Here is a 218,772-nt window from a genome sequence, read left to right as displayed (position 1 = left end):
ATTAGTATTATTAGAATTAGTTTATGTGTCAGGGACAGTACTCATTAATGAAACACTAACAAACAGAGAATATACTGCCCGCACGGCTCATTTTCATCCGTTGTCCCCAGACAGATGTTAAAAAGGAGAGCCTAAAAATAGAATATTTAATAATAATATAATAATATTATATTTTAATATATTAATAATATGCATATTGTGTAAAATTAATATACCCAATATAGTAAATATGGATAAAAAGATAACATATACAATTATCATCAGTAAGTGATGCTACAGTTGCATACACTTAAGGAATAGAATTTGGTGTTTCACATTTGAGAAATGAAAATTATATATTTTTTTAAATATCATTTAGTAGAGGAATCCTGAATATGATCAATATAAACTCCTCAGCACAGATTCATCTTCAGAGCCCACAGGTCAGGTCCAAACTGCTCTATCAGATTGTCTGATGTCAGAATCATCAGTGCAGACATGTAAATTCAGAGCACATCTATTGTCCAGTCCAGCCAGAGGCCAGTCTAAGTGTCACGTCCTCCAGAGCCTAAAATACATAGGCCCATGCCACCCTCTCTCCCCTCGCATTACAACCCCTAATTCGGGAAATTAAGATGCCTTTTGTGTGATATTTCTCAGTCTTTCTTCCTTCCCATGCCAATCAAAGCCAAGTTGCCCAGTTCAAAGCTGCATCTGATGCTCCTAGGTGCCATTTCTTTTCAATCAAAGGCCAACAAGCTCCCACAATCAACAACACAGGTGTTAATTAACATCCAGCCATTTGCATTCAAAAGCAGTCCAATTTATAGCTCATTCCCTTCCATTTGTGAAACATGAAATCCCCTTTGCCTGGAGGGAAAAAAAAAACAAAAAAAAAACCCTGCTGTTTGTAGGAGACCAGCTTCACATGCTCATAGGAGACAGATATTACAGAGAATCCTTCAGGAGGAAGAAGCACTTTGCACTTTGGTTGTTTTCCATGAGGTTTGCACATCATATTACAGCATCTCATTATAGACGTCTCCCTGGGATCGAGGCGGAGCTGCTGCCTGCTCCACAAAGTCAATATTGAACTTGTGTTGGTGGGCAGAGCAAATTCCTCATTATTCACGTGGCTGTGTTGTCAGCGACTTCCTGATCTACCAATGCCTGCTTTATCTTAACATCAAATATTTGGGGAAATGAACCGCTCTACTTTGCACCTTAATGGCCCATACGAGCTTTTTTTTTTCTTATTTGTACTGGGATGTAAAAGTCAAAGATTTGAGAGTCTGGATCAAATCCATCGAGCTGACTGCCAATAATCATCGATCAGTCTGTCAGAAGGGGAAAGCGCTAGACCTTGTGCAAGGACAATACAATTATTGCCCAATAGCCTCCACATCTAGACAAAGTACAGGACAGTCTAATTGCATTTCACACAGCTAATGACAGGTCAATCAGCGCAGAGGCGGAGGGGTTTAATCCCAGCACTGTAGACTGAGCCAAATAGGATCAGACATGATTAGATAGGACTAACAACAAATATTTTCATTAACTTTTAATTAATCGACACGGGGAGACTTTTAGTGTGCAGGGTGTGTAATATTAGTAACAGGATTATATGAGTGGAATCCAAAAATCGTACAAACAGCCGGAAAAGGACTGCAAACTAACAAAAAAGCGGAAAAAACACAATTAATGCAACACAGCGGCTCTAACCTAAAACAAACAAACAAACAAACAAACAAAAAAAAAACACCCGACTTTCCACAGGTGTGGGGAAGCCTTTTGTACACCAGAGGGCGCTGCCGTAGCGTTATTCAAGCAGGTCAAGGCTTTAAAGGGAACGTCCACTCTAAATACAGTATTTACGCTGAGATTTCACATGCTTAATAGTTTTATTATTGTCAGTGACAAATGTTGTTATATGTCAGTGAAATCACCACATCATCAGTTGTGTTCTCTGCTATTAAACTTATTCATGTTTGACTAAAAGAGCAACACCTGCACGGACTCCAACCAATACATGGGGCTAGGCAATAAAACAATAACTGCTGCAATATCATTTTAGATTGCGATATAAAATGATGATAGAATTTTCCTCAGTAAAAACATTAACCATCTGGTTTCTTCAAATTTCACTGAGGAGCAAAAATCAGCCTTTAAACTTGAAAGAAACAATGATTTGACATTTATCATGATAATTATCAGTATGGACTGATAAGAACAGTTTCACTGTGAAAATGTTTTCAGGCATGTCGCCCAGCCTTACCTATACATTTATTTAAACAGAAAAAGTTGTATACCAGTCAGCTTTTGTCAGGTCAAAATATTGTAAATTGCTACACCACATATACCATTAAAATACTGTATATATCAATTCACATACACAGAGTGATAAACATCTCAAGACCCAAGGGGACACAAGCCATTGTCCTCCTTGTGCCGGTCCCAAGCCTGAATAAATCCAGAGGGTTGTGTCAGGAAGGGCATCCGATAAATGTGAACACAATTAACAGTTCAAGAAACTACACTATTAGAACTCAGTCAGACATACATCAGTCTCAGACAGGGGGAGCACAGAGACAATAACATATGAAATGCATCAGGAATACTTTACATACATCAAAAATATCCAAATAGTTTTAAGTTGCATGAAAGGAAATATTAAATATACCAATAATGAAAGCAACACATTCACAAATTAAAGCTGTGCTGCTTATTGTTTTTAGAGTGGATTTCCTTTAAGGTGACCTGGTTCTGTGGTGCAGGAGACAGGAGAGAATCAGAAATGTTGTGAAATAAAGAGAAGGAGCAAAGACATGTTCTCATCTTTACTAGTGTCATTATGTTGTTATGCACTTTTACACAGAGGATATTTCCAAACCAGCATAATCAATCATCTCGTCGTGGTTACACATTGCAGAGTATATAAACTATTGTTTGGCTGGTTCTGATAAACAGTCATGCCAAGACAGTGTGCTTCAAATTACAACTTGGTCACCATCAAAATCTATTTTATTGGACACATCTTGCATGCTAAGTTGTTCTGTGTGTGCTCCTTTCATCACAGTGTGTTTTTCTGCTTTTCTTCTCCCTGGCACGAAAAAGGACTGCAGCAAAGAATTCATTTGAATATTTTCTGAAATATAAAAGTACATTATTTTATGTTGGTCTCTGTCGGTGGGTGGTATACACACACACACACACACACACACACACACACACACACACATACACAGAGAGACACACAAACCACTCACAAGGCTTCTGTCTCTGGCTTCCTACCCCCTAAGATTCAGCTGTTATGTAGGCTGTTAATCATTAATAGATGTACTTTGAGCAGCGATAGGGGCTGCACTTCAAAAGGATGGGACATTTCCAAACAAGAGATAATAATAAGTTCAGAGTAACACACTGTGAAACTGCATAAAACACCACACACTGGTCTTTTATGTGTTGTCAAGTGGCTGACATAATGCTTTTATAATGAGTTATGTGATGACTTTCAGGGCATGACTGCTGTGTTTTCACACAATAAAATGTTTGATGGGCACATAAAAGGTAGATGCAACCTGGGATCTGTGTGTGTTGTGAGGTATACCTCTCAAAATTGCAATTTTTGATGTCATCTGTGAAGGTGTGATGCAGTTAAGTTGATGAAATCAGCTGTCAGTGTAGATATGTGGGCATACAGTCGGTACTCTTATACAAACAAACAAGTTTCATGAGTCAGTTGTAGCCAAGTTTATGCATTTGCATGCAACGCACAGACAAACTAGGCAAGGTTGAGTGAATGTGGCCACTGCAACAGCTATCAGGTCTCAGCACAGGTCATATTGACGCACATCACTGCGTTATGATGTCCAGTGTTTGGCGGCCAGTTAAAGGGACAGCCGTCATTGTTATCCCAGCCTGAAGAAAATGTGTCTTCTCCGCACCACGCCACCAGCAGACTGACAGACAGCCCGCAGTTTCCATTCACAATATTGACAGCCCCCCCACCCCACCCCCTCCGCACAGCAGATGCTGTGACGGGCGCCATGATGATGATCTGGGATTTTGCCTGCAGCAGCGACCAGAGATGCTATAACAACAGAAGATCGGCCGCTAGCTGCGGAGGGAGCGACGGATTCACGCTGGAGCGCAGCAAAGATGGCGGATTTAAGAATTCAGACCTGTACGCATGCGTGCAAGTTGGAAAATATACACATTTTCCACAAAAAATGCAACACAAAATAGATTAGCAACGTAAGTTTAGTCGAGTGAAAAGTGGTAAAGGTCTTTATGAGGTGCATAAGTTGAGTTTTCTGTGTGTTCAATCAGCGCCGCGAGCTAAGCGTCCATTTGTTACCCATTCATATTTTACGACCGAGCCCTGCTTCCCACAATCCAACGCGACGTTACGGACAGAGCTGTCTACTTGTTTGTCTTTCCTGTCGAAAGTCTCTGGCAGCGAGCTGCTGGTAGCTTGACTGTGCAAAGACGGCAAGAAGCGACCGACCGGCAGCGGAGGCAGGCAAAGGAAAGGAAAGGACAGGGGGAATTTAGGCTGTGTCCCGTATTTGGAATAAGCAAGACTAGACTACAGCTTTCCTCTTGACGTGAAACGAGCTCCTCTGTAACCTCCAGAGAGGACCCTCATTTCTGACGTTAACTTAACGGGCTGTTGGAACTCCAGAACTAACCGTCGTTTTGAACTGGGAAGAAACTAAAGAGACATTTGTTTTCTGGACGAAGAATGGGATTTAAAGAACATATCTGCCAGCATTGAGTTGTGAAAACAAGGGGATATTTTCCAGTTGGATAAAAAAATCATACCGTCGATACGGGTCGAATTCAGTTAAGCCCTGTTAACACTGTGCACATTATATGTGAACTCTTGGGGGAAAAGGGGGCAATGATGGCATTTAGGAACGGAGAAAAGTAGCGTTAACGTTAGCTCGCTGGCTAGCTAAATAGCTAACCTAGCAGGCTGCTAACTAAGCCTGTGTCGCCCTTCCATTCCTGGAGCAGAGGAGGGGCGCTGGGGCTTTGTAGCATTGCAGATCTGCCTTGCATTTTTGGGTTGCTGCAAGAATGGAGAATCCCAGATATCTGCCACAACAACTCAGGGGGATCTGTTGAACCGCATCGACTCGATTGTTTTTCCATTTTCCACACAGAGAAGACCCGAAAGTTCCAGCAAACGGTGGGATTTCATCAAAATCAGCCGGTCCGGGGCAGCCAGGCTCTGTAATTGTGACTACTTCTTTTCTTATGTACCCTGTGGGGATAGGTATTATAAAATGGGGAAGTGCTACACGTCTTATCCACCTCCTAGATACTGGATCTCGGGAGGTAGATCATGAATAGGTCGGCTTTAAGGCGAAATTAGCCCCGGCTAGCCCGCAATTCAAAGTTTTATTATTTTCGAGACATATTCAAGGTGAGAAAACTTCTTTACAGGCCCCTCTGCGCTAACTAACAGGCCGAGGAGGTGTTTGCTCACCCCCCTCCAACCCTCACCACCTCCATCATCATCATTACTTCAAAAACCAACAAGCCGGAATAATGTCGGGAGAGGTGCGTTTGAAGAAGCTGGAGAAGCTGATCCTGGACGGGCCAGCTCAGTCCAACGGCCAGTGCCTGAGTGTGGAAACGCTGCTGGATATCCTGGTCTGCCTCTACGATGAATGCAACATCTCCCCGCTCAGAAGGGAGAAAAATATCCTGGAGTTTTTGGACTGGGGTAAGCAAGCTTATCATTATTTTATTTCCTCTTGTCTGGCCTGTGCGTTCAGCCTCCCTGTCTTTTTGGTAAGATGATAGGCTAATAATGTTGGTGGTGCAGTGGCCCTCCCTTCCCCATCACATTCCTTTTATAGTAGTAGTGGGCTCTGTTGGCCTCCTCTCTTCTCACTCAAACCCTCCCTAAAACTAAAAGCAAGGCCAGTTTATTCTTGTGTAATTAAATGTTTTATATGTTTTGGAAAAGCAGAGGACATGACAGCATGCTGGAGTTACAAGAACACAACAGAAGACATGTCAAAAACAGATAAGTTGTTAAAAAAAAAAAAAAAAAAAGGTACCAAGTTGACAATGAGAAGGAGAAACCAAATATGCAGAAGGACATGGTGAGGAAGATCTTAAGCAGACCTACTTAAAGTTTTGATATGAATCCAGGAAAGATCTCATAAAGATGTCCTATTTCTCCAGGCCACCATTTATTCTCATGAAAATACACTCTTACGTAAAGTAAATGCCTTTCTGTCATTGCACCAATCCTCCTTTAGCTCAGTTTGGTTTTCACAACTACTTTGCATGTCAGTTTCCTTTTTTTAATGGGTGTGGAGGTGAAAGCTTGTTGATAACCTACTTAGTTGTCTTAATCGGATAGATGTTATAAAGTAAAGATGTAATAAAGTTAAATGCTGTTGTTTGGTTATCATCTTGCTGCACAAAGATCAGTTTTACCCAGGGTTTGATTAGTTTATAATGAGGAGCTGGGTTGGGAGTTTTGTAACTTTTCCACTCCCCTGGTTAAAGCAAGGTTAGAGAAAACAACACACAAGAGGCAGGAGGACCACACACACACAAACAACTCAATCATTTGTGCAAAAGGACTGTGTGTGTGTGTGTGTGTGTGTGTGTGTGAGTGACATCGGGGGTTTGGTTTGTGCATGAAGCAGGAATGTGAACAACTCACCTTTTTTATCTGGCGCAGAGGCCCAGCTAGCTGCCGGAGCATGCCTGGCTGGCCTGCTTGTCCTTTAAAGCCTTGAAAGAAGCAGCACTCTGAGCAGGAGGAAATCATTGCCCTGCATCAAGACAAATTAATAATACAGAAGGAAATAAGGAGTAAAAAGTATAATGGAAAGTGCAGTTTGGCATGTTTGCTGGCATAGTTTCTTATTTTATTACTGAAACAGTTTAAACTGCAGTGTTAAACAGGCCATAGCTTGGCCCACTACTGAGTGCTAGTGTCAAATACAGACAGGATGGCAGTTAAATCAGTCAAATGGTGGTCAATTTTGGCTGTGGCTGCTAAGGTGGTCAACCCCACCAGCTGCCATCTGGACAACCAATTCTGTGCTAAAAATGGAGACACACTGGCTGGTAAAACACTGGAAGTGGCTGGATTTGATGATTTTTGTGCAGGGATAAAGAGGTACTTTCCTCTCTGTACAAAATCTTACCAGACTGCGTTTATTCATTACACATGTATTGTTTCCTTTAGAGCACTCTATTTTTGCCCCAGTTGTTAATCTAAGGCTGATCTGCTGCAGAAAACCTGCCTGTGCAGCTGGCCCCACAACAATGCCGGTGTGCTCTGGCCTTTAAGGAGAGGTGCCTGTGCTTGGGTGCCAAGCGGTGACTTCATGCTGACATTTCCCCGTGTTGACACAACTCTCTGACTGAGCTCGACCAGACACAACACACAACATGCAGATGTGTCCAAGCTGTCATAGCTGTGTAGAGGTCCCATGATGCTGCTTTATTGTTTTCTACTCCAGAGGGATTTGTATGAGAATCCTCTAGCTTCCACAATTAATATGAATCTAATTGAGTTGCTTGGTTTGTACCCTAGAAGTGAATGGAAAAAAAAGTTTTTATAAACAAAATTAATTGATTATCTTCATCAGGTAGCTGACACAAGATGCAGCAAGTTTATTAGCACTAGAAAAAATGTAAGGAGTGAACATGTCGAAAAAACGAAATTAAAGCATTATGGACATGCAGAGACTCCCTAAGGGTCTTGCATTAGGGCTAAATGGGGTGAATTGGAGATTGACTGATTAAGTGATTCACAGTGTGATGGTGTGCCACACAGACCAGTGTTTTGGAACAGGGAATTTTATGTGCTTCACCAGTAGTCAAAAAAACAAACTGAGCCACAGACTGGTGAATGTAGTGGCAGACAATACTGAAGAGTAGATTTCTATCTTTTGAGAAGAGATGAAGTGACTTGTTTTGGCATGGTTTTAGTATTGTGATAACGCACGTCCACAAGATAGTAGACCACACCTTTGTGGTGCAGCCATCAACAAAAATATGGTATAATAGAGGTCAAGTCTTGTCTTGTCCTCTAAAGTTTTTGGAGTGTCACCACTCCCATGTTTTCTTTTTCTTGGCAGGGCACCCAGCCAGAGGGTCAAAGGAAAAAGCACACCTGTTACACATGCAACACCTTTTGTAGTAGTCGAACAATTACAAGCTAAATATTAGCAGAAGAAGTGATACAATACCATTATGGCGCCATATTTGTACTTACCAACAGAGCCAGGGAGTGCACATGACTGACTGTATCCTATAAGAAACAGATTGGATCAGACAGATAGTGTTAATACATACTCATAACACAGTTTAATCCTACATACAGGAAAATGGTTCAAGATGGGCCCCATGAAACCTAAGACCTCTCTGCCTCGTCAGTGATCTGCCTTTGTCAGAGGCTGCCTCTGCAGCTACAGTACGTTCTGAGAGAAAAGATACATCATCGTACCTTAGTCACCCGGTCTGTGTACCTTTTTGATACAGCAGCACAGCCGTGACAAAGGTGCGGCGATGTTCCTTTCTCTTCCTGAGAACGTACGTGAGCCAGAGAAGAAGACAAACATTTGTATTGGGTTTGCTTTTCTTCTCGTTTGGTGACCTCATTTTAGCTGAAATGGAGACCCCTAAATGACCTGCAGCCACAGGGGAAATGAACACGGGAAAGTACACTGTATCCTGACTCCCCACATATACCACAGCAGTAACTGTGTCTACCAATATCACCAGCTCAGGCCTGCACTTGTATTTATTCTCATACAGCCTGGCTTGTGACATTCACTATAAGCCTGCCAACCTATGTCAACATCTTACTTATTTGTCATTTAATCAGGTGTTGTCATAGGTGTTGTCAGTGAAAGGAGGATTTGTTCAGTCTCTGTGGACATAACACTTGCACTCATTTCTTATAGGTCCTGTTTTCCTACTTTTTAAAATCATTTCCTGCCTTTTTTGTCCTAATCTCTTTCCCTGTTTTGGGAAATGGATCACCGGGCAGCTGAATGAAAATGGGCAGCCTTGCCAGCCCACAGTTGGCAAACATGGGGGAGGCAGCCTGACCTTTCAATCCAGACTCAATGTTAGCCCACAGTGGCCAGCTGTTCAGCTGCAGCTGATGTGTGCTCCACCCTGCAAGGCTTTCATTGGCAGTATGCCTCACACACTACTTACAGTGGAGATGCACTCATAATCGCACACATACACTCTTGCACACACACTTATTATTGTGGTTATGCCTAACTAGGCTATCTCCCTCCCTGTTATTCCCGTTATTGAACAGACCAGAAAAGCTGCCCATACGCCTATAAGAATTTGAGTCGTGTTGGTTCCAAAGAAGAATTTTTGTGTCACATGGTTTTAAAAATCTGCTCTGAGACCAGTCACAGCCCTGTGTGCAAAGCTATCTCCTCACTGCAGCAATAAACATGTGTTTAGACCAGTATAAGCTAAGGGATTGCTAGCTGCTTTGCTACTGTAGCAGTAAGCAGAACTGCTGCAACATCATGATGTTGTACTGTGTGCCCTGTTCAGGTAGTCATAGATCAGACAGGAAATGGACTCTAGTGCTTTTATTTTTGTGGTAGATAACAAAGACAGATTGGTCGATTATGAAGCAGTGTATTGTCATGTGTTGTCATAATCAGGACCTTTACATCACAATAGATCCACGAAGAGTGATGTTATATATAAAATATATGTTATGATCACTGGCATTCTGTACCAGTGGTCTGTATGACTAATATTCTTAATGTTTGTATTTGTATTGGACCTTAAAATCCTGTATGGCCTGGAATCTGTCCGGACATCCTTCTTACCCCTCTGGTTGTTCTGCCGTTTCCTGGATGGCTGTCCGGTGGTTGTGACGGGCAAAGGGAACAGGAAGGAACCACAAGGACTCAGTGAGCTAGTCCGGACCCAACGGGTACATGATGTCATATGAGGAAGTGGGACAGCTGTATCGCATTGTGTCATTGTGTACTCTGTGGCTCACTTGCTTCCAACATTTTGGTGTTGTTGGGAAGGCACAAGGTCACCGCTGTGTTTATCTCCTTGCTGGTGGAATCCCCTTTTAACACCAGTTCACATGCAGCAGATCTCTGGCTGCTCGTTTCAGCACTTATAAGCTCTTTGAGTCTTCCTGTCCCGTACACACACACACACACACACACACACACACACACACACACACACACACACACACACACACACACACACACAGCTTTTTCTATTGTCCTGAGTGGAGTCACAAACAAGCAGACATAGCACAGGGGCCCATGCAGATCCTCTCCTCGCCTGATGTCCGCTGCTTCACACCAGAGTTTAGTATCCCAAAGGGAGTAGTTCAGCAACCACTCACACTTTATTATGTTCTTCTTGCCCTCCACATTTCATTTTCCTAACCTAAATTAACCCTGCAGCATTCTAAACAAACATGCTAGAAGAAAAAGGTAAAAATAAATCATTCATTCACATAGAGTAATTTAAAGTACCTGATTTAATTGCTCCATCTTGAGCAAAATGAATGGGACTGGTGCCTTTAGTTATGAGGAATATGCATTTCAAACATAAATCAGTTTTTAATGATTTCAGAAAACTCTCAGTTTGAATAGTAGACTTGATTTTTAAAGTATCACAAATTTGGAGCACTTACGAATTAAGCACAAAATGGTTGGAAACTGTTCTCTGTGTCCTGCACAGAGAAGTATATCTTTATGGGCCATACTACAGCAAGCCAGTAGTGTCTTTCATGAGACCCTCCCTAACCACATCACAAATTCCACAGCTCAGTTTATAATAATGCCAGTTTCTTAAGATTTTAGCCTCCAAAGCCTAGTCCAGATAACCCTAATGACACCATCAGGGTTATTTTCTCAAGCTTTGGAAAGAACCCTACATAGCCACAGAAGACATTATACATTGTCTGCTCATGATGACTACACTGACCATGGTGAAGCTGTTAGATACCATCAGTAAACCATTAGTCACCTCCATTGGTTATAGCCTAATTAACAAGAAACCAACATTTTTTCCCCATAACATTTAACTTCTGAGGGGAGGGCCAGTGAGGAATGTTTTATTTAATGGATAGACCAGTCCCTCAAGTACCGTCTGTATTTTTGGTAGCTGTTATGGCGTAGTTGGGAGTCCATGCTCAGATTACCTGGACCTTTGCCAGGGTAACACACGTGAAATTGTGCATGGCATTTTCAGCATCAGAATATTCACAGGTGGCCTTTAAAAACACTTAGTCAATCTGTCTGGGAGCTTTTGTAGGCAGAGAAATGCCTGCTGCTAATTGTGATGTGTCATCAGAAAGTGGCAGAGGAAGGGTTGGCTTCCTTTCTCCGTCTCCCAGAGGACACACTGCAGCGCAGGTCATTAGCCAGCCTCTCAGGACCCTCGGGATCTGACTGCAAATGCCCCCTCCCCCTTTCTCTTTTTTCTTTACCTTCACTTCTTGTCGTCCTCCCATCTCTTTCCTTTCTTCTTTTCTTTTTCTGCCTCACCCCCCCCCCACCCTGCCAGTGTCTGTTAGCTGGGTTTGGCTGACCTCTCTGCTCAGTTGTCTGTCCATCATTTCAGACAGTGTTTTACGGATCAAATAGAAATGAAGCTGCTCAGTTGGCTGCTTTCAGCTCATTATAATATGTCTTTTCCTACTGCAGCTTTTCAAAATAAATCCACCTCTGCTGGATGGACCTATTTTAGCATGAAGCATGCATCATGTACTTGCATAAGCACAAGTTATGTCATTATTTCTGGCTTGTTAGGAATCAGCATACATGGACTTACATAGATACAGATATACAGCTAAAAATATAACTACAACCTCAGCCAGTGCTTTTACTTAAGTAAGTTCTACAGATATCAGGCTCCTGGCATCAGCATGCAAGATGAGTTTGATTTCTGGGAAATTACGAGAGGCTTTACTGCTGCTTTCAATCATTTGTAAGTGTGTTGTTTTGTGTATACAGACGAAAAAATGTTGGTCTCCTCTCCTTGTAATGACTCTTCAGCACAGAGACATGAATGCCACAGACAGAGCAACATTGTTTTCTCACAAGATTTTTTTTTATGTTGTCAAAGGGTTTCCTACCCCCCCCACACCCGTTCAGCTGAAACGGTTCCACAGCCAACTGGCGAAGGCGCTTGCTCGCATAGTTTTGTCTCTTCCCATACTCACTGAACTGGGAGTGTGTGTCGGTGAAGTGGAGTGAATCCGCACTGGTCTTAGTGAGCAAGATGTTAAGCAAATGCCTATTTAAAACATCAGCAGAAAAATGCACTGCACATTCCCCCTTTCTTCATTTATAAACAGCATGAAATCCATAGTAATTACGATTATGTCTGTAGTACAAAGCCTCTCAATGATAATGCATTCTGCTGCTTAATGTCAATGTCTTGTTTAAGCTGCTCATTCTATTATCATACTCAGAGTACAGCACATATCCACCAGTAGTATATTTCCTGTTGTATGTATTGTGATACACTTGATGTTTAATAAAATGCAGGTCCTTCAAAGTTTAACCACAGTTAAATCTGGAGATTAGTGAATTAGTGAAGACTTTTTGGGCAGTAGCCATGGACAGAATTTGGCTTCCATACAGTTTCTACCAGATGCCACTCAAACTGTGTGTACACACTATTGTATTATTTGTGTAGTATTTCTAAATGAACTGGTTTTCTTTGTTATACCAATCCCTCAAAGAGGAGAGTTAAAGATGGATTTCCATAAGAGGCGAACAACTTTAAATTTAAAACACAGTGTAAGTTCAGCCTGTCGTTTCCTATATAAATCTATCAGCAAGGGAGCGTGCCTGCTGCCCGGCCCTCCACTGTCTCCGACCCCAGGATAAAACCTATTAGCTGCTCTTAAAAGCAGAGCCCTCAGGAGCCTCGTCAGGGCACAAGTTCATAAATAACATGGAGGAAAACTGCAGCATGTGAGCCTCTCTGGCCCTTCGGTTCCTCCTCCTCCTCCTCCTTCTTCTTCTCCTCCTCCTCCTCCTTCTCCTCCTCCAGTTCCTTCTCTCCTCCCTTTTGCTCCTTTCTAACACAGGATGTTTCTCTGACACGCAGAGAAACAGCCAGGCAGTTTGGCATGAAACCCCAGCTGTGGTAGTATGGGGAGATGCCAAGGAATGCAGTTCACCTCTGCTTGTGTCTACTTGAGGCTTGTTACTCGTTGGACATGTTAACAGGGGAAATTATGTTTATTTTATTTATTTGGTAATTTAAAAGTTTTTGGACTTAAGGTTATTGTGGTTGCCATTGGGAATCTGCTCCTACTTTTCTTCTAGTTTGTGTTGTGCCTGTTGTTTTGTGGTGTCTAAATGTAACTTCCCATTAGCTTTAGCTCAAGAACAGTTAACATTAATTTTAGATGCTCATTCCAACCAGTTAGTCTTCCATGTTATGTTTTATTGATAGGGATGTTGTTCTTTGCTCACTGCAACAGCTCTGACTTTGCTGTTATGTCTTGACTGTCTTTCCCTTTGATATATCATTTGCTGCCTTGTTTGATTTTGCATCATGATAATGCTGCATCACCGTGTTTTGTGCCAAGAAACCATTCATAACTTCATTAAAGTTACAACAGTCTTTAATGTTGTAACTTTACCATCTTTAACCACGGCTGATGGTTTAGGTGCAGAAGTCTGAAAAAGCAAGGAAGAGCTCCAAACCTCTGGATTGCGACTACTTTATGTCCCTTTGCATGTGCCGTAGTCAGCGCATCCCCTGGCTGCTTTGAGCAGAGGGCTCAGCTGTGTGTGCTAAAAGCGCTGACTCAGGCCCCAGCCCCTCATTGCCGGGCTGCCTGTGGAATTTGGAGCTGAGGTGCAATGTTCGGGAGAGAACAGCAGCTGTTTAGATGAGAGGCCAGGTCTGCCTCTTTGTCCACCAGTGCCACCCGCCCCATTCACTCTCCCTCCCTCTCAGTCTGTCAGCCTCTGCTATCTCTCTTGCTCTCATTGTTTGGGTCCGTGTCACTCAGTCAATATGCTATCTCCACCATTCACTCAGTCTTCATTGCTCTTATACACTTTGTAATGCCGCACACCTCTTGCTGGTTATTTGGCTCTATTCGTCTCAATATGTTCTCTCTCTTTTCCTCTCCCCAATTCTCTCTCTTTCCCTCTTTTATTTTCTCTGTTTGCTCTTTCCTCATGTCACCTCCCTCCCCTTCCTGTCTCTTCTCTACCCCCTCCCTCTTTTGCTCCCAGACTGCTGTATCCCAGCTTTGCCTAGTGACAGAGAAGGCTGGGTTCGGTGTGTGTCTATGGAGGGGGCACGTACCAGTAGCATTGTGTATTGTGCATGTGTGCGTGCGTAGCTGTACATGCGTGTCCTTTTGGTGTGTTTGCATGCGTTACAGTGTGTAAAAGGACACACGTGCAGAGGCTGAGTCGATTAGACAGCACATCAACAACATCCGGACAGCACAGAGCTGAGCAGCATCCCTAATAAAGCTCTTCTGTTGCATCTCCACATACACATACAGGATTTGATCTTCTATCTCATGCTGTCATACTTGTAAAGGGAACTTCATGCCAAATGAAATGGAGAGGTATTCGCTCTTCGAATTTGTTCAGGCTAAATAAGGACTGCACACTCCAGTGGCTATATTAGCTGCCTAGCATGACTGTTAAAACTGTGCTGCGGCAGCCTGCAAGTTACACAAGCAGGCTCTTTTGAATCCCAGAGCAGGAGGAAAATGTGGGCAGGCACATTTGTCCCCAACTTCTCATCAGTGGTGTTGCACTGATGCAGCTGCATGTACACATCCAGTCTGTCAAAATATTAGTTGATAGTAATATACATTTTTTGAGTCAGAACAAGTTAAGCTCCAGACATTCTTGTTTTTAACTATTTAACTGTTTTTTTGGTTAATAGTTCACAATAAACATCAGCACTAATAATTGGGTGGATCACCTTTAAGAGATAAGAACCAGACTGCTTGCTCCCTTATACAGATTAATTGTGTCATCCACATAGATCTTTTGATGATTGCATTGATCAAGGATCAGGTAAACCCCACAACAACACGAGGTGCCTTCTGTTTGATCACGTGACAAAATCACTGGAGCCACTTTTTCCCACTCTTTACGGAGACAGTGAGAATGACAGCTAATTTCAGTGTATTTTCAACATAACTTTAGCTGTTGTCATCCCAGGGGTTGCAAGCCCAGTCAGTGGCTAGATCCTCAGACTTCTTACTGATATATTTGTACTTGCACCTTGGAAAACAGATGTGTTTACACCTTTTTAACATCTGGCTAGAAGGCTTTCCAAACTATCTCCTGTCTGTCTTGAATGGTTCTGTTATGTAGTCATTTTTACAATATTACAATATTACAACAAGCTGTTTTGGTAGCTGTCTAATCCACCAAGATGCATGAAATTAAAATGGGCATTATTGCTTCTTAAATATTGTCTAATTGTTTGCCAATGTATTTATTCATTTGTACTAATCAGCCATTGTTAGGGTTCCCCTAAGCAAGGCAGTTCACTCTGAAATGCTGCTTGGTACGAGGAAGTCCTTGTGCAGAATTGGTCCAAGGCCCAGTTGTGCAACTTTTAGAGCAATACATTTCCATTCAAACTTGTATTTTGTGGAATTTCTGCTCAATCTTCTTAATTAGATAATGAGAGAGGAGATGTGAGAAATTAGTGTGTGTGAGCGAGAAAGATGAGGACAAATTGAAATAGTTGAAATAGATTAGAGGAGCCCACAGAGTGGGCTTGGGCTCACTGAAGAAGATATGAGTTGTAGTCATTTTGTGTAGCTGTCATACTCTCTGTTCCTCTGCCTCAGTGCTGCCTACAGTTGCTGATAGTGATGGAGCATTGACCTTGACTCGTGGTGTGGTGGCAAATTTGACGGTGACCTGATCTATTTTTAGGCCTATCTATATATCTACACAACAGTATGTGTGCCTGTCTTTTGTACTCACTGTTCCGACCTCCCTGTTTTTATAGCATAGATGCATGACTTGAATAATGTTAGACGGGCCAGCAGTTTGTCAGCACCATTCATCCATCTTCCACCTAAATGGTGGTCATTCACTCTGGTTGGTCTCACATGCAACTGCTCTGATTGTCACTCATTCCTTCCGCTTAGGTCTGAGTCACTGTGCTGTCTGGGTAGATTCTAGGTGATAAAAGGAAGTCCCTGTGCAGCACCTGGCAATCTGTCTACACACTCATTTGTAGGCATGTTTCCTCCTCAGCACTGTTACATTCAGACTGAGATTTAGCGGTTTTGTGGTATTGGTTTTGAAAGGGGTTTTGTGGGTTGTGGGGAAGTGTAAGAGTGAGTTTGTGACTGGTTATGTGCACAACTGAGAGACAGAGTGCTGAGACCTGTTTGTGTGCAACTATAAATGGGTGTTGTGAAAGTTCCTCTATATATTCCAGTGAATTTTATATGTGGTTTGACTAGCCCACACCCCTCTGCTGTTTCTATACTCTTTCTTCCTCCCGAGACGTCTCTGGTGGGGAAATCCTGTGGTCGCTCCAATTGTCATCTCAATTGTCTTCCACTGTTCACCTCCTATATATAGAGAGTTCCCTCACACTGTTTCCTCTCCGTGCTGAAGGTCATGATACAGACACAACAATTTGTCATGGTGCTGATGAGTAAATTTCATCACCCTCAAATCCAATTTTTTCCCCCTCCGGCATTTGAAACAAGACTGTACCATAGATGCTTAATTTATTTTTTCCCCTTCCTGTTTATTGATTGTCCATATTTATTAGTGGTCAATTTGGAGGGTTTTGTTGTTGTCGGGTTAGTATGACCTAATTCCTTTTAGAAAAGAAAATCTTACATATAACATATATTTAGGGAACTATCTGTTCGTATCTACTGTCACTGTCTTTATTACACACAGCACCACCCTCCATTAATTACTGACACACACACATGCACAAATATGCACACACTCTTTCTTCTCATTTTCATTAAAATAGGCTCTCATACTTCAGTATTAGTAATGCTGAACCTAAGGTTAAATATAATGAGGTTTTGATGCAATTTTCTGTCCAAAACACTTCATTCATTCATATTAAGTAATAATTACTTTCTATGTGCTCTAGATGCCTTAGCCCCTCCAGCCAGATGCTTAAGCTTAATTGCTTTGTTGGGTTCCCATCTGTTTTCAGAATGCCTTATTTGTGCAAAGCCTCCAGTCTCAGTCCTCCTCAGATAAGGAAATACCGTAAATGAGGCATTTCCATTTATTATTATAATGATATTCCCAAGGTCGGGAAATGGGTTTAGCTGGGGCACTTATTAGCCTGGGTGTGTATTGTCCACCACAGAAGAAGAAATGCAGTTATCAGTGCGGGGAGTGATTTCTTGATATTTGATGTAAGTGTAGTTTGCAGTTACTGGTGTTATTGTTGGAGTAGGAAAGTTACGGTGGCTCTTTCCTTACTGGTGCTAAAGGAGCATTCAATATTATAATCAATAATCTACCAACAAGAAAACAATACTGACAGTGGAATTGACCCTTGGTCAAGCCCCCTCCCCCCTTACTGTTACTATTGCCATGCCTGTCAAGGTTTCCATTATAAGTATAGAACATCTGCAGTTTTGTCTGGAATGACAACTATAAGATAGGATATTTTAGTGTAGTTAGCTAGCTTGCTAATTATTGTGAACTCCACAAGGTTGGTTAAAGCCTACATGTCAAGCTGACTTGTTTTGAACCAAGAACTCTGTAAAAGGGTTTTAAATATGCACTTGGTCACTCCATATATGTATCCTTGTGTCTTTATCATATTGACAGTAAACTTTGGACTGCCCACCTGGAATGAAGCTCTGTTATACTCCTCAACACTCCCTTTTAATGCTCACAGATCCCACCAACTATAAAAGTGTTGAAGGTGGCATGACCCTGCAATGCTGAAGTCACAGATGTTGAGACTAAGTGAGTGCGTGGTGACACTACAGAAACCATGGGTACTTGCTGCTACTCTTTAACAAGTCTGGCACACCACAGTTGCAGCAGACAAAGTGCAGCCTGTGGTTTATCAGCCTGTTGAGAGAGTTGGTGTCTGCAATCACCTAGATGTCTCATGTCCTCGTCAAAACAAGGGCCTGTCCTGCTGTAGCCTCCCACGCTGACTCAATCTGCTTATCAGTGAGGTCATTAGTCTCGTAACCGTTATCTAGGTGTCTGCCCGCTACTGCACGGCCGATGTTTGGACCTGAGCTCAGGGATAAGTCCTAAATGGATAAGGCTTGAGTATTTGAATTAACTCTTGGATCCTTTAATTGGTCGACCCATTAATTGAATTAGTTGACGATATATGGATCTAGTGCTCTGTCAATTTGTGAATGAATGCCGATAGTCTTGTTTGCTCTGCAAGTTGTTTTTCTGCTTTTTGAAGATTATTAGTACATTTTGCTACCAGTGCTTGTGTAGGGAAGATCAAAATTTGTCAAAGATAGAGTATCCTCTGTGCTTATCCTTTGTTTGTGACATAAACATGGACAGTCTGATAACAACATGAAGAAGACCCAGGCCCGGCCCTGTTCTGATCTCTGTCTACCACTTACCACTGTGTTCTTAGCTTGATATATAATTCTTTTTTTTGTAGTGGTCACATGTCTACCTTCCTCCTGCTCTGAACAGGCAGCGCGTCCTAACACGCCCAGCTGTTGCTAGATGCATATTTTCAGGATGCTTTTGGTTACAAGTCCCAGCACTGACACCTTTCCTCTGGAGCTTATAATTAGTAGCCAAGCTAGTCTTTTCTTCAGCAACAGGGCCTCGTTGTGGCCTAGAAAGTGTCGTGCATGGCTGCAGCAGAGGGGGAAGTGTATATATAGCGTAGCACTTCAGTCCCCTCCATTTATTCTGGGAGCTGAAAGTGGTAATTTAGTGGTTTTCTCCAGATTTCAGTGTCAGTTAACTTCACAGCCTGTCCATTATTCTTTTGTAACGGGAGAGGCCACCACCTGCACTGGGAAAGTGAATTTTGATGCAGTGGTATCAGCAAGGAGTTGTTGTTATTCTTTTTAGTTACATAACTCACCAATGATAGATTTTCAGTTTTACTACATCATACATTTTTATTTGTTTGTTTTATTTTGTTTTGCTCTGATCTCATCTCTGTTTGTATACAGACAAACAGGAAGAGCTTGGGCTATGACCCATTAAAACCAGATAGTCTTCAATACATATGTAGATGCAGTTCATGATCCAATACAAAAACAAGATACACATTTATAACAAAACCATAGGCTGTGATTCAAAGCAGATTTGATACAGTGTCATTCAGTCTTGATTTCGATTTTGTATTTTTTACCTTTTCCCCTTTTCTCTTTTTTTCATACATAATACTGAATCATAAATACCTCTGAAAATGATGTCTTTTGCCACACAAACAATAGCAACCGTGGGCATATATTGGGTAAGTTTTAACTGGTCCCTTAAGATGTTTTGTTGTCGTTAAAATGCTGCTAACTGGGTATTCTTAACCTCAAATCATGTTTCATTAGCATCTCTCTCAATTTACCACTTCCACTAACACTGTCTGTGTGTATGTAAAAAAGCATGTTGCTTCGGTATCTAGGAGGAGATGGGGCAGTTTGATGTAGCATAAGATGCTATCACCAGCTTTAACCGTGATGATTGCCCCTCTATGCAAGTTCACTCTCAACACAGAGATTGCTTTTTTTGTGAGTAGCGAGAGTGCCACCAGCATATTTTTTTTTGACACAATGGCATGATTTGAAGACTGTCATGCATGATGGTTCTACATTACCTTGATTGTCTGAATGTTGTGGGTGGCTTGAAGCAGGTATGCAATTTGGGAATATAGCAAGTTACAACTTCAGCTACACCCAGGGTTGTGATTGGTCGCACACAATTGGTGTGGGACCTGAGGGCAGTTTAAATCACAAAACACTTCCATTTTAATTGTGTAATCACATTGAGAATCATTGCTTTTTAGTTATTCAGTGCTCATTCAGGTATCCACCATGAAAGTGTGTGTAGTCTTGGCCTGGTTTTTCTGTCTGTCATTGTCACGGTGGTGTTTGCCATAGCTTCAGGTCCTTCCTGTTGGCCCCAGCTTGAGCACACCCAGCTGGGCAGGTTTCCAGAGAATGAAAGGGATCTTGGGTTACCTCCATCATGACACATATTGCCACAGGGTGCCCACAGCTGAACACATCTTAATGTTGAATAGAAAAGACCTGGATCATCTGTGGAGTAAATGGCACTCTGGTTGTTCTCTCCAGTGACAGCAGCTGGGGGAGGTGTATGTGTGTGTCGGTCTGTGAATAGTTTACCTTTCCAGTGTTTTCTAAAATATCCGTCTTTCCATTCCTCCCGGATCCTTTATTTTCTCTCCTCTCGCAGCTCTTCTCTGTACTGCTCCTCCCTCCCTCTCTTGCTGCCTCCCAGCCCATCTTCCCATCCTTCTCCTTCCTCCCTATCTGTCCCTATTCTTATTCTTTTTCCGCAGTGTAGTTTTTCTTTTCAGCATTCCAGTTCTTCCTACATTTTGTTTGTCTCCATCTCCTTTACCTAAGACCTGAAATTCCCTCTCCATTTATGCAAGTTCCATCTAAATTTCCTCATTGTTATCCCCTTCACTTATCAAATGCCTAGTGGATGCTTTCATCCATTTGGGTGGATCCATTTATAGTATGGGTGGTCCCAATGGGAATCAAACCCTTAAATGGTGCAATGTCAGTACTGGGCTGTACCAGTCGAGCCGCAGAGGGCCGTAGCGTGGTAACAACCCCCCTCATTTTCCACAAGCTGCCGACATCCAGAGAGAAAAAAAAAATCAGTGAGAGGATGAGCCCAGAAAAGGCAGTAGGAAACTTGTGCTGTAATATCTGTCAGGATGTTGTGACATGTTGGTGCTGGAACATCACAGGCAGTAAAATCTTACTTTTGTTTAAGTGATTGGTGACTTTAATTTGACCGATCTTGAAATTTATAAGGTGCTGTTGGAACTTGACAGGGTGCCACAGCACAGCTACGTTCTTGTATATGCACTGTGCCAGGTTAGAGTTTTACGCACTCGGTATTGGAAAATATTGTCTGGGTTGCTGAACATTCCCACAGCACATGCCCGGTATTCCCAGCTCTGGCTCTTGTAACCACCCTGCAGTGTTTTTCCTTTCAGGTTGATGTGAGAACTTTGGCCTGTGAAGGCACTCACAATCTGCCATAAAGTCATTTGTTCCTGGTACTAAGCAGCAAGTGCTTCTGCTGGCAGTAAAAGCAGAAGATTCATATAGCTGTCAGGGTGTCTTTCTCTGGTGGCCATTTCCAGGGCCTGCATCACCTCTGTGTGTGTGTGTGTGTGGTGTGTGTGTGTGTGTATAATATAGTTTTGTTTTAGTTTTTTTAAGGTGTCATCTTTGCTGTTGCAGTACTTTTTGCTACCGGAGTGGTATGCTACGTGGTATGTGGTTGTATATCTGCACTGATGAAAGCCCCCTACATTCATGTGATCTACAAAGTAGAGCTGTGCAAATAATGGTGTATGGTTACAGGCAGTGCTTGTAAACACAATATAGCACACAATAGCATTATCTTGATAATTAGATAAGGTTATGGATAATCTTCCTGCAAGATCTGAAAATAGATAGCCTTTTTACAAGACACAGAAAACCTTCTTTAACATAATGTGATCACTGCTCAACAGCTTCATTTGATTAATCTCTGTGACAACCAGTTAAAACACTGAAAGCTTTAGCTCATTTTGATTAAAGCACATTGTCAAGGCCCATCTCACTTCCTTCCAGCTCTAGCTCAACAGGAGATGTAGCTCACTACACCTACACATGTCCACTGAAATATGAATAATATGAATGAATAATGTTCCAGATGATGATATAAGATCAAAATATGGCAAATAATGTTGGGGATTTTTTTCCCAGACTATTGTCATTTGTGACTCATTTATTATGATATCTTGAAATATTATTGGGGTTATCTATGTGAGTTCAATTATGCAGCACTGTCTTTTTCTTGACATCTTACTGTCTTCTCACAGTTATTATTCTGTTACTATCAATACCCAGCAGAGGAACAATGCAGCACCTGGTCCCTCCACCACCAACAGAGTGGCAGACAGTAAGGAATCCCAGCCAAGCTGGTAACATGGCCTGGCAGGTCCTTTCATATTCGCCCTTTATCTCCAGATGGTATCGGGAGGCTGTGTTGACACAGAATTGTGTAAATCAACTTGTTTGCGATATGGGTTGAACAGGTCGATGTGTGGGCTTAAAGAATTCTTTGATGTACTGAGAACACTTCCTGTACAGACAGCAGAAACTGATGTAACCCAGCCCCTCCAAGGCAGTTTTTCTCACGTCGCTGGCCTGGGTGTATGCTCACTGCAGCAGTCTTTGAGCTGTTACACACACTAGATCTGATCTATTGTTTTGTCAAGCCCTGCCTCCCTCCTTTTCTTTGGTGTTTGTGGTTTCTTAATATTTTGGGAACATCCTGTTTGTGTGTTTAATGCCGCAGGGCACAGATTGTTTAGTTTAAGGCCTCTGACCATTCCTGCCCTCTAGTTTGTGTGACAGGACAAGAAAGATGGACTGAGGCAGAGAACGAAAAGAACAAGAAACTCAGGGAGGGAGAAGGGGCTGATGCAAGTGACAAACTGGAGAACTCTGAGGGAATGAGTGGAAATCTAGGAGAAGAGATGATTGAATAGAAACAGAGAGAAAAACGCAGGGATGGGAGAGAAAGAAAAACAGCTTGAACTTGAGGTTGTCTGTGGTGGGATGGAAGGGGCGGGGAGGGTTACTCCAGACAGACAGCATTGGGAATTCTGGTGTCGCTGGTGTGCAGCCTAGCATTAAATGCAACTGAATGCTCTAAGGCATGTTTACATGCTATGTAAGTGATTCCCTGTTTGCCCTTCCTGAATTTCTGGAGCTTATCAATTATTTAATGGTGTATCCCCCACCTCTCTGATAGCTGACATACATCATGCAAAATACGTGTTAGGACATTGTCAGTGCCCTCTGGCACTGCCTGCGGGGATCAAACAGCTGTGCACGTGTCACATGAGGAGGAGGGAAACACGGAAAAAACTTTTATTGGGGTTGGTTGTGCCTCCCTCCACACATCTGTTGGGAGAACCTTTGGCTGTGACATAAATGGGGCCTGGTTCTATTTCCATCTGTAATTTAGATAATTGACTGGATGTTTTTAAGCTACTTGCAATTGAATTGCTTGAAGGACCATGTTTTTGAAGTGCCTCTGGCAATGAGTCACTTTCCCTTTTAAGGACTTTTTTATTAGAATCACACAGCTTTAAGTTTTCTTCGATGACCTTGGTGTGCCATTTATTTAGCCAAAGTTTTGTTGCATTTATTTGACCCATTTTTAGCCAGGATGTACTTTTTTAATAAGCCATTTGTTATTTCTTGGAGACCAAAGCCTTGTATTTATAATAATGAAAATTAATGCTTCATCCCTCATGTGGCAGCAAAGTAGTTTCGTCACACAATTTTTTGGAGTTGTATAAACCCAGTAATGCACTGTGTTAGGAGTGATGGGATGATGGGCACATTTCTGGGGAAGAACTTGCTGTAGCAGAAAAATGATACAGGAGTTGATGGATGCTTGCGTTGGTTACGGGGGTTTCTGCTGACACAGTGGCACTGAAATGTCACATACGTAGCCATTTTGAATCAGAAGGTAATGTAACAGACAGCCTGGCCCACAGCATAATTCAGGAAAAGCCTGTGCCGTGTGACCTCACAGGAAACTGCATGATGGTACAGTTATATTTATATGACTAGCAAAAAAATTTTCCTACTGTATTTATTCACTGGCTATCATACTAAATCAGAAAAAAAATCAGGACCTCAGTCATGACTGGCCATTTATGACCCTGGCACAATCATAGGCTAGAGTTATTCAGGCCTATCATTTGGCCTCCTTTTTTTTATGATGCAGAGTATTTCCTCAGCAAGGGTTTACACAGTCTAAGAAAACTCCCAGCCTGCTTATGAGGTGTGATAAGTTCTCCCCCTCCAGTGGTCTCGCCACGGTCAGATGGAGGGAAAGCCATTCCTGGGTCTCTTCCTCTCCTCTCTGCCATTCTCCCTCTTCACGTCAGATCCTGGAAAGCCGCTCTCCCTCTCTCTCCATCTCTCCATGTCTCCCCTGTCTTCCTTGCAAGCGGCATTTTTGTGTCGTTACCTCACTGTGGTTGTAAATAATCCCCGTTATGGCTTCCAGATGTCCCTCCGTCCCACTCTGGATTTGGGGATGGGGTTGGAGTGCAGTGGGGGTGTAAGGGTTGGACACTTACTGTAACTGGCTCAGCTGCTGACTGGGCCTGAGTGTGTGATGCTTTCTCTGTCTCTCAATCTTCTCTCTTGCTTTCTCAAAGTCCTGCCCAGTCTCACTTTCTCCCACGAGTTGAACTGGAATGCTTTTTCCTTTCTTGTCTGTTCTCTCTCAGGTTCTCATGTTTTTTTCCCTCATTGTTTTTATCCCACAGTTGTCTTCTGTCCTTCTCAATTTTGTCATTCTTTAATTAAGACCAGAAGTGTGATGGAATTGTCCTGTTGATTCAGCCCACACTGACTCATCAGTGGTCTCAGAATGAGCTATACTTATTCTGTATCACACCTTCTTGTCTACCAGTGAGGCTGCAAGAGCTCTATACAATAAGAATACAGGAATTTTCTGTGAGAATTATGTGTAGCTGCTGCTTAAAGAAATGTGGTTTCAGAATCAGTTCAGATTGATACATTTAGAGAAATAGAAGTGTGTCTGTCCTATGTAGTGGATGATCTACAGACATCTAAACCATTCCAAATATTTAAAAAACAATGTGGGTGTGGATTTTTCATTAGCTACTTTGTATGGTTTTTGTCCACATGGATCATCACTCTTTCTCTGATGCCCCGCATAGCTTACCTCTTTATTTTTCTTCTTTTCTCATTCTTCCTCTTTCATTTCCTCATGAAGCTGAAAGGCAGAAACACACTGGCAATATGTAGATACTTGGAGATGCATGACTCACATGTAACATGCACAAATTAGCTCTAAACCACACACAAACAATTCCTCCACAACCTACATACAGCATATGACCTTTCCCGGCACACCACTGTCGGGAAAGGATACTTTTGAACGTGCCCTGTGGTTCTTTTGCTTAAACGATTCTGAGGGTAGAGCTACAATTTTCTTGTCTTGTAACATACATGGAGTCCATACTGTATGTGGACTTTGACTTTGTAGTCACAACTTTGTTCTGGGGCTCAGGGAAAGTATTAGACAGACTGTATGTGTCAGGTGACTATATGTTTGTTTTCCAGAAATATTGACTGAAGTGGTGGGTGTGCCATTTCACACTGAAGAACACAGAACATTTAACACACCCACAACAGTTCTTTAACAGTCAGCAGACTGGCAATGTAGTACAATACTCAAAATAGTTTCCCGCTGTTCAAAAAATAACATGGGACAAGAGGCGGGGGGGTTCAAAATGTAGGTTTGTGAAAATAATTGAGTTTACAAACAACCAGTTATGAGTTGCTGATAAATCTAGTTACTTTAGTTTTTTTTTTTTTTAAATGCATGCAGTTACACCCAGCATTGAGTCACACACAGACACTGTACATGTGTAACAGACATTGTACACATGCACACACTTCCTCTGACAAATTTCACATGAACACGCCCTGGAGACATAGCATGGAAGAGACCGAGGCTGAGGCCTGTTGTGAGTACTGAGCATATCATTTGTGGGCCGGCTGCTAAGTGAACACACTTGCCTGCAGTTACCAAGTTTCACACAAAAATGGCTCTGACTTTTCTTGTCGGTATGGAGCACGATGGGCCTGATAAGTGCTCTGCATTTTGGGCTAAACCAGTCTGGCTATGTGGATTAGCTGGCGTCACTCATGTTTTTCCAGTTTCACTACATCCTAAGGCCTACTACCGAACATGTGTGTATATTTTGCACAGTACAATATGCAATTGTATGTGTATCTTCTAGTGTTTTTGTGTATGTGCTCATAGTGTGTCTGAGGATGGATGTCTTTCCCCACAAAGCACGCAGTACATTAACGTGACTGACATGTCATCTTTTTCCAATCTTGGCTCACTTGCCCTACACATTGCAAAACCCTCTGAAAACAAAGAGCTCCAGTCATGCTAAAGCTTGGAAAGCAACCATCCCAAGTGTTGCCAGGGGTTCCTACCACACCTTGACATAGCAACCGTTGCTATGTTTAGGGCCTACCTGTATACTTTGCTAGTGAGTAAAGATGCATGACCAAACTGTATGGTATTTTATTTTTTAAAAATGGGATGTAGCATGTATGAATCCATCTCAGCTACATGAAAAGTACAGACACATTGATCCCTGGGTACATCTAGGTGAGCCTAGTGACTACAGACAGTTCTTGTTTGAGTCACAGTGTTTTATATGTTGACCCTGCATACTGACATATGGGCTTAGTATTTCACTCCCAACACACACAGACACATTCTCACAGTCACACACACACACAGTTGAATTCCATTTACAAATTACATGTCAGAATAACAGGTTAAAAGCTGCTGTGCGCTTCAATAAACCACCTGCTGTTGGAGAGCTATCCAATGATTTTTACTCCTCAGAAAACCAATTTATATAATCTGTTTGGCTGTGGTTTTTCTACTAGGACCAGGGCAAGAGATAGTCACCAATTATGTGTCAGATGTAGATGTAGAGAACTAGATCTAATTGTGTGTGTGTGTGCACATACTTGTATGTGTCTATGTTTGTTTGTGTGCTTTGTTGTGGACAGGGCCTGTGGGCTCCTGGCTCAGAGATGAAAGACATTTCTCATGTGGCTGGTTTAATGGAGCTCCTGAGTCAGCGTGCAGCTACTAATCAGTGTTTTCTCCCTCTCAGCTAGCCTCACTCTGTTCCCCCTACTCTCTAGTCTGACTTGTATAATTAAGAATGAAATCACAAGTGAATTGGATATACTGTGTGTATTTTAGCCTTTAGCCAGGGACCAACTCCACCTTGTCAGATCAGTTTAGATGAAGAAGATGGGGCGAGGAAGCAAGGCGTCTAAGATTACTGAGAGATGGCCTAGTTGTCTTCCCAACAGCACTGGCCTTTGCTGTTGAAGACGTTGAGTATAAACACTGTTGAACTGGGATGACAACTGAATGAGAAGCACCAGCAGCGTTCAAGGTTCTGTCTCTAAAAAGTAGATTAGTCTAAATCAGTTACTGTAACTGCTCAGGACAGATAGTGCCCTTTGTGTTGATAGGGAGGGTGGTAATAAGACTAGTTTGTGTGTACAGTGCTGAATTAATGGAAGCCTCCCCCAGAGATAATAGTGTTTATAGATGTGGCTGTTGTTAATGCAGGATGTCAATATAGGCTGGGTATATCCTGTAATGCAGTTAGCTTAGCAAGGCTTAGTCATGATATAGTAGACATTTTGGCTATTAATGATATTGTAGTTTATAAAATAAGAAATGCTCAACACACAAGACAAAAATGAGAGGATTTTAACACCAGTGTAAAAGACTAAAAAAAAACAATGTAGTTTAACCTGTGTTTCTCTCATTTCCATTTACATGAAGCCATTTAATGCAAGTATTATGGTAGCTTTTGGGAGAAAATACAGATATACTCCTCTCTACTTTGTGATAAACAAACAGCATAAATTGGGTGAAACTCTTACTACGCTCTCTAAGCTGAGATAAAATGTAAGAATCCAGTTGCAAACAATTTGTGCATGACCAGATCTTTGAGTAGAAAGTTTTGTTCTTCACTTTGAAGCTATTTACAAGCAAAACTGAAAAGAATTCTACTTCTGTGTGTACACATTGAAAAACAGCCATGTTAAATAGATTTAATCTCTTGCCTAATAGTTTGCTACTCCAACATAATTGTGTGGCTTTGATACATGAATTAACATGAATCCAAAGGGATTTAGTTGCCAGATATTATCTTTACCCCTGGAAAATACGCCATGTCTGGTTAGAGATGCTGGCTAAAATAGAAGACCCTGGCAAAGATTGAAAAGAATTGGATGTGCAGTGGAAAGCAGAATGGGAAACTACCACCAGCCTTGAGTTGAATGCCGATAAAATTTGACTAGTTACTTATGAGTTTGTCAGCTAACCTGTGGTCAACCTGTCCTGAAAGAAAGATATGAGGTGATTATCACATCTAACAATGCCAGGTTGACACATGGCCTTAAGGAGGACACTTTTCTTGGACAGAACCTAATTTCACATTTTTTAAAATCAGAGGTGGGTTTGTGGTTGACACTGCAGTAAATTAAATTTAGAGAGTGTATTTTGCCAGCCAACCATCTGTACCGTAGATGTGACTGCTGTTTGAATGTGATACGTTGTTTCTGTAGTTTCTGTTGAAGTGAATCTTGGGTCTTTCTAGGTCAGAATGCCATGTATCATTCTCTGTCCTTGACTTTGTATTTTTGTTGGAAGTTGTTCTGTTTGGTGGTTAGATACTGCATGAAGAGGGGGAGGCAAGGATGCACAAGAACATTTAGTGAGAAAGACCAGTGCAGTTGTGTGTCACAGCCTTGTTGGTTATCAGTTTTGCAGACTTGTGGTGATTGTGTTAACTGACTGAAGCTGGCTCACCACCCCAAATACACCAGGGTTGATCATAATTTCAGTATCACTTCAGGTCTGCAAGTAATTGAGTAATGGTGAATGAATGAGTAATTGTTTTTCCTATGTCAGGTGTCTCCCAGCCTCTCTCAGTGTGATGGTAGAGTTGCCTGTGTGTTTTTGGTCTGTAGTAATGTGTGCCAGGACATGGCACACTGCACTGGCCCCTACTTTCCCTCTGCCCTGCGGTCATAGCAGGCCAGGCCAACTGTCAGTGGACTTAGGAGGGGTGTGAGAGAGAGACTGAGAGCGAGAGGTTGTTGAGCTATGAGTGGCCTGTTTGTTTTATTTCAACAGGCATTTCCCTGTTTCACAATGTCCTTTTCCTCGACACTGGAGGTTCTGTAAAGTCATGGCAACCAGATGAGTTTAGCATGATGTTTGGCCAATGAGGGATTGCAGACAGGCCAAGAGTGTCAGCTTGGCTGGTGGTCAGCTCCCACACACACACGCACACTCACACATGCTGCAGCAGTTTGTATAGTACATGGAGATTGTGTCTTTTGTTAACCAAAAGAGCTATTGTATGTAAAAGTGAAACACTGAAGTTTATTTGTATGTGAATGGCCTGCTTGTCTTTATGCTAAAAAAGCTCTAAAATGCTGCTTGAATATAAACAGGCAGCTAATACATTTAGTTATATTTCTCTATCTTATCAGAAAATCAGTGTATCAGTATAACCAATATGCTGACCTTGGTGAACTTGCAGCCAATCCAGGTTATCCTTGGCATGCTGGAATCATGTAAACCAGGAAGTGGTTGAATAGCTCTCCACAAATGAGGGAAATTCTGACTTTGTCAGCCATAGATGGAATCTGTCTAGCTTTGTAAGAGAATGCTGGCGACCCTCGCTGATCCCTCCCAAGTCCTTTTTCCACCAGGAACCATAACTGCAGGGGTAACAATAGCTAGCTTTATCATTCAACCTCTCTGTGTCCGGTGTCATGTGCTATAAAGAGGTCCAGGTGGTCACTAACACTTTGATAAAGTCCATTTAGAATAGCATGGCAGCCTTTCATGAGTTGTGGGAAAAATGGTGGGTCCCCGGTGGGTTACCACATGACTAGCAAAAGTATATAAGTTATAAACCTCGGTCACAGGATAAAAGTACATTTTCTCATTTTGGATTCGTCACACAGAAAATGCCTAAACCCTTCTGCCTGGCCATGACTCAGTTTTATTCAAGTCTGCCAGTGGGTGCTGGTGATTTTGCTGATAAGAGGAAAATGTTAATGCTAGAGTTTACTCCAGGAAGAGTGGTTAGCAGAGTTGGTAAGCACCAACTCCCCTGCCCCGTCTGATCACAGCCATTGATGTCCAGCTCATCAATACACATTTTAAACTAACTTCAAATAGTTACTGTATGATTCATAATGCACTTTTCATTAAATACATGGCCCTTGCTGTGTGATGTAGCTTTTATTTTCCTGAAGCTAAATAATAATATCATACTTCAAAGAAATGCATAATTTCCTCTGACATTAGTAGAGACACCGTCACTGGTAGGCATGACCCCTTCACTTTAATGTTCTGCAAGTAGCTCTGATAGTCATGATAGTTGAAGTGACCAAATATAATCTTGCTTGGGTATACTTGCTATTTTCCTGTGCAGTCCATAAGTATTCTTCCAAATGTTTCATGACAAATATAATTATATATCCTTAGTATTGTGCTCTGAAGATGTAGTAAAAAATTTTTCACTCTTTGCTTGAAGTCCTATATATGTCACTTCTGGATTTTTAATTATCCTTACTTCTGTCTCTTTCTCCCCACAGCCAAACCCTTCACATCCAAAGTGAAGCAGATGCGCCTTCACAAAGAAGACTTTGAGATCCTTAAGGTGATTGGACGAGGAGCCTTTGGAGAGGTAATCTACCCCCTGATTTTACACTCAGCTTAGTCATGTAGCAATCCATTACCATTTGCATGAAGAACCTGCAATTTGATTTTCTCTCTCTTTCTCTTTTTGTACGAGAAATGGGAGTTATAGTTAGTTTGGGGCATTTTCTTATAGGTACACCATCTGCAGTGTGTGTGTTTTCTGTCTATTTGTCTGTTTTGACAGGAGACATCACAAAATTCTAAACTTCTTCCTGGAGGCTAAGATTTTGCAGTATGATCCAGGGAAGATAACTGCCAGTTAAAGGCTATTCTCTTGTACCATTATACCTTCATACCTGTGTTATAAAAGGCAAGAGTGTTGCTGCGTTTAATAGTGGATTACTTTCTGCTGCATTCCAGCAGCAGTGCGTAGTATTGGTCTGCCACATGAGCATGACCATACTTGCAGATTGAACAAAACATTTAAAATCTTCTTTCACGCGTAACCTGTGAACAGAAAACAAATTGTCAGTGAAACTATCTAGTACGGGTTTACATGTTTATGTTTGTTCAGCTTTTCCTTTTATATGTGCCTGTAGGCAGGATGAAATACATTTGTCACTGGGTTTCAGGTAATGATGTCAAAGCTGGGGAATGTTGGAGGGACAGGTATTGTGGTCCTCAGCCAAGACTCTTACATAATGTCAGTGTCCTGCAAAAACCTTTCATCTACTAGCTGACAGTTTCTATAATTACATAGAATTGTTTTGACACTGTCTCTTTTGATAGATTTTCAGGGTTTTGATCACCTTGGGCTGTGATTCACATTTCCAAATATTTAATCTCTGAAATGTTATCCTGCATCTGTACAAACAAGTTAGTGAATTCCTGTTCAAACACTCTGGTAGGTGGAGAGAGACAGAGAGAGAGAAGTCAGGAAAGTGATAGATTGATGGATAGAGATAGATTAGACACACCTGCCAGCATGTAGCAACAGCGACAACATACTAACGTGCTCACTTGAGCCACTGCAAGGACTGCTAGTGTGAACATGTATGAGTCATGCACTTATGTGTTTTTCAGGCTTGTTCTCAGCAATGTGGTGTGACCCATGATTGGTGCACCTACATTCCAGTGCCCTTTCTCTCAGCCAGCTGTGCTTGTGCAAGTTTTACATGGCAGAAAAATTCAATTATCTTGAGAGACATCATGATTGTCCCGTGGCTCCACTTTTTAATCACCTGATGGAGACAGACTTGGCACATTGCGTTGTAATGTGGATGTTACCGTAATAGTGGAATGAATGAAAAATACTTGGCTAGATGTCATGTTGGAAATTGAAATTGTACTTAAGATTGAATCATTTCTTGCACATGGCCACCACTAGCAGATCAGCTCTTTTTTCACACTAGGGGATGTTGACTGCGTAATTATGGTTTATTTCCTTTGTTTACACCATCTTTTTCACGGCAAGCCTTTGCTTATTTAAAGACTAATCAGATTGAAGCACGACTTGCTGAAACTGGGAGATGATTTTTCATTTGTGTATATGAAACTTCAGGCAACCAATAAAGATATTTTTTTATGTTGTAATTAATCCAAAACTGTCTGAGCTCCTCAGTCTGGCTTCATTAAATAAACGGAACTTACATGGAACAAAATATACAGACAAATTCTCCAAGCACTGCTCTCAACAGAAGTATGAGAACACAGTTTTCTGCATGTTTGTAAGTGCTGCTACCTTTAGGCAAACTAACAAGCATGTTTCACAGTTTTTTTAATGGCATCACAAAGTTAGGAAGGCTGACTATATTCCAGTTGGATGACAGAAATAACAGTCATCTGAGGTCAGACCTAGCAAACACAGAAAATGTGTATTTTAGGATGATGTTTTTATAGCAGCTTTTGGAGATTTTTAAGAAAAGTGAGGCTGAGAAATGGGAACAGAGAGTCACAGAGTTAAAAAGAGATCGAAGCAGCAGACGGAGACAGAGGCAGAGACAGACCCAGATGGGCAGACACAGACACAGGAAAACAAAGTAAAGCAAAAATACTTGAGAGTCAGAGAGGGAGGCGAGAGAGCTTGAGTGCAGGATGTTTTGATTTCATCCTCCCATTGTCAGTGGCAAGCAGAGAAATGGCGCGGGTGCGTGACGTTGTGGGGTTCATCTGATGAATGGACCAGTGTGTACTGGCCTTGTGCCTGTGAGAATGCTTCCATTAGGACTCGTTGCCTCTTCACGAACACAAATGGGCCGAATGGTGCTCAGTCTGGTGAAGCTTGCCTGATAATGCTCGATACAAACACTGCCTGGGTTAGAGGTTTCATTTCTGATGGCTGACTTTGGTAAAGATGGATGTCATAATGGTAACTGTTACATTTCTCTGGAGTCACTGGCCATCAGTCAGTGTTATACATTATTTTACTCGTTGGATTGGGTCACTTGTCAGTTGTCACATGGTTATAAATATGGCCTCTGGCTGTTCAGTTTGTCTGGTCTGAAGCCATTTTTAGGACATAGCTAGTGTGTTTTCAGTCTGCCAAGTACCCGTGGAATAATTAGATTAACTGTTGTGGTTTGTTTCATGCATGTTCTTACTTCAAGGCACAGTGGATACTCCCTGCTAACAAATCATCTTCAGTGGCAGCCCAAAGTAAAAAACACCTACAATGCCTACTTTATCCAAGAGGAATTTTGAATTAAACGCTGCTTAGCCTTGCGTGGGCCCTATAGTTGACACCAGGTCCAAGAGGGAGGACAAGATTAAGGAAGGAACAGTAGAGAGAGAAGAAGGGAAGGATGCAGAAGAGGACAAAAACAGCCAGGCGTTGCCAAGAACAGTGCGCTCCCCCCTTGTCCTCCTCTCTTCCTCCTCTATTCCCTCTCTCCTCTGGTGAGGGATCACTAGGGGAAATCCAAACACTGCAGGAATGTTATCATTGTATTGCATTAGCAGCATTCCCCAGCTCATTTAATAGACTACAGACCCCTCTGTTGCATAGGGTGGCTGTGTTTGTTCCACTACTCATCTGTGTGTGTGTGTGTTCGAGTGTGTGCAATGCACTTATAAATTCCTGTTGGTCTGTTTACTTGGGTGCATTTTCTTTTTAAGAATTTCTCTATCTTCTTTGTGCATATTTTTGTGTGCAATTAGCCATTTAAAAAGGTCAAATTAAAATTGGATTTTTGCTTTGTGGATTAGTTGAATATTACAAACTATTACAGAGGCTAAAGGGGATCAGCCTGGTCATACATTTGCATGAACATGGGCTTTGGCTGGCAGCTCGCAATGGTTTGTCACAGCAGCTTGCGCAGCTCCTTTTTTGGCAAAATGTGAAGCCCGAGCTGAGGAAGTTTATCATCGTAATGCTCAGCAATTATCAGTGAAGGGAAAGTTGGCAGTTGTTATGTTGTTAATACGGTGCAAGAGGGTATGAGAAGCACAATGAGAGAGAGTGAACTAAAAAATACACTGTCAAAGGTGAAAACTTGCACTTGACAGCGTAACACAAGTGGCTTTTAAGCTCTTCAGTATTTACTTTTTCCCCCATGTCCACTGCATTGCTTGGTCATTGGTTGGTTTGGTTTAAATGTCAGTTTAGTGTGAGATTGTAGCGGACAGGTTGGACGGTGCAGTGCCTCATTATCCAGTGTATAGTTAGTCAAGTCAAATGTACATTTCAGTTACTTAAGGTCAGTTACTTGCTGATTGTGACTCAGCAAAAATACTGCTGATTTTTAAACTTTTGTGCCTTGTTGGTTTTTTTAAATACTGAATATAACATCAGTCATCTGTGATCAGCAGCTTCTTTCCAAACCACCACATCTGCACAAGTCCATTCATCTCCTGTTGCTTTGTACTCGTTTACAAATCATTGGACACAGTGATTAGAGTAATGGTCTATTTTTTTTCCAAGATGCAGACTGTGCTAGTAGGAAGCATGAATCATATAAGTGTCCAGCTGTGTGAGGCTGTGTGTACATGTGTGCACTGCAGTGTGTGTGAGTGTGGATCCAGGTGGTGTGCGTCTGCTGGCCTTTTAGGTCAGCATTTTAGTATCTACGGTTACTTCCTGTCTGTGCTGTCCCCTTCCCCTTCTCCTTTCCTCTTTCTCCTTTCCTCACCACTCCTTTTCTTCCCGTCCTTATTCCCACCAAACCCCTCCTGTTTCATCTTGTAACTTATCTTTCTTTCTTTCTTGTTCATCTGCTCCTCCTTTTCCTTTTCCACACCCATTTTCTCTTCTCTTAAACGCAAATTGCTTTCTTAAAGTTGTAAGTTTAAGTTTTATTCCTTCATTTCCTCCTCTTTTATATTTTGAATTGACTCCATGTGGTATGTTTCCCCATCTTCTGACATGGGACATATTCACATCATTATTTAGCTTTAAAGCAAACGTAGATAATTGATGAATGGATAGTGTATTGATTGTTTGAGCTTAGACAATCTCCTTTTTGCTCTTTTATTGTTTGTACTACAATAAGATGTCTTAGAAGAGGGAAAATTATGGTTAAAATTGTATATTAAGTTGAAACATTTTTACAAATGATTGTTTTTGAGCTATTTTCCTTCACATGTCTGTCTGAACTGTATGATTATTGTTTATGGAACTATTGAAATATGATCACACATGAATTATCACAGTGCAGTTCTTGTCCTTTTCCTTTTTCCTATTGCCTCAAGGATAAGATATTAAATCTGTTTGGTATTTTCCTATTGGTCTGTGTTTTTAACGTGCCTCACATTCTTTGACTGGCTTTGCTGTCACACAAATGATTGAAACCGCTTTTTAACACTGCAACTTTTCTTTCCTCTGTGCAGGTTGCAGTCGTAAAAGTGAAAAACACTGACAAGGTATTCGCTATGAAGATCCTCAACAAGTGGGAGATGCTGAAGCGAGCTGAGGTGAGTATCACTCACTGATTTTCCAAGCTTCTGTTGGGGGACTGGTACTGGTTAAGGATACTGGGCTCAGTGCAGCAGTGTTGGAGATGATATTTAGAGTAAATAATCATTTGATGATTTTGATGATTTCTTTAAAAAGTGTCTGCCATCTAGAGAAAGCGCAGCCCTTTGATTATCCACAATCAAATCAGACTTTCATTGATAGATGTTTGCAGGACATGTCACTGCCTGAGCTGCACGAGCCACTGATGCATGTTTTTCTCATCGACCCCTTCCTGACAGTCTGACATTCCTGTTGGTCCCCTGGGTCTTCAATCTTCATGCCTCATACGTCACAGTCCAAAACTAGTCCCTGCTGTGTGTGTGCAAACGCCCAGACATGGGAAACAATGTAGAGCAGCAGATGTACTGTAGACTGTGCACACTCTAAGCATGTAACTGTCTGTGGACAAAGAACATCAAAGCTCTGGAGATGTTTTACATATTGACATTCAGACATTAATTTCTTGCTTTGAAGGTTTAATATTAGATATCATTATGCATGTGATATAGATTTATGTTCTCAAATTAGTATCTGTTTTGTACAAAAATATAGTAACATTTCATTTACACAGAAAACCTGTAGCTGATCTGTAATCAGTTATATTCTCTATCTCTCTCCGTATTTTTGAACCAAGGGGTTAAGACATTATAGCCTGAGAAGTTTCTTTTTTTTTTTTGGTCAGCACTCAGAGCAGTGAGAGGTCAGGGAGTGTTTTCTGTCTGTGCATGTGATTGACTTTTACAAAATAACCTACTGTTCAGCTGTAGAAATTGTCTGACTTGTCTGACTTGTAGACTTATTTTTGTTTCAGTTTTACTTGGCCAGATTTCAAATTGATTTATTTTAGACATACAGCTTCAAATAGTGATCTGTCCTTATTCTAACTACATTATTGTTGCATTTCCAGCCCAGTTCTCATGTCCTGGGTCTCAATTATGTAGATACATACTTGTTAAAACCCTCTTAGAGTCCAGTTAAGGTTATACAGGACAAAGAAATCATGTTTTGTAGGAAAAGTCTAGCTGTGCTAAGGGATTTATGCTTTAAAAAGAACAGTAGGCACCCCCATGTTGAACTGTCCTTGAGCCAAGACACTGAATCCTTGTGAATTCCAAACAATGCATTTCTGTAGAAGGTCCTGACCTTTGAGTTCCTAGTGGATGGGGCCAGAGGTGTCACACAGTGTATTACCCTGATACATGTACCACAGAATGTCTGATCCAGGATTGTATCTGTCCCTCAAATAACAACATTTCAACTTCTTTGATAGAAGATCAAGTGGTGTAGGTGTAACACTTATGCTTAGAAAATTCTAATACTGAAAATTTAATTGCCATTATCTCATATTGTTGCCAGCATGTGTGATATGTAACTTGTGATGATTACAATGTTAATTTTATCTTTCTTTAGACGGCATGTTTTCGGGAGGAGCGCGATGTATTGGTAAATGGGGACTGCCAGTGGATTACCACCCTGCACTATGCCTTCCAGGATGACAATAATTTGGTAACAAAAGCTTTTCTCTTCCTCTGTCTGTATATTTATGTATTCATGAACAGGAAATAGTTTTTTCACCCATCCATCATACAGTGTCAAATGTTCTTTCCATAAATTTCCTGCCAAGTTTTTAACCTTAACTCTCAGGAAAGTATAAACTGTATGAGATATATCAGACTCCATTTGAGTGTCACGCCACAGTACTTTATACATGTCAGCACATTCAAATTTTGTTACTCTCCAAAGTATCACCCACAGTTTTCTTATGAGTAGCTCCACCTGCCACTTCCACCATTTCTCTCTTCAGTTCATTTTTAGAATACAGTACTTCTTCTGCATGATGCATGGTCACCTGCCAGACACTGACTGGCACATTCAATTCTTACCACAAAGCACAACATGACTTAGAATTGTAGGAAATTGGGCAACAAAAGTTAACATGGCCAAAAAACATTTACATAAAAGACCAAAAGTATGAGTTTGGAGCTAGCTCACTGGTTGTGAGCCAAGCTCTTCCTTGCTTCCATTGGCTGCTGGAGGCAATCGCTCTCTCTCTAACCTGACAGTCTGCCCTCTCTCTGTGACCCTGAGCTCAAATGCCAGGACTGCTTGTCATTCCATTTCCCACATTCTCACAACAAATGCTTTACCCTGGACACTCCCCAAGGCTTTAAAAATATACACCACTGCCCATCCAGTCGTCTATTTTTAGGCAAACCCTCAAAAGTTAAGGACTGTTTAGGCGCTCGCTGCCTCAGTGCCCCTCTGCAGTAATGATACTGTGAGAAAAAAGGGAGAGGAGAGATGGTGGAGGGTGGGTAAAAGAGGGGTGGCATATTTTTGACTTTCAAGTGTGACTTTCTTGTTTTGTTTTCCATGTAAATAATCTCACTGTTTTCACGCATTCATGGAATCCTTAGTTACTAATGATTTCTGTCATTAAAGGTGCTATATATACGTTTTTGCTGTTGCTGCGGAGCCAACATTAGCAAACAGCTGTTTACCCACTACTGTAAAAGAAACGTCAGAGTTGAGCCTTCAAGCTTCCTTTACTCACCAAGAACTTTCTTCAAGCAGCTGCAATGTTAACTCTTGTTTTATTTCATTTTCTATGACCTTTTCTTCTACTGACGTCCAGCTAGTCCCGGCCTGGATGACCAATCTCGTCACTTTTGAATTCTCACTGTTGTGTCCAGACTGCCCTACCTAATCTCTTGTATTGTAAATGCAACAATAACTGAAGCTCTTGGCAAGTGACCATCACCACCACCTTCTACCGGCAAGACACCATGTTCAGTGGCAGCGAAACCTTACATATAGCCCCTGTATCTGTGCTTTAGCTTGTGCAGCATTTCTTTCTCACACCTCCTTTGTGTCTGTCTGCCTCTTTTGTCGCTCTAGTATCTGGTCATGGACTACTATGTGGGTGGTGACCTGCTGACTCTGCTCAGTAAGTTTGAGGACCGACTGCCAGAAGAGATGGCCAAGTTCTACCTGGCTGAGATGGTGCTGGCCATCGACTCTGTTCATCAGCTACACTACGTCCACAGGTGAGGAGCGGGGCGTGTGTGCATTTTTGTGGGTACAAATGTGTCTGTAATTATTTTCTGAGCTGAAACAGACTGAGCGCTTGGTCCTGATGATGGATGCTTAGTGTATTTACATTATTCCTGCTGCGTGGGCAATTTTCCAGCTGTGGGAGCCACTGCAGCTCAATGAAAATAAATGAAAAAAGTGGAGTGTCTCTGTGTGTGTGTGTGTGTGCGCGTGTGTGCACGCACAGGTTTGTCTTCAGTCATCACTGAAGGCAGTCAGTACCACTGGCTAATTATAGACTATATTAGTTTGTGTTCCTTTGTGTATTATTATTTCACTCTTGAAAATTGACATTTGAGGTTAGGTTTGTATGTGAATGTGTGTCAGAGGCAGGATCTCTGTGCTTTAGAAAATAACTGTTGCAGTCTTGAGTAATGTTTTTGCGTAGCTGTCATGTCAGCTGTTATTGTTCATTTTGCATTTAAGTCCCTGTCCTGTTTCCAGTTACTTTCTCTCATTTCTCCAGATTAAAAACAAACTAACCACCTAAAAGAGCAGTCACAGCTCTTGAAACCTTTTTCTTCTCTGACAAATTTTCTATTGGCTGAAAAAAGAATTTTTCAGCCAATAGAAAATGCCCCTGGGGGCAGGAAATAAAGTCGTGCCAGACAGGATGTGGTCACATCGGCCTGTTAACATAATTACAGTGACGCTTTCGCCAGGGGCTCGTCACAGCAATTTTGGACAAGGAGCAAGGGAAGGAATGATAGACAGAGGGAAAGATGAGAGATGCATAGAAAAAAAGGGAGGGTCAGAAAAAGAGTGAGATAAAGCGAGAGACTGAAAGGATAGGAGGAGTAGGCTGGTGGGATAACATTTTGGGTGTGTCTGTAGTTGGTCTGATCTCTGGTAAGTCAGACGGGAAGAAACATACTAAGAGACGGCGACAGAGTTATAGAGAGATGTAGGTATAAGCATATAAGTAAAGAAAGGGAGTGAATGAGAAGAGAGTGGGGAGCCACTAATTGCATGGTGTTATCTGGGGGCCGTGGGTGGGGGTTGGCAGTGGCAGCTGAGACGAGAAGGAAAAAGGACAGGGAGGAGGGGACAGCACTGTTTCTCTTCAAGTCCCCTCGTGGATGCTTTGGGACAGTAATGATGGGGTATGAGAGGCGCGTGGGTGGGGGTGTGGTGCTGCTACCTCCCCCCATGCTCCAACCCCCAACTCCTCCTTTGCTCTCCCTCGTGGGAGATTTGCACACTCGCTTTGTAGAGGGTGGAGACAGCCAGGCAGGTCCCCTGAGGAGGGTGTGTCCTGCTGGCTGGTCCTGTCTGATGAGTGTATGTATGTGTGTGTTTGGGTGCACATGTATGAGGGTGTGTGTTTATCTTGGTGAACGGTGTGTATGTGTGAGTTTGGTATTTTTCCTATTCATATGACTAAGTTAAAGGACAATTTATTAACCCTATAATTTAAAGACATTAATGTCCATTAAAGAAAAAAATAAACACCCGCCCCATATTCATGGCTCACTTTCAGTTGCACTAAACACACATAATTAGACCACTATTTGTGAATGTAAATGGGCAGGTTATGTCTGTACAGCAGGGCAATAGTTTCCTTGCTTTTCTCTTGGGACTCACATTTTCAATGGCCTGTCATGCCAGTTTTTCCTGGGAAAAATTTGAGGTCCTACTCTCGTGTGATTCAATGTCAGGCCCTCATCCAGACAGTAAAATGCCATCTATCAGCACAGTGCATAAAATGCCATTTTGGCCTGAATATAAAACATATTGAAAACAAAACATAGGCAGTTACCATGTTTATTATTTTTACTACTGTACTATCAGATTTCATCAAAAATAGAGAAACCACTTAACAGAAAAATCACCAACAGATGAGTGGAATTATAGTCAAGCAGCCTTTCTGATTTCAGTTTTATCTTCATTTATTCTGTTTTATGAATTCAAAGAGAAAAAGCAGTGCAACTGTTCTGTTGTGAGCTTTTATCTTAATAACAGCTATGACATCAGTCCTGTTGGGAAAGTTTCACCAATCCAAGAATAAGGTAGTCAGCATAAATCCCATATTTGTGCTACTAACAGACCTTCAGTCGTTTGTCATCTTACTCACACAACCACTTGTGGAAGCGGTCAGAGTGAATATTTCTGGCAGTTTTTCAGACTTTTTGTCTCTCTGGGCTCCTCATCATTGCTTTCTATGATGGCTGTAATTCTTGGCTGTGACACATCATTTGTCCCTGGTGTGTTTCTGCTTTAGAGACATCAGGGGACTTGTTTTTACTCATCCAAAATGTATTTTTCTGTGGCAGTAAAGCATATCACACAAGCCATGGGAAACTCCTGTGTATTAAACTGGGCACACTATTGGCGGTGACTGACAGACATGAAGAAACTCATTAGCCTAGAAAAGCTAAGGCTACAAACAGCTTATAGTGCAACATTCAGTTGATGTAACAGGCTCACGCTGTAAGGGCAGTATGAGCCGGGTACTTGCACCACTCCCATGGAAATTTTTGCTCCTCAAAAATATTCAGGCCAGTACAGTACATTATATTTCTTAAATGTAGTGGTGACCAAGTTGTGGGTCAGAGAGTAAAACAGATCTTAGTATTTGTCTAACCTTCACTGGGTGAGAATAATGATAATGTTTTTGTTCACTGGATGGAACTATTTTTTTTGGGTTTGTAGGCTTAAAAAAGAAGTAGTTTACATACACCTGTTGTAATAAATAGAGATAAAGGAGTTTATCATAGGCAAGCCCATTATGTTCCCTTTGTTGTTTTGTAGGGATTTTGTTTACTACATGTAGCTGTGCCAGGAATTTGAAATATCCTACAGATGTTTGATTTGGGAAAATAGTCCATGATGGCCCAATTCATCCAGAGATATTTAATGGACAGCCACATCAGCATAAACAGCACTGCAAAATTTTTCATTTTGGACAACTGTGTATTATCTAATGAATCATGATATCGCCCATCCCAACATTATATTATGTTGCTGCTGACCCTAACTACATTGTTGTCTTAATTATGTCATTTATGTGCACCCAATGTGTGCTTTTTTCCTTGTTTTGTGAAGAAGCTGACCTTGCCACACTGTTGGTCCATATTGAAATTAGCATTTGCAGTCCTGTTGACACTGATGAAGTTGAAAAGAGCCCAGATGAAAGAAATGAAGAGCAAAGAGCTTTGAGGTCAACCTTCTGTCCTCCTCAGCTGAGTCCCATGAGAGGCAGCGTGTGTTAGAGTCAGATGCATAGGGAGACTGTGTGTGTATGGGTGAGTGTGTCCATTTATTCAGTGGTCAGTGATCTGCGTGGCCTCCCAGAGGGGCTGGACAAACGTTTCAATAGGCCAGCTCAGCATGGCTTTGTGCTGCCTAGCACAACATCTGTCCACTGTGGGAGTGTGTGTTTGTGTGTGTATTTGTGTTTGTGTTTGTGTGTGTGTGAGAGAGAGAGAGAGAGAGAGGAGAGAGAGAGAGAGAGAGAGAGCAACACTGTGTGAGATAGGGGGATTCTGATAGTGAGTGGAGAGGTGGGGGGTTGGTACAAAGGGACAGAAGTGTGTGTGGTTTTGTGCGTAGATAGCAAGAAGGGGAGACAGATAAGAACACAAACACTCATGTGAAATAATGTTATGTGAAAGTGTGGCAAAGGTGTAACATCTCTTCTGAGTAGTATCTTTCCACTGTTTAATTGTGTTATGTGTTTAATTGCATGTTATGTGTGCGATCATGTGTGTTTCATATTGATCAGTGCCATGTGTCTCTTCACGGCCAAGTGATCTAAGTGTGAACAGGTCTTTCTCTCTCTCTCTCTCTCTCTCTCTCCTCTCTCTCTCCTCTCTCTCTCTCCTCTCTCTCACACACACACACACACACACACACTTATTCATTATTCATCAAAGAGCTTCATTTACATTGTTAACTATATATCTGACTTCTTGGATGTTAGAGATATTCTCCATTTTGACTGAGATGGACACTTGGAGAGAGATTGTGTGAGTGTGTGTGTCAGTATCAAGTGATGCCAGAAGTCGTGCAGGCAGTAGTTCTTTAAACCATTAGTTAACAAACACTAGGCTAGAGCCATGTGGACATGGCTTGTCTGTGTAGTTTCCAGTGTGTGTGTGTGTGTGTGTGTGTGTGTGTGTGTGTGTGTGTGTGTGTGTGTTTTGTGAGGTGGCGTCCAGATGGCCCTCACAGATGGATGCTGCGGTCTTAGGAGAGATTACCTCCCTCTATTCTCGTCTCTGCGCTGCTCCTTAAGACCACAGGAGCCCTGTGACACAGTAGCCCAATTAGCTATGCTTGCTAGCCTAGCCTAGCATTAGCATAGCATTATCACTTTTCCAGGTTTGTCCATGTGTACCTGGCTAAATGTGAGTCAGCTCTTGTGCTGTAGCCTCCTGTGGTGTTTGCTGTGGGCTTAAGTGGGGGTGCCCCCTGACATCAGGCTCATCATGATAGTTGACTTTTGGTGTCTGAGACAGAAACAGGGATCAGGAAGACTTTGGTAAAGAAATGAGGAAGGTTGTAGAGATACTGCTACTGCTAAGAGTGGAAGAGAGGGGAGTGGGCAGACAGGGGCTTTGCCGAGTACTAAATGGTTTATCGGTGGCAGCATCCCTTGTCCACCCCCGCCACACTGTTTGTCTGCCACACACACACACACATTTACACACACATACAGGCAAGGCAAGGGTCACCTCATACTGTCTGCTCTTTGGCAGACCAGAAGTCTCCAAAGCAGATTAAGGCCTTCCAGCAATTGAGGCACCTGTGTACGTACAGAACGTACACAGACACATACACCCAGAGATCCACATGCTCCTAGTCTAGTCCAAGTGCTACGGGTGTCATTCATGATCTGTGCAATCTACACTTCTTGTTAAGGTGATCCAGATTCTGTGTGCAGAGGTCGTGTATTTGTTAGGGTAATAGACGGCCACACTAGTGACCACACTTTGCTTAAAATTTTTGCAGTTAGTGAAATATGAGATGGTCTAGTCGTTTGTGTTTATTTATAGATTTTGTACATTCCTTATTTCTTGTTTAAAGCATGATGTCCATCAAGTGATTCAAACTTTGATTGCAGCAGCCCGAGCTTGGGGTGCTGGCCATTACACTGCAGATCTGCCAGTGAAGCTGGATGCTGTTTCCATTTAGTGAGAGAGATTTGACATCTCCTCTAAAGGTTAAAAAGATTCCAGAACTTCTGTTTACAAGCCCAAAGCCACAATTTTCCAATGATTATACCCAAGTTTGTGTCCTCTGGCTCAAGCCTTACATTATGTCTAGGTTTTGAATCGTTAAGAGTTAAGGTGAAGGTTCATAACAGAGCAGTGTTAAGTCCAAGATAAATGTCCTTTTAGAGACATTAAAATTTTATCTGAGTAATCTTAATCCCCCTGTCTCAGAGTTTTATGCTCTCTTTGATAGTCTGACCTTGAATATACATCATGTCAGTTGTGTATATGTGTTTGTGCCTGCCAAGTTCATGTTACTTCGCATTGGTCGCGTGAATGTATGCATGGCAGTATGTTTCCATCCAAAATGCTATATGCAGTATCCACTTTGGAAAGTGATGTCCAATCTGGAACTCATCAGTGAGCAGTCAAGCTCTTTAAAAAGACTTCTAAGTAACCCACGATGCAAACAGTGATTTGGTAAAAGTAAGTGTCAATTTGTATATATGTTTTGGAGCCCGACTTTTATGTGTCTATACAAGTCACATATGTGCACATATTACTTTAATCCATGGTTTTATAGGTTGGTGATTTAGTGGTGTCTCTGAAGCACAGAGATAGCTAGCCCACCCCCAGCTTCAGCCCCATGAGATAGGGCTATTAACACTACTGGAAAATGACAGGGGCTTCACATCTGGCTTTGAAGAGATCTCTAGCTAAAGACTGAAACATCAAAGGCATCTTCAAAGCCAATTTATATCTGCTTGCTCTTTAAAAAATCTTTCAGGCTTGGCAATATTCTCATGTCTTTATTAAGTAGTTTAAAAAGAATTTGAGAAAAATGTTAAGTGGAATTTTGGAATTTCATCAGCTTTAACTTATTATAGTCTATTTCCTGAAGTTTTGTAACCTGCTAAAAATGGATTGTTTTGCCAGGCAACAATATTACATTGATTATTGTCTACTGAGAGGCACTGGAATTAATTTGTGGCCTCATTGTAACTTAACCAGATAAACAGCTCTTGCTTTAGTGCCATTGTTATTGGTAAAGATAGAAAAAGAGACAATTCTCATAAAGAATGTAGGCTCTGGGGTTTGACTTTTGATCTATTGAGAGAGAGACCATGTTTCTGTTTTATCTCCCTGTTGCATTTAATTCTATACACTTTTCATACAGTCATCCTCTTATCAGTATTAGTGTTCTGTTGGTGTGTTTGTGCATGACTTCGGGGCTAGGGAGTGCGGGGGTGTGTGCTTGTGTTGGACATCAGGTTTATTATTCTAAGCATGGCCATGCTCACATCACTGGACAGAAATAGCACCAGCTCACTTCTGTAACCTGTTACATCAAGCGTGTGTGTGTGTGTGTGTGTGTCTGTGTGTGTGTGTGTGCATGGTGCATGCGTGCATGCGTCTGTTTCGCTGACCTATGAGTTACACACCATTCTCTTAGCCAGAGTCTTTGAGTGTTGTTACATGTACTGTGTGTGTGTGTGTGTGTGTGTGCATGCATGTTTTAAACACCACTACAAAGAGTTTTTTATGTGCCCTCCATAGCATGTGTATTGAGGCATGTCGGGGTCCAGTGTGTTGATAAGAGGGCCTCAGACACAGGGTTCGGCAGGGTCTGCCCTCGGGGGAAATCAGTGGAATGGTCAGACAAGGACAGAGGCTATATTTAGCCATGATGGTGGGATCTGGTGACGTCTCTGTTTCATACCAATTCAGGCCAGTGTTCATTGGGGTTATTGGGGTCATTAAGTATGTTTTTACAATTATTATAATTTGGATTCCAACTAAATACACACACATATCCAAATATTAACATTTATACCAAAAGGTTCAAAGATAAAATAAAGAAAAAGGATTCCCTGTTCCTAGAATTACTGAAGCAGCACAAGCTGAGAGTCACCCACCAGAGACTGGATTAAACCAGGCCTGGCAGTAGAAGCAGGACAGGGATCTACATTAGCACACCTGGGCTACCATGCAAGACAATAGTACCAGCAGCCCAACATAAACCACCTGTCAGGGAGCACCTGTTTAACATGGTGGAAGATCTCTTGCACATGATTCCCTGTAGGATAAAGGATGTAGGAAATTGTGGTCAAAATTTTCAACTATTTTCTAAACCAGTCCAATAATTAATAATGATAATAATTCTTCGTTTCGGCCCTTGTGGCCACCACCCACGTGTTGCTACATTTGTCTGTGGGTAGTGCTGTAAATCTTCGAGCCATTCTGTCCCACTCCTACCTAGTGTTAAAGTGAAAGTAGCAGATGAATACTGAGATGTTCCAGCTGTTGTAGCTGACAGACAGAAAACCCTTGGTCTGTCTAGCAATTAGCTGGAATCAAGGCTCAGTCTGAATTATAAACATATCATCAGCAGTAGTAATGCAGAACAGATGGTGGCTGACAAAAAAGTGGCCACCGTGACCACATCTGTAAAAGAATGTGTTGTCAGTAACCCCCTCCACCCAGCCTGTCTCCGTTCACAAACACAAATATTGTAGGAAAAGGGAACAGGGGAGTGTGTGTGTTTAGGACACAGGTTTTTTTTTTGCGAGTGGGAGTGTGTTTGTGCACTGCATATTTCCTCAAACAGAGTGCATGTTTGTATGTGTTTTGAATCGGTGTCCTTCACACACACGCGCACACGTTTTGTCCAGTTAATTCCCACAACACAGCTCTAGCTATTTCTAGTGTTCATTCTTTTTTGTGGTCAGTTTAGTGTTGTCATGCTGCTGATAAATGGGGTTGGGGAAATTACACTTAATTGAATCGCAGATATATCTCAATTATTATTCACTAGCTTTACAAGCATGTTAAGACAGTTAAATTTCCCCAGGTTATGTAATTTAATTTGATGATAATTGGTGGGGAGTTTCACCGTAATATGAGATCAGGCTTGTATGTGTGTTTTGGATGTCCTATAGGTATTGTTTTGTTTGGAAGTGTGTCTTGTTTTCTTCATCTTCTTCATTCTTCTCTGAGGAATCACTTGCTCAAGTTGTATTTTCTTTCTTTTCACCTCGTCTTTTCTCTCTCCATCTTCTTCCAGGGACATTAAGCCCGACAACATTCTGTTGGATATGAACGGCCACATCCGCCTGGCCGACTTCGGCTCCTGCCTCAAACTCATGGAGGATGGGACCGTAAGTTTTCACCACAATGCTGCTGATGCCTCCTCCTCTAGTCCAAAGCAAACATACCACAGCTTTACTGACCTCCTTGTCAACCCCCAGGGGTCTCCCAGGAGGAGTGTGTGGTTCAGCTGCTTGGCTGTGCCTGCAGTTTATGATTCAAACAATTCCCCCAGCAAAAAAAAAACAAACTTTCCCCTCAGGTTTTATATAAAAGAAAACTGACAGGATGAAATAGATGATCAAAGAAGTGCCTGGGTTTGTTCCTCCAGTGTTGATATAGTGATGAGGTTATATGACCATTTGAAAAAATAAATTCAGTGGTTTTGGGAATTTTGTAGGTTGAAATGTCCAAATTAAAGCTTTAAGTGATTGTAAGAGTATAATTCTTTAGCGTTTCATCTGTAAAGCATCTTCCTGAATAATTAAGAAAGATGATACCAACATGTGATGGATCCAAACTCCAGCATCTGCTTTTTCTTTTCCACTGTGGAACCTTTGGCATGTAATCATGATAGTCATTTCTGAACATTTTTACATGTTGAAATGTTCAAATTTACTGCTTTTGAATTTAATTCAGAATTTAGCATCAAATTAGCATAAAAATAATGTGAAACTGAGTTCCAAAACACACAGTTGACAAGGGAATTCATCCTGTAGTGGGGGTCTGAAAGTTCAGTATGCTCTTTGTTTGGTTGTTTGCTGTTGTTGGAGGTGTTGGAGTGGTGGTATTTATCGTGCATGTTTCTAAGAGTTCAGCCTGTAACTCATCATCATCATCATCATCATCACTCTTACTCCTGCAACATGAAGGCTGAACTTTAAAATTTAAAGTCTGTGCCTGTTTGTATGTGAGATCTTGTCTCATGTTGCATTTTTGGGATCAGTTGCTGACTTTTTGTTAAATCTCTTTATTAGGTCCAGTCCTCTGTGGCAGTGGGGACACCAGACTACATCTCCCCAGAAATCCTCCAGGCCATGGAGGATGGGAAGGGCAAGTATGGGCCTGAGTGCGACTGGTGGTCCCTGGGAGTCTGCATGTATGAAATGCTGTATGGCGAGACCCCCTTCTATGCAGAGTCACTGGTGGAAACCTATGGGAAGATCATGAACCACAAGGTGAGTTTATGGAGCATGCAGCTGATTGAAAACAGTCTGTCTATACATGTAAATAATATGTCAACACAAAGCAGATTTCTTACAGCAGAATTTCATTCAGGAATCAGAAGCATCATAAAATTACAGTTGATTGAAACAGTGTTTTCTATTTTTGAAAAATGAAATGTTAAAATCCATCATTTCAAATCCCTTTATTTGCACAGGAGCGATTCCAGTTCCCACAACAGATATCAGACGTGTCCGAGGAAGCGAAGGATCTGATTCGTCGGCTCATTTGCAGTCGAGAGCACAGACTGGGCCAGAATGGCATTGAGGACTTCAAGCAGCACCCCTTTCTTTACAGGTATATTGGAAAAAAAAGCCTAAGGAAATGAAATCTTAGAGATGAATAGTTTGACTCTAAACCACTTTAATGTAACCTGTAACCTCTCTTGTGCTCAGGCATTGATTGGGACAACATCCGCACATGTGAGGCCCCTTACATCCCAGAGGTCAGCAGTCCTACAGATACCTCCAACTTTGATGTTGATGACGACTGTCTGAAGAACTCGGTAAGGGCGTTGTTAAGGGATCACAGACAAACACCAAGAACTCACATTGTTTATCCTTATAATGGCATTCATCAGATGTGATTTGCAGTCTCTTTAACTGATAAAAACTTCTTTGTCATGTTTTTGAATCATTTTTCAGGAAACCATGCCCCCTCCCTCTCACACTGCCTTCTCTGGCCACCACCTGCCCTTTGTGGGCTTCACCTACACAAGTAAATGGTAAGAGCTACCAAGGGAAACAGATGTATAAATAGATTTTATATACATGTAATCTTATTTTTAACTAGTGTTAAAAAGAACAGTGGTTAAAAATAATAGTATTCTATAGCAAAAGTAAGATTATAAAGAGAGTTGAAAAAAGTGTTGCACCTCATCATTATCTTGGTTCATATGAAACTATAAGTTAAGAGTCAGATTTCCCAGTCAAGTGTTCTCACTGCGGAGCATTCTTATCGCTCCATCTAAAGAAGCGCAGGAGTATTAAATTAGCTTCCCTCCCTAATAAGGTGATGTTCATGACTTGCTGTAGATCTTCACACTGAAGTGCTGCCCGTGAGAACACAACCAGTTACTTTCTTATCTCTTCATGGCTCAGTGATAATGGCCTTCTCCACTCTTTCTTTTTTCCCTTTCCTCCACTCTGTCTTTCTCTGTCTCTTTCGGTCTCACGTCTTCCCTTATGTCACTGTCACTCCTTCTCCACCCTCCCTCTACGCCCTTCTTCCATGACTCAACGTCCTCCCATCTTTCAACTCCTCTCTCTGTCATCCACTTCTCTTTCCTGTTTTTCCTCCCCTGCTGTTTCTCTGTCATTTCCTTCTCACCTCTTTCACTCCCTTAACCAAACACTTAAATATTGAATTTCCAACATTGTGTTAAACATCATTATGGTGATTTCTAAACTCAATAAATGTTTTTCTTCCTTAGTCATGAATCCTCTTTGCCATTTTTATCCACCACTACTGTACTGGTATTGTTCTCATGTCTCTGACATTTTTTTCTTCATGATCTCACTCCTTTATTCCTCTCCTTCCCTGTAGTACCCTGTCTGACCGGGGTTGCCTGCGACAGCTGGCAGCAGAGCCGGGTAAGGCAGGTCAGGACCAGTTGGACATGGATGTCCAGCGCAGCCTGGAGGACAGCCTGGCCACTGAGGCCTATGAGAGGCGGATCCGTCGCTTGGAGCAAGAGAAAATAGAGCTGAGTCGCAAACTGCAAGGTGAGGCTGACGAAAGAGTCCATCTAGTTGTGAGCATGTGCGAAATTACAAACATGCACAGAACCACACTGTAATTTGACACTAACTGTGATGGCACAAATTAGTTGTACATTTCTGAAAGGTATACATAAGCTGCTCGGCATACCAAAGCATGCACACACACACATAGGTAATTTCTCTTCACGCCTATGTTTGGTTTAAAAAGAAAAAAAGCAACTTGTGAACTGACCTGTTGCAGAGTCCACTCAAACAGTGCAGGCACTGCAGCATCCAACAGGGGAGGGTCCCCTCAGCGCTAACAAGGAGGTGGAGATCAGGAGTCTGAAGAATGAGATCGACATCCTCAAGAAGCAAATCGCTGGTCAGAAATTCTTTGCTCATATTTAGTTAAGCTCAGCAATATTCAGGACAGGAAGCCATCTTTACAACCTTATCAGTCAAATTTGAGCTTTAGGGTGAAACAACTGAAGGGTATTTGGGAAATCTGACAGTGGTGTAAATAAACTGGTCAAATTCTCATTTCAGACTCAGGGCAACTGGAGAAGCAGCTGGAGGATGTGACATTGGCCCGCAGAGACCTGGAGGACTCATCAAAACACGTTAAAACTCTGGAGAAACAGATGAAGGGCCTCACACAGGAGAGAGACGATCTGCACAAGGTAGAACAAGTATTTCATTTGTGTGAACTGTGTGAATGGACTGGGTGTTTTGTTCACGTTCATTTAGATACTGTGCCCATGTGGCTCCCAGTGTTTGAGAAATTAGCCACAATGTATGGCAAAAATTACCTACAGCACCAGAATTTTCCTTGTAGTCATAGGGAACAAAAGTGACATTTTTTAAAAGAAGAATATTCATATTATTACTTGGGTAATCAAGAAATGACAAGTCTGTGTTTAATTGTCACTGTGGGAATCTCATCTACTCTGTGCCTGTTTTGGTCAGGACCTTTTGGATGCCAGTGAGAAGCTGAAGTCTCAGTCAAAAGAGCTGAAGGAAGCCCACAGTCAGAGAAAACTGGCCATGCAGGAATTTTCAGAGCTCAATGAGAGACTCACAGACCTCAGGTAAAGCCACTGCCTTTCACCTTTTCCTCAAAACTAACACACCTACACTTCGTCGTTCTACACAATCACAGCTTCCTCTGAGTATTATAACACTTGATATTGACAACTGAAATCATACCATGCTTAATGTAATGATATTTCTCCTACTTGATGTTTTTTTTACTCACCTCTAACAAACTCCATTGTAACTGAACTTTACGTGCAGGTCAGCAAAGCAGCGCCTGGCTCGCCAGTTGCGCGATAAAGAGGAGGAGATGGAGAGCCAGAGTCAGAAAATTGAGGCTCTCCGCCTTGAGGTGCGAAAGGCCGAGAGGGCCAAGAAGGAGGTAGAGTAGTCTCCCTGTGGTTGCTAGCACACCCTGTTGTGTCTCCACTCACTGGTTGGTGCACAATTCAAATCTCTTTTGCTGTCTGTGTATCGTACCTGTATTATCTGTAAAACCTTTTATAGACTTTCCATGAATGTTTATACAGTAGATTAAAAACAACGTTGCAGTATAATGTTGCATTTCTATACACTTCTAAGGCATTACAGACATTGTTTCTTTTCTTGTGTATTGTTGCTGTTGCTATGTGTGATTTGAATGTTTAGCTTTTTCATGTTTTTGAGGTTGTTCCTATAGATTGTGCTAAGTGTGAAAAATATGGCTCCTCCTGCTCCTGCTGTGTTAATATGGGTACATGAAGGCAAAACAGTATGTTGTTTGAATTCATCCAGTCACTTGAGTATGTGTGTGTCCATCTTCAGATGGAAGCACAGGCAGAGGAACAGGCAGGAGAGGCTCAGAAAGAGAGGAAGCTGAGAGAGCGGAATGAGCAGTACAGCCGACAGCTGGAGGAGGAGTTGGAAAGCCTTAAGGTAAGTTTGCAAACACACACAGCTTAGCATTAACCTTTCCTTCTGCAGAGTTTAGGTGCAGCCTATACAGATACAAAGTATCTGTTAGAAGGCTTTCAAATCTTCCTCACTTGTTACTCAGCCTTTTCTCCTATATTCCCACCACCCAGCTGAAGCAGGACCGGTCCCTCCGCCACTCTGGCCTCAGCTGACCAGACCCAGGAGGTTGGACGTCTGCGGGGAGACTTGGAGAAGAAAACACTCCTGTACGAGGAGGAATTGGCTCGTAGGGAGGCACAGCATAGCGCTGAGGTGAAGGCCCTGCGCAAGGAGCTGAGGGATGCTGAGAGCCAGCACCTCGCCCTGCAGAAAGAAATCCTGATGCTTAAAGACAAGTTAGACAAGACTCGCCGTGAGAGGTATTTTATCTGTTTCAACTATTATCTGATGTTGCCAGTCTTGTCTGATAAAGATTGTTGTTTGTTTTTGTTTTTCTTTCAACAATTTCCCACAAGGGATTAATAAAGGATTCAGATTCAGATTCAGATTTTTGTCTAGATCAGTGGCTTTGCTGCCAGTATACTATATCATAAAAGACTAAATTGTTATGATATTATTTGTCTCTGTTGTCTTTTTCAGTGATGATTCCATGAGGTAATTACAGTTACATTGAAAATAGCTTAATCCCCTGTCTGGTATAAATGTGTAGTAACTGTGAAGTACTGTTTCTTTTACATAGTTAATCTAGCTATCTCCCAGATGTTAAAAGTTATGTTAGCCCTAACCCAACTAGAGTTGACTTCAGGCCCTTTTTATAGTGGTTCTCAATTACTTTCATCCTCCTGAATTCACTCCCAGTTTTCATAAAAAGTCTGGTTATCCTGATGATAGAAGTGGTGTTGAAGAGGATAAGGCTGGAGTTTCCAAAATATCAATAAATTAATTTCTGGTGGCAAAAAATAAAAATGACCTGTAGCTTGTCAGAATGAAACCCTTATATGTTTTGCTACAAAGTACACAACACTGTCCCTACTATTTTGAAGCTGTTGAGACCTTTTTATGTCCACTATTGTACACAGGACAGTTTAATCCTTTCAAGAACTTCTAACAGTTAAAAAGTTGAAGGAAAGATAAAGGAAACCAAGCAAACAGACTTACTTACTGTAGCTAGTATGATTGAGTATGTAGCTTAATAACTCAGCAAAGTCCTCTTAGTCTCATGTTTACCTCAGCTGGTCGCATTCCTGAGCTGTGAAAGTAAAGTTAAAAGCCAAGTAGTGGCTGTAGCAGTGCTCAGTTTTGTGCACTAAGTTGAGGGTATATCTCTGAATTGAAACAACTTAGAAACTTATGGAACTGACCCGTTGTGCCTTTAAGTTTTAAGACTTGATTTGAGTGCCCTGTACTGAATATATGAATATATGAGTGGATAAAATGAGGGCAAAAATGGTTGAACTAGTAAAAACATTCAAACATGTAAAAACATGCCAACTCGGATATTAAATACCAAGTAATGAAAAGAAGTGAACTTATTTTTCTGGTGCAGACCCCCTGGTAGAAACTCTGGGGCACCTGATCCCACCGCTGGTTTGATCAAATTTTAATAAAATCTTGTTTTTGAGGAGAAAGCTTCAGAGCTTTGTTTTTGTAGCTGCTATCCTAACCTTCCTGTCTGGTGTTACTGACATATTATTCTCACTACTTTCTAATTCATTTTTAAACACACTGCTGTATCAGATTCTAACTGCATTAATGTGTTTGGGCTGAATAATGTGTACCCGGTCTTAGTACCAAGCCTTAGATTCAGGTTTTGAAAGAAAGGTGTAGAGCCTGAGGCCCACACAAGAACAAAGGTAGGAGGATAGATGAAGCTTTCTGAGGGAGGTTGACTGTGAAACTTTGTGAACATTTGATTGTATGTATATGTTTGTACTCATGTTGTTATAAAACCACAGCACTAAGAACATTTGATGCATTATTTTAATGTAGAGTGACTTTTCAAAGACCAGTTTAGGAGGCAGAGAACCATTCCACAAAACCAAAATCTCTGAATAAAATCCTGCTTTTGAAAGATTGAGTTAGTATTCATATTAAAATGACAAAGTCAAGAGTCAAAATTGGAATTCCTGTTGTAAATTATGGTTAGGGAATAAATGTAAGTTTATACAATGTCACAAGTTTAACAGTCTGAGTTTGTGTGTGTGTTTCCTCTAGCCAAAGTGAACGTGAAGAGTTTGAGACCGAGTACAAGCAGAAGTATGAGAGGGAAAGGGTCCTGCTTACTGAAGAAAACAAGAAGCTGTCCAGTGAACTGGATAAGGTAAGATATGTTCATATATACACATAATGACACAAAAATCACTCTGAAAACACACAAATCTAACACAAGACAGATTTCTCTTTCTCTTTTGCTCTTTCTCAATCGCTCTTTTTATCAGTGTTTTTCTGTCTTGCTTTCTCAGCTTGTTAGTGTAATGTTTATCACTCTAACACACACACAGACACACACACACACACACACACACACACACACACACACAGAAAAACACATTTCCCTAACCCCAGGTAACCCTCTTGGTCAGCCCAAACTCTTTCATCACATTCCTCCCTCCACCCCCTCTTTCTCTCGGCAATGCCAAAGAAATCACTGTTCAATATCCCCCATAAAAACACCCTGTAGCCTCCTACACAGTCAGATGGAATGACTCTCTGGATTACGCTCTGTTGACTTTGGAAATGGCTTTTGGAAGTTCAAAAAGGCTCCCAATTTAAACAATGTCTTAGAAGTGGAAGGCATTTTGACATATGGAATAAAATGTCAGTGTGTTGTTTTTAAAGTCTGCAACTGATAAAAAAGAAAACGTCTTGATGAAATGGAGAGAATATGGATGTGGGTGCCACTGGAAAGACGGCACATATCACTTAAGTTATTAAACGTATTATTCTGTTGTTTCAGGTTCTGAAAAATTATATTTTTAAAAGATAAAGCATTTAGGATGGATCCTATCTGTCTGTATGCTAGTCTTTGCAGAAAACAGCTCTTCAATACATTTGGAGTGTCTGAAAATATTATTGTTTGAATAGTCTTCTTTTTCAAAGGGGGCATTAACTTTCAGCGGTGTTTGCTTAGTAGCAAAAATCAAGCCACTCCATCTTCAGTTATAATGACTTTTCCTGCATTTTGTCAGTAACAGAGGATGAGTGGGCAAATGACGTTTCATTTTCACAAGTTGACAGGATCAAATTGATGATGAAAAAAACTTCTCCACTGGCGACTTAGACCATTTTACGAACTGCATGTATTGAAATGAGCAGGGCCTCCAGATATTGGGCCTTGCAAGAACATTTTATCCTAAATCTCTCCAAATCCCCTTTTTCTTTGAGGCTTGCTTATACAAGTCTTTGGAGTTGGATTGATCAGACTCTCTTTACTGCACAAACATGTCATAAACTGTTTGTTTCAGCCTGATGAATGTCTTCTTTTCAAAAGTAAGTGCACATGTGACCATTAGCATAACTGACATCCTCAAATTGCCATATAAGGCTGCATGGTCAGCTCCAATGATGAGCAGTTTCACAAAAATGAAAAATGATTCACAAAAATGTCACACAACAAAAAGAGGAAGTTCACACTGGAGCTTCAAGTCATGTGGTTAAAAATAAGCAGACTAAAACAAATTTAGCACTGTAGTGACCCATGAAAAGTATACTCCTAAGACTGTCTGTGTTGTCATTGCAAAACAGTGAAAGACATAGAGTGCATGATTTCACATGATACTAGATCCAAAAAACATTGTGCTAAAGTAAAGCAGCCCATTACTAAAGTGGGAGGTAGTCAGGATGTTAAAATGGAGGGTGTGCATCTGGACACTGAAGTGCATAAATACCCCCAGGCTGCTGTTTGAGTGTGACAATATTTCCAGCCAAAACCGGATGTTGTTGTGGCAAAATACAGATAAAATCTGTGAAAAAAGCCTGTTGACAAACCTCTTAATTAATTCAAGACGTGTACACTGATAAAAAGAATATACATTTTCCATTTTATTTATTTTTAGTTGTGTTCAACTCCAAATTTATAATTACTTTTAATTCTTAAGTCAAACTAGTTTTTCCCCCTGTGGACAGGCAGACTCTGTATGTTTCATATGACCACTCATGAATTTTGTTCATACTTAAGAAACTTAAGAAAATTAATGACTTTTAATGTTTAAATCATTCATATGTGCCACTCCAAAACAAATTTGTCTGTATTAGTAGTTTTTGCATCAGTATGGTCTATATTTTTGGGTTGTTTTTTTTAACTGATTTCAAGTAGATGGCTGAGCCTGTTGGCTTAAAGCTACAGGTAGCTTAACAGCTATATCCATATTTGACTAGGATTCCCTGGTGTCTGATGATCTTTTCCACACATGGACAGACATCTGTGGGGTTCCAGTGTGTAAATGTTATAACTTCTACGTCACACTTGGGCATAGAAACATCATTTTGAAACATGATCCACCGACTATTGCATCCCACATTTCCCTGTTTAAATTATCTTAAAGTAATGGTTGTAAAAGCTTCCAAAGGCCAGATGTGCTTGGTTTATTGTATGCAAGATGTTTCCATTGTTAATAAAATGTCAGCAGAGATAAATCAAATGCACCTTGAGTGATTTTACCATATTTCAAACCAAACAATATGTACAGTGTGTTTCAGATGAGCCGTGGTGTCTATGTGTTCTCTTAAGCAACCCCAGACTGCTGTAACACTTAAGTTTAGTCATATATGGAGTGATTTCATCACTGGAAAATCATTACAGAATAAAACATATGTCATCTGGGGGGCCCTCATTCAGACAGTTAAAGCACATGCAGAAAAGGCCAACATTTATTTCTCCCTGTGTTTCTGTTTATTTCAGTGGCCCAGAGCCTTTTACACAACAATGACATTGTTTTATGACATTGATTGTCCTCAGATACTCCACACATTTGTTGGAAACCAGCTCTGGGATTGGAAAGCAATTGCAAAATTTTGAATCACTGTCTTAGCTTGCTCATTACATCACAGTATAGACAGTTTCAAAACACCAAAATTGTGCCCACAGAGTGAGGTATTTAAGCAAACAACATGGCAGTTTTAGACATGTAGTGATGTCATCATGGTTATATCTTCACACACTTCTCATAGTAAAGGATTCCTTGTCTCTGTGTGAGTGTGTGTAAGAGTCCATCCACCTCCACTGTGGTCCAGTGTGGTTAAGAATCTGGGAGTTCAATCAGAGAATTTGTCATAACCTTCAACAATAGACTGATTAATTTTACACGTGTGTATACTGAGCCAGTCGTCATGTTCAAGCCTGATCACCTTCGCTTGTAGTCACGCAGCAGCTTAACCTGCTGGACTCATTACATTTTAATGTATTTTCTATGTTGTTTTAATTTTATCTGTTTTCTTTCTGTGTGTGTGTGTGTGTGTGTGTGTGTGTGTACTCATTTCCTCAGCTCACAAACATGTTTGAGAAGCTGAGCAGCTCCAACCGGCAGCTGGAGGATGAGATGAGGGAGCTGGCTGACAAAAAGGAGAGTGTAGCTCACTGGGAGGCCCAAATCACAGAAATCATCCAATGGTGAGACACTGATACACACAGTACACACACACACAGCAATTTTCTAAAATCTGGTGAATTCTTCTTGAGGTGTATACTGCCTTTTCTTATTGGTGCTATAAAATGCAAACTGAAAGCTTGCTCATAAGGCGCACACAAACACACACATGCTCCTATGCTGTCTAGTAGTGTATTGGGTTCCTTCCACACAGTATAACTGCAGCATTTCTCACATAGCCTCTTAAGATCTTTGAGCTTCTTGACCCTCCCTTCCTCTCAGATCACTTCCCCTTGCAGCTGACACCTCGCCAGCTGCTCGGCCTCCCTCTGTTGGACAAGTCTGCAGTCCTTACATAGCACACATACCACACACACACACGCACAAACACACACATCCAGACACAGACACACATATACACACACTGTAAACATGTACATACAAATCTAGTCTGGAATGTACTTTTAAAGAGAATTCAGTGATCCATGTTGCCCCCTGGTGGAGTTGCTGTGCTACTATAGCAGACAAATTCAGAATATAGAATGTATTACTTGGTAAAATATTGTATGTATTTTTTTTTAATCTGAGGTTTGAATACCAAAACTGTGTACATCTCAAGTGTAAAAAAGTGTGCACATGTGAAAGTCAGTATATGTTTGAGTTAGAGCTTGTGTTTATACTTTTAGCACTGGCAGTGTTTATCCAGCCTGAGTGCTGGGGATTAACAAGCTGCTCAGAGCTACCTGAGGACTGAACTTGTGTCCATGTCTGTGTGTGTGTGCGTGTACTTGATGATGTGGACGTGATGATAAGTGTGTTTTGGGGTCACAACACCCAAGGAGCATACAGTAATGTCAGGTTTTCTCAAAAGCAGTGTTTATATAATGCGTGTGTTTGTTTTTCATTTGTCCTCCTGAAGGATGTTTGTAGAAAGGCTCTCAAGTAAAAGAAAACTATAACTGTGTATGTGTGGAGTTTTGCTGAAAGTAACTTAACATACTGTCAGGTTATTAGAATCTGTTTGTAGACCTGTAATATTTATGGGTATGGGTGTGAAATCTGGTATTTGGAGTGTCCTTGCATGCATACCAATGCAAATATGTGTGTTTGTTTGTGTTTGCTGCAGGGTGAGTGATGAGAAGGATGCTCGGGGCTACCTGCAGGCTCTGGCCACAAAGATGACAGAGGAGCTGGAGGGACTGAGAAACACCAGCCTGGGAGCCAGAGCCACGGTAAAACTTTTCAACTGTAGATGCTGCTGAGTCAAATAAAATGCCTTGTAATTTTTGATGAATTAGTATTCTGTGGTTATGATTGTATGAATCATATATTTATAGGATAATTCATGTTCAGTTGAAGTTTTATTTATCCATTTTTTACATTTTGGATTTATATTATGCTGACAAACAAGTCTAAACTGTAGTGATAGTAGTGATCGATCAGCAGTTCCTCCCATCTTGTTCCTCCTTTAGATTCCATATTTCACTATTTTTCACTTACTAACTTTTCTTCTTCAGGACATGCCGTGGAAGATGCGCCGTTTTGCCAAGCTGGACATGTCAGCCCGTCTTGGAGCTGCAGTCAGCCTTGGATGCTGAGATCAGAGCCAAGCAAGGCATCCAGGATGAACTGAACAAAGTCAAGGCCAATAACATCTCCACAGAATGGTATGAATACTTATAAACACTTATTTTGTCTCCTGTTTTTTCCATTTAGATTTTATATGTACGATTTCAGTAATTTTAGGCAGAAGTCTGTCCAAACATCTGGTTAATATTTGATGCATTATTGTCTCTGATCTGCCAGTAAACTGCAGGAGGTGGAGAGTAAAAACCAGGAACTCCTGGCTGAGATTGAGCGGCTGAAAAAGGAAACGGAGGAGCTTCGGCTACGAAGGGGTAAATATTTGAAGTGATCTTTCTCTTTTCTTTCGTCACCTAAAATGCAGAATGACATTTCAATAGTTGCTGTGAGGAAGTGTTAACATACATATTTTTATTCTCTACTGTGGCCCATAAACTAATTATGGTAAATTGATGCATTGAAAATGACAAGTACAAGTTTGAAATCTTAAAAATAAAATATATGGTTTGATACAGTCAATGTGTTGTTCAAATGCACTGCTTGTTACTATGTGTTGGGTGCTGATGGTTGACTTCACACTGTGAAACGTTTTGTGGGAGATTACTGATGTAAAAGAGGTTTATACTACAGTCAGGGATCCAAATTAGAAGGTTTTGCATCAGCACCCGTATTTGAGAAATAAAATCATGTGCTATGTACATAAAAATGTATTGTTACTTAGGTCATATGAAACACCCCCTTCCTTCTTAGAAACAGTCCTGTGACTCATTTTGTTTAAATCACCCTTTGATGTTTTAATATCACGTACTTAACCGCGGTTGTGTTACTTGTTCTGTGTCTTTAGGTGTCAAGCACCAGGATTCCCAGAATTCCTTCTTGGCTTTTCTCAACGCCCCCACCTCAGCACTCGACCAGTTTGATGTAAGTATTCAAGAAAAGATTCCTTACAGGGGAAAAAATGATGTTTTTGAATTGAAATCAACCACCTTGGAAATCATAAATCTCATAAAGCTGCACTTCACTAAGTTATATCTGTCTTTTTCTTCATGCTTTTATTGTTTGTGTTTGCATGAATTTTCCCAGATCTTTATTTTTCTTTTATCTTTTTGGTTGTTTCCTTGCTTCACTTTCTGGTTCATCAGGACTCTTATTCCTCATCCTCATCCTCTTTAATTGAGTTTTGGGAAGATCGTAAGTTTATCTTGGTTAGGTGGAGGCCATTGTGTGTGTATATACATGTAATAGTAGCTGTATGCTGTAGAACTGTGGGCATATATACTCTAGGTGAAAAAGACAGTATAGATGTGTGTATGTGCATACATGTAGATGTGTGAATAATGCGTCTGTGAGTGTGTGCCTGTGCATCAGTGTAACTTTGAGGAAGAGTGGCTCCACTGAAACAAAAAGTCAGACCTGTAATTTTAACACTGTTTCAAATCTTATTTTTCTTAAAACAAAATGAAAAATCAATACAATACAATGTTAAACATTGTATTATAGCAGATACACTGAAGAGAGTGAAGTCTTACTCTATGAAAGTTTTTTGCTTTAAGAAAAATAAGGTGCTCTAATAATTTGAGATGATATTAAATACAATCACTTGTCAAGGTGGATATTTTTCACAGTGTCTTGCCCTTGTATTCAGGTGCTTGCTCATCCTCACTGGCTAGTGGAATGGCTCTACTCTAGCCTCCTAGTGCTGGGACTTACTTATGTTAGGTTCAGCCAGAAAGAGAACTTAAGTAGTTACTGTGCTCCATACATTCTTTCCTAAGCCGCTCCTTCCCCATGACTATGTGTATTTTTTCCATCAGCATCCATCCACCCTCTACAGCCTCTGTCCTCAGTTAAACCCTGGTGTACATACAGTGGTGTAATGCAGTGATTCCCAACCAGTGGTACCTTACCCCAGCTGGTACTTGCAGAGTTGCAAAGGGGTGCCTGGAAAGTTGTACTAATTACCTCAACTGAACTTAACTAACTCAACTAAATTATAGAAAGTGTGATTTCAGATAGGATTAGGATTTCAGATGTTATGATCATTAAATTGACCAGTAAGCTGCCCATCAGTCTGAGTGAGTTGTAGTATTAACATGATATGTTGTAATTAAGAGCAGCATGAAAACTAGTTAGTAAGCTAGCAGAGAAGTTGAAATAGTCAGAAAATAGTAATAAATATGCAGTTTTTCAATATTTAACTTGATATGATAAATATACAGTTGTAGTATAGTTAGTTAAAATGAATGAACAGTTGATATTTATAGTTATGTAACAGTTACAGATAAACAGTTAATGCAGAGTGTGTATACTTAGCTAAAAGTAACAAGTAAGCAGTTGATAAACAAATGAAATGGTTTGCTGAATGAGGATAAATGGCTATATGTTGGTCATATTAAAAAATCATTGGAACAATACTTTTTGATGTTGAGGTATTTGAGCCCATCTGGTGGGCTGTGGAGGTAAAGCTGCATCAGACAACAAAGGTTGGGAACCACTGGTCCTATGTAAAACAGCCTTGTTATTATCATTGTCATGTTTCTCTTTCAGCCTGTTTAAATGTGTTTTCAGCTCTGTTAGACAGCCTTTCTGATATTCACTCATCTGTGTGTCTCTGTCACTCTTTGCCTCCTCTCCTGCCACTGAAGCGCTCGCCATCCGTTGGCCCAGCTAGCAAAGGCAGACGTGTAAGCACCATTACTGCGCTCTGTGATCGCTGTCACTGTGTCTTTTTAAATGTTGCTGTCTTGTCCTTTTCACAATGTTTAATTTGTGTATGCATTTCCTGTTTATGTTTACTGTTGCTGTCTGGTTGCATGGCAGAGGGTTTCAAAAACAGCTTATATATATATATATATATATATATATATATATACTATATTTGTGTCATCAAAGGCATTGATGTGTTGGGTTTTTTCATTTTTTAAATATATGGGGTATTGCTTGTCGTCTGCACTGGTGTCTGTGTTTTTTTCTTGTTAGCTTTGTGAATGGCCATGCATGGTGTATAGTGTCTGGCGGTGTCTTAATTTAGCATGGTCATTGGGCTGTGATGTGTGACCATGTGTTGTGAGGTACAATAGAGATGTGGTCAGTTTTCCTCCTTAGCTTTCACAGTCCAGTAGTTATGACACATGTTTTGACCACAGTATTTCTTTACTCTGTTTCTGTTTGTGAATGTTATGGAGCTTGCTCTTCTCTCCAAGCGTAGATGCTGCATATTGTTCTCTGGGTTGGTTGGTTTGTTTAACAAACACTTGTTTCTTCTTCCTCTCTGTTTCTCATCTGCTTTCCTACCTGCCTATCCTCATCCTCTTCTTTTATACCTCTATCTCTCTTTTTGCCCTTCTCCTGTCACTTCTCCTTTCTTACTTATCTCTGTGTCCTCTCATTCTCCACTCTGCCTCTCTATCCTCAGGTGGACTCTATGGATAACTTCACCCCCTCCAATACTCCATCACGGGAAGATGACCCCAAGGCCCACCTCAAGTCCCGCTCACGTTCACCCTCCATGGCGAGCGATATGGAGCCTATAGAGGTCAGAAAACCCCTTAGTCTGGGCAAGAAACTCAAGTGTTTTTGTATAGAAGCTGCTTTTCTACTAGCCTGGCTTTCTGAGTTCAACAGGACTTATGAATGACTCTTACCTGGTAAAGTGGGTAACCACTAGTGAGAAATTAGTAATGTCTGGATAGTGGTTAGGTATAATTTCCCATCATTATCCCAAATCAGAAAGCATGATCAAGATTATTTTAATTTAGAACATCAACGTGGGAGAGAAGATTTCCAGACTAACTCAGCATCAGGAGCCTCTCTCTTAACATGGCATCTGTATGTCTGGAAATGTCTAGCAGTTCAATTACCAATTTTCAGTGAAGGTTCAGCTGAAACCGTTACTCAGACCTCACAATACTGAGACTGTTGAATAGGTCAGCCTTTATGAATTGCAAGTAACTCAGTTATGGAGAAATGCAAGAAACAGTGAGACAACGGCCGAGGGAGAACGCTGGACCAACAGTGGACCCCAGTCTTAACTGAACCTGGCAGACTGTTGTTTATTATGGTCCTGTAAGTAAATACCAATGTCCTGGCTACAACCTCAGTATATTTCTTCAATGATTTGGGTTCAACTTGCAAGTTTCTCAAATGAAAAATGATACAGTAATAATGGAGTCATTCTAACACAGGTAAACGTCTGTGGAGTTAAATGGAGTTGACCAGTTTTGAGTTTTTGAGTCTGAGTTTTACATGTTGTTTTCTGCTTTGGCCTGGGTGGCTATTAACCAAGATTTCTGTCTATTTATCAGTGAAAACACAGTCAAGTGATGTAACTCCCTGCTTAATGTTTTACTCTGTTCTGTTATGCAGTTGATAGACCATCCTCCTCGTACAGTCCAGACCCCAACCATGAGATCAGGAGGGTACGGCAGCATTGGACGCTCCTCACCTAAGGTCAGACATTTTTCTGTAGAGTTGCACTTCATTGTTGTTCACCTTTGCCACAGTAGACCTCATGTCATTTTAGAAGCACTGATTGAGTCTCTTCACTCCATAGCCCAAAGCACATCAGTTTGTGGTGAAGTCATTCAACACGCCCACTAAGTGTAACCAGTGCACTTCGCTTATGGTGGGGCTCATACGTCAAGGTTGTACCTGTGAAGGTAAGGACAGAAACAAAGGACAGAAACTAGTGTAAATCTCTAACACACCCAAAACTTGCATAATTTTTTACTCAAATTATTCTAGTTCATATATTCTGAGATAAACAAATATCCATGGAACTTGGAAGATTAAAACAACAATGCTAGTTTGTCTTTTCATTGATTTGAAAATCAAATATCTTGTTTTTCTCAATTTTTCGTCCTTTCTTTGTCCCCTCTCTGTCCCATCACCCAGTGTGTAACTTCTCCTGCCATGTAACATGTGCGGACAAGGCTCCAGCTGTGTGTCCTGTGCCCCAGGACCAGACCAAGGGCCCGCTGGGTATCGACCCTCAGAGGGGCATCGGTACTGCATATGAAGGGCATGTTAGGGTGAGTGAGACTTACAAAGGCCTTGGTTGTTTTTGGCCCCAGATAGAGACTTGTTTATCACTGTCAAACAGGAAACATTTAGGAATCGGTGAAAGAATGCAGATGTTTGAAACCTTGGGACATGCCTCAAGTTGTTTATGTCATCTGAAACTAAATAAACATTGACTTTCTTTCTCTCTGTTATCATTACACAAAGGTAAACATGAAATATAACATTTTTAGTGGACACTTTGATTTGAAGTCTCTTATAGTACTACAGCTTCTTACACTCAAGAACAGTTTGCATAGTTCTGAATTGGCAGGTTTTAAACACTGTAGAAAGTATGTTGACCATAGTTTTTGGTATCTGTCCAAGTGTGATTCTAAACTGTGTCTTTGTCTGTAGGTGCCAAAACCGACAGGGGTGAAGAAAGGCTGGCAGAGGGCGATGGCTGTGGTGTGTGACTTCAAACTGTTCCTCTACGAACTGGGAGAAGGAAAAGCAACACAGCCGAGTGTAGTAGTCAGCCAAGTCGATAGATATGAGGTAAAAGAAGCACTACCAGCTCCTCTTAGGCACTATAAATACTAGACCTGAAGCAAACAGTCAGTTTAAAGAAAATGTATTAGTCATTTCTTTTTTCTTTTTTTTTTTTTTTAAGCAATATGCTGGTTCCAACTTTTGACATGGGAATATGTGCTGCTTTTCTTAGTCTTCTTTGATCTAGTAAACTGAATATCTGTTGGTTTTGGACTGTTCATCAGACAAAACAAGACATTCAGAGACCTCATCATGAGCTCTGAGAAGTTGTGATGGAATTTTTCACCATTTTGTGACAATTAATAAAACCTCATGTCTCATCCAGGGATGAAGAGTTTTCAGTCAGTTCAGTTCTGGCCTCTGATGTCATCCATGCCAGCCGCAAGGACATCCCCTGTATATTCAGAGTAAGTTCTAGTTTTTCAATGGTTGCATGCTGTGTATAATTCCCTTAAAGTGTGACCAACTGCTAAGAGAATTGACTAACTAAATCTGTTTTCCCCTTGTACAAGGATATGTCCCTGGAAAAAAACATAACAATCATTATAGATTCTAATTAAATTTGTTGGTGCCATAATGCACGCAATGGATGCATCAATAACTAAAAGCAACAGAGCTATTTTTTAACACCTAATATGACTTCTCACCTTTCACTCATTCCTTTCCTCTCCTCAGGTGACAGCATCCCAGCTCTCCCCCTCCAGCAGTCACAAGCCTTCCATCTTAATCCTGGCCGACAGCGACCAGGAGAGGAACAAATGGGTGGGCCTCCTCAACGAGCTCCACCGCATCCTCAAGAAGAACAAGCTCAAGGAGCGCTTCGTCTACATCCCCAAGGAGGCTTATGACAGCACGCTGCCGCTCATCAAGACAACACAGTCTGCTGCTATCATAGGTGGGCGTTCACCACTCACACTCTGGTTAATAAAAAATACAGTACAGACAGGTTCACAGAACACAGTGGAGGTAATGTAGGAAGTAACTCAAACATGACACTGATAATCAAGATCCCAGTTGAACATACTCTTGTCTTTGTCATCCAATCTGTATGTAGTTATTATCTCAAAAATAGATACCTCCTTGTTTGTGTATTTTCAGCCAAGCGTAGCAGTTCCAGATAGAGCTATTTTCACAGATATGAGTAAATCTCTCTGCCAGATAATCCAGAGTCCAACATGTTATGAAAATAGAAACTAGCACATTGGAACCTTCTCTGCACAGAATGCCCTTTTCTGTCCCCTTACTGGCACTGAAATACAAACCTCCCTTCATCTCCTTTGCCCCCAGATCACGAGCGTGTCGCCCTGGGCAATGAGGAAGGCCTTTTTGTCATCCATGTCACCAAAGATGGTAAGATCCACTTAAAGGCTGCACTCTTGGCTCTTGTTCATTTGTTTGTTTTCCTCTAATGCTGTTTTAGATGTATTTTACATGGACACAGTTTGTGGACTAATGACCTGTTTCTGTTATTTTCATCCACCTTTCTTTACTCCCTCCCGCACACTCCCTCAATCATCAGAAATAATCCGGGTGGGAGACAACAAGAAAGTGCATCACATCGACTTGATCCCCCAGGAGCAGCTGCTGGCCGTCATCTCTGGCAGGAACCGCCACGTCCGTCTCTTCCCCACACAGGCCCTGGACGGTCGTGAGACCGACTCCTACAAGCTGGCCTGAAACGAAAGGCTGCCAGACCATTGTGTCCGGCCCCGTCCGCAACGGCTCGCTCACCTGCCTCTGTGTGGCCATGAAGAGACAAATCATATGCTATGAGGTCAGAAAACACTGATTAATTTATCTTTGATGAATAATATAATGAACAACCCAAGAAGCACAAAGGCACCTCAGCCTCAGCTGCTAGAGTCCTTCACCCTCTAAACTTATTTCCCTCTTATATTATGACCTAATGTTTGGTCTTTTCACTTAATACATACATGATCATAAAAAAACTGTTTTCATTTTGTCCCCCAGGTGAATAAGAGTAAAGCACGACACCGTCGGTTGCGAGAGCTGCAGGCCCCGGGTCCTGTCCAGTGGATGGGTCTGCTCAGTGAGCGTCTCTATGTGGGCTACCAGTCTGGCTTCACCCGCTACAGGTACAGGTCCTTGAATGGCTTAATGTTATGTGTGTTATGTTTTTTAAAATTCCAGCTGATGTAACTACAGATAATGTGTAAATGTATTTTAATTGCCTATTAAATGAAAATCTGAATTTAGTCAGACTAACTTTGTGTCTCTACTGTCCTCCACAGTGTCCATGGTGACATGTCTCCAGTCAGCTTGCTCCATCAGGAGGACCACACCCTGGCCTTCATCCCCCAGCAGAACCTGGATGCCCTCTGTGCTGTGGAGATTTCCAGCAAAGAGCTCCTGCTGTGCTTCAGCGCCATCGGGGTGTATGTGGACTCCCAGGGCCGAAGGTCGCGTCAGCAGGAGCTGATGTGGCCGGCTGTGCCCAACGCTGCCTGTGAGTGAAGGAATGAATGTTGATTTATATGGTGATGAATTACTACAGTGGCGGATAGTGTGTTACAAATAAGTCAAAGTTAACATCATAATGAAAAGAATCCTAGAGATTGATTATAGTTCAAGTACTCAAAGTAGAAACTGATTAAAAATCCTGTTTCTATTTCTCCAGGCTACAACGCCCCCTACCTGTCAGTGTACAGCGAGAACGCTGTCGATGTATTTGATGTCAACACCATGGAGTGGATACAAACCATCCCTCTCAAGAAGGTCAGTGCTGCTGCATGTTGAGAGTGTGACATGATAAAGCTTTATCAGAAAAGAAATGCTGAGGCATCTCTGGCTCCACCTAGTGGATTAAATGAGTTAATTCTTTTTGCCCTGTCACCACATTGACCTAACTTTTTCTTTGATTCGTTGCACTACCAGATCAAAAGATGAATGAAACCCAGATTTTTAGGTTAATCTAAAAATATTAGAGATATTCGATTGCATCCCCAGAATAAAACAGATGACAATGATTAGAAATCAGTTGTTGAAAAAGTATTGATGATAGATTTCTCTGATTCTCCTTCAGGTGCGACCTCTGAATATTGACGGCTCTCTGAACCTGCTGGGACTCGAGACGGTCCGGCTTATCTACTTCAGAAACAAGATGGCCGGTAAGAATTTCCAAATATGATGTGTAAAACATCAAATGGCAAAAAACTACAAAAGTGTTTGTCAGTCTAGTTGAAAGTCTAGTTTTATTTATATTCTGGTCTGAAAAGTTAAGGGTTTATATTTGGCTCTTAATCTATCAGATTACAATTGATGGGGTTTTGAACTATTATGTCACTCTGTAACCCTTCTTCTGTTCTATATATAACATGTTCTGTTGCACAGCAGTGACTTAAGTAATTCCGAAAGTTTGACATGCCACTCTGAGCCACCACAGTCAATCTGAAGTGCTTTGTAGTTGTTGATGTAAACGTGCCTGTGGGTTTGTTGCGATCCTCCAGAGGGTGATGAGCTGGTCGTCCCGGAGACGTCAGACAACAGCAGGAAGCAGATGGTGCGCAGCATGAACAACAAGAGACGCTTCTCCTTCAGGGTGCCTGAGGAAGAGCGACTTCAGCAGAGGAGGTAGTTTACTTTCAGCACTGGGAGCTTTTTACTCACTGTATGACTTTAATTTTCCTTTTGTAATTCTGTTTTTAAATGTGGTTTTGTCATCTGAGTTTTATTCTTTCTATTCTGTAGCTATTTTCATGTGCGACTTTTTTATATTAGCACAACCATTTTTCTTCTTCATTACTGCATTTAACAATTTAAAACCGGGGATAAAATGTTCAGGCTTTTACAGTTCATGTTTAATGGAGAAGCGTTCTAAATGAGTGGGCAGCTAAAGACACATTTTAGTGGCTGACTCTCTGCTCTGCTGCACTCAGTTTGTTCAGGAGCATAATGAAGTAGACCACATACCTCTACAGCTGCACTTAGTCTGTGTGTGTTTGTCTAAATGAATCCCTTTGTTATGCCAAACCTTTTTGTGGCTCAGCTCATATTTTGTGTGTGTGTTTGTGATTCCAGAGAGATGCTGCGAGATCCAGAGATGAGGAACAAGCTGATCTCCAACCCAACCAACTTCAACCACGTGGCCCACATGGGACCAGGAGACGGGATCCAGATCCTGAAAGACCTGCCCATGGTACACACACACACACACACACACACACACACACACACACACACACACAACTTACATATACAGTATATACATGTGCAGACATATTTACATTGTACTTGGCTGGTTCACTCAAACACACATAAAGTACATAAACACAAGTGAAGACCAGTCAAGGACATTAGCACAACAATAAATACAGACACAGACACATATAGAAGCAGTTGTTGTTTGTTTGTGTGTTGACCTGCTGCACGATCAGTAACAGTGTCCCTCCTTGTCCAGTGATGTTTGGCATGCAAACACTAGGATCTTAATAGAAAATAGCTTCTGTGTTATTCCCTCTCTTCTATACTGACCTGAGAGGCTGGATCACATAATGAACCTGGTCTCAGTCATGTTATCCTCTGAAGCTCACTGATCCACCTCCACCTGACCCATTGAGCATTTGCATGTGTTTCTGCCTAAACCTTATTGGTCAGTGACATATGGGCCATGTTTGTGTTCAGTGGTTTGAGCATGTAGTGTATATCACTGTGCACCCTCCTCACTCCTGTCCCTGCACTGCACTCTGTCTTGTGTATGTGTGTGTGTGTGTGTGTGTGTTTTCTCTGTGCGTGTTTAAACCAGAACGTCCGTGTTCAGGAGAGTCGTGCGGCGGGCTTCAGCGGTTCGGTCAGCATCCCCTCCATCACCAAGAACCGGGCCGAGCCGGGCCGCTCCATGAGCGCCAGCAGCGGACTGGGCATACGTGAGTAACGCAGGAGATCATAAATCCTCCAGAGACACTTTGGCAACTTTATCCCTGCAGGGTGAACCTTTCTTTTTAGGTAGATTCATGTTTAACTGACTTCCTCCTTCCATGTTCTTGTCTTTCCAGGCTCGTCCTCTCAGAACGGCAGCGCCCTGCGCAGAGAGCTGTCAGGAGGGAGCTATGGATCTAAACGTCAGACCATGACCTCTCCCTCCGAGAGCTCCCTGTCCTCTGGTGGAGGAATGGACTGTGGCGACGCTCCGCTCTCACAGTTTGACAGAGAGGTCAGTGAATACATTAAACCTGAGCATACAGCTTTATGTGCGGTTGACTCGAATTATTAAAGGATTTGATGTAAAACACTCGTATGTTTAGGAGTGGTTAGCCTAAACAGCTAATCTTGTCTTAATGGCAACTGTTGGTTTAGATCAGGGTAAGCCTGACTGGACTGATTGTTCTGTAGTCACTTTATAAATCAAGTCAACCCAACATCAGCATTGTATGAGCAAGTCCAAATCAAGATCATGATTGTGTTCATGTCATGTGATTGTAGAAGTTTAGACAAGACTTTATGAAAACAGATCACACTGTTCCCCATTGAAAAAAACGACCTCCTCCCTCTGTCCCATCTGTCACAAACATCCCAGCCTCTGCGTGCAGGCTTCTCACCTCATCCCACTTCTGTGATTGGTTAGTTCTCTGTGATGTCAGCGCCTCATAGTAAACACAGGCAGGTCCTCTGTAGCCTTCTCCTCTGTCCCAGTGTAGAGACCGTGCCCCTTTAACAGCTGATAGAATGTAAGTGGAGTCAGGCAGTGGTGAAATACTGTTCCTGTCTGTAAAAGTGTCCCCAGCATCACACAGATAAAATAACTGGCATCAAACATTAGCTTTTGCGTTTAAGTGCGACTTCTACACCCCCACCCCCACCCCACCCATCCACCACCCACTCTCAAACTGCCCGCCATCTTTCCTGTGGCTCCCCATCCCCATGGCCCGCCACAAACCCGGACGCGTCAGACTCCATCGCGCCTCATGTTTTTTTGCCCCATTCCTCGTCTCCCTGCCACCACTCACCCCAGCTGTGCCCACCCCCCTCCGCCCTCGCCCCCCCCCCCCGCCTGCCTGCCCTCTCCCACCCCAGCATGTTGTCTGTGGGCTGGGCGCTGAGTCTGAACTCTCCTCTGCAGTGGCAGGCGGTCTCACCGTCGGAGAAGACCCCCGATCTGAAAAGGGCTTTAAGGACCCTCCTTAGTAAGATGAAGGTAATGTCAACAGCTGCAACGACTTTGCACCAAACACACAACTGAGAGCACCGTGTCACTGAGTACGCACAACACACTGTATCATTTTACTGTTTCTCAAGCAAACACTTTCACTACACACACACACAAAAAAAATAAAAAATCCACTGCCCCATGACCCCCCCCCCTTGCACCATTTCAGCCCTGTCATATTTGACCTTCAGCATCAGCTGCACCATCAGTCACCCGGCCTGCATCATTATTTTTGGTTGCTGATTTAATGGTGCGACGCTGCTGCTGCTGCTGCTGCTGCTCGGCCATTTTGCAAACCACCACTGCCCAACCAGCCAATCACAGAGCATGTCTGCTTCCATACAGGTCCCTGATGGGCCCGCCCATGTTTCTAACCATGAGCTGTCCAGTTCAGAGCACAACTAGGCCACAAAGACTCGTCTTAAGTTCACTGTCGTCTGTGCTCAGGGTTCCACCAGGCTCTTGCATCGTTCTCTCCCTGATGATAGATTAAGACTCATGTTTCCAAAATGATTGATTATTAATTGGAATAGATCACAACAGCTGCATGGTTTGGAGTGAATCCTGATGCACATCTGTGGCTCAAATCAATGACTGATTAGTCAGTATGGGTGGAAAGGCTGAGTGCTTTTAAAACACAACCTCACATGGGCTGATCTCTACACAGTGTAGCTGGGCAGTGCTCCATCAGTACACAAACTCTAAGTGTTAAAGAACAGAAGATTTAAAAAAAAAAAAAAAAGCACAGCTGCCCATCTACATTGACGTGTGACAGGCTCTTGTGTGTGTGTGTGTGTCCTGAGAGAAAGTGATTCCTGCTGTGAGTGTGAGTGTGATGGTTTATAGTTGAATCTGTTTGTAGCCAAAGATGGTAGAAGTGTGTGTGTGTGTGTGTGTGTGTGTGTGTGTGTGTGTGAGAGAGAGTTTAGATTTGATCCAAACAGGAGGTGAAGTCAAATACACAGTGTCACTGAGCTGCACACTGAGGTCATTTTAAATCCCCCAACCTGAGGATGTCATCACTGAACTGGAAGGAAAATCATAGATGCATACATTCATATTTATAACATATATAAAATATATGTTGGCTCATATAGGGGCTAAGTTGTACTCTGTGTCGTACAGTATGAAGATTGAACCCCCCTCCCCCATCTGCCCTCGCCTGCATGTTTGTTTTACTTTGGCTGATCATTTCTGGTCAATTGAGCTGTTCATCTGCTGATGATGTGGAATGTAGTGGAAGATTTGGGCGGGGGGTGGGGGGGGGGGGGGGGGAGATGTGATTCAGTCTGACTTTACATCTGCCCTCCACACCAAACAGCAGATTAATGATGACGTGGGGATGGTTAAAGTAAATGTGTGTTTAGCAAACACACAGCTGTCAGCTCTTCACTGAGAGCTGTTAGTCTACAGGAGCAGGAGACACGTTCACATCTGTAGAGTTTGGAGGATTTATTTTCTACCTTTGTTGCCTCTGAGACTCAGGCTCAGTCTGAGGTCTGATGAATCTAGTTTTTATAAAAACATCAACGTCAGCTAACTCATGTTTTTTTGCTCTCTTCCCTTTGTTTCTTTCCCAAACTTCACCTGCTTTCTTTATCTCCATCTCCCTCCCTCTTCATCCTCTGTCCTCCCCTCTCTCTCTCTCTCTCTCTCTGTCTCTCTCTCCTCCAGGACTCGGACTCCCCCCGTCACTCCACAGCCTCCAACAGCTCCACCTTCAGCAGCCCTCCCAGCCCGGCCTCCCCACACAAGACCAAGTCCCTGTCCCTGGAGAGCACAGACCGGATGGGCTGGGACACATGAGCCCTCCCAACACCCACCCACCCCACACCTCCACCCTCTCTCACTCCAACCCCAACCACCGACCGACCGACCAACCGTCAGCACAGGACTCCAAATCTTCCTCCTCTACTTCTTCTTCTTCTTCTTCTTCCTCCACTGCGGCCTCTCTCCTCCTTTCTGAATATCACCACCCGGCCCTCCACCCTCACTGCCCAGAGAACTGCACCTCCTCCTGCCCCCTCCTTAGCCGTGGCGAACACTGTGGTGCTGATAGTCATCTTGCAGCGCGTTTTCCAACGTGTGTGTGTGTGTGTGTGTGTGTGTGTTTGAGAGAAGCTGTATGCTCTTGCCAGCGTGTGTGTGTGTGCATGTGTTTATCCAGAGAGGGGCGTATGATATAGGAATGAAAAACTCTGATCTGTGACACCCACTCTGTCCACAGCCCCCACCCTGACCTCCACCCCCTCCACCGCCCCGGCATTCAGACTCACAAACCTCATGATGCAACAAAAAAAAGAGGAGGATTATTATTGAGAGAAAATGATTTGTACTTGTACATAGGACCCTCTGGGTTTTAGGGGACAATACTTTAATTTATTTATCAATCTTAGACAAGGAAAGGGAGGTTTGCTTCTTTATGGCCTGAAGCAGACGGGTGGAGTTTAAACCCCTCCTCACTTCCCTCAGTTGCTTTTTTTCTTTGGGTGCTGCAAAAATCTTTTAAAAAAAAAAAAACAAAAAAAAAGGGAGAGAGAATAAGGAAATCAAGTTTTTCTCTTTTTATTTTGCTCATGATACTAAGTGCAGTGACTTTATAATATTTTTCATTTTGACCATCAGTAAAAAGCTACTCGCAGCGTCAGTAATAATAACAGTAACTATGATAATAACGGCTCATATGACATCATCACGGCTCCAGCTGTGCTACTCTCTCTTCCACATCGGTCCAGCGCGAGCGACGCCGTCCGGGAGCGGCCGGACGGCGTCCTCCTCCGTCGTAGCGTAGACGTTCCACTCTTGCTGTACAACCAAACTGACCAACTCACAGACTCCCATCACAATAATGTACATAGGTTCAAAGTAGAGAGTAATATATGATAAGGAAAATACTGTAGAGAACTACACGGGAAAGAAAACAGATCCTCTTTGACTTTTATTTTCCTTCATTTTGTTTTGAGTGATTTGAGGTTGTATTCACAGACAAAAAGCCATTTTAAACAACTTTCCAGTTTTTTTTTTACCAATTGATTTTAGATTTGTTTGTTTTTTATTGTATGTATGACACGCGTTGTGTGTTTCCCTCTTTTCTTTTTTTTTTCTTCCCCCACTCGGTTTGCATTTGAGTGAGGAAAACTGACGTATGGATCCACACTACTACTGCCCGTACTGTAGAGTGAACACGTGCATTTATCACACATGTATCTACACACACACACACACAGACACAGACACACACACGCACCGAGGTGGTGTTTTTTTTTTTTATGCAGCAAAATGCCTTGTCCTGCTCCTCCTCTGGCTGTCGGAGGCGAAGCAGCTCTGATCATTTAATCGACAGTTAACGTGTGTGTGTTTGTAAAATTCGCTGTGGTACCTGGATGGAAAAAAAAGGTTCTTCCACTGAGAGATCAGCTCGATTTAACCAAAAAAATGGACAAAAAGAGGGAGACTCTGTGACGTTATTTTGTCTTTCTCACAGCCTTTTGCTTATTCTGAAGAATGTGTTCATGATCTGTTCATTGAAAAGCTACATTTGTAAGAGCTCTTGATAAAAATAAAACACTAAAATGAGAATGTAAACACTTAAAAGCTGCGAGAAAGAAAGCCAGCACTTGGGTTTGTGTTTGTCCTGATGAACAGCAGATGAAATGACCTCAGTGCTACCTGTTGTTGTGCGTAAAAATGAGCAGGGCTGGATCTCTTAAACCTCCCTCCAGGCGGGTTGGTTTTCTCTCTCTCTCTCTCTCTCTCTCTCTCTGTCTGTCTGTCTCTGTCTCTCTGTCTCTGTCTCTCTCTCTGGCAGAATGAAAAGGCCTTTGAAAAGAGCATTTTACGGTGTGGCGGCTCCTGGCTGCAGAGCAGGGCATTCACAGCCAAAAAAAACCTGTTACCTCTGTTCATCTCCTTCAGTTTACAGTGAGAAGCGTTTTTACTGGAGGAAACGCTCGTAGGGCGGAGTGTGAGGAAAAACTGTTAATGGAGTGCGTGCATGGAGCTGAGAATGTCCTGACGTGAAACACTGACTGTGGTATTATCTGTAACACTGGCCTGTTTGTTGGTGACAGTGCAGAGGCTCTTTGAGGATCTGGGTCTGAGCTCTTATAGTGAACCTCGAGTTTTTCCGCTTGTCTTGATTGTTAGAAAGGGGAAAAAAAAAAAAAAAAAAAACGTCAGTACTCTGGTGCACATTCCTGCCGATCCTGCCCGGTTGAAACACAACAACACAGCCCATTCCAAGTGTTTTATTTCGTTTTCTATTTTATACGAGGAGAGAGATTTGGAGCGCCAGGGTGCGACTAAGCTGGTTTTATTCCAAACAACCGCCTCCTAGAAACTTTTTAAGCTAGCGACTCTCCTCAGTTCCTGCTGGAGTTTATCTGTAGAATGTATTTGCTGGGTGGGGGTGGGGGTGGGGGAGGGCTGTCTTAGCCAGGTGTTTTTATTATTGGCCAATATTGTACAGAAAAACTGATCCCAGATATCCCAGATTTAAGGATAGGAGAAGAGAAACTCAGGAAATGTCAGAACCAATGAATTCTTTTCATTTAGATGAGAATGAGCGTGTTAGAGGTTTGATGAATGGATGGATGAATGGATGGATGGAGGAGTGAGTGAGTGAGTGAGGGGAATCTGGCTGTAGTGTTCAATAGATGTGACCCGGGTGGAGACAGCAGGAAGAGAGGGTGGTGAGGGACTAGAGGAGAGGAGATGATGAAATGTTTGAGGGGTGAAGGGTGACAGGTGGTTTAATGGCTGAGGTGCCACAGTGGTAACATTTAAAGAGGAAGAAACTCAAAAAAAAAAAAAAAAAAAAAATCAAACGCCTTTGCATTTCAGTGAGGTCTTATCCACAGTACCTTCTATATTATTTTGCTCTTTCATATCATATTACACTTTGTTTTTTTTGTTTTTTTTTCTAGGATTGCTTTGTAATAATTTGTACAGTTTTGCATGTTATAGATGTAATCATTTTTGTTTTCGGTTTGTTGTTTTACTTGGACTTGCTCCTTTTTGAACGGTTTGGGCGTTTTACTGAGGATAACCCACTACAGGTGATGTAGATTCTTTTTTGCACAAAAAAAATATTTAAGGTGTAAGGTCAAAACAAAAAATAATGTATGGAACTGGCTGCCACACTTATGTGGAGAACTCATTATATTAACCTGACTCCGATGTATTTCAATAAAGCGGAGGGCTGTTACAAATACACACCCAGTGTGTTTGTGTGTGGTCATTTCTTCTCTGCCAAAAACATCCTGTCTGTTCTTTAAAAAACTTTATTACAAATGAACAACAAAAGTTCCGTTTTTACATCTATGCACAAGTGTCGCCACTAGAGGAAATGTTGGTCTAACATTTACAATAGCTATACAAGTAAGGACACATTTTAGCAGGATAAACTATTCAGAATTTGACTACTTTAAGGGCAAACTATCTATTCAAACTGGAGAGGTGTGTTCAGACAGAAAGTGGAGCGAAATGTGGACAGAAAGTAACAACAACAACGTGTGTCTGTCTTCAGCTCAGCCTGAACTCAGAACTCTTATTTCCACACAGTCTCTTTCCTCTTTACATTTACAACACAGTCTGATTAAGGACCAGGACACACACAAAGTTTTGGGTGAATTCACTTCTTTCGCTTCTCGTTCTGTCTGAACACAGTCGTAAGGCAGGAGTTTGGATTCAGCTTTTGTCCTGTATTTCAGCCCTTGCATTCAGAACAGCAAATCACAGATTGTTATTGTTGCATTGAAGTATTTCCATATTAAAAACTTTTTTTTAAAATGAGACAAGGCTTTTGTAAAGGTCAGGAGACATGTACACTGTTTGTCCAGACGTCAGAAAATCCATCATTAACTTCTGATCTCCAGTTTTTGGGATCAGCTCGCAGGTCAGGTAAAGCTGAGAGGAAGTTTTAAGGCAAAAATCCACAGTCGTTGGTTCCCTAAACGTCTCACTAACATGTTATCTTTAAGGTGGAGTTTCAAATCAGGTGTGAACAGATTTGCCTTTAAACTGGGGTTTCAGCAGGTTACCAGGATTTTAGATTTAAAACTGGAAATAATTGTGACATCAGAAGCTGAAAACGTGCAAAACAAGTAAAAAGTCAAATCTAAAAAAAGGTGAATGTTTAAAAAAAAATACCCTGCGTCCACCTTCCTCAGTGCTGAAGAGCACAGACCAGAAGAGAAGGCTCGACATGTCTGTCCATCGTCCTTTATATAAACAAGTACAGACAGTCCAGTGCAGTCTGTCACTGATGGTCACAGTTTGTTCTTGTGGCTCAGTAGTTTAGGTCCAACAGACCATCCAGATGTCAACATCAGGACATTTTGTAAACTGGACAAAAATCATTTAGAGCTTCAGTTTTTTTGGATCAGCCGGTGGGTCAGGTAAAGCTGAGAGAAAATTTTAAGGCATCAGTCCACACTCAGTCCTCTCCACCTGGCCTGACGTAGCCCTCGTCCCGCTCACTACAACAGGAGACTGCAGCGTCATAGTTGTGCTGCAGCAGGGGTGGAGACCACAGTGGTTGCTGCTCTTCATTTCTGGATCCTCACATATTGTTCATCTTACTAGAAAAAGACAGAGAGTCATCTCTCCTGCTCTCACCTCCGCCCGTCCAGTCACACCTCCTTCACTGGTGTCCAGGAGAAGCAGGTTTCAGATCAGGCAGTGGCTCCGTCCTCCTCCAGGACTCTGTGAATCCCGTTTCCGGGGACACCGAGGACAGCTTGGGTGGCACTGCTCAGGTCCCTGATGCTGCTGTGCCGCGACTGGCTCTCCAGTCTCTGGGTGGAGCCGTGCCGCGATAGGCTGTCCAGGCGGTTGGTGCTGCAGTGCCTGGACTGCGGTTGGTCGTTGAGGCGGGGCATGCTGCCATAGGGCAGCCGGTCGTCTGCAGCCCGGAAGCTCGAGGCTGTGTATCTGATGGAGAGGAAAGAACATCAGTGTCAGGGGTGGAGTATTCTGTGGAATGAGTTAAAAAGTGTGAGGTGAAGCTGAACCCCCACCTGCCGTCTCTAGAGCGGTGCAGGCTGCCGTGGTAACTGCTCATCTTGGAGCGCGCGCTCCGGACCGAGCCAGCCCGGCTGGTGCTGGCGCTGGGCGGCTCGTCCAGCATGGCCAGGTGGGTGGAGGAGGCGTGGGTGGAGGTCCCCTGGGTGGACGTGCCCCGCGACTTCCTCACGAATGGGCGTGTTGGGGTCCCGCAGCAGCAGCTGGGCGAAGTCGGGCTCCTGGAGCACCTGCCGGCTTTCATTGACCATCCCACTGCAGCAGGGGAAGGAGGGGGGGGTGGAGGCGGAGGCGGAGGAGGAGGAGGAGGAGGAGAAGGGGAGCGGAGGCAGGGAGGGCAGGGAGAGACGCAGGAGGGTGGGGAGGGAGAGGGGGAAGGTAGTGGGGTGGTGGGTGTGGTAGAAGAGGATGGAGGAGTGTGTGGAGCAGGCGGTGGGAGAGGGGGTTAATGCTCTGAGTTTGGAGGTGGAGGGGAGTGAGCGCAGAGAAGGGCCTGTGTTCACACACATCTACACACATCTACACACATCTACACACATCTACACACATCTACACACACACTGGAGCTGCACTGCACTCAGCCTGAGAGAAACCCTTCACACACTGAGCTGCAGAGAACAAACACTGCTCCAGCTCCAACTCCTCATTCTCCCAACTCCTCATTCTACATTAGTAAACTGCCAAGTTTAGTCATTTGTGATTAACTCAGTGTTAATTTGGCCATGTTGTATCAGTGTAGAAAGAGCTCCCTGATAAAGAAGTTTGTCATTGCCATGCAAGTGAGTCTCCTCAGTCTCACAGCCATTTTATAGTTTTCATCCAGTGTTTCTCCTGCTGTTGTGCTGGAAGGGACGACTGCCACCGCAACCTCCCGCCCTCTCAGGAAAAGCAAAGAAAAAAATGTAAAAAAAAAATCATTTACATTTGCGTCTCTCCCCGCCTCCTCTTTGACGTGAGTCCCCGTGGACACAAACAGTGGAGGAGCTGCAGCTGAGACAGGTTGACAGTTAAGAGCAACAAGTGTTCTCTGTAAAATCATAGATGGACAGACGTCGATGCCAAACATCTGAAAGTCTGACCAAATGATCAGGGTTTTTTAACGTGTGCTACCTGCCGACAGGGAGGCGGGTCCTAATCCTCTCCTCTGTATACAGCTGCTGTATACTGAGCCTCATTATCTTCTTCACTGACACAGTCTCCTCTTTACTCCTCATACTGACAGACAGCTCCACCTCAGTCTGAATGGTGACTGACAGTCAGCTGCCCAAAACCAAGCCAGGTGTCCAGTCACTCATTAAAAGGGTTATCTGTGCCACACAGTCCTCTCTATACTGATGTCAATCTACTGAAATTAAAGCTGAGACTGGACACTTTAATTTAAGATATCATTATTTTACTTCAAGTTGAATGAGCTGCAGCTCAGAGCCTGAAGAACAGAAAATGTGGAATTGTCCACATACTTATGGCCTGCACTGTGTGTGTTTGATACAGGTCACAGACACAGACAGAATTCTGTCTTTGCTTCTTTCCAACCCTGTGTCCTAAAAATGATCTATATTCAACTCAAACATTCTGAAGGAGGTGTTTGCTCACAGTGTCTAAATCATGATTCAGCCTTTCTCATGGTTATATTTAGGCACCCTCAGCACTTGCTTAAGGTTAGAGAAAGGCTGATATTTAAAAATTGAAAAAGTCGATTGTGAACTTTATTAACAATTAAACTGTGTCTAACTTTAACCACACAGAGACTCAGGATGTGTCTGTGATGTCCACATCCACCCCAACCACCAGCTGCAGGACGTACAGCACCACAGCATTTCATTCACTTCATCTGAAAGTTAACATCAAGCTGTTAATGACACAAACTAAATATCTGTTGATTTATTGTGTTACTGTAGCGATGAGCTGGTTAGGATATTATCTGAGCTGCAGAGGTGATGTGTTAGACTAAATTATGAGAATAAAAATCCACTTTTTGTCTAATTATCACTACAAAGAGATGAAATGCTTTGAGTTAAAAATACTGGGACAAAGCTTATGTATCACACCTTTAAAAATATTTTACGATAGTTTCTTACTAAAATATTTAGTATCATGTATTTGAACCAGTTCCTATAAGGCTGTGTCAGGCTGTGACTCTGTGGCAACTCGATGGCCAAATGTTTAGGACACATATCATGATTCAACTTCAGGCTGACATGTTATTCCTCCTGACTGCCTCCACTGCTGCTTTCAAATAAATAATCATCATTAAAATAAAACAAAACAGAAACAACGTACTCTTTGCGTCTCTTGCCGTGGAAGAAGCTGGCCCACTCGAAGCAGGTCTTCTTACTGCCCACCCAGAACACAGAGGGGATTCCTACGATCAGCATCATCAGGTACTTGATGAGGAACAAGGCCAGGTCAGGACGGCTGGTGCTCTCCACCTACAGGACACACACACAGGAGAGGTGGTTACTGGTTGTGTTGACTGAGACGGCAGCAAAACAAAAGAGAAAAACATCAGTTTGGGTGAGTCTGGTTGAGGAGGGAGGAAGAGCTGGAGGGAGAGACAGAACGAGACAAAGTTTGCAGCTAATACACCCACATGCAGCCCCAAGGAAGGGGTGTGTGTGTGTGTGTGTGTGTGTGTGTGTGTGTGTGTGTGTGTGTGTGTGTGTGTGTGTGTGTCTTTCACTGGTTGCAGACTATTTCAGATCTCAGATTTTATATTTGCTGATGTCAGAGTAAGAATCTGCAGCTTTATCATCCAACACACAGACAACACACACACACACACATTCCACAGGTGTGTTACCAGCCACAACTACATGCAGAAACACAAACACAAGTGTGGAGGCTGACCTGTGCAGCCACATCCTGTAGTCACGGAGTCCTGTGTGTAAACATCAGCATGTATGAACCAATTAAAAAATGTTCACATCTGCTGACAGTGTGTGTTCATTCACTCAGATCAGCCTCGCTGGAGGCAGAAACACCACAGCAGTCAAAACAGTCATCCAGCTCTGACTGGACTTGTAGCCTTTTTCTTTTCTATTTGCTTGAAAAAAAAATCTCTTTTATCTCTTTCCTCTTCTGTCTTTTCCTATCTCCTCTGTCTCACATGCTCATTCTGTGAAAACAGATGGTGTTATGTCATGACTGATACTGATAAAAAATAATATATATATATATATGTTATATTTGGTACTTTTTGGGAATCTGACATTTAAATATACAAATATTATTTAAGAACAATCATAAATTCTAAAAGATTTTGGATCACTGTAGAAATGAGTTATCTTATTCCCAGCTGAAGTTCAGACTGAGCAGGACGATGCTGCAGAGTCACCACACTGCTGCTCTCTGCCATAGCAACAACATTACAGCTGGCAGGCAGCAAACCACAGACATACTACCTCTACTCTCTCCCCCCTTCTCCTCCTTTCTCTCTCTCTCTCTCTCTCTCTCTCTCACACACACACACACACACACACACAGGTTCACTCATGCAGTCACACACAGATGTAGTCATGATGGCCTCATTATGAGTGGGCCAGGCAGAGAGCCCTGAGGCTCAGTGATCCACAGATACACTCATTATAGCAGAGAGATAAGAGACTGAATGACTACAACCAACATCCTCATTACACAGACTGTATGTCAGCCACCACATCTACACTGTTAAAGCTCCAGTATCAAACTCAGTGACCCAGCATGTAGTTTATGTACAGCAGCTCAATCTAAAATTAGTTGTAAGACTGAAAACAAAGCTTTGGTCTTGTGTTCTTTTGGTCAGTCTCATGAGGTTTGTGTCAATTATCAATCTGTGTGAGTGTGTGTGTGTGTGAGTGTGTGTGTGTGCTGAGGAGAGGAAGAGTCGAGCATCACTCAGGAGCTGTTGAGCAGAGGAGAGCTCTGAGCCTCGGGGAAGGCTTTTAAGATAAATATAGTAAGGCACTTTGAGTCTGAGCTAAATATTGATGCACGTTATGGACTTTGTGTATGTGAATACAAACGTGTGCTTTCAGGAACACAGTAGAGTTGGGGGTGAATCTTTGTGTGATTTTACACCTAGAAGCCTCTCTGCTGTTGTATCATGTCTAACAGCACAGTGCTCAGCTGTACAGAACGTGCAGCTTGTGTTCAGATGTGCTGTGAATATGATGCGGAGCAGCTTGACCCCGATGCCCCTGTCCTCTCCCAGCAGAAACACACACAAGATTACTGCACTGCACTGCTCTCTTATACAATACAGTGTTTACAGGACAGATTAAGAGCTGGGCTCTGCAGCACAATCTCATCTCGGTCCTTTCCACAGCTGGAGCTCTGTATCATTATAACACTCAGGTCATTTCTACAGGTAAAATTAGTTCATCTGTGTCTAGTGATGCAAAGGGATCCAGACTGAGCGATTACAGTCAAAAGAGACGGCAAATCAAGATATTACTGCCACAGAATACTGAGTCCCTGATAAGGCAGGACTTGACAAAACAACACACGCACACACTGCACACCTACAACTCTCTGCTCCACCACAACCAAAATCCACTCTGAACATGGAGCAGTAAGAGCGGATGTGCTAGGGCAGCTGCTCTCCTGGGAGGTGATACCTGGCTGAAAGGAACAGAGAACAACAGAGAGAGAGCTGTTTGAATTATTAACAGCTCTATCAGATGAGCTGCAGTATGTGTACTGATGCTGGAGGCTAACACAGCTTTGTGTAGCGACTCAGCTGCTGAAGACAAGAGAGTGTGTGAGCATGTTGGTCTATGTTTGCCAGTGACTGTGTTTACATGCACACAGTATCTGGTCATATCTGAGACACACAATCTCACAGAGTATGTGCTCTTTGAAACCTCTGTATGGAAACATATCTGGCAGTTCTCAGCTTTCCACAGCTATTAACTCCTGCCCTTCTTCTTGCTTAGTGCAAAAGTCCCAGTTGTGCATTTGATGTGGAAAAACATCTGTGCAACCTGTGTTGACCGTCAATGAATGAATTCATCAGTATCTCAGCTACTATCAGTAGCTGTACGCATATTTGTCTTTCTGAAATTGTAGTTAGCAGAAACCACATTTCCTATAAATCTAATTTACTTTAAAAGAGATTCTTACGTGTCATCAGTTCCTGTGTTTGTTTTAATGAAAGGGGTCAGATATGATTGAAAATTGAACCGTTTTTACTGTTGCCCATTATGTCTTACATCTGTTTTACAAGGCTGTCCTTCAGAGCATCCTGTCCTTTGGCCTGACTTGTATTTGGCTACATGCACAATCAAGATAATTTGCAGCACATGATCAAGATGGCAAGTACAGTCACTGGCTGTGACCAGATGTGGAAGATTGGTCTGAGTGAGGCTGAGCATATCCTCAGTGACCCAACACTCCCTCTACACAACAGGTTCCAGCTAAGCTATCAGGCAAAATAAAGACTCTGCAAAGGAAAATAAGAACAGCCAGGTTCAGCAAGTCTTTTGTTTCTTCTGTAATCAGACTGTAAGCGAGTACAAAACAAAGGATTTGATCATTCTTTGGCCAGGGCCTTGAGCAACAGTAATCCTTGTGCATCACTTAAATGATGAAATATATTTTACTATATTAGTTGTTCTAAAGCTGGTGCAGAGTTGTGTCGCTGGATCATACAGTCACTGTATATGTATTTATCTGGCAGGAGGACTGTATGTTGTATAGTTGTATTTATTCAAATTTTCTTATCTGGGATAATAAACCATTAATGACACCACCAGACAACAGTAAAAAATGCATGCAGACAAGCTTAGCTATTATTAACCTGTAACAATGAAACTAATCAAGATATATTTTTAACTTGGAAGTAAAACATTTTCTGTGTTGTGCTAAAGCAGATTTCATGAAAACTTCAAAGTGGAGGGACTAAATTATATTGAGAATAATGAATTATGTTAAAATACAATGTACTACTCCTTAAATAAACCAGAGTTCAGTATATCACCTGGTAGGGGCAGGGGATGTGGTAGTCTCGACACTTCTCCTGCACCCAGGTCGTCTCCCAGACAGCTCTGTAGCTGTTCTCATACAGGTAGCAGGCCAGAACGGTCAGCAGAGGGACCAGGTAGAGCACGGAGAACACGCCGATACGAATCATGAACTTGACCAGTTTCTCCTGGTTCTCCTTTCTCCAGTGGGATCTCCATGCGGACGCGGTTTAGCGCTGCTATGCCTGCCAGAAGCAACGCCACACCAACCTATGATGACATGAAGGAGGGACAAGGCTAAACATCAGTAATGACCGTTTGTATCGGTTAACTAACACGTTAATCTTCCATTTATTCAGCAAGAGAAATTGTAGGACAAAAAAAAGTTGTGAGTCAACTGTTAAGCTAAGCTAATACTCTTCTCACCACTACGTCCAGCCCTAGCGGGACCAGTAGGAACCAACGCAGTGCCGTCAAGTTGTAGAGTCCCACAAAGCAAACCCCACTGACACTGTCTCCCTCAATCTTGTTCATGGCGAGCAGACTGACAGTGAGGACACCGGGGATGCCCCAAGCACAAGCATGGAAGAGGAGGGCCTTCTTCTCTATAGCCTCACTGCCCCACTTGGGAACAGCAGCCAGGAACCAGGTGATGGTCAGAATGACCCACCAGACGCTGCCAGCCATGGTGAAGAAATATAGCACCATGAACAGAAGAGTGCAGGCCTGGGACGGAGAGAAAATGCAAGATGTAAGATTATGTAGAAAGGCAGTAGAAAACCAGAGAATACAAAGTGAAGAGAAGAGTTTCTGACCTTGTTATGGGAGCCTTGAGTAACTGTTGAAGCCCTGAACCTCCCAGGACTGGCTGCGTTACAGGAAACTTTGTCCTCTAACAGAAACCCCAGGAAGAACACCAGGGACACCATCATATAGCACACAGCATAAAAAATAATCGGGCGCTCCGGATAACGGAACCGTGACACGTCGATGAGAAAGGTCAGGAAGGTGAAAAGGGTGGCAGACAGGCAGACGATGGACACCACCCCAATGAAGTAGCGGGCGAACATCAGCTCCTCCCGCGTGAAGTACATGTTGGGACATGGGGGCGAGCAGTCCCGAACTCCCATGAAAGAGTAGCCGAGTTCCGGGTCGATCTTGAGTTCGCGTGGACACCAGAAGCCGTAGTCTCTCTGGACAGAGATGGGGGATTCGGTCGTGTCTGAGCTGGACAGGAGGTCCACAGGACGGGGGTAGGGCTCGTCACAGTCTGGGAACCTGGGAGGAAAAGAGATGTGATGACCTCTGGGTAATTTCAGCCTTTAACAACAGATTGATTATCCTGCCAGCATCACATCACTGCCAAACACTTTAAAAGCATTCTGTAGCTTGATGAATGTATTTTTCTACCTTCCAGGCAACTGGTGATTACAGCTCAAATTCAACGTGCAGAGACTTGAAACTTGAGACAGATTATCTTTCCTAGTGAGCATTTACTGTTTTTACTGTTCAGAGTTAAATGATCACTGCATTGTCAAGCAGCTGAATTCATCTTTTTAAAGTATGGGGTATTTTTGCCTTTATTGAATTGAGGGCAGGGAGGGGGGAGGTGACATACAACTGTTGCCAGCCAGACTTGAACAAGCAAATGTTGCACTCCTACCATGACGCCTTGAATACAACTATTTAGTGCAAGACTCACCAAACCTTTTTTAACCTCACTTGTCATATTTTGGTAATGTCATTTCTTAGCTGAATTTTTTTAATTGATTTTTTTTTTTTTTTGATATTCATAATTCTTTAACTGAAGAAAAAAAAAACAGTGTTGCTGCTGATGTTTCTGATTTTATGTGTGACTGACTAAATCAATTAACTGCCCTGCAAAAATAGTTTGCTCTCTGGGACAACAAAGTTTCAAATCAAGGTCATTGTTCAGCAGTCAGTTCTTCTACAATCAGCTTCTCACTGGGACAGAGACACAACAATATCGTAAAAGTTAAATGTTGCATTTGATTGATTATGTGGTTCTAACAAGTATGACTCCTTCAGAACGGATTAATGATTTTGATCTTTTGCTCTCCACCACACTTCAACAATAGACTAATCTCTCAAAAATGGTATTCTTCTACGCCTCCTCTGTTCATGAAACTCAATTCTTTTTTTACATGCTTGCTGTTCTAGTGCAGTATTATTACTCATCAAACAAAAGGAAAATCTGCTTAAATCACTAATACAGCAGGGGTTGTTATGGCCAAAATAAATCCAGGGGTAAAGAATTATTATTGTTTTAACAACCTGTTACAGTCCATCTCCTCTGGCCAGCTGACGCCAAACATGTCCATTAGTTTGTAGCAGTCACTCTTGGCCTGCAGACAGAGGCGGCGACAGGGCAGAGTCATTCGCCCATACTCTGTACACACTGGAGCGTAGAGTGCGCAAAGGAACATCCTGAGCTCTGGAGAGCACTGCAGGTTTACCATGGGATGGAACGGCTGAAACAGACAGACACACAGAGACAGACTTTTAGTATAAATACATGAAACACCAGCGCTAAATAATGCATCTCTTTTATTTGAAACAGTTTTGGAAGTTAACGCCACACTCCCAAGGCAGAGTGACACTCCAGCACGACATAATGCGAGCCAAAGAGGAGCACAAAGAGATCAGTGGAGCATGTCGTCTGACAGTTTCTGGAGATGAGTCCATAAAAACAACTCTGGCCCCTTTCCTAATAATCCCCTCCACCCCAATCATTTCTGATCCCCCTTCCATCTCCTCTTCCTTCCCTCCAACCTCCACACAGGAAGGAGCACTACAAGCTGGCCAACCCCCACACAATACATACACACATAGACACACACACACACAGGGCTGCTTCTGCTGCTGACAGGGTCTTTGTGTTACTGGGAGGACCACGCTGTGACTGACTGACACACTGTAGTAACGTGCATACACTCACTCACACACACATATAAGCCTAAGTACCAACAGAAGTATATTATTTACATGCTAACACACCCACGCACCAACACAATAATGGTCTCACACATATAAACTGAGCCGAGAGGCGGTGTGAGAGCAGGAAGCATCTATGGGGAACGTTGTTAATATGCAAATAGCGAGGGAGAGTGGGAATGTGTGTGTGTGTGTGTGTGGTGTGTGTGTGTGTGTGTATGTGTGTGTGTGTGTGTGTGTGTATGTGTGTGTGTGTGTGTGTGTGTGTGTATGTGTGTGTGAATGAGTGGGAAAGCATATATACAAATCCATGTATCCAGGAGTGTATGCTTACATGTCTCTGTGTGCATGAATTTGCATACACCTCTGTGTTGGTGTTGTGTGTATTACAGAAAGGCCTCCTGCCACACCCGAGTCAGTCAGACAAACGCTACCCACCCTCCCCCCAAATTTAAAGACAGAGGTCTGTATGACAGACAGGGACAGGGAGGGGGAGGGGAGGTGAAGGGAGGGGAGGGGTGAGGAGAGGACAGGCAGGGGGCAATTTGTTTCTGTATCTGTTAGAGGGGTGGGTATTAAGGAGGACAAGTCAGCGTGGTTTAAACATGTTAAACATTTACCTCTGCTTCTTCAGTGTAAATTAAATGGAGAGATGTTCACTGTTCTCTGATGTCAGTTAAACAAATTATGTTGGGAATGTCTTTAAAGTTTGGCCAAACGGGAAAGAATGTAGCTCTCTGCATATTTGTCATAACACTTTAAGAGAGATCTTGTTGAACTAATGAGGCCATTCTACCACAATGAAAAGCTGCTACACTGAGTCAAAGGAGGAGCAGCTGGGCTACACACTGTAGTTTATACAAAGCTCAGCTCAGTTTACACAGATCAATGAGTCTTTGTTCTTTTCCAGATGTAAGCATAAAAAATACAGCATCTGAGTCACACACCAAGAAATACTGGATTTTTTTAAATGAAAATAAGTGGCTGCTTTTGTAAAACTGGCCATTTAGATAAAAACCAGTGAGACGCAATTCATTCCTTTAATCCTACATTTAATAACCAGAAGTGCATAGCCTGAAAAAATGAATAAATGTCTGCATGCTGTTTTAGGAACATTTTCTTGCTCAGAATGCAGAAATAAATCATTTTAGGGAACCAGTGACAGAGGATTTTGCTCTGATCTCAATTTTTTGCTACACAGACTTCAATCAGAACAGACTGCTGCAGTGAGTCCCCACCATATGTCTACAACATCGGTACATATCCTTTTCCTGACAGCATGTTTGCCTGCCACCCACATGTGATGTCTTTATGTAAAAAGGATTATGATGGGTGTTAGGCTTGGCCCTCAAAGCACAAAGCAACCACATCCACGCAGCTTTTGTCATCGCCTTGTTCATATCACTTTTCTGGCAAGAAGACGTTCAGCTGCTGTGGAAGACATAGAAAGTGATTGTGAGGCAGACAGGAGGTGCTCAGACTGGTTAATCACTTCCACTCTGAGGGATCAGGGACTGGTGGGTGTTGACAAGGATTCATGATCACACATAGAATCCATAACACAAGTCTTAACTCAGCAGAGTAATCATATCCACTCTAAAATGCAGAGGATCAATTTTGGTGTCTTATATGCCTGTCAAATGGAGTCATCACATTTCATTGGGCACCACTGTACGATGGCACAACGACACAGGCGCCTGTCCTCAGAATTATCTCTGAAGCATAAAAACAACTGTTATGAAAATGATCTACCTTGAAATGGGTCTATTACTGCAGATGGACACCATTAATCACATTCTACATTTCATGTCTTCCAGTAGTAAAAGCAGCCTGCCCTGTAACAAACAGAATCTAACCTTTGAGTCCTACACTAAAGTGTACTGGCTATTACTGGCTGTCAGATTTATCCCAAAAAAGAAAAATAAGCTACATTAGCATTTTTTTAAAAAATATATAGAGACTGCAGACCAGTGTCACACAACTGTTTACCTCTGTAGCTGGCATCACTGCGTACTTTCAGGACTGCAATTAACAAGTCAGTTTTGAATTGATTAATTTTAAATTAATTTTTAGGTCTAAAAAAATTATGAGATGGCTATTTTACAAAGCCCAAGATGACATATTCAAATGTCTTGTTATGTCTGACTGACAGTTCAAAACGCAAAGACGTTCAGTTTGATATCATATAAAATTAAGAAAACTAGCAAATATTCACATTTGAGAGGATGGAGACAGAATTTTGGTATTTTTGCTTAATGATTAATCAATTCTTATTTTTCAAAATCCTATTAATCTCCTGTCAATCAACTATTTAGAAAATAATCCATATAATACTCCATCAATGTTATAAAAGAATAGTTGACAAAACCTATATGAACCTCATGAAAGCTTTAACTGTAGAGTTACTGTAGCAGTAGCAGTTTTGACATGTGGCCACAGCAGTTTATATAAATAAAAGCAGGCATGCATAGTGAAATACTAGGAAACCTCCTGGTAGCACAGGCAGAGAGCCACCGAAGACCAAGAACACAGCACCTGAGTGCCTACAGTAACCCACACTTCATCAAAACAAACAGACATCATAGACTGACAGAGCTGTGGTTGGTGGGATCCTGTGAGTTCACAGACACAATGTCACACCTTTGTACATAAAATAATATTACATTACAGCTGCAGTCAGGCACAACAAGGTCAAAGAAACAGAGAGGAAACTGGAGTATGTTGTTTGACAGTCTCTGGAGAAGTCACATACAAAAGCACAAAATCCTGAAGTTCACTCCACCCTGCCAGAGCTGAGAGAAAGGTGCAGCTGTACTGATCCTCCTCCCTGTGACTCCCTTTGCGTTTTGCTGCCAGTGTGCATTCATGTGACATCTATTACTTCATCAGTAGTACCCTGTCAGCTTGGGTTAACCACCCAAACATGATCTAATGCAGCTAAAGCGAGCTTGCATGCTCTTCTACTCTGTTTTGATTCCCGCAGGCTACAGATATGCTCCATAGAACACAATGTACTACACTGCACTGGACTACAAACTGAGATACCATGGGAAACGGTTGAATAAATATATAGGCTACAAGAAGTGATTCTCTACTAGCTCAGATTCTCTTCATATTCATCCCTCCCTCCCTATCCCTATTCATCTTGCTTCCCATTTTTCTATTTTTATACTCCATCATCCTTCCTTCTACCCCTCTTACCCCTCCTCCATCTCTTCAGTATCTCCATTCAGCCATTTTATGACAGTCAACCCATCATGTGAGCCAGTGAGGGCAGGACTGAACTGGTAGTGGATGGGACATATGGCTAGTCACTGCTTTACTCACACAGTCAGCAGCCCAAACAATTTCAAACACCAACATCTTGAGGCCCTGCAGAGGCTCTACACTCTCCACAGGGACTCCATGTTAATGGCCACACTGGAAACAGCTGGTGAACCACTGGTCCGATGAATGGCCAGGGGTTTGTCATGGCGCTTTCCACCCCTGAGCCAGCCATGTAAGGAGAATCAAGCGTGTAATACACAACTCTGTCGAATGGTGCGGGCCTGGGGGGTGGTATGCTAATGTAATTTCAGCTTCGATCCCACTGCTACAGTCATTACGTATTCATGGGAGTTTGTTAGGGGATTTTTGATCTCTGAAAATGTGGAATAATATGCCACTCTGGAAATAGCAGGTTCGCGCACAGTCAGGCATGGCAGTTAGAGAGGCAGTGGATTCTGGGACTGCAAAATAAGGCCAACAAACATTCCACATAGGGGGGTAAATGTAGCTGTAAATGCTGGTTTGTTTTGCAGTTTTAAAAAATATATTGACAAATTTGAACAAAAGTGTTCTCCAAAATAGATAAGTTCTGAAAGATTAAATATCTAAAATACTCAAAACCCAATATCTGAATAACTGACACAGTACACAAGTACAAAATATGAGAAATGTGGAAGATAAAACCAACAACAAAGCCAAAGTCAGACCCCAGACTCTCCTGAACAAGAGCAAACCCTTCAACCAGAGGCACCGCATTCCACTATCATGTCACTGCAACAAAAATAAATCCTGAATAAAACAGACATACAAGCATGATTGACACTCAGATCCAGAGGATTTAGTGAGACCTCAAAACAAGAAACTTTAAGTCAGTCAAATTTAAGTCAGTAAAAGATCCACAATGTTGAAAACTTGATATTCCTATTCTAAAATTTCTAAGTAGACATTTTGCCTTATCACATTAGGAAAAGCATGTGTTACATGTGACATTAACAATGGCTCTGTGCAAGCGTCCCAGTAAGTCATAACAGTGAGCCAGCATATACAATACCAGGACCCTGACACTAAAGCAGCTAAATGGCATTCAGCCATTATTAGCTATTCACTGTCAGTGAAAGAGGCCTTTTGATGATGCTTAGCTTATTGGGTGTCAAAGATACAATGTTGTAGGGTATGGTACTATGTTGCTATCCCCAGGTTTGTTAACTGTAGTTGTGCTTCCACCTTGTTGCATTTCCTGCCAATGCAAATCATCTGTGACTAAATGGCAAACACCAGAGGTGCTCGAAAAATGGTCTGAATTTGATGTGTAGAGTAAATACTGAATTTTTTTACAAACTGAAATGAGAAAAAAAGAAGGGAAAATTATTTTAAGTGATAATTAACATGCAGTTATCATGTGGCAAACATACATTTGTTTACACAGCATGTGATTTTACATATTTCTGTTTTCTGTTCATCTTTGGAAGAACTAGATAACAGCCATGACCTTAGTTTCACCTCCATGCAGTTCTGAGATTAACCAACATGTTTTGAATCAAATCAAGAGTCGTGATATTAATTATTAATACGGCCTAGTCCAATGAAGTGCATCCAAGTGTGGCTGTATGTACCTTCCTAATGCTGAAGTAATTAGTTTTTAATACAGGCTCTGGGTCAGCTGCTAAGATGCTGTGACTGATGAATCGCTGACAAAGAAGCCCACCATGGCCAACTGGTCTGTTCTAAATACCTCACAGTCACTTCTCTTCCCATCATCCCCCTTCCTCCCTCAGCCCTTTTCCCTCCTACATTTTATCTCCCTCTCTCTCCCCTTTATCCTCTGCTGCCATTCCAATTCCCAAAATTTCCAAGCTCAGCGTCATGGCGACGAGTGATGCATCACCAGGGAAGAGGAGGAGGAGGAGGAGGAAGAGGGAGGAGAGCAGGGTTCGAGGAGGTCAGGGTGCGGGGCGGAGGAGACCACCTCCCGGGAGGCAAGAAAGCCTCTGCTCCCTTTGTTAACAGCACAATTGGGACTGTTTCCTGGGCAACGGGTGAGTCCTGCGTAGGGGGAGGGGGAGGACAAAAGAGATGGGTGAGGGGGGGCTGAGAGGGTAGAGGGTAGAGGAGAGACGGAGAGAGAGAGAGAAGGGAGGGATGGGTCGACCGAGTCAGCCGTGTCATTCACCGCTAAGAAAGTGTTTGAAAACCTTACGTTCTGACAGTGTGTTAATGTCTTTGCGCGCGCACACACACACACACACACACACAGAGGTTGTTGTGGACCAGCGACTTGCTCTCTGGATGTGCTGCTCATTCACTCCACAGCCAATAAACACGGTGTTGGACATTAAATAAAACAAGAGGCTCTTTTAAAGCCTGGGTCACGCTGGGTAGGATTTATCAGACCATGTTGTGTCTGCCTGTGTGTGAGTGAGTGTGTGCTTAGCGGGGATACATCTTTACTAGCCAACACAATAAGCATGTTAAATTGTGTACTTTTTAGTTCATTGTAGCATGTTTTAACAGACTTGCAGCCATCACACAGCTTTGTCAGCATTTTACAGAAACTCATACACACACATATACACACACACACACACACACACACACACACACACACACACACACACCTCACCTCTCCTTTACAAATCTATTCACACAGCATGGGTGGAGTATCTAGGTTATTCTAAACAGCAGCTGTAACATGACACAGTTTATCTGGACGTGTTGTAAACCTGAGACAAGAGGCTGATTTAACGACCTGAAAAGAGGAGGAAATGAGTGGAAGTGGGACTGAGCAGGTTAAAAACAGACCAGTGATTAGTCTTTGTGATCGCTGCACACCCTTCATACAAAACAATGCGTGACAAATATCACGAGAAGCTGAAATCAAGATCACTGAGAAATGACAAAGTAAGACCTCTCACTGAATTCCCCTCAGGAAAACAATCATGTGACTTTTTTTTTTATCTTGCAGCCATTAAAAGTCATTTGCTGGCTTGGCTTTGACTTCATGTACAGAAACCCTTTTATCAATCTAATTCAATCAACATCTTCAGTCGGCCCTGACCCTAGCTTGCCCCTTGTGGCCTTCGAAGAAATGCTCAAGCAATCCTTCTTCTCGTTACAGTTACCATGACAGTCACACAACTCAAACCTTTCTGAAAACCACCTCCATCACCCAGTCTTTCCTCCTCCTGACAGTATAATCATAAATACGCTATCGTGTATCAAATGAGAAAAATTAGGCAGTTTTCATTTTGACATGTGCAATGTTTTGGCTACTGCATGATATTTATAATGGTATATCTTGGTCCCAGGCTAAGGAAACTTCTTCTGCTGCCTCTGCTAACTGTCCAATAAAGTACACAGCTGCAATACACATTTTCCACACTATAATAAAATATTGTTTTTGCTGTACTGATTCTTTCAAAATCTTTGGATATCATTTAGTTCTTTGCAGCAGAATATGTACATCCAATAAATCTATATTGATTGGTGTGGTTTGCATTTCTCATACACCAAAAGGTAATCTGTAACTACACAAAGAGCCAACCTCAGATGAAAAATGCTCACATCACTAGACAGTAGTTTTAGAAATATTATCATAGCCAACATGAGAGGACTCATCAACTATCTTCATTACAGACAGACCTGACCTAATATACTGTATATCATCACTGTATTGTGATCCTAATGCCATCTGTTTTGGATGCCAAGGACAGTTCACACCAGTTGAATTGATTCACTGTGAGGAACCCACGCTGCTTTACATCCATTCGGTAGCTACATTGTGCATCTATCTCTAAAGAGGGGGATTTCAGCCCTTTTCTTTTTTTTCTTTTTGTAATGCCAGTCAAATCCGCCACGCTCCCACTTATCTTATGAGAGTGGCACAGTATCATTGTGGCACAGAAATAGCCTATTCCCAGCCCCGAGGCCGCTGTCCCACTTGAGCTGCGAGGTCATTCGGCGGTCAGCGATGACTGACTGAGCGAGGATGATCGCCGAAACAGAAAATCCTGTTTTAGAAAATCACCTTGTTTGTGGTGTCTCCATGTTCAGACAGCCATAGAAAATGTATTAGTGAAATAGAATAAGAAAATCTGAGACAAACCGCTTTTACCCCTGTGTAAATTCAGTCAATTAGTGTGGTTTGCAGCACATTTCTCATTCACCAGTTATCTGTTACTGAATTAAAGGCCAACCTTAGAAAAAAAAGTGTGTAATTAGTGATCACTAGACAGTAGTTTTAGAAATTTTAATCACAAAAGACAAAGAAAATATTTACGTTTCTAATGATATAATGACAGAATGAATTTGTAGGGGTCGGGCGATAATTTTCCGACCAGCCAGCGTCTGCCAGTGTAACAACTGCTGATTGACGATATTTTTGCACATGTGCGTGAAACGCTTCTCTTCGATTAAATTTGCCTTAACCTTATCTTCTGTCATCTGCAGTCTTAATGTGAATATCTACAAACATTACAGCCTACCGGCCACTCCTCTTCAATCAGACATAATGGATCATAGTGTCACTGTAAAGACACTATCTGAGTCTGATGCCGTCAGGGCATCAGGGCGCTGCTGCTTGCAGCTTCTAAATGAATAAACGGGTGGGGATAACTTATGCCAGTAAATTACCAGGGTTTGGTCTAGAGCTCAAATTTGATTTATGAATTGATGTTGTTTTTCAGCACCAATAAATCAGAAAGCAACTGATAAAGAGAGCAGGAGAGAGAGCAGGGGTTGAGCAAGCTATAGAGTGACTGTAGAGAGGGAGCAGGGTTAGCAAGAACAAAGCCGTGAATCAGAAATAAAACCTAAAAGTTGCAGCTCACCAACATCCTGAACACAGCAAAGTAGAGAAAAATAAGAAAATATAGACAGGGTAGGGCCTCTATAGATACACACACTGCTACATACATGTGCACATTCTAGTGGGTCATACATGATGATTGAGAGGGATTACATTAGCATGATTAGCATACATTATTTAAGACAATCCTGCACAGTATACCTTGAAATTAGGAAAATAAAGTGACAAAAATCACCCCCGAAAAAGCAACCACAAATGGACTTACTGATAGTCCATATATTCGTCTAATCACCCAATCCTGATATAATGTGCCCACTCTCCCTAAAGACAAAAACCTTGAAAAGACCTTGAAAAGCAAGACACGAAAAAAGAAATCCAGAAAGACACCACTTCAGGGGGGTTTAGACAAAAACAGCAAGATCGGCAGGCGTTGGTTCTCGTCCAACTCCCAGTTTCTCCATGGTGCAAGGCATTCATCATCATTATCATGGCTGTTCAGCGGAGCTAATTCCCTTTAAAATCAACTGTCAATTCTCATTTGGCTGCCCTCAACATCTTATAGGCTTTGAATTCTCCCATGAACTGGATCTAGGGCAAGTTATCTGGAAAACAAGAGCCAAACAGAGGCGTAGTCTCTCTCGCGTTATTTGGAACCTATTTGGTTGGTCCGTGTGTTTTTCCAATGAGCATTTCTGAGCACTAAAAGAGACTTAATTGTGGATCCATGACCAATCAAAGTGAACACCGTCTAAACCAGAAGTGCTTTTCTCTGTTCACTGAAACGCACACACTGATGAGGCGTAAAAAGCTAACCTGGCCTAAAACAACACAGCACTGGGTTAATAACATCTTGACAATGACAAAATTCTTCTATCAAACCCACATACACCTACCTAATCACATCAAAATTCAACTAGTGTTTTCCCGAAAGCCTTTACCAAATATCATACTATGAAGATGTTGAACAGACATGGCAGAGTGAGTAAACCCATGGAGATGAGAGAGAATATTTCGACAATGACAAGAAAGGACACAGTGTGAGTATGAGCAGGCAGTCAAAGGCGGAGAGAGGTGGGGGTGTCCGCATCTTTTTCAAATGCGAGTGCAGCTATGGTGTGGTGCGATTTGATGTGATGCTGCATGCTCCCACAGCCGGGCAGGGCATGTTCAGAGGTTACATAACCCTGGATTTTCGTGCCACACAGCTCCTCCCACCCTCCATCTCTCTCTCGGTTTCTCACTCAATGTGTGCTCAATGCTGAGTACTGCAAAGTAGAGAAGGCACAGATGGTCGGCAGGGCTCCGCACATCGACATCATCGCTGTGCCAGGCAGGGCGGGGCGCGGTCAAAGGGTAAAAGTGATAAGAGGGAATGGGAGCCAATGGGAGCATGATGCTGAGAATGGATAAAGTGCAACAAATATAGATGGATGAACTGATGTATACACAGACGGGCAGCCAGTTTATCCAACAGAGCATCAAATCTAATGTTTTGGTAGAGTTTGGCCGGTAATTGCTCGATAGATTGAGCTTCCACAGAGATCAGCCTACACAGAGGATGGGATTAACTTAACGAGGCGATGCATCTGCTTCGTGATTGTGTTTAAATGCCTAACTCGACATTTCAAAGAGGATAACCCAGCCACAACAGTCAGATGCTGTGGCTGGTAATCTATAGATTATTTAAAAGGTAGAAACAATAAAACATGAACTCAACAGTGGACTCTGAGCTGTAATCCATCATCTGAACCAAACTGAGACAAAGTTTGATGTCTTCACCTTCCAGATTTCCCTTTCAAAAGCCTGTTATGTAAAACGGGTTTCCTGCACAACAACTGATGTGAAGAGTCACTACATGTCGTGGTAAATCGCTCTGCCTGTCAACACGGCAGACGCGCGGCCAGGAACCGTTTTAGGACAACACGCCCTGTTAAATCAGTGGAGTTTAATAATGCACTGTTCTCGTGGCCCGCAGGGACAAATATTAAAGCTTAATTTTCTGCTTAATGTTTTGGTAATACACTCCCAGTCCCTGGAGCTAGAGGAGCCAAATTAAAGTAGGCTAGCACTTTGATATTACCGACTCTCAGCACATACTCAGTTAGCCATGGTGATAGCTATCTAGGCTACTGATGTCCATGGGGCAGGCAGTGCCCCATGGACTTATTCAACATGTGAGGAAGACTAATTATTTCACAGACCCCCTGTCCTGACCTGTGGAATATATACAGTACAGTATGTAGATGGAAATGTTGTATGTTGGGCCTCACTGTAAATGTGTGCGTCTGTTGATGTCAGTGTTAATTCTGTACAGCCAGAACAACTTCAGCCGCAACAAAGAGAAGAAGCGAAGGGACCAGGGAAAAGTGCACAGTAAAGGTCAGACACAGGAGACAGTAGGAGTGAGAGTGAGAGGGAACAAAAAGAGAAGACAAATTGGTCAAAAAAAAAAAAGAGTAATACGCTATTTTAAAGGAAGATTCCAGTTAATCTGAACCTGGTGTATAAACCATTAATGGTGCTATGGGTGATGCAAATTTTGTATTAGCTACCTCTGTTGTAGAGACTGGGGGAAACAAAGACTTGCATAGAACAAGGTGCGTGAGCCTCCCCCAGTCCTGCAGCTTTCAAATAAACATGGTTTTTACATGAGTAATTTCAAACACTTGTCTCATGTCTGACTGAGAGAAATCACACAGACTAACAGTCTGGAATGGCCATTTTTAACTACAGGGATCTACAACTGCAAACTCTGGAGACAGGCTGACAGCTGTGAATACATTTTGAATGACTTTGTAAGACAACAGTGATATGAAAATTTTACTGAAATCTTCTAGGCTTTTTACGATTTATGACCAAACATAAAATTATGTCTCTCAACATATGATTTACTGTAGTTAAAATAAATTTGTTCTTTTAATCCATAGGTTTAATTAAGTCCATCATTTTAAGCAGTAGTAGGCTAAAAATCAATATACAGCAGATATCTGTACTTTAATTTGTTCAGTTCAAGGTTCATAATTTGGTATTTTTGCTTGAGAAATGACTGAAACCATTTATGCAATCAGAACAGTCCCTAATTAATTTTCTGTCTAATAACAAACACATTAACTGACCAATTGTTTCAGCTCTAAAAAGGCTCAGGAGTGGTCAGCAACAGGGAGAAAGTGGAGAGCAAACTGAGAGAACAAAGCCATGAGAAAAAAAATCACAGTGTAAAAAATATACATTATTTTACATATAATTTGTTATTCGATTTTTGGACAAATTGAATAACTGCAACAAAACTGCCTTTTAAACAACATATTATAATTTTGGAAGACTTGGGGAGCATGAGGGCTAAAAAAATTCATACTGCATAATTTTGTCAGGGTTAGGCAATTTTTGATATGGAATTTTTTTAATTTCATTTTTGCTGAAAAAAATATAAAAATTATGATGATTTTTGTTGGGGTAAATTAATTGTTCAGCACTAGTGGGCAATAATATGAAAAGTGCTCAGAGCAGAAAGGAACAGGCTATATGATGAATTACATCGCTCATTCAACAATTACTTGATATGGATCATCACCCATTTGTGTCCCCAATCCATAGCCTAAAGAAAATCAATTAACAAAATGAATAGTAGAAGTGGTGATAAATAATAAATAAAAATAGGTTGAAATCAATATTTTTTAGACCTTTTTTCTTTTATCAGATACAGTTAGTGATCTCCTCGTCCTCTGATAAAAGGTTTATCTGTAACCATGACTAGGTCAAAAGCTTTGCTATGATATTTTATATTTCATATTGCATTTTCTGAATTTGAAATCAAACTGCTTTTCTTTTATGGTACATTGGTATCTTAAGAGTCACAATGTGTCTGCTGAATAGGTGTGGTGGATCACAAAGCTGCTAGTGCACTTAAACAATTTCATAAACCCACTGTGGTCTAATCATGTTTCAAAAGGTTTTCCCTCCCTAACAGGAAGGAAAACATAGATTAGATATCTTCAAATATCTGTACAACCCCTCAAAATCTGACAAACAGGATGCTTTCACATGTCAGTAGCGTACTATACCTCCATGGCGAGAGCGGCGGTTTGCTGGTCATAATGGTTCAGTATGTTTGGCATGAAGGTGGAGTTGTAGGGCAGCCCCTGACACATGCGCAGGGTGATCGGCTCACAGGTAAACAGACTGTGGCTCCCCGCAGCCGCATCCATGGGAATGGCAACACACACCGTCAGCATGGACACTGACAACACCCACAGGAGATCCATGACTGGTCCGTACAGGAGGAGAGAGAAAAGACCCAGGTGACAGGCTGGTTAGGATGTAGCGCTGAGCGCTGTTAGCATCTGGCTCATTCACCAGGAAGGGGAAATCGTAAGGCTTAAGAACCGTCTAGTAGTCTCTTCCTCCTCGTCAGATCACAGAGAAACAGTCTGGGTTTGGCAGCACAATCCAACATGGCCATGGCTGAAGCTGGCTGCATCCATCACTGTGGCAATTCCTGGCAGGAGTGTGTCACAAGACCTCCATCACCTGAGAGATGCTGTGGTCCATTAAGATGCTGCACTATGACCAAACGGCTTACACTCCTCCCTCTCCTGCCTCGAGGGACAGCGATGAGAAATACTGAGGACAACCACAGACGGAGATGATGTCCAGTCTGCAATCTGAAAAAATAAAACCACAAAATGTCAATTTGTTTTTTTCAAATCCCATAAGATCAACATTAGCAGGTTACACTATATCTATAGTGTATATTTTTTAAAGGCAAACTAGAAATGACCTTAATCTTAAACGGAAAATTTGACTAATTACAGACAGCATGGGGAAAACACACAAAAGACTTTCAAGAGGGTTGGTAATTGCTTTTTAGGTCACTAACTGTGGTGGTGGGTTATGTGGATGAATTATAACATTAGCAGCATTTATTAACAACAATACATCATGGTCAGAACTAAAAAAAACAAAAAAACAGCAAAACCAACCACGTACTGTGGACAGATCCAAGTCATTACTATATCTAAACATATTTACGGCTTTTTGAGGTAGTTTGTTGATGCGACTTGTTTATGTTATTATCTCTGCTATTAGTGTAATTTGCAGATTAACTGCAGTTCAGAAAGAGTTTAGCCTGTTTTTAATTTAGCCATTTTTCATAACAGACACTGCTGCATTTACATGCCAGTACACACCCATACCAACCCAATACCTTTCCATTCACTGACATGCAAAATATAAATACATATGACTTCCTTGTACACCTGTGTCTACTTAACATAAATGTCAGTCAAGCCCAGCTGTATTTTTTAGGTTATTTATTGTTAATGCGATATTTGTGCGTCTGTTAGCCTACCTGTGCGTCACTGTTAACGGGCTCCTCCTATAGCTCCTAGCCGGGTATTCACAAATTAATTGCTGCCCGTAAAGGAGAGTGTATCTAACTAACGTTACCGGGGGGCTCGTTTGTTTGTCTCTGTCCACTGTTAACTGACTGAGCAGAAATACTGTGGCATTAAACCGATAGAAATGGCAAGTAACGCACCGTAGACAAAAGATGACGGTTACTTCATCCTAACTGAGAGTAACCGTTGTATATGTAACGTAGCCTGCTCTTTACCGGTGTTGCATCTCACCGCACCGAGCCGGGCGGCCAACGGGGGGTGGTTGTTCTCGAGAAACGCGTCATTCACCAATGTATACTAAACTGGTTAAATTAACGGCAACTTTACCTGACTGTTGTGCCGAAAATTCACGTGTTGCAACGGGGTCTCCGCAGGTCCTCTTCTTGGTAACAATGAGTGAATGTCCCTCTGCCAGCACCCTCTTCTCCTCTCCTCCTACCCTCCTCCTTCTCTGCCCCCGCCCCCCCCTCTCGAGCGTCAACTCGCGACATTTTAAAAATGTCTTCCAATCAAAGCTGTAAAATTAAAAGCCTCTTCAACAAACCCTATGATTAAATCTCTGGTTAAAATATACAGAAAGACAAAAAACATCAAACTTTATCAAGTAAAACATTAGAATAGCATTATTCACACTATTAAACACACTGTAGGTAAATTAAACATATAGTGAGGTAATGAAGCAGTGATATTTTATTTTTCTACCCTTCTCACAGAAATTGAGTTGTTAAGGTGTCAAGTTTTATTTATATTAATTTATTAACAGTTAATTAACCATTTTAATTGTATGACTAGATTTCCTACTGCAATTAAATACAATTTGGAAGTAGGCTACTTATGTTATTTTATAAATCTACTCTACTGAACTTCACATCACTTTCACTCCTCTACTTATTATTTACATACTGTATATTTACTAGTTTATGTATAGATAGATATTATATAGCTTAAACTAGCTAGCAGTATAAAATGTTAACATTTACTTCACACCACCCAGCAGCCGTTTCTTCTACAAAACCAATATATTTACTTCAGTACATTTTGCAGATACTTGTAGTGGAATATTTTTGTGTTGTTTAACTGGTACGCTTATTCTGAAAACTATTTATAAGTATGAAATAAAGTAGCTGAGCTTAAATTCGAATGAGAAATGTTGTATGGCATATGATGATAAATAGTAAAACGCAGATTATATGCTATTTGAAAATCAAACCATTTTTCCCATGGCAGGTTTTACAAAATTACTTTGAAGGCCGAATCGCCTCGTTTCCGGTTGCGATCTGTCTCTGCGTGTTTAGCTTGTCGCAGCTCTCCCTCTTTCTTCACAGCAGGTTTTCTGTCTTTATTGCGCGCGATCGATCATCCGAGCACGAGCAGGCATTCTGCTTTTGAATGAAAAACTTCTCTGACTGGTGGGGTGGAATGTTTTAGCTGGGCGTCTGCAAAATAGGCCAAAATGTGTTGTTAGTGGGCCCTCAGCAGTGGGTTTTAACTTAACTCTAACAGTAGGCGTATTATTGCATAGAAAAACACGGAGCCAACGCCTACAATAGGCTATTTAAACAGGTCAATATATATTGAACCTACAATACTACTGCTATTACCAACACCAACACTACTACTTCTATTAATTAACTACTACTGCTATTACTACTGCTTCTACTACTACAAAATCCTAATATTAAGGATGAAGTTTAAATAATAATAAATAGATAAATATACCATATGTATATGTAATGTTTTAAAATACATATTTTAACATTTACAATGTTGATTCACTGTATCTGTGCATTCAGATGCCAACTGGTCTGTCAATTCAAGATGACTTTTGATATAAATCATCCAGCAGTGCACAGGAAAATGTATGTATTTACAGTGTCCAAAATATATCTGAATATATTTAGGTGTCATCTTCATAGAAGTATACAAGCTTCTAAAAATATTTTTGCAGTATCAGTGTATCAGAGGCAGATAGTCTCTATAGCAATTGCAGTGTCAGGCCTTACTGCACCACATTTGTCATCATTAGAGCCACTGAGGCCTGCACACTCCACACTGCACACACTCTACTACAGTTTGCTTTGCAGCACCCCCCTGTGTGTGACAGGCTGTGACAGCCAGCCCGTATTAAGAGAGAGTCCACTCGCTGTTACTATGGAGACAAGTAAACTGTGCACAGGGAAGTGGGAAGAAGAAGAAGAGAAGAGTTGGGTGTACGGACACAAAGGCCATCGGGAGTATGCACTTTAACAGAGAGTGTGTTTAGGAGTTGGATATATTTCTCTCTGTCAGCTGAGGAGAACTGATGGTGAGTTAAATACCAGAGGAGTGTGTTGTACAGCGCTGAGCAGCAGTGTCCTGTTCACACATAACACAGATGTTTGTGTGTGTGTGTGTGTGTGTGTGTGTGTCTGGTTGGATTTTTGCCATCTTCACTTTTTGTTTTTTGTTATACGTTCTTGCAGACTCTTATTTTTAGGTAACAGTGGAGACAAAAACATCTGACAGAGTGCTGAGATTATCATCTGGAATTATTTATAAGACTTCATCCATTTTAAGTGTGATAAAAGCCAGTACGTTATGTAACTTCATATTTTAGGAGGCTAAACCTAAGCCTTAAAGTGCTCAGGCAGATGCTGTGGAAAATGTTAGACTGATGCTGCACACACACACACACACAGACACACACACGTTTTATTTTTGTGTATTTTAGCACATCATCTATATCTTGCTATTACCCAGAGATGCCACATGCACCAAGGTCACCGGCAAACTGTGCCAAGACGCAGACAAAACTGAGCGCCTGGACTCCTCTGAACCACCCTGTGGCAAACAGCAAGGTCACATCCATTCATTTCTCCTGGAACATTTTGCTAAATATATTATATTTTGTTTGCAAGCCATATGACTGCTACAACTACAATTATACTTCTAGCCATGCACTTTGACTTTAACTGACAGATTTTTAAGAGGAACCTAAAAGCTCTGGAATTTAGTCCAAGGCTCTGGAAATCATACTGCAGTTATTTTTATTATTCACTTTACTATAACTACCCTACTGTATGCATTGCAGGTGTTTGAAGAGAGACGAAGCCTCCTAGCAAAGTGGGTAAGTTTAGATCACATGAACAGAGATAAACTAAATGCACTGATGGATCTTAACTACATGCTAAGCACAGAGTCAGCTGTGTCTCACACAACATAACTAGCTGTTAGAAACCACACTTTGTCTTCTGTTGAATCCATTTTGAATCAAACTCAATTACACTGAAGCAGTGTATGTGAAAAAAGAATTCAGTGATATGCCTTCACCCCCTCCTCAGTTTGATCGGTGGTCTGACAGTCAGAGGAAGGCAGTGCTGCAGGACTTTGTACTGAGCTGTTCTCAGGAGCAGCTGAGGTTCCTGAGTGTGAGCGTGAGCAGACAGCTCCCCCTGCAGGCTGCAGACTTCACCTGCCTGCTGCCCAGAGCTCTCTGCCTCTACCTCTTCTCCTTCCTGGACCCTCGCAGCCTCTGTCGATGTGCACAGGTACAAAAAACTGGACATAATGTTCAGCTGTAGGGTTGTTAACACGGGTGACCTAACAATCACTCAGCCAGCTGAGAGCTCTGGGTAGTAAAACTAACGTTCTGGTCCCGTTTTCCCAATCTGTGGACAGGTGAGCTGGCACTGGAAGAGTATCGTGGAGCTGGACCAGCTGTGGATGCCCAAGTGTCTGAGGCTCGGCTGGTGCTTAAACTTCTCCCCCACACCGTTAGAGCAGGGCGTCTGGAAGAGACACTACATCCAGACTGTGCAGGAGCTGCGACTCACCCTGCTGCAGGTCAGGAGATCAGACAAACTGATGCTACAGGGTAACTACATTAAAATACAGTGATAAAATGTGTATACAAATTCTTTTGCCCACCTCCAGACTGCCTCGTCCCAGCAGCAATTTACCATTCCAGATGTAACAATGCTCAGCAGTGGACATGAAGATCTGTTAGAGCCGGCCCTCCTCACAGAGGAGCGTCCACTGTCTGCTACGCAGCGAGCCGGAAGCAGCCTCAGGACCAGATTAATAAAAGAGAAGCAGCCGACTGCACCGCCTCCATGGAGAGATTCTGACAGATATCCAAAGACACATTACGCTTTAACTACTTGGACAACCTGGACCCCGTCCAACAAGCCCTGAGGGCGTAAGATTGCGGGCAGCAGACGTGATATTACCACCCACTAATCTCTACCCATTTATTGACTTTAGAAAGCATATTATATGCTATAGCTTATTATGCCTGACCATTTTTCAACACACAACCAATTTGATGTAAAAAAGTCTCTCATTTTAAACAACATTTAGATACTTGCAGGGACGGTGTACTAAAAACAGCAGGTTTGCTGGTTCTTAATGGGTAGCAACATCAATATTAACTCTCATATTATTTTTATTGCATGCTAACCACCTAACTCCTGCCCATCCTGTCTCATCACTTTGTGTTTCTCAGAGGGTGTATTCTAACCTCTTGTCCTGTAAACACACCAGTGGCTGAAGCTCTTGGAAAGTAAACAGCTGGTGGTTAAAGCTGTGTGTACCTGTGATCAGCAGTCATCTTTGAAAAGAGCTGTTTTGATTCAGTCTTAATCAAATACTAGGTGGTGATAAGCATAACGCACTGATATGACATGGTGCACCTACATATGCATGATTAATTTGCCACAGTTAGGAAGTGGCAAGAACTAGCCAGCTAATTCTTCTTTTATTTGTTGTCTGATAAACAGTAAATTACCTCCATAGAATTGAGTTGAACTAGAGTTCTCACTTCACCACCAGAATCAGTGTCAAACTGGTGGCCACTAACATACATGAGTTAAGCTGTCAACGTACGCATTTCTAAAATGTAAAATGTGTGTTGAAACAGAGAGACATTGAAGCTGTGTTGTCTGCAAAACATGAAGATATAATTGACATGTTATATTCTTTTGCAAAGGAATGCAGATCCACTGAAGTGTTCACCTTGATGTTACACCTGCTCTCTCTGCAGGCAAATGAAAAGCACAGCCTCCACCTGCCGCAGTAACACATTGAAACCAGACGGCGGGAGCAAGAAAACACTGTCTGAGGCGAAATACAAACTTCGCAAAGCCAAATCTCTGGTAAAGCACGCTCCATTCATCATCACTGCCATAACCCCACTGTGACTGTGACCTCCTTGTCTGAATCAAAGGCAGGCGATAAACGTGGGGGGATTCTCAGGAGACTGTGCAACCAGCAGGCATCATGCATTATGGAGCAGCGTTTACACAGAAATGCATGTTAATGATGAGCTACTCAGAGAGGCAGTTGACAGAGGGGGGAAACCAAATTATGCTGATGATGGGGTTTGAGGAGGGGGGAGGAAAGGGTGAGACAGAGGACACCATGGCATTTAATATTCAGGCTTTGGTGAAATCATCGTACATTTATTTTAATGCCCGCGTACAGGAGCTACTGTGAAATATGATGTTGAATTTAGTATGTTTTTATTCTTCTGAAGACATGGTTATTAAGGTAACCCTAGTTCTATAACAACATTTGTCCTCTCCTCATTCAGATGTTCCTCAGTTCCAACTGCAGACCCCAACATCCTCCTCCTCCTCCTCCTCCTCCTCCTCCTCATCATCATCATCATCATCAGACCCAAAGTCGACCTCAGTGGGCATCTTGCAGTAATGGTGACACCATCACCAAGGAGACCGCCAGGAGCCTGCTGCGCCTGGCCCAGTGGAATGCCGGGATCTGTCCAGGGCCGGTGAGGGCGGCGGTGCCCCAGCTGAGCGCAGAGGCGCTCAGGGCATCCCGGCGCTCACACCGGAGCTCTCCCAGTACGTAATCACTGCTCCTCCACGCTCCTCTGGGCTGAATATGATGTAACCACACAGCAAGACATGCATTCAGGGGAAATTATGGGTTAAAAAATGACTGATTCTGCAATAAAGTCTCAGACTGTATGCAGTTTTTGACCCTATTAGAAATGTTGTTTTACTGTATGTCTTCAAACTGAAGATTTTAGTCTTTTTAAAGCAAAGTAATTGTATGCTGCATGCTGCAACAGATTTAGTGGTTTTCTTTCAATAATGAATGTCCATTAGGCTGAACTATTAGCAGTAAGAAAAGGCTGAAAATGTCAACGTGCTCTTGTATATTAAATGGATGCAGGCTGAAATTAAAGAGGAACATTTCCAGTTGGTAGACAGTGACCACAATCCTCTGAGTTAGTGTGTTTAAAGTTGATTATATTTCAGAGGTTGAGTAGTTTTGATCTATTGTGTACACTTAACTGGAGATCTGATTTATTAAGTGTAAATCACCATCAATTCCAGGTACACCGCTGTTTGAGGCTCAGCCATGGAGTGTGCCTGCCTCACAATGAGGAGTGGAGTATATCGCCCCCATCAGGAAGACATGAGAACTACAGTTTCAGGACACAAATGATGGCTGCAGGCTGTCAGAATGTGGATTTGCATGTACATTTTGCTCATGTAAGGTATTCCACAACTTCAGTTTCCTGGCAAGCTATTGTGAATGGAGAAGACACAGACAATATGAAAAAAAAAAAAAAATTTGAAGACTATTTTTTATTTGCATATAATTATGATGATATTGTGAGACTGACAGCGATGGAATGTGCCTGACTCTCACACACAATGAAGAGTGAACCAGGGCCTCAATCATATCTAACTTCAAAAAATTTAACACTTGGAATAAAAAGCCACCAACAGGAGAAAATCATCCACAAACAAGAATTTTTTTATTTTATTTTTTGAGGTGGCATATGCATGTTTCTGCTATCACCCCCAAGCCAAGGTTAGCATTAACAGCTGTTTACTTACCAGGACACACTCTCAGGGCAGCATTACTTCTTCACCCTCTCATGTTGGACTCAAGGCAGACTGGACACTACAGTGTCTGCCTCGGTGGACCAAGGCAAGCTGACAGAAGAAAAGAAGTAATAAAAATAGAAGCAAAACAAGAGTTAACAGTGGTGTTGCTTGGCACTGCTGTAATTTGATACTGAACTCACAACATTTCTTCTAGACTGGGAAGTAAACTAACATTGGCTATGTAGTGAAAACTTACACCACTTTTACGAGCTACATGGCTCCAAATAGTTTAGGAAGCCTAGTTATAGTGCAACTGCATCTTCGATATGTTAACAGCTCTGTTCAGTAACTTTTTACAGACATGATTTCTTAAAGGTGCCCTGTGGAGTTTTCGCCCACTGGCAGCTCAATGGAGCAATGTTTTAGTGTATCTTGTGCGCACTCACTAGGTCACCCAGTCCACAGTCCTCCTGAGGGAAATACTTCAAGTCACACTGTGCCAACAAGAGGCAGGGTCACTGATTATAAATATAACTTTGTTCAGGAGAAAACACACAGGGTACCTTTAGGTTGTAGGACAAACTATGAACATCAGGTGTTTAACATGCAATGGTTCTTTGATGTCAAGTTGTTCCACACGTTCTAAATAACAAAGCCAATAGAAACAAAGTCCGTATAAGAAATGTACCACCTTTATTATCCAATCCACACATCCCATTCAGAATGCAATACAAAGCCAAAGCAACAGTGAGTTTGAATTCCAAAAATATTAAACAGTAACTGTCAGTTTAAGACAAAAAATTATTTTGTCTCCATATTCAAAACATCTTGCATTCAACACACAGTAGCATATCTTGGGCAAAGAGGGAAGCTTCGTGTACATCAATGATGACAGAAGATGTGATTTTTTTTTTTTAAACCACTTCAGTCAGATATGAAATATCAGTATCATACGTACACCTCACTTTAAGTCTCATCCATGTAAAGTTTTCACTTATTGCATATAAAACACTGCATCCAAAGTATGGCTCACACACACATATATTACTAAATACAAGATCAAAAATAAACAAGACTTAAATGAATGGTAGATACCTGACGTGTTAATTTAATGTTAATAACTGAATGTTGACATGTTAATCAAAGGGCAGGAGTGTGTATAGTTCAGTGTATAGTATATGTGGCTTATGAAATAAAATAAAAGTGATTCTATGTTGAGGATGAAAAATAAAAACACAGTTCTCACAGGTTAAATCCTAATATTTGTCAGCTTATGCTCTGTCTTCAAGGCAATGTTGTGCTCCATGATAAGCCACAGACATTTCCATATTGTCAGAGCACAGGAGTGATGATGGTGTGGTGCAAGTTATTAAGTTATTATTGTAATATCAAAATTAGAGAGGTCTTTTGGAAAAGTAGACGACTTTACAACAATTTTACCAAAAAGTGAACCACAATTTAATTGAGTACAACATAAAGGCATCACTGATGATGAGATTGTCCGACCATATGAACAGGTTAGTTTGAGCAGTTTGGGAGCTGCTGCAAGTCTCTGTGGGAACGTCTGTGGTGTGATGTTAGTAAAATGGGCTAGGATATCAGATATACACAATAAAATGGGCCCTTTATGAGAAGTCACAATGATCATATGCACAGCAGGTTGAAGGCTCGACTCTTGAGAGTAATTCCTCAAACTTCAACAGTCCAATTTAAGGCAAATTTTGAGGTGTACAGTATTATTTGTTTTTAGTTGACAAAATGATCCTAGGTGTGGTTTGAACACAATTAACAGAGTTTACAAAAGCTTAGTAAACTCAAAATGTTGCTTTAAACATCTCGAACAATATCAAAATTCATATTTAAAAAGAAAAAAAAATTCAAATTTGTCCCTCCAGTGGACAAAGGTGGACAAGGTGAATTATTCCATTAATCCGTCTGGGAATACATCCAGAGGATTAAACTGATTTTTGATAAAAAGAGAATGGTTACCTTTAAGGAAAGAGACTTAAAAAAATTATGTAAAAACTTCACTTAGGAAGCACGTATCATTTATTTAGGATTAAAGATTTTTTTAAGTATTTTATCTAGGAAAATGGATTTTCTGTTTAATACAAAAGCCACAAAAAAGTCACTTAAAACATGGCAAAACACAATGATCATTCAGAGCATAAATAAACATTTGGTTGGTTGATTTGATCTTGTGATTCATCATCACATCCTTTTCAATCAGCAAAACCTCTCAGTTAAAGCAAACTTTGACAAACTGGATCTTAATGAACCTGCAAAGTATTTTTTTATGTTCACAGTGGATTTATTTTAATCAGATGCACAAGGCTGGAGTTTGAAAAACAACTGACTGTCAAAAGGAGAAAAACACCCAAATGCTTTTTTTTACTTATTCATCAAACCAAACAATCCCTCATCTGCTTCCAACATTTAGCCCTTCACTGGAACAGAAATGTCCACGTAACATTGATTGAGTTCATATCTTTGTAGATCAAGTGAAAACACAGGATGATATAACTTCACTCGTTTTAATGCATGTTGAAATTTTTTTTTTTTTTTAGAAATGTGTCATTGTGATATAAGTGCGAACCTGTGTCAGAATTTTGATTTCAGTTTCAAAAAAAAATATTTATTTTGCTTGAAAAACATCAATTTGATTAAAATCTGTACACTAAACTAATTCCATTGTCAAATTAAAGATTGACAAGATTTGTTTAAGGACATTTTTATGCTGCTCGCAAAGCTCAGTTATAGTATAAGGCTGATAGGTATCCATCATTTGTGCTTTGACAGCTGTTAACAGTAGAGGCAATTCATGTGATGCTTTTTTTTGTACAAGGTACATGTTCTGCAGGTTTCAATAACTTGGAGGGAATGACTATGCAAATACACACAAGTATTAACATCGAGTCTTTTTAAATAATGTAAACATATACATCTTATTTGAGGTCAGAGCATTGATCCTCTTCATATCTATTTATATTTTAAAAAAGAGCAAATATTACTGAAGCATCGTCCGGATGTTCTTCGGGGTGGACTCGTCATTCAGGTGTTTTGTGGTGAATCTGAGGAGACGTGATAAATGATAAACAGTGCATTAGCAGGCTGTTAGCACAACTTGTTCTTTACAGCAGCATTTAAACAGAGTGAATGTAACGTACTTGAGGGCATTCAGGAGGCCTTCTACGTTGTCTGCCGGCTGGTCCTTCAGGACCTTTATGCAGCCTTTCATCTGCGAAGAAATGAACAGTAAGGATGAGAGCAGGGAAACTAAAGAGCTGCTTCACAAAACAGAGTGTGTGGTCTGACGTGCTTGTGTTGCATAATTTGTGCAGACTAAATCAGAAGCATGTGTGTTTGTGTCTTACGTCTATCTTAGAGGACTTGTTGAAGGCGCCATTGGGGTGGACGTGGTCGTAAAGAATGATGACCCCGACCATGACCCTCATGCAAAACAAAAGCGTGTCCTCGCTGCTGAAACGACTTGAATATTCCCTAGAAACACAAACAGAGAAACAGGATTAAACCAGGGAAAGATCTGGGAATGAGAAAGATTGAAGTCTACATAGTTGTTTTCTTAATTATGCAACACAGGCAATTACGATATTTATTATATTTTTGGTGTACAGTTAGATGAATACATGTGCACGTACTGTATGTGTGGCTGTGTCCTTTTTCTGTCGACTTCATATTCAGGGTTATCCACATCAAATGCAAGGACATTTTACTGACTTTTAAGGTCTTGAAAGTCTACAAACTGCTTGGGTTTTTCAATGTGTGTGTGCATGTGTGTGTTGTAAACTCACGGCGTCTCCAGCATGACCTTACAGACACTGGCCATGGTGCTGAGACAGTCTGTCGTGTTCTCCAGTGGAAGTGTCTTGTTCTATATATACACACAAACCAGACATATTATTTGAATGTTTTTTGTGCAGTGATCATTGCAAATCATCGAGCTTTGACAGTGCAATGTTTATATGAAGTATGAGAAAATATATCATGTTTTTATGATATTTAAAAAGTGCATATAACAGAATTTCAAACTATCAAACTATCAACTATGTGTTACTGTGTCACCGTCACAGATGATAATGGGTGGTATCCTCACCTCTGTCACAAAGTTTGTGGTTGCGTTGCTGAGTGTTTTCAGCATGGGTGTGGCCTCAGCGTAGAACAGAGACATCCTGTTGGCCATTTCATTGTTGACTTCATTCTCAATGTCCAGCTTCAGGTGCAGAAACAAACAGCACAGATGAATTAGAGGTGTCTGCACAGGAGGGTTCATTTTTTACCACTTTCAAATGCATGGGAATATATTCTATATTTACTAAATAAAGGCAACATCCCTGCACTGCTGGAAAAGTAGCTATGACTTTTTCACATTAACTCAAATTTGAATACTGTTGTACCATCAATGAGGTCGGTTTCCTGTACTGTGATGTGACATAAAACACACATCAAAACACAGTGAACGCAGTCTTCTCTTATGTAATCCAAAGACTGCTTCCTGTTTTAGACAGAGAAAGCACCGCAGATACTAAATAGATACTGCTGTAAGATATTTATATGCAGACTTGAGAACCCCAAGAAAAAATGGCTGTCACCCTAGTGCCAGCTAAAGTAGATCTCAGCTATTAGAACTCAGCTATATATAATTTCTGGACAACTCACATTCATGTTGTTTATTCGGTTTCGACTGATTGTTCTTCTGTAGTAGCTGAAGTCGTTCTGGATGGCAGGAATTCTCATCTGAAGAAAAACAAGGACAACAATTCACTTAGCAATCACTGCTGAATAAACAGAACCAACACATTATTTCATGCAAGTACGCTGTATGTATCACTAACTGAGGAGTGACTAAGACAGTGTGTAACTGAGATCAACTGCTCAGTGTTTCCCGCAGACCTTGAGCTCATCGAAGCGCAGAGTGAAGTGGAGGATCTCCGCAAACTGTTTGGCCAGCGCCTGCTCCCTCTCCAGGTGCTGAGTGGGCGTGAAGGGCGGACATGTCAGGGACTCCAATAAACTCTTCAGTGCCTCCTCTGCAGACAAACACACACACACACATACAGGCAAGACGTCAGCTGCTGTGTAGGTGTTAGGCCTCTCCAGCAAACCCTGAAACCCTGAAAAACTCTTGCAGATGAGAATTTATTTGCACATTCACATTTTAGACAGAGGATGGGAAATGTGTAACAGGTAAAAATATGTTCATTTTAATTCATGGTGAAATAAACATGAGACAGAAAACACAGCAAAAAGAAATCAGAACTGATAATAAAGGCACAGTTTTTTAAATATCGAAATCAGTGTCATTTTCACTGAGCCTTATTAGCTGCCATGATTTTTTAAATTGTATATAAACCCTCAATTCATCATCACAGAGTCACTTTGGATATTGTGGACAGATGATTTCTGCAAAAACACTTATTTATGTGTCACTGTGCTTTAACATCTATAACAAAAACAAATGGAAGCTGACTGAGCGAGTGCTCTGCTCATCTGAATGAGGCCGTACATTACACAAAGCAGCAGATAACCTCAGACCAGCCGCCATGCAAGCCCTGTGTAAATACGATCCGGATGAGTTTTAAAGTGAGTGACTGTGTCGCCTGTGTGTTAAGTCTCAGGACTTAAATTTATGGGTTGGGACAGGTCCAGATTTGATTTAGAGATAATTGTAGGTAATGGATCCGTTCCAGTGTGACATATTCTAAAAAGAAATGTTCATCCTGCCACTAAGACTACAGAAAGGTAAGAGGAGACATTTTCTTCTGTACTGTGACCATACTGTACCTAGTCTGAGAGAGAAACTGTAGAACTTCTTGAGTTTGATGACCAGCGGGCAGACGGAGTTCCAGGCTCGCTCCTGCTGCATGAGGTCATTAGGGTTTTGAATTGCCTGGACGGAACAAAAAAAAAGAAAAAAAGAAAACAGATTTGAAGACAGGTCGACACGCCTGGTCAGAGTTTGTCTATCTTATCTTATGACGACATGTACAGTGTTGTCTGTGGGCGTTCCATACATCTCTGATCTCCTGGCCGGCTCCTTTGTACGCCTGCAGGCCAGACAGGATGCTCTCAGAGTCCTGCAGGACTGAGTTCACCTGGTTCCACACCTCTCGCTCTCCTTCTGTCGGCTGTGCATCTAACAAACACACATGTGCATACACATACACATGCAAGTACAACAAAGCATAAACACATACATCACAACAGTTAGCTAAGCTCTCCATCTGACTATACAACACATTACAAAGCTATTAATTCTTGCCTTTTCACATCAAGGATCAGTTCTGGAGTGATCTGTAATCATAAAAATATGTAACTTTATGTGTTTTTGATTTTCTAATCTAACTTTATATTACAGAACCACACATTCTGATTTTATTGATGTGAAATGGCTTTAATCAAATAAACTATAATGACAGTATTTTTAATCATGATGAAACACAGGCATGTGAGCTGAATGTTTTTGCCACAAAAAAAATTAACTCATTAATTTTTGTTTATTTCTATCTGTTTAGAAGATGAGCACAAAGGAGGGGGGAAGCAAAAACATTCAGCATTATGAGCTGTGCTAAAAACATCATTTCGCTTGAGTCAGCATTTGCAGCTTGTGGCACATATAGTACATCCACATACAAGTTGGTCAACAGTCAGCTGCCATAATTTGCCGCCTTGAGCAGCCACAGTGATGCCTTTATTTTGAAAAACCCAAATGTAATGCATCTGCTAAAACTGAAAGAACTCTGAACTCTGCTGTAGACTTAAAGGCTCCACATCACGTATCAAAAATGTTTCTTCATCTCTCTGACTGTAACTGGAGCTGGATGCTTTTACTGCACCTCTTAATACACACACAAAATAAACCTGAATTCTGAGGGCATTTCAAGGCAGCAATATTTGACAACCAACTGTACAAGCGCTTGTATGTAGGTATGAAGTAGATGCTGAAAAACTGCAAATGTCCAATTACTGTGAAATATTTTGACATGTGCTTGCAAGCAGCTTAATCCAAAGCGTGCTGCAACAAGCTCTTGGATAGACATGGAGCTACAGTGGAACCTTCTTAATGAGCCGTGCAAAAAATAAACAGATGTTTTAAAATCCTGGATCACGAGATTCATACATTCACTGAATTAGAATGATTGAGTTAATCTGTATGTATTGTTTTTGGAATTCTACTGTGCTCTTCCATGCCCTGTTTCATATTTCCTGCATGGTTATAGCAAGATTAGCGTTGTTGGGAATCTTTTTAATATTATGTGAGCTACTGTGAACTCTATAACATAATACATCATTTTAATTTTAAGGTGTCTACAGGGAACTAAGATTCTCAGAATCCAAGCTCTGGCTATTACAACCACAGAGTCGAACTCTACAACAACAGCTCTAAATATAGAGCATCACTGACATTAAAACTCTGTGTCTGGGGTCTGTTTTGCATTTCAAAACCCTTCCACTCCCATCATTTCCTTTTTGCTGAATAAACAAAGCCTGAGGTTGGCTACATTGTGAGTGTGGCTGAAATGCCATAGTGGAGGCGTATTGTGTTATTTTTCTGTGGGAGGTTTTAGAAAAAGACCAAAGCAGATTTATTTGCTGTGTTAAAAATGAGTTAAATTGTTCATTTCATGTGTAGCAGAGAGGTAATGTTGCTGATTTAATGTTTCACCGCAGTGATGGAAGTATTCACATATTGAACCAATACTGAATATATCATTAAATGGTAACTACAGGTAACGTGGCTATGCAGGAAGAGAAAAAGGGCTAAATGTACATAAAATGCCGCTTAATACATTACATATGGAACCTGATCAGTAATGTGTTAGTAATTACATAATGCCACATACATATGCATCAAATGTATCATTAGAAGTGAACCTACAGGGTCATGCATGCAGACGAGTTAGTAAAAACAGACAGCAAAGGTCAAGGGTCAGCTCCATTCTTCTTTAACTTGGCATGCAGAGAATAGATTTTAAAACCATACTGAAATCAATCATGAATTATAATAACAGCCTTCACAGGCAGCATTAGAAATTCAAAGGAGGAAGGTTGACAATTCAATAGTTGAATAGACTGACCCCTGACCAGTCAGCGCAGCCAAAGAGAGTTTAAAGGAAAAATGAATTTAAGGGATATGGGGGGGGGTTGGCCTAGCAGAAGGACAGGCATAAGCTGTTCTCACTTTCAAAGTCAAGGAAAAAGTTTGGCCCCTGTTCAAGCTCTGTGCAAGTGAGCACTTTTAACAGATTCCCCATTTGGTTTCTGCAAGAGAGAAAAAAAGAAAGAAAAGAGAAAGGAAGAAAAAGTATGTGTGATGTTAAAAAGTCATCAAAAAAGTTATTTGAACAGAGATGGGAGATCAGAGCTGAAACAGCTGGAGGTCACAGCTGAGTGGAAGAGAAAGAAAAGAGGAAAAAGCAAAGGAGAAAAGACAGGAGCATAAGCAGACTTCTTCATGGCTTCGTCATCGGGAGCAGAGACCTGCTGACAGAAAGGAAACAGCTGAGCCGGTCACCCCTATCCCACCCCACCACCTACCCCCTCCCCACATCTCTCTCTCTCCATCCATCTTTTCTCCCTTTCTTCCGCTCCTCGGCCAGACTTACTTTCAAAGTCCAGGAAAAAGTGTGGATAGTTCTCTATTTCCCTTGTTAGGACTTTTAGCAGGTTACCCATTCCAGCAAACCTGATGGTCAAAATACAACGGTAAAAACACAAGACACAAAAAGACATGAATACATGTATATTTTACACAAAATACATAAAGTGTGTAACCAACTTTGTACTTGGCATAACACAGACAATAATAACTTAAAGGATAATGCTGGTATTTTTGAACCCAAGCCTTACTTTCCCAGTGTTTTTGGGTAGAATAATTGATAGAGACAAACATCTTTGGAATCAGTGCAGTATTAAGCAAGAATGGTGTATCCGGTTTGTAATATTGTGTCTTAGAGTGATGGAAAAAGTATTCAGAGTATTCAGAGTGAAAAGTACTACAAAGACAAACTAACCAGTCAAGAAATCTATACTTTGACATGAAGAATTGTCCATTGGATTTAATTGCAGCAGCTATTCGCAGTGGCCGAGTACACTGCTCTTGCCCAGGTTCAAAAATACCTTTGTTGAAAATATTTTCATCAACCAGATATTGATTTGTGCCCAACAGAGGTTGTTTCTATTTGAATTCTACAATATTAATGAGATGTGTGTTTTTCTGACAACATTAATAAGTATGTATTTCTGTCACTATGTGCAGAGTCAGACATATGTAACAAAGACACAAGCCAAAGGGTTCAACTGCTGCTTTCAAGTGCACTTTGTGTTCATTTTTGGTGCAACAGAATTTTAGTTTAGACTGAATTTAACCCTGTCTGAAAACTACAACATGGTTAGGTGACTCATTAAGTGCATTAACCTTGCAGAAAAGGCAAAAAAAAAAATCTAGAAGCAAGTCAGAGTAGTTTTACAAGTCTGACCAACAGTTCAAAGCCCAAAGATATTCAGTTTGCTATAACAGAGGGCTAAGAAAACCAGCATGTGTTCACAAGCCAAAACCAAAATATTTCAGTTGAAAGTTTAGTATTTTTGTTGAAAAATTACATTAAGATGACGTTTTGATTACTGACTAATTGATTACTCGCCTAATTGTGTGATGTTCCTCAATCACTAACACCATCTTTAAAAAAAAAAAAAAACTGAAGGGGAAAGTATTTCTAATTCTTAATGCTTAGTGTGTAGCAGAATGTGAAACAAAATGAAATTTGTTACACTGTGTACAAGTGGAATCCACATTGTGCAGCTGCGTGTGTGTATGTGTGTGTGCTTCCTGGTCAGTGAAGAGGCTGAAAAAGCAAAATGTCCTCCCACCCTCTCTGAACAAAAATCCTGAGGTTCTGAACCAGCTCCTCTGCTCTTTTGGATTCAGGCCTTTCTAAACGTGACCAAACACAGGGATCTAGTCCTAAATGGCAGTTACACTCTGTAAAGGTTTTATTGGAAGCAAGACGCAGAAGGTAGGTAGCAATTTCCTGGGAAAAGTCTACCTCCCCAGCCTCAGAGGGTGGTCACAAACTCTGTAATCACAGCAGGCCTTAAACTTACAATAGATATAAAGCCATGATTACGGTAAAAGGGAGAACGTCACAATATATCACAGGGGTGCAAGTGGGAATAGTTTAACCTTGCTGAGTTCAAAAGATTTAACCAAATGTTACATTCATGTTGGGTGGGAAACAAAAGTTGTTATTTGAATCCAGCTGCACTCTAAAAATGGTCAGTCTTTAAAAAACATCTGTATTTTAGGGTCAACGTATTGAGGACACGCAGATGAATCTGTAGTTTCAGATTCACATTGTAGAGAGAAACTATAAGAGCACACTGTCTTTTCTTCTCGCACAGAGACTTAAGTCGTAGTGTGAAGTGACAACAAAAGAGACACTGTGCTGCAGTGTGCACATGATAATCACACTGCATATCTCTGCACAGCCTCCAGCAAGCATTTTCTATCATGGTATTCATTCCTCATCTTGTATTTCTCATAAATTCATACATACGGGCCAGTCCAGATAAGAACAGTCTGCATACTGATCCTACAGTAACAGCTTTGACTCTGTGGAGAAATTATAAACCTTATAATGTGTCTGTTTATCAATTTCATGCAGCTTTAATTCAATCTTGATTAAATGAAAAAGTGAGGTGTACCAGAAGGGGGCAGTGTTGGTTTGTTTTTACATTTCACTGACAGTGTCATGTTGGTGCATGTGCTACAGCAGATGTATTGTTTCTGGGCAAATCCTAACCTGCGGCTACAAGAAGTTCCTCAACACTCTCACTTGCCTTTATCTGCAGCCAAACTGTGGATATGCTGCCCTCAGGTACCAGTTAACCATTAAAACTGGCAGCCAGTTCTATCACAGACGACTAAACCAAGGACTTCAGTGAAGGTCCAGCAAAAAGGAATACATTTCTTGGTTTAATATGCCTCTTCAGGGATTTATCATAAATTCTAGAAAGTTTGTCACAGAGAAAATCTCAACTTTCAACCTTTTAATGGATACCTGACTTAAATCTCATTAACACTGTTGGATATCACTAAACTGTCATTTCCTACACTACAACCAGAATCACTCTACATCCTGCAGAGAACAGATTTATAGCTTTGAGTCATAGGTGTGTGTGTGTATGTAATGTATGTGTTCCTGTGCAAATGTATGCATATTAAAATAGCTGGTGCAACCAGCTGGTTTGTCAACATTGAGGATTTGTCCTATTATTATGTTGATGCCATTCAAAATGAAGCTACGTTACATTCTGGTATGTTACAGCTACTGCTCACAAAGGAGGCACTGATTCAGAAAAACATTTTGAGCAGACCAAAACATCTGCAGCATCTGTCGCCAGATAGAAAGAGGAGGCAATACAAAACTGAAGTCCCCAGCTTTTGTATTGTAAGATGTAAGAAAACAAGGAAAAAAAAACAGAGAGAGAGAGAGAGAGAGAGAGAAACAAGGACTCAACAGTCCTAAAACCTAATTTTCACATAATCTGACCAGAATATTAAGCGAGTAAAACAAGCCAATGTGTGCACAAATTCTCCAATAAATATCCTGTGACAGTTAACTCGCAGTTAAGTTTGTGCTCTGTTTCTCCCCTGAAGTAAACAAACCACACACAGCAGCTTTCTCTACTATTTCTTGTCTCTCAAGCAGCAAAGGTGTAAATCAGACAAACAACCAGCAGGGACCCACTGTAAACAAGCTGAAAATCTAACATATACTCACAGGAATGTATAGTAAGAGAACTACAGAGATATAATGAGAGCAGTTTTTGTCTGAGAGAACTTAATCCCCCTCAGCCTTTTATGATAATTGGGTAAAAGATATAAAACACGATATAAACACAGTGTAAAAACTGTGGATGTATAATAACTCACATCCTGTTCCCCTCATTCAATGTACCATATACGGTTTCTTACCATTATGAGAGTTCTGACTAGCTGGAGCAAAAGAAGATGGATTTTACATGCTAATCTGTAAAGTCAATGCTTTTCTCATAATAGACACTATCACTTGTCAAAGCAGGACAAGCAGAGATGTAACTAATAATGTCATCAAAGGCTAGATTCCATTAATTGTCTCAGAGCTGATGCATGTGATTGGAATGCAGCTGTAATTAGTGTTATTACTACACCAGCCTGTTTCCTACAATGACACATCAAAAAGTCTACTGTTAAAAAGGTCTATAGTTAATAATGAAGGACAAGACTTGGTAATGGCTCTTTGAAATGAGACCACTATGACTTTAACAGTGTCAGATAAGGTTAAACCTTGTCTCATTAGCATGTTTTGTTCCTTCTTCCTAATCCCAGCTCACAAATCAGTTAGTAATACCCTGTGTAACATGCAGGGTGAAACCAACTGTGATGCTCTATCTGAACGGCTTGAAGCACGTCACCTGACCGGCTTCAAAACCTCCTCGTCTTGACCTGAGCTGAGCACAGGTCAGGAGATGGGATGGCAATTCAATTTAAAGCTATTAACAACTTTCTAATACTGAGTGGACAAAAAAAGAGTGAGAGAACACTACAGACTTGAGAGTGCAGGAGTGACTATGCATGAGAGCGTGCAGAGAGACCTGAAACTTAACTTCATTTGGTACTTATGTAATGTAATTCAGTGGTTTAGCAATAATGTGCAGTTGCAGAGTTAGAGCATCTGCAAGGGACTGGACCTATGACAAGACAAATGCAGGCTAAAAGCATGTTCATGCATTATCTGTGTCACCCCAATGGAAATTAAACTTTTGCATCTACTGAGCTTCACAGATTCAAACTGCTCTCTGATATATGAGACTTTCCTGTCTTTACTCTTAAATCTTAATACCAGACGGGGGAAGGAAAAATTTTGCAGGGAATTTTCTTGTCTGCTCGGTTCCTCTTTCACAACCACTTATCTATATAGCCTGGACTGAAAGTGTGGAAACTTTGACTTTCCTCTTTCCCATAGTATTTAACATCAGCTGACATGGGTTAAATTAAAGGGGAATAGAGTGTATAGCATACCATATAAAGGAATATTTTCTGTGAAGAATGTGCTGATGGTGAAACTACAAACCATTAAAGAAGTACGTATTAGAGACAAAAGGTATTTCCCCTTATGCCATTTACAAGAAGTGCCAATTAAGGAAAAGAAGAAAGGGAAGAAAATAAGTTATAGTGAGACTTCTCTTTATTAAAGAGAAAACAAAACTCACTGGAATCACAAAATCTCTTTTTAAAACCAAAAATAAACCCTCTACATGTCCAAATGACCAACATCACAGATCTGTGTGACAGACAGGGGAACTCCATATTACCCTGTCAGTCAACTTGTCAGTCTTGATCAATGACTCTGCATTACACTGGCACAGTGACAGAAAGTCCTCCTTTAACCTTAATTTAAACATTCCTTTTGCTTAAAAAATGTGCCTGTGAAACCATGCAGCAGTCTCAAGGCTATTTGTGCTTTATAATTAAAGCAAACTCTATGCATTTAAAGCACCACATTTTAAATTGCCTTTCCCTGCTGTCTGAGTCTGAAACAACCTCTGTTGAGGGAGATCATTCTCTGAGCAAAGAGACAAACCTGATTTGTAGACTTGCGAATGTCAACTGGCACATTGTATTATAGCAAGGTTTAATATTTGTTTTTTGAATGGAGAGAGGAAGAAAATACATACACCAGAAACCAGGATTTCTTTTAGCCAGTAAGATCAGTCCTCATTCAAGTCTTAGATTTAAAGTACCCTGCTGAGTTTTTGACTTCCAGCTGTATTTATTTTTATGAATGTGCCCCCATTTGCAAAAAAAGAAGCACATGTACAAGACACATAGTGCTGTGCCAACAAAGGCAGTAAAGGAATAATCTGGCAAACATGGATGTAAACAAATCACAACTGAAAGTTTTTTTTTTTTAATGACCTTTGCCAATGTTTAATGGGGAAAGAAATTAACTCAACATGTTTGTTCGACCTCAAGGATACACACATTGTGTTTTGGTGAGAAACACTGAATGTAAACAGAACATTTGTTTGTTTGGAGGAAAACTCCACAGGGCATCTTTAATTGAATCTTACCCACTGAAAACTTAAACTTGATGAAACTTAAGTTCACATCTTGTTTCTCTTTTCTGTTAAACAGAATCGCAGCTCTAAACATGACCATCGTTTCATTTGCCAGAATGTCATGGTATTTGTAGTTCACAGCCCTTTTCTCTGATATAAAAATGCTTTGTTCCCAGAGTCAGATTTTTGTCATCAAGAGAAGCTTGTAGATTCACAGATTCATGTTTAAACTTAATGAGTTGGTAGCAAAGGCCTTTGAGCATAATCTGTAGTTTCTATTTGATATGGAAATTGCTTGCATAATGTCATTTTACTCTCTAGACAAGGAGACATTTAGAGAAAGCAGATTAATGCTGTTTCCACCTATGATATGGACAATCTAGCAGTCTTTTCAATTGGCATTTATAAGTACAAACTTGTATCAAACCCTAACAGTGTGGTACCTGACATAAGATGTTCCCCTGCCTATATCTAACAAATACCTACTGAAGGTTCAGCATTTCTTTTTATAAAACCTGAGGCCAAACACTTCAGGCAGCCTCCAAGAGAGAAAGTTTTGGGCTTCATACAATAAGTACAGGCTAATCCCTGCTGTAATCATCTAAAGCACAGCATTGTTGTTGGGCTGATGTGCTTCAGTGGCAGCTTAGAGTGTGGTCTTATTCAAACATGACTATACTGGTTTGAAGAACTGTTTAAGCATGTGTGAGTGTGCGTGAGTCATGTACCGTCTCTGGTGGAGGACCTCGGGTTGCTGTCTATATCATCCGCTTTCTCTTTGTCTCTGAAACAGGAGAGGAAAAAAAGAAGAATTGGTGTTAAAGTCAACTTGTCTCTGCTCCACGTGCACACCACACATCTGTCGGAGGAACCACCTTTTCTCCTGACAGACAAGCATTCAGCAAACAAATACAACCCTCCTCCCATCACAACACACACCACTGAATTATTCATCAGTGAAATCTACACCCTTGCCTGTTATGTCCAAAATAAAATTCTGTCTACTGCATGTTCACCGGAGTATTAAATGTCCTGTGACAAGCTGCGGCTGCTAATGGTCATTGGGATGCACTGTAATGCAAGTCCCTCCGGGGTGAGAGAGAAAAATAAATGAATAGATGGCACAGTCATATTCTGTCAAAAATTAAGGTACACATTCAATGTGACATTTATTGCCCAGATGAAGAAGAAAAAACCAACAGGATTATCTGGAGCTCATTATTCAAGATTCATAACTTCAGCAGTTTAAAAATTATAACCACTTTGTTTTGATTTCGTCATTTTGTAATGAACACTTTCTTAATTTGAAATCAAACTCTCCATCTGCAAACTACAGTTTACACCGGGAATGTCATATGTCTTTATTGTCGTCTGAGCCTGTTTCTGGAGCAAATCTTCAACAGTTTGGGACATCTGTTGGTTTTCAGCTGACAATACCTATACAGTACTGTCCACAAGGGCAAAATCTGTTGGTCTAGAACACGGAAACTGAGACATTGGACATGATGTGACGAGGTAAAGTTACAGTGTTAAAATATGAAAGATGTTCTCATAGTGAACAACAGAGGAGACGATCAGCATCATTATGCACTACAGCTTGGTGCTGTAGTCTAGACATACATTATCCTTGCTGCAGTGCACAATAACACAATGGCTTACTACTTCAGCTACCACTTTATAGTTTAAGATTATGGAGAGGCCTTAGATTTGTTTTTCAAAGCATTGTGACCAAAAGAAATACAAAAGCAGGACATTTCAGAGCTGAAAAATCAACTTGTAATGTCAGCATCATGCTGTCCTGAATGACCTATAATGGTAATACAATATTGGTACTTTAATTCAAGATACCAGTATACCTGCAATAAGCTAATGTATTCAAATTATCTGCCTAAACAGTCCATAGCATACATACAAATTAACAGAATAAACTTACCTACATATGACATCAAAGTAACAAACTAAGTGATATTAGGTAGCAAGTGCACGCAGGTAAGCACACACAAACACACAGCTTGCTTTAGATCCCACAATTAGCTCTTAACATTATATGCTTGTCTTTTAGATAATCAACTATCCAAACTGTCAGACTATGTCAGAGATTTAAAACTAAACACACACATAGAGTTTGTCTTTTTTCCCCATCTGTCACTGTAAATCGACCTCATCCATCTGTGTTGACCCCCATCCCTCCTCTGTGGAACCTGCATGGCAACAGAGCGAGGGAAAAAGAGGTGGGATGCTGTGGATGGATGGATGGACGGATGGAGGCCCCACAGGGACACTACACAATCTCCTTATAAGGGCATAGTAGTGTGTGGCAGCTCCCTGTGGTCTGACACATGAGCAGACTTCACCTCAACATCACGCTAGGTCCAGAGACACACTTTATGTGTCCCTTCTGGACCTCTTACAAACACACACTTGCCAAAACACCATGTGGACAGCACAGACTGAGTGCTGATGAGAGCAGACACTTCATCATCACACCCACTTCACTCATTACACATCCAACTTCTCTATTTCTCTGTACTTCAACAGCTTTAACCACGTACACTATTTCTCTCCATTCCTTGCTTTCTTTTTCCCTTTCGCTTCTCTGCTTACTCTTTCGTGTCGCACAGAGCTGGATTTTCTCTGGTTTTCCAGCCAGATCGACAGATGTCACCAGGCAGGCCACTCATTTACACAGTAACACTGAATATGATTAATTCAATTAGCCAGGAAGTCCATTCTACAAAATCAGCCAGCAGACATCATTCCAGATTTAAAAACAGCCATTAGCCAGACAGTGAGTTAATCAATCCAGCCTATAAAATTTGCCAGTATGTTAGTGTAGTGAGTCGCCTATGCAGTCAGCAAGCCACACATTTAACCAGGCAGTCAGCAGATGAGTCAGTCAGTAAATCTGTCAATCATCCCAGTAGGTGGTGGAGCCAGACAGAGAGGCGGGAGATGCAGATAGACTCCTAAAAAATAAACATGTTTTTCAGGAAACATCAAGTGAGAGTAGGAATGGAATTTTCCAGGGACCCCACAGGAATAACATGCATAATAATACAGGCCCATTATGTCCCATTGTGAGTTATTAAACAATATGATTGTCGCAAGGTTGATTTAACCCTAAAATGTCATGTTGAGAGCAGTGGTGCATATGAACACTGGGTGAGTTCATTTCAGATATCTATTCTGAAACGAATGGCAGGCAAAAATGTCAGTTTATAATGAAATCTCTTTCCCTCGTCTTAATCAAGTAGTTTAAATAGGCTAGTCTGGACCATACCTTAAAGCTATAAAATGGAACCTTTCCACATTTCAATTTGTACATACAACTAGACCTATTTCATATATTTTGTTGTGCTGTGTACTTATATTATTCCAAACGTTTCTAGCAATTTTCAAACCTACAGAAATCTGTCATTTTAATCAAGGTAATGGTCTGTTTCATTTGGTTGCCTGTCAATGCGAATGTGTCAGTGTTGGGGTTGCCAAAATTGACTTTTTATCCAGTTTTAAGCCAAATATTTATCATGCATTCTTTTGGTCTCTGTTGTATTTAAGCATATATTTCATCTTGGCTCGCAGCTGCTCCAGGACGATTTTCAATGTGAAACTGCTTTATTCCGTGTTTTTACCTGTTTTCATCACCAAATCCAGTAGGATCTGACTACAGTGATGGCGATGGCAGACTCCTAGAGGCAGAAATTACACACTGTGCATTTAATCATGATGCATGGTGCATTTAATGTGATATTGTAGGAATGAATGTTTCAGAAAAATGGTGAATTAGACATGCAAATATGTTGTCACTGCTTCAGATTAGTTCAGTTTTGTTCTATGTTCTTAGCTCTATGTTTTCATTTTGTCCTAATTATCTTATATCTCCCAAGTGACAAAAATGGCAAAAATAAAATTGGACTTATTTCCTAGTCCTCTGGTGCCACACACTTAGGGACAGTGCGGGCAGTTCCTGATGAAGAATTCACTTTCTCTGGACAAGTCTTACCTGTCTGGAGATATTTAAATTAGATCCATGTATCAATGAGTAAAGACAGGTGATGTCTTTTATAACCACTTACACACCCACCACAGCAAAGATATAAAACTCCACAATCATGAAAATGTTAACAGTAACTTTGGTGCATAGCCGCACCTTGCCTGCCAGGCCTTGTTTCAAAGCTACTGGTTTCCATGGTGACAGAAGAGAGGCATCCATTAAAACAGGGGAAGCGCATGAATATGACAGAGAGGAACCTGGAGGGGCCACACACATATACACTTTTTTCGCGGTTTACTGTTTAGAAAAAGGGAAGGTAGGTAGGTAAGAGAGTGACAGACGGCAGGTGGATGACGAAGATGAGAGGAAAACAGAAATAATCCTAAAGAAAGAAATAAAGAAAAAGTATATCCATGAGAGAAGAAGCTGTACATCTAAACAAAATCTAAAACTATTTTCACTATTTTGTCAGTACCTCAGTGTTGCTGAAGGGAATGAAGTGTGAATAAAGAAAGCAGAATGAAACTGACTTTAGTAGAGCAAAACTGACGAAAGAGGTTTTCACTTCATGTTGTACAGGCAGTGTTTTAAATCTGATCTACATGTAAACAGGGAACAATTGCTGTTAATGACACAGAAAGGTATAGAAATCTTTGAGGTGTGTGACATGGAAAGATGCACAGTACTTGACTTTGACAGGGCTCAGTGAATGTCCTACTCCACTGGTCTATAGCCACAGTTTACACAAGATGACAAAAGACTTCATATCCCACAGTTCACTGAGTTTAATGGACCATAACAGTGAACATTCATGAGTCCCTCTTATCTAGCTCTCATATCAGCTATGTTTTCATAGTGTGTTTACATCGGTCAATAGTAGCCTCAAATCACTGAGTACTCAATAAAGCAGTAAGCACACATTATAATCTAAAGCAAATGAGTCCAACAGTTTGAAGTGTGGTTTTGGTACCAAAAAGCAAAAACTACAGTATGTAAACACTACATATCTATCCTTTCTTTCTGTTTTGAGTGTTCTTCTAATGTCCCTATAAGTTGCTGACATTACCTGGAAAATGTATTCATAAATATGCTGACTACCAGTCAGCTGCTGGTTGCCATTCAAACTGAAATGACTTACCTGTGTAGCTGCCTTTATAGCTGTGATTTGCAGTAACCACCAGAACTGCTGCTGAATGAGTCATAAACCCAATGCAATGTAACAGGCGGAAGCTACTGGCACAGGAAACTACATTGGCAAACTGTGATTACAACTAGGCCACTACTAACACTGAATGAAAACACTTATCATGTCCACCCTGCATATTTTCACTACAGTCATCAGTCAGTGGAAAAGAACAACCTTAGTGAAGTAATATCCTGTGTATTTTCACTTGCATTGATGGGAGAGCAATGAGCACAAAGATACACATACAAAGAGACAAAGTCAAAGAGCATTTGTCAAGGCCGACAGCAGAAGCGACTTTGTCCCAACAATTCTACTCAGAAAAGTGGCTCCAAGAAAATGCAGAGTCAAGGCCGTCACATCAAACTGGAAATACAATGCTTCCTTCTAAAGGCAACCATACAAAACAACAATGGCTCTTGACTTTTGCAGCGAGGAGAGATGCATACTGTTGAACTGTGGTCTCTCCTTTGTGCTCAGTCAAAAACATTTCTTGTCCTGAGGGGAGGAACAGGCCATGATCCACTTTCGATCCAGTACACTATTGTGTTTCTGATAGAGTTCACAAAGGGGCATTTAAATCACTCAAGTTGTTTGAATCATTCAAAATAAGCATAAAAGGCAAAATGGGAGACATGTACAGTGGATGTGCCGTTTCAACATCAGTTGTAACTTTGTGAAAATGTGTGGTTTGTGTAAAATGACCACACTTCATGACCATTCACAGTCAAATCAGCTGTTGCTGCTTCATTACATCCTCCATAAAACTGGTGACAGGAGGCCTTGGCACAAACCATGGATAGCGTGACAGCTATTGATGTTCGCAGACATTCAGGACTGAACCTGTAAATCAATTATTTACATGAATGAGCATCATCTCCACCACAGGAAAATGCACATTTCCAACATGGCTCCAAGTCACGCAAGGGGAGTTGGTGTGTGAATTTGTGTGAGAGTAAGCACAAGTCACAGGTGAGACCACCTCTGGCTCACGTTTTCCCAACAAGGAGATACACAGTGTGTACGTATGCTCATAAGAACGCACGCCACTGATGGCAAAACCCTGTCCTCTGCTGTGACGGGAGGATGGAGTGAGGCGGTGTGTGTGTGTGTGTGTGTGTGTGTGTGTATGTGTGTGTGTGTGTGTGTGTGTGTTGGGGGGTGGGGTGGGCGTCACATCTGGCTCAGGACGGTATGCCTTCTACAGACACCCTCTAAGGGTTCAAACAAGGGTTAACCCTCAATGGAGGTTCAATGGGCTGGAAGATTGCAAGCTCCCCATGAGTAAATGAGTTTGAGTTTGAGTGTGTGTGGCAACTACGGAAGCATCTTTCTTCCATTCTGCATGGCAACAGCCGATGAATGGATGTTGGATTCATAACAGCCCAGTGAGCTCTGTGTTTGGGGGTTTTAGGTGGGGTGAAGGAGAAACGAGGACATCACCAACCATAAAGTTTCACTGACTTGACAGCGTTGTATAATAAGTGTCTACATTCACTCTGTATTCACTTTATAACATCAAATGTGTTGGTTGTCTTTGTAACTGCAGCAATCTCACCTTCAATACTGCCCTGATACCAATGCACCTAACCCTCAAAAGAGCAACTGAAAAACAGGAAAATGTTAAATTCACACTCCAGTGAGTAATGGCTTTCATTCATCAACTGATACTCAAGTTGAACAGGAAATGCCTCAGTTTACTCACTCGCTGTAGATCAAAAACCCCAACTGGCTGAGCAGGTGCTGAAATGTGCGGGAGCTGTGTGAAGTTCCTTTTTTTCTTATTGGAGGTAAAGCTGTACAGCCTTATGTGTGTAATTGCACAACCTCATTTTGACTTCATTATCACTGTATTCCTGTAAACAGTACAGCTCTTCTTCACTTAATATTTCCACAATGTCTGCTGTAGTTGAGCTAGTTCAGGTGTTCTGTTCTCGCAAATAATAAATCCAAAGACAATATCTTGCAATATAACCACATTTTTTCCACTTACTGTGCAGTCATAACCCAGGGTAAGAAACAACATGATGCAGGAGCACAGACAATCACAAATGTAACAGGAAATGATGTTGGGGTTTTTTCCTCTATAGGGAAAACTCCAAGCCTGCTAAACCTGATCTGCGGTTTCTGGTATCTGGTTCCAGTTTGGTTCTTCACACTCAGGTAACTATTTCAGCATCTTCAGCACACAACTGTCAAACAAAAGCCTTTTCAAAAGGACAAATGCTGATAAAACACTGAGGATAGAACATGATGAAACAAAAAAAGACCTCATCCCAAGTAGCATCGTACCCTGGTAAGAGCCTACTGTGTTCTTCATGTTGAGAAACAGCTGATGAAAAAAAAAGGCTTGCAGTGCCTGTATTCTAAGCTTGTATATTTAGTAGTGCAGATTCAGATCACGTCAAAGCAATAATGAACACAACTGGGGTGCTGTCTTCCTGTTACAGGTGCACAACATGCTTGCAATGACGCACTGACAGAGCATTTAGTCCTACTTTGTTTATAATTGAGTGCCTTCTGTTTTTATATTTGAAGCATTTTTGCACGGCCCATTAGCTTCCATTTACTGTTGACTGTTTTCAAAATAAATGGGAAGGAATTTTATCTTGACTGAAAACAAACATGACCCTCTGTGATCACAAAACTGTGGTACGTAATACATGGTGTTACAGCATTGATCTTCATATCTGTTTTCACATCATTGCTTGACTGAATGTCCAACTCTAAAATAATAATAAAAAATAAAAATAATTAGAAATATTCTAAATGTAGTCTGCACATGTCAAAACCCAGTGTATCCGTTAATAGCTCTTTCACCAGTGTGTGCACATCCAAACCTTTGTGTGCTGACGTGTGATTGGATAGTGAGTTAAAATGTGTAACTGTTATACCTCTAAGTTACTCTGTACTAACCCAGTAGTTCTTGTGCCTGTTAAGTCAATCCATTTCCTCTGGGAGGAACCTTGTATAAACCAAAGGAAACCAAAATCAACACCAATGACCCAAAATAACTTCTGTTTGGGAATCACTAGGAAAATGACTGGCAAGCACAAATGAATTGTTTAACTGGCGTGTCTCTCACTACCAGTGTTATCCAAACTGAGCAGCCCTTACAGTGCCATAACAACATACCTTTTGTATGGACTTCTGTTTTTCTTAAAAGAACATTCACATCCAAATATTCCACATGTACCATTCGGTACAGTTGGTACTGAACATCTGAACAACTGTTTCCTGCCCCAAAGTAAGTTCAGAGAGACAGAGAAGAAACCATTCATACACAAAGGTGAGACCTTTGCCCTGTGGCAACAGTAATGCAAACTATTAAATACTAAGCAGACTAATTGCATAGTTGGTAACTTAACAACAGAATAGGAAGAGCTTGGCAATAACACAGCAGGATTAAAGGTTCTATCATCTTGAGAACACTCAAACTATGGATACACATATGCAACTATTAGAGGCACTGGAGAAAAGTCGTCACCAAGTGGCATATGGTCAATCTCTGCTCAAGTTAAGCCCATTATCTGTGGGCCCTAAAAAATAAAAATAAAAACATTAAGACACACCAGCCTGCCACTTAAACAAAAACACCATTGGCCTTGGCTTTCTGCATCCATTTTTAAAAATCCATCTTCTGCTTTGACTGGCCGGGAGAACAGGCCTTCAAATTGGGTTAGGGGAGCTGTGTCTCCCTCAGGCTCCTTTCGCTGGAGCAAATGTGACAGCAGGGCATGTTTGGGGGGAGTGGGGAGGTAGAGCTCAGCTCGAGGGGAGGTTGGCTGAGTTTTGCCCTAATATGGACACAGGCTGGGGGGTGGGGGTGGGGGGCCTCAAAGGCAGGGCAGAGGCTGGGTGGAGAAGGGGAAACCTACCCAGCACCACCACAATAGCAGCTTTGCTTCCCTCTGCTGTATCACTGATGCCCTTTATCCCCTGCCTCTTACTGTCTACTTCACATACCAGTGCAGGATTCAACTGTTTTGGTCTGCTAACCGTTCTCTAAACGCTCTGTACACAATGAAGAACTCTTTGGCAGTTAAGACTCGTTCATCAAGCACAGTTCATTTTTAAGCACTGCTCATGCTCTCTGTTGCGCTCTCGCTCAGAAACCATGCATCGCATTTCGCACACACTCGTGTTAGTGACACTAAAGCTCAGTAGTGAGTCTCCTCCTCTGCGGCAGTACTCAGCTCTGTACAGCTGCTGGCTCCGTGTGCCCTCTAGTTCAGCCAGCTGGGCCTGCTGCCTAATTTTACACTTGCTCATTACAAACTCACCACTATCCCTCCTCCACATCTGGCCTCTGGTGGAGAGAGAGAGAGGGAGAGGGACACTGATAATGGCAACAGACACAGAAACTAACAGTGGTCATTTTTTCTGCTCAGGGAGCTGAGGAGAAAGGGGGGTCAGTGGACGTAGTAAACAACTTACAGAGGCTTCTGTCAATGCTCAGAAAGAGAAAGTGGGATAGCGAGAGCAAGAGACTGCCAAGGCACATAAGAGTGCATGAAAAGAACAATAGAAGGAGGAAAAGAAATCAAGGCAAAAAGCAAGTAGGAAAGTAAATGAGGGCGTTTGGTATTTGGAGAGGAGGAGGAGGCAGAGTGGCTGTCTTGCTACTAGCGGCCATTGCTGCACAGAGTGGGACTCCAGGCGTAGAAATTCCTCCTACATCTCTGTTCAATGCCACTTCTGTTCTGCCAAGCCCTGCATGTCAGCAGCACTGCAGATACAAAGGGAACCATGTCTGTGTGTGAGCGACTTGTGTGAGACTAGTGTTAGCGAGTGTGTATGTGAGAGCATCGAACCACCACCACAGGCTCCTTCTCTGCTGGGTGGAGGTCTGGCAAGCTACGCTTACTGAAGTTACTGAGACCGTGGCAGCAAGATTATTTGAAACAATATAGTCCAGACAGACAGATGTGCTACTGCTGGGGATTAAAGAACGCCAATATCAACAAATGCTCTGACCTGTTGCTAGATACTTTAAGTCTGCTTTGATGCAACACAATGAGGATACATATTTAGCACTGAACTAGAGCTGAGCTATGTTATTTTACTATACAGTGCAAGGCAGAAATTTTGATTTTACAGATTTTAAATTTGTAATCTTAAATGTGGCTAAGCAGCGAAAACAGTTTCTGAACCTAAAAGCAATAGTTTGATAATTTGAGAAAAAAGCTTATTTGATGTCTTGCTACCTTAGCTTAGCATAAAGACTGGAAAGAGCTACAGCTCTGTCCAAAGGTGATATCCACTGGACAGTACCTCTAAAGCTCACCAATTACCATGTTAATTCTTGATTATTTATCCATACAAAAACAAGTTAATGCATTCCAGTAAAACAGTCTAGCACATAATTCTCATGAAAGCACAAATTGTCATTTTTAGATCTCACTTTATCACACTTTGGTAAGGAAGCTTGTAAGTGAATTGACCAAAATGCTAATTATTCCTTTGATAGCCTATTCTAGCTACATGAAGTGATCAATTAACTAATTTACCTGCATTATTACTATAACAGGCATGATTAATTAGCTTTATCTTACCAATAGTGGAATATTTGTCTGGCCTTTAAGTGAACCACCTACAGTTAATCCTTCTACACACTGAGCTACATGATACAAAATGCTGAGGCTGTTTACAGTTTAGAGAGAGAGAGAGAGAGAGAGAGTCTCTTGCTAATTTCTGCAAAAACAGGCTCTACAAAACACAGGGAGTGGGGCACAGGGGTTTCCTTATGAAAACAAACCTATTTATGGCTTTCCATGGACGCTGGCTCTACTGTGAAGGATCAGTGCTAATCACTTCAGAATGGCCTCACAGACGATACTTGACCTTTGCAGACCATGCAGGCCTTTTGGTCTCTGTCAGACAAGTCTGTCAACTAAGGCCAAGATCAAGTGCACTTGCTCAGTTAGTCATGCAATGTATCTAGGCCAAATGTTTTTCTTCCCCTCCTTAGAATGCTTTCACTTTGTTACCTTTGCTTTGTGTATCTTACATTCATGCCTGACAAATGAAACTCTAGCTCTACACATACATTTAGTTACAACTAAAAGAGACTTTGCAAAGAACAAAGCAGAACATGTATAACTGTTGCCAAATTGAGACGTGACTAGTCAGGAACTACTGACCATTTAAACTTTTACACACATGGCCTGTGGAATTATTTAATCATGCATAATGATATACTGTGGTTTCAGTAGAACTGTGTCATGTATGAAAGAGAAACAAAATCTCCAAAAAATTACATAATCAAATTATGAAGACTAATAATCAGCACTAATCATCACAGTCCCAGCATACAGTAATCAGGATCAGAGTTTAAGCCATTAGTCTGTTGCACTCACACATTAAATCAGTTTGGACAACTGCCCTGACTGAGCTGCTGTTGTTTTGGTCCCTCTCCACTGTTTTTTTATACTGATACACCCTCCTTACCAAAGGGTGACGGCCTGTCCTCTTAAGCATCCCAATATTTCTGCTCTCACAGACCGTTAGCTTGTCATGCACAATAAACAGCTGTAAATCTCTGGATTCCTGCACCTGCTGAGATCAGTGAGTGTGCTGCTGAGTTGCAAAAAGCCAGTCAGGCAGAGGCCTGCTGAGGAAATACAAAAAAAAAAACAAAAAACAGGTGGAGCGGTAAAAAACAGCTAGCTCACTACTCTCTGTGAAGGTTAGATATTATAATGTTTTGTGCATTCTGCAAGTGGTGCTCTCTGTGATGAATTAAGACAGGTGACAAAGAATGAAAAGATGAGAATAATCAAATTTGAGGAACCTTTTTAGTATCTTGTACTTTCAGTGCTTTCAACATAGCTTTGTTCTGTAACACATTTTCCAAGGCTTTCCAATTTTCCAGTGGCCTAGAAAGTATGATGCTTTGGGCATTTGTGCATAAATAAACTGCCAAAGCAAAGAAGCCCGTTGTTGAAAGTAGTTTGCACAAAATCGATAGGACAGATGGAGTGCATTTTAAATGACCCCGTCGTACCAGCACTCAGGTTTCAAAAACAACTTACTTATCTGACATGAGGTAGTATGAAACCTTACAAGGTTAAATACAGCAAAAAAAAAAAAAGTTGTATGAAAAGGAGGAAAACAAGAAGACAAACATTTCTCCTCACAACAATAATCAGAGCAGGTCAATGACCTGTGAATTAAAGAACATCCTGAAACACTGCTGTGCATTATTGCACACGTAGACTATGTGGATTTGAAACCTCCTGAGTTAACACCCCCCCCCCCCCTCCAAAAAAAACAAAAAAAAAAACAAAACAGTTTCCTATCATAAAATAAAACTTAAACGATTCCTGTGGAGAGTCCTAAGAAAACAACATTACGACAAACCAAAGAAAACTCTACAGTAATATTGGAGCAACTGAGGGCACATAAACATAACTGAACTGACAATTACAAGCACAGCCTCAGCACAATACTATCCAGCGAGAGCATACTGAAAGTGCACAGCAAACAGACTTAGCTGTTGTCCTGCTGACAGGATGTGTGTATAAAAAGTGAAACGTGAGCGGGAAGTGTGCAGGGTCATAAGGCAGCGCAGTTCGACACACACTTATTCTCACAGGCAGTCAGACAGATAAAAAGGCAGGCAGACAGGTGGTTTAGGGGGTAAAACAGGAACTTGGAGGCGACAGTTTAATTCGCATGGTGTTTTACTGCGACACAGCCACGGTCGACTACACACCAATAAGTCATTTCCTGAGAGTAATAAAAACAGGAGGGGATCGAGGAGGGCCAAATATGAATAAAAATATTGAAGAATTTTGATGTTTCCCATCCCATAAAATCATTTTTCCTGGTGAATATTGAACACTGGTGGCTGAAGTGTTAGAACATGTGAAGCTAAGATATAAGCCGTTCTAACAGCTGAGATTTATTAATCCTGCCTTGCCAAACTGCAAGACAGAAAAGGCTCCTTGTGTCACGTGGGTACACAATTACAGCTAAAATGATATCCTTGATTCATGGATCCTTTTTCACAGCAGGCATTTCCATGTGTCATAGTAGAAAAAGCACAGGTGTCACAAATAACATTAACAATGACTCTGTTCTACTCAAATCTCCCAGTAAGTCATGATAGTTGACAGTGAATGCCAGGACCCTGAAACTGGAGCAGCTGAATGGAATCTGTTAAAGTGTCTTCTGTGAAAAATGGTCTGATAACCAGTCTTAAGGCCCCTACTAGGGATGCACTGATACTGATACCAGCGTTGGGTATCTGTCCAATACCCTGTTCCTGTACTCGTACTCGTATTCATAAAAGTGTCCCTGATATCACAGCACCCGATACCACTTTACGGCAGCGTGACGTTCAGTTTGGCGGTCAGGTGCTAATCGAGAGCAAGGAGGAGCAACGTCAGCGGTGTGGAGGTATTTCAAAAGTAAAGTGGACTGCAAATTATGCGCTGCGAAGTTGTCAAGAGGAGGGACAAAAGCGAGTACTTTCAACACAAGCAATAGGGTTAGGGTCAGTCACAGCAATTTCTTACAGCCAGAGAATGAAACATTTTCTGATGAAAGTAAATGTACGAAGTATAATGGCATTAATAAGTATCATATCAGTACTCGTATCAGCAACTCAAATGTAAGTACTTGTACTTGCAATTGGATTGAAAAAATGTGGGATTGGCGCATTCCTAGCCCCTTCGCACCCCTGCTCCAACAACACAGGTGTTTTTGCTTCTGACTGGTTAAGATTTCTTCCTCAAGTTGCAGTCACACCAAAATGTCATCCCCTTTTATTCCAGGGAGAATTGGAGAGGGACAGATTTGTAGGGCTGAAACAATTAGTTGGTTAACCGATTAGTCAACTGACAACTGAAGCTTTCTCTATTCCACCAGAGAAAGACTGACATGTCATGCTCTAACTATTGACTGTTTATAAAAACATGGTGAAAGAAGAGGAACAAGCAACAGAGTAGGGATGCTGCTTTTACACACACAAACAAACAGTAAAAAGATAAAGTGCATGTGCCACTGCTACACAGATCCAAACAACTTAAACCTCAACAGACGTCTGGTCAAAATGACTGAAAACACCTGTCTGGGCATGCAGGGTGTTAAATGATTTGGCACAATTTTTTTAAAATTGTGTCAATATTGACAGACCTTCTGAGTAACATGAAATACCTTGATATTGTTGCTACAAAAATAGTCTTTTGAACAACTAAAAATATAATTTCTACTTTTCTAACTCTCTCCCGGTATCTTCACGTTACTGTCTAAACTGAATTGCTCTCTCAGGTCCTCTTTCACTTTTTCCACTGCACGCACACGCACACAATCTGTTAGCTGAGCATCTGAGGCTCCAGAGCCAGTGAGAAGTCTGTTGTGTTTTCTGTTCCAGCCCAGATGGTAGCATTGGCTGAGTCAGCGGTGGCTGGTGGTCCACTGGATGATTAGTTGTTGATAACAGGAGGAGAGCCGAGTACTACAGGAGCTGTGGAACTGAGGGACTTCTTAGCCACTTTGTTCCATCTTAATGAAATAATGACTAATAATAATGAATGAAGTGTAACACGAGTATGCACAGCCATGAATTGACTAATAAGGAAAATCAAGATGTTTAAAGGCAATGGAGACAATGACTTTGTCTAGATCATACCTGTAAACATATATTATTGCATACTGTAATCAACTGTGCAGTTTTTACTTTCTTTCAGAATTGATGAAACACTGATGTTCTCATTATTCATGACATTGACCACAGGAACACAGGAGGAGGAACTATACATTCAGCCAAAATCTGATACGGATAAGCAAATGTGTGATCCACTGTACATGTAACAGTCTTTCAGTTCTGCAGGCTAACCTCAGCTGGCACCAGCGGTGAAATAATGATACAAGAAGGCTTCACGCTGCTTGTTCAGCTAAATTCTCAGTCAGATATTAGACCTGGCGCTGGTGCAGTGCGCAGTGCTGGAAGGAAATCCTTTGGGATTTCTCATTTAATGTCACAGAGCAACTTGTGATTCATAGCTGGACTCTAGCAAACAAAAACTGCTGCTGCAAGCAGTTTCATTTGGAGTTTGAGAACAGCTAAACTGCAAATATCACATTACCTCCATCCGGCCTAGAGAGAGTTTAAAGCAGCACGTTTCAGTAGCTGGAAGCCTCTTTGTGAGATGACTGGAATGGCTACAGTCATCATATTTCACTCATCAGAAAGTAGCATCAATGCCAGTTTGCTAACCATGTTTAAGGTAAATACTGTATTTCTTTGATCACAACAGCACACATCCAAACCAAAGGTAGTGTATTACAAAGGATATTGTGTAATTTTGGTTTAGGTTTGACCATACATATTTTGGTCCTGTTGTGGTTGTAGGTAAAATGTAATACTCGACTGCCCTGACATGATATAAATAATAATGTTAACCATCTTCCACGTGCTTACTATGGTTGCTATTTATGCATTCCTTTCTCACTGTATCTTCTTCAGACACTGTGGCAGTGATCTTACTGTAGCAGCCTAGCAGAGCTAAATAAGTGCAAGAGAAACAGGGCGATGCAACACAAAGGCTTCCCCACGTGCTCCCCTCAGGCAACCTGTAATGCAACAGCAGGTTAAAAACCACAATGTGAAAAAAAGCTGCCACTGTTAGAGAGGGTGTGAGATACCATATCCTGTTTTTCTGTCTCTCATACTCACACACACACACACAAACACTGAACGGTGAGAGAGCAGCCACACAAACAGAGCATTCACACACAGCATTCAAACACTGCCAAGATACATTTGTAAAGTCTGGCATGTCTTTTGCTCTTTTCAGTGTTCTCCCATTTGCTGCACCACATTGCATCAGCACGGCATCTGAACCCTTTCCATGGTTCCACAAGGACTACATAAAACCCTACAAGAGCTGATTAGTCAGTTTACATTAGCTTCACACACATAACAGAGAGTAAAATGATTGGTTGGATATTGTGAAAGTCTGCAGGAACATAGGTCCGATCACTGGGACGTTCCAAAGCAAGACATTGATTACTAAGCAATATTCATCAAATAAGGCTCTTTCTACTACAACTCTGCAGATAGTGTGGGGCGTCTGATGCTGGCCAGAATTTTGAAAGCAAAAGTCTAGTACCTCTATAGAGTCAAACAGAACAAGACTTGGTTTACATGTGGTTGTGCCACATCATAAGAGATTCTTTTTATATCTTGCTGCTTTTAGTAATGACTTGGCATCTTCCTTTTGGGGCTATATACAGCTCTGTGTGCCCCAACCGTGCCCTCACTGTGTAAATGTGAATACTGAGACGCACAGCTAGGCTAGGCTATGCAAAGAACATGTAAAGCATTTCAACTACTACCATGAGAGATCAGGTTCATCCACCACAGCCATTGTCCAGTGTGTTTTAACTCACAGAATTCAAGTAGCATTCCAGAAATGCTGCAATTACAGCCTGGCATACCGACCGAAACAAAACACATATACACACACACAGTGCACACACACACACACACACACGCCGTTGTTGAGGGCTGCAGCTGTTGCTGTATGTCTTCGCCGACCAAAGAACACCATTTCAGTGCACTGAGAGCCACAATAAAGCACATTCCTCTCACAGATAACAAAAAATGGTATCTCAGTTGGCAGCATCAGAAACATGAGTCCACTTACTTTTACACAGCCTGGTTGACTGGTTTGTACAATTCAGTCTAAATTCTTGGAAAGTTCTTCAACGTGATTCCTTTCTTAGACAATCAGTACCTACTATGTAACTATACTGCACCCCCGATGAGTTTTCCTAAGTACCACCATTTACACCTGAGCTTGGACTGAGTGATGGGTAATGTTGTATTGCTGCTGATGTAATGAAGTTCTCCAGTAATATCCCATGGGGTTAGAATAGAGTCACTCATTGGCAGCTCAGGTCAAGAGAAGTGAAATAAACAGCTGCTGTTGTCTGGCATTTACAACAGCGGTCTGAGAGACCAAACATTTAACCGAGCTGGTATAGTGGGGCTCTTCTACCGGTCAAACAGGTTGAGAAATTCACACATGAGAGCGCCACTAAAAAGGAAATAACTCATATGTCCCAACCACCTGCTTTTGTTTGTGCAGTGCAATGATGTCGGTTAGTGGTGGACTTTACACAGTTGTGAAAACGCAGTGATTGCGGACGGAAAGAGTTGTTAAATTGTCACAACTTTTAACATAGCGAGTCCCACAGTATTTCACTTCACTCAATCGTTCTTTCAAGCAATTATGAATCAAAGTAAAGGAGTAAAGACATCAGTCGGAAAGCTGACAAGGAGAAGATTCAAATGAAATGCAGCTATATTGGCTGCTACTTGCAAGCTAAGTTTTGCTGGCTAGCCAATCCGTCTGCTAGCCTGCACTGCTGTCAGGCAAAACCTGGAAAGGGCAGCATATCATCGTAAGAATATGGGAGTCTAAAAACAGGGCACAAAGCTGTGAACCCTGTGTTAAAGTCTTCTCACACTTGCACAACTATTTTACATAATCTCATAACTAATTTCAGCGCTCAAAAGCGGCTAATGTTAGCTAGCAAGTTAGCGCTTCCTCCCCGGCATCTCTTCCCATGTGAACTCGTTTGACAGTCACTGATTTGACGGGGATACACAATTTGGCACGACACCAGGCGAAGTAAAACCAACTTTAGCGCCCACTAAACACGAATAAAAGTTGGTTAAGGCCAAAAACTCACCGGTATGTCTCCCGGGGGTAGTACTTGAAAGTCTTGAAGTCTTGGTTTGAGTAGTACTTTCACCGACCTTGGAGGATCTATCTGTCCCCAGCAGCCACGGACAACAACACTCTCAGCACTTACCCCTCCCTCTGCCACCAGAAAAACCAAGAAAAAAAAAAAAGAGTTTTAAGCCCCGCCCTGTCACATTTTTAATTGGCCAATATTAGGGACAGTACGAAATAAACCAATTAAACCAGCTATTGGTTTTTTTTTCTTTGACCAATGGTAATGCATCAAATTATTTCCTTTGGCAGTGCCTGGCAGAGATTCTCTGTTAAAACATTCACTGAAAATACAACATAGTTAATAATATATGCATATATAGTTAATTCTTTCTTTCATTTGTCAGGCCATTACAATGATTGCATTTTGACCAGCTTTAAAGTTATTTAGAATATGAAAATGTTTCTGCTTGTTACATTTCCATATAAGCTTCATCTTATCCATGCCAGTATTGTAAGGCAGGAATACTACTATATATATCTGTAGTCAGTAAAAGTTTGTCTATTAATTGATTGACAGAAAATTAATCAGCAGCTATTCTGTTAATTGATTTTTTTGTCATATATGATAGCAAAGTGAACAACTTTAGGTTAGAGGAGAAAAAGCATTCATCAGTTATTCAATTGAATAAATAATAGTAAATATTAATCAATTGCGAATTGTTAGTTGCAGTCCTAAGCAAATGAAAAGCTATTTTATTTATTTTATTTTATTATTCTTGTGCCCAGTGAACTGTTTATGTTATGCAACCAAATTCTTTTCTTTTGGCCACATCACATTCATAAGCGGGTTAGGATTCAAACTGGAATTTGCATCACAGCAAACTTCCTGCTTCTAACGGCTGGTCTAAGCTGGCATTAAGATTGATGGATGAAGTCAAAGGCATGTTTGAACATGAGTGGGTCTAGAGAATGGGGTCCTGCATACTTGCCCCTGAGGGCTGCAATGCAAAGCAAGAACACACACACCCTTTAAAATGTCAAGGCTCTACGATAAAAACATACAATCTTTTCAGTTCAAGGCCACATGTAGCTCATTGCTGGTGCTATTCCTCTCTGTGTTGCCATACTGATTTGCTGTACTGCATGCTGGAGTCTATATTTTGTGACTGTGGGAATTTCATTGTTGTCAGCAGCATAGTCAGAGGTGTGTACAGGGTAAACGCACATTGGGTCAGATGATGGGGGGGTCAGAGTACACCCACATCCTCCACTACCACAACCACTGGTTGTCGCAGAGTTAAGTTTCCTTTACAGCAACTCTACACACACCCACACACATGTGTTTGTTACACTGTCCACCCATCACATTAGATTATATAATTATCCACTGATGTGTTATATCATGTGAGTTATGTCATTATGAAACATGAGACAACACTGTAAATAGGTCAGTTCTCAAGAAAGGAAACATTATGAGTTACAGCCTTACAAAAATACACTTTGCTTAAAGACAGTCATTGAAAAGGTCAATAACAGAAACTTAGGTGATGCAACTAACATTTTCACTCTCTATCCAGCTCATCAACTGACTAGACTAGACTCATGAGAAACCTCATAAGCATATATCTTACTGAAGGTGTTAGTCCTGCTGCACTTGATGACACTGTGCTTTGGAAAACAGAGACTGCATGGTGATTGAGGAGGCATATAAACAAGCAGCCTCAATGATGAAGTGTCCAACACATCATATTCTTTATTATTGCAGGGCTGACCTCTGACCTGTCTGCTCTGAGGCAGAAAAGGAGAATTTTCTAGTTTTCACATTAGGAATTATTAGTTTGTCACAGAATATAATGATCACACAGATTGTCTTGTGTTGTAAAATTGTCCAAAAGTGGCACCTGGTGGTGACTGCTTGCAATGTTCCCCTAACTATTGGAGAATAATAATTGTCATAATGTACAAGGCAGTCCCAAGAGAGATCACTGTTGCAGCCTAAACTCAAGAGCTCTGTGTACTGGATGTAAAGAGATCACACTGAATCTTTTCTGTACAGGCTTTGCACAATAATAACTAGAAAACAGGTTAGATGAAACTTCCCAACTTTTCAGTTGAAAAATATCAAATAACATTGTTAAAATAGTGTGTTCATCAACATGCTTTGTAATGATTGGCCCAGTGGCTAAGTGGAATTGTAGGGCAAATTCAATGCCAATGGAACATTAATGTGGAGTTGTTGATAATAGAGTTTAAAAAACATACCTTTTGGTAATAATTTAATCAGTGGAAAATTCCAAATTACAACCAAACAGTGACAAGTAAAGAAAAGTAAGCAAGAACAAAAGCAAGCTTCACAAATGAGGCAATAAGAGGTATTATTTGTATCCTTCTCTCTCTCCCTCTTAGTCTCTGAAGCAGATTCTTTTTAGCACACAGTGTATCTACATGTACTAACTATATAAAGATGAAATAATATAGTGTTACATTCTCACTCTAGAAAAAAAGGGACGACCATCTTGAACATTTAAACATTGCGTGTTTAAGGTCAATTTTATATGCAAATGTCACTGGTGGTTTCAACAGTTTCCAGTTTGACTTGCAAATAAAATCCGCTCTCTCCATGCAGGCACACTACTGCAGAATTAACATTAAAAACACCTTCAGCCTCTGGGTGGCAGTAGCTCACCACATTGCTGACTCAGCCGACTCTTGTTCTATCTGCACAGATATCAACAGAATTCAACATAATGGGAATAATCTTTAATGGATAATGCATAGCAGCTAATCAGCTGTATATCTGTGTGATCCACAGTTTGTGCATTTTTAAAAAAACGTTTTACAAATGTTCCAGCTGCCTCACTTCTCATCCACGTCCTACAGTGCCTGCTCTATATATTATAGTTCATGCTTGACAATTTATGAACATAACACAGCAACTGTGGGTGGGGTATGCTAGCAATCACCTACAGGGTTATAGGATTTCAAGCGCTTTATGCCTTATCATATTAGCCTTAGGGTAAAAACACAGACTCCATCCTTCACATAAGCACTGTCATTCATCTGTAAAGCTGCATATGTACGTTAATGTTATCCTGTAATGTATGATGGTTCCTTTATTGCAACATGACCAAGATGACATGGAATCCGTTAATCCCCTCAGCACAAAGAAATGTGAGAGTGTATAAGTAGGCGGGTTACACAGATTTTTATGCTGCATCTTGGCAGTTTTAGGCATGATAAAGCAAAATAAAAAAAATATTTCATAGTGGTTTCAGTGTCTCTTACATATTGGTAGGTAGATTAGAGAGGAAGTTAAGAGGTCAAAGGTCATAATGTCACAAGGACACCCAAATCTTGTTTACTGTCTGTACTAATCTTCTCACAGGAAGGGGATTGAAAATGAGCTTAATATAGTGATGTAATACAATTGGCTGTTGTTTCAGAGAGGTGACTTCAAATGCATAATATGGGCATAAAGTAATACATATACCAATATCAATATGCAGGCCTCGGAGTTGGAAACAAATACAAAAACAAAATGCCATGTTAGTGCTCCCTCAACTCTTTGCCCTTGGCAGAGCAGAACAATAGTTCCCGCTCTTTCATCTCTCGATGTCCATACTTGGCCAGGTGCCGGGGCTCTCTTGCTAACGGCTTCATGGACTTGTTTGGATTACTCTGGCTGTTCAACAATACACATATATGAAAAGGGCTTGAAAATATATTTGATCTGCTAACATTGAACCTAAAATAGTGCATCTAAGCTTGTTAATTAATTGGTTTGATTCTCAACCATTTCCATTTTCACATCCTTTCAAACACTCTGGATTTAAAACAGAGGCAGGGAAAATGTTAAATGATATGTCAACATTTCCATTTTTGTGGGTCAGAATCTAAATGCTGCCAGAACAGATGTGAATATACATGGATTCTAAATGTCACTGCTGCTGCATGATGAAAAGGCTTTTTGTTGCCCAGTGGACCAGGTGTATTGAAGTGTCATTGCTACTTCCTCACAACCTCTCCGCGCTGTTAAGTGTCCAAATGTCAGCTCTCTGTTTGCCCCAGTTGTGGAAACACCAGGCTCTGCATGGTGGGCTGCAAGTCGAGCAGAGAGGACAAAACTAATCAAATCCACCCCCTTTTTTCTTCCATTTTTCTTTGGTCTGGTGACACTCGACTAAACAGCTCCTCCTTGTTTGCACTTTAAAGTATTTCATATTTGTAAAAGCTACCACAGGGAGGGATGTATCAACTCAAAAAAACAAGTGAAACCTCTCTGAACCTCAGCCCGAGGGGAAGCTCCTGGCCTCGCCGGAGGCCCCCCTCTTGCTCGGTCCAGGTTGCTCATGGTTGCCTGTTTGAGACTTTTAAGTCCCCTGAGTCTGACCTCATCTGCTGGGCTGTCCTGCCCAGTGATGTTTAGGGAAACATCACAAAAAAGATTTCACTGTGCATCATCAAGCTCACAGCTATTTGAAATGAAATACTGTTTGAATTTCAGCCTGCCCTGAAAGAAGGCAGTGCCTAAGTGCTCCGCTGCTCTGCAACACCCATGAGCCTCGCAGTGTTGTCATGCTAATTGGCTTCTGTTCTGTGAGCGTGCTGTGCAAGTCACACACACAAATACACACATCCATCTTGACAGTAAACAGTAAACAGCCTTTCTCAGATCTGCCAGGCTCTCCAGACTTTGGAGCACTTGTTGGATCTTTCTGGGCATTTTGATCTAATTAACTTGGTCATAACCCCCTTCGCCTCTTCTCTGTCTCCTCCTCTCTGCCTGTTTCTTTGCAGCTCACTGAATCACTATCAAGGCTGTGATAGCTAGTGGTCTGGTGCTAGTTGCTGTTAATCACATATGTGCGCCTTTCTCTTTCTTTTTCTTTTCCTATTTTCTCCACTTTTTGCACACTGATCTGCCTGTGAAAGGTGCATCTCAGTGGCACAGGGTAGCTCTCTGCATAGAATTCCAGGGTTATTGATGGCAACAACGTCTCCTTTTGTGTCACGATCGATGGTCAGCAGTAGAATTATTGGTGAGGAGACACATCAGAAAACAGAACAGCAGCAGCAGTAGCAGCAGCCTGGGGGTGCTGACTGATTAGTGCAGACAGAAAGGAGAGAGACAAAAAACAGAAATCATTCATAAGGGAAAGCAGAGTAAACACCTAAACCCACAGTTATTCTCAAGCTATTGTGCACCTACACCCAAGGCTTTGTCATCAGATTAGTGTCAGACATTAATGGGGGTGGCGAGGACTCAGACATTGTAGGTAGATGAGCATTTATTGCTTGTGCTGAAATTGAAAAAGAGTGTTCGCCCTGGAGCTCGTCTCTGTGCTTGAATATTCAAGTCTGGTCTGAGTGTACCTGCAGTGAAGCCCAGATTATGTTCTGGCTGAAGCCAAAAAAAATGCAAATAATGTTCTGATGAGAAATTGCACCAATGATTTTGATCTTAAACGAATGAAATAAATAAATGAGAAATTCAGCCTGAACCAACTTGGAATCCTTTAGGCTTGGATGGTTCCCATAAGGTTTGGGTATAAACTCTAATTCAAAAATGCTGATGGTTGTTTTTACCAGAGGGGTATTGTGGCCTATTTTTTTCCCCATCACTTCCCATTTCTCACCTCAGACTGGGCATATCAAGTCAGCATCAGTGCACTTATAGATCCAAAGAAATGAAGTAAAACAAAGAAATACAGACAAGAAGTAATTCTGACTAAAACAGAAATGAGGCTGAGAATAATAAGAAAAATCTCCAATCAACACTACACTCACAGTACATAAACAGTCCAGTCTCCTCTACTGTGTCAAAGCAGCAATATTTCGGCTTGAATTTCATTTTGTAACACACATTACTCACAAAAGTTAACATTTGCACCTGATTCATGTGCATTTCCATGCTGCACATTTGTAGCAAGAGCAGTCTCTGAACTTTTTGATTGCACCTCGTAACGGTTCAATACCGACCAAAAATCAATTAGACTACTCTTAAAGTTAAAACTTACTTCAAAAATACTGAGTGCTATTGACTTAAGTTTCACTCGTGACCAACAAGATGGCTGAATTAAGTATTGATCAAGGTGACTATGTCATACAGAAAACAATCTACTGTTCTGCATAATGAAATGCCATTTGTTTGTAAGTAAACCAGTGGAAACCATTTCAAAATGTAAATTAAACATTGAATCAGCTCTGGAAACTGTCCCAGCAAAGCCCACCCCCCCACCCCCACACACAAACACAAACTGTTTTGTTGTGGAAAGTGGTGTTGGTGTTTCCCCAGCCTTCTCTGCTGGCGGTGACTGAGTGGTCGTTTGACACCATGTTCTTATGTAATCAGCCGAGGCATCAGAGCGTGACTATTGAGGAGGTGTGAGGAACTACTGGGAGCCAGAGAGAGCGACTGAGCGAGTGCTGCCAATGACTGTTAGGAGGGAGTGAGGGAGGGAGAAAGAGAGAGAAGGAGAGATCAGTAGATATGGTAAACAACTCAGTGAGATTCCTCTTTATGTCATGTGAGAGAAGTGACAAATTTTATGAAAAGGTTATAGAAGGTGGAGAGGAAAACACTAGAATGAAATGTGGAATAGGGACATAAGAATCAAATAAAATGGATAAATGACAAAGAGAAAGGGGATCAGAAACAGAAAGATAAGTTGAAAGAGTGAGACAAAGCCTGTGAGCGATGCTGCTGTCTCTACAGCTCAGTGCTTTAGTCTGGCAGAGCCACAGTGGCACAGAGAGTCAGGATTAACACACTGCGACACTCACTCCCGCCTTCATCATTCTCGCTCGGTCCAGCAACACGGTGCGTTTTGATTTATACCTTAATTAGGAGCCTATGATGATGGTGAAAATCCAAGCCCTTTATCAAAATGGGGAATTCATCTTCGTACCACACATATGGTACCATATGATTTAAACTGAAAAGTTCATCAACAGAATATTGTAAGGCTGCAAAAAGGTTGACACTCACATTACATTTTTACTGCCATTGTCACAAATGAAATCACCATGAAAGAACTCACACTGTATTTTTTACTGTCTTTGTTCTATTGTAGGTACCTGAGGGACTACAGATGAGTGTCATTGCCAAAGCAGCCTGACCATAACAAATGAGAGGGCAGGAAGAAACTGTAGCAATATATAGATCTCTAATGTACACTATAGAATTACATTCCATCCTCACTTCTGCACTCCTTAGGTTTTCATCTGCATGCAAAAAACACCCCATTGCTAATATCATGTGTCCCCTTAGTGAATTGATTCTGCATATTAGCACTTTTAGAAGTTCTGCAGGTATAGTCTCTTTGAAAGAAAGATATATGGAGCAACATCAGCTCATGCCGTTTCCTTTTCTTTTAATGACCTTAGCTGCTGCTACAGTGTCAGTTTATTGCAAATGGCAGAGCCCACTGGCTGAAGTTAGTGGAGGCGTACTGAATGTGGCCTATTGATCAGCTTGTCCAATATTTCATTAGTGGGCTGGCGTGTGTGATGACACTTACACATGATGTTCATTCAGTGTTTATGGCCAATATCGCTCAAAATGTACAGGGCAAAATTTGTATTCATTTTGTGGCCAGTTGAAGCCTCTGTGTTCAAAGGTGTACTCCAGTGACTTGGTGTTGCACTACCATAAAATAAACTCATTACAGACTCATTAAAGAACAAAGGTAACGATCGATGCACAGACGCTGAGTTATCCTGACTTTTAGTCACTAGTATGGATCAAGCTCAAGAAACACTGGATACTACTTTTCCCATAAAACAACCCTGTGTCTTTCTTAAAACTTCAACTGCTTTCATATCTCTCTTCAAGTGACATTTCAACTGCTTTCAGTGGTTTCACATAAATTTCAACTGCTTTCATATTTTATTCCTTAACTGGCATTTGAACTTCTTATGTCTCTTATCCTTCTAATGACAGACCCTTCAAACCCTTTAAAGTCACAGGTCTCTACTTCTGGAAGAAAGTAAAGACCTGTGAACTGACCCCTCCATCTCAATTCATCACTTCTCTTACTTTTTAAAATTGTACTAACACGTGCTTAACCTAAAACTTTGAGTTGAGTTTGAGTTCTTCCATTTTAACTGTGATATCAGCCTTTCTCAGTAATTGAATTTCAATTGCCACTTCATCTTTTTTCAGTTCTTTTAACTATTTCAATATTATATTTTGTGCAGAGAACTCACATACATTTTCTTCTTTCGTTCTGTAGCCTGTGCAACCCTCACTATTCAAGACTGGTGAAGCCAATGACGAATGAACGCCACAAAAAGTGAGTTCCTTCACTTCTTCATCTTCATCTTCACCTCCTCTGGCTGAGTGAGGCGTTTCCAAAAGATTTATCAGTCCAATAAAATATCCAGTCAGGCTTTTCTAAGTGTCATTAAAATGAATTTACCACCCTGCCTTAAAGCTTTTTCTTCTCACAGCTAGTTGTCAGTGGATACTGAACCATGGCATCCTTCTTACTCACTCAATTGCTGCCCCCGCCTGGAGGATTACAATGAAGTTGTCAGATTACAGAAGCCCCCTTGATGTGTATGGGGGTTTAATGCTAATTTTCTCAGACCCTACCAATTACTAACCTTCAAAAAACCTGTACAGTACAGAAATAGCAATACTTTTTTAAAACAAAGCAAGACTTGCTCTTAGTTTAGCTATGCAGGCTAGTTGTCATGAATTTGTCAGCAGTCATATAAGCTCTCTCACTGCAGCAGCTCTGAACTAACATGGCTTACACAGATTCTCCATATCAGGCTCACAACCCTCCTCTTCATACCATCCATCACAGACAGCTCCACTGTGTGCTCCCGTTTTATCATCTTGGTTGCTGCTGCTGCTCGGTTTACCGGCCGCTGCTGCTGGTAATGATGCTGTGAATCTATATATAGTCTCCTATGTATGCTTTGAAAATATAGGGGGTTGGGGGTGTGGAGCAACAGACAGAAACAGACAGAATGAAAAGAGCCACTGAGAGAGACAGAGAGACATGTAGTGATGAGGTAACTGAAGTAAGAAATGCTAAACAGGGAGGCAGATGGTGACGGAGAGAGAGAGAGGCTGATGGGAGGCTCAGGATGTGTGAAAGAAAAGAAACTTTGAGAGCTTAACTCTCCCTCTCCAAGTATTCCTCAGCGGCAGTAACATGCTGCACTCAAAATTTAAGACACAACCAGATATCATTCAGTCAGTACATGAACAGTCAAACATTTCAGTATAGTATATGACTATTTCACGTTTAAAGCAGCAGTAATAATTTTTTTATTACAGATATTATGGCCTTGTAAAGCTGATATGGCTAACATATCAGATAAACAGCTGCCTGGTTACACTTCCAACACACACATCTCTTTAGGTCACTCCCCTCTGGCAGGAGGTTGCAGTCCATCAAAACCTATATGTATATTTATGCTCCTTTACTTATGTTCCTGTAAATATAGTTTTTGCTTTTTGCTCTTTTCTTTTTATAATAATTGTCCTTTAGCACCAATATACCAAGACAAATTCCTTGTATGTGCAAACTTACTTGGCAATAAAGTCTGATTCTGATTCTGATTCTGATCTAACACAGCCATGGTTTGATGGATTTCGGTACAATTTTCATTCTCCTTTAAAGTGACACCATGTTATGAAAGAAGAAATTGAAAGAAGAAATTCTTTCTTTTGCAAATGAAAAGTTTAACTTTTGAGCAATACAATGCACCGTTGTTCAATTCAGCACAGTAAGAGGTTTTATTGCTACAGCCTTACTAATGGTAGCTAATGTTATCTAATGTTATCTAATGTAAACAAACTTTCAAAATATATTCCTGTGCAAAGTTTACTGACTCTTCTCGAGTTATGCTACTGTTACAATACACTTTAACATTAAACTGGCCACTTGGGTTGCGCAGTGATTGCTGTGGGTTCTTCACTATGACAGTCTCTCATCATAAAAATTAATTTGACAAAAAATATTGAGTGGTGCAGCTTTAAACTAGTAGAAACCTACTTTATATGACTTTAGAATTGAATCTTTTGTTTGTCATTGAAGACCAGTTTCCACAAAGCTACTTCAATAGCATTACAGACTACAACACCATGTTTTTTGTCTTGCCTCCTTCCTGTAATCCCTTTGAGATGTGAAGTGTGCTTCTCTGACTCATATTGTTGGGTCACATTTGCATTTAAAGGACAACATAAACAGCTACAAGTTCTGAATTTGCATCCTGGAACAGATTTCTTGGATATTACATTAACACACAGTGTGCATTGCAGCACCAGTTTGTTACAGTTCACAGAAGCTTGTCCTCACTGTAATCTTGGACTTTAGCCTCATAAGTGGTAAGCAACTTCCTCCCTCACAGGCGTTTTGCAGTTTCTTGTCCCCTCACTCTTTCATGGCTCTGAATTTAATTCAGCGGTGTCGGCCCTCGGGGGCCCGGCCGCTCCCTCAGTGTGTTTGAACTCAAGCGTGAAACTACAAAAAGAGAGAGAGAGAGAGAGAGAGAGAGAGAGAGAGAGAGAGAGAGAGAGAGAGAGAAGCAGTTGAAAAAATGGATTTGTCTTGTATGTGTGTGCGCTGCTTTGTAGTGGTGACCTCACAGTTTGTTGAGTTTTCTTGCATCAGTCTGCACAGGAAAAAAGTAGGATCCACTGACAGGAACTCTGACAACAGCTCTTATTTGTCTTCACGCACAATAGTATTTCAAGACAAATAATGTTCTGAGGGTATCATCCCTGTGATGCCATGGGGAAATTCTGCTCACTTTCTCTGAGAAGACATTCTCCTCATTAAGTCCAAAAAAGCAGCATGAGAGAAAGAGAAGAGCAAGCCAACTTCCTTTAGTAAATAATGGATAATCTCTGAAATATACATGAAAGTCTCCATTCTGCACTTGAATTATGTAATCCAAGGCTCTGTGAATCAAACATCTTCCAGTCCCAGTCAGAGCTGGAGTTGCGTAACGCTCAAGATGGAAGTCAAAGACCTTGGGGCATCATCATTATTTCTACTTAAAACAAATGGCGTTCCCCCTGCTCTAAACAGTGGCAGCTGTTACTGTATTATATAAAAACAGATAATTGCAATTCTCTGTCTCTGTTTTTCTCTGTTGTTCTTTTTTTCTTCTTGCACACACCCCCACATGCGCTCATGCACACAAGCTGCTTAGCAAAATGAGACAGACGCCGCTGATTGCCTTGAGTCGTGCTTGACGGGGACTGACGTGCAATCAGTGGTCGGAAGCGTTGGATTTTGTTTGCTTTTCCGTGGCGGGTTTACTGCTGCCTGTGCTGCTGGGGCGTTAAGGGGCCTTGGTGCATTTGCATCAAGACAAATACATAATTAAGCTTATATTTTGATTTGTCTGTTTTCTAGTAATTTTACCACTTGTGTTTTGACGACTCACAGTGTTCTGAATATGCAGAATGGCAGATAATTTAGGTCTCTTTTGTGTTTGTTCTCCTGTCTTTTTTTGCTCTCTCTGAGGCCTGAATTAAAGAACAAAATATAAAAATTCACTGTACACAGAGGATTGCAGAATTGCTTGGGGTAATAGAAGATAATGGAGCTCACAAAGTCTAAAGTAATGATTAGAATTACTGTTCTTGGTGAGTCAATCAATATGGCAGATTAACCTTTTTCTCCTGAATAACTCAAAGGCAGTTTCACATGCTGTAATAGTTTGAGCAGAGGCAGTAACAGCACAGACGGTGGTTTCCCAGAATATTTGCTGTGACAATAATTCACCCTTCTGATGCTAAGCAAGGGTGACCATTATTTCCAGCTAAAACGACAGAATGATCTCAGCGCTGAGGCTGGTTAAATCATATATCCCCCCTCCCATTTGAACCACACTTCGTCGAATTATCCGGTGTGCAGCTTTGGCCGACAGGGCAAATGAATTGGAACGATGTGTTTTTATCTCACCTCATTTTCTTCTCCGCCAGCTAACGTGACAGCATTATCTGCTATCAGAGAGGATCCCCACAGATTTATTCCAAGAGCAGGCCTGTGATTGACAACGGATGATACAACACACATAGTTGGTTTCTGCTGCAGCCACGCCCAGTTTTCATCTATGAGGGAAGGGTGACAAGCAAGAAGGGAGATAACACTTTGGTTACACCCCTGTTCACAGTGGATACCACAGCAGATGTGTCCCTTGCTCTGCAAGCAGCCAAAATTAATGGCCCAGCATTTTAGGAAGAACTCACTTTCTTCCTGAAAGCGAGGAGAGACTGCATCAACACTGCAGAAAACATGACAGTAGTGATATGTCAGTAAGTGACGGCTGTGTGTTCCTATTATCTTATTGTCAATGAACCACTGACATACAGCCTCTACTATGGTTTTTTGTAATATGACAATATATACAGCAAGACAACATATTTTACAACACAGTGTAGGTGATGAAAAAGACCATAATGGGTAATATTTCAAATCGATGAGCAGAACTGCTTTTTAGGAGATATAGAATTTTTATATCTTTATCTATATTTATTGTCAATGTTGTGAATTAATGGTTTGTCAAGTATTAGCCAAAAACACTCCACTGTGGTTGTTTAGCCATTAACTATTGATTTGGGGCAACACAGTGGTCAGCAAGAAGGTTCTGAATTCGAGTCCCTTTTCAAACTGTGTGGAGTTTGCATGTCCTCTCTGTTCCTGCGTGTGTTTTCTCTGCATACTCTGGCTTCCTCCCACAGTTCAAAGACATGCAGGCTAGGTTGGTTAGGTTTAAATGACTCCAAATTGCCCGTAGGTCTGAATGTGAGTGTGAATGGCTCTATTTGTCAGCCTTGCAGTAGACTGGCAGATGTACCCTGCCTCTCGTGCAATGTCAGCTGGGATAGGCTCCAGCTTCCCCACATCTCTTATTGATAAGTGGAATAGATAATAGATGGATGAATGTTTATTGATTTTCCAGGAAATTTAGGGAGTCATGATGATACAAAATCGCACATACTGTGATTGATGATTTTATCATGGTGAGCGCTTTTCACCTTTGTTTCCTTTCCTTGGATGAACATTGTTGTCCTGGGGACTGTCCAATTGGCACCTACCAGTCACAGTGGTGCTTTCAGGTTTGTCGTAGAAGAAGGGTCAGTTTACTGCTGAACTGCATTCACTTTTCCCGCTGAGAGAGCAAAGTGAAAACGCTCTCAATCTCTTCTGATGAGAAAAATATCTCCTGAGGACAGTAAACTGTTTTTTCCTTTGAAACGGTCAAAGATAAATCTTTATACTGGATGACAAACTCTGAATTTATGTCATTTCCAGTGTGTATTGCTGAGTAAATATATGAGCTGTTCATCTGAATTTTTCATACAGTTTGGTCTGATGAAGGCCACATCATTGGCAAAACATATTGGGGTTATTTTTTTTATATTCTTTTGAATGCACCATGAAATAAAAGCTTCTTAATTCGTGAATGCCCTCAAGCAAAACGCCCTCTATTTCATTAAATGAAACCCCCAAACTATAGAGAACCTTCTATGACTCTTGACACCAAACCCCTACAGAAGTGCCCTCTATTCTCTCCAGTGCCAGAGTGTTTGGACACACAACGCTTTCCTTTTCATGCTTCTTTATTGACCTGACCTGACACAAATTTTCAATGGGAGATGTCTCCACATGGAAATGTCTGTGCACTTGTTCTCAAGGTTAAGTCTAATAGTCTAGCTGTGCTGGGCAGGGCAACTCCAAAACATGAATAGTGATGAGTCTGAAGTCATGTATGAGTCTAACCAGATATTAAAGCAATTTATTGCAATAGGAATCAAAATCACAGGTTTAGATTTGCAGCCAAATGTCCTCCATGAGCCAGTGGCTTTGAAGTTTCGTCCATGTATGTATCCAATACCTTTCTCTCCACCTTCTCCATTTATTACTCTACTACTAGAACACTGCTGAACCTGCAGGGCAGCAATGTTATTATCTATAGAAATGTCTTTTGTCTGGTTTAAGCTGTGTTCATCAGAGTTTGATTCTGTTGTAACCATTGCTTCTTTTGTTGGGAAACTCTACAAGATTGAAGTACATAATATGACACAGTCTCATGTATTCCTAGTTTGATTCCCTAGATTTTATACAAAGGATCATCAGAATTTTCAGTTCCCTTCAAGAGCCTCCATTTTATTATGCATCGTTAAAGAGGAACATCCTGTAACCTGAAACTATTTTAGAATAATAATGAATAATCCCTGGATAAAGGATACATCTTCCACTAAATAACTACAGATCAGTGCAGGGGTTTCCAAGCATTTTCCAACTCGTAAGCCTTTAAAATCGAAGCAACGTCAACATGTGAACCCTTGTCAGACCTTAGCATATGTCTGATTCCTTTGAATCATTTGTTGAGCTAGCTATCTAAGTTATCTAGTAATTCAACAGAGGAAAGTCTGTGAAGTTACACCATTGGTCAGCCGGCTGTTGGACTTTTCCTCTTTGACCATGTATGGGCATGTGGAGTGGGCACCACACCCATACATGGTCCAGCCATACATTAAGTTTTTACCTTTTCTTGTTTCCTTTTGTGAAGGTCCTTGGTATAAATGCAATAATGCACTCCAGTGTGTACTGTGATACCGAGTGAGGGCACTGTGGCGTTCATTTTTGTACTTGGTTTGCTTGGAACACGAGCCAGCTGAGGCTTGTAAACAAAAGTTCCATGAACTCTCGAGCTGCACATTCATCAGAGACAGTTTCTGAAACCCTTCATCCTGTCAAGTTAAAGGTTTTGACAGCAGTGGTCAAAACAGTCCTTCAGCTAAGCATGATGGACGTGCATCCACCTTCTCTGATTTTTACACCAAGAACAGGTGAAGAAATATCTGCTGCAGTCCAGACTGCAGTTTACCCTCGACTGATTATTGTTCTAGGCTCTCCAAGCACGAATAACTACTGGCTATCAAATGTCAACATCCGTCTCCTTCTGCCCATAAAACCTTGCGTTGGTTCAAGTTACATTTTTGCTCCTACTGCACTGCAGCAGCTCTCCTAAAAATAATTAAACCTGCATTTCTCAGGTATTTGATACCACCCAAGCTTAAATGACACTGTTCTCTCACAGCCAAAGAAAGTCAATTAAGCAAATTATTATTTCAGCTCCGCTCTGAATATGCTTTGTGTCTTGGGTCCCGGTCCCCAGCCCTTCACAGACACACTCCCTGAGCTTCAGTCAATGCGTCTCCCATTTTTAGAAGCAGTCAATACTGTTATCAAGACAAAGCAGAGAGCTTCTGCTACACCACCTGACTGCCAGGCGTCTGCAGCTACCTGCCTCCACCCCTCCTCCCCCAGCAGGGAAAGCCTGGGAAGGAGAATCCCTTTGTATGAGCCGCAGAGCTGTAACCCGCTCGGCCGGGCAGGATGACAAGCTGACTGCGAAAGGTGAAAACGAGGAGAGACGGAGAGAGAGAGAGAGGGAGAGGTTCTTCTTTTCTTTCATCTCTTGCTCTTTGTCTCTGCATTATAGGATCTCTCTCTCTCTCTCTCTCTCTCTGTTCCTCACTCTCTGTCTCCCTCTCTTGCTCACTCCCCGTCTGTCTCTCTTCCACTCTGATTGGTATGCAGAGCCAGGCCTGCTCTGTTCTGCAGTGTGGGTTTGTGAACGCTGCTGCATGTCAGGGGGGTGGGGTAGGGGATCGCACTGCAGTGGCGGGTGGGGTGAGCATGGGAGCACACACACACACACACACACACACCTACACACACACACACACACAGATCCATAAAACCCCTTCTGTGCTGCACCAGGAAACCCTTTCTGGACTGACTGTGTCATGCTTCCACTGTCATTCAAATTAAAGAGCTGCATCTCTCTTCCTGCCCATTCAGAGCACGTATCAATCACTGTAAATGTTATGCTACAGTATGCAGTCTATTTTCCAATACCATACAGTTAAATGTCAGGCGAAAAAAAAAATACTTCAACTGTACATCACTCTCATGCATGTGCAGACCATGTAGAGGATGCTGTTGTTGGATAGCATGTACTGTCCACACAGTATCTTGCACTATAAATTAATCCATTGTCTGATTTATGTGCCATCATTACTCCAGTGGCAGACTCAAACTAAACTGAGAGGGTCCAGCGTCACATCTGGGGACCCCATATCTGTGAGCCAATGGAAAGAGAGTATGGTTCCCAGAAGTAAGGTACGTCATTCCTGCTTGCCTGCCAACCACCCTTAACTCCTTAACTGTACACCCTTAATGGTGCAGTTACTTCACTGACAAACACAAAATTACCACATGCAGCAAGCTGATCTTCATCACATTAGCTGACTTAATATCAGCATTAAGTTGGAGCCTACTCCAGTAGTTTTCTTTTTCTCACTTTACTAATGTTAAAATACTACCATTAGTAACAAACCCCTTTATAAAATACTGAAGAAAAACTATATTTGTTCAGTAATACTTCACTTTTTGTGTTACTTTTTTTCTTATATCATTTATAGCAGTTTTTTAAAGTAGTAGCCTATTTCAATTGGACACAGTTTCTCAGCTGAAGCCATTTATGCTAAGAGCAGAAGCAGAGACATTTGAATTAATCATGGTCGGCAGTCGTCCCTTCTGACAGATGAAGGCAGTCTGTGTGAATGTGGAGGTTATGACACTGGATTTGTGAAAAAGTAATAATGTACTGCTCCTGTTCAACCTCCACAGTGTGGATCTGAAGGTGTGTGGAACAGCTAATTAGAGCCACCAGGAACAAACTGTTCACTTTTGATTGCACTGTACTCAGAAGACATTTATGTTATACTATGAGCATGGAAAACATAGCACTAAGCTAGCAAGAGGTATGTAGAGTGCTCACTACTGGCCCTTTACAAACTACTAGCTCTTTATCAGCTCAGTGTTGGACTGCATGATTTGATGTGAAGATTGTGTGTGGTGCAAAAAAATTGTGTGTATCCTTAGGTCTTATGAATCTACTTCATAAAGGTGCAGCTGAACACAAACACACTCAAATTCCCACAGACACAGTTTAGTGTATCTGTTGGTAGCTATAGCGTCTGTCATCACCAGTCCCATCAGTCCAGTGGTCAAATCTGCATGAATGATGTGAGGCAAATATCTACTTCACTTTTAATAGTTCAAACAAATCCTTCACATACATATACAGATGCCACTGTAGTGGCTTGTCTGCTTCCTCCTACAACCCAGAGTCGTCTAAAACTGAATTAGAATCGTGAAACAAGCTCCAACAATGGAGCTAATATTACAGCCCATAATACTAACGTCTGCTCAAATGGAATCAAACCACCATCAGGGACAAAGCAGCTCAGAGTCAGTTGTGTATGATGGTAAATTGAGTTGCTAAGTATCTAGAATTATGAGGCTTCTTTATTAGCGCCCTTCCCTGCTATTATGCTATTTAGGTGTGTCCATTCCTAGTGAAGATGATTGGGCTGCTTGGCTCGTGTGGTAATACCCTGCTCTGCAGCAGCAGCAGCAGGGATATAGGAGTCACAGCGGATCAACAACCGGCTCTCCACTGCGCCGGAGAGGAGACTTCAATGGATTTTCTCTCCTGGCGCTGGTTGAACCCAATTACACTTGAAGCAATAAATCCTTAGCAATGCAATTTCCCCTCTAGACAAGATCTGCTGGGCTTCCCCCCTCGCGCGCTCTGCCTCTCTCCCTTTCCCCTGCAACACACAGGAGCGCAGTCTCTCTCCTTGTCTGTCTCCCTTATTCACTCTACTTATTTCTTCCCCTGTCTGGATTCATTGTTCTCATTCTCATAATCTATATCTCTCACCTTTTCCACTCCCTTGTCTCTCACTCCTCTGTCTACCTTGGCCTGTTTAATTTTCTCTCTCTTTCTTTTTATCCATCCTTCTGTCTCTCTAATGCTCCTTCACTCTCTTATTACACCACTCGCTGCGACCTTCACCTCCCCCCACCCTTTTCCCTGCAATTCTTTCCTTCCTCTCTTCTAATCACCAGTGTCACTCCAGACCTTTGTCCCTCCATCATCTCATCATAGCTCTCTTGTTTTTTTTTTTCCTGTCTGTCCCATGACACTCCTTTTCCTCTATTATACTACACAATCTGCCTTTGTCTCGCTCCCCTCACACTCACATCTCTTTTCATGCACCATTCCTGCATCTCTCACACTCCCTGCTCTCCTATGCTAGAGCTCGGTCAAAACATCAGAGGAGAACATGCAGGGACGTTTTTACCTGCTGTGAGGAAGTAAGTGTCGTCCATCACACACCAAGGGCATGTCAGGTTCTTGTGGTTGATGCAAGGACAGCAGCTAATGAAGAAATTCATTTATTTAAATACAATTTGTCCCACTGATGAATGTGTTTTTTTTTAACATCTGTATTTATTAAAGACTAATGATATGATTTATGGGATTTATTTCTACATAATAACAATACTTTGTAGTGGTTGTTGTAATAAGAACAACATCATACTAATAGTGAAAGCAGAGGTGGCAGTAGGAGTATTAGTGATAGTAGTACAAATAGGTATTAGCATAAATTAACATGCTATAAAAGCAGATTGAACTTTACATACTGTACATGCTGTATATTGTGCAAGGTTAAATATTAGAAAGTGGTATGACACAGTACACAATGTGCACCCTATTGCTTTAGAAATTAAACTGTAAATCATCTCCATGTATTTATCACACATCCTACATTTTTGTTCGACAGCTGTTAAAGCAATAATACAACAGAGCAAAAGTGGTGTTTTTTAGTTCACACATATTTTTACTGAGCACCTTCCCTCACAGCAACACTTGTAGTGTAAAGAACAACTTTATTGTGAGACCTACATGTTAAGAAATGTAAAATATACATCTTTACCATTATTGTTCATTTATTTATTTATTTTTGCTTCATAATTTTCTTATTTAAATGGTCCTTGTAATGTGGTTTATGATAACCTCGATGAAGACCACAAGTTGTTCTTTATATTAAAAGTGTTGATGGGAGACTGTCCTGTAAAAGACTGAGCCTATTGGTTGCCTTTACAGCAGTTTATTACAAACTGTAGCTATGTTTCGTTGTCAAATGACATCTAGTGGCCATAGTTATTATGACGGTAACATAGCAGATGAGGCAGTATAATTACGAGGAGGCTGGGGTGAATGGATAGGGCATCGAAACACAGGACTTTCACACAGTGGGCCCATTCCAACCCAGAAGTAGTTGTTTCTTTTATCCATGACAATTCCATAACATTTTTTAATCCAGACCACAATCTTTTCCTAAACCTAACCGACTACTTAATTATTATGTCTAAACCTATCCAAATATAGTTCCTCAATGTTAATTGTGTATTTATTATCGTTACCATGACAACAAAGCTCTGGTAGGCTTGCAATTGGCACGTTGTATTAACAAGTAAATTAGGTGGTCATTTAGGTCGGAGGACTTGGTGGTTGATGGAGTTTTTTCCTCTTCAGACTTTTTCCCTTCACTGAGCACCTTGGATGTAGGTAAAGTTGTGACAGAATTCCCTTCTCTCCTTCTACGCCTTCACACACATACATAGGTATGGACTGACATTCAATCAGTAATTGTAAAATATAATAACAGTATTAACAACAAAATAACCAGAGGAAAAAAACAAGGAAAGCAACAGAGTCCTGATCATCACACCCTATTGCCCAGTTCACCCATTCCTTACATATCTGTTATTCATATTTGTAAAATGAAGATTGGCTTGTAATTTCAAGCTTCAAGGTACTTAATTAAGGTTTGCCAAATTATTTCAAATGAAGAATATTGAATCCTCTCTGAATGGAGGGTATTAATTAAGTCACCAGCCAGGTTTTAATGGTTGGGAATGTTCCCTGTAATGGGGGAACAGGGTAAAAAGAGTTTTGAAGTTAAAGTAATGTTCACCATTGTTTTACATATTCCAAGGATGGAAAGTAAAGGATCGATTTGATGCTAAATGACTTTAGAGCCAATGTCAAAAATGTCAAATGAAAAGGGTTCAATTTTAGAACACGTGAAAAACACTATGGTTTAAAGTCTAAAGTTCTACTGTAAAATGTCTAACATTGTACAAACATGGGCCTTTATATGGGGCACAAAGTTCGGCATACTTCATTCTGAAGCCATCTGAAGGAGAATCCAACACTGGAAGTGAGTCAGACAGATAGGATCATAGGACAAGTTTTTCAAAAGAAGGTGTTAGACTTGATCTGTAACTGATTTTGTTCCAGTCTCAAAGCCTCCATCTTCATCTGAATATAAAGATTTTAGAGACATATTTTTAAGAGTCACCCTGGTGTTTAAGGTGACATCACCTCTCCAAGGCAACTTGTATATATGTACACAGAGAAGTGCACAAGTTTGTATCCCACAGTGTAATCCTGTCTGACAAGAGTTCAAAGTCTTGTTACAGCATCTATATGACACAGTGGAGCTGTAGGTGTTGGTACTTCAAAGACTGTTCTGTGCTGTGGCTGCTAGTGCCCTGAGGCTGTTTTTATCTTATTATTCTCTTCAAATGCAAACAGATACCTGGATTTGTTTTCTTGATTCTGTGGCAAAATGAAGCACTGGGAGAACAATGCCCTCATGAAAGGGAGCCGTTATTATATTATTTGGTTGATGACATCAAATTGAAAGTTAATGTTTAAGCGATAAAAATCCTCCATATAAACTATAGTATTTGTAAAGATTAGTTGCTACTGAATATTTATACCCAATAAATGCTAGGTATTCTGTTGCACAAATTTTGTCGTACATGCATATATAAAAATTTCTTGGTAAATACACTGACTATTTAACTCTGAGCTCAAATGATCAAAATCTGCATCCTTTATGAAAATCTTGACCTCAGAAAACAACAACCCTAGAACACAGCAGGCATGCTTCCTGTGCGTTTATGAGACAGATGCACAGATGCCTCCAGCTCTGCTTTTGAACCCACATTTTCTGTAGGGTCAGAGCCGTCAACTGTAGGTCAGGCCCCAGTGTGACATTTCTAAAAGGACCAGGAGGGACCAGACTTTGATTTAACTGATCTGACATTCTAAGATGTTAGTCATTTTGTTTATGCAAAGAAGGTTGAATCAGTACAAGGTCAGGTACATTGGTTGACCGTCAATAAATTAAATTTGTTGAGCTTCACTGGCAAGAAAGAATCAAATAAATATCATGGAGTGGATGATGCATGGGATATGCTTTATACACAATCCTCTCATATGGTGAGAATGATTCATGGTTTTGGGGCGATAGTACTGTATGTGTGAAACCTACTTATATGCAGTCTTAAGCCGTAGCTACATAATCAGGTCAGAACCTCAGCCCTCCAGCAGTGTGAACAACCCTGACTTCAGCTTGTGTTTATAGAAAAGACAATATATTGACTCTGAAAACAACTGTGTGGGATATCACTGTTTACATACCTAGAATTTCAGTCTACTCTATCAGACAATAAATGAGTGTAAAAGGTCATCTTTAATTTAACGGAATTATTTGTACATTTATCATTTAATTATTTGTTCTATCCCTATGTAGCAACAATTAGCATTAGCAGCTGTTTACTAGAAAGTCTAGAAAAGCATTACAAATACAGCATCAAACTTCATTGGTTTACCTGCTAAGAGCTGTCTTCAGTAGTAGAAAGGAGCTGTTCCTATTTCTCTCTCCTTTTCCTCTACTGAAGTTAGCATTGCTAACCATCCACCAGCCAGCCCCTTGTCACTCCCTGATAGCAATAGGCTATGAACAATGAGGTGAATGCAACATGTTTTTTGTTTTGTTTTGTATTTTGTATTTTGGTTTTTACACATGAAAGTTTTATGTATTTTTTATATCATCTGTGCTCTCCTTTATGGTTTGAATGAGGTGAGGTTTAACTGGAAAAAGATAATTTCACGCAATGTATTTCTGTGCACTTTAGGATTAGTACAATTAGGATTCAGCAACAATTGAATTAAAGCCTGACGACAGTTGTGGGGTTTTATTCAAGCTCTTTCGCTGCTGAAAACAGCTGCCTGCTGCTGGAGATGATGCTGATGAGAGCAGTGAGAGTGAACCGGTAAGGTTGCTAGCTGTTAAACCAAAACAATGAGCTGAAAGATGCTAAAATACTTCCTGTGCTGAGGGAACTGCAGAGTCAGGTGATAATTCTGTGTGGGTTTGTCGATACAAGCAATATCTTTCCCACTGCACATACACAGCTTTAAATGACATTTCTCAAAATAGCATAAAAGTTATCAAATTGCTGATTCAAAGCTGCATATACTAAAATAAATCTTATCTTAAATGCAAATCTTATTACATTCTTAATTACTGTGTTGTAAATATACATGTAATACACCAACTAACAATGTGCTTCTAAGAAACTGTACCTCAACTTTACATTAGTGCAAACATTTTTTGCATTAGCCATGTATTCCAAAAGACATAAGATACCACCTGAGTTATATCACTGTGTTCCTGTTCCCAGTATAGTATATATAATATGCACATATTTATGACTGTGTTAAATAAAATGTGCTTTAACGTGGTTACAAGAAATGCACTGCAAGTGCACTCACATATTATGAAAGTACACGCAATCAAACATTTAGTTAAAAAGTGTCCTTGTTTTCAGTGTTATAGAGAAATGCTGAGCTTCAACAATAAATATGCTCTCTTAACAATAAAACTTTTCCATCTCATATTTATGTTGATGGATTGCATGTCTTGGTGTGATCAGTGAACATGACATCAAAACAAAATACATAATCAAAACCAAGCAGCAGTTTTGTTTTTCATTTACTTTCTTTATTTAATAGAGCCAAACAAACTTTTTGGTTAGCGGTGTGTATGAGTAAAATTGTAACAGTTTCTCATTTTGGGTCAAAACATTAAGAAACATAATTTGTAATGTAAATTATATTCCTCCCGGGGGCGTTACTCATTCAGGCCCAACAGCACTGAAATCAGCGTGCAGAACGATGCACCGAAAACACTTTCCACTATCAGCCATGAACTGCTTAAGATACAGCTCTGAATATTTAATAGGGCCTCTTTTGAACACCTATTTTTATCAGCTTGGCTCAATAATTCAAAGCACACTTCTCCTGTTCTCATCTGCAGCACCATGTGTGTGAGTGTGGGTGTGTCCTTGTACTGTACATGTATGTGTGTGTGTGTTTATGCAACAGTGTGTATATTCTGCACATGAGAAGAGAATGACAAGGAGACAGTGAGTTAGAGCAGCACAGAGAGGCAGATAGCGAGAGAAGCTCAAAGGAAACACTTTTGTTTTCGTCAGTCTGCCCCCACACTGGGCAATCAAAGACGCCCAGCCAAGGAAATAATTTCAAGTTTTGCGTGGTCCTGACCAGCTTGTCATCCTATCAAACTCTGTGGGGAGAGAAACTGCTCTCTTCTTTGGGATCTGTAATCTTCAGAATATTTCCAACAGCAACTCAGATGAGAGGGAAGGCACAGAGAGAAACTGCCAGCTTTTACCACAGCTTGGAAGTCCAGCTCCAATTTTACATGATGTCAGTTCCCCCTTGAGTCATGAAAAGGTCTGTTTTTGAATAATAAAACCCTAATCAGGTTCAGATGCAGCCAAACTCCCAGCACTTGACCTACAATCAAACAACTAAGCGAGCAATCAAAGACCTTGCTTTTTTTTCTGTGAAAAGAAAAATCTGAACCGGACAGGAAGTATAGTCCATGCCCACTTCAGAATGTTGCCATAAAGAAGATTTAAAATGATTTAATTAGCTACATTTACGACAGCCCTGAGTCCACTGTAGAGAAACAATGCGAGGACATTAGACAACCTAACAAGGCCTGTGGGCTTTGTTATTTGGCAGAGTAATAACTTCAGTTACAGCTATCAAAGATCAGAAGTACACCTGCTTCTCTGGTTCCTCTGAGTATCAGTGCTGGAAATGGGTATAGACTCAATTTGGGTCAAAAGAATCAGATCAGTAAGTATTAAATGTAAAAGCACACATTTAATAAAATGTATTATTCCCTATTTTCCTCATATGGCTATCTTCCAAATATTTACTGAAAGTTAATGTATCATGTCCCATTTGTTCAGGGGTTTGCTGTGTGACTGGCTAGCTCACCTATACACACAGTTTAGCTTAGTTACACAGCAAGCAACAGAGTGGTGCGGGAATGAGTCCTGAAACCCAGAGATAGGTTAGTATTTTAAGACTCCTAGTTCCCTCGTCCCAAAGTCACTGAGTTTTTTGAATGTGTTTTTGGTTAAATGCCTGTGATTTTTTAAGCTTTTACGTGTCTTAAAGGCAATTGCTAACAAGTGGCTTCTGGCGATTGTATTAAGGCTTCAAACGGTTGTGTTCATTTCTGAAGATTATCTTGCTGAACAAAACGTTTAAGCATCACAAATGTTTGTTGGTCATGGAACTTATTTTCTGCAATAATCCAAAACCCAATAAAAAAATCTCATTGGCTTTTTGTCAAGGGAACCAGGGTGATGCTAACTTCTGGTTTGGCCTACAAAAATATGTCATCCCTGCACCACTCTATACCTATTTGCTGCTAGCTACTAAACTGAAGCTAATTATTATTATTACTATTAATTATTATTAAAACTTAATCTGCCAGTGCATGTTAATCCTCCATACTGTACTGCAGACTGCTTTAGAATCAATGTATAGTGTAAGAGTAGCTAAGGCTTATTAGCTGGTGCTGTCAAAATTAACATGCTAACATTACACTAAAGTTCAGAGACACCATGCTTCATTTGCATGTGACCTGTCTACATTAAGGACCTCAATGGCGTATGGGGAAAAAAAAAGATTAAATGCATCCCAAAGCCAAAAACTAAGACAACAAAGAAAATGAAAAATATCAAATATCAAGTGAAGGATACATTTAAGAATAAACTGAATAGTGGTGAATAACAATTTGTGTTTTTATTAACTCATTCATAGGTAAAAACAAAAGTATAACAACTCTTGTTTGTTAACTAATATTTGCATGTATACAGCTGTTACTCTGCATTTTTAAATGTTTTTCTGTGTTTCCATGTGTGCCTGCAACTGTACATAAACACTATATAGATAATGTATATGTGCAATTATGTATTTCATGCATGAATTTGCATGTATATGGCCTCCTGTAATTGCATTAACCTGTAAATGCATGAAAGTGTGTGTCTATGTAAAAGCATGTATGTGTGTGTGCATGCAAGCATACTATCAAACAGACGTTACAGAGACAGATGGCTCAGGTGCCCTCCACACCCATGTTTGAGCACTGCTCATGCCGGCGTATTGCGTCGTTCGCTGCGTGTGTGTTCTGTTGCGGGTGTGTTCCTCCCTGCGTGCGTGTGCCATAGCAGTGTGTTACTCTCTGCAGCGACCGGGATTGGTGCTGTGGGCCCTGATGGTATCAGAGAGAGGAGCGCCAGCAGACAGAGAGCCTGGGCTCACGTGGGAACACCCCAGACAACACACAAGAGAGGAGAAGACGCTCTGTGTTTTATGACATGTTTTTATGCAAGGCTCTCTGCTGAACTGAGAGAGATTCACTGTCTGACTCACTGTTTCCTTTACTGTGCATTATATTCTGTGGGTGTATATAAAAAGTACATTCACTTCTAATTAATTACTCGGTACAATTGTGATATGCAGAATTTATTTTTGAGCAGTAGCTAAAGATACTTCATCCGCACATTGCCATACATTACATAGTTTTGTTTTTTTTGTTTTTTTAAATTACATTGATTATCCAAAAATAAAGAACCAGTTTGTGAATGTGTTACTCAATAAGCAAATCATGGTTTTTAGTTCAAGAAATTGTGCAACTGAAGCAGATGCTACATCTACATCATATGTATAAATGTGTATTTCTGCATTCAAAGTGATGGTGTTGCTGCAAATGACTTGCTCTATAGGCTGTCAGATTTTCTTAAGAGACCAGAGTGGTTTCATCGGCCCTGATTAATTTTATTGGCTCACTGTGTATTCAGCAATCTCAGCAGTAATCTCCTCTTCACACATTGCTTTAGTGCATATTAATAATGTTAAGAATGTGTGATTAGTAATACTCTTGGGTTCATCTTTTTTTTTATGAGAGGAAAGCAGTAATGTCTTGGATATAATCAGAGAGGGATGTCCTCACCATAGACAAAATAGAGGGTAAAGTGACCGAACACCACAGACAGAAATGTCACAGTACCTTTAAAAGAACAGTTTGACATTTTGGAAAATATACTTATTCTCTCTCTTGCCGAGAGTTTGATGAGAAGATTGATATCATCTCACAGACTGCATTGTTTTCCAAGTGCTTGTTACTGTTGAAATTTATGAAATCTGAATCTGGCTCTGTCATTATTTTCCATAAAGTGCCTAAGGCAGATTTTACTCAAAGGGACGTGCGTGCTTGTTGTCAGTGAGACTCATCTGGTTATGATCCCCTCTGGTTTCCAGGTAAGCTTCTGTTTGAGTTAGAGCCTCGCTATGTATAAAGGCAATCAGCACACATTCTCACACAGTGTACTGTTGCACATGGAAAGCTAGTTACATAACAACAGATGGGGGGGCTGGCAGAGTAAAGCAGACAGAATATCACATCAATGGGGGATGACAGTGAGATTTTCAGGTTTGGAGACAGTAGGCTGTATAACTCACTGAACAGACACATGCTAAGCACAATTTACTCGTGTTTTCTCACTGTTTTGTTTTCTGTAATGCTCACACGGTCTCACCTGTCTCTCAAAAAAGAAAAGATACACCGACTAACCTTACAGGGCACAATAATAGAAAGTCAGACTTACATCATCTGCTGCATCTGTGATTTTGATTAGAGCTGGAGTGATGTTGCATCTCCAGCATTTTCACACCCCCACACACCACCTACAATACACCCCACTGGCTTTCTCCACTTTTTTTTTTTTTTACTTAATTAGAGTTCCTCTCAAGACTGTGTGGGTGTGTACAGATCACACTGGACTGACAAGACTGACATCTCCCCCTCTCTCCTGTTAGCTTTGTTGTACTTCAAACTGAGCAGATGTCTAATTAGCCAGAGTAACGATAAACACCTGTGTGGGCATGTGTGGTCTTTAAAAGTGACTTTTGTGCATGTTAAAGTAGGAAAAGCGCAGGTATAACCTGTAACCTAATTGTAGTAGTATGGAGTCCCAAAAGTGTATTATTGATTCATTCATTATCTATACCTCTCATCCATTAAGGGTCGTGGGTGGGACGGAGCCTATCCCAGCTGTCACTGGGTGAGAGGTGGGGTACACCCTGGACAGATCGCCAGTCCATCACAGGGCTGACATATAGAGATAAACAAGCATTCACACCTTGCATGTATTTGGACTGCGGGAAGAAGCTGGAGCTCCCAGAGGAAACCAACGCAGGCACAGGGAGAACATGCAAACTCCAAAAAACTTTCTTGCTGTGAGGTGACAGAGCTAACCACTGCACCACTGTGCCACCTCCAAAGAGTAGTAGTATAAACTATATTATCAAATGAATGAGTTTTGCAAAATACATAAAACAATAATTTATTAATTTAATTCAAATAATATAATAATAAATGATGACAAATAATCATGATTAAATGTAATGCTCAATGTTTAATTTATTTATTTAATATTAAACTACTAAAGTAGTTAAAAGCCAGTTACACATTATATGGCTTACTGACTAAAGTGTGTTAACCATCATTAATAAGTTACACATGTGCTTGTATTGTTATGACAAGTAAAAATATCTGCCATGAGAAATGCCAATGCACTAACGAGGAGTGAAGAAGGTCAAAATTCCAAAACATAGAGGTGTCATACTATCCATCTAAATTTGAAGAATTTCAGGGAAGATTTATCTTGTCATTGACTGGCACAAAAAGAATTTCTGTATCATTTACAGGCAACAATATATTTAAGACCAGTCACACAGAGCTGGAAAATCCAATCCAAAATAGTTAGCTATCACAGCTTATTAACTATCCACTCTTATTTAACGCTCCCTTTTGTATACACTAGTCAAGAATGCAGAATTCCTCTGGTATGTTTTAAAACAACAGTGTCAATTCAAGTGGTGACTGTTGCATATACTGTGAAAGAATGTATCAAAATGTTCTTTTGAAAAAAAACAAAACAAAAGAGGGACATGTGTCGTGGGGGGACGGCAAATCTCTTACTTCCATTACTGTACAACTACAGCATCAATGTAAGTCACACATAGGCCTCTTGCTAGATAAACTCAGCCATACAATACATACAGTTTGGATAAAACATTGTTCACTCATCTTGTAGGCCAGATTGTTAGTTTCCACATAGCCACTCTGGTTCTGCCATGCTTGTCTGATCTAGTGTCTAACTTTTCCTTCTCTTTTCAACAAACTGCCTCAAGAACTTTTCTACTCTGTCTGCATTTCACACCTAACTTCTGTTACCAGCATTACTGAACCATGACAGAATGAATACTGGGTAAAGATGGTTTCTGTGATAAACAATGGCAAGCCCTGCATTCTGGTTCAAACTTCTTTCAGCTTTGACAAGCTCTTTTTATCAAGTGAATGTCCAAGCACTCCACTTGATGAGTCAGTAATTGGCTACATTATTCATGCTGTGGAGGGGTTTCCTTGTGTGATGGAATCAGGTTCAGCTTGCCATGTTTGAGTGCTTCTGAAATTGATGCTTGCTCAATCCACCCTGCTAAGAGAGAGAGAAACTTTCACTGCCCATAAGAAGGAGTGTGTTTGTGCAAGTGTGTGTGTGTTTCTGTCTATCCTTGTGTGTTGCAGTGCATTACTGTTATTAGGAGATACTGAGCCACATGCTTACAAGTTGTGTCAGACAACCCAAGCTTCCAAAACAGATTCCTAAGTGGCGACACAAAGTGACATTTGCTCATTCAGGCTTCAAGCTAGGTTAACTCACTGGCTGGCCTGGCCTGGCAGTCACAGTAGTTCTCAAAGTGTATCTATCTCTCTTGTTCTGAGTATTCACCCTTTTTATTCATATTACACTTGTTTAATAAAAAGCAAACAGGGAAAATTAGCAAATTTGCTAATAGCTGCCACTAATGGGCAAAAAAAAGATTTTGGACAACTCTGGCTCTTGGTCCTCAAATGACTTTGTATAATGTGAACGATGTTGCTCATGACAAACCTATAGAGAGTTATCACCAACTCTGCAGTTCCCCTCAGCTCTATGGAGCGTTGCAGTGTCTTTCAGCTCCTGGTTTTGGTTTGTTTACAGCACCAGGCAGTTGTTTTTACCAAGACAGCTTGATAAATCCCAATACCCTGCCTGCCAGCATCAAATAGCAAACAGACAAAGTTGGCAAATAGCCAGCAAATATGTGCTGTTTATTGAAGCATTTAGCGAGTTAAGAGCCAGAGCTCCCTTTATGAGTTGGTGGAAACCAAACTTGGACTATGAATTTGTTGGATGGCTGAAAATATGAGTCTAAAAGCATGAAAATGTTGCTTTGTGGGCTTGCTGTGTAAATAAGCTACTGTTTGTTAAGACATTATCAATATCAAGCTTGAGAGGCCAAAATACCAGCTGAGGCTAGTTTAAGGAATATTACTGGAGCACATTAGGCTACTTGTATTGAACACTTTTACACCTATATTATTTCAGTCACGGACATTCATAACATACACAACATTTAAATGGACACGAACACATAAAGAGGAACATGGTGAAATAATTACATAAATCTAAATGCTAATGCAGGAGGAGGCTTGGGAGGTGGAAGAAGCAGCATATGGAACATTTGACTATAAAATGATTTCTGTGCCCGCCTGAACAATCACCAGGCTGCATACATACAACCACATACACACATATAACGACATACAATACACTGTTGCAGCACCCTCCCACATTTTCACTGTCTTTTTAATGATACAACAGTATAGATAGCTGTTGTTTGTGCCTGTATTTACATGTGTGGGCATTTCTGTGAGCAATGAGCCTACAAAAGTGCACACACGTGTATTTCGCTTGCTGCTCAGGATGGATGGAGATGCAATGGTTCACTTAATGATTCCTCCTCCATCTCCGTCCTCCCTCTTCTGCCATCCATCCATTCATCATTCATTACTCCTTTCATCCCTCCCTCTGCAAAAGCTGCATTTATGTAAGAGAGACTGTAGAGCCCAAACACTAAAAGCCAAATGGAGTGAAGTGGATCTACATTATGGCTTCTGTTATGAGAGGACTTCAAATGGCAACACTGCTCACTTGGAATTAATGGAGTTAACTACAGACAAGAGGGAGGATTTATGTTCAGTGGAAAAGCTGCAATGTGCCTGCAGCCTCTTATTCTTACCATCAGCTGTCCGACTAAAATAAATTGTTGTATTTTTCTGCGACACCATCAACCCCTGAGTGCAAAGTATGCCTTACTTGTAATTACTTTATACTTAATAGTTGCTTTGAATTTTCAAAATTCAAAACGGACTCTTGATCAGAGATCGAGAAGGTTAGGAACACAGTAGGTTTAGACACATAAAAGCAGTATTCCCCTGTTGAAGAAAAGGAAAAGACTGACTGTGTGACTGTGATTTTCAGTCACTCTGTGAGTATTTGATATGTTTAAATCTTGCAGGCTCGCTGAACAGAAACTCAATAGTGGAAATGAGCTATCAACATGAAATTGAGTGGGGCTCTGTGGATGGAAATGTCACTTTACCGGTCCGCCACTTTGGTCCAGACTGATGTATCTTGACAACTGTTTCATGGATATGAATCACTGTCCTATGAGTAATCAATTTACAGTAGATACTGTGACAGACAGATTGAAAGTATTCTAAAGTTCAGCACCCCTCATCCATAATTGTTCAAAGTTATGTGCAGAATTATTGAACTTTGAACACTGACTGTACATTGTGAGGCTGCCTTGTGAATGAATACTATTCATGATACTACGTATGATTCAATGTCCTGAAGACTGTGTGATACAGTTATAAAAGGTCCAGAGTGAGCGACAGGGGCCTTGAGTTGAAGCTGTTTTGTCAGTTACTGATGAATTACTTCACTTCCCCTCCTCTCCCAGACTCAGGATCATCCTACCTGCCATCCTGTCTGCGATTAGTCACCTTTGACTTTAATTCACCTTTCATTCAGATCTGCAGAACATCTAAATTCAATCAGCAGATCATAAATTAAATGAATCCAGCCTGTGATAAACACATGCAGAAATAAACGGGAAGTACTACAACAACCAACCGCAAACTGAAGCAGTAATTAAGTAATGAATAGAAGTGATAGGTGCCATTTAGTTAGAATATTCTCTACAGTGTTTCCCAAAAGGATTTACCTCATTAAAATATGAGTTCACCTTATCGATATTTGACAGCACACCACTTATGTTTGCTTCGGTACCATTTGCAGAGAGAGGCTAGATACTGTATCCCAGGAGTCACTGATTAATAGAAAGCAAGTTAGGGGCGCCGCCATCTCATAATTATTCTGCTTTTTGCTTAATATTACCAGATCACCTAAATCACTTCTTAGCTACAATGAGCTTAAGCAAATATGTAGGTCATTAAGTATATGGGTCGCTAAGATCTGGGACAATTACATGGCTGCCACTATGCATACACAATGTCAAGTAATGTGTTATGTAAGTTTAAAATGGATGAGTTGATGTGATTATACTGGAGTTTTATCACAACCACAATATTTTCCTGTTTATGTGTAGATGTGATACATGTGCATATTGATTCGGTCTTTTAAGAATTAATAAATAATGCAAATGAAACCTTTTCTCATGTCAGTACAAAGTAGTGAAAATATTATACATTGTATGTATGGTTTTCTTCAAATCAGATACACAAGACATTTGTGTTAATTCCATATAATTCTGTTAAGTCTGACATATCAGTTACAATGTTTGAATTTATTGCTATATACATTTATGGCAACTACAACATGGTTTAGTTACAGAAAGAGCATGGTAAATAAACTATAAAATGGTACAGTGTGGTTGTTAGGCAACAAAAACACTGGAATCATCATGTAAATTCTGTTCCACTACATAATGTAAAAGGAACACTATGTTCTGTAATGGCACTGGAAGTTGGCATAGGACATAAATTGTGAGGAGTGGCACCTTCCAGAATAGCTGAAATACCCAGGGGTACTGGGCTGAAGTTCACCTCCACTGCAAAGTCCGACATTAGACACCAGGATAAAATGCAATGAGGCAAAGAAAAATGTAATGTTCCAGTGTGTGGGGCACGACTTACTTTAACATCCCAAAAATGCAGGTGGGTTAGGTCTCTTGGACTTACAGAACTGATTAAAACTAGACTGACAGCCTCACTGGGTAAACACAGAGGAGAACATGGTCTCAAATTAAATGTTTCATCTGTTCTCTCTCCTTAGTAAAAATGTGTTGGCTCTCTCTGACTGAGCACTGGGAAGAGGAAAGAGAACCCTTTTGTGTTGATTCATGATCATTTTTTCAATATAATAAAAATGCTGGAAGGCAGAATGTGACATGTTTGAAACTTACAAAGCTAAGAAGCAGTAGCGACATCCGCAATCAAACACTGGTAATTATATTTTGTACGTACTACAGAACATCAGAGGAGGTACTCAACAGTTCACAGCCCCACAGACAAAAGGCAAGACCATTAACTAGCACTAATAGGACATCCTTTTACAGCTTTTGACTTTAGTGATATTAATAGCATAATACTTTTGGATTGGTTGCAGAGCACTCTCTCTGTTTGTTCCTTTTTATTGCTCTTGAATTAATCCTTTCTTTTTCTCTCACCACAAGAGAAGCTTTTAGAGTTATTTTTTTCGTATGCTGCTACATATACAAAGACTAATAATCACATCTGGTGTTGAGGAAAAGATCTCATGTTTTATCTTGTATGGATTTTCTTGCTGCAAAGCTCTGGGACGAAGAAGCATAATCCATTTTTCCTTATAGACAACCACTGGTGTCTGATGGAGACTGAGCATAATTTGCAATCATCTCTTTTGTTTTATACTCCCTTTACTGATAAATCAAAATTTCATTATGCAAATTCAATTAAGTGCAGTGTGTTATTGTCCTCATTTTTCATAGCAGGCAGAATGCAGCATGAACAATATATCTGAATTAAATACTGCCTTTCCGGAAACAATTATTTACTGAGGTTGGTGGACAATCGTGTCATGAAGGCTGAATGCACACAAAGTCACAAAGTAGGCCCTTTAATTACATAAATATGCATGTGCAGCCTTAAGACAGGCTGTGCTAGTCAGTGATATATTTTCTTCTCTGATTGATCAAACCTATTAAGTTAATTTGCCCACACAGGTAAAAGGGCTCAGTCATCACCAGTCAGGCTTCCAGTCAGTTTTGATTGTCTGAGGCAATAACTCACCCCTCACATGACTGGAGAGTACAGTGTTTCACTCACGGGATGGATGTAATGTACATTCACCAAGCACACCATACTGATACTGGGTAGGGTCTCAAAACAGCCTCAGTTCTTCGTGGTATGGATTCGACCAGATGTAGAAAACATTCCTTTGAAATTCTGGTCCATGTTGACATGACTGCATCACATCATTTCTGCAGATTTGTCAGCTGCACATTCATGCTGCCAATCTCCTGTTGTACCACATCACAAAGGTGTTCTGTTGGATTGAGATGTGGTGACTGGGTAGGCCACTGAAGTTAGAAGAAGCATGGTTATAAAGGTGCGGTCAGCAACAATACTCTGATTGGCTGTGACATTCAAACCATGATTGACTGGTATTAAAAGCAACAAAATGTGCCAAGAGAACATTTCATACACATACACTACCAGCAGCCTGGGCTGTTGACACAAGATAGGCTGGGTCTATGGATTCATGCTGTTGATGGCAAATTCTGACCCTACCATCTGACCAAGCAACAGTCCAGTTTTGTTGAGCATGTGCTCACTGCACCCTCAGATTTCTGTTGTTGGCTGACAGGAGTGCCACTCATTGGATGTTTTGTGTTTTTTGCACCATTCACTGTAAACTCTAGAGACTATTATGTGTGAAAATCCCAGGAGATCAGCAGTTTCAGAAATAATCAAACCAGCCCATCTGGTACCAACAATCATGCCAAGGTCAAAGTAATGGAGATCACTTTGTTTCACATTCTGATGTCTGATGTGAACATTAACTGAAGCTTCTGACCTGTATCTGCATGATTTTGTGCACAACTTCCCCATGATTGGCTGATAATTGCATGAATAAGCTGGTGAACAGGTGCTCAGCTACCAGTGCCATCATGGTGTAAATGTGCATAGTGAAACTGACCTCCATGCAAGAAAACATAAGCTTAAACCAGTAAGTACACGTTCTCCATTTTACAAAATCTCACACAAAAGACACACACACAGATATACACACTGCTTAATCCTCCAGGACAACCTGTTCCAGCGAATTTGCAGCTCTATTTATTTCAGTGCAGCTGGCTGAGGGCCCGGCTCCCAGGGCCACCAGGGTTTGCACACGGTCATGCGAACTCCAGCGATGGGAGACACTGGCTGGGCGGCTGAAAGAGACAAGAGTGAGTCCTGTATGTCTGTGCCAACTCCTGACTTAGATCAAACACAAGCACAGACATGCACATTAACAAATTCAGACATATACAAAAACAACAAATGCAATCATACATATGCAAAAAAAATCAGGCTGTGGCTGAAAGGCAATGGAGTAGACACACAACACACAAGCTTCAGTCACTGGGGCCACAAAGGAAGATCAGTGGGTATGTTTTGGGAGACAAACCTTGTTGACAGTTTATGACATGGTTGATGCAATATGGCTTCATACCACTGAAGGTACTGCAATATGACTGATGCAATATTCGAGTGGAAAAGAACTAAGTAATAGTTATAATAGCGTAATATCACTTAAATTCTAACAGCCACACAGGTGCTTTTCTAGCCATGAGGGCAACATTGTTAGCTGTTGCCTTTAGCCCTACCTGTGATTTGAGCACTGCTTATGCTACTTTGGCAAGCTAAGCTAAATAGCTTTTATTTTCCAAGTTCAGGCTGGTTAGCCTAACTTCCTTGCTTCCATATCTAAGAGGGATACAAACTTCAACCTCCAACCCTGCATGACCAATGCTATTTGGGCTTGTTGAAAAAAGTAAAAGTACATCTTGACAAAAGTACAGTCACATCATATTGTTAAGAGCATAATTTTGAATTTAGATATTTGGTGGGTCTCCAAAGCTAAAGGTTGGGTAACCATGTTGGATTACACTTTGAAGTCAGAATAAAGGGAGGTTTTTCTGTTTCTTGTCATTTAGCAGATGACGTGCCCTGGTTCATAGCATACCACAGCAGTTGACATCACGTCTCCTAGCAATGCCAGATGTCAGTCAACAGCTGCCATAGAAAACACCCAGCAAGAATCATGAGGTGTAGACACAGTTTCCACAAATATGTCCAAAAATGATTTTATCCTCTTTTGGAAAAAATAAAGACACCATCAGTGTCATTACTGATACATTTCTTTACACAGAGATGAGAACAATTCAAATTTCTGATCGACTTTAAATGGTTTTTGTTTTGCCTCATTGATTTTTTCTTGTAAATTCAGATCACACCACCGTTGAGTCAGCAGCACAACAGACTGACTGATTTAAACTGAGTGTGCTGGCTGTTCAGCTGCTGTTAGGCAGTAGGTTGACAATTGAGTAGTGTCAGTACAAAAAGAGATACAGTATTGATTTCACTTTCGGATCTTATTTCACATGTCCTGTTTATCCCTGTTAATATGTTTGTTTGCTTAGCAGTATTTTAGTTGTCCTACAGTGGCCTAAGTAAACAAGTATCAAATGTGTGTGTGTGTGTGTGTGTGTACATGGGAGAGGAAGTGATTTAATGATTCTTTGTGTGTGTGTGTGTGTGTGTGTGTGTGTGTGTGTGTGAGTGATTTTTTTTTTAAAATTCAAGATAGCTTTAACTCTTCAGCTGGATTTCTGTTGACTAACAGAATTCCGAACAATATCCAAACTGTAATTACAGATTGGCAGGAAGGGAATCCATCAGTCTAGTGTCATTTCATTACACTGCTGCTGCTTCATGTGTTTGACTTAAGAAGTAAAGTGAAGTCCTGCTTAATTAGCTCTCTTTGAGGGTTAAGTGAAGAAAAAAATTATCAGTTAATATCAGTAACAGTGGTAAGAAAAATGTATTTTGTACTACTGGAATCAATAACAACACAGAACTCTTTCATCTCAACTTGTTAGAGCCACAGGAGCCTTGAAGTAGAACTTTGAACACAGTGTGAAGCTATGTTAATGCATTATAGATCCAGTGTGATGGCTAAGGAAAAGTATAAAGGAGCTTATAGCAATTTCTGAATGACTGTGCAAGTGATGTAATCATACTGAGTGAGTGAGTGATGTTATTATACTGAGTGAGTGAATGATGTAATTATTGAGTATGTGAGTAGGCAATTGATGCAATTACTCAATGACTGAGTGAGTGAGTGATGTAATTGTATCGAGTGAATGAGTGAGTGTTGTAATTATACTGAGTGTGTGAGTGAGTGAGTGATGTAATTATACAGAGGAGTGAGTGAGTGAGGGAATATGTAATATAAAGAGAGAGTGAGGAGTGATGTAATTATACTGAATGAGTGAGTGAGTGAGTGATGTAGTTATATTGAGTGAGTGAGTGAGTGAGTGATGTAATTATACTGAATGAGTGAGTGAGTGAGTGAGTGAGTGATGTAATTATACTGAATGAGTGAGGAGTGATGTAGTTATATGAGTGAGTGAGTGAGTGAGTGATGTAATTATACTGAATGAGTGAGTGAGTGAGTGAGTGAGTGATGTAATTATACTGAATGAGTGAGGGAGTGATGTAGTTATTATAGTATGTGAGTAGGCAAGTGATGCAATTACTTAGTGAGCGAATGAGTAAGCGAGTGAGTGAGTGATGCAGTTATTGGGTGAGTGAGGGGCTAATGCAGTTAGTGAGTAAGTGTTGGAATTAGAGAGCAGATGAGTGAGTGATGCAATTAGTGAGAATGAATAATAATTATTCAGTGAAATTTAAAAATTACTTTATGTTGAAAATATCTGAAAACAGAGTGCAATGGACTCTTTAGCTCTGTCTAAATATTGAGTAGTAATCAAATGACAAAACAGAACCAACTGCAGTAAATTAATGAACCAGAAGAGTATTTTGAGAATGAGACACTCAGAGGAAAAGATTGGTAATCATACATTGCTGATGTTGTACTAAAGGTATCTGTATTTTACACTGAATTTATCATGACAACAAGTAAACATGTAGGAAGTCTTAATTTTGCAGTACCAGCTATTTAAAATGAGAGATTATAAAAAAGATACATTTTATTAAGATCTACTTTTAAAACATGGGAAAATAAAAAATGTATCTCTCTAGTAAAAGCTTGTTTTGAATGCAGGAAATTAGAGAAAGTCATTCAGTTAGTACAGTAAGTGAATGACTTAATTAAGTGACTGAACAAGCGAGTCAGGAGAGGCAACAAAAAGAAGAGGAAAAGAAGTGAGTGGGTGAGCGAGTGGGAGAGCAAGCAAGCAGTGGAGTAAATCAGTGAGCAAAGCAGTGAGTGAATCACAGACGATCAACAGGACGTGGAAGTTGAATTCTAATATTCGACCCGAACACAACCAGCCTGCCAGCAAGTCATCACCTATTGAGCACGCTGAGGGTCCACCCAGCTGTGTCATCCAGCTGTCAACACAGCTCGCTTTATTGAGGCAGCATCTAAGGCTTCGTGTTTGAAATGGAAAAGCCTGTCGTTTCGCTGCAGGCATGCGGTATCAACATACAGTGGCACTGATAGTGTTAAATATTTATCATTTTCTCCACAGGCATAAAATATGAGAAAAAAAAACGGACAGTGTGTGTGTGTGTGTGTGTGTGTGTGTGTGTCCGTCCCCATCTAGAAAAATACACCCCCTGTCCTAACTTCCTAACTTGTCAAAGGCAATCTACCTGGTCCATGTTTCCCTAGTTGATGTTGAAAAAAGAGAGCAAAAAGGAGAGAATGAATAAAAGATAGGATAATAAAATTCAAAAAAAAGTGCAACTGACAGAAATAAAGTGATGAAGAGAGAAGGGGGCTGATAGATAGGATATTGAGAATGAGATTGAGAAGGTCAGAGAGAACGAAAGCGAGTCCAATGAAATGATTGACAGTGATACAGACTGAGGAAAAAGACAGACTTTAGATTTTTTTCATGCAGACAGCAGAAATGGCTCTGGTTGAGTTTGCAGCAGAGAATAATAACACGGCATTAAAGTAGCTGCAGCATCAGTGCAGTTACATAAGACTGTCACAAATCTTTCTGCTCTTCCATTCAGGCCAAATCCTCAGGAAAAGCACATTCATATTTCTGCTGCCGTTGAACAGTGACCCTCCTTGCCACTCTGAAATGAATTTCATTTAAACTTGTAATGAATAATTTCAAAAACGTCTCAGTGCAGTGCTGTGGTGTCACATTTGTAATCTATAAGTAAAATGGCTCTGGGAAACAGGTAAGGAGGAAAAAGGGTAACTTAATGGGGGGAGCACAGTTTTGACACCTCTGGCTATCACCAACGTGTCCCATAATGAACATGTGCACTTATTTGTTGTTGTATTGCACTCTAATTAGGGCTGTTGTACTTTATTCCACATCAACATTTCATTATAGCAAGATCTGTTGTTTGGAGTTCTGGTAATGTAGTTACTGTTACCACAGTTAATTAGTGACACTTAACTGCAATGGATGAAAATGAAAATTAAAGAAAACATCCACGTTAACACACTTTAAAACTACATCATCTAAATTGTTGTTTTGTTTATCTGTTTTTTGTATTTTTTAGCCACTTGGGGCAGTACTCACTGTGAAGCAGCGTTCATTGAGTTTGTTGGCCGCTTGGGAACAGTGGAATGAGCTGTAAACAACAGTAACAGATATATAATCTCCATTCTGAAGTTGACAGAATAAACATGCTCTTAAATGGATGTGTATTTACACATAAAGCAACATCCTGTTTGAGGCTGTGTTTCTGTGTGTCTGTCCACCTTTTTAGCTCTGTTGTGGTCTCTATAAACTCCTGAGAGATCTGGTTCTTTGGCCTTTGAATTTTAACTGTTCACCAGCTACTTGCTACTAACATTATACATGGCCATTTGAACATTTTTTATAATAAAACAAATGGATAATATTAATATTTCCTATACCTAAATTAACAATGAATAAATAAATACAAATTACACATCTGCAATGTATTCAGAGTAATGCAGGTCTTACAAATGTTTGTACCTGTGAAACCTTCAGCCCTGTAGTATCAGAGTCCCTCTATGCACTGCTGATATATGCTAAGCCAACAGCACCCAAAAGGAGTAAAAAATATTCTGAACATTCACGTTTTCTTGCCAGAAGACACCAGAGAATTCTTCTGACTTGTAAATGAGGTACCTGCACTCAGCATGCTCAGTGAAGCTGGAACTTTGAGCGATGGCAGCTTTGCAGTCTGGAGGTCTGTTGTGCTGCTGGCCCTCCCACGCACACAACTTAACGCTACAATATTAGCATAATGAAAGAAAAACACACAGCAGCTGCAGAATGAATATGACACACAATGCCATTTTAAATTCAATTTCTGCAGAGAAGAAAGAGCCACATGTACTGAGGTGAATATTATGTTAAACATGCCTTGTATTGTGTTAAGCAAAAGCAATCAGTTTGGGTGTGACATGCAGTTACAAAGGGGATCTGCATGGTCATGACATAAACTCTCAGGGTATGAAATTACCAGGTCCAGTTCCAGTTCTGTCATGTTGCCCTCTGTGGCAGGAATTCCCCCATGAGACCTAAGAAAAGCTCAGTAGCTTGTCCATTTTTTGAGTGCAACTCTCCACTCTGACTGCAATGAGACAGCAGTGCAATAATCACTCTTCTACGTCTTCAATTAACACCATTCTTCCATTGTGGCCTAAAAGGTCATTTCATGAACTAAAATCAAATTTTTTTTGTTGCCAGAGCTTTCATTTCTTCTTCTTTCCTTTACTAATAAAACAAGCTTAATGGAGTGGTCCAACAAGAAATGCACACATATGAATTCTTTCCCAGGTTTAGATGATTATTATGACAATGCTGGAGTCGGGAAAAGATTGGAGAGTATTTTCCCTCCATGCTTCCAAACCAAAGAGTTATGTGCTGAAACAATCACCATAAGTGTCTGCCAGCTGCAAAGAACTCTAGTACAAATTTAAATTCATTTCAGACACCACATCACTGTTTTCACACTACAAGGCCTGTTTGTCGGTCTGTGCGTTCGTACTCGGACTCAACACTGGAAATTTGTTGGCCACGACAACATATGCTGTCACAATCAGTCTGACTTTGTGTTGTCTGACCCCTACATTAGAGGTGTTGGTCGGCATCAATCTAGCTGTTTCTTCCTTTCTTCATGATAAGCTAGGCTAATTGCGTCCTCGCTCTAGCCCCATACTTAATGTGAAAACAGGAGAGCGGTATGTATCTACTGATCTAACCAACATAAAGACACACTTTTACACAGATAATGCAGATTGCTTTTTTGTTCTCCTCTGGTGGCTTGTCATACACAGACATGTGCTGTCAGTTTATTTCCAGTGCCTGAAATACACTTTCATATGACAATATTTCTCCACCATCTAAATATTCAACAAACATCAGATTTTGATGTCAGTCCCTCTGAATCCAAGAAGAAGGGCTGCTCTCTCCATCTGTTACTTTTCTCCAGCAGCAAACATGATGACATTCACAGCAGAGAGTCAGAGGTATACGTTTCTCCACTGACAAATACAGTAGATATTAGTTCAATCCAGCCACAACATTTGTTGCACTTTTCAGCAAGGGGCATGACTTCTGCCAGCAAAATGTCATGTTCTGTTATTGCTGTTACTATGCTAGTGCTATTGCTCCATCCACCTACACTTAAAGCAAACAGCTGAAATACAAAACTGAACTGAGCAGAACAGATGAAACAGAGCATTTAAGAGCACAGAAGAGTTTTTTTTCTTTCATTTAATTTAAAGCTGTAAAGGTGAAGCACCTTCTTTAAAGAGGCAGGGCGTGTATGGAAATGTGTTGTCAAGGCCTGTTACATCTCTGTTAGCAAGTTGTTTCATTAGCTGGAACATGCTTGTCAAGTTCTATCCCACAAAAACACATCATTTATTTTATCCCTCGAGTTTTTGTGTAGGCAGCCGTCATGTCCCTCCACTTTGCTGAGACTAGAGTGACAAAGCTTTCCTCTCTGGCATTTCACTTTGACGTTCAGCACCAAACAAGCTGCTGAGTGGAAGAACATGCTGTTTTTTTTTTTTTCTTCTTCTTCTTTCATTGAGTGTGTGTGTGTGTGTGTGTGTGTGTGCCCTTCTGCTCCTGTGCTGAAAATAAACCATCACACAGTGAGGCACGCTCATGATTTTAATATGAGCAGCAAAGAGAAAAGAAAGAGGGAGGGAAAAGACAGAAAGATGCAAAACATTCACTCTGTTGCAGGATGTTAACACAAGAGAACACAGCTCTATTCTATTGTAGTCTACTGTGTTTTTATATCTCTGCCATACTGCCAGAGTAAACCTGAAATAAAAGATACACACTACACTCCTGTTTACAGACATATTTGCGGAGGGAGGTCATGGACAGGAGCAGTGCAGGCAATCAAACTGTAATGCTGCTGGAGAGACTCACGGCTGTTATGCACTGTGGTCACTTGGGGTTTTCTTTCTTTACTGCATACACACATGCATGGAGTAATAGATGCATGGACTTATACACAAACACACACACAGGCTGCAATGAAAATAAATGCTGCATTGGCCTGCAGCCTGAGGATCTGAATTGTTATTGGAGAGACTGAACGAGAAGGTGGGCGAGGTTTGATGGGCTGTATTTTTGCATTATAATGTTGATCTACTGGCTCCATTCAACAGCAAGGCATTTGACTTTCTATAAGAGAATTGTGTAACATTAGCAGTTTTTAATACTGCGCATGAGGAAGACTTAAAAGGGGGATATCACTTAGTTTGACGATGCAAACACACTGTTATTTAAGTGGCAGCAAGTTAGTATTTATAACCAGTTATGACTCTGCATTATCTGAATAATAATATTTCTCAACAAAGACACAAAATGCTGTACAGTATAATGAAAGGAGCAGAACAGCTGCATCAGCAAACAGTGAGTTATCGGCAGATTTGCTCTGTTGACTCTTAACTGCTACCCCAAAACCATATTCATGTCCATGTCAACAAATGCAGTAACAAATTTAAGTTAAGCGAATAACTGCATTATCTAACTGTTTACAGAACGGCACATGAATTCTATTAGTCAAGTGCATTTTTATATAGAAATCTTTCAGACATGTAGCAAGACATGCTAGTGTCTGAGTAAAATCACATGTACAGAGTAAATAGAGTAAGTCAGTGCATCCTTTAGATCAACTGCAGTTCTATAGTTGCTCATTTTCCTCTTCAGTCTGACAACATTTTAAGAAAGACAGTCTTGTTAGACAGTGGCCATTTGGATTTTAAGACATAATTTAATGAATTTCTGGAGACCCTGGCCCATTTAATAATAAATTCATTTTACAACTCTGTAATTTGCCCAGTAATTTCCTGGAACATTTCCTGGAAAGAACTATGAAACTGGGCCTGATTATAGAGACAGTGACCTTGAAAGAAAAGCTCATTTAAGCTGAGGTAAATATTTATTCATCGCTATTTTATTATTGGTAATTTTAGTCTTATTGTGTGTTGAATTATATGCTTGCCAAAATGCAACACTTTTGCCTGTTGAGATGACTTTCTCTGAATCCTCTGCAGGTTAGGCAATGAATTAATTGGAATTAGTTCATTAAAAATGCACTAATTAGTTCTATTTTTGTTTCTATAATTTATTATTATTATTATTATTATTTAGAAAGCTTCTGGAAACAATAAAAAAATTAAGTGTTATCCCAGTCTCTCACTGTATGGTGAACTACAGGTTAGGGTGAAATAATCGAATTAAGAGAGATTTATGACAATAAGGTTCACTTAACAATTCACATCAAAACAACAAGTAGAGATGCTTGTCTTCCCTTTATTTCTTTGTAGGCGGTTTTGGTTAAGTACACCATGCAAACACCAAAACGGATGACAATGGCAACAGTTACACTCTTTGCATTCATTACAAGAATAATTGCACATAAAGACCCAAACAAAGCTGGAGTATTTGTAAATGTCATGGATATTTTAACAACAACGAAGTGTATATGCAAATGTATCCTACAAATGGTGTTTCTGTAATTATAACCCAGCAACAATAAAGTATAACAGCCAGCTTTGGATGTCTGATAAATTCTGCAGCAGTGTGCATGTTGCTGTATCTACAGTTTTGTAGAGAGTTGCTGTTTTTTAAAGAACAAGACTCTAAAGAATGCATTAAACAGTGTGCTTATATGCTCTTTTGTAAGCTAGCATTAGCATACCAGAGTAACTAGCCCACCGCCATGAGAAGTAACCGAACATCACTTTACTTTTAAGGTAAAGAGTGAGTATATCAACTCACCGGACTGACCCATTCTGTGATAGGAGCTGTAAAATTTTCCCAGATGCTACGTTATCAGACTTTAGGGGTAAAATCAGTACTGTCTTGCTCTTTACTGGATATGGTGCTTCAAGAAAACTTGGTCTACTGTACACGTTAAGTTTTACTGAACATGCGTAACAACAGTAAATATGGGGGCAGGGCCTACCAAAAAGTTTCAGTAATTAGCTTACAGATGCTACGTCCAAATATGGTTTTGTGTGGTTGTGAAGTGTTGGTCAAATGAAGTATAGTTGCACTGGCGTTGGACATCCACTGGGATAGGTGGACCTATCCATTGGGACCACCTATCCCAGTGGATACGTCCAAGGCTGAATTTCCTTCCCAGTACACTCCTGAAATGAAGTAATGAAAACTGGCTTCAGTCTGCACGGAATAAATAGAGTGTAATCAGTAGACTGAATTTTGGGTAAATTGTCTGGCTGGATAAAAGCAACTCTTGCCAAGCTGCGGCCCCCCCATCATCAAGTCTACATTTTACCAGCCAGCTCTTCCTCTTGCTCTCATTTCTCTTTGTTTGGCTGTAATTACAGCCGCAGTTCCCTTGGTAAACCGACTCTCATGAGAGCCCTCATTCACATTTCCTTGTCAAATTAGACTTGTGTGTGATTAGATCTGGCAATGCTGCGGCGTGGCGCTCGGCACACTAGCTGTCAGGATCAATTAGAATGATGCCTGGCCCACTCAACATGCACGACTATATTTTCGTAACACAAAGGGTGTGTTTCTTGTATGTTTAGTGCATGTTTGACACAGGGAAAGAAAGAGAGGACACAAAGAAGTATTTATGTTGTCCAGAACTCTTGTTAAAGACACCTGAACCCAATACAACCCAATAATTAGGACAGAAAGTCCTTTGCTGAGTGACTTCATTTAGCAGGTTGTGTTTTTTTCTTGACAGGGTTCTGCAGAAACAGAAACAAAAACCGTCCTGACTGTAGAACCAATTTTGACTGTCACAAGTAAACAGACTAAGCAAGGATAGTAGGTCATATCAGTCCAGTGTACAGTAAAGAATGTTTCTCAGATGCTGGTCTGAGAAGTTTATCTGTTCAGCATGGCTTGCTACTTTTCTCCACCAGCGTTGGCAAAAAGAACTGTAATAGGTTACTGATAGGGCAACAGAGCATGGCAGCAGGTTAGATAAACAGTGCACTGCCTGTTGCACTTTTACAATATAAGTTTTGCACATGAACAGATCAGATGGAATACAGATGGAATATAAGAATTTTCAAACAGTAGTCAGAATTTCAAATAAAACATGCAGCCATATCCATGGCAATATTATAATCTTAATTTAGTGGCAAACTGAATACCTTTGGCTGTAGGTTATTTAAGGGTGGACCTTTATTTTGGGTCATTTTTAAAAATGTTTTATTGACTACATGACAAATCAGAAATGATCATAAAGTTCGGAGTAGAGCTGTTGCTCCTTTGCCATTTGCGGCCATTCAAACATCTGATTAGGACGCCTCTCGGGCACCTTCCAGGCAAGCCCAACTACTAGGATACCCCATTGTAGACTCAGAGCATGCTATGGGATCTCCTGTAGGAGCTGGAAAATGTTGCAAATGCTGCAACCCAACCCCAGATAACCAGCAAAAGAATTGGTGGATTATTAACAAATTTATGATATATATATATATATATTATTGGATGCACCTAGAAAGTACAACATTGGAATTAAAGTAACAGTTATATAAAGCTGACATAACCTCCCCTAAATTGGTATGAATTATTGATAGTTATTTTAGCTGCAGTGATGGACAACGTGGTTGGAGATTGATCAATCTCTCCAGAATCAAGAATATTTTGCAACCTGACAGGTCCATATGAATGCAGGGGAGGTTACTCGCAGTTTAAAAGCTGGGGGTTGACGTGCTGTTCCCCATATAACAAGCTGCTGCTGTCAGTTATATAACCCTTCAAAAATTGTTATACTGATTTTATGAAACAAAGTTGCATTTGACTTCAGCATATTAATAGTGTACTCAGTTGGAACATCTCATTGCACAACCAACAAGGGTAAGTCGGAAATAGTGAATCAATATGAGATTTAAGTTTGAACTTGAGAAAGTTGCTCAAACTGGTGTAAGATGTTAATTACGTGGAAGTGATCAATTGTACATATAAACCAAAGTGCCTTTTTAATCTTAGTAAAGACTTTGTACAAGAGAGATGTGTGGAAAGATATTTGAACCAAACTTCTCACAAACTCTCAAACACTAATGTTCGATGTACTGGAGCTTGATGATGTTAATGCACCATGAAAGCTTTTTAAAGGAAGGCTTTTCTTTGTTCTTGATGGGTATTAAAACAAGTAAGGATCATCAGCAGACAGCTTGATGGATTAATATGGAAACTTAAGACCTGTTGATGGAGTTCAAAAGAACTCTACTGTCTGACAGAAACAGGTTTATGAAACTGAGAATCTAAGTGAAATTAAAAGTTGAAAAAGCAAAGTTTCAACATAAGACAATGCAAACCAATCTAAACAGTGGATTTGTTCGGGTTTCTGAAGGGAAATTTAATTAATAAATTAATGTTTGCTATTCCAAAAACCCATCTGTTACAGACAATGGAAGTGTTGGAGAACCGCAGGGAATGTTCCCGGGGCCCATCCTGCTTTTTAGCCACACTGGTGGTATAGCTGTAGGGATGACAAAGCCAGTTAGTCGGTCAGCCACCATTTTGGTCCAAACTGAAATATCACAATAACTATATCAGGGATTGCCATGATTTTCCCCCCAGCATTCAGTGGTTCTCAAATAAATCTTACTGACCTTATGGCTATCCATTCAGTTTTCCTATAGCATCACCATGAGGTAATTTGTTGTTACAGTGCAATGTGTACTGAATGGATTTCTGTGACATTTATAATAATCATGTCAATCATTCATGTTCCCCACTGAATAAACTAATTGTGCAGTTGTCATCATCATCAAGTCAAAATGTAAATTTAATCTTAATGTAATACTTATTATCATTTGTTAACACATTAAAATATGACGGTGAGCATGGCAAACATTACCCTCCAAACATCAGCCTGTTTACTTTTCATCATGAACATGGTAGCATGCTAAGGTTAGCATTTAGCTCCACTGCTCCTTGGTACAGCCGCTCAGAGCTGCTAGTGCAGCTGTAGACGTTTCTCACACCCGCCTGTGCTCAGTGCAAGGAAATGCATTTTTTTAATGAACAGAAATGCCACAGCAGCTATGAGAGAAAAGCTAATTTTGCCTGTTTTTCACCATCTAGTCTTATGGAATATGCACACAGAGAATTATCGTCAGAGATCACAACGGTTCCCATAGAAATGAATAGACTTTAGGCTGACTTGCAAATGTACCCAGAGGTATGTGGAAACTTCAAAACTGGAGATAATCCTCCCAGGAAAAGTAGTTAATACGAAAATAATTAATATGAAAACAGTCTTGGACATCCTTAAATATTAGACTGTGACCAGTAAGCAGCAAAAGTTGTCTTAGCCTTAAAATCAGCCACTTAGCTTTGCTGACTAGAATACCAAACAATTTTATCAGACCTCAGTTTGACGGCCACACTTGTAGGGCTCTCTTTTCAAACAAGACTCATTTAAAATAGCTCCTATCAATCTGACCCCTTTAATGACACACACTGTTCATTCTGAAAATTCTACAGTAGCAGACAGCTAGGAAGAAGGCACCACTGATAAAAGCAGTCACTGGTGGGTGGCATTTTTATGGTTGTTTAAGTTGCTTAAATAGATGAGTCAGTGAAGAACACTTTGTAATTGGTGGTTTGGGGTTTGTTTTGAGACCCATAGCTGCAGGACCACAAGGAGAAATACTGGAAGTGACATTTAACAGAAAAATCCATACAATGATGATTCAATTCTGCTAGGCTGGAGTCTGCATTGGTGTGGTGTGTGTGATATATACAATCATATACTTTACTCTAGAAGCATTTAGACACTTGCTTTAATTTATTTTACACCATAAATAATTTGTCCTATTGACTTTTGAGGTTCCAGATAAGCCTGTTGTGACACTGTGAACCTTACAAATAGTCATTACTAAGTAGGTCATTTTTTTACTCCGACACTCCTACTGTGCCTCCTGCTGTGGTGTTTATCAGGTATACTTATATCATCTTTCTTCTTATCTCCCTGCTGATCTTCCTGTCAGTTCGCTCATAACTTATTGAAAGTACAATACAAGCCTATTAACAGAGCATTATTTTAATTGTAGTAGGAAGACTTGATATAAAAATAATACCTGCGAGGCCATTCGTTATTGTGATTATGGAGCCAACTGTGAGGCTGTCAGCAGCTCAGTGAAAAGTACCGAGTCTCTGTATGTCCTCATATGTTTCAGCTTTGTGGAAACAGCCAGGAGCAGCTGAGCACTGCTGCCACCCAACCCCCAAACTTTCCTGCCAGTCTCCCTCCCTGTGTGTCTTTATTGCTTCATTTGCCAGAGAACTTTTTCAAAATGTCACACTCTCATTTCCAGAGTGTTTTAATGAAGCAAGGAGTACAAGTGCACGGCTCATTATGATGGAGGATGCAAAAAAGTGACAAGTATGCTTGGAGATAGGGACAATACCTTTACTGTCTTCTGTTTTTTCTCCTGCTTCACTTTTTCATCACTTGAGGTAATAATCCACAACAAGTATGCATACAAACAAAGCTGTATTGGGTACTCTGGTGGCTCAGTCTGCTTAAGTATTTGCAGTGTAAATGCAGCATCCTGGGTCAAATGTAGCCTGATTAACATGTACATGGTTTACACCAGGTGTGCTGCTTACTTACCTGTCTCATTACTTTCTGAAAGCAACTCACTGTAGCATCCAGACTGCCCTGAAGAAGTAGCTATGCTCAGAGGGTGTATTGTAAACAGAACAATGGCTGAAGTAGCCATTGTATAATGCATATATTTTAGGTATTGGAGTTCAACGCTATTAATAATAGATATAAAAGCACCATGGTCATCTGTATCCAAGGTACATGTTACTGCCAGGTATAAACTGTTATTGGTTGTCATCCCCCACTCTCTCCAAATCCTTCCTGACTCTCTCCACTGTGAATCATAAAACTGAACTGAAAATGCCAAAATAGCTTCCAAAATAAATGTCTGTTTTCATACTCTGTTGCTGATTGGTGTTACACAATCATTATTCATCGTACTGTATCTTCAGTTCATTAAAACATTTTCTATTCCAAGCACAAAGTTTCCTAGTTCTCCACAGCACAAGCAGTGATGTGTTTTCTCTTTTGTGGCTACAACTGCTGCAGTTTGACCAAAATGAAATGAAGGCAACTGAGTTTAATGTCTCCAGCTCCTACACATGCATGTGATGCATATCCAGGCATAACATACCTTCTCTGGTGGCCTACCGGAATTCATAGAACCTTTGAAGAATTCTTGATCTGCCATTTATAAAAGATGTGGCTTAATCATTATCAATGATGCAGTCAAGAAATTTTAGTTTGAGTAAAAATAAAAGAGATTTGCTGAAGGACCCAGCGGCACTGAAGCAGGTTCTGTGGCCCTCTTTTCTTCACATTATTATGATACATTACAGCTGTCCAAAGTATGAACTTAGTCCCTCTACACATACTCCTTCAGATTACTGAAAATCAAATAAATCCCCCTGCAGCACCCTCTAATAGACTTTTAGTCAAGGCACGTTTGAAAGAAAATAAAGTCAGTGATATTTCTCCCCAAGATCAAAACACTTTAAAATCTGTGAGCTTATTCCCTGTCCAAAAGGCATCACTCTTTCTTGCATTTTTGATGTTGCTTTTGACAGGAAGTGGGAAGTGGAAGATGATTTCTCTCTATAAAACATTGTTTGTTTATGCATCGCCCCTTTATTTGCTCCAAGATGCCCTTGTATGTAACTGACAGGGTGCTTTGATTTTTATTACTTGTAGGGCTGTAATGGGACTGTGGGTGGGCAGTGGCAGAGAGGTGCCTGAGAGGGCTGCTGATGTTAACGGGAGGATGGAAATTACCTTTCATAACAGCAACAATCGCACCGAGATCTCTAGGAGATCATTAATATTCATTGAACACAACACAACGCTGACTGAAAAAAAAAATCCCAATCATAAATTTACATGAAGTACATGGACGCAGGGGTGGGAGCTACAAGCCGCTGTGTTTTTATTGCGAAAGCTACAGTAGCACATATTGCTCTTCAGTGCTTAGATTTATGAGTGAGTCCAGCCAGGGGTCTTGTATTGTGATTTCAGTGGAAGCCATTCAACCCAGTCTGCTGGTCTGTGGTACATTAGAAAAGTACATCATTGCCTTGATATCATATTGAACAATTTTTGATGTGCTTTTTTTGTTTATCAATATCCCTGTCCTCAGTTCCTTTTGTTTTGTTTTTCTGACATGAAATGTCATCAGTCACTTCTCAAGTACTGTCCTAATTCCAAGTCCACTTTTATATTATAAATCTCTAAAACAAAAAAATGCATTTGCTTCTGTTTTACAAATTAACAATATATGAAAGCAGATGCACCCAGGATAGTTCCTTGGTGTCCACCACAGTTTTTCCATTATTTTTAATGGGAAGTTTTGTTTTGGAGACCCTGCAAACCCATGCCTCATTGACTTAAAATTAAATGCACAACATAATATTTACAACATTCTTCTGTTTTGCAGAAATAACATTTTACAAGAAAGAATAGGGGCCTCAGGATCGCTCCCTAGGGTGCTTCACAGGTTTTCACTGGTCTATAAGGTTTTTGATTTATTGCATCAAAACAAAAACAGACAATAACACTTCTGAGAATAAACCATCACAAACAATTTCTCATTTCTGTTTTGCTGACTAGTTTTCAGAGAGGTTTTTGTGTTTTGCATGTCAGGGCAATGATAATCATCTGTATTGTGGTCCAAAAAAGCCACTATTCTGCAGCCCTGGTGTATCATCTTTAGTGTATCTCAGTCATATGTGACATAATCTTAACCCAAGAACCCACAGTGACACAGGTGTCACCAACTCTTTAAATGCTGTAGAAAGCTCTTCATGACTTACTTTTAACTCATGAAGAAAACAAAAAAAATTTCTAAATTCTAAAAAAAAAAAAAAGAAAAAAGAAAAAAAGAGTAAAACTTCAGAGATGTGTTACATACGATCCATTTAGTCTCTTTTACATCCCCCCATAACTTATAATTTTGACTCTGGGCTCTTATGGGTTAATGCTCTTAAAGCTAATGATCTACCTAAACCCCACCATTTCCCTGCCATATCCCTTCTTCTGCATTTTAATTGGAAATCCAAAGCCACTGTGTCAGGACTCTCACAGCTAAAGCAATTACAACCTCTGATGACAAATGATGTCCCACTGTACCTGAGAGCATCCTGCTTTAGTGTTGAGTCGTGATCATATTATTTCACCTCACAAATCTCGAGAGTCATCTCACATGCAGATGTGCTGGGTAGAACTTCACTTTCATTACCCACCTTACTTAGCTCAGCGAAACTCCTCAGCCAGTGCAGTCACACATTAGCATTTTGGCCACAGAAGAAAGAGTGAGAATAGGTAATGCTGCTAGGTTTTTTTTTTTATTGACAAGTTACACCTTTGATTAATGACTCTACTCAGCCTGTGTCTGTCACTGAAAGGAGCTAAAAACTTCAAATTAAGTCACTCAGAAATTAAGCAGCATTCATTATGCATATTAGTAAGTGCTGTACAAAGGCAGCTGGACTTGCTTGAGGCGCTTCTCATACTAGCATGTTTGACTACACTTAACTTTGCCAGTTTTTTGTGATTGCACTGCACACTCAAAAACTCCTCATGATCAATGTGTGTGTGGAGCTGGGGGCAAAGTATTTGTTGTTGTACGTTCACTTCACAGTATCAGCTTGGTCTCTCTGCTCTCCTCAGTTCAAACTGCAGCTGGTAGCTGATAGCCTGAGAGATTCTTCACTTCAAAGTCTTGTCCGCTTAGTTCAGCACTCCAGCACCTGGTATACAGCTTTGCTGCCTTATCAGGTAAGAGAGACTTTCTTTTGCCACTGTCTGTGTGTATGTGAGTGTAGGATCCCATATCATGAAACACCTAAGCCACTCTGCAAAGATCTCAAGAGCCCTTCATCCACAGCAGACAGAGCATCCCAGGGCATTGTATTTCATTCTATGATCATGCAAAAGTTGATAATTCCAATTTTGGATGTTGTGCCCTTATTGGTGTGATGTGATGAGTTTAATGGCAAGGAAGTCCTAAAAGTGATTTTATTACTTTACTTATGAGTACATTTGGCACAACACCTCTATTCTTTATTCCAGAAAATGTGCCTTAATTGAGATGCATTGTTTTTGTCTATCGTCCGTTTAATGCTATTTACTTAATATCCCACTGGTTTGTGTTGGCTGTCCGGGGGCCAGATCTAAAATTTCTGCTTTTATTGTGAAAACGAGCTGCAAAGCTTTTTCAGACTGAATAGTTATTGGACTCTAACGTGATTTCCCTTAAGAAGAAAAGGCCCCTGTTGACTTTTATGCAGTAATATTCAGTGGAGCGGCTCAGAATATAAATGACTGGCTGAATCCATGTAAAGGTATTATCCTAAGCCTGTTCAATACCCCTTGAGAAGAGGACGTGGGAACAGGCTGAAATGGTGAACTCAAGACTATTACCAACTGTAGTCATGCAGCTGTAGCAAAGAGAAGACTGAGGCTTCGTAGTGCTGACCAGACAGCATGCAGACTGACTGATGTGTTGTTTTTAAAATCTTTTACATGTAATTGTTAATCTTGACACAACAGATGGTGTAAATAAGATTTATTTGTTTTCCCTTCCACCCTCCAGCAAACAGGTTAGAGGTCAGTTATTGCACAGTTGGAGGAGCTCAGTGTCTTGTTCAAAGGAAGCTCAGCTGTGTTGGTTCTCATTGTAAATGTCACCTCCTGTCAAAGCTACATTAAAATGACTCATCAAGTCTAATGTTTTCAAAATCCAACCATGCAAAGCACTGGTAGTTCAACTGATATACACCATATGTCTTCTAGTCAGGTATCCTCCAGGCATATCTTTTTTACAGTACAATGATACTGAAAATATCCGTCTCCAACATGTTCACCTCCTATTCGCTAACTCTGTTTGTTTTCTGTTCGCGGCTGAGCGGCAGTAGGCTTTTAGGAGGGGTTTTTTTTGTTGTTGTTGCAAACAGCTGCCTGCTGGGGTTGGAAACCAGGTTGATGAGAGCCATGGGACTGAATCAACACAGTAAAGTTGCTAGCTGTAAAACCAAAACAATGAGCTGAAAGATGCTAAAATGCTTTTTAAAGCTGAGGGGAACTACAAAGCCAGATTCTAGTTCTTTTTGGGTTTGTCACTACGAGTAACCCTTTCATGCCAAAAATAGAAATTAAATCCATCGTTAAGTAAAAAATGTTGATTAGTGCCGCTTTAAGGCAATGAACAATTCATTTAATATTGTGCTCTAATGATTCACATTCTCACAAATCTACAATTAATGACATTACCACAAACCACAGGACACACAGTGAAATTACAGCTTATTGGGTCCTTGGCAGTCTGGGGCCTCAAGCCAGTTCACCTTGCTTTACTTCACCTGGCTGCTGAGGGTACAGAGCACACGAGGGTAAATTAGCTCCAATAACAACTAATCCCAGTGAGGTTTGTGGATTATTCAGAGTAACCAGGACACTGACATAGAAATATTTGGCAATTAATACACTAAATAGTGCAATTAAAGGCCTCATCAGCATCACTGATTATGTTTAATAAATCATGCTGATTATGAGGCACATTAGGCAGCTCCAGCCCCCTTGATAATAAACATAATATGGCTCCCATAAACATTTATGTGAGAAACACTTTAAATGGCTTGTAAACTGTCAAATGTAAAGATAAATACATTACAGCAGTTTCAGGCCAAAAATATCCAAGGATTAGTCTTTGAAATCCATCCTGTCTGAACTCTTTCAGGGGCTGATCCCAGCTCAGGTCAAACACTCTTCTTTAGTTAGCATCATCCAGCAGAGTGTTTGTACATTTGGCATCCACTAGCATAGCTGGTATTTCCAACAACATCATTACTGATCATTAAAAGCTCATCAGGTGAGGATGTGAGCATGTAACTAAAAGGAAATGTACGAGCACGACAGATGAGTCCGTTCTTAATGAAGTTTGTCATAAGGTATGCATGCATCAGCCTGATGGAAATGGCACAGGGGGCTTTGCTGGAGGGCCTGAATGACTAATTGATTTTTCACACAAATTCCTCCTTTGCTATTGATTACCATTAGTTCACTTTTAATTTAGTGCTCCCAGGAGATATTTCTACCTTAATTTACATGAGTAATATGGGGTCAGAGCTCTTTACAATCTGTGCTCATATTTTATCCAGATTAGTAATATTCCCCGAAACATCAGATCTAATTTGCTCACTGTACATGCATCAGCAGAAATTACTTTTGTATTAAAGGCTTTTAATGTGAAAGTCTCGCTCTACTAGATTAAACCCACATTGTGGTAGTGTCTGAGATAGAGATTTGAGGAAATCTATTTGTGTCCAGTTAGGGAGAGTCTTAAGATTTTAGATTCTGTCAACTTCCTTCCACTGCTCTCCGATCTGAGACATAAACACACACATCTTCTGCACTGTAAGTGGAAGAAGACACTAAGAGTAGCAGGCTAGCAGACTGCCACCCACAGCACCCACAGATTCACAGCAAGATCTGATGAAACACTGGCCGGGGCAAACGCACCTGCTGCCAAAAGCTGTGAACGTGGACCAGAGGGATTTTGTGCTTTGAGAAGAAAACAGAAGGCGGGGAAGAAGTTTGCTTATTCGACTGTCATCATCTTCACTAGCAGTGTGAGCACGGGCTGACTCATAATTTGCTTTGGGGCCATCCTGTCTCTGCAGCAGAATTTACATCTTCATACTATATGGATGTCTGCAGGATTGTGTTTGTGTGCATTTGTGTATTTACGTGTGAGGTGATTTGCTGGAAAAATACACTTTAGAGGAAGTGCTTTTCCTGCTTGTCTTCGAGAGCTCTCAAATGAGGTTTGCTCCACTGTGGCCCTTGTAAAGCTTATATGGGATTATCAAATTACGGCACCGTTCCCCAGACAATGAGGTTAGTATCTCTGAATGTTTGACTGGGAGGCATGTTCATCTCATGTTGTAAACAAACCAAGTTAAAAGAAAATTTAAGTTCATTACATTTTTTTTTCTATTGGAAATAATATTGTATTCACCAAAGTAATTGCTGCACCTTTACAGCATCAATGGAGAGATGTTTAGACAGGTTGGAAACAAGCTTTAGCCAGATTATCAAAACCCTTTATTTGGAGGTAAAACTTACACAGAGTGGACCTGGAACATAAAACTGTTCTGCACATTAAGTGGTCAGGTTTGAAATTTTTATTAACACTCAAGAGTATAACCGGTGTCCTTCCTTCAGTATACTTTATTTAGAAATAAGATAACCGTATCATTATTCCCTTGCACATGTAGTGTCAGATATGCATAGATTTGTGGACTTTTAGGAGAGACCCCTGTTATATTACTGACAGGAAAAAGAGAAGAACTCATAGAAATAAGTCCAAGATTTTCCCTACAAAGAATACATTTTTACATCAGTTAGCCTAATACCACATACATCATTTGTATAGTAAGAAAGCACCAAATGTGTATTTATCTGCAGCTGAAAGTAGTTACAAACAAAAACACTTTTTTTTTTTACTTCATTGTGAATAATGTTTAATGTTTCCAACTGTGAAAATGAATGCTGGTAATGGACTTTATTTGTGAGGTGTGGGGGCATCCAATAGGTAGTTATTTCCTAAGGTTCTGGCATGAGAACACAGATTATAGACATAGGAAAGTCCTGAAACACTGACTGACACATTATTAGTTTCAGTCTTTTTGTAGAATAAGTAACACTTTAAAGGGACTATTGGTAAGTTTTCTCTGCCACTAAACATGGTTTCTTGTAGGGTGCAGGCAGTGGTGGTGATGGTCGCTCACCAAGAGCTTTAGCCATGATTACATTTACATTGCAACAGCACTACTTCTCACAATGTTTATTCTAGACTGGTAAGTAATTAGCTGTTAACGCTGGCTATGTAGCAATCGCAAAACTTACAAATAGCGTCTTTAAAATTCCAAAATGTTTATGATGAATGCCTACAGTAGACCAAAAATGTGCATGTAGGTACTGCAATTTTTTTTTTAATAATATGCTATTATTCATACACACATGGCCTATAGCTAACAAAAAAAAGAAAAAGAAGAAAACAGTCAGGATTGTTTTTGAGTGTTATTGTCCCTTAAGTTACACTGTAAGAGTGATTGCTGCGTCGATTATAATTGAATGATATTGTGTAAGTGAAAGTTGTGCATGGCCCACAGGAGGAGAAGTTAGTAATTAGTTTTACACAGATGCAAAAGTAATGAGGTTTGGACTCTGCGGTTGGAAGATGAAACAATAAAACATGGACTCACTGGGAGCTTCACTGACAGGCTGCAGGTCGGGAAGTGGAGTGAATTGTACTGTCTCACTTTTTCCTCTCAAGAACAGTAAGAAAAAGATGTGTCAGAAATAGCAAACATTACACCTGGAGATAAGAAGCAACATTATTTACACAGGCCAAATCCGTCCCTCTCTCCTCCTACTTAGGTGTTGTCCAGTTCATGGTGAGTCATCGAAATACCAAACCAACACAGGCAGGAGAGAAACGTGTGTGATAGACGAAAATGCCACCGTGCTGACGCCATCCACTGTGCGTCATCAAGAAAACAGAGCCACAAATATGATTTTTTAAAGACGGTTTCAGATACAACACTTAACCACCATGTGTTATGATCAAAACATGCAGTTACATGTGACGCAGAGGCTTCATCACTGAGTGTCCAATTTCAGAGTAAATTGAGTACAAAACATGAAAGGAATGGTTGCTTATCAGCAAAGGTAGTGCAACAATTAGAGTTTACAGCCACAGTATTGGCTCTGTAAGGTACAGTGGTGCTCTGGGCTAAATGAAAATGCCAGCATGCTACCAGGCTCACAAAGGCACTGTTAGCATGTCAGTGTTCAGTAGGTATGTTTATCTCATTCATCATTTGTAACATTTACTAGCACCAGACAAAAAATACTTATCTTTCCTTAACCTTTACCAAGTTCTGCCATGCCTAAACATAAGCATAAAAAGTGTAATATAGCAGTAGTTGCTACGTGTGGATATTGTATCATGTATTCACCAAATGTATTTGTGAAAAACAAATTAAATATGCTGTCATTAAACATTTTACTAGTAAGTTAGGTATCACCATTTTGCCACATGGAATGTCAGTATATTTCAGTCTGTATTAAAGCAGTAGTTAAACTGACTGACAAAAGTTGTAGTCTATATAGCCTTGATTCTAGCATTGCAAGACAATTAAAAATCTTGCAATTCTTTATGATACATATTTTGTTGTTTTGTATTTTGTCTCAATAAAACAATTAAGCAATTAAGGAATTATATCAACAAAATTCATTTTTGCTGCTCTCAGTATCTGTCATCATGCGCTGCAAAGATGTCCCAGATAATATAACTTCATTCTGGATCTTGATCATACTTTTCAAAGGCTACTGGTTTTTGTTATATTGGAAAAAAAATATGTATTGCTAATGCTAAAGTGCTTAGTAAGATGAAAAGATTATCATATCTATTTGATTTACAATCATTTCTATCAATAAAACCTCCTTTTCAATTATTCCAGTTTTTTAAAACTCATTTGAAAATCCTTTTGCACAGAGCACCACAATGCTACAGCTACACATCTTAATGAGCTGAGATGTGTGTACTGTGTTCTCACAACATCGAATCCATGTTTAATCCTTGACTTCACTCTAATTAGACCCCATTCAACTTTACTATCACTCCTCAGAGTATTCTGCCTCAAAAAGCAGAGATAACAACCTCTAAGTACAAAAGCCCACACAGATCACAAAGACAGCCACAGTGCAAATTTCTAAATTGTTTGTGCCTCTACTCCTCTACTGTGCTTCCCTAACAGCTGCAGGAATAAATTAACTGTCAGCCGTCCAAGATGAATGGCTTCGCTCCCCAGATGGGGTGTGGGATCCATGGCAACAGCTCTACCACCTTTTAAAATGCTGTTGTGTTTTCAGGTATGATTTACTCATCTGGGCTCAGTCTTCCTGCCATTACACTGTAATTAGGCTTTAACAAAATCTAACAAAATGTGTCCTATCCAGCTATTCTGCTGCCAATGGGCCTGTCACTTGCTCTGCCTTGGATTAATAGGCACTTAAATTGTTGGATCTGAATGCAACTTCAAATATAAACCATTCAAAACAGAGAGAAAACCAACAACAGCTTCTGACAACAAAAGTTCTCAATCGAAGGAACAATCTTTATCATAAACTAAAACGACTGAGAGGCAAGTATGTACCTTGAAAAGCTGCTGCTGATATTCTTATAGGAGAGATATTTGCTCATTTGTTTCAATTATATTCACTCTAGACTGCAAATCCTGAAATGATTCGCTGAAGATTTACAGATTTGATCATGGACAGGCTGCTGGAGTGAAAGCTGAATGAGCGCATGCATGGTAAAACAAGTATATGATATATGCATACAGATGCTGATTATATTGGGTTGGTTATTCCATATATATGCTGACATTGGTTTAAGTTAATTTCAAAGACATAATCAGAAACAAGAAACAGAAAAAAACAGTAAAGTAAATATTGCATGGAAATTTAAACTTCTTCCTCTTTCCATTTGTTCCTAAAGGAATTGGCATTTTGACATTTTTTGCTTAAAAATAGCCAGGAGGCGATTATCACCCCCCCCCCCCAGGTTTTAGGCTACGTTAATTGGCTTAGCATAAGACAGTGGTATTCATCTTTTCCTCTCATTCTTGGGAAGAAAGAGAACAAGAATATTGCATATTTCCCAAAATACAGAACTTGGGAAGAAGAAGTAATAGGAAGACATTTTAGTTTCAGCTCATTTGTTTCTCTGTTTGTGTTTCTTATTATTCGTTGTATTTTTGAAATAAAGTTAATTTTTTTTCTTTTCAGTTCAATTCCTAATATTAACTGTGCACGGTATGCCAGTGATAGCAACAGTTAGAAGTGTAAAACTTTTGAACTGTGAGTTGAAATCTTTTCAAAGCAGCTACTGTGCAGGGTAGAAAAAGCCCATTATCTGGAGATTCCAGTTCAGCAACCTCTGCTGTAAAATACGTTCAGTGTATCATGTCAGATAAATTGACCCTCCAAACAGACCTGAACTGCTGTGTTTTGATGTTATATTCTGCGTTTCAAGTGCTGCTGGAGTGAATAAAGTGAATGTAATTTCATGCATCACTCTGTGAGAAGTTTCCAGGCTCCAGCTTGTGAAATAAGGTTAAAAATTCTGTTTGATAGAAATGCACAATGTCAAGCAAATTGGCCATGAAATAAGTGACATCAAAAGCTGATTGTTTTTTATATTTATATGGGAGACTAGAAATGACAAATGTGTTCTGTGGTGTATGCACACTGTGTATAGACATAGTGACTTTTTTTCAGCTTTAGAATGCAGACTTCAAAATTACAGCAATGGACAGATGAGTCAATCAGGCTGTTCTGGTCTGGACAAATTCAATACTTCGTCATCCTCTTATTGCAGAGATAGCTGACATAAACTTTAATTTACATAACTTGTCACGACTAGGCTTGGAACCCCAATAGCAGAACACAGACTTTAAGACAAACAACGTTTATTTAGGAATAGGTGGTGCAAAGGGTCAGGATAGTGCTGGTCTAGAGAGGGGTGCTGCAGCAAGTGAAGGAGTCCAGGGGAGGGGAAAGGTTGTGCTGCTGTTGGTGCTGGTCCCGATGGAGAATATGAGTGGCAGGCAGACTGGAGGGAATGGCAGGTAGGCTGGCAGGCAAAAACAGAACAGAGAACACAGGGTAAGTACTGAACAGACTAGTACTTTAGCAATAGCTGGCGTAAGACTAGACAAGCCGAACTTCTCTCAAGACAAACCATGAACAGGAGTGTCGATGCGTCAGGGACTGAAGGCAGGAGCAGGGATTAAGTACATCCTGGGTGATGGGCTGATAGGAAACAGGTGAGCTTGATTGTAGAGGCACGGCAGGTGTGGAGTGGCAGATCCAGCAGGAGAGACAGAGAGCAAGGGGGAGGGGCAGGCAACACAGAGACAGACAAACAGACAGACACTGACAGACAGGTCAAGGAGCTGACCTTGTGACATAACTCTTCGAAGAATAGTAACATGAATCTGTAAACCCTCATCTCTGTAGAAAACAAATCCTAAAAAATGACTGATCATCAGTGACTTTATTTTCCAATAAGTGTACCTCTGAGATTTTGTGGGGAAGTTCATTTGCCCTGAATTCTGGCCAAAGATTAGAACCTTAAGATTCAAGATGATTGTGTGTCTTTAGGATGGGCTACAAGCTGAGTGACAATCTTCTGCAGGCTCAGGGGGATTGATGGAAGAGAATGAAGGGAATGGGAGCAGGAGGGGGAAAGATCGATGGTTAGTCGACCCTTACAAACAGATCAAGAGGTGACCTCTGAGTACAAGCCAAGAATACCTCTGCAGCAAAATATAGACGGAGGTAAGAGAGTGGAAGAAAGGTGAACACAAAAGGGGAGAAGTAATGTCATTGAGAACGAGCTGAAAAAGACCTTTAGACCCTACAATCACTCCTCACATCTTTCCAAGGGTACGTGGTTTAGGTACAGGTCTGGTACACCCTGGTTTTTTATGATTTCATTTCACAGCAGCAATAATGTTTGGGATGATAGGATGATAAGTCTTACATCATGAAGATCTGTAAACAATGGAAGAGTATCCCTTATCAAAGTCACACTTCACATTTTCATATTTTGTCCAAAATCGCCCTATTTTGTACACATATCGTGTTATATTTACTGTTTACCATTTTATCTGATATTTTATCCAAACTTCTGAATTTAAAATGTATATTCTATGTAGTGCCCCCAAAAAAGAGTGTCCATGGCATGTACATTACTTACAAATACATACAAATTACCATCATGTGACACTACATCTAAATGATGATGACTGACACATATCTGAAATCTGAAGTTACTTTGGACACAGCCCTGGTCACACCATGGCAGTGGTGCAGAGGCTACTTGTGGGCAAGCTGGTGCACTACTGTAGCTTTGATGAGTTAACACAGTCAGCATGCATTGTGGAACATGGTCGTGCTTGGTACTTGGTTACAATAGCTCTCCAACCTATAGCTGGGCTGCTGTCGGTCAGCTCAGTGGCTAACTGAATAATTACATATTCTGTGAAACATAATCAACCTAACATAACTTATGCCTCATTATACTCCAGCAGAGCAAGCTTATATAATATTGGATGGTGCAGCATACCTAATAGGCTGTGATAGTTTCCTCTAGTTTGGACTCTCTGCTCCTTTAAAGGTCAGCAATGAGGTTTGATAACATTTGATCAGATTCAAATCCAATTAAATGCACTGATCAAATCAGAATTAAGTTTCCTTAATGAATGAAAGTTTTTACCCCAATTAATGTTCACAGCATGCACCTACAACCTGAAAATGGGATTAGGAGGGTAATATATTACATATTAATTAAAAGTATCAGGCACATCCATCTAACAGCTGTAGTATGCTGCTGTAATGCACAAGATATACCCCTACTACTGAGGGTTCTGATTATTGTGCTGATGAACCTGATCAGCTAAAAATGATAATGTGATATAAAAATGTGTTTATAAGTCTATCTGGGACATCTATGGATTGATGTGAAGCAATCAGCTAGATCCTCTCTCTTGAGAAGAGTCACCACTCTCTTTGGTCTGTGTTGAACTACAACTGTTGGCCTCACAGCAGCGTTACAATGTAATGTGTCTTTTCACTCACAAACAATCTTTGGCTGAACACAGGCATTAACTGTTAAACCAGAGTAACCCAAACTTTTCATTTTAGTTTCTATGAAATAAAGACATATTAGATGCAGTTGGTCTGCTATCAGTGATATCTGTCATTTTAAGAATCAACAGCCAAAATTGAGAAGCTGCTATCCATGTCCATTGCTACTAAAAAAAGAGCAAGAAGACAGATAACAACCCCACAAATCTTTCAGAATGGTTGTTTTTCCCATGAGGACAGTTTCCCAAAATTTAGTCGACACTTATCTCCTGTCCCTCATCCATGTCCATCCTCTCAGTTAAAGGTTTAGTTCACATTTCCAAGAGTTTTGCAGAGAACAGAGGTTAACAGTACGCTGCTGTTCCTTTCTCTCCCTCACCAAATTATTTATCTACCAACTGACAGGCTCATCAGTAAAATGTGGATGGGGGCAAATCTGACATGACACCTTCCCTCATCTTTGGCCCCTTTAGGAAACAAAACGTTGGCCTGAACATGGGCTGCTAAAGGCAATGCATTTAAACTGTGTGACCAGGGCTCTCTTCTTTGCTGCTTCTCTGTGTTAGCTGATTGACAGTTGAAATACGCACCTCCGGGCGTCCTCCAGCCAATCCCTATCTCTGAGGCCCCTGAGACTGTGCATTACCATGCAGCAGCAGCATAACTTCATTAAAGTTTCATTGTGTCTTGGAGGAAGCTTGACGGGAGCTCTAAGCTGCCTGCCTGAGTGCCACCACTGACTCAAAGTACAAACGCTCCTCTGTCTGACTCACTCTTCTCTTCCTCAGACTCTCTCCACCTCTTTCTCCTCATCTCTCCTTCTTTCTCTCCTCTCTGGTCAAACCAAGCACTTGTTAAATAACATGAAGGCCCCCTGAGATTTGTCTATAAGCCTGGTGTTGAGCAGATGGGCCAGAGGACTCACTTACTCACTTATAGCTGTCTCTTCTGGTATTTTAGTTGCCGTTAGGACTCAGGAGAGAAATGTAAGGAACACATGAGGCATGCAATTATCTTTACACTGCAAACTGTGACAGAATATGTGCCAGAGCAAGAAACCTTTTTGACTTTAGACACTCAACTGCATAAGGGAAGAGCCACTTTTTAGATTTTATGTAGCAATACTTTTGTCTAGTGTGACTTTCACTGAGTACAACATTAGCACCACTGCTGCTTTTTCTGAAGCTTCGCAGCAGTGGGTGTGTATGCACCAAGTCAATCTGTCGATGGACTTGAAGGGATCCTTGGGTAAATGTAATCTGGAATCAATTGGACTTGCTTGTGGCTGGATTTGTAGCACAGGGTTTATTTAGCTGCTCACTGTCTGTGTGCATTTCCTGCAAATGGGGTATGGTTTTATCCAGTGAATATCCTCTGAGTCAACAGCAGTGACTGGAGATTTCTGGGCAAAGCAGAAGGGCAATCTCACTAGACATATTTCTGCAAACATTTTTATTGTTTGCAGTAATTCTGAACCAGGTGTAAATATTCCTCCCTACTGAAAGTGTGTCACAGCTGAGGGTAGCAACACAGGCAGGGAGGACCAAAGTGTAGGAACAATGGCAGGCAGGTGCAGAGAAGGAATACTAATGGAGGAACTGATCATAAATACAGAGGTTTACAGGCAGAAACTTTGGACTGATGGCTTGATGGCAGAAGAGACAAAGAGCAGAACAGCTTAGACGGATGGCCCAGGGGTTGGAGGGCTGGAGAGCTAAAGACTTTGGGTGGGCAGCCCGGTGCAGAAGGCTGACAGTGAAGGTGGCTCCCCTCTGCTGGTCAAGCAGGTGACCAACAGCAAAGGTGATGGATGATGACCGTGTTCGCCTGTCGTGAGTAGGCTCATCATCTGAGGAGGCTAGCTAACAGGTGCAGGCTAGATGCTAGCAGGCCAGAGGCTAGCCGACTGGGGATGCAGGCTGGTGGCTAACAGACTGAGAGATAGGTTGATGGCCAATGAATTGGGAGACAGACTGGGAGTCAGGGTTGTTTAGGAAATCCATAAACCACTCAGGTAAACAGTTCCTTAGCATAGAGGACACTTCCCTGCATGCTACAGCCAGGGCTGCCTCTTGGTACACCCTGCTAGGGGCCATTTTCCACTCACCATAAATGCAAATGAGGGTATAAGACAATTCAAAAGTATCTCAAAGAAGCTGGTCTTGATTGGTTGGATTATACTGTCGCAACTGAGGGTAGAAACACTGGCAGGGAGGACCCAAGCAAAGACACAATGGCAGGCAGGTGCAGTGAATGGAACTTGATTGGTGGAAATGATCGTAAATACAGGCAGACGAATCTATGATAAGTAGGCAGGAAGACAGTAGGCAGTAGGCAGTCAGTGCAGTAAAGCATACAACAGGTAACTACACACAGGTAGCAGGCACATAGGAAAACACAAGGTAACATATACTGACCAAACCAGTAAGGCAGGTGACTATAGCAGGTTTAAAACCTGGCTTGGATGATGAAGGAATGGGAAACAGGTGTGTGAGTGGGCAGGGAAGCTCAGTTGATTGAAAATGGAAAACAGGTGTGTAGGTGGATATGGAGACAGGAAGAAAGTTTGGGGATATCTGGTGTGCTTATAGAGACTGGCAAGAGACAGAGGTCAGAATAAACAGGGCAGAGAGAAGAATAATGAGAGTGGAGATGGTTGGTCCAGAGGAGTGAACAAGAGAGCCCAGAGACAAATCATGACAAAGTGTTATTGTTTCACTCGTAGCTTTTGAAGCTGCAGCAAGTCAAGGATCAAGAGATTCATTGTTTTTAATTGTTAATACATCCACCATGGGATTCAGTGTGAAGTTATTATTTTTTATTTGCTTTTGAAAGTGTTTCATTCATTATTTGTCCTTGAATTAGATGTTACATTCTTAAAACAATATACGCAGCACCTGGGTACACAGGACTTTTTTTGTGCCTGATTTTATACTTCTCTGACATCTGTTGTCCTTCAGGGAAAATTACAGTGTATAGGTGAAATAAACCATTCAATTCAAACATTTTTGTTCAACAGCCCACTGTGACCGCAGTTGTGATGGTGATGTGACATAGCCATCATTTTTGGCATTTCTGAAATACCTGTAATAACAGCAAAATGGTTTCAAATATATGATTACAGTTGGAAAACCTTTCTCCCCTGATGTAGAACACATACTTTTATCTTTCTCTTAAAGGGAAGCTGCACTGATTTCACACATTAAGATAAGTTTCTATGCCATTAGAGGTAGCATTTAGCCCATTAGAAGCAGCATTTTTCACAACAGTTGTATAATGTCTTCTATGGCTCTGGGGAATCTTCCTAAAGCCGAAGAAAATGACCTCAATGTAGGTAATAAAGTTATTTTTCTGTTCTTGGCTTACAGATCGTATAACAAATGAGAGGCATGGAATTTGAAAGCACCTGGAGTTTGATTTACACTAAGAACTTACCAGAACGGTTTGACATTTTGGGAAATGTGTTCATTTACTTTCATGCTGAAAATCACTTGAGAAGACTGAAACCACTTTTATGTATGTATGTTAAATGTGATGCTACTACTTAGCTTAGCATGTAGATTAAAGAGGGAATGGGGGGCTGTGGCTGGCTCTGTCCTAAGTTTTAACAGATTTATGTCCCATTAAAGCTTCCTAAGATATCCTGCTATATGGAAATGTTTGCTGAACTAACTATTGTTTTTCAGTGCAATGATAATAATGTACCAAAGTACCAAACCATCTAATTAGCACAAACACTCACCATGCCCAGCCAAAAAAAAAAGGATTAACCACATGAATTAACCAATGATCTGCTCATCTAAACCTCAGTGAAAAAAAAAACACATTTCCCAAAATATTAAAGTTTTCCCTTAAAGTCAGGATAACTCTGCCTCTGCTGCTTCAGTTTCTTTAGTATGTCTCTTACAAGTCACAATTTATGAGTATATTTCTGAATTGCTGCAATACCCCTTTAATTTACCTGCTCCTTCTCAATACCTCCATACTAAATATATTCTACACATTTTAACCATCGTACTCTTCAAGCTTGACTGGTTGTAATATTGATATTTTCCACTGCTGTATTCAACTTAAAACATGTTTAACAGGCTCCCGGACATTATGAAACACATCAGGGATGCCTGTTTAACCTGTAATGTCACTTGTACTCTATTGTAAGAATTTCTTATTTGTCTCTTCATCAGAGGGTGTCTTATTTTTCAAACACACATTTATATCATGAGTGGAACTAGCTTGCTTATTGCAGCCACAGAGAGCACATCAAAGTGTCACTGTCTTCATAGGAATGGCTAGTTCACTTGAAATGCTGTTTGCACTGGTCACCAGAGAGAAAATATGAAAACAATTATCATTACCAGTAATTACTCTGTGCCCACATTAACTGACGCGGTTTCCATAAACCGCATCCCATCAAATCAATCCTGTTGAAATTAGAGGTGCTCCCCTTGCAGGTTTTCAGAAACAAACAGGCCAAACATTCAACAAACCACACTGATCATCCAAGCACTCAGTCGGGAAATAAACAATAAATACACTGCAGCCCAGTGCTGGGTGTTTATTTTCCAACCCTTTTCCTCCTCGTGTTGGTTTTTGCTGAGAGAGGGTGAGAAAGAGATAGATACCGTGGCAGATAACAAGTATGAGATGAATAGAAAGTGAGACAAATAGAGAGACGAAGGGACTGTTAATTAGAGGGTGTGACGTGTCCCCTGGTTGTTGTGGTGGGTGATGGGAGGGTCGAGCATGTCTGTCACCTTGTGAATATTCAACATCCAATGGGGCTAATTCTCGGAGAGCAGCAGTGACAGCAGAGAAGAAGAAGCCAGTGTCATCTCCCTTAGATGAGTGATGGTTACTGGATGCGGGTGGGGAGGAGGAGGAGGAAAGAGAGGAGGTGGAGATGGGAGGTGGTGTGGCACATGGCCTGTTACCATGGCAATGAGTCCCATGTCAACCTACAGGACATAAATTAATTCCAGTTTTTCTTACAATTTGACCTGAAAATTCCTCTCTCCTTCTCTCTCTGGCTCCTCTCAGCTGCTCAACTTTGTCATTCCCGACCTCTCACCCGCTTTGTGATGCTGATTTATGCTGCCAAATAATAAGAGCAAAAATGCTTTGAGATCTGCTGTTTACTGTATGCTGACAGTGAGCTAATGCTTAGTCATAGCACTCATTTATATTCATACTGCTGTAACTTATGCTCATAGACAAAAAGTAGGATCCTGTGCTGTTGAAGGAAACTCGTTTTAGCGCTGTTAAAAAACATGCTGACACGATTCCCATTGCATAATGTGCCTTGATGTGTCTGACAGGTTGGTGGCTGTGATTTATGGCGGTGAAAAATTGATCTTGATGTTTAGGAGATGAAAGACCACTGCAGGTAGCAATGAAGAAAAGAGACAGAAAAACAGGGACAGAAAGGCGGACCATAAAACTAAATTGTAGACAGACATCTCCTGAACCTTCCATCTTGTCAGGTTGTATTGCCACTTTTGTTGATAAGCCTACTGTATATCAGGATATGTGTGCAGAACAACTGAGCTGTAGCCTCTTCCTCTTGAACAGAATAGCTTGTTAAGCTCAAATTATTTAGCACTTGTTGGGATACAGTTTTGATGATACTTCAATATAGACGTGCCCATGGACAGCTGCGGACACGGACAGAGATCAAAAAATAAAAATGGCTTGTGTGACCGCTTAACAAGAACCTGCTCTAACACGTTAGCAGTTGGCTCACTTGTAGAGGTCACAAACTCTGGGAAGTGCACAACTGTCCTCATAAAATTTACTTCGTGCACAACCTTGTCGCCATGAGGATGCGGCAAATGTGAACTGATTAGCAGCGTTGGATCCCTGCTGTGCCTCAGCTACGTTTCCAACTGATGTTATGTCTCCTTGTACAGATGTTTTCTTTAGCTTGGTGCTGTTGCATGATTAGCTGGCAACTGTCCTTTAATCTTGTGTTGTCCACTTATCAGAGTTATTATATGAATAATGGGTCAAATAAGTAGGATAAGTGGGTCAAATAACCCACTTGGGGCATTTTAGCATCTTTCCGCTCATTGTTTTGGTTTTATAGCCCTAACTTTACTCTTTCACTCCATTTTCAGCATAAAACTTTGATAAACCAATTGTAACAAACAGCAAAGTTAGGAACTAGCTAGTGAATATAGTAATGCATTCAGAGAGCCAGATATTCTTCTTTGGAGTAAGTGGAGAACAAAACGCTGAGTTTATAGAAGATTAGAGCTATATTTGTCAGGTTAGAGTTTGCCTTGGAGTGGGCTCTGCTTAAAGTTGGAGAACAAATACAAAATATTCATGGAAGAAAGATTCATGAAAGATTTGGAAATGAATACAGTCTTGTTCTGGACAATATACAGTGATGCATATACAGGATATGGCTACCTTTAGACAGGTGTACGATAGATTATTGACTATCTGCATGTGGCACACATAGGTACAGCAGCCTCACCTGACTAAGGTCAAGGAAAGTGTAACTGATTTTGATATGCAGACTAAATCTCCCACCCTCCTAACTGCTGGATATGTTAACCTAGTTTGGGAAGAGGAGGCTGTTTGGAGTCATTAGCAGGCTAAAATATGTGGATTGAGGCTTGGGAAACAGAACGTCGAGTTCTTATTTGTCTAAGTAATGGTGTTTGATGATCCCATAATCTGGTGTAACGTGTTTATTGCAGATTATATTATTTCATAAAACACACAAGGTAGGAGGTTTTAATCAGTGTTGGAAAGTGAAGAACTGAGGGATGCTTTCTGCTTGGTGATTATCATGGGACAAAGAACCACTAATACAAGTAAAAGTCTGGTATTTATTCAGAAAAGCATTCATAGTCTGGGGTTTTCCCTACCATTATAAGGCTTAGGTGCAGCACCCGAGCCATTATGGGCACCACCTAAGCCGAATTAATGTAAAATCATTGAGGAGAGCATCAAAACTAACCAAATGACTTTTCCCAGATCTAATGGTTGCAGTTGGTCTTCAGTGAACCTTTCTAGCAAGTTTTGTCTTTGAAGGTTTTGTTTATTTATTCTGTGCTCTAGCTTTTCGTTCACAGATATGGTAATAATAATGGTCCAAAATGATGTGAAATTGCACATTTTTAACTGAAAAATGTAAAGTTTTCTTTCTGGAGGACCTTAAATGTACTCCTTCAAAAACTTGGGGAAATGCTGATATTCTGTACATTTTTCTTTATAAGAACCTCATTTACATATCTAACTCTGCCTCTTATGGAGTGCGCTGTGTGTTTTCTTTAGCTTCTCTACACAATATGTCAGAGCTTTTCTTTGGCTGAGCATTGTATTAAAACGTTTTTCATAAGTTTGTATAATTTGTATGTGCAGTATATTTGAATGCTCTGGGGGAGTGTGGCTGTACAATACCTCTGGAAGTGTAGGTGGAAGATGTAAGGATGCTTTATCATATATAAACCTTGAAGGAAACAAAGAATAACTTTGATCTATACTTCAGCTCAGGCTGTGCTTCACAGCAGTACAACAGTGCCTGTGATTTGAGATGGTGTACAGGTCAATTCTGTGTGTCAGTAATGGGCTTTTGAATGTACTCCTATGTTACAGACATTGTGTTCCTTATATTAATAGAAACAAAACTGAGGATACATGATTATATGAAGTGGACAATTGGATTTTGTATCTTTTTTTAATGAACAACAATCTACAAGTCCCTTATCACCAAAATACACAATCTTCTTTTCATTTCATCTTCCAATCTCCTTATTTAGCACGAGTGTTTATTTATTTTAATGTCTGACCACAGTGAGACCTAGAGAGGGAGCATAGTGAAAATGAGAAACAAAGGAGAGACTACATTTCACAATCACAGACACTTAATAGATTCTCGCGATTTGTTTTGCTGCATTGCAGCAGTGGTTCCCTCATGGCCCTCTCTCTGGAAAGGAGGGAGAGTTGAAAAAAAAAAAAAACAACTGAAAAACATGGCAGTCTAAATCTCAGTTTAACTCCTTGCATTAAAACACACCACTCCCAACATTGCTCTCTAAACTGGATTGATCTGTTGTTCTCATTTTGAAGAAATTCAAATATTGAGATGATCCTGGGGTTGTTGTTTTTCTACTGTTTCTTGCTCTCAGTGTGTTTCAAAAGAGGCTGTTTTTCTGCTCATCTGTGGACTCTCATATTCATCCATCCATCCTTTTTATATCTTCTATCTTTCCAACCCATAATTCTTTCACTTATATATTCTGTCAATTCACACTATTATTTCCTCAGTAGCACTAATGCCCCTATTTTCCCTGGCATTTCATTTCTCTGACCAGATCAAAGCAATTTATTAGCCTCTGTGCCAACACAGACATCAATTTCAAAAACATCAATATTATTCTCCTTCTTGATGATTTAGACAGATTTGCCAATCCCCTATTTTCTCCGAGATAAATCAGCTAATCCCTGTAGGGATGTGTGAGACGGCTGATTGAAGAGGCGTGATCCTGGGTCACAGTATTGGCAGTACCTCCTGCAGAGGTCAAACCTTTTCACACTGTACTGTGGTATGGTCCTCATGACAGGACACCCTGCAGGGGACCATCAGGATGCAAAAAAAGGAGACAAATGCAAAATAGGAAACTGAGGATAATTCAGTCCTGGGTACAATTGTGCCTATTAACAGAAATGACAATACAGTAATGATTCATACAGACAGAGATCTCTAGTCTCAGTAGAGCTATGTGTAAATGCATCCAAGAAGCATTCAAGACACCTAGGGTGGCTGTGATTGTGGTATCTGAAGTCACACTGTAGTTACACACAATTTAGTTGTTGTTCTCCCTCTATTAGTGTCAGTTAAAAATGCTTACATACATGTCTTACATGTCAATACATGTCTTGCTTATGGTCTAGAAATGTGATTCAACCATGTTTGTGGACAGTTGTTAGCGAGCTATGCTGATTTGCGTGTAGATTGTTCCCCTTGTTTTCAAGCTCCTCCTTGGGGATCCTGGGGAATTCACAGGCCAGATGAGATATATAACCTCTCCAGCATGTTCTAGGTGTTTTTGGGGGTCCCTTACCAGTTGGATCTGTTAGGGGGAGGAGAATGTTCAGTTTGAGGGCCTCAGAATTTCTAGTCTTCTATTTGCAACCAGTGATTCTGTTGGCTTCAACAGAGCAAGATTCTCAATGTGCAAAGTAAGCATCTCCATGTCTGAGGCCATGGTTCTCTGCTGGAAAACTGGATTGCTCAGGGGTGGAATAGAGTTTCTGCCCCAAGTGAAGGAGTTTAAATATCTCAGGGTCTTGCTCACAACTGAGGATGGAGCAGGAGTTCAACAGGCATATTGGTATGGTGTCAGCAGCACAGTGGGAGTTGGACAAGACTGCTGTGGTGAAGAGTGAGCTGAGCCAAAAGGCAAAGCTTTCAGTTTACCTGTCAATCTACATTCAGACCCTCAGCTATGGCCATAAGCTTTGAGTAGTGGACTGAAAGAACAGGATTGTGGATACAAGCGACTGAAATGTAGGGTGCCTGTGCTCAGCCTTAGAGATAGGGTAAGGAGAACCGGCATCCAGAGAGCTTTGTGTAGAGCTGCTGCTCCTTCATCTGGAAAAGAACCAGTTGAGGTGGTTCAGACATTTTATTAGGATGCCCCCTGGGCGAGTAATATTGAAAAAATTCTGTTTATATACTACTATGCAACAGCAAATATATTTGCACATAAACATGTTACAGTTGAATTTGTTATCAAAATAATGAGGAAATATTTTAATGAGTGTATCTGCAAAGTTACTATATGTTAATACTGGCTTCACTGACTCTTCACTGACAATGTAATTCATTTATTTATTTATCTTTAGTTGGTTAAACCTAACCACAAATGGGATGTCCTACATGCCCCACATCCACCTCTCCATACAGGTGTATAGCGCTTAAGAACTGCAACAGCCCCAGTCTTTAAATGCTGATTCCATGCTGCAAAATGCTTTGTCATTAGGTCAGAAACAAGAGACAGACTGGGTCAGACCATTCGGAACAGCTTAATCCTTTGGGATTTTAGTGAAATAGCCTAGTTATATAGCAGAAAAGTGTTTCCCAGCAGGGTTGCCCAACAGTTAAAGAGTCTGTCCCTCAAATAAAAGGCTTGTGCAGCAGCCAGAGATAACGCCTCAGTTATAAATTGTGGAGGGAAAATATTAAATTATCCACTCTATGCATACACTTATGTTTGGTGGCCAGTGAGGAGGAACCAGCATTGATTGCATTTCCAGACTAATGCAGCACAGCTGTGATGTTCCTATTCTTACTTCAAATCAGCCATTTTCATCTCTCCACATTATCTCATCTGTCAGCGATGAGATCACCAGCCACCTGACAGTGCACGGGAAACACTGTGTTATGTATATCCATCATTTCTGTGTATTATCATGTGTATAAAAAGCAGCCAACTACAACAGCTGCAGCAATGTCCAGAGCCATTTCATCATGACTGTTGTGGAACAGCACCCTGGAGATCAATGAAGGAGTAGACATCACGCTGTGAATGAGGGGGGTTTGTGTGGAATTAGAATTAGTCTGTAGAATCAATGCACTATAAACAATTTAACTGACAATACCCTCACCCTCTTTCCTCCCCCTCTCTCTCACAACCGAAATAAATACACTTAATTATGAACCGCAGGGGAATGCTGACTCCAGGACCCCCAGCCAGACAAATTTAAACAGAGCAACACATACTGTAAAGCGTAGCTCTGAACAAATCAAACATCACTGATCAAGATCAATACTGCTGCACTGCTTAGTGCATGTTTCTTAATTGCACCACCTCAGCACCTTTGGATCGGCAGTGATGTTACTGGAAATCAAAGGAGGTAACTTTTCTTTGATGTGACTTATGCAGCGACACTGATCTAAGAAACCTAGTCTGCCTCTGCTGTTAACTATAAACAGCCTGTCCAGTCAGCCTATCAGCTGATGCAGCTAGAGACATTATGATACACTTTTACAGTCAGTCACCCCTCTAATACCTCAAGCTTTAAATCTTCCATTTATACACCTGATACTTTCATATATAGTAAATGCCCATACCTCAGACTACAGCGCATTTTCTACTTTGTATTGACAGAGACATCCTGTTCCTACCTGCATTTGTTTGGATATTTGCCTTTTTCACACCAGTCATGTCATGAGAAGAAAAGCCCAGGTGTTGCTAATAACATTATTGAGGGCTGCTTTCTATTCAAGAGTCATGACAGTGTAACAGTGAACCAGCATGCACAATACACAGACCCTGAAACTGAAGCAACTCAACAGAATTCAGTCAACAATCACTGCTATTTTTGTTGTTAGTCAAAATGCCTGGATTTTAGCTCTGCCACCAAGATAAAGCATTTGATCACAGTTTGATTGTGATTTAACCTAATATTTATGGATGATATCTCCTCCCTCATATTCACATTAAATTGCATGGTCAAAATGACATTTGTTTATTGGTAATTAACCAGGACTAAGAGTCTACAGCCATGCTCTGTGAGGCTGTACTGAGGCTCAGTGGTGCCTAACATGCTCACAATGACAATGCTAATGCTGCATATTATATATATTATATATAGCACATTAACATACTAACATTTGTAACCTTGAGGAAAGTTTAATCGAAAGCAACTGGACTTAGTTGTAGTCTAAAAGACGTTTCACCTCTCATCCAAGAGGCTTCATCAGTTCGTGTTCGCAGCTGACCAGGCTGGGACTGGTCCAACTGATTTTTGGTGTGGAAACCCAGGTATTTAACCTCTGTGGGGGCTTTCACAAGACCGATGATGTCATGGATCCTTTGTGTTCTATGTGTCAACGACAGTCGTTAGGGTGACAGTCGTTGGTAGAAAACATTAGTTTCGACTTCGTTAGTGCCCCATTGTGTTATAACGACAGTCCTTGGATTCAGTCCCAGCCTGGTCAGCTGCGAACACGAACTGATGAAGCCTCTTGGATGAGAGGTGAAACGTCTTCTAGACTACAACTAAGTCCAGTTGCTTTCGATTAAAACTTTCCTTGAGATAACTATGACCTGGATGAATGAGAATATTCACAGGCATACTAACATTTGCACTTACCTGTAAGCACAGCTGAGACTGATGGGAGTGTCATTAGTTTCACAAGTATTTGGTCATAAAGCAAAGAATTATACGAAATGAAAGCTCGAACTGATGATGGTGCAACAGGAAAATGTAAACAAAGAAAGGTATTACAATTCATCCTGATGGAAACATAAAGTCACCTAATATTAATCAACTAATATCATCGAAAGAAAATCCAAAAAATCCCAAAATGTCAACCTTATTGTGATACTAGATGAAGTCAGGGTATCACCAAAAACACTAGGATTCAGTGTCTTGGAACCACAAACATTTGAGCCAAATTTCATGGCAATCAAGCTAAAAATTGTCAGGATATTTCTGGACCAAAGTGGTGGAATGACAAATCGATATTAGCACTCTTAGAGCCCAATCATTAGCATGGCTGCTATTTTATATTCTTTTTCCTCCTGAATCCTATTACCATTTGTCACTGAAATGACCCCATGTCCACAAAAAGTGCTATTTTCATTCAGACGAAATATTGTAATGTCCTCAGTCACAGAGGCCACAGCACACAGAGTTAAGTGCAGTTTCAGTCACAAACAAAAAATCTCAATATCATTCACCAGAAATGAGAATGCCAGTGTGCCTGGCATATCTCATGAAGACAGTGGCGAGGCATTTCCAGAGAGTATCTGTTTGGAAAAACAATACTTTACACTGGTCTGAGGAGAAAAATCGTAAATCTAATTAAATGCTGAAAGAAAATAACACGTCTTTTGTCTTTGCTTGCACCCCTAAGCCTCAGCTCTGCAGCATTTCCTCATTGGTGAACCAAGTCAAAGAACTACAATAAACAGAATAAACAGATTGTCATTTGACTGGTACAGTAAAATGGCAGCCATGAAAGATTCAATAATACTGTCTTGGAAATCTTCATAGCTACAGTGCATGAGAATGAGATAGCTGGCATATCTGCTTAGAAAAAGCATACATTTTCTGTTCAATCTGGTCACAGTTGTGCTGAATGTTCCAGCTTTATCAAGCAGTCTCCCCAGAAGAGGCAGAGCTCATCCAATTTAAAACATTATCAAACTTCTATGGCAGCCAGTGCACAGGAGTTGTTCTAAAACAGACCATCCCTCCTGGATGTGTCCTCACTGTTTTACTTGTAAGTGACTTCTCTTTTAATATCATTTAATATTAGCAGCTCATTAAAGAAGTTGCTGTTTTTAAACAGATTAAAAGCACAAACTGCAGAAGAGGAGGGAACAAATTCCCCAGCTAGTCCTCTGCAGATTAATGGCCTCTCCCATCATGCCTGTGGGGTTAGCTGAGAGGCAGACAGTGATTAGTCATCGGGTTCAGCGAATTTATGACAGCGCCTCATTTTCATGTCTGCTCTGTGACTGTGCTTTAGCACTAACACACACTTTGAATATCTTCTTGTTTAATCAGCCCAATGTGAATGTGTTATAAAATCTAAACTGAGTGCACAGACCTCATATGCCAATCAAAGTCACAAATTCCTTTTTGAATCTGCACACGTTCTAATATATGACAGCATGATTATTTTTTCATTTTGCATATCTGAGGAGGAATGTACAGCATTTAGCTTCAAGCCTGAACTCTGGAGACAGCTGGGATACAAAAGGCCGGTGTTCAGAGTGTGGGTGGATTAAAATGGTACTGGAGCATGTACGTAATGAAGTACCATAATGGAATTATGAGAGATTTTGGCACTTGTTAATTCAGGCCATTACTAAATGGCCCCACCTACGTTCTTTTAGCTGATAGGCCCTGGCCCTGATTCAGGCTCCACACACTCATCTGGACTTCGCCTCACTAAAATAACTATCCGCCTCATCGCTCAGCAGCAGATTCTACTGATGCCCACAACAGCACTTAATGTTATGGAGACTAATGATGATTTATTGTATGGTAGAGACTCTCCTGTTCTGACCTACAAAGCCAAAGCACTGGAACAGTGAGAAAAAGTCATAATTCAACTCCATCCATCCAAAACCACCTCTGAGGGGTAGTATATGACTTAACAGAAATTATAGCTGTTACTTTAGCTGTTCAGACGAAAATCTAAACACTACTCATGACCTTTGACATTTAAACCACTCAAGCACTCAGTTGTTAAAGAAGCAGTATACTCTAGGTGCTGCAAAAAGGCAGTTTTGGCAGGTGTGTGGAGAAAATAGTCTTTTCCAGGACTATTGCGCTTCATATTGAAAGCTCTGATATATCTGACTTGGAGCTTGATGATTGTGAAGTTCCTGAAAAACAAACAAACATGGATGCCTCACATCAGCCAAAGTCTGTTGATCAAAGTAATTAAACCCAGATTTAATGGATAGAGTGTTGTATTGTCAGTTCACATTATTTTGAACATTTTTAAAGGAAAGCTCCAGAGGTTTGGAGAAGTAGTAACATGGTAAGATTTTGGACTAAAACCTGATGAGATACTGGTTGTCAAAAACGGTTGTCAGACTTTTTATGACGGTTTTTCCTTTCATTTGTATGTTTTGGGGAAAAAGACTCACCTTGAGCCTGAAATCGCTCACTATTTACTTCATAGTGCACTATATTTACTGTCTGCCAGCTTAAATATGCACTCTGTATATGTCCAGCCATCCAGCTGACATTGGAGCATTTTCAGCTGACTGCTTTCTTACTGTTTCAAGTAACTTTAAAAAAACAAAAATGTTATAACCATGATCTTAAACAGGATGAAGGATTTTTGTAATCGGACATCTGATTCTTTAATGATCACAGAAACAAGTTGAGTCCACCCAGGAGCGTCACAGAGAAACACTGGTTTGTATGAAACTGTTTTATTCAGTGTTGTTGTTTTTTTTTTGTTTTTGTTTTTTACAGATTTTAATTACTTGTTATGTTTGTATCGGAGAGGAGATCTCTGAGGATAATTTGGCTCCCACTAAAAACCTCTTGAAACACTAAAGGAATCCCAACTAACAACAAGCTGAGCATTTAGAAACAAGCTATGCTAATGTTAGCTGGCAGCACAGCTGACAGCTGGCAGCCCCTTACTTACTTACATCCTGTGTCTGCAAAAGAGCTCCAGAAAAGCACAGATTTTAAAATGAAACTACTCTATCCAGTGTATTCACAAATAACATGCTATGACTTGCATGAGTTGTTCAACTCCTGCGAAATCCATGATGTCTTCATCATGCCGACTACTTCACCCAGCGTTGTATGCACCTGTGGAAAACTTTGAATTGATATAAACATTTCTGTTGCAGGCCATAGCATCAAACAATACAGTGTCTTTTTATATATGAAGTAATGAATGAGAAAATAAAGGAGTGATTACAGACACATAACTGATCAAAAATCTGTCACAGTTAACTATGAGTTCAAAGGTTACAGTAAACCCTGAAATCCTCAGGCACCATATGGTGTGAAGTGTAAACAAACAAACATCATCTGCATGGGTATGTCTGACTTAATCAAAACCATTCCTAGAGCAGCGCTCTCGACAACTGTGTGTGCAGACTTTTAATAAAACTTCTGGACAGCTGTCCCAGTCACCACACCATCCCACCCCACCCCCACTACTGACTCTTGAGCTGATCGCAGCTCTGTCATGAGTCAGTGAGGGTCCTATTTATTCAGCCACCACTGCTGCTGTTTGTTGCGCTCAAACAGGTCTCCCGTCCAGTCGACGCCAAATTAATTAGAGCTTTTCAGGAGCAGGCAAAACAATAACGCAAAGTTGTGTCATTGCACTCGACTGTGAAATCCTCTTATTGTCCTTCCTCTTGGCCCGCTACCCTTCATTCTGCTCTGTACCAAAGTAGAGATTACTGTGCACGGAGACTGGAGTGAAACAGCAGTGGGATATATTTCAAGTGTTCCCAAATGGGCCACTTTTGAGGCTTGGGCGAGATAAATCAAGTGTGATTCAACAACTTAAAATTTTTTCTCTATTTTTGTCCTGGTTCACTTCAGGCTCTCTGTCAGAGCTGCTTTTCAGTGATATCCCATCAGATTAAAAATGAAGTGTATCCTGCACTTATGACAAAAAAAGAGTCCATTAAATAACATTTGTAGAATTAAAAGTGTGCAGTTCTGGTCACTTTGGTGGGATTACAGTCCGGCGGTGAATTTAGTAGTGTGCAGAGGCAATGGATATTCCAGTGTATTTTTAGTCTCCAAGTCGATCATCTGATTCTGCAACTGTGGCCCAGTGATTGCTATTGATCTGTAAAAGGCAGCAGATACATGCAGGCTTAGTCTGTGAGTACACGTACAGTGCTGTAATGTGTGTGAAAAGCAAGCTCTCAGGCTGCTGCCTGCTTGTTTGCTTTGGGAAGATGCTGTAGTCTGCTGCAGACAGTTTGATATCACAGCTCCTCCTCTGATAATAACACAAAGATGCATCAGCTACTGTACTGCAACACTGTCAGCAATGTAAACAACCTTTTGATACAGACAGATACCTCAAGGCCTCAGTGTGTGCTCAAAATGAGGGAAGAAGATAAAGCTTGACTGTTTACCTTGCAAAGGAAAAACAAGCAATTATTTTCCCGTTTGATAGACATTTTTTCCTTGTTAATCACTGCATGGCTCACATTTTCTCGTTATTCTCTATGCGCAAGTATCCTGGGCCAAAGAAGTATCGGAAATTCAAAACCCTGTAGTAACTGCTCTTGCTAGACTTGAAATATTTAAGACATATCGTCTGATGCCCATTAATTATCCTCTAGCTTTCCAAGGTTTCTAAGTATAGGCCTCGGTGGATCTTCCTACACAGAGGGGCCGTGCAAGTGATTCAGTGGGCATAAAGGGAGAGAGTGAAGTGTTTGTATTCTCCATTTTCAAGGTCCCTCCAGGAACCTAATAACGTTACTTGGACTCTCACGCTGGGATAATGCCTGTCTTTCATTCACTAATGAAAACAAACAAATGTGTGCATGCCTAATCCCTTTAATTTTGGTGGTGGGGAGAAAATTAAAAACACAAGCATGTAAATCACTGCCAGGTTTCATTTGTGGTATTGTAATACATTTGTAGATCCCTGAGTCATGCTACGAGCTTATAATTTGTGGTAAGTGAATTATATAGTGAAGCTTTTGTGAGAAGGGGGAGGTGTAATTTTGTAAAATCTTAAAAAGAAAAAGCGATAACTCCTGGCTCCACTGGACTGTTTGAAGTCTCCTTGCTCTTTCTAAAGCTGTAATATCTCTTTCATGTTACACAGAAGAACCTTGTATCACATCTAACGTTAAAGGGAGTGTTTTATGACAACATTTTTTGGAAAATTGGGGTCTTCTGATAATGTATCCAGATTCCATTAACCCCTTTAAACTGGAAAACTGAATTTTTTCCATTCTTACCAATGATTATTAGTAAATACCAAGAACATTTGACAAGTTAATTATAAATTATTAGTTATTTATGATTACATCATAATCTATCTTACTGCACAATTAAGGAAAAATCAAATGTCCCATTGTTCTAACATTGCTTACAATTATAACAGTGGCATATTAACCCACTCTTTTCAGACAGAGGTAGAAAAAAGTAGCTTCTCATTTCCAGCCAGAAATGAGAGATGACAAATGTTGCTGAGAAGCTAACCACAGCTAGCTAGCATAGCTAGCTTCATGAGTTTGTCCACTTAATATTTCCAGTTGCCTCATTTTAAAAACAATACTGTAAGTTGGTCTTAAATAAACTACATATATGATACTATGCCAAAGAGTACAGTAGGGCTAGTTAGTCCAAGCATAATAAGGAAAAATATAATTATAACATAACATCACAATGTGTAAAAAAAATTAAATATCAGTAAATGGGAGGGTGTGAGATTCATTTCTGCTGCCTCGGGCAGCAATATGAAGTAAAAGGTAAAAACCATTTTAAGCATTGCTCAGTAAATGTGGAAATCCATATAAACTAATATGCTATAAAAAATGTAAACTTTCTAATCATTCATTCAATTAGTCATTCAGGTGACCTCACAAAAAAATCTGATATATCATGTTTATTAATGTGAATCTATTATTCAACTTTTTCATCTACAAGTTGCAGGAGCTGGTGTATTTCCAAATTCACAAAGGTCTACTGTCAAATATCAAATAAAAATATCAAACAGTACGTAGGCTAAATGTATTTTTGGAACAGAACAAACTTCTAATAATAATAACAGTCTGGTTCATTAACCATAAAACTGTCTGAAATTAATTCCTGACTCCCATGACGATGCATGTGGCAATGCCCCATCATGCTTTCATTTTGAAATGTGACAATTATGTAAGAGTAGTGCATAGGTAACACACTCCACTGCACTTCAAGTGAAGTGTTACTAAAGGCAGAGGATTACTGGCTTGGTGTGTAATCAGTGAGAAATAACAATAGATGAAATGCTGTTTTAGCAACTAGAAATGGAAATTTAATCTCATTAAAGACAATGA

The 218,772-nt window shown here is 40.8% G+C and overlaps 4 protein-coding genes across 7 annotated transcripts; 2 read left to right on the top strand and 2 right to left on the bottom strand.

The window, feature by feature from the left end:
- Nucleotides 1-4,406: 4,406 nt before the first annotated feature.
- Nucleotides 4,407-72,552, top strand: cdc42bpab (CDC42 binding protein kinase alpha (DMPK-like) b). Its single transcript, XM_051071990.1, is given in 46 exon segments — nucleotides 4,407-5,713; nucleotides 30,458-30,549; nucleotides 35,328-35,411; nucleotides 36,865-36,960; nucleotides 38,353-38,501; nucleotides 46,768-46,861; nucleotides 47,768-47,968; nucleotides 48,172-48,305; nucleotides 48,405-48,519; nucleotides 48,659-48,738; nucleotides 49,560-49,738; nucleotides 49,977-50,099; nucleotides 50,264-50,397; nucleotides 50,684-50,805; nucleotides 51,011-51,131; nucleotides 51,554-51,672; nucleotides 51,820-52,062; nucleotides 53,858-53,963; nucleotides 57,127-57,251; nucleotides 58,355-58,460; nucleotides 58,746-58,796; nucleotides 58,798-58,895; nucleotides 59,035-59,126; nucleotides 59,657-59,733; nucleotides 61,458-61,496; nucleotides 62,228-62,347; nucleotides 63,178-63,261; nucleotides 63,365-63,470; nucleotides 63,706-63,842; nucleotides 64,228-64,356; nucleotides 64,358-64,368; nucleotides 64,688-64,769; nucleotides 65,038-65,257; nucleotides 65,650-65,712; nucleotides 65,882-66,036; nucleotides 66,038-66,136; nucleotides 66,334-66,458; nucleotides 66,615-66,829; nucleotides 67,001-67,098; nucleotides 67,406-67,490; nucleotides 67,830-67,953; nucleotides 68,401-68,518; nucleotides 69,125-69,245; nucleotides 69,375-69,532; nucleotides 70,439-70,513; nucleotides 72,200-72,552. Coding segments are annotated over 46 exon segments (5,415 nt in total). The 5' UTR covers nucleotides 4,407-5,535; the 3' UTR covers nucleotides 72,332-72,552.
- A 2,119-nt stretch (nucleotides 72,553-74,671) lies between these two features.
- On the bottom strand, nucleotides 74,672-100,368 carry fzd3a (frizzled class receptor 3a). Its single transcript, XM_018694712.2, is given in 11 exon segments — nucleotides 74,672-77,458; nucleotides 77,545-77,720; nucleotides 77,722-77,803; nucleotides 79,829-79,977; nucleotides 83,505-83,687; nucleotides 83,689-83,757; nucleotides 83,914-84,213; nucleotides 84,303-84,765; nucleotides 85,783-85,979; nucleotides 98,575-99,174; nucleotides 100,237-100,368. Coding segments are annotated over 10 exon segments (2,079 nt in total). The 5' UTR covers nucleotides 98,776-99,174; nucleotides 100,237-100,368; the 3' UTR covers nucleotides 74,672-77,199.
- Nucleotides 100,369-102,018: 1,650 nt separating this feature from the next.
- On the top strand, nucleotides 102,019-105,757 carry fbxo16 (F-box protein 16). Its single transcript, XM_018694760.2, is given in 9 exon segments — nucleotides 102,019-102,214; nucleotides 102,649-102,746; nucleotides 102,980-103,015; nucleotides 103,230-103,436; nucleotides 103,567-103,731; nucleotides 103,822-104,023; nucleotides 104,026-104,086; nucleotides 104,930-105,041; nucleotides 105,479-105,757. Coding segments are annotated over 8 exon segments (1,158 nt in total). The 5' UTR covers nucleotides 102,019-102,214; nucleotides 102,649-102,650.
- Nucleotides 105,758-107,418: 1,661 nt separating this feature from the next.
- Nucleotides 107,419-138,890, bottom strand: fam49a (family with sequence similarity 49 member A). Of its 4 annotated transcripts, XM_051071988.1 has the most exons (13): nucleotides 138,755-138,890; nucleotides 121,598-121,653; nucleotides 115,373-115,452; nucleotides 114,949-115,028; nucleotides 112,781-112,902; nucleotides 112,551-112,656; nucleotides 111,660-111,796; nucleotides 111,426-111,503; nucleotides 110,863-110,979; nucleotides 110,561-110,640; nucleotides 110,123-110,249; nucleotides 109,916-109,986; nucleotides 107,419-109,819 (listed from the first exon to the last, which is right to left on the bottom strand). In XM_051071988.1, the coding sequence occupies exons 4-13, from the start codon at nucleotides 115,019-115,021 to the stop codon at nucleotides 109,756-109,758; spliced, it is 975 nt and encodes a 324-aa protein (XP_050927945.1). In that variant the 5' UTR covers nucleotides 115,022-115,028; nucleotides 115,373-115,452; nucleotides 121,598-121,653; nucleotides 138,755-138,890; the 3' UTR covers nucleotides 107,419-109,755. The 4 variants fall into 4 exon arrangements, with proteins under 4 accessions (XP_050927945.1, XP_018550279.1, XP_018550277.1 ...); XM_018694763.2 differs by lacking the exon at nucleotides 114,949-115,028; XM_018694761.2 differs by lacking the exon at nucleotides 115,373-115,452.
- Nucleotides 138,891-218,772: the final 79,882 nt, after the last annotated feature.

The sequence above is a fragment of the Lates calcarifer genome, linkage group LG7_1 (genome assembly GCF_001640805.2).
Source record: "Lates calcarifer isolate ASB-BC8 linkage group LG7_1, TLL_Latcal_v3, whole genome shotgun sequence".
Classification (NCBI taxonomy): Eukaryota; Metazoa; Chordata; class Actinopteri; family Centropomidae; genus Lates; species Lates calcarifer.
This window is presented reverse-complemented; position numbering and strand designations above follow the sequence as displayed.

Bases quoted from the DNA above. Each gene is read 5' to 3' on its own strand.
- fam49a (XM_051071988.1), bottom strand. From the start codon at position 115,021: ATGGGGAATCTGTTAAAAGTGCTCACTTGCACAGAGCTTGAACAGGGG. The intron at 111,504-111,659 runs GTCTGCGGGAAA...GTTTTTCTTCAG, and splicing joins TGCGCTTCGATGAGCTCAAG to ATGAGAATTCCTGCCATCCA. The intron at 110,250-110,560 runs GTGAGTTTACAA...TTGTGTTTCTAG, and splicing joins AAGGTCATGCTGGAGACGCC to GGAATATTCAAGTCGTTTCA.